The sequence below is a fragment of the Pinus tabuliformis genome, chromosome 5_1 (genome assembly GCF_031772625.1).
Source record: "Pinus tabuliformis cultivar Carrire ecotype Pingquan chromosome 5_1, CPIR1, whole genome shotgun sequence".
NCBI lineage: Eukaryota > Viridiplantae > Streptophyta > Pinopsida > Pinales > Pinaceae > Pinus > Pinus tabuliformis.
In genome coordinates this window covers 795,581,752-795,870,109 of record NC_142305.1, presented here as the reverse complement: position 1 = coordinate 795,870,109, position 288,358 = coordinate 795,581,752, and the positions used below count along the sequence as shown (strand labels likewise).

The following is a 288,358-nucleotide window of genomic DNA, read 5'->3' as shown; positions in this document are numbered from 1 at the left end:
GCATTGGTCGTGGCCAAAGGGCCTAAGACAGGAACATTATACACATTGAAGACACTGATAGAAATAAACGGTTTGGCTGCTGTCACAAAAGAAGGAAATTTAGCAGATCTGTGGCATAAGCGTTTGGGTCACATGAGCGAGAAGGGCTTAAAAATCCTTGTTGGTAAAAATTTATTGCCAGGTTGGAAATCCTACAATCTTGATCTTTGTGAGCATTTTATATATGGTAGACAAAGAAGGGTTTCATTCCTTAGAGGTGGTCTTGACAGAAAGAAAAATGTGTTAGAATTGGTACACTCAAATGTGTTTGGGCCTGTTAACATCAAATAATTAGGAGGAGCGTCATATTTTCTAACATTTATAGATGATGCATCCAGGAAGGTTTGGGCATATCCTATGAAAAGTAAAAGTGAAGTGTTTGGAATATTTCAAAAAATTCATGTTGTTGTTGAAAGAGAGACTAACAAATTTCTCAAGTGTTTAAGAACAGATAATGGTGGAGAATATTGCTCAAATGCATTTAAGGAATATTGTAACAGGCTTGGCATAAAGCATGAGAAGACTGTGCCTAGTACTCCTCAACAGAATAGTGTCGCATAAAGCATGAATCACACCATTATGGAAAAGGTGCGAAGTATGTTGTCCAATTCTGGTTTGTTTGGGCTGAAGCAGTCAGGACCGTTTGCTACCTCATAAATAGATCTCCAACTATACCCTTGGATGGCAGTATCCCTCAAGAAGTTTGGACTGGTAAGAATTTGAATTATTCTCACTTGAAAATTTTTGGATGTGAAGCATTTGTACATATTCCCAAAGAAAATAGAACTAAGCTAGATGATAAATCTATGAAATGCATTTTTTTGGGATATGTAGATGAATATTTTGGTTATCGTCTATGGGATCCAGTCAAACATAAAATTATTAGAAGCAGGGATGCTATATTTAATGTGTCAGAAATGTTCAAGAGGACTGTAGGTCAGTTGGAGGTCAAGAAGGTTATTGACAGGTTTGAAGAGCAGCAGGAAAACATACCACCAATACAAGAAAATGAACAGCAAATTCAAGAGCATGAAGAACAAGAAAAATGATGAACAACAAGAAGAAGGAATCTTGTAGGAACCTTTACAGGAGATTCAACCTGATAATGCACCACCACAGTTGGTTCGCAGATCTTCTAGGCCTCATAAGTCTTCACAAAGGTATCCTCCTTCAAACTATATTTTGTTGACTGATGAAGGTGAGCCTAATTGTTTTTAAGAAGCTTGTAAAGTTGAGCACAGTGAAGAATGGAAGAAAGCAATGGAAGAAGAAATGAACTCTTTGCTGGAAAATAAAACTTGGGAGTTGGTAAACCTCCCAAAATGTAGAAAGGTTCTACCAAACAAATGGGTTTACACGATTAAGCATGAAGGTAAAAAGAAGGAGAGGTATAAAGCAAGGCTGGTGGTGAAAGGTTTTGCCTAAAAATAAGGTATTGACTTCACTAAAATTTTCTCACCTGTTGTTAAAATGTCATCCATTAGAGTTATTCTTGGTCTAGTTTCTGCTTTAGACCTCGAATGTGAACGGTTAGATGTAAAAACTGCATTCCTTCATGGTGAATTAGAGGAATAAATTTATATGGAGCAGCCAGAAGGCTTCATAGAAAAAGGAAAAGAAGACCTTGTTTGCAAGTTGAAGAAGATTCTCTATGGGGTGAAACCGGCACCTCGACAATGGTACAAGAAATTTGATTCATTCATGTTGGAACATGGTTTTTAGACGTTGGAAGCTGACCATTGTGTCTATATCAAGAGGCATGATCAAGGAAAGTATATCATATTATTGTTATATGTGGATGACATGTTGATTGTTGGGCATGATAAGAATAAGATCAATAGGTTGAAGAAAGATTTGGGTAGCAAATTTGCAATGAAGGATTTGGGACTAGCACAATAGATATTGGGCATGCGGATTATGCATGACAGGAAAAACAAAAGGTTGTGGCTATCACAAGAAAAATATATCAAGAAGGTGCTTGACATGTTTAATATGAAGGATGCCAAGCCAGTTGGTACACCCCTTGCAGCCCACTTCAAGCTGAGTACTGAATTATGTCCTAGTGATGACAAGGAGAAAGAAGAGATGAGCAAGATTCCTTATGCTTCAGCAGTTGGCAACTTGATGTATGCCATGGTATGCACACGACCAGACATTGCATATTCAGTGGGAGTAGTGAGTAGGTTCCTTGCCAATCCAGGCAAACAACATTGGCAAGCAGTAAAATGGATTTTGAGGTATCTCAAGGGTACTAGTCATTATTGTTTATGTTTTGGTCATGATGAGACTGTGCTTGAAGGATTTACAGATGCAGATATAACTGGAGATATAGACACTAGAAAGTCCACTACAGGTTATTTGTATACATTTGTAGGTGCAGCAGTATCTTGGGTGTCAAGGCTACAAAGAATAGTAGCCCTCTCTACAACAGAAGCAGAGTACATAGCTGCAACAGAAGCTTGTAAATAGATGTTTTGGATGCAACAATTCCTAGGAGAGATAGGAATAAATCAGGACAAGTATGTGTTATATTGTGATAGTCAGAGTGCCATTCACTTGGCGAAAAACCCAACATTTCATTCAAAAACCAAGCACATTGACTTAAGGTACCATTGGATCCGGCATGTGTTGGAGGAAGAACAGTTATCCTTGGAAAAAATCCATACAGATAAGAACCCTACTAATATTCTCACTAAGATTCTACCACGAAATAAACATGAGTTATGTAGAGGCATGGTAGGACTCGGTGTGACTTGATTCATGACTCTTATTTGGCTTCAAGTGGGAGAATGTTAAGTGTGAAGCCAAATTCATGCAGGATTCTAGATCCTTCTACACCACCATTAGCTTCTAGATCTCCATCTAAATCACATGCATGATTCTAGATCCTTCTTCAGCCTCTATAAATTTGTAATTTCTCTGGCCAAGGAATGCAAGCCAAGGTCCGGCCTGTTTTGTAATGCTAAGTGATTTCTGTTCTCTAGTGATTGTTTTATCTATTCCACTGTTTCTGATTGAGTAATCTTGTTTTTTCTCCATTTGTCTGTCTTTGAAGTTATTCTTTGCTATTGTCGTCTAAGTCTCTGAGTATAAATTTGTTGTTTGTGATGTATGCTCTGAACTATCAAAACTATTAGTGCTCATACGCTCACTCATGTGTCCTACAACATAGTTTGTCTAGTCCTTGTGAGGATGCAGAGTTGGCCATGGATGCTCAGAAGAAACACGACGTCAAGGCTGAGGCGAAAACGAGTCACAATCACAGGTATGTATTTTTCTTTTATTGATTTGGCTAGTCACTATGAAGGATATCCAGAAACCACTACTATTAGCTCAGGTGTGTAGGATATTGTTTTTTCTTACATTTTGTATATATTTATAGTAGTGGCATCAATACTATGAATATGTAATTTGACGTGTGTGCATTCTTCTTCATGTATTCTAATTGTTGTGTTGGGATAAGTCATTATATTAGTTTATTGTATCAGCTGATTCCATGGTTACTAGTTAGTTATAATAATGTAAATCATTTTTTATATTTAATTTGTTATATAACATTTTAAAACATTAGAAAGTATATTATAACAAATTTATTTTATTAGTATTTATTTTATTTTATTACATATAAATAAGGGGTTCTTCCTAATACGAAATGAAACAATATAAATATTAACAATAACAAAAATTCCAATAGATAATAATTCAAATATTTGCAATACATTGTCATTCTAGAATTCCAAGTGTAAGATGGGTTGCTATAAACCCAAAAGAACAACTAAAATATCACTTACCTAGATTCTTCATATTTCTTCAACTAATAATGTAATTCTAACCTGTTTCTTAAAAAATTGATGATAATGAACAACTTCAATAAACCAACATTGATTGTAATCGAAGGTTTAGAAATGTCATTGACCAAATGATATATAATCCTTCTCCTAATGGATTCTAAGTGTAAAAGGGATCGCCATAAATCTAAAAGAACAAGTAAAGTATCACTTAAAACAAGAACTAAAGTATCACTTACCTAGAATCTTCCTATACCTTCAACTAATAATGTAATTCTAACCTACTTCTCAAAAATGGATGATAATGAACAACTTCGATATATCAAAATTGATTGTGATTGAAGATTTAGAAATATCATTGACCAAATGATATATAATCATACTCCTAATAATCATACACCTAGTGAGTACTCCTTATCTCTTAGTACTTAATCACATGGAAAAGTAAGGGAAAATAATATTTTATTAAGTTTTATCATCTATGAAGGGAACATAATAGCTTAGTTGATGAACATGTCCATAGAAAAGAGATTTTTTTGTTAATAAAAAATATTTTAACCATTTGACCCATAATCATGCCAATCCTTACATGCCTCGCTCATTTATAGAGTCAAATGACTAATAATAAGACACCTTTAGAGAATAGCAACTTGATTAATGAGATTCGACTTCCGCGAGCTCCTCCCATGGATTTGTATATGGGTTCTCACAATTTTGAACCAAAGGATAATGGTGCATCCATCCAATTTTTTGTGAAGGAGATGGTAGGTTTTAGGCTTTCCTATGTTTGGGTTCTATTCTACTCTTGCGTTATTCCTAGCGCAATTTGCTTTAATGCCTCACTCATTTATAGAGTCACATGACTTATTATAAGGCACCTTTAGAGAATAACATCTTGATTAATGAGATTCGACTTCCGCGAGCTACTTCCATGGATTTGTAGATGGGTTCACACATTTTTGAACCAAAGGAACATTATTTACCTTGACCTAGTTGGATAATGGTGCACCCATCCAAATTTTTGTGAAGGAGATGGTAGGTTTTAGGCTTTCGTATGTTTGGGTTTTATTCTACTCTTGCATTATTCCTAGCGCAATTTACTTTAGCCTTTCCATGGTAATGTGGTAATCCTTAGTCTCGGCTCCCTTTCATTTCAATAATCAAATTGACAAATTTGCAGTGCTATTTAAATTCATTTTATGAATCTATTTTTGAGGGGTTTATATTTTATGTGTTGAAAGATGATATATCTAGTAATATGTTTGTCTCTAAAGGCATTGAAATTAAATTTTGGTTTTTTTTATAGGTTAATTCTAATTTGAAATATTTTAATTGAATTTAGGCTTTTATGGTTTATATTATGAAAATTAAAAAAAAATTGGGTAAAAATTACATTATCAGAGTTTTGTCAACGAGTTTCGAATTATTTAGTGTGGTTCATCATGACGATAAGATGAAAATCTAGACCTTGGCATCAAGTTAAATATATGAACACAATTTTTTTTAGTCGTTAGGTTAGATTTGACTAAATAAATATAATTTTAATATAAGGAAATAATTGTTAGAATACAGTTGTTAATATTGAATTAAGGAAAATAATTAATCAAAATGTAAATTTTAGTGAAATGAATATCTAAAAATAAAAATAAAAATAATATTTAGGCCAAACCTGAATAATAAAAAAATATAATAATTAATAAAAAAATAATAATATAATAAAATAAAAATAATATTTGGGTTAAACATAAATACAAATATTTGGATAAAACCTAAATAATCAAAACACTAAAATAAAAATAATATTTGAATCAAACTTAAATAATCAAAACAATTAATCCTAAAAACTTAAAAATAATCAATGGTCAAACTTAAATAAAAATAAATATGTAAATAAATAACAATAATAATAATAAATTAATTATATATATATATGAGAAATAAATTAAAAATTTAGAAGAAATGGTAGGGATCCAACAACTATTAATTTTCCATCCATCGTCTCTATTTAGATTGCTTGGCCTCCATTTAATCTCTATACCTTCCCTAAACTTACGGTGATGGAAATGATATATCTTCGAAATGACTCAAGCGTCTTCCATTTGATGTGTACTCCTTCTAGAATTGAAAGTTTTATCCTCTGTATATTTTTTTTTTTTGTGTTTCTAATAGATTTTTTTTTATAGTTTAATTGAATTTTTGAAAACAATAGTAAATGTAAAATTGTGACTAGGGATGGCACAATGTAAACTCTTAATTTGATCATTGATAGAATTGATAGAACTCTTAACTAACTCCTATATATATATATATATATATATATATATATATATATATATATATACACATTAGCACAACTAGATTAATAAATGTGGTTGATATATGTAGATAGACATATATCAATCACATGCACAACCACACTATTAAATGTGGTTGCTATATGCAAATAGGCATCAATGGATATGGATTGAATATTAATATTAATATTAATAAATATATAAATATAATAATTATTATATTATAAACTATTATTATCATTATATTATAAATACAATAATAATTACAATAATTATCATGACCATTTACAATAATTATTATCCTATTATTAAATTTATTAATATAATTTAAATATTATTAACAATTATTTAATTTTAAAATTAATTATTAACCAAAGGGATTATTAACATTATAAACCCCATGAAATAATATTAAACATAAATGATTAATATTATAAACGGAAGGGATTATTATTAATGAGATTGATAAACCCAAGGGATTTATTTTAACCCTAGGATTAATATTATAAACCCTATCAATAATATTATACCCTAGGAATATGCACCGTTAGATTAATAAACCAAAGGGATTTATATTACAAACCCAAAACATTAATAAACCTAAGGGATTAATACTAAAACCCCGAGGGAATAATATTAAACCCAAGAGATTAATATTGTAAACTCAAGGGATTAATATTATAAACCTAAGGTACATAAACCCTAAGATAAATATTATAAACCCTAAAATAAACAAAGTTGACCATGATTGATTTTCATATTGACACAATCTTTGTCACAATGCAACGTTGGACCATGGTTGACCATGATTGATTTTCATATTGAGATAGTCTTTGTCACAATGTGACATTGGACCATGCTTGACCATGGTTGAGCATGATTGATTTTCATATTGAGACAATCTTTGTCACAATGTGACCTTGGACTATTGTTGACCATGATTGACCATGGTTGATTTTCATATTGGGAAAATCCTATTATAAACCTTGAGATAAATATTATAAACTAAGGTATATAACCCTATAATGAATATTTTAAATGGAAAAAAAAACATGGTTAACCATGGTTGATTTTCATATTGAGACAATCTTTGTCACAATGCGACATTGGACCATAATTTTCCATGGTTGACCATTATTAATTTTCATATTGAGACAATATTTGTCACAATGCAATGTTGGACCATGGTTGACCATGTTTGGTCATGGTTGATTTTCATATTGAGACAATCTCTGCCACAATATGACATTATACCATGGTTGACCATGATTGACCAGTGTTGATGATGGTTGACAATGGTTCAACATGGTTTACTTTCATATTGAGAAAGTCTTTGTTACAATGGATGTTGGACCATGGTTGACCATGATTATAAATTGAAGGTATTTATATTAAACCCTAGGATTAATATTATAAACCATATGAATAATATTACACCCTAGGAATATGAACCCTTAGATTATTAAACTCAAGGGATTGATATTATAAACCCAAGGGTTTAATACTAAAAACCCAAGGAAAAAATATTAAAACCAAGGCATTAATATTATAAATCAAAGGTATATAAAACCTAAGATAAATATTATAAACCCTAAAGTAAACATGGTTGATTGTAATTGGTTTTTATATTGACACAATCCTTGTCACAATGCAATGTTGGACCATGGCTAAACATGATTGGCCATGATTGATTTTCATATTGAGAGAATCTTTGTCACAAAGCAACGTTGGACCATGGTTGACCATGGTTGATTTTCATATTGAGACAATCTTTGTCATAATGCGACATACGAGCATGGTTGATAATGATTGGCCATGATGGATTTTATAGAACATAGTTGACCATGATTGATATTATAAACCCAAGGGATTAATACTAAAAACTCAAGGGAATAATATTAAACCCAAGGTATAAAAACCTTAAGATAAATATTATAAACCCTAAAATAGACATGGTTTACCATGATTGGTTTTCATATTGAGACAATCTTTGTCACAATGTGACGTTGGACTATGGTTGACTATGATTGACCATGAATGATATTATAAAGCCAAGGGATTACAAACCCAAGGGAACAATATCAAACCAAAGGGAATAATATAAACTCAAGGTATATAAACCCTAAGATAAATATTACAAATGCTAAAATAAATATGGTTGACCATGGTTTATTTTCATATTGAGACAATATTTGTCACAACGTGATGTTGGACATGCTCGACCATGGTTGACCATGATTGATTTTCATATCAAGACAATTGTTGTCACAATCAGACGTTGGAAAATGCTTAACCATGGTTGATACAATCTTTTTCACAATGCAATGTTGGACCGTGGTTGACCATGGTTGTCACAATGTGACGTTAGACCGTAGTTATTGACCTTGGTTGACCATGATTCATTTTCATATTGAGACAATCTTTCTCACAATGCAACGTTGAACCATGGTTGACCATGGTTGATTTCCATATTGAGACAATATTTGTCATAATGTGACATTGGACCATGGTTGACCATAATTGGTCATGGTTGACCATGTTTGACCAATTTTGACCATGTTTGACCAATATTGACCATGGTTGATGATGATTAACAATGGCTTATCGTGGTTGATTTTCATATCAAGACAATCTTTTTCACAATGTGACATTCGACCCCAGGATTAACATTATAAGCAATATGAATAACATTATGGCCTAAGAATGTGAACCCTTAGATTAATAAACCCATGGGATTGATATTATAAACCCAAGGGATTGATACTAAAATGCCAAAGGATTATAAACCCAAGGGATTGTAAATCCAAGGGAATAATATTAAACCCAAAGAAATAATATAAACCCAAGGTATATAAACCCTAAGATAAATATTATAAACCCTAAAATAAACATGGTTGACCATGGTTGATTTTCACATTGATACAATCTTTGTCATAGTAAACCCAACGAGTTGATATTATAAACCCAAGGGAATAATATTAACCCAGGGTATATAAACCCTAAGATAAATATTATAAACCCTAAAATAAACATGGTTGACCATGGTTCACCATGGTTGATTTTCATATTAAGACAATCTTTGTCAGAATTGTTGGACCAGGCTTGACCATGGTTGACCATGATTGATTTTCATATCAAGAAAATCGTTGTCACAATCAAACATTTGACCATGGTTAACCATGGTTGTCACAATGTGACATTTCACCATGGTTGACCATGATTGGTCGTGGTTGACCATGATTGATTTTCATATTGAGACAATCTTTCTCATAATGTGACGTTGGACCATGGTTGACCATGGTAGACAATGGTTGATTTTCATACTGAGACAGTCTTTGTCATAATGTAGCATTAGACCACGGTTGACCATAATTCACAAAGAATGACCATGTTTGACCAATGTTAATCATGAATGACCATGGTTGACCATGATTATAAACCCAATGGATTTATATTAAACCCTACGATTAATATTACAAACAATATGAATAATATTTTACCATAGGAATATCGACCCTTAGATTAATAAACCCAAGGGATTGATATTATAAACCCACAAGAATAATAAATCCAAGTGATTAATACTAAAACACCAAGGGATTATAAACCCAAGGGAATAATATTAAACCCAAAGGATTAAACTTACAAACCCAAGGGATTAATCTTATAAACCCAAGGTATACAAACCCAAAGATAAATATTATAAACCATAAAATAAACATGGTAGACCATGATTTATTTTCATATTGAGACAATTGTTGTCACAATATGATGTTGCACCATGTTTGATCATCTTTGACCATTATTGATATTCATATCGAGACAATTTGAGTCACAGTGTGACATTGGATCGTGGTTGACCATGATTGACCATCGTTGACCATGATTGACCATCATTGACCATGATTGATTTTATAAAACATGGTTGACCATGAATGATATTATAAACCCAATGTAATAATAAACCCAAGGGAATAATAAACCCAAGGAATTAATACTAAAAACCTAAGGGAATAATATTAAACCCAAGGGAATAATATAAACCCAAGATATCTAAACCCTAAGATAAATATTATAAACCCTAAAATAAAGGTGGTTGACCATGGTTGATTTTTATATTGACATAATATTTTTCACAATGTGATGTTGGACCATGATTGACGACAGTTAACCATGATTGATTTTCATATCAAAACAATCATTGTCACAACAAGACGTTGGACTGTGGTTGACCATGTTTGATTTTCATATTGAGACAATGTTTATCACAATATGACGTTGGACCAGGGTTGACCATGGTTTTCACATGTGACATTGGACCATGGTTATTGATCATGGTGGACCATGCTTGATAGTGGTTGACCATGATTGAATTTCATATTGAGATAATCTTTCTCACAATCTGATGTTGGACTATGGTTGACCATGTTTGATTTTCATATTGACATAATATTTGTCACAATGTGGCGTTGCACCATGGTTTGACCTTAATTGACCATGGTAGACCATGTTTGAGAAATTTTAACCATGATTGGCCATAGTTGATGATGGTTGAAAATGGTTGAGCATGGTTGATTTTCATATTGAGACAATCTTTGTGACAATGTGATGTCGGACCATGGTTGATTTTCATGTTGAGACCATCTTTGTCACGGTGGGATGCTAGACAATGGTTGATCTTAGTTGATTTTCATATTGAGATAATATTTGTTACAATGTGACGTTTGACCATGGTTTACCATCATTGGCCATTGTTGACCATGATTAATATTATAAACCTAAGGCAATCATAAATACAAGGGAATAATATAAATCCAAGGTATATAAACCCAAAGATAAATATTATAAACCCTAAAATAAACATGGTTGACCATGGTTGATTTTCATATTGACACAATCTTTGTCACATTGCGATGTTGGACCATGGTTGACCATGATTGATTTTCGTATTAAGACAATCATTCTCACAATCAGATGTTGGATCATGGTTGATTATAATATTGAGACAATCTTTATCACAATGTGATGTTGGACCATGGTTTTCACATGTGACGTTGGATCATGGTTATTAATCATGGTTGACCATGATTGACCATGATTAAATTTCATATTGAGACAATCTTTCTAATAATGCGACGTTTAACCATGGTTGATTTTCATATTGAGGCAATCTTTGTCATAATGTGGCATTGGACTGTGGTTGAACTTAATTGACCATGGTTGACCATGTTTGACCATAATTGACCATGGTTGACGATGGTTGGTAATGGTTGAGCATAGTTGATTTTCATGTTGAGACAATCTTTGTGACAATGTGACATTGAACTATGGTTGATTTTCATATTGAGACAATCTTTTTCACAGTGCAATGTTGGACCATGGTTGATTTTCTATTGAGAGAATCTTTGTCACAATGTGACGTTGGACCATGGTTGACCATGATTGATATTATAAACCCAAGGGAATAATAAAGACAAGGGATTAACACTAGAAACCAAAGGGACTATAAACCCAAGAGAATAATATTAACCCAAGGGAATAATATAAACCCTAAGATAAATATTATAAACCCTAAAATAAACATGGTTGATTTTCATATCAACACAATCTTTCTCACAATGCAACGTTGGACCATGCTTGACCATGATTGGTTTTCATATCGAGGCAATCATTGTCATAATCAAACGTTGGACCATGGTTGACAATGATTGATTTTCATATTGAGACAAACTTTGTCACAATGTGACGTTGGGCTATGGTTGACCATGGTTTTCACATTTGACGTTGGACCATGGTTATTGACCATAGTTAACCATGATTGGTTGTGGTTGACTATGGTTGATTTTCATATTGAGAAAATCTTTCTCACAATACAACATTGGACCATGGTCTAACGTCACATTAAAATAACTTTTTAAATTTATTAATTTAATTTAAATGTCATTACAACTTATTTAATTTGAAAAGAATTATTTAACTAAAAATTGAGAAACGATAATCCTTTTCAATGTTTATGATAAATTTAATATAGTATAAACCATTTTTGTTTTAATGTTAAAATATATATAGAAGTATAATATATGTATAATTATATGGTAAATATTTCGTTGATTAAAAAACCATCGTTAATTATTTTTTTATATTTTTTATAAAAATATTTCAAAAATATATTAATATAACTTATTATATTTATTTCTTTTATTTAAATATTATTAACAATTATTTAATTTAAAAAAATAATTATCTAACTAAAAATTAGAGAAAAGATAATTTTTTTCAATATTTTTGATAAATTTAATATAATATGAACCATTTCGTTTTATCGTTAAAATATATATAGAATTATATGGTAAATATTTAATTGATTTAAAAAATAAATTTTTTATAATATTTTTTTAATAAATATTACAAAAATATATTTAAATAACTTATTATATTTATTATTTTAATTAATTTTTATTTTTTTTACATAATCGGTTGTTGTTTGTATTCCAAAAAAGATTGGGGAGGCTAAGCTCCAGTGTTACAAGGCATTATGCTCGAGAAGCAAAGTAAGGAAATATTACAAGGAAGACAAAATTCCTCTTTGCTTCTGTCATTCTTGACTTTTGGAAAACCTGAACAAGTATAGATTCTAATAAACTGAAACATAAGGAGAGAATCTGATCAGTTCGAGGTTTGCTACTGATAGGCTACTGTCCCATTATTCTGTCTGCTCCGATTTTGATGTTGGTGCCACCCTTGGGGACTTTGGAAATGTTTTGGGCAAGAAAGGGGATTGATTTCTTGCACAACTTCCAGATTTTAGAGCAAACTCTATTAGGGATATCGTAATCCAAGAGGTGCTGTCTTGGAGAGTTTAGATATTTGGCTTCCAACACACTTTTCCACCAAGCAGATTGGCTGCTAATGAATCTCCAAACAATCTTGCCACCAAATGCCAGATTTAGGAGCTTGGGAGATCTGATTCCTAAACCTCCACGTTCCTGGGTTTGAATGACCTGCTTCCAGTTTATAAGATTGTACTTCTTTTTTTCATTTTCCCCCCCTTGCCAAAGAAAATGATGGAGGATGGCTTCCATTTTGTGATGAAAATTAGCAGGAGCTTGCAGAAGCGTGAATTGGTATAAGGGCAAAGAAGAAAGACCTGTTTTTAGGAGAACTAGGTGGCCTGCTGGATTGAGCCAAGAGGAGCCCCATTGCTGCACTTTCCTTTTCATTTTATCTATGATAGTGTCCCATACTTCAGCTTTCAGAGTACCAACACTCACTGGCATGCCCAGATAAGTGAAATGCCCCCAGTCTAATTTGCAAGGGACCCCAAAAGTGCTGGCGATGTTATGAAGGACTTGAGCAGAAGTGTTCCAACCATAGATGCAACTTTTGAGATGGTTGACCATACCTCCTGAGTAGCTCATGTATTTGTCTAAGAGGGCTTTGAAACGACGAGCTATTATATTGGAGGCTCCTCCCATTAACAGTGTATCGTCAGCAAATTGAGAGTGGTTTATGTTTTTAACTCCATTCCCAAACTTAATACCTGTGATAAGACCGACACGCCGATTGTAGTCCAAGGCCTTACTAAAGGACTCAGCCATCAAGATGAATAGGTAAGGAGAAAGGGGACAACCTTGTCTTAGCCCTCGAGAGGATTGAAAGGATGGCCCTGGTCTGCCATTAATGAGAGGAGAGATCCAAGGACCTGAAATGCAAGCTTTGACGAGGTCAAGGAAGGGCGCAACAAACCCCATTTTCTGTAGAACAACAAGGAGGAATGAGTGTCTAACTCTGTCGAAGGCATTGGCTAAGTCCAATTTAAGAATGAAACCTTTTTCCTTTCTAGATTGGCTGGAGTGTATAGCTTCTTGGACGAGGAGAATTGAGTCGGAAATTTGCCTATTGGCCAAGAAGCCTCCTTGATTTTCAGAGATGAGCGAGGGGAGGAGAGGTTTAAGACGAGAGGCGAGGATTTTGGTCAGAATTTTGTAAGATGAATTGCAAAGAGAAATGGGTCGAAATCGGGAGAAGGATGAAGGTCGATTCTCTTTAGGAAGGAGGGCAAGATGGGTGGCATTGGTGAAACCTCCAATTTTACCCTTGCGTTGAGTCCAATAAGCTCGGAAGAAGCAAATGGGGAAACCATCTAGGCCAGGAGCTTTGTCTGGTTGGAGCGTCCAGATAGCTCTTCTTATTTCTTCTTCTTCGATCTCCTTGATCAGGTTTTCATTGATTTCCTTACTGATCTCAGTGGGGAGGTGTTGCAGTAGATCTGAGTAATCTTCCACCTCTTTCGTTTCTGTTAAAAGAGCACTGTAATGATCTGAGGCTGCCTTTCTGATAGCTCCTTGAGTGGTTTGGAGATTGCCTTCAGCATCGATGATGGAGGTAACATTGTTCCTAATTTTCCTGATAGTGGCCTGCTTATGAAAGAAAGAAGAATTTTTGTCTCCTCCTTGCAACCATAGCTGCCTTGATTTTATTCTCCACTTTTGCTCCTCCGCTCTATTGGCACGATATAGCTGGAAGTAGAGATCGCCTTCGAGTGCTTTGTATTCCTGGGAGAGCCCTCGTTCCTCTGTTATGCTGTGAATTTTTTCCAATTTGTTTTTTATCTCAATTTTGTCCTTCTCAGGTTCCATGTAGTAGTTTTTTGCCCATTCCTTCAAGGCATATTTGGTCCTTTTTAACTTGTTTTCCCATATGTATCTTGGTGATCCTTCTATGTGCTGACACCATGTGTTTTTGACAATCTCTTTGACAGTAGGAATGCTGCTCCACAGTGGGCTGTATTTAAAAGGTATGGGCCCTAAAGGGCAGTGTGCTTCGAGAACAAGAGTTGTGGGGTAATGATCAGACGCTGAGTAGGGGAGAACGACGACATAAGCAGTGGAGTAAGATGAGAGGAGCGTGACATTCACCAAAATCCTGTCAAGCCTTTCCATGATATTACCTTTGCCCAATCTGCGATTATTCCAAGTGAATCTGCGATTTTTTGGAACAACGTCAACTAGATCATGATCCTGCATGATGGTCTCCAACTGTGATCTGTAGGGGTCATGAGAAAAACAACCTCCTCTTTTCTCATTGGAGTGGAGTATGAGATTGAGGTCTCCACCGAGAATAATATTGCTGCTTCCTTCTTCATCTATGTTTGTTTTGAGGGAAGTCCAACACTGCTCTTTGTCTCTATAGTGTATTGGTGCATAGATGTTATAGATGACAATCCTTTGGTTATCTGTTAATCTCTCTAGAGCGATTTTAATCCAGTACTGGCTGACTGTATCTGTTATGTGTTTCCAAATGCTGTGATTCCAGAGGGTTGCAATTCCCCCGGAGGCACCCCTTGATTCGCTTATGCATCCATTATACTGCTTTAGCTGACCAATGATTCCTTTCATTTCTTGGTGTCCTTGTTTTGTTTCTTGTAGCAATAGGATTTCTGGTTTTTCATGTATTATTAGATCTTTTAGGGCAACAATTTTGGAGGGGTGCCCTAGTCCCCTGCTATTCCAAGATAGAACTTTCATCATTGAGTGTGAGGGGTACGGAGAGTTGCTCGCCCTCCTTGTTCCTTGTGCACTGCTTCTTTATTATTTTGCCCCAAAATGTAGGTTTCTATGGGGTTCTGCATACCCATGGCAATATCCTTTTGAGCGTTTTCATCTCTCTGTTGCTTTGAAGACTTCCTTCCTGGCCCTTGTTTTTTTTGTGTGTCCATAGTTACACCATGCTCTTTAGAAGAACTCTTGGTAGATCTAGAAGAGGGAGGATCGTGGGAAAAGGAGGAGGAGATAAGCAGAGGGGGGGTGGGTTCAATGGCATCAGCTTGGGACATGGAAGGGGGGTTGTCTTCAGGGGGAAATGGCAGAAAAAGGATTGGATGAAGTAGGGGGAGGGAGTGGATGGGCAAGGGAGGGGGTGGAAGAGTTTAGGAGAGATGAGGTGGAGGGGATGGCTGTATTAGTCTTGGGAGGGGCAACTTCAGGGTTTGCCTTGGGGTTGGGGGCAGTCTTCTTTTTCTTGACCGTTTCCCATTGCTCATCTTGTGAAACATTTTCAACATCAACTAATTTAGAGCAGCGATTGGCAAAATGGCCATATTCGTGACATACCTTGCATTTGAACGGGATCTGCTCGTAGTCCAATTGTTGGATGTGCGTCCAGTCATCCACTTTGAGTTTGATGGCCTCAGGGAGGCCTTTGCCGAGATCAACTTCAACACATATGCGGGCGCAGGCTTGCATGTTATCTTTTGGCTCACTACGATCAATAAATCTTCCAACAACATTCCCAATGGCTCGAACCGATTCGTCTCCCCAACAGTGGAGAGGAAGGTGAGGGAGCCGAACCTAGACCGGGACTGCACTAGGGACATCCAATTCGGGGTCGAAATCCAGAGTCCATTTGTTGAGGTATAAGCCTCTGGAGTCCATGAAATATGGTCTGTTTCTAAAGATTAGATCCTTGTCTTCTCTTGATTCAAAATGGAAGGTGAAGTACCCTTTCCCACAAAAGCGGATGGAGATTTTGCCTTGTATTTTATCAGACCAGTTTCGTTCGACCCACCTTTGCACTGTCTTCGGAGAGGGCCAGAGACCAGTGAATTGTCCGATGAGACCTCGTTCTGCTAATGAAAGAGCTGCCATGCAAGGAAGAGCTGGAGGAAGGATCACCTCTTGCAGAACATCTAGCTTCTTCACAAACTTAGAGATTGTTGGGCGAGGGCGTTGAGGGGGTAAGGATTTGACAAGGGCAGAGAAGGCCTATTAGGCAACAGCCGCCTCCGGGGTTGAATCCAGAGAGGCCATGGCTAAGGGCTGAGGTCGAAAGAGCAGGTTCAACAGCGACGTGACCTAGCAGAGCGTTTACAGAACGCAATTTTCCTAAAAAATAACATCTCATTATTATAATACTTACTTTGTTATAATAATATTAATTTTAATTAATTATTATTAACAATGATATAATTTAAAAACAATTATTTAACTAAAAAATTTTATACATATATTTTTTCCATAATTATCACAATACAATAAACAAGTTTTATTTTTCAGTAAATAAATGTGGTTGTTCCTAATTTTTAACTTTCATCTAAAAGGCTTATTTCCTTCCTTCTAACTTGCGATGTACATACTTCTCTATCCTTATATTTGTGATTAACAATGTATTTAGCGCTTAATGGTGTACACTTCCCTTGTCATACATTTATACTATGTGTTAAGTGTTTATTAGGTTCAAATGTTGACACATATTTATATATATTATTAATATATTATGTGGAGTAACTAATTAAAACATCAAATTTAAAGAGGTGAGGTTAATACCAATTTACAATTAACAATAATTTAAAAGCTAAAATTATTTTTTATTTAAAAAAATTATTAAAAATAATATACATAAAATAAGTTTTTATTCTAAACTAATATAGAATTTTTATAATGATATATAGTTTTTTTCTAATTTTAAAATTTGAAAATAAATAAATAAACAATCTCATTAATTTTTTTTATAAACATAATAAAATATAAAAATATGCATTTTTTTATTATAGATAAATAATTTTAAATTTATATATAATATTAATATATTTTTTTCACAACTCTAAAAATTAAATAAAAATATAATTAAATTTTATTTTTATTTTTACAAAAATATTCAAATAATAAAAATACAAGTTTCTGTATAATTATAATTATAATGTAACTCTTAAAATTTAATTTATATAAACCATGTAGCGGTTTGTATAAAGTCCAAAAATTATATTATAAAAATAAAAATCAAAGTCACAAGGTTAGTTTTTAATTTTTTATCAACTAGAACAAACACATTAAAAAGTATAATTTCAAGTAATAATATTATTCATTAATTTTGATATCAATTATTTTATCAATTATTTTAAAAAAGAATTAATGTAAACAAAATATTATAAATGTAATTTAAGTTTGAATTTGTTAAATGTTTGGAGAGATTAAATCACTTTCATTACGAAACACTTCTATAAATAAATATGATAACCTTAATAAAGGTTACCCTTGTACTCCTTTGGCACTGAATAAATTAAATATTTACGGCTTGGACCCTATTAAATGTGAAATTAACATTATATAAATTAAATAATTTTCATCAAACTGCGCATGAAAACGCTATCGCTGGATTTGTAGAGGAAGGTGTCATACAAAGGCTTTATACTATTGGACTTGAGCATAAAATTACACATTAGTGAGATGCATAGAATGAAAGAATTTTTACATCTACATTGTAGATTGGATAATGTAATGGAAATATTGAGCTGTTTCAGACTTCAGAATCAATAAACAAATTAGGTATTTTAATATTATGATATTCTCGTTAAACAAAATTAATAATTGATTATGTTTCCTTTAAAGACAAGAATGATAGGTTCAAGTCAATTCAATTATTATAAATGATATACGCATTAACTTTTCTCATATAGGGTGAAAATGGCACATGATGATAGACCATATGAAACAATATCAAATTTAGCTAAGAAAATCATATATGACTTTGACATGCATAATAAGCTGCATAATAAGCTGCACATGCAAAAATTGATTGTGGACTTTGAATTTCAAGTTAACCCTTTTTAAAAAGACTTGCATACAAATGGGTAGTTAGACGTGATTGTCACAGGCTGAGGAACTATTTGAAACTTCGCCAATCAACGTTCTGTTAAATTACTTAGTACTTCGATACTGAATAGAGTAAAAACTAGCCTTTTAATATCATTGTAGCGTTTTTATGTAACATTGTTTAAATCAAATTTGAAGCGATGGAATTAGGAAATTGATCTATGTTTTAGAATGTAGAAAATGATCACTTCACAATTAAAATCTATGTGAAAAAGGTTTTCCGATTTCTGCATAAGTAAATAGGTTGAAATTAATTATATTTATATTAATTTAGATTTATTTTATTTTTATATTTATTAAAAGAGATCAATTTTTTTGCACTTTAAAAGAAGTTTATACCTCAAGAGATTTGATCCCTCTTGGTTCTTGGTAGATTTGGAGTTAAGATGGATCTAGGGCATAAACACATTAAGAAAAAGATAACCAATTTAAATGTTGTTTATTCCAAATTTGAAGTCGCTTATAATTTACCACTAAATTATTCATCATATACACTATTGTATGCCAACGGCATAATTACCTAGCACCATAAACTTTTTTTTTCACGTATATATCCTCTATACATGTATATCATCTTCTATACATGAATACAACCTTGCTAGTGGTAATCTTGTCCCTTCACTTAGGGTTGGATTTCTTAAGGATCAAATAAATTATATACTTTACATCTAAAAGTAACCTTTATTTTCTTTTAGATTTAATTAGAAAAATGTTATAAAATTAAATTATTTTGATTGTGAAATGAGTTATGGTTTTTGGACTTCTTATTATATTGTAAGTTTATTATAAGTATTAGGTTTTTATGTGCTTATTAATTAAATTTAAATTTGGTTTTTGCGCATATGGTATTAATAAGCCATGTTATTGGCCCATGGTATTGTAACTTACAAGTTAATATCCATGGTAAAGTGGGTGCAAATATGCATGGTTAAAAGTATTGTTATATTTTAAGTTTATTGTAAGTATTTTTTTGCTAAAGCAAGAGTCGGACCTTCTAGTTCATTAATCAGTAAATAAAATACATAAAATACAACAATCCACGAGGAGCTGTGGACCAAGGAAAAAACCAATCTCAATTTTTTATCAGGCCAAAGGCAAAAGCCCCAACCCTTACAAACAAAACCTCCAAACTCTCAAAAGAAAAACAATGCTGAAGCAGGACAACGAGAATAAATACTCGGACTCGAAGAGGAACAAATATACCAATATATAAGGATTTCATGTCCGAATAACTCACAAACCCGCGAACCTATAGAACGAACAAAAAACAATTCCTGCCAAGAATATTTTGCATCCCACCAAGAATAAAATGCATTAACACCTCCCGCCGTTTCCTGACTTGCATCTTTAATCTCAACCGTCGACCCACCTCGCCCGATCCGACGGCTATGGCCGATTTCGCAGTACTTAGAAGCACGATGCTTACCCACATGGATCCACCAATATGCATAATCGATCCTAACCGTAGATCCGCCTTGCTTAATCTGATGGCTGAGGATCATATCGCACAGGTCAGCATCACTGAACAATAGCGCGCGATGAGGGCAGTATTCTATCTAACCCCTAGGCCACGTGTAGCTCGCTGAATGGAATCGCTCCCATTTCGGAAAAACCACATCCCACTTGCAAGGCCTTTGATCACGAAAAAACCGCCCCAGACATGGTATTGTGATCAAAGAAGGAAAACCCAGGGTTTTGAGGCCATTGAGAGTTCCCAGTTTCCGGCCTCTTGCTGCATCTACTCTACCTGAACCCATGAAAGATGTGACTCCCGCCATCCTGTCGATCATAAAAAAAACAGAGTCTCCCGGGCTGCTACCACCTGGAGCCTCTATGAATGTACTTGCCCGGGTTGCAAAGGCCGATAATGGCCTCAACCCACTAAAGACTCGACTGTGAAAAAACCACTAATCATAAAGCAACTGAGTCATCTGGACCTCGCATCCATGGTTCTGTTCCAAAACACCATCCTGTCTTCATCTGCCTGGTCGTAACAATTCGCCTTTAATCTGTTCTAAGGCAACTCTTGCAAACTCATTGCAACAGTATTTTCTGTGCAGATCACTCCTTGATTGACCAGAAGATCCGCCAATTTATTGGCTGTTCTTCGCACATGTTTAAAACTTACTGTTTGAAGGCACTGGAGGTGACTCTGAATCCATTGAAAGACCTGGATTAACCTCCAGTTTCTTGAGGCTTTTTCCGGCTTCGTACCCCAGCTGATTCTCTTGACCGAGTTAATGATTAACTCTGAATCAACTTCAACAATCACATTTTGGCGGTTATCCTGTTCCAGGAAATCTAAACATTTCTCCATAGCCATTAATTCCACCATATTGTTGGTGGCTCTTCCTAAATGGCAATAGAAGATGAAAAGAATACTTCTGTTCTCATCCCTTAACACCCCTCCATAACCAGCAGTGCTCGGGTTTCCTTTTGAAGCCCCATCAATGTTGTATTTCAAAAAACCTTTACGGTGAGGATGCCATAAATCTTGCTTAGATTCCATTGTTATTACCTTCCTATCCAAGCCCTAAGGAATAAGTCCCTGCAAACCTAGCTAGTTGAGAATCCTCAATTCTTCTGCTGAAGGAGGGTGCTTACGGATATTTCACACTACAGTGCCAACCGTCTCCTTAAGTTGTTTTAAGATCTACTCATAAAGGCGTTGGGAAGGCTTTTTTTCATTCTTGAAGATTCTATTGTTCCTCTCTTTCCAGACATTCCATATAATGAAGCTTGGCGTAAGAGCCCATACTGAGCCAAGAACTTCATAATCTGAAAAATTTCTTCTTCAGTTATTTAGGGTGTTGATAATACTCCCTTTGTCCCTATCAGTCTGTTGGAAAATGGTGGCAAAAGAATCCCACAACCTGGAGATAAAGGTGCAATTGTTGAGAAGGTGCTCCATTGTTTCCTCTTGGGATTCATAGAGCTGGCATCTGGAAGGCCCCAGGACACCCCTCTTCCGAATGTTATCCCAGGTCAAAATTTTTCTATGCTAAACCAGCCACATGAAGAGTTTAATTTTCATCCAGCCTTGATACCTCCATAGGTCTTGCCAAATCCTATCCGGAACATGGGAATCCAAATCAAGGAGTATGAGTTTTTCCTCCTTAAGATTAAAGGTACCCTCATTATTGTTGCCCCATCTCAGTTGGTCATGCCCCTCTGACACTAAAATCTTCCTTTGTTCTAACATTTTCATTAGTGTCTCTGCTTTAGCTTTCAGGGGTCTGTCATCCCCAAAATCAAAGCTCCTCCACGTTCTCCATTTTCCTATACTATTGGTTTGGTCCCAAAAATCTTTTACCTTAGGTAACCCTTTAGTATTTGTCTCTTCCTTGAGGTCCCCCAAATCCTCTTTTAACAGAATAGGTTCTTGTTTCCATTTATCCTCCCAGAATAAAGCTAAGTCTCCCTCTCTGATTTCCCAGAAGCTATTTTCTTGTACTAAGCCCCTATTCTCCCAGGCCTTATTCCAAATGTGTCAGCCCTTTATATTTCCAGACATCCTTATGTGATCATTATTTTGCCAAGTGTTGGCATATTTTTCTTTCCAAATAATATCCCACTGAGCCTCTGGGTCTTTTACCCAGCACCACCATAATTTTTCCCTTAAAACCTTGCTTAGAATCTCAGGATCATCCAATCCAAGACCCCCATGGTTTTTAGGTTTGCAGATTTTTTCCCAGGCTACCAAGGCCCATTTCTTTCTTTCTTCCCCCTTGCCCCAAAGAAAGTCTCTTTGAATGGTTCTGAATTGTTGCAGGACTCCTTTTGGTGCTGGGAGAGCTGATAGCATGAAGACTGGGATAGATTGAAGGATAACCTTTGTAAGCACCAACCTACTAGCCAAGTTTAAAGATCTAATAGTCCATTTCCTAATTTTATCTTGCAACTTATTAATCACTGGCTCCCAAATGCTCTTGTGTAAAGGTTTAGCAGTTAGAGGAACTCCCACATATTTTGATGGGAGGATCTCCCTTTGAAAGCCCAAAATTCTAGTGATATTCCTCTGAATAGCAATATTAGTATTAAAGAAAAAAAATCTTAGATTTGGAGAGATTAACTTCCATACTTGAAGCCATGGCAAAGTCACTCAGGATTTGCTTATACGCAAGAGCTTCTTTGACCGTAGGGATTCCCTTTAGCATGGTATCATCAACAAATTGTTGATGAGTCAAGGCCTGTCCATTATCAGAAAGTTGGTGACCTTTGATCTTACCAACTTCGTTCGCATGCTTGATAGACCAACCCAGTCCTTCCATCATGAGGATGAAGAGAAAGGGAGAGAGTGGGTCTCCCTACCTGAGACCTCTTGAAGGAATAAAAGTTTCTGAGGGAGAACCATTAACCAAAATTGAAAAGCTGGAAGAAGTAACCAAGTCCATGACCCATCTGACCTAGTTGTGATCAAACCCAAAAGCAATAAGAACTTTCCTAATATAGGTCCAATTCAGCTTATCATAAGCTTTGGCTATGTACAATTGCATGATCATTCTAGCCTTCCTATTGCTAGTCAAAGAGTGCACCACCTCATGTGCTTGAATGATGTTATTAAGAATTTGTCTACCTTTCACATATCCAGATTGTTCCACATAAACTAGGGTAGGAAGAAGAGGTTTAAGTCTATTGGACAGAACCTTGGATATTATCTTGTAAACCACATTGCACAAAGCAATGGGTCTAAACCTATCAGGAGCTTGAGCCAAATCCTGTTTAGGGATCAGGGAGATGAAGGAGGTATTTAGCGCCTTCAAAATAGTTCTATTCATCCTAGAATCTTCTACTACATTCAAAATATCCTGTTTGACTATATTCCAGCAAGCTTTAAAGAAATCTACATTGAAACCATCCGGGCCTGGTGCTTTACCATTCTGCATTTCTTTGAGGACCTCACTAACCTCCTCTTCAGTCACTGGCCTATTAAGGTTGAAATTGTCCTCTCTAGACACCAGCCTAGGTATATGTCTTGTTAAGTCCCTGATGGAGTGTTCTCTATTTGAACAGGTTTCCTTTGCTATACCTCGAAAGTGCTGAACTAGCACAACTTCTATTTCTTCATGAGAATTGAGAAGATTACCTCCCTCGTCCTTGATTGAAGAAATCTTGTTATGAGCTCTATTCTCCATAGTGGATCTTTGAAAAAATCTAGTGTTACGTTCTCCTTCTTTTAGCCATTGCACTCTAGATTTTTGTCTCCAAAATATTTCCTCTTGTTTACATAAATTCTCCTAGTCGTGATGATATTTGGTGACCTGATCACTTCTGACTGTATCAAATCCATCCGTGATAAGGATTTGGTTGAGTTCCTGCATTTTACCTTCAACATATTTTTTTGCTTCAAAAATATTGTCATATTCATTCTTGTTCCAATCTTTGAGCCTGAGCTTGATATGTTTTAGTCTTTTTTGAAGAAGGAACATTCTTGTGCCCTGAATATTCAAATCTTCTGACCACCAATTGGCAATGTTGCTGATGAAATCTGGGTGGGAGAGCCAGATATTCTCAAATCTAAAAGGTCTATTCCTGGGGGTACCAATGCCCTGAACCTCTAGTTGAACTGGCTAGTGATCTGAGCCTCCAAAGGGGAGAACTCTTGCTACCATTTCCTTGTCATTGAGCATAAGGTCCTCTGAGATTATGAATCTGTCTAATTTTGAGGCCACCTAAGACTCTCCTCCTCTTTTATTGTTCCAAGTAAAGATACCATTACTCGTGACAATGTCCACTAGCTTCATATTATCTATAAAAGTTTGAAAAGCCAAAGAGTCTTTACTTAGAATTCTGGTTCCCCCTTTTTTCTCCGAAAGTGATTTGATCATGTTGAAATCACCCCCCAAGATCCATGGTATCCTTGCATGTCTATCTCTGAGATCCTCCAGAGAATCTAGAAACTTGAGTTTACCATCCATTCTTTGGGGGCCATACACATTCGTGACCAGGTAGGTTTCCTTATCTCCCACAGGCTGAATGACCACTGATAAATAATCCCTAGATGCCTCAAAATCAATAATGCCAATTTTCTGGGGGTTCTAAAGAGTGAGTATGACTCTTGCTGTATTCTCTTCTTTGACTTCCAGAAACTCAAAACGGTTGAGCCATTTGCTATGAATTTCTTTTCTTTTTGGAATGGAACATTTAGTTTCCTGAATGAAGATCACATCTGGTGTTGCTTGTTTCATTCTATTACTAAGTAATCTTTGTTTCCTTTTACTGCCTAGACCCCTAATATTCCAAGAAGTGAACTTCATTATTAAATATTTGTAAAGGAGTAGCTGGTTAGGTCTTTCATCTTACCTGAATCTATCATTAGCTTTCCACATTCCATCAATAGCTCGTTCTTCTTTTTCCTGCCTCTTTTCTTTCCTGGGTTTCTGGGTGCTAATCCTGGTGTGGTTTTCATAGTTTTCACACCTTCGCTGCCCTGCCTTTCATTGTTTCTTTGCCTCTCCAACCCTTTGGTCTAAGTTTTCCATATAAACAGCTACTGAACTCTATTGAACTCCTCTGGAGGTAACGATTCTACCCCTTCCCTGGTTCCTTGTTTAAATAATCCTTCCAGATATAGGTTCTCTTTATCAAGAATCTCCTGTAGTTCATGGTCCTCCATCTCCATCTCACTCTGGGTCATTTCCTAATCCATCTCCAGTTTTGTATCATTCATCATAGTTTGTTTATGTTTTATTAATATCTTATGTTTGTTCACCATCTTCTTCACTCTCCTCCTCCACTGGACTTCCTCTCTTTGCCTGATCTGCTTTTGTTATCTCTTCTTCTTCTTCTAGTACTTGGAACCTATTCTAACTGGCCTGTTGCCCTTCTGTTTGGTGTAGCTTCAGTCCCCTTTTGCCTCCTTTTCCTTTATGTACCACTTTGTGAAAGCTTTCAGTATCTTTCATGGTGTTAGCTTTACTCTTGTTTTCTATTTTACTAAGAGGCCAGTTTTTAAATAGGTGCCCATGCTCATGGCATTTGCGACATCTGAATGGAATATGTTCATAATCCACTGTTTGCACCCATTCTTCATCAAACACTTCCAAGATTACCTCATCTGGTAGAGCTCCAGAGAGATCCATCTCCACACATATTCTTGCAAAGGAAGTATATTTTCCCCTTCTAGTGGCCTCAAAAGCTTTGAAAAAATGCCCTAACTTATTTCCTATGGCAGATAAGGATTCCGTTTGCTAGTAATCAAGAGGTAGAGATTAAAGTCTAACCCAAACTGGGACTGAGGTAAAAGTCTCACGCTCCAGGACAAAATTCATAATCCATGGTCGTATGTAAAGGCCTGCTGCTGCATAGAAGTAGGGCCCTCCTTCAAACACTCTGTCCTTATCTTCAATATTTGTAAAGACCATAGTAAAGAATCCCTTTGACCCAAGATGTAGGTCTATACTTCCTTTTGGCTTCCAGTGGTATTTAATCCACGTTTGTAAAGCTTTTTTAGTGGACCATAAGCCCATGTATTTACAAATGATTGCATATGTCTACATGTGGTCCCTGTGCGCCTGCAGATTAGGATCATTTAAAAATACTCTGGGTGTGATTGTGGCTTTGGGTTTACATGGTCCCTTTTGTGCTTTGTCTTTTGTTCCCTGTTCCTTGTCTTCTTCCTCATTGTCTTTAGTGCTATTATTCTCCCTTGATTTAGTACCATCTTGTTCCTCTTCACTGTTCCTTTTCCTTCCTTCTGAAGGACATCTATCATATTTTGTTGGTTTTTTACCTCTGCTATCCATAGCCTGCTTGTAGGAGGGAGTGGAGCTCCCTCATTTGCGTCCTTCCATGGAGAACAACCTCTGCAAAAGCTTGTAACCCTAGCTAATCGCTCGTGCCCTCCAAACAAGTACTTTCCGTCTCTGAATCCAAAGTTGTATTCCAAGTTTATTGTAAGTATTAAGTTTTATGTGCTTATTAATTAAATTTAAATATGGTTACAAAATAATTAAATTAATTTATATGGATTTTATGTTTTACATTTTGCATTATATTTTACATTATACATTTTCCATTTAGCTTTTAGGTTACATATTACATTTATAAAATCTTTAATTTGAATATGAAAAAGACACTTAATTTTGTTTTTTTTTTTCCTATATATATTTTTCCTGAAATTTAATAAATGTTGAAAAATTTACTTACATTGCACACATCTCCCCTATACTAGGTTGTAGAGTGCCTCTCGATGCAAAAATTACATATTAATTTGAAGATTATTTTAAGCAAACTTGTGATGTTGGGGTGTAAATATGCTTTACCTTGTCTATTAGCCAAATATTTTCATGTATATTTTAATTAGTAGATGAAAAATTATAAATTAACATTTCATTTGTTAACCAATTCAAGAAAAACTTATACTAGTTCATCAAACCAAAGAAATAACTTAGAAATCAGCCAAGTTGAGGATAAGCTTCCATGAACAGTACTCGCCTCTCATATATGAATGTCCTTGTAGAGTGGGAAGATTGGATCCCAAACATATGGCACATGAGGGGTCAGTTCAACCAGTATATGAAAACTATTGACCTTTATTAGTAGAAGAAATTCTTACTGGGTTGTACGCTTTTGGACTGAAAGGTGCACCATGAGGATGTTCTTTATTCCTTGGAGCACTTACATCTGTGCCTAAGGGACTTGGATCACATAATGGAAAGAATAGAAACACATCTTGTAATACCTCCTACAATGGAGAGAACTTCCAAGGACCCAAAAGAACTCCTGCAAGTTGCAATCTCAGATTCGGATTCGTCAACTTAGGTGTGTCATGTTCCTCTTTTGTGTATCCTTTGCTACAAAAACTGCTATGCAAAAAATCTTAGGCCGATGCTCTAGATATATTTCGAGTAATGTTGTCTCTTTTAGTTTTCAGCTAGCATTGTCTTCTCTATGGAGAGTTCTTTTTTGGTTCTGGTCTAGTCTCCCTAGTGAGAGGCTGGAAAGATTGTTCATACTCATGATGTAAACTTTATTTTTCTTTTGAAGACAATATAATATGTCTTACAAAATAAAATAGAACTTGATCGAGGGATTGGTACTAGATTGGTCCATGATCTCTGTTTAGAGAGCATGGAGGATCATTTTCGATGATTGATTGTGAGAAATTATCTTGCATAAAAAAAAAAAATCTTTTATGTTGATAAATTTCCTCAAGTGGCCATATTGGGTAGGGCCATGGACTATTTCCCTCTTAGACGATTTTAACCACATAAAATCACTATTCTATGATCTTTGATTTCGTTATATGAGTGGTTATTTAAGGTGTTTATCTTATTTCGAATAATTTATTTCGTTGAATGTAATGACCATGTTCAACATTTAATTGGCACATGACATTTAAAAGATTAATAATACCAAAATAAAATAAATAATTAAATGTAGACCCTAAGTAAACAACTTACACATGCACAAATAGATTTAGCTATATGGGCATGTTGATGGTCCAAAATGATCTTATCAACATGTAAGTGAGACCACCTGGCTGGGAACTTAAAGCAACTCCTTTTCTGTTTGGAAAGGTGGTTCTAATTGGTTCAATTAGGTCTATTTACCCTCTATCTTTCTCTGTTGTCTTATAATATGTCTATTACTTGCTAATAGAAAAGATACATCAGATATTCCCTCTTACAAAGCTCATGAAAGAAAGTGATCCTTAAGTTGAATTAATGGCTTAGATATGCCACTCTAAAGTCTACCCCTATTTAAGAGGACTTCTAGAATGTAACATTTAAAGATAAATGCAAATCTACTTTAATTAACATAAAATAAATCCTAAATATATCTCAATTTAAAGAAGGATTAGTCTCTCTCTCAACCAATAACAACGTAAAAATGGATTTGAACCGACTTTGAATTTGGAATAAAAAATGAAGTCAATAAGCTAAGGAAATAGTTTGAAGACTTATTACTAGTTCAAGCAAGTATATGTAAGAAGCTATGTGATGAATAGTCATCAGATATCTAGTGTACATACATCCAAATTCAAATATAATGAATTCAAACTAAATTATATATGACTGCATTAAAACCAAGATAAAATTGACATGAATTTACTAAATAATTAACAAGTATATCCTATTTATCTCTTCGAATTAATAATTTAAATTGATGGAAATTATATCCATCATTAAAATTTAGCTTTCAAATGATTAAAACAAGCATGTATTATTACAATAGCGAAAAACTTAAAAAACATATACTTACCTGGATCAAGAATTGTCTTAAATTTTATTAAATGTAGACCACCAATCAGCCTCTATCTCCGACAATAGTGTACAAGAATTAAAGACCTGATCATAGACTTTGAGTAGATGAAATAATCAGAAAATTTCATGAAATCATCAAATTTTCAGAGCTGAAATACATCTCTTTTAATATCCACAAGTCTGGTCCAAACAAAATCTTGCTCCCTACAGTAGTGCAAAAATCCCTCTTTGCAGAGAATTTCCTCCCCATTATTTGAAATAAATAAGTTGAAAATGGGGGTGTTATGATTTCACCACAACAATGGTGACACATGGGGAAGTACCAGTTACCTTTGGCTAAAACTGTAATGAACTTTACTTTACCCAAAATGTTAAAACCGAGGAATTCTGTTGAAAATAGCAACAAGAAATGCTAAAAATAGAAATGCTCTAAATAAAATTTCTATAAATAGAATTTCAGGTACCAGTGTTGGATATAGCAACAAGGAATGATAAAATAGAAATGCTAAAAATAGCATTTCGGGATAAATTCCAATTTTAGTTAGTCCCTGAACTAAAATTGAGAATTAAAATTCGAATTTGATCTTAGCAGCTATTTGAAAAATAATTAATTAATTCATCTTGAGTTAATTAGTTGGAGAAAATCAAACATGAAGTCTATTTGAAGACATGCAACAATTTTCCCTTTGATTGAGGAAGTTATCCCTTAATTAATGGGATCAAGATGAGTTGTACTTTGAGTTGTAATTAGTTAGATCAATTAACTGAGTTAAGTCCAGTTAGATTAGGTCAAACAGTTTGTGGAACTGATTGTGAGTTCAGTTAGATAATGCATGCATGCATGTAACTACTGTACTTCAGATAACTGAATATTCTCTCATAAATAACTCATGCATGTCAGTTCAGTCAGAGACCCAATTGAGATCAGAGGAAGGGACAATGTGCTATCAGTTGGAGGAATTTTCCTATAAAGGAAACTCATCCATGCAGAAGGAATTATCTCCTTCAGGATTGTGCAGTTATTTCAGAGGTCAGTGTTGTGTGTGAGAGGATTATTCACACAGGTCACAGCCAGAGGACCTAGGAGAAACTATACAAGGAAACAGGAGGCTTGGAGGACTGAAGGAAGACATATGTGTTGTCTATTCTCTCTATGAGCAGCAGTGAGGGATTGTACTGAGAGATGGATAGCTTGTGAATTGAAGCTTTGTGTAATCCAGACATATTTCCACTTGTATGAAAATACAGAGATCGGGGTTTTTAGCTGAGGCTTTCCCCAGAGTATTCTTCTATGTTCATGTGTGACTGATTTCTCATTCTTTGTTATATGTGTTCTATTTGATCTTGCTCAAAATTGATTAAGCTTCCGCAAGTTTGTTTGTAGAAGTAGATCAAGTATTTTGCTTTAGCAGATTGCATTATCAGGTGATCTACAGTGATAAATTCTACATGGTTTCAAAGCAAAGGTGATCAAAGCGGAGAACAGTATACAAAGAAGGTCGAAGTTCGAAGTTTGAAGTTCTTGAATGTAGAAATCGAATTCTTATCACATCTCAAAGCTCACCAATGGCGTTCAATGGTTTGAGACTCGAGTATGCCCTAGATGGAAGCTTGAATTATATATCCTGGAAGGATCGCATGGAAGCGATATTAGAGGAAAATGGTTTGAAGGACTTCATTGATGAAGAAGTCCCTAAGATAACAGCAGCTAATGCCCAAGAATTGGCGGATTGGAAGAGATGTGTGGCTAGAGCGAGGAGGATTCTTCTGGAGGGAGTTCGAGACCATATTGTCTCAAGTCTCCATGGGAAGGAGACACCGTTTTCATTGTGTAAGCCATTGAAGGATATATATCAAAACAACAACGATCAGAGGAAGTTGGCGCTAAAAGACAAGCTTCAGAAAATCAAGTGTGAAAAGGGCGACACGATCTCTACATATCTAAACAAGCTCACCACCTACAAGGATGAGCTTGGAAGTGTAGGGATCATGATAGCTGATGATGACATGGTGATTCTTGCTCTCCTCGGTCTTCTTAAGAGCTGGCATAGCAACCAAGACTCGGTAAATGGAAGAGAGAAACTGCCAGATTGAGAATGATTGTGGTCAGATCTGATGCAAGAGGAGATTAGGAGAAGCACTAGAGATGGTTCTTCATCCAAGAAGGATGAATAAAATTGCGCCTTACCGAGTAAGGAAAATAAAGGGAAGGAGAAGGATTCTCATCCCAAATTGAGTTCTTCCCATGGTGGGAAGAAGATTGACAAATCGAAAGTGCGATGCTTTCATTATCATGAGGTGGGCCATTATGCAACAAATTGTCCATTGAAGAAATCCAAGATGGGATCCAAGGAAGGATCTGAAGGTGAGGCACTGGCCTCTCAGTTAGAATTGAATTTTACCCTCATCTCATGCATGGTTTCATCGATGATGGGTTGTGGTTGGTTTCTTAACAGTGGAGCCTCATTCCACATGACTAGTGAAAAGAGTTTGTTCAGTACCTTGGAGGAGAAAGACCTTAAGATACTCATAGCAATGGGTAATGATGAAAAGTATAGTGTTTCAGGTGTGGGCACAATTTCTTTTCAGAGGGAGCATGGAGCTCACATTACCTTGACAGATGTGAAGTATGTGCCAGGACTGAAGAAGAACTTGGTATCAAACGCGATGCTGGAAGACAAAGGCTATGATGTAGTATTCAGTAAGGGAAAGGTTTTCTTTAGACACATCACCACGAGACATGTGAAGCAGATTGGTTCACGAGTCAAGAACCTATATGCTCTTGAGGTTAAAGATGCATGCAAAGCCTTAAGGAGCAAGGTAACTGTTGGAGACTTGGTGGTTGAGAGGGAGAGTACATTACCACTCAACATGCAACACCAAAAGAAGTCTCAGGAAATTATGGAGGAGCCACAATTGGTGAAGCAACTTTAGGAGGTTGTGGAGTAGCCACACCTGGAGAAGCTGAGAGGAGATCGAGTGGAGGCATCTGCTCATTTAGAGACCTCCAGTAGGGGGAATTTCGAGCCAAGTGGGCAGAGGTATCACATGCATCCATACCTCCAGGTAGGAGGTGGGGGGATGTGGAGTGACAGTCCCAAGAAGGCTGAAATATGGGCAAGATCTTTGAGGTACCCAACCTCTTTGATTAGAACTTGCTACGGGAGCCCCGATGAGGAGTAGTAGGACTGGCTGAGTGGGTAGAGACAGATGCGAATGGAGCGACAGAGGGAGCTTCAGCATCAGAGGGTGTTTCTAGCCCAACAGGGAGGTCAGTTGGGAGATCAGTTACTTACTTCTCAGTAATTGAGTTGCAGTGCAGCAGTGGGTAGCATGATGCAACATGATGAGAGTAGGTGCAATGCGGATGTAGTGCTGGGAGATAGAACCAACAACAACACAAATGCAACAGAAAGAATCAGTGTGATTGATGCAATCCAGGGAAAATTTTAAGAACCCCCCCTAAATTTATAAATATAATAAATGGGCGAATCTCCATGGTATATAAGAAAAATTGAAGGCGATTTTATCAATAATATAATATGTATATATAATTTTTTGGCGAATCTCTCACCAGGCATGGCGAATATTTTACTCAATTATAAAATCTTGTAAGATATTGGTGAGTCTTTCACTAAATAATAAAACTTTGTAAAGTCCTAGTGAATCTTAGCATAGGCTACATGCTGGTTTAATTCCCACATTTAAATAGGCTACATTCCAGGTGAATACCATGGGTCAATACCATGTGCCATTTTGGTGAATACCATGGGTCAATACCATGTGCCATTTTTATTTTTATTAATTCTAATATTAGGGTTAATAATGGTTTTTTGCATGGTATTAATAACAATCTAGTCCATGGTATTTGTCCCATGGTATTTTGGCCATAGGTTTCACCTAAATATAACCCATTTTTTGAGTGTTCGTAAATATAAGGTGACTTATGGAGTAAATATAAAAAAATGTTTTATTTGTTTACCATACCTCTCGTTTATTTATATTTTTATTAATTTACCATACCTCTTTTACAAATATGGTATTTGGCCCATATGATTCACTTAAATAAAACCTCTTTCTTGAGCCTTCATAAATAGAACGAGGGTTATGGACTAAATATAAAAAGAGGTTTTATTTATTTACGATACGTCTAGTTTATTTATATTTTTATTTATTTACCATACCTTTTGAGTAAGTATAAATTTTATTTATTTACCATACCTTTTGAGTAAGTATAAAAAGACGTTTTATTTATTTACCATACCTCCACTTTACTTATATTTTTATTTGTTTACACCCTTACATGTATATGTATATAAGGTGACTTATGGAGTAAATATAAAAAATGTTTTATTTATTTACCATACCTCTTTTATAAATATGGTATTTGGCCCATAGGATTCACTTAAATAAAACCTATTCATGAAAATGGGCGAATGGATTCACTTAAATAAATCTATTCTTGAAAATGGGCAAATGGAAGGTTGTAAGTCCTAATTTCAAGGGCTAAATTTACCTTTTTTACCTTCTCCCTTAAAATAAGGTGGGCTATTTGAGGTGATTTGTAAAAATGTACTATGATACAAAATATTCGCCCACTAAAAATTTAAAACCCCTTAATTTCGCCAAAGGGCGAGCATTCGCCCCTAAAATTATCCTTGATGCAATCAGAGATCAAAGTGACAAAGGCTAGAGCAGCCAGATATTGAAGAGCACAAAGGTGCAGAGTTTTCAGTCGACAGAGGCAATATTAGTCAGAGACTTTGATGACAGAGGCATTATTCTAATTTAGGTTGTATATTTTTTTGTTTCTAGAGTTGTTGGAGGAACAACACTAGGGAGAAGTGTTGCATGCAGAACATTCCAAAGCTTCAGGATTGGGTTCGAGTTGAATGCCTTTCTTGTTGAGAGGGAGTGTTGAAAATGGCGACAAGAAATGCTATAAATAGCATTTCAGGTAGTAGTGTTGGATATAGCAACAAGGAATGATAAAATAGAAATGCTAAAAATAGCATTGATATAAATAGCATTTCGGGATACATTCCAATTTTAGTTAGTCCCTGAACTAAAATTGAGAATTAAAATTTGAATTTGATCTTAGCAGTTGTCTGAAAAATAATTAATTAATTCATCTTGAGTTAATTAGTTGGAGAAAATCAAACATGAAGTCTATGTGAAGACATGCAATAGCTTTCCCTTTGATTGAGGAAGTTATCCCTTAATTAAGGAGATTAGGATGAGTTGTACTTTGAGTTGTAATTAGTTAGCTCAGTTAACTGAGTTAAGTCCAGTTAGATTATTTCCAACAGTTTGTGGAACTGATTGTGAGTTCAGTTAGTTAATGCATGCATGCATGTAACTACTGTACTTCAGATAATTGGATATTATCTCATAAATAACTCATGCGTGTCAGTTCAATCAGAGACCCAGTTGATATCAGAGGAAGGGATAGTGTACTATCAGTTGGAGGAATTTTCCAATAAACGAAACTCATTCATGCAAAAGGAATTATCTCCTTCAGGATTGTGCAATTATTTCAAAGGTCAGTGTTGTGTGTGAGAGGATTATTCACATAGGTGGCAGCCAGAGGACCCAGGAGAAACTGCGCAAGGGAATAGGAGGCTTGGAGGACTATAGGAAGGCATATGTGTTATCTATTCTTTCTATGAGCATTAGTGAGGCATTGTACTGAGAGCTAGATAGCTTGTGAGCTAAAGCTTTGTGTAATCCAGACATATTTCCACTCGTATGAAAATATAGAGATCAGGGTTTTTAGCTGAGGCTTTCCCCAGAGTATTCTTCTGTGTTCATGGGTGATTGATTTCTCATTCTCTGTCATATGTGTTCTATTTGATCTTGCTCAAAATCGATTAAGCTTCCGCAAGTTTGTTTGTAGAAGTAGATCAAGTATTTTGCTTTAGTATATTGCATTATCAGGTGATCTACAGTGAGAAATTCTACAAATTCTATTAAGCCATCAAACATTAAAGCATTTCCCATGGGTCCCACTTTAATAAATCAATCAATATAGGTTCAAAAAGATAAGTACTCAACACAGACTGTGCCTAAAACCATGAATTCAAATTTTGGGAAATATTTTATTTTAGGATTACCTCATATGAAAAATAGGAGGTATAGATAGAAGTTTTTTGATAAAGCATATATCCATTGATATGAATGGTGTCTAACATCGCCTCCCTGCCAGCGAGCCTAAATAGTGCCCTAACAAATTTGTCTTTTACGCCATACACGAATATCCCCACTTCCAACAAGCCTCCATAGCCCTGACAGGTTTACTTGTATTTCCTATGCTTCCCCTTTTGATCACCCTTTTGATAATCACTTTTGCGAGTTTTAGTTTATGATGTACCTAAGTGAAAGAGGTGGGATGGTAAAAGAGACTTATGCTAATGGATATAATACTTCCATAATGTTGACCCAAAAATCTTTCCCTGCGACTATCAATTAGAGGCTTTTTTATGAAGTGGAGGGATGAGAGGGATTCATTTAGTTAAACTCAGATCAATTCTTTCCTTTGAAAATGTGAACTATATCACTTAGAAAGGATGCATGTTCTTCCATGGAAAAGACTTAAAGAAAGAGGGCTTTCAGATTCCATAAAAATATACCTTTAAGGTAAATGAAACTCGTTAAATAGACAGAGTAAAGATTTCCCATGTATGCCAACCAATGTTGGGTGAGAAGAATTCCTTCCAAATAAATTTTGGTGGCATGACCAAAACCAAACCATAACTAATGACAAAAAGGAAAAATAAATCTGAAATGAGGAGAAAGAGGGAAGCAACAAACTCCAAAAATGTCAAATAAGGAGAAAAAGTGAAAGAAAATCACGAATTAAAAAGATAACTCCAACAAGACAATTATAAAATATCTCAACCAAAAGAGTAAAATATGGTAAGCACGCATGTGTTCATTCTATGTTGAGATTTTATTAAATTTATCTTGTATAGTTATAAGTAATTAAGCTCTCAAATCGTAAGGTGAATAACAATCATAAGAGATAATGAGAAGTTTATCCTTTTGAAAATTTTCTTGTTTCAACGAAAATCCTGCATAAACGCATCTCAAAAATGTTCTGAAAAAAAGAAATTCTTATGAAAGAAATTGAAGGTTCGAGGATTCCCAAGTTTAGATGATTTGATGAAAATCGTAATTGTTCATCCAAAAATGTGAGGAAAACAAAAAATAGAATGAGCTCCAAATCTTAGCTAACAGAAGTGCAAGATAATTATGGGAGAACTACAAAACAAAGATATATATAAGAAAAACTTAAAGCTAAATTGAAACAAAAATGTAAGGAAAAGGAGAAGAATGAAAGTGACTGTATGAAACTTACCATTGGAGAATTTTGTTAGAAATTTACCTAAGATATGTGGATCTTCTCCATCAAAGGATAACCTCTTCATTTAATTGGAATTAAAAGCATGAAGAAGTTGCTTTCAATGTAGTTTTCATTGGCCCAAAATCATAACTTGTTAAAGCCAAACTAAAGCAAGCAATAAAGCTTAGAAAATTGATATCTCATGTTCAAAATATTGGAAGTGAACACATTCTATCAGAAATGAAAATGAAGATGTGTTTTTCTATGAATTGTAGAAGAAATTTTTCTCTTTATATATCCACTCCATTGTTTTCATAAATTGTCGAAAATCAAGACTGAGTCCCAATCTATGTGATGCATATGTGTAGAGGGAGAGGAATTGAATTTTGTATGCTAAATATGAAGTGATATATAAAAATTTCAAACAAAAGAGAATTAAAATATGAATTTACCATGATCCATTACCTTTTCATATTCCAAAATTGCTTACCAACTAGTCGTTCAAGAGTGCCTTTTTCTTTGCCTTGTCACCCTCCTTCATTTCTTTGATATGTCGGGGACCCAAACCTCTCTTATATTACTTTAAGTGAAAAGATGTTAGACCATGAGAGTCTTGCCACATTGGATTTTGCAGTGGAAATATCAGGAATAGGTTTGAACTAAAGTTGCGATATTCCAAAGTCCTGAAATAGGGAGGCCCGATATAGATACTACGAGTTACAAAAGCTTTGATATAAATTTGTTTTGATAGCAATATTTAAATATAAAATAAATTTTGGCAAGCTAACATATTGTAACAAATTTCAAAAGAGGTCCCGATATAGAAGGCACCAATAAATAATGTGCCAAAGGTAAGTGCTATGTTAAACAAGATTTCCAAAAATTCCTTGATGAACAAAGCTCCGATAAACAAAGTCTTTGCTTCCTAAATGTTTTTTGTAAAATTACTTTTCAGAAGCTTAAATTAATTATACTTTTGATATAAGAAGTCCTGATATATAGAATATTAAAGGGAAGCAAGATCTTGGAAAAAAAAATCGTAATGTTTTATAAATAAAACTTATGATATCAGATATACCCAATAGTGAGTTCCTTTTAATGTATTGCATGGGAATATTATACATTGGACATTGAAATATCCAAGGTAATCAATCTCATAAGAGTTTTATAAAATGGCTCCGTTAGCTTTTGTTCCGATAAGAAAATAACTTAAGGTTTTGTGAAAATCAATTTCAAGAGCACTTACATGTGTCTCTAAAAATAAGTTTTTGAGAAAAGGAGTGTGAGATGGAAAGAGGTGAAAAAGGAAATATCAGGAAGAAATTTAAATGATAACAACCTGATATCCTAAGTAAAATGATGGGAAGCCACATGAATATCGCCACATCGTATTTCGGGACAGAAATATCAGAGAGTAATTTAAAATGAGCTTACGATTTTTCCATCCTATGATATGAAAAGATCTGAAATATGATGTTCTGAAAGAAATAACTCTGATAAGCAAGGCTTTTGAAATAAAAAAAAAATTCCATGATAGACAAAACTCTGATAAATAAAGCCTTTTCTATTAAAATGTTTCTTGCGGAATTATTTTTCGGTGGTTTAATTGAATCTCACTTACAATATCAAAAGTCCTGATATAAATATTTCTCGTAAAGCATTGAAATAAAAGTTACAATAAAGGAAACTTGCGATCACTATTGAATAGAACCATAATATCAAAAACTCAAATTCAATAACAATTTAACATAATTTTACGAGATTTCGAGACCAAGGAATTCAAGCAGAGAAATAAAATAGAATAGGTGGATCTCAGGGACGAAAATTTCATAACGTATTTAAGAATACTTCTGGTGTAATATAAACCCAAGAGTCTGATAAGCCAGAATGTCCGAATTTTCGAGGGAAATAATCTTGGAAGACTGAAAAGTAGAGTATCAAGATTCCAATATTTACTAATTACAAGCTCTGATTTATCTCGAAAGAAGGAATGTGATGAGTGTGATGCAATGATTCAACTCAACTTGGGAAATACAAGATTCAAAATAGGGAAAGATGGATAGGAGAAATTTTACAACTCGGTGCAAGATTTTTTGTTCAATTTTCCTTTGCTTATGGGACATATTTAACTTAAAAAGTGAGAAACTTATATAGACCCATTACAAATTTGAACAAGAGGAAGCCAAGAATTTTACTTTAGTTGCATCAACGAGACACAGAATATGATTATTGACTCATCTTGCAATTTTGCAAAGAAAGGAAATATGAAAAGAAGCACTGATACAAAGTACAAAAATTCTGATGAGAAAGAAAATACTTCCCTAAACATGTTTATGACTCAGAAAAAGTTGGTTTCTTGCTTTATTCTTTTTCCTGTATTATTAGAGGATAAATAAATAAATAAAATAACAAACTAACTAAACTTATACTACTCCTAACTAAATAGAAGGAAACATCATTAAGTATAGTCATACTTCCATTGTAACCATTAAAGTATTTTAACTCGTGCATGTATATACAGGTCACACATCAGTAACAAAAATACAATTACAATAAAACCTACAGAATTAAATCTGAATACGCTGTGTACACTAATTTCTAGCATACATACAAAAAGAAACTTATTTACAATCATTCTCTATTGGAAAGTTTCCTCTAACCAATTCTCTATGGGATCATAAAAATAAGGATGAGTATTTGATAGAGAAAAAAAGAGTTTAAATGAGAGAGAAGTTGAACAACCATTAGTTTACATAAAACAAGTCATTAATGATCTTCGATGAAAATGAAGCTTACAAACAACTTTGAAATGGATCAATGAAATTTGTATAGGAGTTCAATGAATCTATCAGAATATCATTGGTTAAACAAAGAGGCTGGACATATTGAATCAATGTACTCAAAAGTGATAAATCATGTTGACAAGGCACTCTAGAAAGGAAATTAAGCTGATAAGACATAACCATCAAATGGAATTGGAAAACCAATGGCCCTTGATGGTCATTATCTGAATTTTGAGATTCATTTTCACATTCTAACAATGCATATTGCAAATTTTTAACACTTAATTGTTCCATATGCTAGCAAATGACATCTAAAAATTGAAAAATGCATATATATATATATATATATATATATGAAATCAAACAAAATAGATGAAGGAAAAGAAATGAAATCAACTCATAATTCACACTACTGTTACAATTAATGTTACAACACAATTGGGATTGATTTGAATAAACTTCCTTTTCACAACAAATACAACTAAAATGGTCTTGACACCGACTTGTGGAAGAGGGAAATATTCAGGACTATGAATGGGTGTGAGAACTTGATCACTATAGGAATCATAAATTGGGATGAATTCTTGAATGCTGAAATCACGAAAATGATTAATTGTTTGAAATTGAGAATTTATTGGAACAATTTATGAATTTGAGTTTTCTTCATTCTCAAAGATGTTTTGATTTTGATCATTAGTTTTTAATGAAGAATAATATAAATCAACATCCTCAATTTCAAAGTAATCATCATAAATGACTTCACGACACTCACTAGGATTCTCGTCATTCTGAGACGATGCATCAAAACGAGAAATTTGAACACGTGTTAATTAATTTCAGAATAATGATCAATAATTGTCTCTTTATCTTGATAAAAACTAATAGTAAATTTATTTAAATCAACCTCTATGTTTTCTGGAATAATATTAATGCAAAGAGGAGATGATTTACTATCAGCAAAAATATCAGGATAAAGGGGGAAATGAGAGTTAGAAATTATGAACTTGAAAATATGTTTGTTTGCAGAGTCTTGTGTATTTTATAAATTACAAATTTCATATTCTTGATCATTCATTTGGTTACTTAAAATTTGTTAAAGATTGTTGCTTGGCTACCTTGAATTTTGTATTTGATCAACGTGATAGAATTCAGAAATTTCTGCAGTAGATTTCATATAAGGGTAATCTTCAGTTTCTACTTGTGCTTGTCGATTTCTTAGTTGATTTTATGATCTCAATTCATAGTGATTTTCATATTTCATGGTAGCTCATTGTTCAAGTTCGTTGCTGGTATCTTCTTGTAGTTGATTACCAAAATTTTCCAAGCTTTCTGATAGTGATTCAGTAACATGTGGGAGTGCATCAAAGTGATTATCAATGTTGTAGTAAATGTGCACCAAATGAAGAAATGTATCATATATGGTAGAGGAAACCTCATCACGATTAGTATGCACCTCCGTATTATAATTCTCAATCATTTTAATAGAGGCTGAAGAAGATTCATAAAAAATTGAAATTATTTCATATGAATTAGGAATGCAAGGAAGGGAACAAACATATTCAAACCATTCCATCAATTCAATATCTGAAGGTTTATCCTCAATTTTGAATCTTAAGCAATTTAATCGAAATCTAACGGTAAAATCTATGAAAGATTCATTTTCAAACCTTTGTAAATCTTCAAATTCATCACATACCTATTCATAATCATAACCATCAAATTCATAAAGGAACTTTGTGATAAATTGATCCCAACTGTGAATAGAGGCAACTGGAAGATATTAACACCATCTTTTGGATTTTCCTGAGAATGTAAGCGTAAAAATTTTACATAAAATACCTTCATCAATATCATGAAAAGTAGAATTTGCAAAATTTTGAATAAATTGTAAGGCATGATCAAATGCAAAAACGTTCCTCTAACAATTAAATTTTACCTTTGACAGTTATCTTACTATTTCTTGTAGAGTATTGGTGGATTCACATCTAAATATACAACTCCAAATGGGAATTTGATGAGGAGCGACTGTGACTAAATAAAAGCATTAAAATTCAAAAAATCTAAAATACAATAAGTCATGAGGCCCTCCTTCTAGTGCCAAAAATGTTGATGGTCCAAAATGAGCTTATCGACATGTAAGGGAGACCACCTGATCGGGAACTTAAAGTAGCTCATTTTATATTCGGAATTGTGGTTCTGACTGGTTCAATTGGGTCCAGTTACCCTCTCTCTTTTTCTCATGGATTATAGTAACTCTATTACTTTCCAATAGAAAAGAGACATGAGATCGACCCTCTTGTACAGCTCATGCAGGAAAGTGATCCTTAAGCTAAATTAATGGCTCAACCAAGACACTCTAAAGTATGCCCCTGTGAAATAGAACTTCTAAAATGCAATATTTAAATCTAAATGAAAATCTACTCTAATTAACAGAAAATAAAACCTCAATCTATCTTGATTGAAGGAAGGATTAGTCCCCTCTCAACAAAGAAAAAAAGGTATAAGGGTATTTGGACCACCTTTGAATTTGGAATAAAAAATGAAGTCAATAAACCAAGGAAATAGTTCCAAGGCTTATTACTAGTTCAAGTAAGTATATGTAATCAACTATCTGATGAATAGTCATCACATCTCTCGTGCACATATATCCAAATTCAAATATAATGAATTCAAACTAAGGCATATATGTTCACATTAAAGAGATAGTTCATATAAAACAATCATTATGAAAACCAAGATAAACTTGACATGAATTTGCTCAATCGTTAACAAGTATGTCATGTTTATCTATTCAAATTCATAATTTAACTTGATGGCAATTAGATCCATCATTAAAATATAGTTTTCAAATGATTTAAAAAAACATATATAAAATGAATTTACATTAGAGCAAAAATTCAAAAACACATACTTATCTGGATCAAGAATTGTCACAAATTCTAGAATTGTCTCAAATTCTATTAAATGCGGGCCACCAATCGACCTCTATCTCTAAAAATAGTGTACAAGAATTAAATATTTGATCATAGCCATTGATTGCATGAAATAATCAGAAAAATTCATGACAACATGAAATTTTCAAATATGAAATATATCTCTTTTAATCTCAACAAGTCTGGTCCAAACTAGCTAATTATCTTCAAAAATATTGCTCCCTACAGTAGTGCGAAAAGTCCTCTCTTTGTAGATAATTCCTCCCTAAGTTTCAGATCTGGAATCCCCCACCCCTCATTCTACAAAAGCCATATTTATAATTACAACAAAAAATTGAAATAAGAGCGCTGTTGGAGAATAAATTTTCTCCAAGGAATTTTAACTGGCCAAAATTTCTCTCTCTCTTGTTGGTGCAATTCCATTATTCCGAGTCTTCTCTTTTTCATCTCCCCAACTACTTTCTTGCCAAAAACCAGTTAAAACTCATAAATCAAAACAAATTTGGTGCACAAAATAGAAATCAAACCACTTCTCAACAAATTATTAAATTAAAAATAAATTAATCTCTAAAGAAATTCTCATACTATGATTGTTTGAAATGGATCAAATGAGCCTTTGGGTATTGCTAGGAATGACTTATTGACAACAATTTTCGAAAGCCAAATATTTTTCCCAAATTAAAATATAAAAACTATTTTATGTTGAAAATTCATCACTTTGTTTTCTGCTGGATTTCAGGGTCATTAAATGAATTAATCTACTTTGTCTTAGCTTTCCAACGAGCTATTGTAAGCTTCATTTGGTTGAGTAAATCTTAAGATATGCCTCTCTGAAATTGAAGTGCCAAAAATATCAGAATTCTGGAAAAATAAATGCGTGAACTAAAATTCATAAATTTTAATTAAAAATCTAAATTTATTATTAATTAATTGTAATTACTATATATATATAATTTAAACCATAATCACAAATAATTAAACTACACTTAATTATAAGTTAACTTAGTTACAAATTAATTAAATAAATCTGAAAAAGCTAATTAAAATTAATATTAAACAAATCATATTAAAAATAAAATAATTTATATTAAAAAATATTAAAATTATAGCAAGTTACGTTACTACGTTTAAACCTCAAGTCTTATGTACAAAGTGGAATGTCAAAACAAAGTGAAATAATAAAAGGCCATTGGAGGAATACAATATGAGGCATAGAGGTTTTGTTACATCAGGATTTTTTTAATTGGTGATCCGAGGTTTAAAAGCTCCGAGGTTTGATGGATGAGGAGTATCGGAGGTAAGAGCATCGGGGTTTTGTTTAAATGGATTCTGATGCAATAATATGTACTGAGGTTCGATTATACACTGAGGGAATATAAGGCATCAAAGATTTTGATATATCAGAAGTTTTTTTAAAAGAGCTCTGATATTATAAAAGTCTCAAGTTCTTACATATGAACTATTCTCATGCAACAAAACTAATAATGAACGTTTAATACAAGCTCATCGAATGTATGAGGCACATCGGGCACCGGAAGTTTAATATTTCAGAGGTCATATTTAAAAGGCCCCAATATAATTGTTCCAATGAAACCATCAAAGGATCCGGAGGCATAAGGGATTGGAGGCTTGTTAAAAAAATAGTTACGCTATATAAATTTTCTGAGGTCCGATGGAATAAGGTAGAGGTTTCAGAAGATTTGTTTCAGAGTGTAATTTAGAATGAATTTACGAGAATGAAAAGCTCCGAAAAGAGATATGGGGTGGCGATTTTCGTGACGATGAAAAGAGGAGAGGAAGGCCACATGGAGTGGGACCCTCCTTCCTTTGTATCAACTACAACTAATTAGTAATAAAAGTTTTGATAATAAGAACTACAAACTTCATAATTTCAGGATTTAGGATTTTGTAGTTTATTTTAAATTGTATTCTGATATAGATTTTAAGACTGAAAAACACGTAATTTTAAATTTTCTACAAATTGGTTGTTGTGATTTTGTAGGATCATTAGTAAAAAATGGTTTAATTAAACAAAACTAACTAAAATTTAATATTTATAATTAATTTACAAACGTGAACATAATATATATTTTGTACATTTTTTTTATCTTTGGCCGTAAAAATAACTTAACTTTGGACAAACACCATTGGTAAACCGTGCAACTAAATGAGATGAAATGAGAACCGATGGAAAGCTTGTGAAAATTCAAACACAATGAAGAAATCATAATTGAAATTTGACAAAAATGAAAATTTCGCAAAATTGTCGGACACTTAACTAAAAGAAAATACTAAATGTGATTTAGCCAAAAATTTACGGAAAAAGTTCACATTATTTGAAATAAATAAGTTGAAAATGGGATTGTCGCGATTTCACCACAACAGGGCCATAGAAAGGAATCATATTGTTTTGGATTATCAATTTTTAGATGACTGGTGCATATGGAAATTCACATTCTTATAGATTTGATTTTGGTAACTTGGCTATATGTTTTACTCATGTTGGGCAGTGCTTGTTTGGATTTTTGGTTATCGCACTAGAGTTTTTCAACATAATTTTAAATGAGTCAAATGTGATGGTTAGTGTTAGTTATATATATATATATATAGAGAGAGAGAGAGAGAGAGAGAGAGAGAGAGAGAGAGAGAGAGGGGTAACTAATGTCAAGGTGTATTCTATATATTATTATAAATAAAATTTGAAGTGTGTCTTCTAACATGATTAGCATAAGTTTTTTGTTTTTGTAAGTCAGAGTAGAAACATTATATTACAATATAATAGAAAATTACATCATAGTTTGTTGACGTATTAGAATGGAAATCATACCAAATGTAGTAAAATATAGTCTTGTTCTAGAACTTAGCCAGACATGCAAAAAGGTTTTTTTGTCTATGGAATCTCCTAGGCATATCTACAAAATTACCTTTTCTACTACTACTTCTCCATTTGCTACTTATTAGAGGTCGGTTTGAATATCTAACATTCTGATTTCCACCTACACACCTACCTATTATCCTGTTGCTATGATTTGGCCTAACCAGCCAATCAACAAAAAAAAACAAAAACAAAATTAGGCACAACTTCATGGTCATTTATTCAGGGACAGAGATAGATCCTCCGCCACACCTGATCTAGACGCAAGTGTAGTCTTCTCCACTAGAGTTTTTAAGGTAGCCACCCCCACTCTCAGCATCACTGGTTGCTTGTCATTGTCGCCAGTTACCTCTCTGACCCTATATTTCTTTAATTTGGTCAGATCTCCTTATCCCTGCCCCAACGTAATATCCAGGTTATGGATATATTTCATATAAATTGAAAAAATTGTATTCATATCTTTAATGCAATGATGTTGCATGAGTTCTATGTTCACCACCCTTTGGAGTGTATCCTCTACTTCCTATAATCGTTGCTTGATTTCCTTCAGTTGTAGCTAATGCTCCATTTTATGTCGGATTCCCTCTTGTGCTGCTTTGATTTGCAACTTTCCAACTAAAGTTTTAATGTGCCATGATGTCTCTAAATTTATTTGATAGACTGTCTATCTTGTTCGAAATTTCCCTGAATCCATGATCCAAACCACCTCTTCTTCGAATTTCTCATCCCAAATGTTCCTTCGTAGACGCCTCACTTTATTTTACTAGATTTCGACGACTTATTTGCCTCTCTTTAGTACAGTCACATGATAGTTTAGTTATGCTTCCTTCACCTCCTCCTCCATTATGGTTCTCTTACTGTCCATGGAGCTTTGAGCCTTCGCTCTTGGCCTCTCCATCGACCTGTCACCCCTATTTCTCGCCATAACTTTTCTGGGGTCATAATTCTCTGATGAACAATGTTTCTCTCGCTATTGTTCCCGGGATTTTTATAGCTTTAACTTATCACTATGCACACCATGCATCTACCCTCAAAATATAAAGGAAAATTTTAGAGCCACACATTCCACCTCATCCTTTGTGCAACTTCCCTATCAATTTTTGGAAACTTTCGCTTACCAATGTCGTTCCAGTACATTCGTTTGAGGAAAGGACCATATTCCTTCTCATTTCACTCTAGATACAGCTTATATATACCCATTATAGCTGTAGATTTGTTCCAATACTGGTCCACACTATGTATTATCATTCTCCACTCCTTAAACTGTCCTTTCCCATTAATGCAACCTCCTAGAAGACGATTAAGAGAACATGGGTTCCACTCCTTCCTATCATCTATCATCATGTCCTTCATGTCTTGACAACACATACCTCCACGATCTTCTCTGTTACCCTCTACTTTTCCCCTCATGATAACTATTAAACATTACATTCACCAAGTGAGTTACTTCCCTCCTCCTGGCCCACCCCGTGTCTATCACTTTTCCCCTCTAACGTGGATTGATCTCACTTCACTAGTTCTTGGGAATATTCCTTTAGTTGTTCATCCACCATGTCCTCCTAGACGATTTCATTGATCACCCTTGTACTCTCAACCCCTTCGTTTGACACTTCATCCACCATCGCATTAGATGAGTGCCGAACTAAGGCAAACTCCATCGTTTTCAACTCCTCTGGGTGGTCCTTAATCCTTTGGATTATCTAGGAAAGTTACCAATTCTTTGTGATCTTATTCATCTAAATGCCACATTGCAGTCTATGTGCCACTTGGATTTCTAATGCAAAGTTTCCCTCCACTATTACATTCACCCTTCTTGGCTTCCGCGACGTTTCCAGTCCCTAGTTCAGTGCTTGGAAATCTGCTACATTATTTGTGGCTTGTCCAGTATTGATGAAGTATAGCCTTTGAATTTCACCTGTCGAGTCTCAAATGATTCCTTCGGATCCAGCCTTTCCTGGATTTCCCTTGGATTCTCCATTGAAATTCAATTTCCAGAAACCCTCTGGAGGAGTTTGCCACATTGTAGAGCCCATCCTTATGTGACCTTCTCTAGGTCTGAGGATCCTATCCCATAGGTATTCAAAGTCAAAATACTTTAAAATTCTTATTTCTTGAGTGGATGGTTATTCCTCTTAGGTTTGAATTATTTTGCTACTGATGGTTTCCTTAAGTGGACGATGAATTTCTTCCATCAGGCTTTCAACAGGAAGCATTTTATCACAAAAAATATGATGGCTACATTCCATTCAGATTGACTAGAGGAGAAATCCCAGAATCAAGTTCCACATCATGTTCACCACTTAATTCTTGGTGTATTGTAACCTCCATTTTTTAATTGTTTCTTGTATACTTTCCTTATTTCTGTCAGTTTTTCTGAAGATGATAGTCAACCAGTCCCATAGAAATTCTATGTATCTACAAATATTTAGTAGGTGATTAAGACTTTCTTCTTCCTTCTCACACAGATAGCACCATGAAGGACCGATCATCCCTCTCTTAACAAGATTCTCCCAAGTTAGCACCTTTCTGTGTAAAATTAACCACATAAACATTTTTATTTTTGGCCAGTGAGAGGTCGCCCATATTTTACTCCAAGTTGGGTCATGGACTTCGAGATGTTCATTTCGAAGGTAAACCTTGGCTTCCTTGAGGTTGAAATCTCACCCCTCTCGTTTCCCCCATCAGAGTTGGTCTCGGTCCTCATTTTCTAGGATTTGTCTTTTATTCAGTTCCTCCATAATATCTTGAATGTCTGAATCTCTCATATTTTCCTGGTGGAGGATGTTTAAGTTCCAAGTTCTCCACTTGTTGTTTGCTAGTCCTTGAGCCCAAAATTGGTGGACTTCCTTGTACCCCTGTCTCTCCGTGGTTTCCTGAAGACTCATCCATTCCACAATTATTTAATTTTGGTTTTTGTTGCGAGGAATCCTCTCAGAATATGACATCCTTTCCATTTATTACTTCCTAAAAGCTATCTTTTCATATATTTACTCTGTTATTCCATGCCAAGTTTGATATATCTGACCCATGGATTGAACACGTGAGCCTTACTAGGTCTTTTAGTTGAAAATTGGGGGCGTATTTCACAATCCATAATTTCTCCCATGGAGTCTCACCTCTTGCTAACCATTTCAACCATAATTTGGCTCAATTTGCTTTGTTAATTATCTCAGGATATTGCAGCCCAAGGCAACCTACATGCTTGGATTTACAGATCGTGTTCCATGCCACCAGTGCTCATTTTCGTTTTTCCTCTGCCCCTCGCCATAGGAAGTTTCTTTAGAGCTGCTTTATTTTTTGGAGAACTCCTTTAGGTGCAGGAAGAACATACACCATATACACTAGGATAGCCTGAAGCACCGCCTTAACTAGCACCAATCTCCCTGAAAAATTCAACGCTCTCACCGTCCTTATTTTTACCCTTTCTTCTAGGTTGAATATTACCCTTTCCTAGTTGTATTTCTTCCTAGATACCTCGAAGGGAGGGATTTCCTTTGGAACCCTAGGATAGCTAAAATATTTCTATGGATGGAAATGTGAGTGTTAAGAAAAAAATCATTGAATTTGACTGTTTTAATTCCATACTTAATGCCTTTATGAAGGTATCAATAATGGTTTTGAAATTGTGGGCCTCCTTTACCATAGGGATGCCATGAAGCATGGTGTCATCCACAAATTTTTGATGAGTGGTCACTTTAGAATTCTCATACAACTTCAGTCATATAATATCCCCTTCTTTTTTAGCCACGCCGATCACCCTCCCAAGTTCTTCCATCATTATGATAAACAGGAAGGGAGATAATGGGTCCCCCTAGCGAATTCCTCTAGATGAGAAGAAAGGTTTAGATGGGGCTCCATTAAGAAGAATTGAATAACTAGGTGATGAGACCATTACCATGATCAAATTGGTCTAGTGATCATCGAAGCCAAAATCTTGTAACACCGCTACCATGTATTCCCAACTGATCTTATCATAGGCTTTAGATAAATCTAATTGCACTATTAGACTATCCTTTTTCTGGGTATTCAGAGAGTGAGAAACTTTGTGCGCCATGATTACCTTATACAAAACCTATCTCCACTTCACAAAACCTGATTGTTCCTCTGAGATCAAATAAGGAAGAATTGTTTTCAACCTATTAGCTACTACTTTGGATATGATTTTATATCAAATGTTGCACAATGATATAGGCCTGAAATTTTCAGGGTACTAGCCAATTCTTCCTTGGGGATAAGAGCTATAAACATCGAATTCAGAGCTTTAAGAATTGTTGTTGATTCTTGGGAGTCAACCACCACCTCATATATATCATTTTTGACAATTTCCCAGCAGGATTTGAAGAAATCTATGGTAAATCCATCTGGTCCAGGGGCTTTCCCATTAGCCATTTCATTCACTGCCATAGCCACTTCCTCCATGGAGACTGACTACTTTAAATTTTTGTTGTGCTCATCAGTAAGAACCTTAGAGATATGCCTCACAATCCTTTGAATATATTCTCCTCTCTCCATCTGAGGATCTTCAACTATATTTTTGAAGTGTTGGACTAGGACCTCCTTAATTTCTTGGTTTGTCTCAAAGGTTTCCCCCTCTCATCCTTTATTCTAAGGATTTTGTTGGAGTTCCTATGCTCGATTGTTGACTGGTGAAATAATTTTGTGTTTTTCTCCCCCTCCCTAAGACATATCACTCATGATGTCTGTCTCCATAGGATTTCCTCTTGGTTGCATCTCTCCTCCCACTTTGTTAGTAATTCCATTTCCTTTTCTTTGCTTCCTTTTGAGTAACCTTCAGATATAAATGGTTGTTGCAGTGCATCCATTTTCTATTCCAATCCCTTTTTTGATTGAAAGAATGTCCCAAATTCCATATTATTGCACTGTTTTAGTTTCATATTAATGTGTTTTAATCTAGCTCATAGGGTGTACATATTTTATTCTCTAACTAGTATCCTTTCCACCCACCATGCTTTTATATTCTCCATGAAGGCAGGTTTCTTTAACCAAAATGCTTCAAATCTAAAGGGCCTATTTTTGGGGTACCTACTAACTGTAGCATTAGCAACGCTGGCCAATGGTTAGATCCCCCACAGGGAAGGATATTTGCTTCCACATCTACCCCTCTCATGAGTAAATCTTTCATTATTAAAAACCTGTCAAGCCTGGACGCCACTTGATGTTTCCCTCCCCACTTATTACTCTAGGTGAAGAATCCATTCATAGTTTCCATATCAATGAGGTTGGTCTCCTCAATGAATTCCTTAAATGCTGCATAATCCATGTCTACTCTTCTTTGACCAATTATTTATTTATTTATTTTATCTTATTTTATTTATTTATTATTTATTATTTATTATTTTATTCTTTTTTTTTTTTTGATAGAGAGGTTATCATATTGAAGTCTCCCCCCCACTACCCAAGGAAGGTTCCCTTTCCTACTCTTTATCCTCCTCAAATCTTGCAAAAGCTTGATCTTCTCCTCGATTCTTTGAGGCCCATAAACATTTGTAAACACCATTGTGCATGGGGTTCCTATAACCTACATTTCTACAAATAAGTACAATCTATTGGCTTCAGAATCCAATAAGATCAAGGATTGGGAGTTCCAACATATGGTCGTTCCCTCTTCCAATATTTGTGCTTCCACCTCCATTATGTCATACCTTCTCACTAGTCTCCTAGTTAACTCCTTTAATTTTTCTATAGAGCACTTTGACTCTTATAGAAAAAAGATATCAGGTTGTTCCATTTGAATATTTTTCTCTAAGAGTCTTTGTTTTCTAAGGCTATTGATGCCTCTTATATTCCATGATCAAACTTTCATGATTTAACTATGGTTTAGGGAGGGTGAGCCCAGAGCTCTAATCTTACCTAAGTTTATTAACATAGCTCCCAACTCCTTGAGGGACACATTGTTTGACTTTCTCCCTCTTTTCCATTGGCTCTATCATGGTTCTAGAACCATATGAGATCGTGTTTCTTTCACTCCTAGCCGAGATGCTTTCTAAGATCCCACTGCTTTCTCTGGATGTGATCTTTTCTGCCCTTGTAGTCTCATCTCTTATCTCATCAGGAATATATATTGAATTATTTCCATTTGATTCACATTGATTGCTTCTATTCCTTGTTTCTCCGCTTGTTCCACTATATCCTAGAGGTCAATTCCTTCCCGCTCGATTATCTCCTACAATTCTGAATGCTTTGTTCCTAATTCACTTGGGATCATTTCCGTGTATCCCTCAAAATATTTTGATAGATCTGGGATATTTCCTTGTTGTTCATAGTCCCTATTCAGTTGTCCCATGTCTTCCTCTCTACCTTCTCCTTTCTCCTCATTGTCCTCTTCTTCCCCCCCTTGTCCTTTTAGGGTTTTCTCGACTAGAACTTCAAAGCTATTTTTCTGAGCTTTCTTTCCCTGATTTCGTTGTTGTTGTCTTCTATTAGATCTTCCCCTCAGGGTGGTTCTGACAAAACCCTCTACATCCTTTCCGTTTATCTCTTTTTTATTCTCTTCCAATTTTCTTAAGGGGCATTCCCTTATGAGGTGGCCATCTTCATGGAACCTTCTACATTTAAAAGGGTTTTGTTCATATTCCACTAGTTGTAACAATATTTCGTCATGGAACTCTAGCTTGACAGCTTTCAGAAGGACCCGTGAGACATCCATTTCAACACATGTTTTTGCATATGTTTTATATCTACATTGTAAAGTTGCTTTTGATATTTTGTGAATTTATCCATAGAATCTCCTATCAACTTTAAGGTTGTAGCTGGAAGCTAATAGTTCAGGGGAAGGGAATACAACCTGACCCAAATTGGGACACATGTAAATGTTTCCTTCTCCGGGGTGAGGTTCTCCATCCATGGCCTCATGTACAAACTAGCTGAAGCAAAGAAATAAGGACCACCGTAAAAAATTCGATCTTCGTCTTCCATATTGGCAAATACCACCGTGAAGAAGCCTTTTGACCCTAGGTGTAGTTCAATTTCTCCCCTTGGTTTCCAATGACATTTGCTCCAATCGCACAAAGCTTTTTTGTGGGCTAAAGACCCATGAATTTTCATATGACCTCTTTCGTTCCCTCAAGGCTTGGGTCTTGGGATCGATGATCAATGTTGTTGGCATTACCATTTCTTTGGCTTACACAACCCTGTGGGCTGTTTTGAATTCTGTTGTTATTGTTTGTCCATCTTCTTCCCTGTTGGGCCCCTGCCTAGATTTGTTCTATTTCCTTTACCAACTACTTCTGGTGACCTATGAACATTCTCCGACATACTAGTTGCATGCACCCTGAATACCATCCTGATCCCCTTCCCTTTGTCCATGACCACATTCCGATAGGAGGAAGCCTCACTCCCTCCCCCTCTAGAAGCCATCTGTATCAAACACTAGCTCCCGTTGCGCTGAGTACCGTGCTACTAGAAAAGAATCTCTCCCAATTTGTTTCCTTCAACATGATTAGCATAAGTTGATCCAATATAAAAAATAAAATTAATTTTAAAATAAAATAAAAGTATAGATGAAATGAGTGGGCATAATGGTTAAGAACATGTGTTTCATTTTAAGATGTCACAAATTCAAATCCAAATCCAAAATGAGGTAAAGTATGTACATCTATATAGACTTTATTAATAAAATCTACAAGTAAAAGCAAGTCACTTGTCCCACAAACAAAAGAATCTTATAAACCAATTTGATATCTAACTTAACTAACATAAAAATAAAAATTATACACCAATAATAACCTCCTTCTTATTATTATTATTCAAAATATAAAAATAAAATTTATTAGATATGAAAAAATTTTATTTCAATTTTTGTAAGGGTAGTGTAAACCTTCAAAATAAAAATTACAAACCAATAATATATACACACATACGTTTACATTTACTTAAAAAAATATTAGATATGAACAACTTTTATTTCAATTTTTGTAAGGATAGCCTAAACATTCGATATTTTATATTTTTTGGATTATTCGATATTTTATAATTTTTGGATTATTTTTTTACCTAGTTTTATTTAAAATTTAACTTGAAATTCAAAAAAAATTCATTAAAATACATATATTACTTATTGAAATTGAATATCAAATAACAGGAGTGGTTTTTCAAAGGGTTGAATATATGTATACATTCAATAATGTTATTTTGAGTGATGAAAAATGGTTTTTTTCACTAGACTACTTTTAGTGATAATTGCCGAAATAAAATAAATCTAACGTTTACACTGCTCCATTTTTATTTATCTTTTGATTTTGGATATTTAATATGATAAATTAAAGTAAACAATATCAACATTTAATGACAAAAATATTAAAAAACAGTATATACATATACATCAACTTACAATTATTTTAAGAATTTTTTAAATATGGAAAAATTTATTTTAATCTTTTGAATTTAGAATTTTTTTAAGATTTGAATAAAGAGCTTTCTTTTCTACTTTAAACATAATAATTTATTTCTATGAAGTGACCTAATAGTGTTAGTACGAGTAATTTGCAATACATTAATAATTTAAAAATTTTGGAAGCATAGATTTTACGAAAGATCTCATGTAAAGAGAAAATCTATAATATATTTAAAAGTCAAAAAAGACAAAGTTCATTAATTATGAGGTTTGATGAGTCTTGATATTACAACAAGAATGTTGCAATTCCCAGGGCTATTAACTTTAATTTATCAATATGAAGTTCATACAAACTTAAGAGGTGTTAGTGCTATATATGCATAACAAGAAAGCTTCCATTTAATTTGTTCCCAAGCAATGAATTGAATTGAGATGTATAGAAACCACTTTGCAAAATATAAAAAGGAAAACTATTTAGCTTAACTTTACAAGAAAAGAGAATATTGAAGCATAACTTGGTCTATTGCATGGAAAAAGCACTAATCTATTAGCATGAAAGGAAATGCTACAAAAGATATCATAATCTATCTTGAGGAAGGTAAATAGTAGAAAAGTAACACTAAGCTAGTTGCATGAAATTAAATGCCATGAAAGTAACTTTGATCTATCTTGCAAGAAACAAATCTATGTTATTAAAACAATGTAAATTCTATTCTACTTGTAAAAGCAACTAAATCCTAAAAAATTCTCAAGGTAAACTACTTTCATTCTATTTAACACATAAAAAAAACAATAAACCCTAGTTGTTGGATTGAAGCTACAATGGTGAAATAAAGGTATTTAGAGGGTCTCTGGTCTTCTCAAGTTTATCTTCAAGGCTCAGAGGATGTTGTAGAGTGATGGGAAGTAGAAAGTAAGTTTTAGAGACAATTTTGGACGCATTATGAAGAATTTTGTGTACTCCTACAGGATTGCTACATGAAAGCATCCGAGGGAAATCCTATGGTTCTACGAGCGGTTTGAAGGTGGAAGCGGTGAGAAGATATGAAAGGGTGCAAGAGACTTTACCAAGCCGAAATCTACTCAGTAAACAAACTTGTGTAAGGGAGTAGTGAAACTAGAAGTCTCATCTACCTCGATGCAGTAATTTCCAAAACACATGCAATTTGCAAAAATGAATAGAAATGGAAGGAGGGGTGTTGAAGGAGTTGATTCTCATGCATAGAAAATGATGTTATTTTACTCTATGAATTAATAGATTCCATATACATACAGAATACATGTTCATCTAATGAACAAGTTGATTAAATGACTACCAAAACATTAATTGCAATGAAAGGATGAGCTGAATTTGGAAGAGAATCTACTTATTTCACAAAGTAAAATCTATTTTTTGTGCTTTTCCACACAGGGTACAAAATCAAGCTTCCAAATATAGCTCACTTATCAACCTGCAAAGACAATGCTTTTCTTATAAACTAGATTTGCAGAACATCATAGCTAGACTAAGTGCATGCAAAAGAAATGCATAAATAAATATACAAAGGAAGGGGCTTGAGCACTTGGGTTGGGCCCTAACCTAAGGAGACTCAACTCCCTTGAAGCAAACTTAGACTGGAAACAAAATGATGCTTTTCATTAATCTCAAAATTGTTCAAACATGTAACATGACAATGGAAATAACAAGCAAAAGTCTCCTTCTGTAATAGTCACTATCTTGCCTCTAGAATTCAAATCCCTACTGAGTTGCTAAGCTCTCTTATTTATAAAAAAGTGAGTGAGGGGAAACCTACTTCAAGGGAGGGTTGATTTCCTCCAAAGCTCCTACAAAAATGGATCTAGTCTCCTGGTGTACTCGTATCCACTAAGGAGTAGTAACTTCTCATGAGCCAACCGTGTTATTGATGGGCTGATGCAGGGAACAACCCTCTTGGATCTTCTCATGTTGGTCTCCAACATGTTCTGCACAATAAATCCTCTTTGTCCCATACCTTCAATGCATTAGGCTACAAGATATAACAAATACCTCGTAAACTTCCTAAGAACATATAATAACTTGGAAAATATATTATCAAATACAAAAGGACAAGTTAAAATGTGCCACGGGATGGTCAGATGGGCCTTGAATTGTACCTATTTGAGAGGCCCATTATACCCCCTACTGAAAATGTTGCTCATCCTTTGAGCAACTTAGTCACCTAGTTGCATTTTTTTCATGGCCTTGATGGCCTCTCTGACATCCCAATCTAGATCTCAGAAGGGATGCCTTCCTCTAGATGAAATCCTATGTTATTTTCAATATCAACCCATTATTTATGTTCTATTTCCTAGTCCCTTATCTCTTGCAATCCCAATATCAAATGGGGACTGAACTTGAGTCCAATCCAATTGATTCCCAGTATCTAGACTATCCATTCATATAGAGGTGTTTTGCCCAAAGAATTCCTCAGTCTCTCTTGTGGATGATATTCATTCATCCTCAAGCTATGTGGAAAGGTATGCCACCTTCTTTGACAGGATTCTAGGCTCTCATTTCCTATATTTTTGAAGGTATCTTCAAAATGTAATATTTCTTGTTCTTGTTTCTCTGTATAGGTTGATGCCAGCCCGAGATGTTTAGCTATGATCCTGTGGTTACTGGAAATGAGATGAGGGCCTCTTAAATTTTCACTGATTCATAGGGGTTCATCTACCTCTCTAGACATGACTCTTTTGATTTCTTCAACTTTTTCCTCTTCATGGGTCAAGGAAGAGGCAAAGGCCATGAATTCCACATCTCCTACCCTTGATTTAGGGTCCCATATATTCATGTCAGTCAATATTATATTGTGCATGTAAAACACAACCATTTTATCCCTATCTTCAATGCTGCTCCTATGATGGGACTCGATGAATTTTCTATAGTCTTGGAAGGGAAGAGAGTCATATTGGGCCAATGTGCCAATCTTGAATTGGCACCATTAGTCCTTGAGGAACAGTGAGTACGTTTTTGATGAATTCTTATAGTGTATGGCTTCCATGGACAAACTAGACACGGTGGCAAGTTGTTCCTCATTCTATTATATTTGGGCCTTCATCCTTCTATTTTCATTCTGTAGGTGGGATATTATATTGGATTCTCTGAGTCTAAGATTAGCCATTTGTTCTCCTATCTTTTTTCGTTTTCTCCTCCATAATTACCACAACTTCAACTCCTTTTGATTTTTCAATTTGCATCCACTTGTGGGTCCTACCCCTCTCCTTTTATAGTTCAAATAAAAGTTGGACTGCAAAATGGGTAGGGAATATCTTCCCTGCCATGATCGAGGCATAGTAAGATTTAAGGTTTGGATGGGGATCTAGCTCCCACAAGTCGAGATTTTGTTCCTGTAGCCCCAAGTTCCCTTAATGTAGCTCTACATACCCTTCTTGTAGCTTTTTTATGCCTTCTTGTAGCTCTTCATATCCTTCCTTTAGCTTTAGAGGCCCTTCTTATAGCTTTGTATATATTTCTTATAGCTTGATGTTTTGTATAGGAATCTTAGTCCCCTTGGTACTTATCCTCTTTTGTGGGGTTTGTGGTTGTTTTCCTTTGATCTTTATGGAGGTTATTTCCTCCAATTTCTTCTTGTCTATTTCCAATTCTTCCCCTTGATGGTAGCCTGGCTCTTCAATTATGTGGGGGTTGGAGAAGGTGGCTTAGTATTCCCTTTGCTTATCTTGTTTCTTTTTGTTTTGCTAAAGTACAGGGGGGCTTGCCTCTACCTCCTTGGTTTTGGTTTAGCTTGGGTATTTAATGTTTCCAATGTGGAAACAACCTCCCTCACAATGTTTCCCTCTTAATTGATTTCCTTCTGCTCCCTTTTCCTTCTCTTTTCCGGCCTAGATGATGTTACAATGGCCTCTTCGCTCTTTTGTTTTTTTATTTATTTTACAGTAGGCTTGGCTAGGTAATTTTAGGTAATTTTGTTCTTGTTTCTATCTAAATTTATTCCTCTTCCTTTTTTAATTATTCCTCTACTTCATTTTCTTCTTTTCCTTTGGATTCTTCTTCTTCTCCTTCAGCTTCTTCTCCATTTTTTGTTGCTCCTTCAAGTTCCAGTTGAGCATATTCTGGGGTTTCTAGGAATACCTCCCTATCCATTTCTACAAAGTAAGTGCAATTCACAGTGTTTTGAATACCTTCCAATGCATCCATGACTATTACTTTTATCAGCTCATTGTGTTCTATGTAGTGATGCTTCCCTCTTTTCACCTTATGCCTCATCCCCTTGATTGGCTGGAAGAGAAAGTGAAGGATGCTCAATATTTCTTGGATATGTAAATTCATTTGAAATATGAGCTGATAGAGGATCCTAAATTAGTATTCATAAAAAATACTAAGTCTTCCCTCACATGATATATACTATAAGACATGGTATGATACCTTGCCCTAGGATAGGTTAAACATTTCCTTCTGACTCCATTCTTTTCTTCAATAGGTTGTTCATATGGAAGGAAGAAGTTCTTCTTTCTTATGATGATCTCAATTCTTTCTTCCTTGCTCTACCTCACCCCTAGGGGAAGTTTGGTGAATCTATTGATGTATTTATCATTCAAGTGAATAATCAGACCCCTTACTATGATAATGACATCGAGTCCTCCTTGTGGCTGGAGGTCCAATAAAATTCTTGTGTGATCTCTTCATCGAAGCCCCTAATTCTTTCAAAGAATCGTAGCCACTGATGTCTGGAAAAAATGTCCCTTACATCAGGGTGTTGATGAATTCTAGAAGGATATGTGGACTCCCTATAGTTGAATCCACCCCCCATAGTCTCAACATAGATTTTTCCAAAGTAGGACAAATAATTTCCCTTTCTCTACTACAAAGTTCTGGAAATTTTTGTGCAACTGTGTTTATCGAGGAAAAAATAAAGTGAACAATTTGTTTATAATTCCTAGGAAAAGGAAGAGGTCATAATGCAACTAAAAATAGTTTCATTCCCTCTTATCATGCTCATTTCAAAAACACCCACATTTCATTTTCCTTCTTTCCTGAAATTATAGCAGAAACAACTATAGGATATGCCTTTGAAAATTTGAAGAGTTTTGTAGGCTTATTTACATCAAAAGGAGACAAAGAAATTTTGTACTTACCCTTTCTCTTATGCTTCTCATTGAATCCTAGGGTTTGGATGGAAATAATGCTAAGAATTAGGCTTCCTGTAGCTCCCTGGAACTTTCTTCTAGCACCCTGGAACATTCTTATAGAACGTTGTAATTCTCTTGGAGCAACATTCTACATGTCTTGTAGCTTTCCTATAGAAATATGTGAAAGTGATGGTTTGGGTATATAGTCTTTTAAGGATAGTGGTGGGCCTCCCTTGGCTTTAAAATACAATTTTTATGAAATGTGAGGCTCATGGGTTTAACTTATGTGGTTGGTGGTTGAGTCCATGGACTTAATGCGCTGTGTCAGTTGGACACCACCTACCACCTCTAAACACCAAACTTTGTGTTTAGTAGGAAAGTTGGGCCACTTCTTGGAGTCATCATGTTTCCTCATTCCTTTTCCTCTGCATGTGTGGTCGATGTAGGAGAAGACTAAAGTTCACTACCAAAGGTGGCCGAGACTACTAAATTTGGCCCATAAAACCTCTTATTTTATGCATTGATAATACTTTTTAATCTAATTTTCATTTGTGAGAAAGGTTTAGGGCTTTGCATACCTGATCCTTACCTGGTTGTGCTCTTGTAGGTGGTGTTGTAACTAATAATTCGATTGGTTGTGGCTAGCATGAGCCTGTTGGAGCATTTATGTGCTTATTGAAATTCCCTTTGAAGTGAAATTTGTAAACTTCAGTAATCCTTTCACTGGATTTGAATTTATTTTATAGCGTTGATTGTTGATGGAACTCTCTTGATTCAGGTTATCGGGGTAGAGGTGCCACAATTGATAAAATGATTTTGTTTTTGATTATCAAGGGTCATATAGAAATCTACAAGGAATCATATATCTACTCAGGTCTGTTGTTGTAGTTTCCTGAAGCTTTGTGCTATTCAAAATTCTCGGTATGATGCTTCAAGTTTGATCCTCTAGGGTTTATGCACGCTGCTACTAGGGTTGTGTGTCTTCATGTAGAAACCATATAGACCCATCAGGATCACAATTTTCTTTGAGTGTGGTCTCCAAAAATCTTAAAATTCATAGTCAAACTACTGGTAGTGGATATAGAGTCTCCCTATGATGTAACTGCATGGATAAGAGGTGAAGGAGCAGGTTTTTGATGGATGGTGAGTGGAATAGAGGCGGAAAAAGTAAAAGTTGATGGAATGGATGGGCGTTAGGACCCTCAGTGGCTCCCTCCGTTATCCTTAAGTGGAAAACTACTAATCTTCTCCATTTTTATGTCCTTATCATCTTCTTGTAGCAATACAAGGAATTTCCTCCAACATTTCAGGATACTGACAGAAACGAGTGAGACGGACTAGGTAATGATATAGAAGGATTGGACAGGTTAATAAATGGGTGGAATGGAAATAGAGGGTTGTCTGATAGGTCTTGAAGGTGAATACATACACGTGTGATTCTAACCTCCTTTGACTATGCTATCATTCTTTACCTATTGTTGGCATCTTGTTACGCCTACAATAGAGTTAGAATAGATAAAGCAAAGGTCCCTTTTACTCTTCTCCTCCTCCTTGCTTTTATTTATTTATTTATTTTTTTCTCATGAGACCTACAAGCTACCTAAAATGATGTTTTCAACCTAATAATCCTTCTCGAGGTGCCTCAAAGAAGGCTTTCACATGGGGATCTTTTTTGTTTTATTTTCTCCTTTTTTTGTTTTTTCGAGGTCTTTGGCTGCCTCATGGAGTTTTTCAGTTTAAGTGCTTGCCTCAGGTGCCTCATAGAGATTTTCACCGAGGGGTTTTTCCTCTTTTTTCTGCTTTCATTTTTTATTTTTTATTTTTTCTTTCTTCTCTTTTCATCAAGGGCCTTATGGATTGGGAACTATGAGGCTCTTGATCACATTCAATTCTCTACTTATTGAACTAGTAAATTCAGCCTTTGGCTGGGACTTCTAGTAAAACTTCAACCTATAACCATTGACTAGAAGTGGTATATTTTTGTCATCAATTTTTTAGATCTGAACAGAGCCATTGTCATGGAATTTCTCAACCAAGTAAGGACCTAGCCATCTGGTCATAAGTTTCCCTTTGAAGTCCTTGAATCTGGAGTGATATAAGAGGACCCAATCACCCTCTTGGAAGGTTCTTTTCATAATGTCCTTTTCATGTAAAACCTTTCTCTATAATTGAACCACTTCAGTATGAATAAGATCCTGCTACCATAGTTCGTCAAGAGCATTCAACTACTACAACCTCTCTTCCTAAGCCTAGCTTTCCAATCCTTCTTGTTGTTGTCAACAACCTTAGTCAAGATGCCTTCTAACGCTCTATTGGTCACTTGCACTTGCCCATTTTCTTGAGGGTGATATGGGGTAGAATTCCTATGCTTGATGTGATGCTACTTCATTATCTCCTCTACCATTTTAGAAGTGAACTGAGATCCTTTTCTCAAATGGCTCAAGAGTCACTTGAGGTTGTCGTGGCATCTCATCCCTTTGTGTGGGCTTCCCCATCATATGGCACTCATCACATAGAGTAGTGTACATCTTGTCATCTTGATCTAAGGTAGGCTAATAGTAACCTTCTTGAAGAATCTTGAAGGGTGTCCTCTTGGCAGCAAAATGCCCCCACAGGTTCCATCATGGCATGCTGAGAGGATATCAAAGACTTCATATTCCCTTACACATCTCATAAAAATATAATATCGCCCCATTCTAAAAAGGTTTCCCTCAATCTAAGTGTAAGGGGCACCCTTCCTGGAAAAGTTTCTCTTTGCCTTGGAGACATGTTAGGAGGGAATTGTCTAGCAACCAATAATTTTTCTATGTCAACAAAGAAAGGTGATAAAAATGAGATGGAAAATAGGTGCACATATGGGAGTTGACCATCTATCATCTCTTCATTTTCTACAGACAGGGTTAGTCTATACAAAAAATTTGTAACAACATTTTCTTTCCCTAGTTGTCAACAATGGTTAGATAAAACTATTGCAATAGAAATAACCATCTAATAATCCTAGCATTGACATCAGGTTTGTTCATCAAATACTTAATGGTTGCATGATCAATGTGAAAAAAAACTTGGTACCCTGTAATGTAATGTCTAAATTTATTTAAGGAATGTACAACAAACTATAACTCTTTTTCAGTGATTGTATAGTTGAGTTCAAACTTGGACATATTCTTACTAATGAAATAGATAGCATGATGAAACTTACCTTCCAACTATCCCAAGGTTTCCCCTGCTACTTTGTCTAATGGACCTATGTGAATATGGAAAGGAAATGCCCAATTTGGGCCCCTAAGAACTGGTGTAGTTGTCAAATTCTCCTTGAGCTCTTCAAATGCTTCTTGACACTGGTCTGTCCAACAAAAATTTGAATCTTTTGTTAGCAAACCAAATAAAGGTGAGGCAATTTTACTAAAATATTTAATAAATCTCTTATAGTAACCATCTAGTCTTAGAAAGCTCCGAACATCCTTTTGTTTATGTGGAATAGGAACCCTTCTCGGCCTGGAAATCGTGTTAGGGTCAACTTGAATCCCTTCCTTAGAGACGAAGTGACTTAGAACAATTCTCGCATTCATAAAAATATGGCATTTTTATGGACTTAAATAAATATTCATTTCAAATCATATTTCAAAACTTTACATAAGTTAGAGGGGGCTTCCTAGAAAGCATCTCCATAAGGTTTGAAGTCATCTATATAAATTTCAACTGAGTCATGTACAAGATCAACAAAAATACTCAATATTTCCCTCTCGAAGGTGGAAAGGGCATTAGATAAGCTGAATCGAAGGACCCTATAGGAAAAGGTCCTCCATGGGCATGCGAAGGTAGTCTTATCCTAGTCTTTAGGACTGATTTAGATCTAATTGTACCTGCTGAAACCATCCAGAAATGAGAAAAACTTTTTCCTACAACAACATCCAAAATTTGGTCAATAAAAGGTAAAAGGAAATGATCTTTATTGGTAGCCTTATTAAGATGCATGTAATCAATGAAAAATATCCATTTCCCATTCTTTTTGTGTATAATAACTAGAGGTGATACCCATTCACTGTTTGAAATAGGGTAAATGAATCCTACATGTAACAATATCTACAGATTCTTCTTTTACTATGTCCTTGATTACAGGGATCATCCTTATTTGCGGTTGGAAATCAAGTTTGTGGCCTTCTTTGATGTATATGTGAGGTCTACAGATTGATGGGTGGAACCTTTTCATTTCTTTATAATCCCAAGTGAAGGAATCAAGGTGCTACCTTAAGACAATGATCAATTGTTCCTCTTGCTCTGTTGAAAGGAATGGACTAGTTTTTAGAGTTCTAGAGGGGATGATATCCATAATTTTGACATGGTATTGATCAGAACCAACATCGATTAATCCTTCTCATGTACTGTCTTCAATTTTTCCTAAAGTTTCCTATTTTAGTCCATCGATTTTCATGGAAGCAGGATATTCGTTATGTAGAAAATGATCAATTAGATTACCTTCATCCAACTTCATGCTTTCAATAGTGGTTTCTAGTGTACACATGGGGTAGGGTGATGATTGATAAAATTATTCATCTTTTACTTTTTACCCACATAGGAAAATCATGCTCAATAAGGGGTTGGTAAAGGCGGTATAGTACAAGTTGTTTTGTATGTTTCCCATGATTTTCATGTTCCAAGATCTACAACTGATATAGGCATCAACAATAGCTAAAATGGGTATCCTTATGATGAGAGGATACCCATTAAACTTGGTATTAGACTGGTGTTCAAGGAAATAATTGTGGTACTCTCAGGAGTTGATGGAAACCATAACATCCTGAATGACACCCTCAAGTGCTACTATGGATATGTTTGTAAGTTGCAACACTGTTGTGGTTTTCCTTAGGGCTCCCTGGAGGTTAATATTAAGCATGGTTTCCTTGGTCATAACATTAATTAAAAACCATATATCCATGAGTGTGTTGGGGAATACAATATTGTTTATGTGTAAATCCACTACTAAGCTACCAAGATCCAAATACTTTTTGGAAATAACCTTTTCAAGTATTAAATAGGCCAATTTCCCAATGACACTAATAATGGGGGAATCCTTCCTCTTCCTTCCTGACCTCTTGAAACAATATTCCTTGATGAATTTATTATATATGGGAACATCTTTTATGGCCTGCAGGAGAGGTATTTTGACACACAGGTTTTTCATTTTTCCCATAAGTTCAACCTCTTTTGGGGTATGTGGTTTGGGATGGACGAACCTTTCAAGATGGGGAGCTGTGTTAGATTGATGAGTAATTTCATCCTTCTCTTGTTTAAAATCTTTTGCTAGAGAAGGTGGGTGAGCATTAGGAAGTACCTTCTCGGACCTGAGGTTGATTTATTGGATTTCTATAACATAGGTAGGATAGGAAGTCTCTCCACTGTAGGCCTGCTAGGCCTACTTATTGTTTGGGTTTGGATTAGGTTGAGCAAGAATTTGGGGTTGCTTAGGTGTATTGTTTTGGGGTAGTTGTGGTTGGGGAGGAAGAGTCATTAGGGTGGGTGGTTGGGATGTTTGAGGTCTCAATCCTTGTGAAGGATTACCCCATTGAGGAGGTTGGTGCTGATATGGTTGGAAAGGGGGAATGGCAAGTTGACGAAGATAGCACCAAGGAGAATGTATGGACTATGGTGAGTTGTTTGGAGGATACCAAGATTGGAAAGGTGCATTATGACTTGAATTAAAATAAGGAGAATAGTGTATACCTTGTGTACCTTGTTGATATGACCTATGCCCTTATGGCCTCCTTTGGTTGATAGAGCAAAGTTGTTCCAGACATCCTTTTACTCCTTGATACACTACTTTTAGACATGGAAGAGATGAACACATGTCAACTGCATGATTTTCCTCTCACAAAAAGCATATTTCTATTACGTTCAATGGACACTCATTTCTGGGGTGCCTCTTAGTGCATCTAGGGAAAAATATGGTTAATTACCTTTCTGCATCATCTTGTTTTTTCTTAATTTGCATTGTTTCCATATGCAAGGAAAAAGTATGTAAAACTTCAATTTTAAAATTCTCTATCATACCTCCTATTAAATTCTCTATGGTTGAGGTAGAAGGTGAAGGACTTAGAAATCCTTTGTTGGATCTACCTGTTTTTCTTACATCCCTAGAGTGGTTTTTTAACATTGTCTTGATGTCCTCATAATTGAGCTGGTAATATCTCCATTAGACAACATGTTTAGGGTCTCCATTAAATCTTCCCTCACCCCATAGAGTAATACTAGCTTCATTAATTCTAGATCAAGGGTGCAATTATATCTCCTATAGCTCAGCTAAAATATTTCTTCTAAGTCCTCTAGGGACTCATCTAGTCCTTGAGTCATCTTGAAGATTTGTTCCTTCATTTCCCTCACTCTGAAATAATATCTGTACTTTTTGTTGAATTCTTGTTTTATCTGAGCCCAAATTGCGATGTTGGCTCCTTCCAAATGCATGAACCAGCACAAGGCTACATCCATAAGTATGGAATGATACACTTTAAGTTTCTTCTCACAAGAGGTGTAATCATATTTCCTGTAGACTACAAAAAATTCAAACATGAATGTGTTAGGGTCCTCAGAAGTCAATCCATGAAAGTGTGAAAGAGCAGTGGGGCTAAGGTTCTTCATTCTAGCTTCCCCATTTGTCTCATTGATAGGAAAGATTTAAATTTTCATGTTTCCAACCATCTTCCCAGTGGGTGATGGAGGTTCATATCCCCTTACAGGCTCCTCAAAAATATCTAGTTTCGCACCTAAAAGATCCTCAAAATCCTCTGTGGCCAGAGTAGGAGTTCAAAGTTACCAAAAAGTGAAGTTTGACTGCTTGCAAAAGTGGTGTTTTAGGAAAAAGAATCCCTGAGTTATCCCTAGCCCTACAAGGCATGAAATGAATATTTCTTTTCTTTTTGTGTATTTTTATAAGCAAAAATATTGATGCAAAAAACGTTTTTGTTGTTTTCAGGAAATGGAATGGAAAAAGAGAAACTTAGAGCACTAAAGAATACCTATTTCATCACCTCCTAAAAAATGGTGCCAAAAAGTGATGAGTCTCGTTATTACAACAAGAACATTGAAAATCGCAAGGCTACCAATTTTAATTTATCAATCTAGAGTTCATATAAAGTTAATTAGTGTTAGCGTTATATGCACAACAAGAAAGATTCTACTTAAGTTGTTCTGAATTGATGAATTGAATTGAGATATACAAAGACCACTTTGAAAAATCCAAAAAGGAAAACTACTTAGCTTAAATTTGCAAGAAAAGAGAAAACTGAAGCATAACTTGTTCTACTGCATGAAAAAAACACTAATATATTTGCATGAAAGGAAATGCTATAAAAGAGATCCTAATCTATCTTGAAGAAAGGTAAATAGAAAGAAAGTAACACTAAGTTAGTTGCATGAAATTAAATTCCATGAACGTAACTCTGATCTATATTTCAGGAAACAAATCTATGTTATTGCAAACAAGGGAAATTATATTCTACTTGAAAAACAATTAAATTCTCAAAAGTTCTCAAGTTAAACTACTTTCATTCTATTTAACACATAACCCAAACAATATACCCTAGTTGCAGGATTGAAGCTACAACGATGAAAGTAAGGTATCTGGAGGGTCTATCGTCTTCTCAACTTCATATTCAAGGATTAGAGGATGTTTTCGAGTAATGAGAAGAAAAAAGTAAGATTTCGAGGCAATTTTATACACGTTTTGAAGAATTTTGTGTACTGCTACAAGATGTGTAGTATACCTAGGGGGTCAATATGGGTACAAAGGGAGGTACCCAAGGTAATAATGTAATGTAAGGATTATAAATAAATTGGTCATAATTAATAAATAAAGTGATTAACCCACACTATGCACGGGACCAAAGTAGTTAGGGAATAAAGTGATGAGCACATAATATTGGATGTATGGTAATTAGAGACCCATGGTAATTAGCCATGACATTGTATGTATGAAGCCTATATAGATGCTAGAGACTATCCACTGAGAGATGTCAAGTATTATTTTGTGTTGACAAACATATGCCTTGTGGACTGTTCTCCTTTCTTAAGGAGTGATTGCATGGTGTTTCCCTACCTCAAGGGTTTCAATATTAATAAAGAAACATTTCTATTTTATATTCTTGGATCGCTCTTGGAATTTATTTGGCAGTAATTTTAATATTTTTACAAATCTCCTACAAGTGGGAATAATGTAATTTAAGGATGATAAATAAATGTGCTTATCACTTTATTCCCTAACTTCTTGTGGTCCCATATATAATGTGGGTTAACCACTTTATTTATTAATTATAGACCATTTGTTTATCATCCTTACATTACATTATTCCCTTGGGCACCTCCCTCTATACCCCATATTATCCCCCCTAGGTATACTACAATCGGTTCTACTTCAAGGTAGACATCCTCCACTATGTCTACACAACACCTCACAATTAGCAAACCTCAATTCAATTTTATTTGAAAACAAAGATTTACCTCAATCTGTTGTAAACTTTTCTTCCTCCAAGAACTTCCAGTATTTTTCTCTAACAGTTGTAAAGCTAAATTCTTTCCATGATCTGATACCACTTGATGCAGACTGAGTTACTGGGACAACCAATAACCCTAGGCTAACTCCACACACATCTCTATTTTCCTATCCAGTTCAACAATATTTATAAACCCTTAACATATGCAGTCCATACAAGAATATGAATTTTTTTTATAAGTTCCATGAGAGATATTTCTCTCACCTTCCACTTTTTTTCTCACCTCATTCGATGAATCCAATTGGATACATTTCAATTTAACAAATGGTGCAATGGGAAGGCCAAACGACCATTCAGAAACTAAACACGTAGTCCCAAAATTTTATGTGCAGGCACTATGAAATTATTTTGTAGCACTCATTAAAATCTCGTAGACCATGTGAAATGATTTCATAGTGCCCCTTAAAAAACTATATTGTTGTTCTAGGGAAGATGAAACATCTTGGCCTTGTTCCCAATCGAATCTCCACACACCAAACTTGCTACTCAAAACTACAAATGAATTATTTTACCTTTCTTCACCGGATTTGCAAATCATTACAAATTTTCCAATAAAAAATCAACCTAAGAGGGTTTTCAAAATATTCCAAAATAGGTTACTATATTTTTATTTTATTTTAATAGCATTCAAATAGTTGTAAATACCACCCATTTTCTTACCATAATACAAAAAACACTCCTTCACGAGGTTTTGGAAACATTTCAACAAGAATTCCAAAGATGCATGACTAAAGCAAACAAAAATTGAAGCTACAACATTCAAATATTTAATGTAAATTGATTCATCAAGTTATAGGCTTCAGTAATGACCAATATTCAAATGAAAAACCACACAAGAATACAAATTGCAGTAACAACAACTCATAAGCAGAAGAAAAAATTGATTTAAACACAAGGATTCGATTCAATCACAACCAATTAGCAAGCACACAACTTACCGTCCAAAATCTCCATTCATTTACACCACTCAAATATAGAAATACCTTCTGTTCACACAGATTGAAGGTGCAACTATCTATAAAATGCAAGACTACAGTTGGGTAGAGAAATAATGAATTCCTCCGTTCTCTCCCTCTCTCTTCTCTTCTCTCGGGATCTTATCCTCTTCTTCTCTTCTTCTCAAACACTCTTTTATTGTTTCCCAAAAGGAACAAACTATGAAAACCAACATTTTACAAAGGGTGAATCATTTCCCCTTCTCCACAAAAAAGGGGAAACCGATATATATTTTTACATTAAAAAATAACTTCTCCAACATATTTCTAAAAAATAAAAACTCACTTCCTAATGAAAATATTGAAAATTTATTACAAAAAATTTAAAATTTCCTCCCATATTTACCATGTGTCCATCCCATCACATTGGTAAGCCCCTTTCCATACTTTTTCAAAAAAAATATTCTTGACCTATGCACCTGTATCACTAGTAGTGACCCTAAACTTAGCCCTAAGGGATAGCCTAGTTGGTAGAGTCCCTATTGCTAAGTACCTCGCCTATCAGGATGTCACAAGGTCAAATCTCCTCGATGCCCTTACGGTTAGGCCTTGCTAGTTTGGTCAGTGGGTAGATCCCTACAGGTTGATCTACCTAGATTTTCCTGTGGATGTAGAGGCCACTCAATGTTTGTGAACCACCCTTAAAAAAAAGTAGTGAACCTAAAATTTAAACATGTCTAAATTCAAGCCTTAAAAATATGTTTGAAATGTCAGGCTTAGGATATTTTCATTATACCCTAGGCCTGCAAATATTTCAAAGCGAAGAAGGAATTTCGCTTTCCAAATCCAAGTATGCATGTGATCTTCTTCATTATTTTTACATGAAATATTGTAAACCAAGCCCTTTTCCCTTTTAGTTTGCAGTCAAAATTAATACCACCTACACTATGGCTGACGTTGATGCCACTTTGTATTATCAGTAAGCTAGTATCCTCTTATGTTTGACTCATAATCATCTTGATATTTCCTTTATTGTTGTTCTTTTTTCATGATATATGAAAAAAACACATGGATGACATTTGAAAACACAAAAAATGATGCTCTAATGTATTTGGGGTGTAATTTAGTTTCAAACACATTACGGTTCAAGGGGGAATCCTTCATTGGTTGGTTTCATTGATTCATATTTTGTTGGTGACCCTGATGATTATAAGTCTACTGTAGGTTATTCTTTTAGTATTGGTTCTGGATTTGTCACTTTGGCTTATAAAAAGCATCAGACTATTGCTCCTTCTTCAACAGAAGAAAAGTACCAAGCAACAATTAATGCAAGCCAAGAAGTATTGTGGCTTCAATAAATACTTTTAGGGTTTGGATCCTAATATCAACATCTGACCAGCCTTAGTGTGATAATCAGAGTGCCATCATTCTCTCCAAATATTTAATTTAGCATTAGTGTAGCAAACACGTTGAACTACAAATGCACTTCATCAGAAAGCTCATTCATAATTAAGTTACCAAAGTGTTATTTTTCCCTGTGAATGACTAAACTACAATCATTTTCACAAAGTCTCTTACTTAATCAAATGTTTCTAAATTTTGATCCATGTTAGTATTTCAAGAAGTTATCTCAAGGGGGGATAGGTTCTAATGCCTCCTTCCTTCTCCTATTGTGTCATATTTGTAAATCCTTCAATCAATCCCAAGTTGTTCTTAAGGACGGATGTTAAAATATTTAAAAACTTAGGGGTCAGTTAACTTCATCTTGGTCTAATGTGCGTATTAGGTAAAAGAGTATTTGTTAGTACCTTTCTCTAGTATGCATTATTTTTGTTGTCATTCAATGATCACAATATGTTCTAAACATAGAGTGTGCCAACGACTCATATTTTCCTCAATACTAATGGCTATTGATATATGGCTTAACACCTAATTGGTACAAGATATTTATTCAAATGCCATGGAGGGTCATGGCTAACACTAGATTATGAGAACACTCTTATGTAAAAAAAGATCATCTGCGTTAATAGAATTGCCTGAAGTGGCCACCTTTCTTGGGGTCGTGGACTATCTCCATCTTAAAGGACTTTAGTGATGTAAAAATACTAGAATCATGATCATTGATCTAGTTATATAAGTAGTTATTGAAGGTGTTTGTCCTATATGGAATTCCCTATTTTCCCAAACAACAATGGGTAAATATGTAATTAACATTGTAATTGTTTAAATGTTAAATTAAATGAATGCAATGGTTATTTCCATAAACAAAAATTAAAATGGAAAACAACGAGTAAATATGTAATTAGGAATGTATTTGTTTAAATGTTACATTAAATGAATGCAATGGTTATTTCCATAAACGACAATTAAAATAGATGACGCAGACCACATACATGTCAAAGAAAATATTCATATAATTGATGCCACCACTATAGATATATTTAAAATCCAAGTAAAAACAATATCCTATGCCCAAAATTAACAGCATTAGTTTAGAATTGTAATTTCACAACATCCTTCATAATTCTACCCCTAATGCTGAAAGAAAGATTGAGCCCAATCACACTTTACAACTCCAAAGAGTTTTATAACAGAATACAACTATTCTATCCATTACAACTTTATAATTGAAGTTCATTCTTATGCCCATTTTTAGGTGAACACGTGAATACTTAAAAACCATTATTCATTCTTTTAGTTACTCTTCTTCAAATTGAACATATGCATACTTAAAAGCCATGATTCATTCTTTTATGTACTCTTCCTTTTTATTAGGGAGGATGACTATGGAGAGAAACATTGTTATTTAGTTACGAAATTGCAATTGAATTAGTCAATTTTCACACTAACCTCTTTCTCTTAGGTGGCAAATTCTAAGTATAGCTTTACACACATCACAATGGTAAAATTGTAATGTTGCTTGCTATCACTTCTTTTTTATATTTTTGCTAGAAAATAACCTAAATTACCTTTGAAAGTTCACATATTGAAAAAGAAAATCATTATCAAATTGGAAATATATAAAAAATATGAAAATTATAATAAATATAATGGCAAAATTTGCTATATCTATTTTATATATAATGGTAAAATTTATTGTAACTCTTTTTTATATATAATATGAAAATATAAATTTATTTATATATAAAATAAATGACAACAAAATTTAAAGATTAAAATAATTTTTAATATACATATGTTTTTAATATATTCCACTCTTATTTGTTATTGAAATAACATACTTTTATTATAAAAACTTATAAATATATAAATATATATAATTTAAGTGTTTATAATATAAGTAAAATAAATAAATAAATATTAAGAAATAATAAATGATAACAAATTTTAAAATAAATTTCTAATATACACATGCTTCTTTTATATATTTCACTATTATATTTTATTGAAATATTACAATTTTACTATAATGGTTTATAAATATATAAAACTATATAATTTAAGTGTATGTGATATAAACAACAAAATTTAAAGATTAAAATATTTTCATTCATATATATATTTGTTTTATATATTATGGACATGTTATACTTTTACTATAATTGTTTATAGTAATCTTCGATTTATTTTAAATCTAGATCTACCAATTATAGAGACATGTCAAGTCCCTAGTTAAGATGAATCTAACATGGTACTATTACATTCTATAATAGATTTCCTCAAGTCTTCAAGCCTTTAAATAATAAATACCATGGACAAATATCACAAACCCTTGATACAAATATATAAATTTATATAATTTAAGTGTGTAGAATATAAATAAAAAATTAACACACACATACATATATTCATTGAAAAATAACAAATGCCAACAAAATTTAAAATATTTTTTTAATATAGATATGCTTCTTTTATATATTTAACTTTTATATTTTAATGAAATATTAAACTTTTAATCTAAGGGTTTATAAATATATAAATTTATTTAATTTAAATAGGTGTAGTCAAAATTATATAGGAAATAACTTTTATCATCGAATCCGATGATACAATTTGTGATGTCCCCTGGTAACTTTGTAAATATTCATTTACTATTGACTCCAGTTAAGAATTTTATTAATGGTGGGCTGAGAAGGTTGAAACTAAGTAAACATATTTGAACATATGTTTTAATATTTATTTTATTTTATTTTATGTTCTTTACATAATGATTATGTGTGAACCAAGGTTGGGAAGCAATGCAAGAGGAAGCTCATACCTAGGTAGTTAGAAAGTTATGGGGAGGTAGTTACCCACCCAAATTCCTCTATCAGAAGGAGAAATGTTTTTTTCAAGAGGAAGCCAAGAGGGTATTTAGAACCTAAGGCAAGAGGAAAAACAAAGAGATTGAAAAAGAAAAACTTGAATAGTGGATTGGAGAGTTGGTTGGCTAGTGAGATACCAGACTGATAATCAAGGCTAAGTCTGGTTGTGATCAGATAGCCTCAGAAGAAAATTCCGGTACTATCTCTTGTTCGAAAATTGTCTTGGGTATGTAGCGAGCTTGGGGGGAGATGCAGTAACAAAGACTGATCTCACAGTTGGGTGGAGCATTGTTGTTCCCAGTGGTTCGCAATTTAATACATTTTGTATGAGACTCAGATAAGTATTAATATCATATTTAGTGATTTTTGAATGATGACTTTTTTGTTAACTTGAAATCATTACAGAAAAGAAAAGTTATTAGTTTCATAACAGTGGCTAGAAGTAAGACTGTATGAGTTGAGCATGTTATTGTGAAACTGTAATTAACAGACTGTTAGGAGGAATGCGTTCTCCAAGGAATGAAGTAAGAATGCTCTGAGGGTAAGGTGAAATAATCCCTTGAGGTCAAGAGCTTGGACACAAATCCATGGTCAGATTTATCTCTAGTCGAACCAGGATAGATTTTAAGAGTCACAGGAAGAAGTTGTGGTTGTCAATCCATAACTAAATTTGTTACTAAACAAGAAATGGTAAATTAGTATTATAGAAAAGTGAGGCTACAACACTACGACTCTAGGTTTAACCTATTGTAGGTGTTTGCACATGATAGGGTTGATTAGATAAAAGGTGAAAGATAAAACCCTACAATTGACTTTCTGTAAGAAACAAACACATAAGGAAAAAAAGAAAAAAATAGAAAAAGGGTTGTGGGGGCCTGGGTTAGTTACTGAGAATGGCTAATCGAATAGCCACCTGGAACAACAGTCCTTGGTCCTCCTACAGGTTGATTCAAACCAGCCTCTGTAATTGACCACAAAATTTATTTATTCATGTAAACAAAATACATGATAGTCGAAGTATAGAACCTATACTTAATACAATTTAACAGATGTGAGCCAATATACATTGCAATATTTAATAAAGATTGTCAAATAACACAATACTCTCATGAGGGAATAATGGTGTTATTATCATTGCATCACTTCACAAGTTATTTACATAAACACTAAATTCTCGAACCAACCCGAAACTAAGAAATTTATTTAGCAAGCGAGAATAAACAAAATTATCCATAGGGTTTACACTTATTGTACCCAAAATTCTGAATAACGTATTTCTCAACTTTAAAGAAATAGAATAATGACCTTGCCGTTGCACAAACACTACTTGCCAAACCCTAACTATTACTAAATGGAGTATTTAACTTCAAAAATTCAAAACCTATAATATCATGTCCCATTCAGCATGGAAATCAAATATATTCGAGCGGAACCTGAGAAACAAAGTTGGAATGGCAATATAAATTAAAGAATCTATTGGGACTAAGTGCAAAAACCACAACTTAAAGTCCAGGAAGCCACCATACCTGCTTCACATTCGGAATGAGATTGCACAATTTAGAACATTTACACACTAGAAAGAAAGAAGTAAAGTAAATAGGACCAGGAAGCCACCATACCTGCTTCACATTCGGAATGATATTGCACAATTTAGAACATTTAACACACCAGAAAGAAAGAAGTAAATAGGACCACCGCCGCAACAAGTTATACCTCTTCTTGGAGCTTTGGTTGAGACCTTTCCATGAGGCTGAACCTACTAATTAGAAATTCATAATTTTAGTTAGAGATGGGAAAACCCTATAATAGAGCCATGTCGTAGGTATAAAGGAATATAAGGAATAAACAAAATGAAATTTTCTTGTAGGATTTTTAATTTTCACAAGGAATACTAGCAAGGTTTGGTGTCCTGAAAGGAATTGAACCTTGAGATATGTAATTGCAGTGGCATTATGAATTGAAGAGTTCTAGATTAGCATGAAAGGAAGAAAATGTGATGCTCAAGGGAAGGAGATAGTAGTGAGTCACATGTAGAAAGAGAGTCAATCGGGAAGGAGGTCAATACAACAACCCAAAGCCTTAAGGTTTTTCCATAGAAGAAAAAACCATATACTAAAAGGAGCGATGAAAAAATAACAAAAGTAGTCCAAGCGTCGAAGGGTTTTTCCTCTTTATTTGATCCAAGTTAACAACGGTCGTCCAATTGGAACCTTGGGGATCGATGGTCATGAGTGTGTCATTTGTCACCCTAGTGATAAGGTAGGTGGCTGGCGACCGTATAACTTGTTCAAGAAGGTTCCTCTGGTTAATTCGAGTCACAACAAACCTTGTGAATTAATAAGCTAAGGTTACATTAATTAAAATTTATCAATATCCAAGGTAAGGATGGAAACCTAGAGACTCAATGCCAGGGATTAGGTGGTGTCCCAACACTCTCACACCTTGTAAGAAGATTGACATAGAATTAGGGTGTTATCATAATCTTGTAACACAATGCAAAGATGCATATAGTCATTTAAAGTCAACAATTATTATTAAAGTACATAAGAACATATTTCTTTGATGATGAGTCATTATGATTCTATATATACAAAAAAAAAATATGTGCATTTTGTACATGTTCAACTTATGGGGATAAAACAAATGGTATCAGAGCCAGGTTCCAACATTGTGGCCTCTTTGGGTATTAAGGAATTATCAAAACAAAATATGTGCTAACAAAGAGTCGACAATAAACATCATGAGGAGAGTTGGACATACACAACCAGTAAGGCCAACAGTTTAAGCTGGCCCGGTACCCATAATGGAAGCTAACCCAGAAATGTAGGTCCAGTTAGGTGAAGAATCAAGAAACATTAATGCTGCAATATTTGAAACAGTTCAACAACTAAAAGAGGAAATGGAAAGACTGCGAGTGGATAATGCGATATTGATGCAAGAACAAGAGTGAAGCATGAAAAGTCTTTCAGATAGGAAAAATCATAGACAACCTAATCTTATCCCTGACCACGAAAATAGAGCAGAGGCACATGTAAAACAAGAAGATAACCAAGAAACTGAAAGAGGTCAAGAAAATAATGAAGAGGAGTCTGGTAATATTTCTGGGCATAAGGAAGCTAAAAGACAGAAAGTGGAATTGCAAGGGGAGTTTAAGAAGATTAAACCATCGACATTTTATGGTGAGAAGGAAGAGGTTATTAAAGCCTTGCTTATCAATATGAATAAATACTTCCAAATCTATGAATATGATCATAACTTAAAAGATCGTTTGGAAATTCATCAACTACAAGGAAGAGCCACCTTATGGTGGGAGGAGGTGAAGACAATACAAAAAATTGATGAGCAGGAGGTAACTTGGGAAGACTTTCAAAGACATATTCTAGGTAAATATTTAACCGAACAATTTTATGATGAGAAGGAAAGAGAGTTTCATGATATTAGGTTCGAACAACTTACTATGAATGAGTTTATAATGAAATTAACCTTGTTACTATCATATTTTCTATACATATATGAAGAAAAATCAGAAGTTCAGTGGTTTATCAGTAGCTTACCTACATTCATGAAGGAACAATTGGAATTTGACAACCCCAAAACCATGGATGAAGTTATCAAAAAAGTGTGAATATGTTATCAATAGATGAAATCAAAAGGAGATAATAGTAAGAAGTGGGTCAAAAATAAAGGGAAAAAATAATTATATAACACTAAAGGATTTAAATCCACAAATTTCAAGGGGTCTTATAAAAATATGCAAGGCAAGAACTCGAGAAAGATTCAGCAAAAATCTAAGCCCCATAATGAATTAAAGGTGACCAAAAAATCAAACAAATAGGGAGTTGAACTAGTAGCAAGACCCCCTTTGCAGTGTTGGGGGTGTGGGGAAACACATTATGTTAAAAATTGTCCCTACCGAAAAGGAGTAGAACCAATAGCCCAAATTCAAGAAGCATCAATTGTGGGAGATGTGGCAAGAGGTATGCCTAGAATTAACGCTGCATTGGAAGATCACTATGTAAAATATCAAGCAACCATGATAGAATTTGAAGGTAAAATTTTTAACCATGTTGTGTTCATTTTAATTGATCCAGGGGCTAGCTTGAGTTATATTAGCCCTAGGGTAGTGGATAAATGTCATTTGCAATCAGTCAAATTAAAAACCGCTAGATGGTACAACTGGCCATGGGAGCTAAGCACAGGGTGACGAATAAAATAAATAATTGTTCTCTAGTATTGGAATAGTAGTTAATAACTAAAAATCTAAATATACTACCTCTTGGATAATATGATGTTCTAAAAGGTAGGACTGGTCGGAAAAACATTGGTCCCTCATTAATTGTATAGACAAAACAATCAACTATTCAAATGAGGAAGAGTAAGGAAATAAGTACACGGGGTGAAAATTCCTGGGAGGTTAAGAGCCATTACGACATCACACCTAGCAAAATGTATCAGGAAGGGGTGCGAAGTCTATGCAATGCAAGTGGGGTATACCGACTCTAAAGAAAAAATTGCCACCCTAGAGAATCTACCCATTGTGTAAGAATTTGATGATGGTTTTCCTGAGGACATACTTGGACTACCTCCCAAGAGGGATATATATTTTACCATTTAACTTGTTCCTAGAGTTTGTCCCCTATCCCAACCACCATATCAGATGAGTTTTCTATAATTGACTGAACTAAAAATATAATTGTTGGAATTATTAGATAAGGAATACATTCACCCAAGTGTGTCACCTTGGGGAGCTCCAGTACTTCGTCAAAAAGAAAGACAAAACTTTGAGGTTGTGTTTTAATTATAGACAATTAAATAAGTTAACAGTAAAAAAAAAATACCACTTACCCTGCATTGATGATTTGTTCGATCAAGTAAATGGGGAAACCGTATTATCAAAGATTGACTTGCAATCTGGTTATAACCAGATAATAATTAAGGAAAATGATATATGTAAAACAACTTTCAAAACTCGCTATGGACATTACGAATTCATGGTATTACGCTTTGGATTAACGGATGCTCCAATAAAATTCACGTGTCTAATGAATAGTGTATCCCACCAGTACTTAGAAAAGTTTGTGCTAATTTTTATAGATGATATTCTTATCTATTCCAGGAATATGGAAGAACATAAAAGGCATCTCCGCATTGTTTTACAAACTTTGAGGGAGCATCGACTATGCAAAATATAGTAAATGTGAATTTTTAAAGGAACAAATTCAACATTTAGGACATGTTATCACCAAGGATGGGATAGTCGTGGACCTAGAAAAGATAAATACTATAATGGAGTGGCCTGTACCAAAAAATGTGGTTGATATAAGGTCATTTATGGGTTTTCCCAGTTATTATATGTGATATATCAAAGGATTTAAGAAAGTATCCCATCCCATAACCTCACTGCAAAAGAAGGGAAAGACATTTAAGTGTACTTTGGAGTGCCAGAATAATTTGATCACTTAAAACACTTGCTAACCATTGCTCCTATCTTAAGAATTACTAATCCAAAAAAAAAAAAAAAAAATTACTATTTGTATGGATGCATATAAGGAGGGCGTGGGTGGAGTATTAATGCAGGAGGGAAAGGCTATATCTGATGAATCTCAAAAATTGAAAGAACATGATAAAAATAATCAACGTATGATTTAGAATTGACAGTTGTAATTCATGCCTTAAAAATATGGCAACATTATTTTCTTGGGAAAATATTTTTATTACTAACAGATCACAGTAGTCTGAACAATTATTTCAAGAAAACTACCTTAAATTCTCGGCAGGCTCACCGGGTTGCATTTCTAAGTGATTTTTGATTTGAAATAAAACATCTAAAGGATAGAGAGAATCGAGTATTTGATACCTTCAACAGGAAAGTGAATTGTGTTTATGAAATTGCATTCACGAAAGTGGAGACTGGTTTTAAAAATAATATTAGAGAGGCAGCCTAAAGAGACTATGAGTACCAATTCCTGTGGCAACAAGCAAAAGATGAGAACTCTAATGAACTATAATTATGATATGTAATAAATTCAGAAATTGTGTTACTCTATCGCAGTAGGGTGTATGTACCAAATCAAATAAGCCTCAAATAATTGATCTTAGATGAATATCATAATAGCCCTTATGCTTCTCATCCAAGATATCATAAGATAATCATTTCCTTAAGGAAGGATTATTTCTAGCCTGGAATGGATAAAGAGGTGGCCGATTATTTATTTAAGTGTTTGGAATGCCAAGAAGTGAATATTGAAGATCAGGATCACATCGGGTTGCCTCATCCCTTACCTATCCATAGGTGGAAATGGGAGACTATCACACTTGATTTCAATACTGACCTACCTTAGACCAGGAAAAAAAAGTGACTTAATAATGGTGGTAGTAGACAAATTGATCAAGTCTGTACATTTTATTCCAGTACAATCAACTTATAAAATAATTCAAATTTCCATTATATTTATGAAAGAAAATTTTAGGTTGCACGGAATACCAAAAGTGGTAATCTCTGATAGAGATGTTAAGTTTACATATGCATTTTGGAAAGCTTTATTTGGCGGATTGGGTACTCAAATACTATTTAGTACTGCATATCACCCTTAGACAGACATGTTAAGAATGTATGTGATGCGAAAAATGGCTAAGTGGGAGGATTACATCCACTTGGTAGAGTTCAATTACAATAATAGTTATCGCACATCCCTAAAGATGAGTCCATTTGAAGTATTGTATAGGCATAAGTGTAGAGCACCTATTAACTAGAGTGGTCTAGAAGACAAATTGATATTAGGACCTAAAATGCTAAGAGAGATGGAGGAAATGATAAATACAATAAGGATGAATTTGAAAGCTACCCAAGATAGAGAGAAAATGTATGGTGACAAAAAGTGGAGCTATCAAGAGTTTCAATTAGGTGACCACATGTATGTGAGGGAAAAAGCTAAGAATATTACCTTGCAGTGGGGAGGTTGTGCCAAGTTGGCTCCCCGATTTTGTGGTCCCTTTAATATTTTGGCCCGATTTGGGACAATGGCTTATTAACTACATTTACATACCCACATCCAGATTCATAATGTTTTTCATGTCTCCTTATTAAAAAAATACATTTATGATCCTAGACACACTATTAATTGTCAGAGTATCGAGGTAATTAATTTATGAAATGTGTATCTGTGTATAGAACCTCTACTTAATAAGAGTTAACACACAAAAGCCGAAATCCATTGCAATATTTAACAAAGATTGTCAAATAACACAGTAATCTCATGAGGGAATAATGTTGTTATAATCATTACATCACTCCATAAATTATTAACATAACCACTGAATTATCGGAGTAGACAAAAATTGTATATAGATAGAAATTTTTATAGCAAGTGAGAATAAACCAAATTACCCATAGGGTTTACACCTATTCTACTAGGAATTCTGAATAACATATTACTCAACATTAAAGAAATAGACTAACCACCTTTCCTTTGCACAAAAATGACTTTCCAAACCCTAACTACTACTAAATGGAGTATTTAAATTCAAATACAAAACCTATATCATGTGCCATTCAGCATGGAAATCAAATATAGTTCAAGGAGAACTTGAGCAGCAGAGTTGGCATGCCAATATAAATTAAATAATCTGTTGGGACTGAGCGTAGAAACCACCATTGAAAGTACAGGAAACCACCATACCTTCTTCAAATTCGAAATGAGATTGCACAATTTAGAAAATTTAACACACCCGAAGGAATGCAATCATGTAAATAGGACCATCGCCGCAACAAGTTATACCTCTTCTAGGAACTTTGGTTGAGAACTTTCCAAGAGGCAAAACCTATTAATCTGAGATGCAGAATGTTAGATAGAGAAGGGAAAACCCTGTAATAGAGACATGTCGTAGGGAGAAAGGAGAATATGGAATGAACCAAATGACATTACCTTGTAGGTTGTTTAATTTGCACAAGGAATACCGACAACATTTCGCAGCCTGATAGGAAGTGAACTTGGAGAAATTTCATTGCAGTAGTGTTATGAACCGAAGAGCTTCAGGGTAGCATGAAAGGAGTAAAATATGATGCTTAGGTGAAGGAGGTAGTAGTGAGTCACCTATAAAAATATATCTAGTCGAGAACAAGGTCAATACAGTAACCCTAAATCTTAGGGTTTTTCCACAAAAGTAGAAACCAGATACTAGGAAGGAGTGATGAAAAAATGACGATAGGAATCCAAGCACTGAAGGATTTTTTCTCTTCATTTGGTCCAAGTTATCACAGACTATTCGATTGGAATCCTGGGGATCAACGGTCATGAGTGTGTCATTTGTCACCCCAGTGATAAGGCAGGTGGCTCACGACTGTATAACTTGTTCGAGAAGGTTCCTCTAGTTAACTCCAATCACAACAAACCTTGTAGGTTAATGAGACAAGGTTACATTAATTAAAATTTATCAATATCCAAGATAAGGATGGTAACCCGAGGACTCAATGCAAGGGGTTAGGTGGTGTCCCAACACTTTGACATCTTGTAAGAATATTGGCATAGAATTAGGGTGTTATCATAATCTTGTAACACAATGCAAAGATGCATATATTCATTTAAAGTCAACAATTATTAAAGTAAAAAAGAAGATATTTCTTTTATGATGAGTCATTATGATTATGTATATACAATTTTTTTTATGTGCATTTTATGTGTTCAACTTAAGGGGAGATTACACAATTTTAAGAAAGAATGCGAGTTTTTGTTGCTTAAAATATATATTTGAATGCATAATTGAATTCAACACCAAAACCCCTAGGGAACTAGAATTTTATAGATTAAAGAACTTAAACTCAAGTTTTTAAAAAGCTCTAGTGGATTTTTGTTAAAATTAACCAGAAAAATGTCAAGAAAAAATATTTTAGTCTATAAGTTAGAATACACCATTATGTATGATATAAATAATAAATTAGCATATATATTCAAAAATAATAAATCACAACAAATTTAATATATATAAATTTATATAATTTAAGTGTGTATGTATAAATTAAAAGACATAGAAAGAATAAAATTTAAAGATTAAAATATATATTTTTTAATTTACATATATTTTCTATATATATTTAATTTTCATATTTGATTGAAATATTACACTTTTATTATAATGGCTTATAATTATGTAAATTTAAATAATTTAAGTGTTTATGGTATAAAAAAAGTATACACACATTTAAAGATAATATATAAAAACAATATTAAAATATTAAAATATTTTTTAATTTACATATATTTATTTTATATATAACTTTTATATTTTATTGAAATATTACACTTCTATTATAACGCTTTATAAATAGTTTAATTATAAATACATAAATTTATATAATTTAAGTGTGTATGGTATAAATAAAATATTAACATATGGAAATTTTGAAGATAAAGATAAACAAACAGAAATAAAAAATATTACTAAAAAAAAGTAACGTCTTATGTAAATTAACAATATGATTCCGAGAAACTTCCCAAAGATAACTTAACCCGTATTGATCTCTACCTCATTCTTAAAATTGACATTCAGAAACAACATATTGTTAGTGCAGGAAACCTAAATATTTTTTTAAAGCGAGTAAGTTTTAGCATTCATGATTATATTTTTAATTTTTTTATTACTCACCTCTTTGAATTTACTTTGATTTCATAATGAATTTGAAATGAATTTCATTAGAATCTTTAAGGAATTTCTTGAAATTATTAGTGTTAATGTCACTTACAATTTGCGAACCTCATCGAATAAATTTTTCCAGGAATAAATTTCACAAACTTCAAATTTAATCAATTTTGTTCACCAAACCCAGTGACTTAGCCAATAACAACCTTGAATCTATAATAATTTCTTAACAAGACGCCTAAATTGAACATCATTTTTTTTCACGTGTTCAAATATTTTATTAAAAATATCATAAGTTTCTTTATAACTTTAAATTATAATATTTTAGTAATGAATAATACCATGTGTTTCCTCCTAAGAGTTCACACGTTCAAATCAAGAGGGGTGTAGAGTATGTATGCATTCATAGACTTTAGTAGTCAAATCTTTGCCTGGAGGTGGGTCCATTGTCCCACAAACAAGGAGATAACATAACCAATTTGGTGTCTATCTTGAAAGTGACAATAAGATGGATTATTATTACTAAAAATAAGATACATTTTTTTATATAGTTTTTTAATTTAAATAAATAAATAATTATTTTTATTTGTTTGTTAGGTAACATGAGTCTTGAAATGATTGGAATGTCTTTGTGACTTGAGTGGCTGTGACAATAGTTGTGACAAAGGGGCATATAAGTTGTCAAAATCACCAAGGGATCACATCCTACTTGGGCCACACCAACCCTAAACATGGCTGGATATTTTCCCATGGAATTTCGAGCCATCTCCTTTTCACCATAAAATGCTTCAATAAAACACCTTGTCACCATCTATTCTTCCCCTCATGAGAAAAATAAATCACAAAATCACAAAATTTATCAGACATTCACAGATGACAAATGAAAAATCACCCGCTTATGTTTTAAACTGAAGGGGCCAAATAGTTTTCTACGTTACAATTATTTAACATGATTTATTCAAACAAACCACCCACTTATGTGGCAAATGAAATCCATCAAAGAGTCTACTACGTTGCTATATTTATATGATTTATTCAATTTGGGAGAATGAAGGAGATTCACCCTTGGTGTGGTTCTTGGAGAATGTTGGTGAGATATTAATAAGTTAATAATTTTATTTTTTATTCATGTAAATAATACAAAAATTAAAAATGAAAATTGCTTAATATGATCATGATGATAATGATTATGAATGTCCATTAAGATCAATATGGTTTGTTGGGTCTTAAGAAAATAAGAGTTTAATTGAGATTCTTTAATATTTTGTTTCTAAGATCACAAGGAAGGAGATGGGTGTTCATATACCAACACAATTTTGTAGACTTGACAAACCGAAATGTTGTTAGTGTGGCAAAGATTTTAAATATTAGAACATATGTGAGTAAGAGTTAGGCAATACATGAGAAAAACAAAATCATCCTCAACCCTCTTAGTATCATAAAGATGACACGTTGCTTCATCCCAAAGTGTTTGGGGATAGACCAATAGCCGGTTTCATTTTGAAACTCATGAGAATTAGTTATTATCTTGGCAATGTTCATTTTCATCTTAGCACTGGGAAATATAGAAAGATAATTTTGGTTTTCGAGATTGGGGTTGATCATCTCTTCGTAATACGTTTGCTTCCTTTTTCTCTATAACTACTTATCATCCCACAACATATCCTTAAATTTGGAAGTAATAATATTTTTAATATTATCCTTATTCTTCAATATGATCTCCTCCTTTACCTCCTAATGGTCTAGCCACGATTGGGCATCCATACTCCAGCCTCACTTGAGTTAAAGATGGGGGTTTTGACTTGAGTTAGAAGAAAATTTAGGATACCTCTTGGCTTACATGTTTAATAACTTCTTCGTGTACATTAGATACCTAACCGTATCCATTCTTTCAATGGGATAAAGGCTAGATTCAATCAAGAATATAGGGTAGGGAGTATTACCTTTAATCCTGAATTGTAGGTTATAAATTTCTTTTGGATCAATGCAATCTTCCTCTACAATTCTCTAGATATATTGCAACCTCAAACCTAACATCCATATAAAATAACAAGGGTGATGAGAGTCTCAAAGAGGATTTGGTTTTTTTACTCCATGCCCAAAGATTTGTCGACTTACAATTGTTTTCAAGCCATTAATAAGTTGTATAGCCTCCAACGATCCTTTTCTCAATGTTATAATTCCAATTGCGTTGATGATGAATTTTGATTCCAAAATATTTGTTTGAAGAAAATTTCTCCAAGTAGTATTATCATAAATGAAATTTTCTTAGTTGATATTTTTGGATTTAATTATCATGACTCTAGTCTTGTTAGTATTAACAATCATACCCTTCTTGGAGCACTAATCTTGGAGGATTATAGGTTTTTTTTCGAGATCATCATGGCTCCTAGCTAAAAGAATAATATCATCAAAATATAGGAGAAGAGTAATCACCATACAGGTAAGCCCAAGGCCATAATATCCTATAGATTTCAAAAACTATTGTAGATTATAAATGTAAATTCCAAAAAGGGTAGGGGATAAGGGACATCCTTGCTTAACTTTGATATTGCATGAAATTTCTTCTGACCAACCCTCAGTTGCCTTAATCTTGACGATAACATTCTCATATAGCCTAGTCACAACAACCCTCATCTCGCGAGGAACCATTATCTCTTCTATCATGTTCCATAGATTATCCTTAAGAACGGTGTCAAAAGATTTTTTAAAGTTAACAAAAGAGTGAAAGAGATCAGTATTATTATTGTGGCATTCATTAACAATGATCCTAAGGGTAACATGATGGTTTATAGTTGAGCGGTGTCTCTTAAATCCAACTTTCCCTTTAGCTCTTTTACCATGTCTTTCAAGCCAAGGATTAATCTTCTTTTCCAAAATGAGTCCATACAACTTAGAAAAAGTGTGGCCAACCATAACGGTCCTATATTTAGAGGGAGTGTTTTTGTCCCCACTTTTAAAGATAGAAATAATAAAGCTTTGAGTCCATGGCTTAGGGAAGCCTTGTTTTATTGCTAGATTGAGAAGTTTGTGTATATGAGGGATGCGGATAGGAATTCTCATGCTAAGAATTTTATCTAGTTAACCTTCAATATCCTAAGATTTCCCTTTAGAGAGTTTCTTAATATTGAACTCAAGATGGTGCCCATGACATTAAGGGAATCATAAAGATTCTTAGGCTAGATATCCTAGTTCTTTAAGGAGATCAAATTATTTTCTTTCATTTTACAAACAATAATTTTCCTCCAAAACTATTTGGGTTTAACTTTAGAAAAATGAAAAATATTCTCTTTCCTTCGATTTATATAAAAAAAATCTTGCTTTTAAACAAATATTTGAACATACTTATTTTTTCAAGTTTTACTTATTATACATAATGATCAAATAATTTAATTTAATGTAGTTTAAATAAATATTGTTTAATTTAATTTAATATATATATATATATATATATATATATATATATATATATATATAATAACTTAATTGTTAATTATTTATTTATATATAATGCAAGATAAACATTGCTTTAAAAATGAAATATTTGAAATGATAAGAATATTTTATTTTTTCCAACAAAATATATTTATGAAGTTCATTCTAATCAAAAGCTTTCTCAGTGAAACTTATAAATATTTGCTTTGAAATTCATCAAGTGTAGACTTGTTGGCTTAAGCGGGGTTTATTCTCCAAAATAATCTTATGTTCGAACCTCATGGGGAGGGGTTGAGGATTAAAGCCACTTTTGGGGAATTAAACTATCCCAATGGGCATCCAAGATTGATTAAGTTTTACACAATCTTGATGATAGCATCTATCCTAAGCGGCATCCAAGATCAATTGAGCTTGCCCAACTTTGATGATAGCATCTATCTCAAGGGGCATCCAAGATCAATTAGTTTTACACAAAGGGCATCCAAGCTTGATTAAATTTATAGAATCCCAAAGGGCATCCAAGTTTGATTATGTTTTTCAAAAACTTGATGATAGCCTCTATCCCAAGGAGCATCCAAAATCAATTGAGCTTGCATAATCTTGATGATAGCATCTCGGTATGAATACATTGTTCTTTAATCCAATAGATGAGTTGTTCTTGCCTAAACTCAACCTAATTACAACACACACACACACTTATCCCATTACCAAAATAATTTAGTTGCATCAAATACTAATTTTCACAATCTTAATGATAACATCTATCCAAAAAGACATCCAAAATCAATTGAACTCCAAAAAAATCCTGATCATTGACTATCCCAAAAGACATCCAATCTTCATCAAATTCTACAAATTCTTATAATAACATCTCACTATGAAAAACTGATCCCAAAACTCAACCTAATTACAAAATATATATATTTCGCATTTACCATAATAATATAACGGCATGAAATGCAAATATTTTCGTTAGAAAAAGGTCCAATATCAAACGATGGCTAATGGAAGTTCGTAGATATAGCTGAACCTCGAAACATTGGGACCGAGCACGATGGGCTGCTAATGCAAATCAAAGGCCCTTCGAAGAAATGCTTTAAGTATAAAAATATTTAAGAAAAATAAAATATATTTTATTAAAAGTTATTTAAAAAAATATTCTAAATAAAATATATGAATATTAATTAATAATAATTATTTCCTCTGTATTAATTAGATTCATTTTTAGTCAAGATAAATTATACTCATCCCCATTACTAGCTTATATTCATCTTAAACTCCAAAATTAAATTATATTTATTAGTCCTTGTCCACGAAAAAAAGGGACTATAGCAATTGGTAGATAGTTGACCGTTAATTAATTTGTTCTTTGACCAATAATTTCAGCGCCTTACGAAATTTTAGTGCCAATTTGCCATTATTCATATTTTAACCAAAGTTTCCAATTCGACCTCTTATTGCAAACTCCACATGTCCCCAAACAACTTTACACATCCAAAAAAATTTATCCAAAGTGTGAAAAGTAGGTACTCCTCATTATCAAATGAGGATTTTTCTATGAAAAGTTTAGACCATATTTTCTAAATCTACTTTAAATCATTCATGCATATTCTCACTCTTATCCAAAGTTTAATAAATTTCATGGAACACGGACACTTGTTGCACTTCCCATTATTTATCATCCATGCATCTTAGTGATAGTGATGTTTCACGCTATTTTTTTTATATCACATTGCCCTCTTTATTAGAAATAATTCATTCCTCTCATTCTTCTTCCTCTGTGAATTCATTCACATAAACAAATTAATTCATTCACACAGAGAATACTGTTGCGATAGCTGACGAGGAGTTGCCACATAAAAGATGGCTAATGGCTAAAGGGTGAATGAAATAGCTAGCCAAAATCTGTAGCAGAAGCTGCTACAGAAAAGTTGGGCATAGGCTACAATCTTGCAGAAAGGTGAATGAAATAGCTAGCCGGAAGTTGTAGTAGAAGCTGCCACAAAAAAGCTGGGCATAGGCTACAATCTCTAACCAGAAGCGCAAGGCCGCAATCTTGCAAAACGAAATATCTATGATAGTTGCCACAAAAAAGCTGGATAAAGGTTGCAATCTTGCAGAAAGTAATAGCTACATGAAGTTGCCACAAAAAAGTTAGACAGAAGCTATAATCTTATAGGAAAAAGTGGCTAGAATTTCTGGGTAATTTGACAAACTTGAGAATTTTGTTTTAAATAAATTTTATACTTCTACATAAAATTATTTTTTTACAATAATATCGAATTTTCATGAAAATTTGATGTAGAGATTTCTAGATTTGAGATTAGTTATTTTGTTTATATTTTCAGTTTGATAAACTTTCTAGGAATCCAATAACACTGAAATCAGCCCTTGTTTTAGATGTGTTCAGTTGAAGCTTGCAGAAAACAATCACAGAATTAATGATGGGGAGAGGGATTTGGGATATTGCAGCTTTGATAAAACATATTTTTCAATAGTGCATGGAGATTCCAATAAGTTTAGGTTTGGATGGGCCTAGTTTGGCTTTCGTTAAAACATATTTTGCAATAGTGCGTGGAGATTCTGATAAGTTTGGTTTTGGATGGGCCTAGTTTTAGATGTCTAGGAACACTTGGCTTTCAATAAACAATGCTGAGAAAAAAAATAATGGCAGATGGAATTGCATTTAGAATTCTCTAGTTTCAAAATGTTTTCCTTACCTTGGAGGCATCTTTTCTAGTTGCTGCAACACTTGAAGAGATTGAAGCCTCTAGAATTTCCCAGGCCTCTCGAATTTTCGGGTTCCTTTATCTTGAATCTTCAGGTTCATAATGAACCATAGATAGATTAGAGCCAACAAAATCTCATCCAAACCAAACCAAGGCCTTGCATCCAGAGACTTATTTTTCACAAAGTCCTAATTATTCATTATGCATTTCACTGTTGTGTATATAAATGAGAGTCCATGTGATAGTTGTACCACCTTGATCACTATAAGGGGAATGAGCCTATACTCGCAGAGTCCCAGGCCCAACAGAATTGTTTTTTTTCTTTGCAAATCTTTGCCCCCATTATCTATGCAATGGTCATATGCTTTCCTTCACTTATTTCCATTGCAACAATGGCCTTCATGGGCATGGACCATCATGGGAACTTAATGTTCTATATCCCTAGGACTCTTACCTCCATGAATATGCTACAGGACGATGATATTCATAATCTATATCCTTGGGACTCTTACCTCCATGAATAAGTTACATAATGATGATACTCATAATTTGCTACATGAAAATGATACCCAGAAGGCTTGCTACTCCTGGTCCCAACAGAGTTGTTGTTGTGCAAATCCTATGCTTTCCTTTCATGCTTTCCACTACCACAATGATCATTCCCAAAATGGAATCTAAACATGCCAGTCTAAATTTCCAAGGTAAGGAATTAGGCAACATTAGCCTGCACCAAAATATTTAAAATATTGTTTATCTACAAGACATACCCAACTTTCTTTTTAATTCTCTTTTCCTTTTCCAGAAGATGAAGTGAACGGCAGGAAACTCTACAACGCAAAGATGACTGGGATTGTCAAGGCTTTATCCCAGGAAAGCCAGAGCAAGCAAAAAGCAGGAACTCCACTACACTCATAGACAAAGATGAGCATGGATAATCTATTCCAAATCAAGCAAAAATTATTTGAATCTGCAGGGCTTAATTTGGCTCAGAACCAGACAGAGTCTAATTTGGCTCAAAACCATGCAGAGTCTTTGATAATCTATTCCAAATCAAGCCAAAATTATTCGAATCCGTAGAGCTTAATTTGGCTTACCATAAATACAAGCTCAATAGCAAAAAAAATCCAGAAATTGATTATATCAAACATATCTTCAAAGTGTCAGGTAGAGCACGATAGCACACTGTGGCTAAAGTGGGCATATCCGAGTTATGGCCAATATATTCACACATGTCATGTCCAATATATTCACACATCGCATTGACAGGAGTGGTAGCTCAATAAATAGAGGCATGGTTTCATTTTCTATTTTTCACAGAACGCGTGGTTTATTTTTCTTTTTTCGCTAACTGTGTACTTATATTTTAGTTTTAGAAACACTAGTACATCTGCATAATCAAGGCGAGGCATGTCTTATTATTCTCTATTATTTTATTTGAGCAATGGAAGTATTCATTTAGTTTTGTATATCCAAGTATCTTTATATTTGAAATAGCTGGATTGCATTTAACACTAACACATTTTAATGATTGTTATGAATAATTCCCATTTGGATGGAGACTTCAGTATTTGAGCAATGGAAATATTTAATTAGTTTTATATATCCAAGTATCTTTATATTTGACATAGCTAGATTGCATTTAACACTAACACATTTTAATGACTTGTTATGAATAATTCTCGCTTGGATGAAGACTTCAGACTGACTAGTCTGGGGCTGGTGTATGCGCGTTAAAGAACCGGGTGGGTAGCTGGCTACAGAGGAGTTGGCGAGCGAATCACTCCTTCCAGTCACTTCATTAGGTTTATTCATTGCCTGTCCCTCGATTCTTAGTCAGTTTTCCCAATCCACTTTAAGACTTATTGATAGGTAATTTAGCACTATATTGAAGACTTACTCTTTGCCCTTATCGTAGAAGGATCCCCCAAGTTTGATTGATTGACTCTCAACATAGAGAGGCCACGGGCGGTCTAGAAGATGACAACCAACTGATTGAATGGACTTAAGGTACCACTCACTATACTGAGCGTCCATTTTGAGAAGGAATTAATCTTTCAACCTACTTGATGAATCATTGATAGACCCACTGCTATCACCTGAATTGTAAGGCCTCCGAGAGATGAACGACGGGCGCAAGGCGGGCGCGGAGTAAACGACGAAGGCATGTGTGACAATGCGCGCGGTTGTGGAGTGCGCTCGCCCACTTATAAGGCGGACAGGCAGCTCGCCTTATGAACGAGCCGACGAAGGTATGCATAGAGCGTTGGGGTAATCCGACGGAGTTTTGCATGATCGTTGGGCGTTACAACTATGGAAATGAAGGTCGGCTGCGTGGAGGGATGACACACCAAGTGAACGTATAAAAGCTTGAGGCGCAGGTTCATTTGGGACAACAACTAACATTCGCTCATACACTCTCGCATAAGGACAAGGGGAAAAGGTGCATAGTCTTGGAAGGATATGCGCATATCTCATGCGCATAAGAATTAAGGACTTCGCAAGTTTGTCTTATGTGAACGGTTGGCAAGTGTGCCACGGTTTGAGGAGGTTCTGGTGTGCAATTTTATGCAGGATTTGGTAGGAAGGTTGAGTGGCTCGGGTGAGCACTCCTTCTTATGCAAAGGTGCATAAAATGATGTAAAAGGTTGTTCTATGCCTTGTTGTAAAATTATTCTAAGTATTGGCTTGGAGTTTGCCAAGCATTACTTGTGTTGTAATATTGAAGAAGCTATTATAATATATTGTTGGGCAGACTTTCTGGGAGTTGCCCCTCCCTTTGTACTTGCTTATTGTTGGTGTTCTCGGTTTATTGTTCATGGTTAATAATTGAGAATGGTCTTCACTAAAGTATAAAGGATAATGCTTTATTCAGTTGCAAAAACACAAGCTAAGTATGTTCATGTTGAAGTAGGCATAGTCCACGGGTGTTAGTATTGTTAAAAAGAAAGCGCTCGGTGGTGCCGCACCTCGCTACAAGCAGTTGGAAGATCATCGCAGGTGTAGGGGCGTGACAGTTGGTATCAGAGCTCGGTCGGAGTTGGTGAGCAAAGGTTTCTCGTGACAAAGAACAGGTTTTGAAGCTGATGAGCTGGGTTGCTCATGACAGTGGACAACAAGGCATGGTGAGTTTGGGTGAAGGGAGAAAGAAGCTCTTGCTTACCTTGGACAGGTTGAAGAGGTTGAAGGAAGAGAGACCCCGGATCCGTGAAGAACTTAAAGCCTTGAGAAATAATGTCGAAGGACTTCTCCAACTTAGTTGGGCAATGAAGCAAGTTGCATTTGATGCCAACAAGGAAGAGGAAACTGTGGCCACAACAAAAGGTGAACTTGAGGTTGATCGAGTCGAACCAAGGTTGTGTAGTACTACTAATGGGAAGCTCAAGAAGCTTGATGAGGAAGTCCGACATGGTGATCTTAGTCTTCAAGAGCTCTTTGATGAAAGAGTCCGGTTGAGGAAGGAAAGTGACCAAGTGGAAGCCGAAATCAAGAGGAAACTTCTCAGTAAAGAGGTTGTTGTAATTGAACAAGAAGAGCTTGACTACATTGACAAGCTAGGAGCTCACTACCGAAATCATCCAGAGGACATTCGGAAGCTAAGTTCCATGAACTTGGTCAATGGACACTTGGTTGGTGCACTTAAGCAGACAAGGTGGAAGGAAAGCTTGAAGCAAGGAAAGCTAAGCCGAGATCGAGTTCCCTAGAAGGACCAAGCAAGGAGGTGAAGTACCTTAAGAGGAATGTCAAGAAGGAGCATGAGCCTATTGAAACTTCTGAGGCCGAATTCTTGAAAAAGGTTGCTGAGGTGAGACACAAGACAAAGCCAACAGAAGGAGGTGGTTCCTTGAAGCTGAGTTTTGTGCAAGTGACCGTGAAAGGAAGGAAGTTTGCAGCTTTGGTCGATACAGGAGCTACTCATAGCTTCTTGAGCAGGAAAGTAGCAAAGTCCCTTGGAAAGAAGACAAAGATGGAAAAAGAATGGAGTGCTTTCAAAGCTATCAACTCTACCATTAGAATAGTTGATGGTGTATTGAAGGACACACAGGTGAGAGTAGGACCATGGTTCGGGAAGTTGGACTTGAGAGTGGTGGACATGGATGATCATTCTATGGTGTTGGGACTAGACTTCATGGAGCTAGCACAAGCCATGCCAATGGTGGACCGGGACATTCTCTTGATCACAGCTGGAGGAGAAACCATGATGGTGCCTATGAATAGAAGAAGTTGCCTGGGTTATAGACCAAGGATGAATTCTATGATCTTGTATCCCAAAGATCCTATGTGAAGCATGAGGATGTGGAGCAAAGAGGACTTGGGAGTATTGTGCAAACAAAGGAAAAGAAGTTGGTGGACTTCATAGCAAAGGCTGAGAAGAAGAGTGGAGGAAGTGAGAAGAAGGTCTCACGAACTTGGAGACACTTGATGGGAGCATCTTCTACTAAGGATCTTCACAATGGAGTTGCAAATGAAGGAAGCCCGAGTGCTACTTCAAAGGCAGTGGTTGATGAAGGTTATAAGGGTAGAGATCCTGCCGGGATAGTGGACTTTTGCAGGTATGCCATGGGCATATATGACTTTCAGCTGACAAAGGACAAGCTAGGTGAGCTTGGATGTACATGTGAGGAGATTGAGGCTGTGCACAGATACTTGAGGACACAACATCAATCTGATACATGGGTGGATGAGAGTCAGGGAGGGAGCTTCCTGGCTTTCCTTTCTCGATGAACAACCTTGGAGGAAGGTTGGTGTGGAGGCCTTGGTAGGAAGGAACCACACCAACTTTACAAGGGGCCTTGGGAGAAGGCATCTTTATGGTCATGATGATGCTTTGGTGATACACTTGAGCATGGGTTGAGCCGAGACTCAACTGCTTTCTACACATGGGAGCTGATTTGGTCGAGGATCATGGGCAGCACATGGATAGATGAGACAAGTGCATACTTGTTTCTATGAAGACTTGAGGATGGCACATTGCAGATGATGAAGAGAGCCTCATGGACCTGAATGGGGCACATCAAGGGTCGGTTTGAGGAGATGTTCTCTTCACTTGGAGGAGACACACATATGGGCAACATGTTGCAGATGAGATGTATGGAGTTTCCATGGACCTGAGCATGGATTATGGAGATACATACTTTGGTATGGTGAGCTTGGTGGCAGTGGTCACTAGGCCGGGACATAGTGGAGAAAGAGTCTCTACAATGTTGCAAGGATGTTTGCCTTGTGTAGAAAGGTCAACATCGTGGATGAATGATGATCTTGGTGGAGAGCTACCAGGATGATATGTTGTCGAGGACGGCAACGATTTCAGGTGGAGGAGAATGTAAGGCCTCCGAGAGATGAACGACGGGCGCAAGGCGGGCGCGGAGTAAACGATGAAGGCATGTGTGAGAATGCGCGCGGTTGTGGAGTGCGCTCGCCCACTTATAAGGCGGACAGGCAGCTCGCCTTATGAACGAGCCGACGAAGGTATGCACAGAGTGTTGGGGTAAGCCGACGGAGTTTTGCATGATCGTTGGGCGTTATAACTATGGAAACGAAGGTCGGCCACGTGGAGGGACGACACACCAAGTGAACGTATAAAAGCTTGAGGCGCAAGTTCATTTGGGACAACAACGAACATTCGTTCATACACTCTCGCATAAGGACAAGGGGAAAAGGTGCGTAGTCTTGGAAGGATATGTGCATATCTCATGCGCATAAGAATTAAGGAATTCGCAAGTTTGTCTTATGTGAACGGTTGGCAAGTGTGCCACGGTTTGAGGAGGTTCTGGTGTGCAATTTTATGCAGGATTTGGTAGGAAGGTTGAGTGGCTCGGGTGAGCACTCCTTCTTATGCAAAGGTGCATAAAATGATGTAAAAGGTTGTTCTATGCCTTGTTGTAAAATTATTCCAAGTATTGGCTTGGAGTTTGCCAAGCATTACTTGTGTTGTAATATTGAAGAAGCTATTATAATATATTGTTGGGCAGACTTTCTGGGAGTTGCCCCTCCCTTTGTACTTGCTTATTGTTGATGTTCTCGGTTTATTGTTCATGAATAATAATTGAGAATGGTCTTAACTAAAGTATAAAGGATAATGCTTTATTCAGTTCCAAAAACACAAGCTAAGTATGTTCATGTTGAAGTAGGCGTAGTCCACGGGTGTTAGTATTGTTAAAAAGAAAGCGCTCGGTGGTGCCGCACCTCGCTACAAGTGGTTGGAAGATCACTGCAGGTGTAGGGCGTGACATGAATGGTGCTATAAAAGAATAGCTCACATGCCAAACTGTTCTCATGCACCGAAACGATGGAATTGTTCTCATACGCCGAAACAGAGCATTTTAAAAATAAAATTATTATAGTTTTTTAAAGATTTCATTGTATATTTATTATTATATGTTAATTAATATTATGAAATTATAATAAAAACGTATTCTAATTTTGCGTTGTCCATTATCTATATTCATATATTTCAATTGTGGTTTTAGAAATTCATGTTGTTACCAGCAGAATTGTTAATTGCTTTGTCCATTACCTACGTTAAATTGTGGATCTCTAGAAATTCACGATGTTACCAAAATTGTTAGTTGTTTTGTCCATGACCTACGTTCAACTTTCAATTAGATTGCTTTACCATCTTTCAATTAGATTGCTTTACGAGGTCTCTCGTACACCCTTCTCTCCCGAAGGTACTGGGCAATGGGTTCAGGACCACTTAGCATCCCTGCGATAAGCACTCATTTTGTTTTCGGCTTGGTATGATGCTACTTTTCATGCATTCCCGGCTTGAACTCAAAATTTTAGCTCTCTCCATCTATCTTTTCAATTTGTAGCTAGAACACGTTTGTAAATCTAGACTCTTACACTGTAGAACAAGAGATGAAATGGTTTTTTGAGTTATTTTTTCGGTTAATTTTGTGTGAGATTTTTAATAATCATAAGTTAATGTGTAAAGTTCAAGTGCTTGAAAGATTTTTAGGGCGTTGAATATTCAAATTTATGAATTGTTTTAGATTTAAACTTCTAAGACATGAGACATAAGTTACTTTGGAGTGCCCTAATTATGCTTTGTTGGAAGCCAATTTTAAGTAAACATGAATAATAGGCAATAATAATTATCTTCGTTATTTGTAATCAATATTTTAAATGAGGTATATATATATGTAAATGACAATATTTTAAAATGTAAACCAAAATAAAGACATTTTAACTTTGAATCTATCAACTAATGAGAAGGATCAAATTGCTTAGAATGTAATTTAGGTTAGTTTTTTTTTAAATGCTGTCATGTACATAGTGTACATGTGTATTTTTTTTGTGTATGTGTATTTTCATGCATATAATGTACATAGTTTTTGTTTTTTTTAATGTGTGTGTAGAGAGGGACCACTCTAAAATATTTTCTTTGTTCATTGTTGAGTAAAATATTGATCTACAACATAGTGATGTAAAAGATCGATGTACAACACAGTCATGTACATAGTGTATATAGGTATTTTTTTGTGTATTGTATTGTCATGTATATAATGTACATAGTTTTTATTTATTTAATTAATTTTTTATGTGTGTAGAGAGAGGTACCACTCTAAAATATTCTCTTTGTTCATTGTTAAGTAAAAGATGGATCTACAACATAGTAAAAAAATATTCTCTTTGTCATGTACATAGTGCACATAGGTATTTTTTTGTGTATGGGTATTGTCATGTATATAATGTACATAGTTTTTATTTACAAGAGAGTAAAAAAATATAGGGGGATTTGAACATCTCTTTGTAAGTTGGCTGGCAAACAAGGGAATTTGAACCTTGGATCATTCAATTTTCACATATTTCACATTGCTATCACCAATTGAGCTACCCCTTGGAACTAATTTAAATTATTTTATTTTTTAATGATGATGATGATGGTTAATGTCATTCAATTTTCACATATTTCACATTGCTATCACCAATTGAGCTACCCCTTGGAACTAATTTAAATTATTTTATTTTTTAATGATGATGATGATGGTTAATGTCCACTGAGAGCAAACTTTGGTCTATCAGACCTAAAGAAACGAATTATTTAATTTGATTTAAGATTTTATTCCTATGCCCAAAAATCTTGGAGAGAAGTCTCCCGAGCTCCTGTAATTTTGGCAACGTAAAACGCTAGGAAGGTCAGTATTGCAACAAAGATTTTGAAACTGAGATCTAATGTGGTTGTAAGCACGGCACTCTAAGAGGAAGTGATTTTCATCCTCGATGTTCGTATTCTCATAGAGATGGCAGAACCATTCCATCCATGGTGTTTTAGGAACTACCCAATCACCCGTTATTTATAAAATTATGTTATTTGTAAATGTTACTAAAATATTTTTTTGTAATTAATATATTTTTATTTTGAATGTTATATGTCAATTAAACATAGAATGATTTACAAATAATGTAGTATCATAATATTATTTTTTTATGCCAATTTTCAACTTTATGTCAAGTAATGAAGGAATTACATATCTCCCTTGTACTAATTTTTTTATTTTTATTTTTAAGTTTCAAATTCTTTACCTCTAATTAAGATAGAGATTGAAGTATTTTATTTAGACACATTGATATTTTTTTTTTATTAAGATATTTTTAATTGGTTAATATAAATATTATTTTGTATTTTTTAAATGTAACATTACAAACTAATTAAATAAATATTTTTCTTATTGTAATCAAAATAAATATATAATAATATTATTATTTTCATATTTACTTTTAACTTAACAAAATAAATCTAAATTTATTATATGCATGTAAATATATTAAATTTAATTTATATTTTTGACATTTTTAATAATTTTTTTAATCTCATTTAATATTAATATAATAATATTATAATAACATCTTTCTTAAAATTTCATATCTAATATACCTAAATAATCACGCAATTTTAAGGAAAATTAATGATAGGTTTCACAACATTTATTTTACTGAAAAAATGTTTACCCGCACTGGAAAGAATATCAAACACCTTGGGCAAAGGGCTTATAATTAATATATAATTGAGTCAAAAAACTTTTTCTATAAAATTATGGTTATGCTCTAACAAAATATTATAATAGTGTATAAATAAAATATTCAATAGAAATTATTGATAAAATATTTTAACACAAATTAATATTCATATATATTAAAAAATATTAATAAAAAAATTATGCATTTTAATTTGCATTAATAAAATGTGAATGTACATGTTATCTAAAATATTTTAATGTTAATTATATATTATATATTGTTTTAAAAAATTATGTATATATCATATAAAGCTATTGAAATACATAAATAATTAAAATATTTAAAATAATCTCAATATTTTATAATTTTATAATTTGGTTTTTTATTTAAATATATTTTTTTATTATCTAAAACTAATAAATATTTTTTGAACATACAGATTTACCTTATTTTATATAGCATTCAAAAAACAATTTAAACAATTAAAAATTACATATTATATTTTACACTCTAAAAAATCTGCACTTAAAAAATTGATCCTTTTAACACAAATCAGTACTTATAATGAATATATATTATTCTTTATAAAAGGTAATATTTATTTAATTTTATAAAAGATAGTATTAATTTAATTTGATAAGGTTAGTTTTACCTATATTGCCCTTTAAGGTGGGAATATTCTCAATTGATTTTTATTGGCTTTCTCCTTTTGTGATATCTATATTGCCATACGAGAAGGAAATACTCTCGAGTTTTTAACCATTTCTGGCATCTGCCTGTGGAGTGATGTCGCTTTGCTTTAAAAATGAATGACAATCACTGCAAACCTACCATACCAAACCGTGTGGACTTCCTAGCAAAAGTAATGGTCAAGAATTAAAAATCATTACATTTGTGAAGGCAATGTTACAGAATCTCATTGAGAGGTGGGACAGACCTAGATGCCCGCTGGCTTCAGAAGCGAAGAAAAAGTATAAAATGTTTAACGTGAGCTCTCCGGCAATTACCAGTCATTAGCGACAACCTAGCATTACAAAAGTACAACCAGAAATCAAGAAAAACAGTCGTCTTCCATAAATAATGACTGAACATCAATCGGGATGGGGCATAACATCCCTTTATGAATATTAGAGCTAAGGCTAAGACGCTAAGCGATATATTTGCGGTACCTAGGATGCGATGGGGTGTAGGACGGTTGCCTGTTAAGCTAAACTACTGGGAGATATATCTTAGGAGATCCTTGAAGACCACTCTCAGCTTGATAAAAAAATTCACACAGAACGAAAAGCCAGCACGACTCAATGGTGCTGGCGTGATCTGGTGTCCAGCGTGAGTATTTACTGATATGTTATGATATCATATTAGTTCCTATTAGTCATACTATTGATGTGATAGACACACAGGTAAGATGTCCAAGCAAACTCCATGACTGGTTTGTTGAGCGGGACCATCTTCCAACTTGAGTGGAAAAACTTCCCACCGGTAACTGCCATTGGAAAATCGCTTCAAATAAACTCCATGTCGTGCAAGTATGTGGGGGTTGTCCCACTCCGACAGAGACAAATTGTTTTAAACAGTTGTAAGGATTGTGTGTTTCATGTTCCATGTGGTTGGTGTAAAAAACGTTAGCCAGCGTAAATCCATATCCCTAACCCTTTACTTGCAACCGCTATCAAATCCCACAATCGATATTATAACTTTCGTTTGCACGTCAGACTACTTACCGCTTCACTCGAGCTTTCGATTGCACGCCAATGTACTTTGCACCTTACATTACCTCTCCGTTGGACCCAATGCTCATAGGGGTGGGTAAGAAAAAAGTATTATGAGGGTGGGAGTGGCTTGAGCTTTCGATTGCACGTCATAGTACTTTGCACCTTACAATAGCCCTTGCTTGGAGGGGAAAAGGCGTATTATGAGGGTGGGGATGAGGTGCGAGTGTAATAACCCGAAGTGTATGGTATTGGGATAAAGAGCAATGCACACTATTACATCTTAAAGTGGGTTTCATTTTGCATATAAATTTAGGGCTTTTGACTTTTTGTATATGAAGGTGGAAAAAATATGTGTTATGTGTGTATAATGGTTAATAGTGAGTTTAATGGTTTAGAGTATGTGTTTCTTTGTAAAAGGTCATAGGTTCAAAACAAGAGGAGGTAGAGTATGTATGCCTTTGTAGACTTATTAGTCAAATCGTTGCGCGGAGGTGGTTCCCTCGTCCCACAAACAAGGAGGTCTCATATACCAATTTGGATAATAATATAATAATGGGGTGTAGGTGGAGATGTGCATTCATGAGAGTGACGTGGATGGTAAGAGTGTGTTTTCATGTATATTCATGAGACTTGCAATGGTGTGCTTTATGTGGGCATCATGATAGTGGGGTTCAAGTGTGACTACCTACAACATGCACACTCTCAACCTTATAGTATAAGCATTCAATGTTTTATTCATTGAGGAGAGTGTTGAACATTGTAGAGGCGAAAGTGTGAATTATGAAATTCTTTCACCCCCCATCCCTTATTGCAGTATCTCACTCTTTATGTTTACCCTCATGAGAAGGTGGGGTTCTTGCACATTCTCCCCTCCCATTCTCACTTGATGATATATACTCTCACCTCCCAGTAGGGGCAAGATAGAACTATTAGGTGAGAATATCATGCATTATTGCATATGGTCACACTCTTAGTCAGGGTGAGTGTGTGCATCATTGGACACTCTCACCTTCCATAACCACTTTCATGAGAATGTGAGAGTGTGTAGGGATGGGGTGGACAGTAATCCACACTCTCTCTCATAGACTCAATGGGGCTGAGAGTGTGTAAATAATGTAGGATGTGAAAATGTGCATCATAAGGGTGAGGTTGTGCAATAATGCGTACTCTTACACCTTTAGTGGATGTGTGAGTGTGTACATACACACTGTCACTTGATTTTAAGGGTTGGATTGTGTAATGGGGATCTAATAATGTGTAATAGTGCAAAGTTTCATCTATTAGGGTAGTTTGAGTAAATTTGACTGAGTTATAGAGTCAATTTATCATTAGCGGTTTTCAAGCTCCAGGTTTTAATAACCCATAGTTTTTCCCATGGTATTCTTATGTAATATCTAGCCTATTTAAAGGCATGAAGACTCCATTGTAATTTTTCTTTGGGCCAAGAATGATCATTAAACTTGTTTTTCCTTTAGATTTTCAAGTTATTTTTTTTTTCATGTTTTATTATTTTTGCGTTTATGACGTATATGATTATTTCTCTCACGTTATTTTTTTATTACTAGCATCATCCTCCCCTAAATATGGATGCATGGGGTGATAATGTGCAATAATACACACACATTCCTGAGGTTGGAGACGGGGAGTGAGAGTGAGCACACTACTTTCTCAAGGGGGTAGGCGTGGGAGTAATAGTGTGTGGGAGTGGACTAGAAGAGTATGCATTAATGTGTACTCTATCACATACTGATGAGGGTTGGGTTGGGCGGTGATAGTGTGTAGTAAATACTTCCCCTTCACCATTACCCCGACACCATATTCTAGAATGTGCATTAAAATCTTTCATGGGGGTGGGGGGATGGTAGTCCAATGCACACTCTAACTCCAATCTCCACCTTTGTGAGAGAGTGCATATGGTTGGAGTGGTGGATGAAAGATTCCATAGGGTTGGAGTGGGGGGTCAGAGAGTGCATTAAAATCTCACCCATCAAACTCACCCTCATGAGAGATTGCACTATCTAGAGTGCGGGATGACCATTAGGGGAGAGAATTTAATGCACACTTTCACCCTCTAAACGCCCTTCATGAGGAAGTTTTTGAGAGAGTGTTTTAAACTCTCACCCTCATGAGATATTACACTCTCATGAGAGGAGGGTGACCATGGAAGGCGAGAGTTTAATGTGCACTCCCAATGCACAACTTCACCCTCATGATAGAGTTTAAGGGTGGGCATGGATGTTGATAATTCAATTCAAATTAGAACCCCCTACCCCAACCCTCATGAGATACTATGTAGTAATAAATAATCGCCCTTGATTCCCATCTTTACACTTAACCTCACCTTGGGTTAAAGAAAAGGATTTTGGGAGGTTTTTGTCAATATCTAGGGAGATTAGGGACATTCTTTAATATCCCACAAAGTACGTGCTATGAAACAGGTCGAATAAGTGAAGACATTATGGGACAGAGGTGAGAGTGTGCCATGATAGTGGTTATTTGTGAGGACGGTAGGGGGTTTGACAATGTGCGTTACTAAAGGTGGTGTCAATGGTGAGACTGTACAGTGAGAGTGAAGGTAGGGATGTGGGGCGAAAAAATGCACTAGTGGGTGGGGATGTGCAAAAATACCCAGCCCTCTATATAAGAGTTTTCATTATTGCACACTCTCACCGCATGCACACTTTTTTTTTGTTAAGGGTCAAGATGAAAGTGGCAGTGGGGAGTGAGGGTGTGCAATAACTCACACTTAATGCTCCCATTCCCACTCTCATAAGGGAGTGCATTGCAATCATTCCTTCGTTGTATATTTTTTTCTATTAATATTTAAACAAACTACTGTTAGTGCTCAAGTGTGTCTCCTCGCACACTCAATGTTCAATATTATCTTCTCTATCTGATATCAGAGCTTGGTCAATCAAAGATGTAGCCTCTAAGCTTTTTGGAATAGTATTTGTAGTCAATATAATTCTTGTTGTCACATCTCTCTTATTTATTATTTTTTCATCTTCCTTTTTGCATTTTAGTTAGAGTGCACTCTTTTATTTGCACTTCTTGATGATTTAAGCAAGTTAGAAGAAACTTTTTGTTGCATATCTTACTCGAGCTACCAACATCATGGCACAAGATATTTTCGATGTAGTGTCATCATATCTTGTAGTAAGTAATTTTTACCTAGAGCACTTATGGGTTACATTGACCCACATATATAATTTTGTTGTGCAAAGCATCACATCATCATAGAGATCCTTCCTCCTAAGAAAGACTTAATGTCTATAAAAGAAATTACTATCCTAAATATGTTGGTGGCGTCCCAAAAGAAATAAGTGGTATCAATATCATTGCATAAGTTTTATTTTTTTGAGATACTTGGTGCTACAAGGGAATTTTGTATTGCCTTACATATGGTTATGTCTACAATGTACACATGGTCGAAAGAGGTTAATTATTTTGATAATATTAAAATATCCATGGTTTGGAAGTTGTGATTATTTCTTATGGTCCTAATGTATTTACAAATATGGTACATCTCTATTGTCAGCGCACAACAAAAATATACCTCATCACTCTCAACAATGTAAATACCTTGCAATTGCATTTGTAAGCCGGTAAAGGTATCCTAATTACATTGAGTTATTAAGAGTTAATATATGTAGGGTTTCAAAATTGCATTGCTTATGCCATAAGCAGTATAAGCACATGGATAATATGGTGAATCCTTCTACTGATTTCAACACCACTAATACACATATAATACAACAAAATTTGGTAAGGGATTTAATGATATATATGTGATACATGGTATCTGTAACACACTCCTCCCACATCTACCCAAGTAACCAGCCAATTGGTGTAAACATGTGACGAGAGGCTACTATGATGGGATTCAACCTCCTATGTGACGTTAATGAAGTGGAATCGATGGAAACATGACACACATACCTTCCACATCAACAACAATACTCTCAAGAACCATCCCAACCTCTCAGGTAACCAGCCCCTCAATCCCATTGAGTTTTTAGACCAACTAACCCTTGGACGATCCAATGATATGGGTATGCATGCGTCGAAAAGGCTCTGGACATTCCCATAGCATGGTATGCCATCGTCAAGGGACTATTTTTGTTAGTGTTGTGCTAGCATCACTGGGATTTGAGCGACTTTTTCAAGCCTAGAGCCGAGGTCACTGATTAGAACTAAATGACACCTTCAGAATAGAAATATAACAAGGGAATGATGATACAAATGAAATTACTTGAAAAAGAGCTTCACTAGACCCCTACTATACATGCCAGGCATTTCATCGAACATATCACAAATATATAATCTACAGGTGTAAACAACATATTTAAGCATAGGGGTATCATACTCATCTGAGAATCGCTAAAAATAATTGTTCCATAATATCATTAGCTACATTATCATCTATTAGTTCATAGATACATTATTCATTCATTTACAAATAAATTTTTTGATGAGAGTCGTACGTCATCACTATCATAATACATGATTATAACCAACATAAAAAAGAACAGAAATATCAAGGATACATCAACCATATAATCCACATAGAAACCAATACATTTACACAAAACATACCAAGGAAAGAACCTCTTATTAATGAATGCAAAATCCAACACAGGATGGGACTACCACGTTCCACCTGACCATCGAATGGTTGAGAAAATTCTCTCTTCAACCATTCAACCCCATTCCATATTACAAGCATGAATGTGGGACTCAAAACAAAAGAACCAACCAGGGCATCTCGAAGCTAAACCACCTCACCCTTATCAATAGAAACTAGGCTTTACCATTATCCATGCCAGATCACTAGGCCAAACAATAAACATGTAATAACATGATTTATAATGATCTCCACCAAATAACTAGGCCAAAACAAGCATGGATGCCACTAGATTTCTCCACCTACATCGTGAGGAAATTTCCTGTTTCCTAGTCTCTCAGTCTTTACCGCAATTCATAGTCTGATATAGGGATCACTAGGCCCTAAACTGAGACACCACCCTCTAGGCTTTACCGTATATCCCTCCATTCACCAGAAAGGATTCATAGGCCTAATCAAGGGCAACCACCTCTAGACTTTACCGTACATCCCGTCATTCACTGGTAAGGATTCTTTGGCGCACCGATGCAATAAAAAATTGTCTTTAGAGAAACCCACAATCTGGTTCAGGGATTATTAGGCCATGTGTTCTATCATTCAGAGATCCATCAAACTCATCTTTTGAATCCATCTGGAAATCCAGCTCAACCAAAACATGAGAACCCCATCACACCATGGCTATCCGGAAATGGAAAGGCTAGGCTGAAAACACTGTCACGCCTAGAAAAACCCATGCCATAACATGAAAGAACCACATGCAATACCATGCATGCCAGATATAGCAAGCAAAACATACATGCAAATAGATACTTGTAAAGAATCTTGTTGTAGTTGATTGATCCTCCTCTTCCTTGCTTGCCCTTTCCTTCCTCTTGCCTTCTTTGCATTTCTTGATCCAATGCCAAAGTGCTTAGAGAAAACTCTAAGTGTCCAAGAGTGGGAGAGAGAGAGAGAGAGAGAGAGAATAATGAGATAGCTCCAAAACTGAACTGGAAAATGAAAAAACTTGCCCACTGATCCTCAAAAGCCTTTTTATTAATGAGGCCTCTATTTTCTTCATTTTCCTCCTCAAATGAAACCTGTGACCTTTCACCTTCCTTTTCTCCTAATTTACATTATTTTCATAAATATATGTGCCAATAAATGCCTTGTGCCTTTCCAAAGCCTTTTCCTTTGCCAATTTCCTTTAGCCATAATAATCGAAATAAACACCCCCTAGGATGTTTTGCCCACCATTCAGCTTGGAATACGTGTCCCATGACTATTGTCTTATATATTTTTACATGGATTTTCTAGCCAGAGTTGCTATAGAACCCTCCCCCTTAGGGGAACAACGTCCTTGGTGTTCAATGACACCTATAACCAACAAGAATGCTGAAAACAAAACATATTGCTCATGGAGCTTTATAACATAGTTCGTTCCAGTATTTATATTGACCATATGCTAAAACATGACAAACATACCGTTTATTGGAGCTTTATAACACAACTCATTACGATATTTATAATAATAACCACATATACACACATACACATTTGCTTCACCCAACAAATAATAATATTGCCTATGGAGCTTTGTAAATCCAGCTCGATACAATATTTACAATAATACACACATATACACATGTGCACATTTTCTCAACCAACAAATAAAAGGATACAATGCTTGCATCCAAAAAAATGGAATCCAGAGGCTCACACCTCCACCCTCAAAGCAATATGATGATTCACCTCCTTCCCAGGAATTTTGTAATCCATTGCAAGGTCAAATCTACATCCAATGTTGAGTGCTATAATCCTATGTCACTTGTCCTCTCACTGAATAGTTATCGGCTCATTGTTCCATGACACACTCCCAATGTGCATTTGATTCCATCTGGAAAAGCTAATGATTAAAATAAATATATCCCCATCCTTCACTTCTCTTCTACACAGCCCATCAGGAAATCCGGTCACCCCTTCCATGCAGTCACTCACCTTCCAAGTTCCCTGACATCCCCTATCCTGGACAATCCATCCCTTGGCAAGGCTTCCTCGTATCGGAAGGTCAAACCACCAAGGCATATACCTATGTCAAAACCATCATATTGGTCATAGTATGCTCATGGAAATCAATGTAAACTATTGAGTACCAGTGTCCCACAATGGCCCTGCTCCTAAATGCTTTACTAACATACTGCTACCTGTTCCAATTCCTTTCACTACTTCTACTAATTCTTTTAGGCAGTTTCAACCACCCAATTAGGCATTTACATGCTTCCTGTATCAAGCACATAACTTCCATTATATTTAAAATAATTTGAAATAACTTTAAATCATACCTCATTGGTGGCCTGTCAACAAGGTACACTTGCAACTATGTTTGCTTCATGTCACAACAAGTCAAACAAGCATCTTTGACTAGATCATCATGTATAAACATATCACATCAGGTTAGCTCAAAACACATCCATCATAGATGAAAATCATAAATCACATGTAACCATCATAAACCAGAATCATAGATCACATGTAATCATCATAGACCAAAATCATAAATCACATGCATAATAAAAATGAAATAAAATACCAATACTTATCCTTTAATAAATCCTTAACTTCTACCTCTTTCCTTATTTCGTACGCACACTGGATCGATGGCCACACCTGACAAACACCCAGTGCCTTCTCCTCAACCATGTACACATACATGTAGTGTGCATCACACACATACAATCACACATGGCATACAATACCATGAAATACATGCACCTACACCCAACATACAACACATACACCTACACCCAGTGCACAACACAACACAATACATATGCTTACTTCCAGTGTACACGACCTCACAATACATACACCTACAAGTGATGTACAAAACAATAAATATACTTATGCAGAATGCAACACAATGAATACACATGTCGTGATACCACAACTACATAATTCACATACATAGTACGATATGTACACAACACAACATGTACGACATGCACATAATACCACATATACACTAGTACCATATGTACAACATGTACACCACACCACCTATACAACGTGTACACATCATCACATGTACACAACACCACCTGCACAATGTGTAAATAGTGCCACATGTACACCGTACCACCTGTACAACTTGTTCAAAATGTCAGACATACACAACACCATATGCATGACATGTATATGACACCACACGTACATAGCACCATATGCATGACATGTACACAATACCACATGCCCACAACACTATATGTACAATATGTACATGACACCACATGCTCACAACACCACTTGTACAATCATGCACACAATACCATATGCACACAACACTGCATATCCATCATGCGCATAGTACAATATGTACACAACACTGCATATCCAACATGTACATAGCACCATCAATGCCCAGCATTGCATATGCAATATCCACAAAACACTATATGTACCACCCTGTACATATCATTGCATAAACAACATATACACAACACCACATGCGCACAATATCACAGATGAAACATTTACAACATATGCACAACAATAGTTCCGCACACCCAAAACTACACTGTCTCTACCATGAAACCTTGCTTCTAGTGTCTTTGACCTCCTCGGATCTCACTGCTTTCATCCAACTGATGTATCCCTTAAATCTACCTATCATAACATAAACATACACATAGTATAATCACATAATATAAATTCATATCCACATGATATTGACCTCGTATATTTGTCATGACTACTCTCCACACTTGATTCCCCATAAGACCAGGAACCTCGTCATGCCACTCACTTGTATAAACAATCATTCCTCCACAAGAATGTTTCCTGACAACCTTGTTGGTCAGTGACATAAATACATGGATACATACATACATATACGTAAACATTAGCATAAAACAATCAGGATCCTATCAGACAATGACGTACATACACACATATGTACATATAAACATTATCATTAAACAATCATGATCCATGTTGACTCTGTCAGACACGACATACATACATACATAAATGCATACATAAACATCAATATAATAATGATCATAAAATAATTACCAAATAGCATAAGGTCAAGGTTAAGAGAACTCCCTTTATCTGTGCAAACCATGCACAACATTGAGAAAAATTGTTCTCAACATAGCTAAGGCATCTGGCGCCTCAGATCCATTTACTTCACCTTCCTATTACCTTTCTCATGATTCTATTGCCACTATCCATTTAAACCATAAACCGAAGCAATCCAACCAATTGTCATACTCTTACCTTCAACTTCCCTTACTCATGCACCAGCTTCATCCGAGTCTTTCATTACTTGTTGGGTCCCACACAGCTCTCCTATAACTCCACTAACTTTCCTCTTTCCAAACCAATTCCCAAGACTCAAAACTTAAAATGCAAGAACAAGAAACAACAATAAGACCATGAAAACCAATAATAACGTGGCACCACAAACAATGTGGTATGGCCACACTAGACATAAAAAAAGCTACAAATGAAGCACAATAAAAGCATAGAGAATTGAAACCACAAGACTCTCAACAAAAACCATGATCCAATCCCCATGGTTCCTAATGCTTCCAAAGGAAACCTCAACCTGAGCCTTCTTTAGAACTTCATGGCAGTCACTTTTCCATGCAATCCCCTACATCATACAGCCATAAACACATAACTATGAGTGCATAAATAAATATACAATATACAATTCACCTTACCTTTTTGTGCCAAGCACTTTGCTTGCACCTTAACACATCCACACCATCTCTCAAGGGACTCCAATCCTTTGACATTTCTAGCCATAACTAGAACCAATTTTTATACCTGTCAAATACATATTTATGAATATAACACATATCCTCATAATGTCATACAAATTCAAGGTTAAGGATACTTCATGTATGCAAAGCACTCATTCGATTGGAATTGAGGTTTCCGAACAAAGCCAGAGGAATTTTCACCCAATTCCTTTCTTTTACCTTTTCCTTGCTGCAATTGAGTATTGCTACTCACTGTCACATCAACCAACTGTTAGTTATATAAACACATCAACTATTACCTTGTCAAGATAATACCAAGCATGTTTCCTTGCAACTGCTCACACATGTTCGTCTCACATTCCAAATATCAAGACATCATGTACATTAATTTGAATCAACCTTTACCAAGTCTAACAACCATGCCATACATCAACAATCAACTTGCATTCATTCATCATAATACATAATGCTACAACTATCACCTACTTACAATCAAGTACATATTAGTTGTCTCAATCACATATGTATTAGTAAAATCATCTTCAAACAAGATCATTTTGGCAAAAAATCTTATAGAAACATACTCATATCATTCAAGTAATCAAACATTTAGAAAATAGATAGACGACATAACACCAAACACTCAAACACCAAATAAACGACATAGTCAAGCATTCAAACACAAGATAAACGACATAATAAAACTCATACCTTAATGTATCTCAGGTGAGTCTATCTTGTATGAATAATCAATCTAGATTAGCACGATATAACTTCACAACATATCAACTCAACATAAATAAGGTCATGATATCCATAACAGTAACTAACTAACATGTTCACATCATAAACTCATAAAAAATTATCATTCATACATAATAATCACATGTACATGGTCAGTCGACATTAGTATGACATAATATCACAACATATTAACTCATACCTGAATTTCATAACCCTAACCATTTTTAAGTCCAATCCAACTTAGTGTGATACATATAACAGATCTTAAATGAAATCACCCTAATCATCAAGTTACTAGTATATAAAAACAACAAGTTAACCAATAACATACTCATCAACAACATATAACATAATCATCAAGTTATCTATCACAAAATGACAATAGAAATGCATAGAATGATAGGTTACTATCATTCATGACTATCTGACACATGTTCATATGACTACACTAATCAACTAGCATCTATCATGTATGTAACCATAACATCAATAGAATGAAAGGAATACACATAACCATAATGCATATAACAATCCTTAACCTACATACCTGCATGCACAATATACAAACCTGTATGACAAGATCCTCTTGACTCGCGGTCCAATGCCACTGCTTCACTTTGATGGTTTGAATCTCCTACTCTATCTCAGCCAATACATCAGCATCATAACAACCAACAGCATCATGATGACCTAAAATGCATACAATGACCTCACAATGCATGTGTAAGAACATATGCACACTAACATGCATAACAAATGCATATACAACTAACATGCATTCATGACTAAATAATCCCAACAATAACATCATCAACCTTCACATGGCAAAATCACTACAACCATGAGAAACACCATTCAAATGCAACAAGAACATGGACTGCAAGCATGAGGAACATATATGCAACTCACATGAATGCATGACCAACACACCGCCCATTAAGTCTGAGGGGTGAACCATGATTTGATACCACCCTATAACACCCTCCTCACGCATCTACCCAAGTGACTGGCAGATTGCGGTAAACATCTGACGAGAGGCTACTATGATGGGATTCAACCTCCTATGTGACCTTAAGGAAGTGGAATCTACAGAAACAAAACATACAAACCTTCCACATCAACAATGATACTCTCAAGAACCATCCCAACCTCTCAGGTAACCAGCCCCTAGGTCCCACTGAGTTTTTAGACCAATTAACCCCTGGACGATCCAATGATATGGGCATACATGCGTCCAAAAGGCTCTGGACATTCCCACAACATGGTATGCTAGCGTCAAGGGACCATTTTTCTTAGTGTTGTGTCAATATCACTGGGATTTGAGCCACTTTTTCAAGCCCAGAGCCCAGGTCACTACCCATAACTAAATGACAACTTCAAAACATAAATATAACAAAGGAATTATGATACAAATGAAATTACTTGAACAAGGGCTTGACTGGACCCCTACTAGCCATGACATGTGTTTCGTCAAACATATCACAAATATGTAATCTATAGGTTTAAACAACATATTTAAGCATAAGGGTCTCATACTTATCTGAGAATCACTAAGGATCATTGTTCCCTTATATCATTAGTCGTGTTATCATCTATTAGTTCATAGATACATAATTCATTCATTTACAAATAAAAACATGATGAGAGTCATACATCATCACTATCATAATACATGCTTATAACCAACATAATAACAACAAAATATCAAGGATACATTAGCCATAGAATCCACATATAAACTATTACATTTACACACAAGATACCAAGGAAATAAACCTCTTATTAATGAATGCAAAATCCAGCCCAAGATGGGACTACCACATTCCACCTGACCATAGAATGACTGAGAAAATTCTCTCTTCATCCATTCACCCCCATGCCATATTCCAAGCATGAATGTGGGACTCAAACCAAAAGAGCCAACTAGGGCATCCTGAGGCTAAACCACCTCACCCTCATCAATAGAAAGTAAGCTTTACCGTAATCCATCCTAGATAACTAGGCCAAACAATAAACATGTAATAACAGGCTTTACCACGATATCCACTAGATCATTAGCCCAAAACACTCATGGATGCCACAAGATTTATCCACCTACACCATGAGGAATTTTCCTGTCTCTTGGTCTCTCAGGCTTTACTGCAATCCACAGTCTGATCTAGGCATCATTAGGCCCTAAACTGAGACACCACCCACTAGGCTTTATCATATATTCCTCCATTCACCAGTAAGGATTCTTAGGCCTAGTCAAGGTAAACCACCTCTAGGCTTTACCATATATCCTGCCATTCACGAACAAGGATTCCTAGGCCTACCGAGGCAACACAAAATCTGACTTTGTCGCAACCCATACTCTGGTTCAGGGGTTACTAGGCCATGTTTTCTATCATTCAGAGATCCACTGCACTTAGCTTCAGTTTCATTCGAAAATCCAGCTCAACCAAAACATGAGAACCCCATCACACCATGGCTATCTAGAAATGGCAAGGCTAGGCTGAAAACACTATCACACTTGGAAAAACCCATGTCATAATAGCAAAGAACCACATGCAATACCATGCATCCCAAATATAGTAGGGAAAACATACATGCAAATTGATACCTGCAAAGAATCATGTTGTAGCTCTTGATCCATCTCTTCGTTGCTTGCCCCTTCCTTCCACTTGCCTTCTTTTCCTTTCTTGATCCAATGCCAAAGTTCTACAAGAAAACTCTGTGTCCAAGAGTGTGTGTGAGAGAGAGAGAGAATAATGAGAGAGCTCCAAAATTGAATTGACGAAAGTCTACGAAAAAGCTTGGCAACTGATCCTAAGAATCCTTTTTATCAATGAGGCATATATTTTCTTTATTTTCCATTATTTTTCTTCATTTTCCTCCTCTCATGCAACATGTGACCTTTCATCTTCATTTTCTCCTAATTTCTATTATTTTTATAAACAAATGTGCCAATAAATGCCAGATGCCTTTCCAAAGCCTTTGCATTTGCGTTTTCCAATTTTCTTTAGCCATAATAACTGAAATGAACACCCACTAGGATGTTTTCCCACCATTCAATTTGGAATACGTGTCCCATGATCGTGGTCTTATATATTTTTACATGGGTTTTTAAACCAGGGTTGTTACATTATCAATTCAAGAATACATTTTTTTATTATAATGTATGTTGATATATATGACATTGGCTCATATTCACTTTCACCATGTCCATGAATGATAAATTGTTAATACCAGTTTTAATAACAACTGGAATTTCCATGGCCTTGGGTCTTGAGACCTCTAACAACTCTCATCCATGATCCATGTTAATTGACACTAGACCACGTGAACGTTACGTGTGGCATAGTAATATGACCAAATCTCACTTATGTGGTCCTACTTCTCTACGTCTTGAATGATAAAGTAACAAAGTGTTAGTCCAACTATACCTCAATCTGGGTCTATTATGTCATCAATGAACTACAACCATGCCCATGGATCATATGGAGGGAGATTCAACCATTAATTTTGAGGGAAATGAGAGTTAACTCCATGAAAAACGAGAAATTATGATAGATGGTTTGGAAATAAAGATTGTTGACCCTTTATTCAAGTTATTCTTCCAAGAGAAAAACATGATGAGTTTTAAAAGGTGTCTCTCGCATCGCAACAACTAGGAAACCTATCTACAACATGTACAACCTATACAAGAGTATTTAAAATTTGAAGTTACAGGTATGACGAGAAATAAATTCTACTCTGATTTTCAATTCTAATTGCAATTTTTTTTACTCATTTAGTTTGTATGTTTAACATGGTGTGATGAGTTAATCCTTGTCATCATTTTACTTCCCATTGTTTCTTCATTGGTTCACCTACTTGCATGAATCATACTTTCTTTTTTTCTTCCTCTTCTCTCTTAGAAGATGCCTCATCCTCCCTCACATAAGAATTATGACTACCCCTCTTGTCCCTTGAGCCATGTTCAACCCCCTAAGCTCCATTGACTCATGTATATCCTATTCAAAACATATGGACCTGTACCCATAAGTTCCCCACAAGATAACTTCAAGAACATTGTGGCCAGGGTCACATTAAATGACTTGTTGATTAGTAATAGTTTTATTATTTATTTTTTCGCATGAGTTGGGTAGGGACAAGCCCAAATAAGGAATCATATTCACTCCAAAGAATATGTGACCGCATGCATCTCAACTGTAAGATCCCCAAACACTAAAATTTCAGGATATCTAGAACACTTTAGTGTTTTGATTAAAAATAAACTTTCAACAAGAACAAGAACACAAAAGGGATCTGAAACATAACCACTTTATTTAATTAATAACTGCAAATAATATATTCCAGAATGATTAACATAGAAACCCTTGCTAATGGCATGCAAGATTGCTCATTAACATGCTCAACCAACTGAACTTTGAAGCACACTTGTGGACCCTCAATGGATCCACCAGAAAAATTCACCCATAGGGTTTTTGAACCTGGGATCAGACTAGAATTGGCCTCACCGAGTTCTCAACAAAGAGAAAATAGATTGATAAATTAGGATGATTCAAAGGAATAGATTCTATCCCCTTTAATAGGATTGATGGACTCTCTATTATTTTATTATTTTCCCTTGAAAAAAGTGAAGGCAAATACCATGGGTAAATTTCGTCCATTTTGACCATATCAAGAAAAGAGAATATTACAAATCCTCCCACCCAAAGATTTCTTGCCCTCAAGCAATCCACTTTTATCCACGACAAAAGTATCTATATATTGATACTAGGATCCCATACAAACCAATGTGTTATTCCATGCCTCCATGCTAAATGATCCTAAATGGATCCTTTGATACCTACATCCTAAACAATCCTCCGGCCAATCCTACCCTCAATAAGTTCACCTGGATCCCAATTCCACCTAAGCCCTGGGACTTGTGGGTTATGACACCATCTCAACCCTACATCCTTGCTTGTGCCTAACGGCCCAAGCTGTAATATGCCCTTCGCTAAGAGTATCCTCCTACGAATGATCCCATAGATAGAATTCCAACTCATAATCTCTTGCCCGACCATCTTGTGGGAAGGATCTAATGCATGAATTCCTACATATGAGATACGTATACTGTGCTGATATTGCTTGATGATCAACTCATGCTGCTCCACGCCGGTCACCTAACGTGATCCATTTGGAGAACTTTTCCCTGCTCTCCCCAATGTATAAAGGAAGTTTGGTAGTGCTCCAAGCCTTATGTATGTACTCTTGTAGAGGGTTACTCTAGAACTCCCAACTGTACTCCTCTTACTACCTTATGAGGGACTTAAGTCGTTCCTCAACACTAGACAACTTGGACATTGATTCAGAATATACCTCTATGATCTCCTCAATTTTCCTATTCTCCTGTAATACAGTGTCTCAGACTATCCAAACTCTCTACTTCAACATCATAAGTTTTGTCTTCAAATGCATGATTTTTTCCTAAAAGTGCTCTACTAGCATTTCTGGTGCCCTGCTAAATTCCTCTGTATCTGTCTACACCGAATGCTCAACTATCATAGCTCCATCTTGAACCTTTGACTGACTCTCCAGAAATGAGTCATCCTGCATATTATATTTGGCATGTTTCCACTTACAATCATGATCATCATGCTAATTTATTAATACTGACTTCTCACTTGATTCTCCTTGAATGTTTTATTCCTGGCCTCTTCCACGTGCGGGGACAATTTGTTGTTCACCCTCTATAGTTGTCAAACATGGATATATTGGTGGAATGTCATGTACACCTGATTACTCATACTCTTCATGGATATCCTCCTAGATATCTATGGACTCAATTGTACAAGAGTCTACCACATCGTTAGGAGGAATTACCTCCTTCCTTTCCCCATGTACTTTGTCAAGTTGATTGATTATCATCGGCTTGTCCTGCAAGTCTCTTTGAAAACCATTGTGCTACTGCTCACCATGTGTAATTCACTGGTTGGATCCTTCATGGGTGCTCTTTTGAAAACCGATGAAGCCAACTATGGATGAATCCCCATGATTTGAAAGTATCTTTTGTCTTAATAAAAGGTTTGTACATACATATATATATATATATATATATATATATATATATATATATATATATATATATATATATATATATATATATATATATATATATATATATCTTTAAAGCATCTTTCTTCTAAATAAAAAGTTTGTAAAAAATAAAAGAAAATTAAAATCTTTAAAGTATTTTTTTTTTAAATAAATAGTTTGTAAAAAATTTGTAAATGTATAAAAAATAAAACTTTAAGTTTAAGAGTACAATATTAGCATACTTATATTAGTAAATTAATAAATGTGGTTGATATACACCAAAAATGTACATCAATCACATACACAATCACAATAGTAATTAATTAATTAAATTAATTAATATAAATAAATTAAATAACTAAGTAATTAATTAATTAATTAATATAAACATGGTTGATATTAATATAAATAGATAAATTTAATTTATATAAATATTATTAATATTAAAAAATTAATTAATTGAGATAAATTAAATAAATGACAAAATAAATATGGTTAAATCTTAAATATAAATATCGTAAATTAACTAAATAATTCTTTCATTCATTATTATTTATTACTTTATATTCATTCATTTATTATAAAAAATGAACTTAAAAATTCATTCATTATTAATTAAATTATTAAATAATTAATCGTTTTTTGAAATAATTAAATAATTAATTAAATTTTAATTCAAGAGAATAACATTTAATCCAAGGGATTAATATTATAAAATCGAGGTATATAAATCTTAAGATAAATATTATAAACACTAAAATAAACATGGTTGACGATAGTTGAGCATGCAATGTTGTCATATTGAGGCAATCATTGTCACAATGTGATGTTGCACCATGGTTGAGCATACTTAAACATGGTTGATTTTCATATCAATAGAATCTTTGTGACAATGCGATGTTCAACCATGGTTGACCATGATTGACCATGGATGACCATGTTTGATTTTATAAAACATGGTTGACTAAGGTTGACCATGATTGACCATGGTTGGGTCAACCATGGTTATCATATTGAGACAATATTTGTCATATCGCAATGTTGGACCATGGTTGACACAATGATTGATTTTCATATTGAGACAGTCTTTGTCACAATGCGAAGTTGGACTAATGTTGACCATGATTAACCATGGTTGACCACGATTGATTTTATAAAACATGGTTGACCATAGCTGACCATGGTTGAATAATATAAAACCCAAGGGACTAATATTATAAACCCAAGGTATATAAACCCTAAGATAAATATTATAAACACAAAAATAAACATGGTTGACCATGGTTGACAATGGTTGATTTTGGTATTGAGTCAATCTTTGTCACAATGTGATGTTGGACCATGGTTGAGCATGATTGACCATGATTGAATTTCAAATCGAGAGAATATTTGTCACAATGCAACATTGGACCATGGTTGGACATGGTTGATTCTCATATTGAGACAATATTCGTCATAATGTGACATTGGATCATGGTTGACCATGATTGAATTTATAAAACATTGTTGACCATGATTTATATTATAAACCCAAGGGAATAATAAACCCTACATATTAATACTAAAAACCCAAGGGATTATAAACCTAAGGGAATAATATTAAACCCTAGAAATATGAACCCTTAGATTAATAAACCCAAGGGATTGATATTATAAACTCAAGGGAATAATAAACCCAAGGGATAAAAATTATAAGGCCAAGGTATATAAAACCTAAGATAAATATTATAAACCCTAAAATAAATATGGTTGACCATGGTTGATTTCCATATTGAGACAATCCTTGTCACAATGCGACGTTGGACCATGGTTGACCATGATTGAGTTTCATATCAAGACAATATTTGTCACAATGCGACATTGGACCATGATTGACCATGGTTGATTTTCATATTGAGACAATCATTGTCACAATGCGACATTCGACCATGCTTGACCATGGTTGGCCATGGATGGCTATGATTGACCATGGTTGACCATGATTGATATTATAAACCCAAGGGAATAATAAACCAAAGGGATTGATATAATAAACCCAAGGGAAAAAATAAACCCAAGGGATTAATACCAAAACCCCAAGGGATTATGAACCCAAGGGAATAATATTAAACCCAAGGGATTAATATTATAAACCCAAGGTACATAAACCCTAAGATAAATATTATAAACACTAAAATAAACATCGATGACCATGGTTGATTTTCATATTGTGACAATCTTTGTCACAATGTGACGTTGGACCATGGTTGAGCATGTTTAACCATGGTTGATTTTCATATCAATGTAGTTTTTGTGACAATGCAACGTTCAACCATGGTTAACCATGGTTAACCATGTTTGATTTTATAAAACATGGTTGACCATGGTTGACTAAGTTTGACCATGATTGACCATGGTTGACCATCATTATCATATTGAGGCAATATTTGTCATAATGTGACGTTGAACCATGGTTGATACAATGATTGATTTTCATATCGAGACAATGTTTGTCATAATCTAACGTTGGACCATTGTTGACCATGGTGGATTTTCATATTTAGACAATCATTGTCGAAATACGACGTTCAACCATGGTTGACCAATATTGGTTATGATTGACCATGATTGATAATATAAACCAAAGGGAATAATAAATCCAATGAATTGATATTATAAACCCAAGGAATTGATATTATAAACCCAAGGGAATAATAAACCCAAGGGATTTATATTATAAACCCAAGAGATTATATACCTTGGGTTTATTATATACGTTGAACCATGGTTGAGCATGCTTAACCATGGTTGATTTTCATATCAATAGAATCTTTGTGTCAATGCAATGTTTGACCATAGTTGACCATGATTGACCATGTCTGATTTTATAGAACGTGGTCGAACATAGTTGACCAATTTTGACCATGATTGACCATGCTTGATTATGGTTCACCATGGTTATCATTTTGAGACAATCTTTTTCATAATGTGATGTTGGACCATGGTTGAGATAATGATTTATTTTCATATTGAGACATTTTTTGTCACAATGTGACGTTGGACTATGGTTGACCATGATTAATTTTATATAACATGATCGACCATGGTTGATCGTGGTTGAATAATATTAAACCCAATGGACCCAAGGTATATAAACCCTAAGATAAATATTATAAACACTAAGACAAACATGGCTGACCATGGTTGATTTTCATATTGAGACAATACTTGTCACAATGTGATGTTAGACCATGGTTGAGAATGCTTAACCATGATTGATTTTCAAATCGAGAGAAAATTTGTCACAATGTGACATTGGACCATGGTTGACCATGGTTGATTCTCATATTGAGACAATATTCGTCACAATGAGACGTTGGACCATGGTTGACCATAATTGAATTTATAAAACATGGTTGACCATGGTTGACCATAATTAAATTTATAAAACATGGTTGACCATGATTGATATTAACACTAAGAACCCAAGGGATTATAAACCTAAGGGAATAATATTGAACTCTATGAATATGAACCCTTAGATTAATAAACCCAAGGAATAAAAATTATAAACCAAAGGTATATAAACCCTAAGATAAATGTTATAAACCCTAAAATAAACATGGTTGACCATCGTTGATTTCCATGTTGAGACAATCCTTGCCACAATGTGATGTTGGACCATGACTGAGTTTGATATCGAGACAACCTTTGTCACAATGTGATTTTGGACCATGGTTGACCATTTTTTATTTTCATATTGAGACAATCATTTTCACAATGCAACATTCGACCATGGTTGACCATGATTGATATTATAAACCTAAGGGTATAATAAACCCTAGGGATTAATACTAAAAACTCAAGGGTTTATAAACCTAAATGAATAATATTAAACCCTAGAATATGAACCCTTAGATTAATAAACCCAAGGGATAAAAACTATAAACTCAAGGCATATAATCCCTAAAATAAATATTATAAAACCTAAAATAAACATGATTGACAATGGTTGATTTCTAATTTGAAATAATCATTGTAACAATGCAACGGTGGACCATGGTTGAGCATGCTTAACCATGATTGATTTTCATATTAACAAAATCTTTGTGACAAGTCCAAAATTATAAAATTTTCATAAAAATGATGATTATAATTAAACTTTAATTTTCTAAATAACAAAAATTTTAACTAAAAAATAAATCTATTTCGAATGTTATACAATTATATTTGATTTTTTTAATATTAAAAAAAATAATTAAATGTATTTAAAATTTTTAAAGATCATTTTCAAACCCTCTTCAAAATGTAATATAACATTTAAAATTATTATTATATACTGTGGATCTGACATTTTTGTGCTATGGTGCATTTCAAACACTTGTGCTCCGTGAATTCTACATATGGTCAAACACAAATTTGCAAAGATATACCCATGGTTCTTTAAACCAATAGTATTTATTTATCTATTTATATTTATTATTATTTTTCCTTGTAGTTTTAGTTTAATTGTTTTAATTTCTCGAAATTCTTTTAACTAAATATTTTTATAAATTTGTTTGAGTTTCAAGAAGAATTTGTAAAATTACAATTTGGATATGTAACTCTTGCTTTGTCATATTAAAATAACCAAACTACAGCAATATAGAAGACTTCAATTGAAAATTGGGTGGAATGTACACTTATGTATCTAATGAACAGCGTTCATGTGTAATCATCCCAAGTCAGTATTTCTTGGTCTATTCCTTTTCTGATTAATGAATCATACTCAGCCTGCATCAATTCATTTACACAAAAGTCATGTGATTTATCTTGCGGATTTGTTACTGGAATAGCCAAAATTCTGTCTGGAATATAAGTAAACTTTTATACTCACTCTCGACTCACTCTCGACTGCTCCACAGCTTTAGGACAGTCCGTAAGAAAATGTATAGCGAATAACATTGTCTTGGTTGTAGTTTCTTTGCCAGCGAAAAGTAGAGAAATGATGAAATCACCTAGATAATTGTTTCTGAAATATTTTCTTCTTCGCCTAATACTCTGGCTAGTAAACCATTTTTGGGTACTTCATTACAATTGTTTTTTCTCTCTATGGCTTTGTATACCTTCCAGATCAAATTCCGCCTTCCCTGAGAATGAAAACTCAATCGAACACACCATTGAATCAACAAATTGCAATAATTGAAACTACGATACGAATACCATTTAAAATTATCATTGACATCTATAATAAAATTAAGGATAGAATCCTAATTAAATTAACATATTTGCAAAAGTTTACAACCTTTATTTCTTTAGAATATGCAGACTCTCGTATGTTTATGGGAATCAACAAAATTCTATCCAGGAAATCAGAGAAATGAGTAGACATTTCTTTTATTTCACATTCAGTGGATATGCCCCAAACCTGGTTTGCCATTTAACGGACAGCGAACTGCAGTTCATATACGTGTAATGTCAACAGCTGAAGGAAGAACTATAGAAAATGAATATAAACTGCAGTTCATATACGTGTAATGTCAACCGCTCAAGGAAGAACTATAGAAAATGAATATAAGAATTAATCGATAATAAGCTATCATTTGTGCACTTTCCTTCCTAAATTAGTTAATGGGTTCTCCCTTACAATTTAGCAGATTTTTTTGTTTTGATTTCAAGCAGATTATAACATACCAGTGCAGATAGTCTACTCCAAGAGCTTCAGGATCCATCATAACTCGAAGCGAAATCCGAAATAAAAAAGAATTAATGAAAGGATGGACAGAAGAAGGGCTTCGCCTGAATGTTGTTACAACGCTCCCACTCCCCACCTTCAATCTGTCCATGCAAAGATTTCAAAATATTCTTGTTACCGCATCATATGAAGATTTGAAACGATTCCTTACCGCGTGTCATAGAAACTCCGCTATTCAGCCACCAGACACCAGAACAGTTTGGCTTTATAAAGGGGCGTCAGATTCAAGAAGCGGTGGCTACAGGGCAGGAAGTCTTACACTCTATTAAGTTCAAGAGACATAAAGCTTGCTTAGTGAATATTGATATTACCAAGGCTTTTGATAGTGCCGTGGGGATTTCTTAGACTGATTCTCTATAAAATTGGTCTTAATATCCACAACGCTAATTGGATTTTAGCATTTTAGCCGTGTATCTTCAGCGAATTTCGCTGTGATTATTAATGGCTTCCTTATTGATTTTTTCAAAGCACACTGAAGATTAAGGCAAGAATGTGCTTTATCTTCAATTCTGTTCATTCTTATTATAGAATCTTTCAGCTGGAAAATCTCAGATTCTAGGGAGAAAGGCTTGATCAAATGGCATCATTATTACTGGACAAATCCGTGTTACACATTTGATTTTTGCTCATGCTCGGTGGTGAGTCTTCTATTCCCAAATGGTTACAATTTCATCATATTTTAAACAATGTCGGATCTGCATCGGGACTTATCAAAAACTCACACAAATCTGATGTAATTTCTTCATGAGTGCTTCGGATGTGATCGATCAGATCCGTGGTTTATTTTGGATTTCCTCACGAGATGTGGACTCTGGATTTCAATATCTGGTTTTCCGAATTAAACCGAATCTATACAAAATCGCTCACTGGAGCTGGATTTTAAAAAAAATCGACCTCAAATTAAAAAACTGTACTTTTAGGTGGCTCTCCATTGGGGCTAGGCTCATTCTTATCAAAGTTGTACTTTAGTCTCTATGTGTTTACTGGATGCATATCTATATGCTACCATTGGCGACCATACATAAAATTGACACAATTCTTGCTAGATTTCTTTGGTTCAGTAAAGAGAAACCTTGTAAGATCCATTTGGCTAGGCTGTCTAACGTTGTTGAACATGGGGATGGGGGATCTTAGACACCTTATCTTTTAATAGGGCTCTCATATGAAAAAGTTTGTGGAGAGGATTGTTGGGTAGGGGTTTATGGTCTTAAATCATCAAAGGTAGATATTTGGGATATAAAGATTTTGAAGTCCAGATTAAATGTGGTGTTGGAATCCCTTTCTCAATTTCATTTATATGGCGCAGTATGATGAGACAAAGGCATTGGCTATTTGCAGGGGGAGGTTGGTGATTGTTAGACATACTACTAGTGTAACCCCTTATTGTTATTAGTACAACCCCCTTATTATATTGTTGTAACCATGTAGTCCCCATATTGTTATTATTGTGCCCCATAGAAGCCCACTATTGTTATTATTGTGCACTTACATTATTATTGTTATGTTCGCTCTGATTATATTATGACCCCTTAGATTCATATACATAGAAAGGAGGTCTTGTCATTTGTATCATCCAAGAATTGTTCATTTGTGTAATGTAAAGGAGGTTTCCCCCTCGAAGAGGCTGAATTCTAAGGCGTTGATCTATCTTTTCTATCTTTTTGTGAGCTAGTTTCATAACATTTGGTATCAGAGCTTTGGATTCTGGGGTTTCGCTGCTCCAAATAGGTCATCGTGGCATTTTCGCTATAACTTTTTTTTTTTTTCTGCGACGTTTCAAAAGTGAAAAAAAAATCCATTTGAGACGAAATCGCACTGAATCTCGGGTCTGAATTGCAGAGCTTTTCGCGCTATATTTGCGGAGATATGATCTGAGGAAGTTGGTTTTTTTGCAGAAACCCGAATTAAATTCCAAACAGGTGACCTGGGGAAAATATTCATAACTTTTGTTTTGAGCATCAGATTGAAATTTCGTACGAAGTTACAGAAAGAGAACGGACTATAGTTTCTTGTGTATATTTTTTAGATCCTAAGGTCGAAACAGTGACACATGGCACTTCCTACAAGTTCGCTCTGCTTAACTAGTCTATAATTAGGTCACTGTGGGAGATTTGGCATAACTCTTCCTTGGAGAATCCAATTTTGATCATACTGACGACATTGGAAAGAGGACACAGAGGGCTACTACAGGTTGCAATTTCAGAATTGGATGATCCGAAATTACAGAGATACGTCAAAGGCAATATCGAGCTCCTAAAATCAAGAAAAGGTGATATGAGGAAGTTTGGTGGCAAAGATCCGGTAAATTGGATACGACAGATGGAGAAATATTTTGATCTACATGGTGTACCACTGTTACAAAAGGTATGTATTGCATCTTCATATTTAGAACCGGGTCAATTTTTATGGTATAAAGGGCTTTGTTCTCGTAAAAAACTTGTTACGTGGTCAATTTTCACAGAGGAAATGATAGCACATTATGATGATACAAAGAGAAACACCTTCTTTAGCCAATTGATAAGTCTCGAACAAAACGGTTCAATAATGGAGCACATTGAGGAGTTCCAAAAATTGAACATAAGGGTAAAAAATATTCCAGAGGAGCATAGGATTGATGTCTTCATAGGTACTTTAAAGGATAACATTCAACATGAGGTTCGTCTTTGGGAACCTGATTCATTGGAGAAGGCATTCAGGTGGGCAAGAAAAATTGAAAGCGAAATTATGGAAACAAGGAATCCCACCACTCACGACTATAATTATGAAAGTGTTTCTTCTCCTAGCCTTCCACAACCTACAAGGATTACTCCACAACAATTGGAAGAAAAAAGAGAAAAGGGGCTTTGTTACAATTGTGATAGCAAATCCACTAAAGGTCATAAGTGTGCTGAGAAGAAATTATTTTACATAGAGTATGAAGGGGAGGAAGAAAAGGATCAAGAAACATCAAAAGAAGAGGAAATATGCCAAGAACATACCCCAGAGAAAGAAGAAATGAATCCGACCATATCTTGTAAAGAATTGACAAGAATTACCACTCCTCAAACTCTTAAGATAGAAGGACATATCAAGAAGAAAAAGGTTCAAGAAGTGAAAGATCATATTGAGAAAGAAGAAATGAATCCAACCATATCTTGTAATGCATTGGCTGGAATTACCACTCCTCAAACTATCAATATAGAAGGACATATCCAGAAGAAAAATGTTCAAGAAGTGAAAGATCACATCAAGCATATAGAAATGAATTTGACCATATCTTGTAGAGCATTGGAAGAAATTACTACTCCTGAAACTCCTAAGATATGACATATCAAGAAGAAAAAGGTTCAAGCAGTGAAAGATCACATCAAGCATCAACAACAAGTTCTCCAACTTTTAAAGGATAATGCCACTTTGGTGCAGAATTGAATGAAACAACAGGTAGATCAACATCACAGTGAAAAACGTTTTGATGTAGGTGATTGGGTATTTTTACGGCGACATCTCAAGCAAGCTATTTATGAGAAGGAAATGTTGGCAATACTACATGCACTTAAGAAATGGCGACCTTACCCAATGGGAAGACACTTCAAGATAAAAATGAATCATGATAGTCTTAAATACCTTTTAGAACAAATATTATCTTTAGAAGAAAAGAAAAAATGGGTCACAAATATGTTGGGTTATGAATTTGACGTTATCTACAGAAAAGGGAAGGAAACTTTTGTTGCAGATGCACTCTCAAGAAAGAATAAGGATGTGGAAGCATTGTTTTGTGCTATTTCTGTTATCCAAATAGATTGAATAAACTAAGTGAGGGATGAATGGAAGAAGGACAAAGAAGTGTGGCGACTCATTCAAAAGTTGCAGAATATTCCAATTCAAACAATATTGCCAGAACTTGAAGAGGGAGGAAAATCAAATTGGAACCTGGAGCAGTCACAGAAACAAGAACTCGACAACTATGAAATCGATCAATTTCAGAGTATCTCATCAAGTGGAAGAATTTACCTGCCGAATATTCCACATGGGAGGACAAGAATTTTATACAGAAGCATCAAGAACTACTCAAGTGTTGAGGACAACACTTTTGGAAGGAGAAGGGCATGTTAGGCCCCTATGCTACTAGTGTAACCCCTTATTGTTATTAGTACAACCCCCTTATTATATTGTTGTACCCATGTAGTCCCCATATTGTTATTATTGTGCCCCATAGAAGCCCACTATTGTTATTATTGTGCCCTTACATTATTATTGTTATGTCAGCTTTGATTATATTATGACCCCTTAGACTCCTATATATAGAAAGGAGGTCTTGTCATTTGTATCATCCAAGAATTGTTCATTTGTGTAATGTAAAGGAGGTTGTCCCCTTGAAGAGGCTAAATTCTAAGGCGTTGATCTATCTTTTCTATCTTTTTGTGAGCTAGTTTCATAACAATGATGGCAATAGGATCGAGGTTGGGTTGGACATTATTGGTGGTACCCAAGGGGTACATATGCTATATCTTCCTCTTTTACAACACTTGCACGATAGAGGTATTTATCTTCTATCTCATATTGTCTCTTTTCGAGCTCACTCTCCATATCTTTAGACTTGGCTCCGAGCATAGGACATTGATCTTTCGGGTCTTCTGGCTGCCGAATGGACTCTTTATATTAGATAAATTGAGGCTGCAGATATTTATATTTCAGATAATATTGATAAGATGAGATGGGCAGGACAAGTCCCTAAGAACCCGATTGCGACCAAAGACATTTATAGGTCCATTTCCATCCCAGCTAATCCTTTTGTGGAGCTATCATGGTTCCACAAATTCAGGAAATGGAACTTCCCATTGAAACTTAAATGTTTCTGTTGGTTGGAATTGAATGACAAAGTTCTAAGTTGGAGGAATTTAGTTCGCAGAGGTTTCATTGGTCCTAGTATCTACATGTTGTGCAAGAAAAATTCGGAAGATGTTGAACACCTCTTCATGAACTGTTCGGTTTCCATAGAAATTTGGTTTTCGGTCCTCAGTGTAGTCTAGATTATGGAGGATTGGAAGCATAATACATTGTTGACATGTTTTAATAACTGGTATCAAACACCACAAGTTTTTGGTACCCTGCCCTTTTTCATCATATGGGGCATATGGCGCCGCAGGAACCTTATCATTTTTTAAGATAAGCATTATGATATTAGATACACTGTTATGGGGATTTTTTTTCATTTTTCTAAGACAGGACCTATGAAACAAATTAAAAAATCTAGATAGGTCATATTGCAGGACATATGGAATGAATATCCAGTGGGATTCTTCGATGGGGCTTGTAAATCTGGACTGTGTGGATGTGGTGTTCTCATTGCTACTGAACCTAAGAAGTTTTATCACTTTTGGTGGGAGGGTGGTTCAGGTTTGAACAACAAAGCATAAATCATCGCACTATGGGGGCTGCTATTCACTGCTAGTTGGCTCAACATTTCCAATCTGCATATTTTCGGGGACTCTAAAGGTTGCATTGATTAGATAAATGGATTGTCATGTTTCCAGCCTCATCTTCTGATGTATTGGACGAAGTGCATTCGTATCTTGATCAATTCATTTCAATGCATTGATTTCAACCATATATATAGGGAGCAGAATCACATCACTGACATACTCTCCAAAAGAGGCATTTCAGCACCACTTGGAGTCATTCATTATGTTGTATACAACCGGGACTCCAGATTTGATTTTGGCTCTATTCCGATCTCTTAGATAGGACTAGCATATGTCTCTTGCTTTCTTATTTTTTGTTATTTGTATCAAAGCACGACTGAACAGTGGATGAACTTTCAGTGGTTGATAGAACAACAATAGGTCTATGTATGTACTTTCTGTTTGGGTTTCTTGTTGATTAAGTTTTAGTACTATATCCTAGGACATAAACATGTAAATGTAATTTGTTTACTAATATTAAAGAAGGCGATTTTTTCAACTAAAAAAAAACACCATTGTTGTGGCTGTGAATCTTTACAGTCCCGGGTAAACACCATTGTGGCTCTCCCCCTTTCACACACTGAATGATGCCACGTTACAAGCAACAAAAATGATCAACCCATGTTCAAAAGCATTTTTTTAATTGAACTTGTAGCTTTTTGATTCCATTGCTTCGCATTCCCTTCACAGCAACTGTCCATACATACTCAGATGAAGGACATTCCTTCAAACACAATTGTCATCGTCCATGTGAAAAAAAGAAAAAAAAGAAAGAAAAAAAAAAAAAAGAGAGAGGGTCAATGCCAATACATCCACCCGACACTGATATAGATTATGAAAAGATAAATTAATACTAAAATGATAAACTTGTTCGAGGTGAACAAGTTTATTGTTTTAGTATTAATTTATCTTTTCATAATCTATATGTTATTTTTTTTGTCTTTCTATATGTAAGACAAAAAAAGATATATAAGAATGTTGTCATTTAATGTTGTATATCATCATATGGTGGCTATAAAGAGATTCTTCATTGTTGTTTCTGTAGATAACCATTTAATAATCATGAGTGAGTTATCAAATATTTGAATTTGTGATGCACCAAACTCTTAGCTACCCTCAAAACTAATTTCAAAGCCACCACTTTTAAGTAGTTATTTGTTTCCTATCTTATTTTTATTTTGACACAAATGTAATGATCGATACATAAATAAAATCCCCTTGATCCTCCCTTAGTGACAACATCAAAATATGCCCATGGGATATCTTTTTTATTTCCTATTCTTTCAATACATGTCTATTTTTTTTAATCCTAGGTATATGGTTAGCATTTAATATCTTTAGTGCCTCAATAACATAATTAGTAGGTAGATTCACTTTTCCTTCAAACAGCTTTATGTTCCTTGCTAACCATAACTCCTAAGCTATGTTGAGAGGAAGGAATCTAATCTTCTTTGTATCTTCTTTTACATATTGTGCTATAAATTCTTATTTTATGTCTTCACCTTCTTAGGGATTTCCAAATCCAATCATATTTTCCACTTCTCTTCATACCTCATTTATCTAGCGAAAATCCTTAATTGAATGTAGAATAGTGTCTTCTACTTGTTAACATAAGTTGCAGTCAAATTAGTCCATGAAGACTTTTGCATCTCCTAGGTGGGAGCTCTAGTTTTTCAAATAAACCACATGAAAAATGTTATTTTTGAAATTCATCTTAATTTTTAGATAGTTCTCCACCACCATACATGCTATCTCTCTTCCCTTCCTTAGCAAGAGCTATATAACCTATTATGAGCACAAAGTTTCTAGTTGGATTAAGTGACCATAATAACCAATCATCTTTTTCTTTTATCTTGACATTATTCTTTTCTTTCATGTTTCAAAATTTTCATATCCATCCCGGTCTCTTCATCGGTCAACGAGCGTTGTTGTAAACATGTATATATTTTTTATTTAATAACCCATTGAATCACATTAATCCTCTATGGAAGTAGGAGCAATGTACTTGGATCATATTGCTTGAATCCACATAATTTTTCATTCAATCAATCTCTTTACACTTCTTGCTACAAATGCCTTGGAGAAGTAAAAGGAAATTTTGATCCCCCAGCCTCTATTTTATATCAGTACAGTTATTTTCTTCCAAAACAATCTAGAAAAATCCCCTTTTTGTTTTTAGTAGTAACCTAGATAAATTTGTAGCATAATGTTCTAATGAATTCTAATACATTGTTCTATCTAAGAAAGCCATATTTAGTATACTAAAATTCTTTCTAGTACAACTTAAGCCATGATCTAAGTTCATCTACTTGTAAGGAAATAACTAAGTAAAATAGTCCTTTTCCTACTCAATTATACCCTACAAGGATATAGTATATTTTTCAAGGTTTATAATCTTACATATTGCTTTAGAAAATAAATCTCAGATACCTTTGAACTTCTTAATTACCATTATTTTTCTCTCATAACAAAATCATGATATCATCCACAAACAATAAATATGGTATTTTATAGGCTACTCCAAAGTTTATCCCTTTAAAGTTAATATTTTCTAAAGTTTACTTTATTAACCTACTCAACCCCTCAACAATTAAAAGGAAAAGCGGGGTGGCTTCGGAGGAACCCTTGTCTAAGAACCCTTTTTAGCCTAATCAAATCTTATTTTAACCCATTGATTAAGATAGAAAAATATACTAAATAAATACAATTCATCACCAAAACAAAAAATTGGTGCTAGAAACTCAAGTGTATAAGTATAAGTCCAAGGTACAACCATTTTTCCTTATTATATGATTTGGATAGGTCCACTTTAATTACCACTAATCTTTGATTCCCAACTTTTATTAAATAAAGGTACAACTAACTCATTTATTTATCTTCCGTGTAAAATCCCAAAAGATTCTCTAATATTTTCTTTTCTATTAAAACACTTTTCAATCGTCTAGGAATAACTTTTCAATCAGTTTTACAGATGTATTTGCTTAAATATATTGGCCTAAATTTTTGAAAGCGTATCATATTATATTCCTCGAGGATCAAAGTTATAAAGGTTATATTATAATATTTAATTATTTTTCGTATCATTCTTGTAGCTTTCACCATCCTCTTTTAGTCTACTTCTATAAAATAATAATATAATAATAGCTTAAAAGCAATCCCATCATAACGCCATCTAACGTTGGAAACTTTTTCTTTAGAAAGCTTTAAAAATTTTGCTGTAAATTCTTCTTTTCCAACCTCTTTCATTCACTCCTAATTTTCCTCGTTATTGACAAAGCCAGGAAAGGAGTTTTATAGCCTTATTACCTTAACAATTATAACCTAAGAGTCTTCTATGAAATGAGTTGAGAAGTAATTGACTTCTTTCTTTGCAATATCCTCAAAATTTGTTTCCTACCTACCATCTACTTTGTTAATTTTCCAAACCAAATTTATGTTTTTCATATAGTTTTCATATATACAAAAAAAAAAAAAGCTAGTATTTTGGTCACTTTCATGCAACCATAAGGATTTCCCTTGATCCTCCATTTTTTCTCTTTTTCCAATGATATGCTCCTCTTTTTATCTTTTGAAGGCTTTCCTTCTAATTTCTCTGTAACACCCTCCTCCCACACTTACCCAAGTTCATTGGTCTACCGGGATAAATATGTGAAAAAGATTTACTATGATATGAATCAACCTCCTATGTATAGTTAAGGAAATGGAATCAATAGACTAAAACCTTACTGACCACCATCACGAACTACAGGACACCTAGGAGCTAACCAACCACTCTAGGTACCAAACCCATGATTAACTTGACCTTTTAATTGTCTGGATTCTGAGTCGCTCCCATGACAAGGAAATCCAGCAACTGTAATGCTTTAGTCTCTCCCATAAGCCTACTTCCCAGTGACTGTAGGATTATTTACTCAGTTCTGTGTTAGTGAGTCGGAAATTTTAGCCACCTTTTAAGGGCTAGGATCCAAACCTCTACCTAGAACTTGATGAAACTCTCAAAATTAATAAATGACACAAAGACAAAGCCTTTAATTCAAAAATTTATCAAGGAATTAACCTGAACCATCCTAACCATGCCAAACATTTCATCAAACACATCATGAAAATGTAATCTACAGGTCATAATTACATATCTGAACATAGGGGTCTCATACTTGTATGAGAATCAACAAGAAAGACTAATTCCCTCTCAGGATAGCTTCAAAATCATCTACTAGGTCATGCATTCAACAACCATTCATTTACTAATCAAAATACGTTTAGAGCTATAACTAAATTAATTCATAAAATGATGCTTAAAACCATCATATAATCAACATGACAACAACGATAGAACAGCCATCAAATCCACATAATAAAAACTATAAATAGTCATAAATTACAAAAGGAAAGGATCTCATATTGACATACACAAATCCAACCAAGTCAAGGACTTCCACGTACCACCCGCCCATATACTAGTTTGAACCAAACCGTTCTTTCATCCAATCACACTTGTGTCATTTTCCAAGCATGAATGTGGGATCTCATGGAATAACCAACTAAAACCAAACTAGGGCTTCCAGAGGCCAAACCACCTCAACCCTCAACCAATGATTCAACCTCATGGTCGAACATCACTAACCATCACCAGACTGGTCTCTACCTAAGTTGTCCAAGACATTAGAGCGTTTGTTCCAACTGGTCTCTAAGACTATTAAGTAAACCCACAACTGTCACAGGCCTCTAGAGTGTTTTTCGAACCAAGTCTCCAAGGCTAATAACTCAACCCACCAAGGACTCCAGAGCATTTGTCCAACCAAGGCTTCCAGGATTAGTAACTCAACCCATATTAGTAAGGAATATGAGCACCAATAAAAAAATAAAAAGGAAAACCCACAACACCATGGCTATCCCGGAAATGACAAGGTTATGAAAAAACCATTGTCAATCCAGGAAATCCTCCATGGAAATGATAAATCATAACCAAATAACCACATGCGTATACCATGCATGCCAAAACTAGTAAGGAAATCATACATGCAACTCAGTACCTGCTAAGAAAACTTGTTGTAGTTGTTGATCCCGTTGTCCTCTTATGCTTTCCTACTTTTCCTTTGCCTTCTTTCTCCAAATCCAAGGTATGCCAAAATCCTCCAAGAGTTCTCCAAGAAACTCTGAGAGTGCAAGAGTATGAAAGAGAGAGAATAGAATGAGAGTGAAAAAGACTAAAATGACAGAAGTTGTGACCTGATCCTTAGAAGCCCTTTTCTAATTGATGCCTCTATTTTCTTCATTTTCCTCTATTTTTCCTTCAATTTTCCTCACATGAAATTTTGTGACCTTTCACCTTCCTTTTCTTCTAGTTTCCATTATTTCATAAATAAAATCTCAATTAATGCCTCTTTTCCTTTTGCATTTCCTTTGCCAATTTCCATAACCATTTATTAATCAAAAGTGTTCCTCATCACTATGTTTTTACCCAACATTCAACTTGGAATACATGTCCCTTTGTAGGTTTTAACCCTGTACAGAAATTACCTGCATATGGATTCTAAAACACAAAAAATAAACAATGCGAGAGCATAACACATAAAACACATATACACGAAGATTTTCCCTTGGATCCCAAAATCGGGACTACTAGATTGATTCTTCATTATGTTCCTTTCAATGTTACAATATGCATTTATACATGCCGAAGCATCCAATACCATGGACCGAAAAACCATCGTGTCCAAAACCATGGACCGAAAACCATCGCATCCAAAACCATGTGCGGAATCCATGCACAAAACCATAGGTAGGTCCGCCCAACCTAATATAGGGTCCAAAAACAATTTTCCTGAAGCACTGCCCCGAACCTCATAGAGGGGGGCTACCCACCCCCCTCAATCCCCCAGACAGGGGGGGCTGCCACACCCCCTGTGACCCCTCCACTGCGCAAACAACGCAACGAAGGGGGGGCTAGTCATGAAAAGAATATAACACAACCCAACATTTTTTTCATTTGTTAACTTTATTACTTTGATTTTTAACCAGGGTTGTTATAGACCCCCCCCCCTTAGGGAACACCGTCCTCAGTGTTCAATGACACTTATAAAACAACAAACATATGCTGTCTATGGAGCCTTATAACATAGCTCGATATAACATTTACATCATATCCATCTTCTAAAACATAACTAACATGTCATGAATACCATATTGATTATTGGAGCTTTATAACACAAATTGATACGATATTTACACACATATGCATATATAGGCATAACCCAACACAACATCAAACATATACCAAAATACATCCGCTAAAAAAACAAAGAGAGAAGGATAAATATCCCACATCTGATCATCAATTTCCCATGTAGCTTCATTGGACCCAAAGTACTTCCACTGCACCTTAACTTGTTCGAGTGCTCAATTTTGGAGCATGAACATATTTCAATGGAAAATGCACTAAGGCTCTGGCTGGAATTCTCCTTCTAGCTCCACCTGCAATACAGACCAGTCAATCACATGATCGTAATATTTCACATACTTCTTAAGTAATGACACATGGAAAACATTATAGATTTTCATTGTCGTAGGCAATGCAAGGCGGTAGGCCACTGGTCCAATCCTCTCAATAATCTTGAAAGGTCCACAATATCGGGGTGCCAACTTGGCACATGATTCGCTACTGAAGGAGATTTTCTTGGGTTTGATGTGCAAGTACACCTATTCCCAACCTAAAACTCTTTAATCACCCTATCTTAGTCTGCATAACTCTTCTTCTTGTACTGTGCTACCTTCAGATTTTTCTTGATTACCTGTATTTCCTGTTCCATCTCTGCCAACATGTACAGCCCAGTCAATACATTTTTCACTAGATCGCTCCAAATGATAGGAGTATTACAACTCCCATAAAGTACTCATCTTCAAGGATTCCTTATACCCATTATTATATGAAAACTCCACTAGTCGAAGATACTCTTCCCACTTTCATTGTTAATGCATGACATACATCCTCAACATGTCCTCCAAAATCTCGTTGACCCTCTTTATCTGTCCATTTGTCTGTGGATGATAAGTTCTATTGAAGGCCAAAACTATCCCAAACCTACAAATAACTATTTCCAAAACCTATAAGTGAACTTGGGACCCTTGTCTGAATCAATATTCTTCGGAACACCATGCAACCTCACTATATCTCTGATCAAGATGTGTGCTACTTCACTAGCTAAATTCATAGACTTTACTGGAATGAAGTGTACTACCTTTGTCAATCAATTAACCACAACCATAATAGAATTACGTTGTCTAGATTTCCTCGAAAAACTTATAATAAATTCCATGAAAATGACCTTATATTTCCACTCTAGAATAGGAATCGACTGTAGTAATCAACCTAGATACTTACAATTTTCTTTTACCTATTTACAATCCAAACATATTTCGGTAAACTCTGCCACATCTTTCTTCATATTCATCCAGTAGTAGAACTTCTTCATAGTTGTCAATGTCTGCTAGTATCCCGGGTGACCTAAATATGGCTTAGCATGAAATTACAGCAAGGTAAGCTTCTTGAGTTCACTGTTGTCTAGCACATAGATCATGTCCCTAAATCTCACCAAACTATCTGCTGTGAGATGATAGTGCACATCATGTTCACCTATAACCTGTTGTTGTAACATGTTCCTAAGTTGTCAGTACCTGTCATCTTGATGTCTTGCCTACAATATTTGATGTTGTAAATCTGTCCCATATGAACTCATAGTTGTTATATGATTTACCTATACTCTCCTACTAAGAGCATCTGCAACCTTGTTCTCTTTAACCTTAATGTACCTTATTTTGAAGTCAAACTCACTGATCATAGAAACAATATATCTTTCCTCGCATTCAGATTTGGTTGATAAAAAAAGTACCTCATCCCATTGTGATCACTCATTAACACAAACCTCCTGCTAAGAAGATAGTGCCTCTACATCCTCAATGCATGAATGACCACTGCCAAATCAAGATCATGCATCACATAGTTATTCTCGTGATCATTCAATTTATTTGATTCATAGCATACCACTTGTCCCTCCTACATTAGGAATACACCAAGTTGTCTCTTGCAAGCATCTTTGCACACCACAAACTCTTTATCCAGATCTTGAATCTTGAGAACTAGATAATTTGTCAACAACCGCTTCAACTGCTCAAAACTTGTCGCACATTCCCTTGTCCATTCAGATTTCTTTCCTTTCCTCTGAAATGATGTAATAGGATAGGTAATATGTGAGAAGTTTGTGATGATCCTCCAACAATAACTAACTAATCCTATGAATGATCTGACCTCATCAAAGCTCCCAGGAGTTTCCCACTCCATGATAGCTCTTATAGTTTTTGGATCCACTGTTATGCCTTCCTTGGAGACAACATATCCCAAGTAATGTACTTATGTTTGAAATAAACTGCATTTGTTAAGCTTGGCATACAATTGATTCTCTCTTAACAGTCTTAACACTAATGTTAAGTGTTCGGCATGCTCTTCCTCATTCTTAGAATATATTAGTATATCATCAATGAATACAATCACAAACTTGTCTAGATAAGGATGCAACACACTATTCATCAAGCACATAAAAGTAACTGGAACACTATTTAGACGAAAAGGAACTACAACAAACTTATAATGCCCATACCTGGTGTGGAAAGAAGTCTTGTAGATGTCCTCTTGTTTGATGCGTACCTGATGGTATCTTGATCTAAAATCAATCTTTGAGAACACTTCTTCTCCCTTCAACCGACCAAATAAGTCACCGATCCTTGGAAATGGATACATGTTCTTGATGGTTACCTTGTTCAACTACATGTAATAGATACACAACCTGAGAGTACCATCCTTATTCTTCACAAATAACACTAGTTTAGCTCGAGGTGACACACTTGACCTCATGTATCCCTTATCCAATATTTCCTTCAACTGTACCGTCATTCCACTAACTTTGGAGTGCTCATCGTGTAATGTTCCTTTGATGATGGCATTGCTCCTGGTACAACCTCAATAGAAAATTCCACTTCCTTGTGAGGTGGTAACCCTAAAACCTTTACTGGAAACACATCATGAAACTATTGTAAAACCAGATACCTCTTGAAGATCTCCAAATCCTCAACATCCTTACCTTTTTCACTGGAAATACACACTACAAATAATACATGCCATTTCCTATGACTACACTTTTCCTGAATAGTTTTAGCCATCATAACGTATGTTTCCCTCTTCTTACCCTACAAGACTCTTTGTTATCCATTGTCATCCAAACATTTAATAGCCTTTTCATAAAAACCCACCTTAGTCTCACGAAGATACAACCAATCCATACACAACATCATACTATGTGATCCCAACGGAAGCACATTTAGATGTGTTGTTGTAGGCATACCATTCAACTCAAATTCAGAAGCTCTTACACAATGGTTAAGCATATTCTTAGTACTTGTAGCAAACTACACTAACCAAGACTCTGTATGCACTTATTTATTTAAGCCACACTTATCCACCAAGTCAGGATTAACATAAATAAAATTAGATCCAAGGTCAATCAAAATATAAACAAATTTATCACAAATCTTACCGTCAATCTCCATAATAGATTCTTGATGATCTTCCGGCATATTATCCAATGCTGCATAAATCCGAGAAATACAATGCCCAACATCCCCCACTATTTGTGCCTCTTGAGCACTCTAGATCTATGGCCTACCACCCTGATGTTGTGGACAATCTCTCCTGCAATGATCCTTGCCACAATTCCAACACTGTAAAGGCTTCCTATCATCACCCTTGTTCTTCTCCTCAGACTAAAATCCTTGTCCTTTGTCAGATGCATTGAACTTCTTACGCAAGACTGCATTCTCTTTATTACCTATGTCCTGTAGTCTCCCTCATTTGTTATCCCATTTTTACTTAGTCTTGTCATTACTTTTCCAATCCTGTTCATCTTTAGACTTATTCTTTGATTACTCTTAATAATGCTGCAACTTCTTGATGGATCCCTCCAACAATCTAGGCTCATCAAACTCAATCCTATCTTTGAACGCTATAGACAACCCACTGAGCTTTATCCTCCTTAAAATAAGGCACATAGCTAAACAAATCCAATAATATATTAGTATACTCCCCATCGGTCATAGATCCCATATTCAACTCAAAGAAATCCTTCGCCCTGTCATCGTAGTATCTCTTAGATATATATTTCTTCCTCAAAAGTCTCTCGAACTCACTCAAAATCAACTCCTCTTCCCGAATGCCTCTGACATTCTTCACGTTTACCCAAAAAATGTATTCTTTACCCTTAAGACTAAAGGTAGTTATTCTAACTTTCATGTTCTCTGAATAGTCGTGCAACCTAAAGAACTTATTCATCCCAAGAAACCAAGCTTCGGCATGTTGTAACTTCTTCATTTCTCCATCAAAGGTAGGTGGTTTTTCTTTCTTGAACTCTAGTAGAAAATACTGATTCTCACTCCTCCTATAAGGATGGTGACATTGATGACCATACTATCTCTTTGAACTAGAACTAGGATAGAGACCCATGATCACTGCCCCTCCATTCAAGTGAATCCAAAAATATGCCATCTATGAATGTATCTTCTCTATATAATATGTGTCCTGGTCGAGACCTGCTTCCGTATGCACCATTTGTCATTTCCTCCTATCCATGACTGATCTTAAGTTATCCCTGTCTCTGAAAATCAGATAGACTCTGAAGAATCACTGCATTAACCTCTGCTTGTTTCTCATGTGCCCTAGGAAGCCTTTCCTGTGACTGAATGATCCTATCATTATCTTCCTTACAACTCCTCATATCTACATTCAAATTTCTCAATGTATCTGGTATGTGAGTGGACTTCTCATCACCATGTTGCTCATCTAATCTTTAGGGAGAGTCACGTGAATTGTAGTCAACCATTTTTATATTCATCTTCATCTTCTTTCTTCCAATATACTATGTTAGATAAACCAAATATAAACATAATCAAATGTACCTCAATGAATTTTAGGGGAGGTTATCTTGTGTGTAAGGTCAATCCAAATTATCATGATATATATATATATATATATATATATATATATATATAGCATCACGCATGAAAACACCAACTACATACAATGAACTCATGCATGACAATCATAACCATAACCATACATGCATAACAAACATACAAACACATCCCAACAACACCATCATCAACTTTTACATGACAAAACAATTGTAACAAGGATATATATATATATATATATATATATATATATATATATATATATATATATATATATATATATATATATATATATATATATATATATATATATATATATATATATATATATATATGCTAGCATCATGCATGACAACACCAACTACATACAATGAACTCATGCACAACAATCATACAAACACTGACATGCATTCATGACAAACACATCCCAACAACACCATCATCAACTTTTACATGACAAAACAATTGTAACAAGGACCATCACCATGCATACATAAAAAGCACATATACAACCTACATGCATGCATGACAAACAAATTCTTCCCATCCAATCCAAATGTTGAACATGGGAGCTATGATACCACTCTGTAACACCTCCTCCCACACTTACCCAAGTTCATCGGTCCACTGGGATAAATATGTGATGAAGAGTTACTATGATATGACTCAACCTGCTTGGTACAGTTAAAGAAGTGGAATCAACATACTAAAACCTTATTGACCAACCGTAGGAACTGCACGACCCCCAAGAGATAACCAACCACTCCAGGTGCCCAACCCTGAGTTAACTTGACCTTTTAATGATCTAGACTCCCAGTCACTCCCATGAAAAGTCAATTCAGTGACTGTAACCCTCCATTTTGTCCCATAATCCTACTTCCCAGCAACTCTAGACTTAGTTACTTAGTTTTGTGCCAACGAACCTGAGATATGAGCCACTTTTTTAGGACTAGGATCAAGACCTCTTCCCATAACTTGATGAAACTCTTAGAACGATAAATGACACAAAGACAAAGCCTTTAATTCAAAACTTAATCACGGACATAACTTGACACATCCTAACCTTGACATGCATTTTGTCAAACACATCATCAACATGTAATCTACATGTCATAATTACATATTTAAACATAGGGGTCTCATGCTTATCTAAGAATCAATAAGAAGGACTAATGCCCTCTCAGAATAGCTACAAAAAAATATATTAGGTGATGCATTCTATAACCATTAATTTACTAAAAATTGTCATAAAAATAACATTTTTTCTCCATATTCTCGTGTAAAGCATAGGATTCTAAGTCAGTATAATGATAAGTAATTTTAAAAATTAAGTTTGGCACTTATCCGTGGAAAAATTAGAAAACCCCATGTTGTGTTAGAAATACTTGGTTGTTCGGCCCTTAATGCTCACTTAAAATTAGCCAGCATCATCAATAAGGATTTATGGAGAATAATTGATGCAAGCCCACACTTAAGGCTCAAAAGGAAGGTTATATTTCTCATGAAAGGAAGTCCAAGAAACTCTCTACATAGATTTTCCCTATAGATTCACAAGCTCATGTAATATACTAAGACAAGAGACAAGAATCTACTTCTACTTTCAACTAGCAGAAGCCAATATATCGATGAAAACAATATGAACAAGAAGAAGACAAATCAATGGCACATAACACAATAAGTTTTCCTGGGGAAAGCCATTGCTTGAAACCCCACCTATCTGTATTACATTAAATTAGAAATATGAGTGAAGATACAAAGCTTGTTCTCACAAGAACAATTCCGCACAAGTATGCTCATCTCTCTGCCTCACAAGCCTGTGCTTGGCCAACACTTAGCCAATTTCAACTGCCTTCCAAGTCCCTATTTCGTAGTGAAATTCCTACGATGAATAGCTCGTATATAAAGGGAATTCATGCTTCCAAAATTGCTCAATCCTAATTAGGTCCTCTTCCTGATTTCATGCATGATATTTACAACTCTGTAAATCATATAATTGATATTACACTATCCCTGCACTCTAGTCTCAACTGGGTATTTGTCAGAACTTACATGCATGAGTTTTCAATGAGTGCATCTATAGTTATCTGGAGTAGCACTTGTGGATGCACCAATACACCAACTGAGTGTTAATTGTCTACTAGTTCAACAAACTGTTGGAACTAGTTTAACTGACTATAACTCAGTAAACTAAGTTAACTAATTACAACTCAATGTAAACTCATACTAAACCCCTAAAATTTACGGAGAACACTTACATGACTTCCAAAAGACTTCCAACTTGATATTCCTAATCTAGTTAAGTTAATTAAACTTAATTAACTATTTACTAGTTTCTATGAGAATATAATTCGATTTTAATTCACAATTTAATTCAAGGGAAAATTAAACTGGGATTTCTTGTTACCATTCTCAACACTTCATCTTAATAGGAAAGGGATTATCTGCTAGCCCGATCCTATCTCTATGAAACTTGAATTTATATTTGGACAATTCCTTTGTCAAAATGTCAGGATCTTTCGCCTTTGTGGGAATGTACTCTAACAACATGATTCACCTCAATACATAATCTCTAAGATGATGATACCAGATATCAATGTGCTTGGACCAATCATGAAAAACTAGATTTTCAGAGAGTTTGATACAACTCTGATTATCGCAGTAAATCATTGTCAGATCCATCTGCTAACCAAAAATACCAACCATGATCTTCCTCATCCAGATGGCCTCACATGTTGCCTGACTTGCAACCATGTATTATGCTGCTACCGAATAGAGTGCAACCGATCTCTGTTTCCTGTTGTACCAAGAAACTGTCACTGACCCAATACTGAAAATCCCTCCTAATTTGTTTTTCTGGTTGGATGGAATCCCCACCCAATCTGCATCTCTGAAGCCTTGAAGACTGACTCCCTCTGTCAATTTGTACTGAGTATTTCCCCTGAGGTATCTCAATACATGCTTTTCTGCCTTCTAATACATCTTGGTAAGCTTAACCATTGCTTGACTCAGCTTATTAACTGCATAGCATAAATCTGGTCGTGTTTTCACCAAGTACATGAGTGAACCCATGAGTTGCCTGTAAATAGTAGATTCCACTACCTCTCCTAAAGTAACAACCTCCTTCCTCCATTTACTAGCTAGAGGAGTCTCCATAGGCTTGCATCTCTCCATGTGGAACCTCCTAAGTATCTTGTTGGCATAATTTCCTTGAGACACAAACATATCCTCATCACCCTACCATACTTCCATGCCAAGAAAGTAATGCATGAGCCCCAAGTCCTTCATCTCAAACTCTATTGCGAGGTCCTACTTGCAAGATTTGATCAACTGATCATCACCTCTTAGTATGAGATCATCAACATAAAGTATAACGATCAATAGTTTACCTTTCACCGCTATGTGGTAAAGGTTCACATCCGCTTCACTCTCCTTGAAGCCCAACCCAGTGAAGTATCTATCTATCCTAGTGTACCAAGCACGACGTGCTTCCTTTAGCCCATACAATGCTCAATTCAGCTGACACACATGAGACTCATGGTAGAAGGTTTTAAAATCTTCAGGATGATCTATGTAAACCTCTTCCTCAATTGTGCCATTAAGGAAGGTTGTCTTTACATCCATATGATGTATCTTCCAACCCATTTGTGTTGATAGTGCTAATATAGATCTGATTGATGAGTACCTTGAAACATGAGGAAAGGTCTCATCATACTAAATCACCTCTACCTGTGAAAAGCTAGGCGACACAAATCTAGCCTTATGCTTCTCCACACTACCATTTGCAGCTTGATTTACATTGTAAATCCAACAGGAGCTCACCATAGACTTATCCTCCGGTCTTAAGACCACATCCCAAATACAGTTACAAATTATGGAGTCATACTCCTCCACCATGGCATCAACCCAAACTGATTGTTGCATTACTTCCTCAAAAGAATATGGCTCTATCACAACACATCCACTCATAAGAGCCATGTATTTAATGTATCTGTCAGGTGACCTCCTCTATTTGTGTTGTGATGTGGGTGCTCCCACATTCTCTCTAGCATCTGCCAACAATCTATCTTCCTCTCTGGTATGCTTTCTCCCATCTCTGGAAGACTTTGCATGTGGCTTCTCCACATCATTCGAGGCTCCTCAACCTTAGGAGCTAAAATCTCTTCAACTACATGTAGTTGAAGCTCCCTCTCAAGGGAAACTCACATGGCCTTCCCCTCATCAAATTTGGCATCCCTGCGAACCACTGTCATCCTGTTGGTCAGCAAGTACACCTGATAGTTGCAAGATGTATCAGTGTACCCCAAAAACATCTCCAACAATGTTATCGGCTCAAGCTTCTTCCATGCATCTTTGGTCACATGGAAATATACCGATGACCCAAAAATCTTGAAGTAAACATTAGGGGATTTTGAGGTCTAAAATGGGCCTCCTAAAGAAATTATAAAATAATAGTGGAAATAATAAAATAAGACTAGATTACATCATGAAATTTTAGAAGGAGAAAAGACAACTACTTTTTCAACTTGTATTTTCAACTTATCTCCATATTGGTTTACTCAAATTTGAAGTGGAAACACTCGTTGGATGTAGAATTTGATTTCTCATCCAAGGAGTACCCATGTTGCATACTTTTGATGGACCCTGCTACACGAAAAATGAGAAATACATGAAAAACATGATTGCAATCACACTTTTTCATCTATTTCTCATTTTTCGTGTAGTAGGGTCCATCGAAAGTATGCAACATGGGTACTCCTTGGATGAGGAATTAAATTTTGCATCCAATGAGTACTCCCATAAGAAATTTGAGTAAATACTCAAGGAGATAAGTTGAAAATACTAGTTGAAAAAGTAGTTTTATTATTTTACTATTTCTTAATCTTTGTACTTTTTTACTACAAAAATGGTGAATCATCCACCATGGTTGACATCATCATATTGAATCATATTGGTTCTTATAAAGTTTATTTTGGTTGTACATTTTTCTTAGGAGGCCCATTTTAGACATCAAAAATCCCCTAATGCAATATCTGGCCTCTTATTGGAATAAGCCTCCTCTGGTGTCTTCATTGCTGGAAATAATACTGAGAGGGGGGGTGAATCAGTATTATCTAGTTCTTTTAATAAATCTTCTTTATTTGTTCTTTGAATTAGTTTTACATGTCAGTACCATAAAATAATGAGCATGAACAAAAGAAAACAGATAGTCACACCAAAGAACACAAGATGTAAGGTGGAAACCCAATGTGGGTGAAAACCACCTGCTGCAATATGTCTCTATCTTCTTTCAAATTAGAAACTCCTTTTACAATGGTTTTGTACTGGTGCAGTCCTTTACCAGTACGCAGTTTGCAACCTGCAGAGAGCTACAACTCTCTCTCTCGTTTTCCAGTCTCTCCTGGAAGGGAGCTACAACCCCCTACTTCTTTTCTTACAAGGACCACTTTTCATAAATTTTCAAACTGGATCCATAAGCATCAAATAATCATCAAGTATAAGAGAATCACCCAGTCAACTATAGTAACCAGATCAACAATAATAGGACCAAACCCAGAACACAACAATGATAAACAAAGGTTTTAAGAGAAGTAAGCACCCTGCTCAACTGCTCGCCTGCTTACGTAAGCACCCTGCTCAACTGCTGGCCTGCTTACAGTACTCACCCTGCTCAACTGCTTGCCTGATTACAGTACGCACCCTGCTCAACTGCTCGCCTGCTTACGTACGCACCCTGCTCAACTGCTAGCCTGCGTACCTCGCTCTGAGTCCATTGAACTGCCTGCGGACCTCCACACCTGCAACCCTTCTGTGCCTGCGTACCGGCGCACCTGAAACCCTTCTATGCCTGCGTACCGGCGCACCTGAAACCCTTCTGTGCCTGCGTACCGGTGCACCTGAAACCCTTCTGTGCCTGCATACCGGCGCACCTGAAACGCTTCGTTCCTGCGTATGTACGCACTTTTCTCTCACTGTACCTACGTACCTTCGGGCATAGATGATTTCAAGATTTCAGAAATAACCCAGACAGTCAGATCTACAGATCTGAACATGCGCCGAAGAGATCTCGGTCCATCAGTAGATTCGCCTTATTTAGATCTAGACCAGATCTAGCCCTCATAAGATATTCAACCAAAAACATGCTTAAGCCAAATGATCTCCTTTGCTTTATATAGGAAAGCTCTTCCTTAAATCATGGATCAATACCACGAGCCGACACCATAATAACATAATACTGTCGGCTAAATACCAAGAGTAAAACATAAGAAAACCCCACATGTGAATTTCTTTGCCTTGAAATGTGTGCACTGGGGGTACGCACCTCCTGAACGGGATAACTGCGGGTATGTACGCACTTTATGTAACACTGACCTGCGTGTACGCACCTTATGTAAGGTGTACCTGCGTACCCCTTATTTTCTTCAATATTTGATAGTTGATCATCAATCTCTGCTGCTGACGTGAAGTACTGTGATCTATCACCTGAATGGGTTGCCATCAAGGACAACACTTTAGCCATAATGCCAACAATCTCCCCCTTTGGACTTGATGGCAACCTCAAAACTTCAGCTTCATTCTCCCCCTTTGACATCAAGGGCAAAGGGTTATGATCCCCCTAAGAACATGCTCCCCCTGAATATGAACCAGATCTGCAACGAAGAACCGTAATCCACCATGAAAGAGATAGAGACATATTGCAGCTACTTCCAAGATCTCCTTCTGCACATCCTCCATAATGCCAACAATGCATTATATGCTCCCCCTGAACCTGTACCATCAATGAGAAGAGGTTCAGCAATAAGATGATGCATCAACAACCCCCAGCTTTTGCCTGAGGTATTCAAAAGTGTCCCTAGGCAATGGTTTGGTGAGAATATCAGCAACTTGTTCCTTAGAAGGAACATACTCCAACTTGACCTTCTGTTCAAGCACTTGTTCCCGGAGAAAATGATACTTGATTGGTATGTGCTTGGTTTTTGAATGCATAACAGGATTCTTTGAGATGCTGATTGCACTTGTGTTATCACATAAGATGGGGATTGGTGGTGTACAAGTGATTTGAGAATCCTGCAAAGTCTGCATCATCCAAAGGAGTTGGGTGCAACAAGATGCAGCAGCAACATATTCCGCTTCAGCTGTAGACAAGGCAATCGAACTCTGTTTCTTGCTGAACCAAGATACCAGTCTGGAACCCATAAAGAACACACCACCACTTGTGCTTTTCCTGTCATCCACGCTTCCGGCCCAATCTGCATCTGTATAAGCATGAAGTGTAAGATCTGTATCTCTAGGATACCATAAGCCATAATTTTCAGTCCCTTGAAGATATTTGAAAATTCTCTTCACTGCCTGAAGATGAGTCTCCTTCGGATTTGCCTGAAATCTTCCAACTATTCCAACTGCATGCATGATGTCTGGGCGGGTACCTGTCAAATAAAGTAAACTTCCAATCATAGATCTGTAGGTTGGTTGATGTACTGCTGCAGATTCATCATTTGCACTGAGGCTACATCCTGTGACCATGGGTGTACATACTGGTTTTGCATCTTCCATACCATATTTCTTCAAAATCTGTTTGAGATACTTGGTTTGAGATAAAAAGATTCCTCCTTCTTTTTGTTGGATTTGCAAACCAAGGAAATATGTCAGTTCTCCTAGCAAGGACATTTCAAATTCTTTCTGCATGACCAAGGCAAAGTTTTGACTCATAGCTTCTTCATTGCTCCCAAAAATAATGTCATCTACATACACAACAAGTATTAGCAATTTGTCATTTTCAACCTTTATATAAAGATTGCTATCTACCGATCCTTTTGAAAAGCCTTGTTGATGAAGATATTTGTCCAAATGGTAGTACCAAGCCCTTGGAGCTTGTTTGAGACCATAGAAAGCCTTTTTCAATCTGCATACAAGATTTGGATCATTTCCAAGAATGAACCCATCTGGTTGTTCAATGTACACTTCTTCTTCCAAGTCTCCATTCAGAAAGGCTGATTTCACGTCCATTTGAAATACTTTGAAGTTTTGAAAACTTGAGAGAGCAAGGAACATTCGGATGGCCTCAAGTCTTGCAACAGGAGCAAAGGTTTCTTCAAAGTCTATTCCTTCTTGCTGCGCATACCCTTTACAAACAAGTTTGGCTTTGTTTCTAATTACTTCTCCATTTTCATTCAATTTGTTTTTGAAGACCCATTTTGTCCCGATAACATTCTTATCTTTTGGTCTAGGAACCAGCTCCCAAGTGTTGTTCTTTTCGATCTGCTCAAGTTCTTCATCCATTGCTTTCACCCAACATTCATCTTTGCATGCCTCTTTCACATTTTGTGGTTCAGTAGAGGAGAGTAATGCCAAATATCTTGAAGCTTCTGCAACTGTTCTTCTTGTTTGTACACCTGCTTCTTTCTGCCCCATAATCTGAGATTCTGGATGGTTCTTCTGAACATATCTGGATGGAGTCTTTTCTTCTATTCTTGTTTGCTCCTATGGTTCTTCTTGAGGTTCTTCTTGAGGTTCTTCTTCTTCATCATTCTGTCATTGGGGGTAGCCTTCATCTTCTTCGATGTCTTCATGATGTACTTGCCTAGGAATGTATCCCTTCTCATCAACCACTACATCAATGCTGTCAACAATTCTGCCAAGTCTTTTATTGTAGCATTTGTATGCTTTGCTATGTGGAGAGTAACCAAGAAGAATGCCTTCATCTGCTCTAGGTTCAAGTTTGCCAAGCTGCTCATCAGTATTCTTGATATAGCATTTTCTCCCAAAGATTTTGAAGTGCTTTACTGAAGGAGTCCTACCACTCCAGAGCTCATGAGGAGTTTGAGTGCTGTTCACCCGGACATTTGTTTTGTTGAGAATAACAACTGCAGCATGTGCAGCTTCCCCCCAGAAAGTTGCGGGAGTTCCTGACTCATCAAGCATAGCACGAGCCATTTGTTGGACTGTTCTGTTCATTCTTTCCACAACTCCATTTTGCTGAGGAGTTCTTGCTGTAGAGAATTCTCTTCTTATCCCATGTTCTTCACAGAAATCGAAAAATTCATTTGAAGTAAATTCCCCACCTCTGTCGGATCTGAGGCACTTAATTTTGTGACCTGATTCATTTTCAACCAAGGCTTTGAAGGATTTGAATTTTTCGAATGCTTCATCTTTGTGCTTCATAAGTCCTAACCAGACAAACCTGGAGAAATCGTCAATGAATAATATCAAGTATTCTTCTCCTCGAGGTGTTCTTTTCCTGAAAGGACCGCATGTATCTGTATGTACTAGCTCAAGAGGCATGCTAGCTGATCCTTCTTTCTCTGGAAAGTTAGTTCTGGTTTGTTTTCCAAACTGACATGATTTGCATATGGTGTTGTCAAGAATTTTGATATCTGGAAGATCGCGAACTGCCTGATATTTGTATGCTTTCCTTATTTGTGAAAAGCTTAGATGTCCCAACCTTCGATGCCATAACCAGTGCTCATCATCCTTGCTCAGATAGCATTGTTGTTGTCCTTCTTCAAATATGTACAGATTATTTGGAGTTCTTTTGCCTTTGATCACTGTTTTACCTGTATCAAGATCACGAACAAGACATCCATTTGATCTAAATATAACCTCGGTTCTTTGATCACACATCTGGCTGACACTTAGAAGATTATGCTTCAATCCATTAACATACAAAACATTTCCAGCCTTGACCTTTTCTTTTAACTGAGCAATGCCTTTTCCTTTTATAGTTGCAGGAGTATCATTTCCAAAAGAGACTTTCTTTCCCTTTTCTAGAGTAGAATAAGACTCAAGTTTTTCTTTATCACCTGTCATATGCTTCGAACATCCATTGTCAATGTACCATAGATTTTCCTGTCCCTCTGCATAAAATGCTATCCCACATCTTTCTGTTTGAGGTTCCTTTATTCTCCATGTTTTGGTGCTTGAGGCTTGTTCCTTTTTCTGCTGAAACCTGCTCCTGCATTCAGAGTCTTTATGACCAAATTTATTGCAAATAGAACATTCAACTTCATTTTCAAGAACTGAAAAGTTGTTATAGGTCCTTTTTGTCATCCCCGGCATACTTCTTTGTTTTTGAGCTTCCCTAGTCAGGATCGTTTTATATGCAACACATTTAGCTGCTTTGTGACCAAAGTTATGGCAAGAAAAGCATTGTCCATTGAATGAACTTCTGCGGTTATCGAATCTACCAGCCAATTGATTGTAATTTCTATTGTCATCTATTCTTGAACCAAATTGGGAAGATTTTACCTGTGGCTGGTTGTAGCTTTTGTTCACCTTTAAGATGGATTGCCCCTGATAGTTTCTGTTTGTAATTCATCCCTGCTTTACCTGATGATCTTCATTGTACTTTTGCTCATTTCTTCTTGCTGCATCAAGATAACTTTTTGAGGTGGATGCTTGAGAAGTTTCTCCATTATAGGCCAGACCTGTCTTGTTTAGTGGAGACCGCTGCACATTGATAATCTCATCCAAAGTTTCAGATCCTTTGACAAACTTGAGATTAATAGATTTTGTTTTCTCAATCTCTTTTCTAAGACCAACAATTTCACCTTCTAATTTTTCAAGATGTTTTTAGTTTTCATCAATTTGTAGAGTATCAATGATCATGTTATTTTCTTCTATACATCTCTTGATTCTAGTAATTTCATCATAAAGGTTATCCACATCTATAGCATCCATATAATCATCATCTTCAAATGCCATTAACAACTTATATTCATTACCTTGTTCATCTTCATCATTGTTTGATAGACCATCACTATCTTCATGAGTGTAGTAGCTTTTCTTATTTGCATTCTGTTTCTTGTTCCATCTAGCAGGTTCCTTTCCTTTATCCTTATAAGGACATTTTGCAGCATAATGACCTACTCTTCCACAAGCAAAGCATTTAAAAGGTAACTTACCTCTGAACCTTCCAGAACCCCTTTGAAGATTTCTGACAAAATTTGATTCTTCTTCCTCTTCTTCTGGGACGTGGCTCGCTTCATAATAATCTCCTTTGCCTGATGCCTTGAAAGCAGCTTCTCTTCTGTCTGATGGACCTCCCTTTCTCATTTCATAAGCAGTTAGAATTCCATGTAGCTGAGACATAGTAAGAATTCGTAGATTTTCCTTTTCTTCTATTGCAGATACTTTAAATTCAAACTTGGGGGACAATGATCTTAGAACTTTTTCAACCATAATAGCCTCTTTTATTTCTTCACCCAAATTTTTCATACAGTTAACAACCTCTTCTACCCGAAGGAAATAGTTAGCCACACTTTCATCATTATACATTTTGAGAGTCTCATACTGAATTCTGAGAGTTTGAAGTTTAGCACGCTTTACCTGTTCATCTCCTTCATAGCTCGTGACAATTTTGTCCCATATCTCTTTTGCGGATTTATAGTGCATTACCTTCACGAATTCTGATTGAGATATACATCCTAATAGAGTACTGACTGCTTTCGCATTTGTTTCATACTTCTTTTTCTCGGCTGCATTTGTAGGAGTAGCTGAAGGAAAAGCGTAGCCTGTCTCTATGATGTCCCAAACTTCTGTACCAAGAGATTGAAGATAGGCAGTAACTCTTACCTTCCAATAATTGAAGTTTGTCCCATCAAAAACTGGTGGCCTGATTGATGCTTCTCTCTCGTAGTTGCTCATGATGAACGATCTACCTTCAAGCGATCAAGCTTCTCTGAAGGACCTGCTTTGATACCAATTGTTGGAAATAATACTGAGAGGGGGGGTGAAACAGTATTATCTAATTCTTTTAATAAATCTTCTTTATTTGTTCTTTGAATTATTTTTGCATGTCAGTACCATAAAATAATGAGCATGAACAAAAGAAAACAGATAGTCACACCAAAGAACACAAGATGTAAGGTGGAAACCCAATGTGGGTGAAAACCACCTGCTGCAATATGTCTCTATCTTCTTTCAAATTAGAAACTCCTTTTACAGTGGTTTTGTACTAGTGCAGTCCTTTACCAGTACGCAGGCTGCAACCTGCAGAGAGCTACAACTCTCTCTCTCATTTTCCAGTCTCTCCTGGAAGGGAGCTACAACCCCCTACTTCTTTTCTTACAAGGACCACTTTTCATAAATTTTCAAACTGGATCCATAAGCATCAAATAATCATCAAGTATAAGAGAATCACCCAGTCAACTATAGTAACCAGATCAACAATAATAGGACCAAACCCAGAACACAACAATGATAAACAAAGGTTTTAAGAGAAGTAAGCACCCTGCTCAACTGCTCGCCTGCTTACGTAAGCACCCTGCTCAACTGCTGGCCTGCTTACAGTACTCACCCTGCTCAACTGCTTGCCTTCTTACAGTACGCACCCTGCTCAACTGCTCGCATGCTTACGTACGCACCTTGCTCAACTGCTAGCCTGCGTACCTCGCTCTGAGTCCATTGAATTGCCTGCGGACCTCCGCACCTGCAACCCTTCTGTGCCTGCGTACCGGCGCACCTGAAACCCTTCTGTGCCTGCGTACCGACGCACCTGAAACCCTTCTGTGCCTGCGTACCGGCGCACCTGAAACGCTTCGTTCCTGCGTATGTACGCACTTTTCTCTCACTGTACCTACGTACCTTCGGGCATAGATGATTTCAAGATTTCAGAAATAACCCAGACAGTCAGATCTACAGATCTGAACATGCGCCGAAGAGATCTCGGTCCATCAGTAGATTCGCCTTATTTAGATCTAGACCAGATCTAGCCCTCATAAGATATTCAACCAAAAACATGCTTAAGCCAAATGATCTCCTTTGCTTTATATAGGAAAGCTCTTCCTTAAATCATGGATCAATACCACGAGCCGACACCATAATAACACAATACCGTCGGCTAAATACCAAGAGTAAAACATAAGAAAACCCCACATGTGAATTTCTTTTCCTTGAAATGTGTGCACTGGGGGTACGCACCTCCTGAACGGGATAACTGCGGGTATGTACGCACTTTATGTAACACTGACCTGCGTGTACGCACCTTATGTAAGGTGTACCTGCGTACCCCTTATTTTCTTCAATATTTGATAGCTGATCATCAATCTCTGCTACTGACTTGAAGTACTGTGATCTATCACCTGAATGGGTTGCCATCAAGGACAACACTTTAGCCATAATGCCAACATTCATCCCAAGTATCCGATGTGATCTGCAAATAAACCATTGTGTTGCATGCCTCAGCCCACAACTGTAGTGGTAGGCCCTGATCATGCAACATCACCCTCACTGCCCCTACTATGCTTTTGTTCTTTCTCTCAGACAACCCATTCTGCTGAGGTTTATGGGGTGTCGTCAACTCCGATTTAATCCCTTCCGCTGCACAAAAGTTCTTAAGCGTGTTTGAGACATACTCACCACCATTATCACTCCATAGAGATTTAACCTTCTTGCTCGACTCTTTCTCCACCAATTCTTTAAACTCACAAAACTTTGTGAAGGTTTGATTCTTTTTTTGCATGAAAGATATCCAACATTTTCGAGAAAAGTCATAAAAAAATATAACATAATACATGTGTTTGGTTGTGGATGTCGTCTAGAATGGTCCACACACATCTGAATGGACTTGCTCTAGAATAGCCTCTGCTCGACTATCTCTTTCGTGAAAAGAAGACTTGATGTATTTACCCAAAGTACACCCCTTGCATGTATCAACTTGCTCTAGTGCACCTTTTGGAAAACCGGTGGAGATCTGTTGCATGATATTCAAAGCCTCGTGATGCAAGTGACCCAATCGCCCATGCCACAACTCACCAATGTCTCAGAACTACACCATCTCTACTTTCATGCTTAAAGTATAACAAACATCTACCTCCAGCTTATAGAGATTCTTCACCCGAATCCCTATCTTCTTTACTTGACCTGTGGCTATGTGTCAAAGGAATGCCTTTCCTTTTGAGAATATCACATCATAGCCTCTATCCTCAAGCATGGAAATAGATACCAAGTTCTTCTTCAGCCCAGGCACATACATAAAATTCTTCAAGGTGAGTGGAGCCCCATGATCCCTTTGAAAAGTAATCGTGCCCAATCCAGTAGCACTATACCTCCCGTCATCACCCATCTCGATATGCATTTGGAGATATTTCTCCTCTGAGTCACTGAATAACTCCTTGTCACCAATCATGTGGAATGAATCTCTATTGTCTAAGTACCACACATTTCCCATCATTGATGACACCATTCATGCAATGAGTGAAAATTCGAATTCGAATTGAGAGGCCAAAGCCTCACCCGTATCTCCTCTTGAGGACTTCTTCTTGGACTTATTGAGTGGAAAATTTGTAACAGAATGGCCTAGCCTATCATAATGAAAGCACTTAACTTTCATCATGTATTTCTTCTTACCTCCATGGAAAGGATCTGATTTGGAATGGGAATCTTTCCCTTCCCCTTCTTCGACTTAATCCCTACCGCACAATTCTCTTCATCATCAGTCTTTGATGAAGATCCATCCCTCGTGTTCCTCCTGATCTCCTCCTGCATCAAATCCGACCACAATCGTTCCCAATCTAGCAGCTTCTCCTGACCATTGACAGAGTCTTGATAACTATGCCAACTCTTTGGGAGTCCCAGAAGAGTAATACTCACCATATCATCCTCGACCACTGTGATTCCAACACTTCCAAGTTCATCATGACATTGAGTGATCTTGCTGAGGTATTTTGGAATAGTCTCGCCTTTCTACATTTTGATTTTTCAGAGTTTGTCCTTCAGTGCCAATTTCCTTTGGTCACTATTGTTTTGATACAAGTTTGTCAATGCTTTCCATCTAGCATATGGATTTTCCTTTCCATGGAGACTCGAGACAATGTAGTCGTGAACTACCTCAAGGATTATCCGCCTCTCCTTCGCTACACACTTCTTCCATTCGGCCAGATTTTGTGCATCTGATGTTTCTGGTTTAGGAATGTCTTCATCAACAAATAAATTCAATCCATTATCCTCCAGCACAACCTCCATTGTGTCCCACTAGGGTATATAATTTGAGCTGCCTGCCAATGCATACTCGAACCGCAAACTGTAGAATGCTATCTGCCGATCTTGAAGTATGTATTGCAAATTCGAATTTCACCTATAATGAAAAACTCAAAACTTGGAAATCTCCTCTAGTATATTGTTTTCAGCTCCGATACCATGTATATTTTTCCTGTACATTCACAAGCTCATGTAATCTACTAAAACAAGATACAGGAATCTACTTCTACTTTCAACCAGCGGAAGCCAATAGATCGATGAAAACAATATGAACAAGAAGAAGACAAATCAATGGCACATAAAAATATAAGTTTTCCTAGGTAAAGCCACTGCTTAAAACCCCACCTATCCGTAATACATTGAGTCAGAAATATGAGTGAAGATACAAAGCTTGTTCTCATAAGAACAATTCTGCAGAAGTATGCTCAACTCTCAACCTCACAAGCTTGCTCTTAGCCAACACTTAACCAATTTCCACTTCCTTCCAAGCCTTTATTTCCTTGCACAATTCCTAGGATGAATAGCCTATATATAAAGGGAATTCATGCTTCCAAAACTAAAGAATCCTATTTATGTCCTCTTCTTGATTGCATGCATGATATTTACAACTCAATAAATCATACAACTGATAGTACATTGTCCCTGCACTCTAGTCTCAACTGGGTCTTTCTCGAAACTGACATGCATGATTTTCCATTGAGTGAATATTCAGTTATCTGGAGTAGAACTTGTGGATGCACCAGTGCACCAACTGACTGATAATCCTCTACTAGTTCAACAAAAAGTTAGAACTAGTTTAACTTACTATAACTTAGTAAACTAAGTTATCTAATTGCAACTCAATCTAAACTCATACTAGACCCCTAAAATTTAGGGAGAACACTTACTTGACTTCAAAAAGACGTCCAAATCGAAATTCCTAAGCTAATTAAGTTAATTAAACTTAATTAACTATTTACATGTTGCTATGAGAATAGAAATCGATTTTAATTAAGGACAAATTAAACTAGAATTTCTTGTTGCCATTTCTCAACACTCCCTCTCAAAAAGAAAGGGATTATCAGCTACCCTGATCGTGTCTCTGTGAAACTCAAATTTACATCTTAACGACGACTTTGTCAAAATTCCATCATCTTTATCCTCCGTGGGAATGTACTCTAACAACATGATTCACATCAATACACAATCTCTGAGATGATGATATCAGATATCAATGTGTTTGGACCTATCATGAAAAAGTGGATTTTCAAAGAGTTTTATACAACTCTAATTATTGCATAAAACCATTGTTGGATCCATCTGTTGACCAAATAGACCAACGAGGATCTTCCTCATCCAGACGGCCTCACATGTTGCCTGACTTGCAACCATGTACTTTGTCGAATTGAGTGCAATCGATCTCTGTTTCCTGCTATACCAGGAAATTGTCGTTGAACCAATACTGAAAAACCCTCCTGATGTGTTTTTTCATTCATATGGACTCCCTGCCCAATTTACATCCATGAAGCCTTGAAGCTTCACTCCCTCTATCCGTCTGTACCATACTCGTGCCCCTGAGGTATCTCAATACATGCTTTTCCACCTTCCAATATAGCTTGGTAGGCCTATCCATTGCTTCAATCAGCTGGTTAACTACATAGCATAAATTCAGTCATCTGTTCACCAAGTACATGAGTGAATCCATAAGATGTATGTAAACAATAGCTTCCACTACCTCTCCCGAAGTAGCATCCTACTTCCTCAAGTTACCAACTAGAGGAGTCTCCATAGGCTTGCAAGTCTCCATGCAGAACCTCCTAAGTATCTCATTGGCATACTTTCCTTGAGACAAAAACAACTCCCCATCACCCTGCCATACTTCCATGGCCATAAAGTAATGCATGAGCCCCAAGTCCTTTGCCTCAAAGTCTCTTGTAAGGTCCTCCTTACAATATTTGATCAGTTGATCATCACCTATCAACATGATATCACCAACATAAAGTACAATGATCAACAATTTACCTTCCACCACTATGTGGTATAGGTTCACATCTGCATCACTCTTCGTGAAGACCAACCCGGTGAAGTAGCCATCTATCCTAGTGTATCAAATACAAGGTGCCTGCTTCAGCCCATACAACGCTCTCTTGAGTCAGCAAACATGTGACTCATGGTCAAAGGTTTCAAAACCTCTAGGATGCTTTATCTACACCTCTTCCTCAATTGTTCCATTAAGGAAGGTTGTCTTTACATCTACCTAATGTATCTTCCAACCCATCTGTGCTAATAGTGCCAATATAGATCTGATCGATGAGTACCTTGCAACATGAGCGAAGTTTTCATCACAGTCGATCCCCTTTACCTGTGAAAATCCACAGGACACAAATATAGCCTTATGCTTCTCCACACTACCATCTGAAACTTGCTTTAACTTGTAAAGCCAACGGGATCTCACCACGGACTTATCCACTAGTCTCGAGTCCACATCCCAAACACTGTTATGAATTATGGAGTCATGCTCCACCATGGCTTGAACCCAAATAGGCTACTGCACTGCTTCCTCAAACGAAGATGGCTCTTTCACAACACATCCACTCATAAGAGCCATGTATCCAGTGTACCTATCAGGTGACAGCCTCTGTCTGCGTTGTGATGTCGGTGCTCCCACATTCTCTCTAGCATCTAGAAAAAATCTATCTGACCCTCTAGGGTGCGTTTTCTCCCATCTCTGGAAGACTCTACCTGAGTGGATGTCTCCACTCCCGGATCCTATGCATGTGGCTGCTCCACATCAGTCTAAGGCATCTCAACCTTAGGAGCTAAAATCTCCTCAACTGCATGTAGCTGAAGCTCCCTCTCAAGGGAAACTCGCATGACCTTCTCCTCATCAAATCTGACATTCCTGCGAACCACTGTCATCCTGTTGGTTAGAAAGTACACCCGATAGTTTTGAGGTGTATCAGTGTACCCCACAAATATCCCCAACTATGTTATTAGCTCAAGCTTCCTCCGTGCATCTTTGGTGACAAGGTAATATACCGATCACCCAAAAATCCTGAAGTGACCAACATCTTGCCTCTTACCAGAATAAGCCTCCTCTGTTGTCTTCATCCCAAGTATCTGATGCGAGCTACGATTATGCAAATAAAGTGATGTGTTTCATGCCTCAGCCCACAAGTGTAGTGGTAGGCCCTGATCATGCAACATCACCATCAGATCCCCTACTATGATTCTATTCTTCCTCTTTTCCACCCCATTCTGCTAATGGTGATGGGGTGTCGTCAACTCTCATTTAATCACTTCTGCTGCACAGAAGTTATTAAACTCGTTTGAGACATACTCACCATAGTTATCACTCCCATAGAGCTTTAACCTACTTTCCCAAATCTTTATCCACCAATGATCTAAACTCACAAAACTTTGTGAATGCTTGATCTACTTTCTGCATGAAAAATATCCATCATTTTTGAGAAAAGTGATCAAAAAATATAACATAATACCTATTTTTGGCCATGGATGCTATTGAGAATGGCCCACCCACATCTGAATGGACTCCTTATAGAATAGCCTCTACTTGAATGTCTTTGTCATGAAAGGAAGACTTGATTTATTTACCTAAAATACACCCCTTGCATGTATCAACTTGCTCTAGTGTAGCTTTGGGCAAACCGGTGGAGATCTGTTGCATGATCTTCAAAGCCCCATGATGCAAGTGACCCAATCGCCTGTGCCACAAATTGTCAACGTCTCAGCTCTGCAACATCTATTCTTTCGTTCTTAAAGAAGCACAATCCTCTACCTCCTAATTATAGAAATTCTTCACCCGAATCCCTATCTTCTTTATTTGACCCGTGGCTATGTGTCGAAGGAACACCTTTCCTTTCAAGAAGATCACATCATATCCTCTATCATCAAGCATGGAAATGGATACCAAGTTCCTCTTTAGCTCAGGCACATACATAACATTCTTCAAGGTGAGTGGAGCCCCATGCTCCCTCTGAAATTTAACCGTGCCCAATCCAGTAGCACTATACCTGTCATCGTCACCCATATCAATATGCATCTCGAGATCCTTCTCCTCTAGGTCACTGAATATCTCCTTGTCGCCAGTCATGTGGAATGAAGCTCCAGTGTCTAAGTGCCATACACTTCCCATCATTGATGACACCATGTATGAAATGAGGGAAAAGTCTAATTCAAATTGAGAGGCCAAAGCCTCAGCCATCGCTCTTCTTGAGGACTTCGTTTTGGACTTCTTGAGTGTACAATTTGTAGTAAAATGGCCTAGCTCATGACAATTAAAGGAATTAACTTTCGTCATGACGTTTTCTTACCTTCATGGCAAGAATCAGATTTGGAATGGGAATATTTTCCTTTACCCTTCTTCACATTAATGGCTAAGACAAAATTCTATTCATCATCAGTCTTTGATGAAGAGCCATTCCTGGTGTTCCTCCTGATCTCCTCCTACATCGAACCTGACCACAGTCGTTCCCAATATAGAAGCTTCTCTCGACCATTGATAGAGTCCTGATAACTATGCCAACTCTTTGGGAGTCCCAGAAAAGCAAGACTCACCATATCATCCTCGGCCACCATGATTCCAACACTTCCAAGTTCATCACGATATTGAGTGAACTTGGTCAAGTATTTTGGAATAGTCTGGCCTTTCTCCATTTAGATTTTTCGCAGTTTATCCTTCAGTGCCAATTTCCTTTGGTCATTATTGTTTTTATACAAGTCTGTCAATTCTTTCCACATAGCATATGGATTTTCCTTGCTATGGAGACTCAAGAGTCAACACAATGAGGTTTGGAACTCCCTTAAGGATTATCTGCCTCGCCTTCAGTACACACTTCTTCCATTCAACTAGATTTTGTGCATCCAATGCTGCTGGCTTAGGAATGTCTTAATCAATGAATTCATTAAAGCCATTATCCTCCAGCACAGCCTCCATTTTGTCCCTCTAGGCTATATAATTCGAGCTACCTTCCAAGTCATACTCGAGCTACAAATCGTAGAATGCCTGTTGAGTCCCGATTTTCTCCATTTTTGCTAATGTTCTAAGGCCTTGCTCCACCCTATTTTGAACTCTTTTTGACCCTTCATGACTCTCTTTTTTCCATATCCTATGTGTTTTGACCAAAACGGTGTTGTGGGCGTCAAGGTATGCAAATTAGTATAAAATGTATCATTTCACTTTATTCTTGAGTATTTCTGAAGTTAAATGATACCTAATGAAATTATCTAGAACTTCAAGAGTGCTGACAGAATCCTATGCAGATCAAATATCTTCTGAAGTAGTTCCGTGCTTTCCCATAGACAGGCCGTGATTTCCTGCAGAGTCATCAATTTCCTATAGATATGTCGATTTTTTGTAACCACTATGATTTCCTACAATAATCTTGATGGTTGAGTATGTTCCAGCCCACCTCGAAGAGAACAAAAACATGGGTTTTATCAAGAAATTCGTCTACATGGATGATGTCCTATTGGCTGCCTCAAAATGGCTGTCGAAACTATCCATATCTTCAAACCTCTCATGGAAAACCATAGTGGGAAACAGCCTCGGCAATGCAATGAGATCATTTTGATCCATGCTTGCAGTCATGGAAAAAAACTCAACATGCTTACTTTTATTATCTTTTCTAGTTATTATTAGAAAACAATTGCAGTATTTCATTTTTCCTAATTCTGGGAAGTTATGCCTCTGTATTTGTATAAATACTTTTATGTTTCATTTGTAAAAGTGAGGAGATACTAGACTTTGATGTTATTGTAATACTTGTTCATATTAATACAAAGTTCATGTTCTGTTGATCTTGTTGTGTAAACTCCTTTAGCAGTTGAAGGAGTTGTGAGTAAGGGAGGGCCCCCTTTACTCACAACTCCCATAGTTGCAGATTATGTTGTTTTAATTATTTTTATGATTTGATAGACTTATTACACAACTTTTGATCCCTCTTTTGTAAATTGTAGCAGCACATGTGTGATGATTAAATGGTGAAGCTTATGTGAAGAATGTGTTGGAGTATTTGAGTAGGCTTTAACTTTACATTGCAGATTGTTGAATTGATTCAATTGCTATTTGATTGATCTATTATCTTTTCTGATCAGCATCAACAATTTTCAGAGCTTTAGAGGGATGGTTAAATCCACTCCATAGCCTTTTCTGCTAAGTGTTGATGAGAAAAAAAGATATTGAAGTTGTGTGTGTATGTGATTTCATTTAGGAAACACTTAAATTATTAGCCTGCATATATTTTGCGCAACATCTCACAAGGTTACCTACCCTTGGTTGATAATTTATGTTTATCAAATAATAAGTCTATAATTTTCCCTAACATTTTGGCGCCATTCCGGGGAAGTGCTAAGGGATGATACTGAAAGTGTTTTAGTATGATTTCTCTTCTTTAAGTTTTTCAGGACTGGGGGGGTCAAAGTGGTAAGATGTGGGGTAAGGCCTATGCACTAGCAGAGATCAAAATTTTCCAGATCCATGTCTTGATTTTTTGGTAAGTATAAGTTTTGAATTTTTTAAAATAGCGTCCCATATAAATTTTCAAGCATTTTTAGTGGTGGTGTGAGAACCACTTCGTTCACTAATAAATTGGCAGGGAAAAATAAGTTTGTAAAGAACAAGGGGGAATCTAAACCAATAAATGATAGTTCTAAATCGGGATTGACTTCTGATACTAAGAAGATCAATACCCCCACAGCAGAGAAGAATCCTTCTGATAGAGAATCCTCTATTTATACTCATCAGTAATCTCCTCTTATTAGGAGGACATCGTCTTTGCTTAGTGGTCAGATTGAAGAGGAATTCCTCTTCAACCCTATTTGAGAACCATAGTTCAAGACAATTTTCTCTGAAGGATCTGTAGTTTACTAGGGTCCCACTCCCTTTTGGTTCAATATGTCTCATTTAGAGGGTACCGGTACTACAAATAGGGACCATCAAGAGAAGGAATAGGAACCATTTACATTCGAATTTCCTATCAAAAATTATGTCGGGGCCATTCAAATGAGAAACATTCCTCCCTTTGATTTGCCTAATTTTCATGGTACCAATAGTGAAGATCTTGTTTATTTCTTATTCGAGTTCGAGTTTCAAATCCTCAAAAGTTGAAGTTGTTTCCTGCCATATTAAAAGATGCAGATCTCAGATGGTTCATGGGACTAACTGCAAATTCCATTTTGACATGGGATGACATGAAGAAGGTGTTCCTAAAAAAGTACGAGGATTATTGTAAAACCAGGAACATCAGGGAAGAAATCTTTCGTATGACCCAGAAGGAGGAACAAAACCTAGAAGACTTCCTGGAAATATTCCAATATAATTTGCAAAGACCCAAGATGAACCAGCTGAACAAGGAAACCCTGAGAACAATCTTACTGAGAGACATAGGACCAGAATCTCTTGAGGTTTTAAACTTGATGGGAGTAGGTGATGTATCAAAATTGAGTTATGATTATGTGTGTGAGTTGTGTCGACTAAATTAGTTTCAGGGGCTAGGGTAACCAGAGTTAGATTGGGAAACTTATTTGAAAATTTTAAAACTGACATTATTAGCACTTTGTCTTCACAGTTATATGTTTTTCAGGCTAAGAAGAAGCAGGAGGAAGTGGGGAAATCCTTGGTTGTGTTCTGCTTCAAGTGTAGAAAAAAACTTCCCTTGAGGGAGTGTCCTATAGACAATATAGAGTATGCTGAATTTCTAAGGTTGATCACTCTACTGATCAATGTCCTTCTCTTCTAAATATTAAAGCATCATATTTAGCATATCAGGAATATGTTAATGAACTCTATGCTATGGCACCTTAAAAACCATGGAAACCACATCCTACAAGTATGTCACAACAACATTCTCAATTTCCTTATGCCCAAAATCAGATGTGGAACATTCCAATGCCATGGTAGCCCCAACCTCCACAACAACCTTGGCAGGGGAATTTCCCTTACCCTCCTGCACTAAATTATCCCCCTCAAAACTTTTATTCACCACAACCCATGCCACAACAAATGGTTTAGCCACATCAACAACAACTTCTATTGTCTACCCCAGCAAATCAACCACGACCCACACAACTTCTTGCCCAGCTAGTATCCAATCCCAAAAATAAATCCATCCAATCTACTCACAATCTTGGAGTGGCCATCTATCCGACTTTTACTACCTATTGTATTGCACCACAACCTCTGCAAGAAATTCCTGTTCCTGTGCTGCAAGAATTTTCAATGTCGCTACAGGAAATCAATTTCAGATCAAGAAAAGTAGTGACCCAGCCTAGGAAACTTGAAGAAATTATAGACGAAGGAACTCTGGATACACCTGAAGTAGAAAACAAACCAGAACCAACAGACAAACCATTCCAAAGTCACAAGAACCTTCCTCATCCCATATTGTCTGGCCTCCTTTTCCAGAGAGGTTGGAGATGAAAATAAAGCAGCCTGAGTTCGACCTTTTGTCTTAATTGAGAAATATATGCATTAAGATCCCGTTACTATAAGAAATTTAGGATATCCCTGTTTATGCCAAAATAGTGAGGGAGCTATGTACCAAGAAACCAGGGAGGCAAAAGAAGGACCCTTCTACAATTCAAGTAGGTGGAAAACTTGCAAGTCTTATGTCCACCAGATTTGTTTCTGACAAATATGCAGACCCTGGGATCCCTGTGGTTACCACCTTTATCAATGAGTATCTGATAAGAAACACTCTAATTGATTTAGGTGCAATCATCAATGTGATGAAAATGGAGACATTATCTCATATAGGATCCTTTGACTTACTTCCTACTCCTACCATGTTAGAATTAGCAAGCAAGTCTAAGGTAAAGCTAGAGGGTGTATTAGAAGACATATCATTTCATTGGATTGCTAGGAGTACCCTGCAGATTTCTATGTTCTTCAGCCTAAGACCAACTTGAGAGGGCATCCTTTGATCTTTGGGAGACCTTGGTTGGCTATGACTGATGCCTACATAGGGTGTAGATCTCGACATGACCATTGCTCTTGGGGTTGAAACTAAACACATCAAACTATAACCCTCTATTGTCTAGTCCTAATCTAGAAATCATTACTATCATGTAGAAATCTTATGAATATAATAAAAGAGTTGAATTACATTCAACCCTCTTATCTAAATTTCCTGCGTATTTAATGACTGCATGTGGAGGTAAGTTAATTGAAATTTTTTCTAGAAAAACTGTAAATATCAATTATGCCTTGACTCTTGAACAGGAGGAACAATTAATTCAAACATTGAAATATTTTTCAAATACATTTTCTTGGGAATACACATACATGAGGGGTATTCACCCAAATATATGAATTCATCATATATACATAGAAGGAAATGCCAAGCCTGTGAGACAACCACAAATGAGAATCAATCCCGCTTTGAGAGAAATTGTAAAAAATGAGTTGCAAAAATTGTTAAATGTAGGGTTCATTTATCCTATTTCAGACAGCTAGTGGGTATCCCCACTGGTTATCATCCCTAAAAAGAATGGTAAATGGAGAGTGTGTGTGGATTCTAGGGAACTAAACAAAGCCACAATAAAATAACACTTTTCCTTACCTTTTATAGACCAAGTGTTGGACACTATAGTAGGGAAGAAGTATTTTTTCATCCTAGATGGGTTGAATGGATACAACCAAATTAGGATAGCTCCAGAGGACTAGGAGAAGATGACATTCACATGCACCTGGGGAACTTATGCATATAAGGTCCTACCATTTGGTTTATGTAACACGCCAAGCACATTTCAGAGGGCGATACTTGGTATTTTCTCAGATCTCTTACATGATTGCATAGAGGTTTACATGGACAATTTTACAGTAATGGGTGATACTTTTGAAGAAGCTCTACACAATCTTAGGAGAGTTTTGTAGAGATGTAGAGAAACTGATCTTTCATTGAGTAATGAAAAATGTTTTATGATTATAACTAAGGGTATTGTTTTGGGTCATCATGTTTCTGGTGCAAGAATTAAAGTTAATCTAGCTAAGATCAAAGTAATTGAAAATTACCCCCCACCAACTAGTCAAAAGGGATTTCAGAGTTTCCTTGGACATGAAGGCTACTACAAAAGGTTTGTTGAGAATTTTACAATGGTAGCCTCACCATTTTTTAAATTATTGACCAAATAAAATGAATTTCATTGGAGTATTGAGTGTCAAGCTACATTTGATACACTCAAGGAAAAACTTTCTTCATCACTTGTCTTGAGAGGTCTAGATTGGAAATTACCCTTTCACATTTCCACTGATGCCTTTGATTCAGCTATAGGAGAGGTATTGAGCCAAAAGGAATATCTCATAACCCATGCTATCTATTTTGTTAGTAAAAATTAAACTCTTGCAGAACTGAATTACACCGTAACTAAAAAAGAGTTCCTTGTTGTAATTTAAGCTATTAATAATTTTAGACATTACATCACTGGTTATGAAGTTTTTGTACATACTGACATTATGCTCTTCGATATCTCATGAACAAACCAGTCACTAATGGCAGGATTACTTGGTAGCTTTTGCTACTACAGGAATTTGATATCACGGTATTGGAAAGGCCAAGAAAAGAAAATTAGGTATTTGATTTCCTATCTAGGCTCAACCATGCAGGTGAGGACATTCCTGTTAATGATAACTTTCCCAATGATAATTTGTTTTCCATTTCTGTCAAAACACCTTGGTTTGCAGACATGGCCAATTATCTTGCTACAGGAAAGTTACCACCCTACTTCTCATTTAGTCAAAAAAAGAGAATTATTAGAAAAATTGTTGATTACTCTTGGATAAAAGGAGACCTCTTTTTCACCAAACCTAACTTTATTATTCGCAGGTGTGTTAGAGAGGATGAGATATATGATATCTTAAGATCTTGTCAGGATGAGCCATGTGGAGGAAATTTTGCAGATAAGCATACAACTTATAAGATCCTCCGCTTAGGTTACTACTGGCCAAGTATTTTCAAAGATGCAAAGGAGTGTGTTCATAAATGTGATAGCTTCCAGAGAATAGGGTGACTTGTCCAAGCATATGAAATGCCTTTGCAGCCACAAGTTCTCATAGAACCATTCGCGAGGTGGGCTTTTGATTTTGTAGGTCCCATCAATCCTATGTCCAAAGGTAAGAAGTATATTTTAGTTTAACTGATTATGTTACGAAGTGGGTGGAAGCAAGGGAACTACCTAGAGAAACGAAGAAGGGAGTGGTAGATTTTTATTTTTTTTTTGTATTTTTGTATTTTTGTAAGATTTGGGGTACCAAAGGAAATTGTTACTGATCAGGGTACTCATTTTGTGTCAAATCTTGTCTAGGGAGTTGTACAGAAATATCAAATTACTCATCAGAAGTCCACCCCTTACCATCCACAGGCCAATGGGTAGGTGGAATCAACAAATAAGGTGTTGGAAACAATCCTGACTAAGACAATGCAATTACATAAGAAGGATTGGTCTGATTGACTTTTCGAGGCATTATGGGCCTACATGATCACATGGAGAAACACCACTGGCTTCTCTCTGTATGAATTGGTGTATGGAAAACAAGTTTTACTGCTAATTGAATTTCAGATCAAAACTTTTAAGATGGTAGCAGATTTGGGCATAAACCTTGATGAAGCACAACAACAGAGAATCCTGCAGCTTAATGAGTTGGATGAGATTAGGCGAGATGATTTTCAGCATACTGATCTAATCCAACAAAAATGGGCTAGATGGCATGACATATACATTAAGAAAAAATAGTTCAAAGAGGGAGACTGGGCATTGTTGTTTGATTCGAAATTTAATAATTTTAAAGGGAAATTTAACACACATTGGCTTGGCCCCTATGAAATTGAGAAAGTTTTTGATAATGGATCTGTTCAAGTTAAAACAATTGATGATGGAAATGTTACCTTCTTGGTGAATGGGCACAAACTCAAACTATATCAGAAGCCCCAATCTAAGGAGGAATTTGTGGAAGAGATTGTGAAGAAGAAAGAGTTGGAAATGGTGGAGAAGGGAGTCATTGCTTTCACTACCTCTTCTTGATTTTCCGCCATAATAAACTGAACTTACTTTTTTCCTTCTCATGATAATTAAACCATGAGAGGGATGTTTATTGGGTATAGGTTTATTCCTTTTTCCAGCCCTAATAGACTAATTACGGAAAAGGAGCCCCCTTGGAGTCTTCTTTTTTAGTATTTCAGACTCTCTAAAATTGAAATCTAGCAAGCATGTACTGCCTTGGGCTCGTTAAGGTAACATGAAATTAGATCCTTTGATCCTCAAAATAATTTTTTTCGTTCACTTAATTTTTGGTTTGCTCATGTTGGACTAATCTGGGATCTCTTAAGGCCCTCCTTCCAACAATATTTTCCCATCGACATCAACAAATTATCTAGGTTCAAGATTAGAGACATTTTGATGCCTTGAAGCTTGTAGACCTCAATGACAGGCTATCTCATCGGCAATAATGGAGATTCATCATGGCTCCTTGACTGCTAGATCCTACAGGGGGATCGACAACAACTCATACATTCACACCTGATAGGATGCATTAGAGATACCTTGGTCCACACTTTCATTAATGGTTATGGACCTCGTGTTGGTTAACAATTGACCTTAATGGTTGGTAATCCAACGAGATTCATGCACATTCGACCTCAGAACATATATTCATGTGCACTAAACTATACAAGAAGAGGGGAGAACATGGTTTCCCGTAGAAGGATTTCCTATAGAAAAGTTCAACAATTGCATTTATCACAACAAAGCACTTATTTCCTGAAGAACAAATTTCTAGCAGAACATTTTCTTAAAGAACCTGGCAAGTACTGATCATCTTCTTTATTAGTTGAGGCTACGTAATTACATGATCTTGTACATGATATGGTTTCGAGGTGGTTTATGATTCCAAATCAAGTGCAACTGTCATATAAGGTAGTCGACCATTGTAAGGTAAGATTAAAAAGGTATGATTGGCATCAGAATACTTAAGGAAAAAAGGTAATGGTATGAAATTTTTGAATTTGCATGAATACAAGTCACGACCACCCTTGCAGAATAAGGCGGTGATGATCCATTGTGTCATAACACGAGTTCCCATTCTCAATTATTATTTTAATTATGTTCTCAGCATTTATCCCACAGAATGGATCATGACGGAAATCACGATCACATTCCATGTTGTTTGATGTTTCCTTATTATCCTACACCTTTCCTAGAATAAAAAATTCTTGTTCTTATCGGGTTTGAATTATCTCGCTTGGTCTCAAGAGCATATCAATGAACTGATCAAAGTCTACTCTCTCCCACTCATAGTCACTATTGAAAATGTGGTATGTTGTTAGATTCGAACCTCAGGGTCCAGGATTACTTGACGCTTACCCAGAAAGTAAGAAGAGGTTGGAGAAGGCAAGATGATTTCCTCTGTTCTTAAAGTTTAGCGAGCATAATTCAGAAGTGACGAAGTATTTTTCTCTAAAGCTAAATGGCAACAAGGCGCAGGTGGGTAACATCAAGTTCAGATTGACGGAAGAGCTAGTAGCTCAAGCTTGTGGAGTTCCATAGGAAGGAGAGCGTTGGTTTAAAAACCAATGATTCAACAAGGATAAGTGCGCACCCTTCCTAAGAATGGAGCATGCAGACCCAGACTAGAGTAAGGGGATTCCACAGGATTATATTAGAAGTAAGTACCGACGTCTCTTGTTTCTCTTACAGAAGTATATCACCTATGAAGGTAATTTTGGGCTAGCTTTCCTATTTCATATTTGTCTCCTTGACCATTTCTGAGACAAACCCTTGAATTTACCATATTATCTTAGAATGTCATTGTTGAAGATGGCTACCTTTGCCAAGGAAAGGTTATCACATATAGAGGAGAACCTCTATCATCACGGTCTTGTTAAAATTATCGTGACAAAGGTTTTGAAGAAACGGGATAAAACATGGGAAGAGTTTTTAGTAGAAAATTATTTTGTGGATGACGAGAAAGAGCCCGATTTACCAGAAACTAAAGAGGTAGAACCAGTAGAGAAACCGAGAAACAAACTCCCATCCCATGGTTAGCCGACAAAGGAGGTTAAGAAAGAAGAGGAGGTGGTGGTGATCGGGGAAACTAAAGGGAAGAAGCCTAAGCTGTCAAAAGGTGCCCCTGATCCTGCTAGGCATTTTACGAGAAGCCAGGAAATGAAGCTAGAGATAAAGGAAACTCCGGAGGAGGAGGTACAACAAATTGAAATTAAGAAAAAGGATAAGAAGCCCCGAGACTTTTGTAAGGGGAAGCAAGTAAATATCGAGTCAATTGTGTTTGTTGACAAAGAGAAGTTGGAGGATGTGTCTTTCCAAGATCCATAAGAAAGTGGGGAGAAAATAGTTGAAGGTTGAAGAGAGTGGGAAGAACTAAGTCTGCCTCAGTCCTCTCCAGGGAAGCATGGGGATGAGGAAACCTCTACAAAGAAGTAGTTTGTGAAGGATATATCAGCGATATCACTGTGTTTGAACGGTTTATTCGGAACGAAAATGAAACTCTAAAGGAGAACATCCTACATCTACAGAAAGAACTGGAGGAGTGGAAAGCTACGCATCAGAAGGCATGCCGAGTCATGAAGAAAAACCATGCTCAGATCGTGCACCTACAGAAAAAGAATGATGAATATCAAGGTATGGTTTAGAAAGCTAAGTCCAACAAGGTGCAACTGGATCATCTGGCTATAGTAGCTATAGCACAGGGAACAAAAAGAATTTCTTTTTTCGATGTGAAACATTTTTGCTTGCATAAGGGACATGCAAGGAGCTAGGTGTGGGGGAGATGCTGAGTCCTGTTGTCCATTTTTTATAATGTTCTAAGGCCTTTCTCCCCCCTATTTTGAACTCTTTTTTATCCTTCATGACTCTCTTTTTTCCATATCCTATGTGTTTTGACCAAAGGGGTGTTGTGTGATTCAAGGTATGAAAATTAGTCTCAAAAGTATCATTTCACTTTATTCTTGAGTATTTTTTAAGTTAAATGATACCTAATTGAATTAAATACAACTTCAAGAGTGTTGACTGAATCCTATGCATATCAACTATCTTCTAATGAAGTTTCGTGATTTCCTGCAGACACGTCGTGATTTCCTATAGAGTCATTGATTTCCTATAGATATGCAGATTTAATATAACCACTCTGATTTCCTGCAGCGACCTCGATGGTTGAGTATGTTCCGGTCCACCTCGAAGAGAATGAAAACATGGGTTTTGTCAAGAAATCTGTCTACATGGATGATGTCCTATTGGCCACCTCAAAATGACCATCAAAACCGCCTAGATCTTCAAACCTCTTATGGATGGTCGTAGTGGGAAACAACCTCAGTAATCCAAACAAGATCAATTTGATCCATGCTTGCAGTCATGGATCAAACTCAGCATGCTTACCTTTATTATATTTTCCAATTCTTATTAGCAAACAATTGTAGTATTTCATTTTTCTTAATTCGGGCAATTTTATGCCTCTATATTTGTATAAATACTTTTATGTCTCATTTGTAAGAGGGAGGAGATACTAGACTTTGATGTTATTGTAATACTTGTTCAATTTAATACAAAGTTCATGTTCTATTGATCTTGTTGTGTAAACTGCTTTAGCAGTTGAAGGAGTTGTGAGTAAGGGAGGGCCCCCTTTACTCACAACTCCCATAGTCATAGATTGTGTTCTTTTAATTATTTTCATTAGCTGATAGAGTTATTACACAACTTTTGATTCTTCTTTTCTAAATTGTAGCAGCACATGTGTGATGATTAAATGGTGAAGCTTACGTGAAGAATGTGTTGGAGTATTTGAGTAGGCTTTAACTTTACATTGCAGATTGTTGAATTCATTCAATTGTTGTTTGATTAATCTATTACCTTTTCTGATCAACATCAACAATTTTCAGAGCTTTACAGGGATGATTAAATCCACTCCATAGCCTTTGCTACTAAGTGTTTATGAGAGAAAGGGATATTGAATTTGTGTGTGTATGTGATTTCGTTTAGGAAAACAATTAAAGTATTAGCCTGCATATATTTTGTGTAGCATCTCACAAGCTTACCTACCCTTGGTTGATAATTTATGTTTGTCAAATTATAAGTCTACAATTTTCCCTAACAACGCCATTTTCTGATCCTGAAGTATGTATTGCAAATTCCAATTTCACTTGTAACCCAAAACTCAACACTTCGAAATATCCTCTAGTATATTGTCTTCAACTCTGATACCATGTATATGTTTCCTATATATTCACAAGCTCATGTAATCTACTAAAACAAGAGGCAATAATCTACTTCTACTTTCAACTAGCATAAGCCAATAGATCGATGAAAACAATATGAATAAGAAGAAGACAAATCAATGGCACATAACACAATAAGTTTTCCTGGGGAAAGACACTACTCAAAACCCCGCCTACCAGTATTGCATTAAATTAGAAATATGAGTGAAGATACAAATGTTGTTCTCACAAGAGCAATTCCTCACAAGTATGCTCAACTCTCTGCCTCACAAGCTAGCTCTTAGCCAACACTTAGCCAATTTCCATTTCCTTCCAAGCCCCTATTTCCTTGCTCAATTCCTAGGATGAATAACCCATATATATAAGGGAATGCATGCTTCCAAAACTGCGCAATCCTAATTAGGTCCTCTTTCTGATTGCATGCATGATATTTACAACTCAGTAAATCATACAACTGATAGTACATTGTCCCTGCACTCTAGTATCAACTGGGTCTTTCTCAGAATTGACATGCATGAGTTTCTAATGAGTAAATCTTCAGTTATCTGGAGTAGCACTTGTGGATGCAACAGTGCACCAACTGATTGTTAATCCTCTACTAGTTCAACAAACAATTAGAACTTGTTTAACTAACTATAACTCAGTAAACTGAGTGATCTAATTAAAACTAAATCTAAACTCATACTAGACCCCTAAAATTTAAGGAGAACACTTACATGACTTCCAAAAGACTTCCAACTTGAAATTCCTAAGATAATTAATTTAATTAAACTTAATTAACTATTTACAAGTGGCTATGAGAATAGAATTTGATTTTAATTCACAGTTTAATTCGAGGACAAATTAAATTGGAATTTCTTATTGCCATTTCTCGACACTCTAGGTTAAGAAACAATCTTGCCAGAATTGTTCCAGTCAACTGGTCTTCCAACATTGTTATTAAGGTTGAAAATTAGCTATGAGGATTTTGTTTTGATAATAGAGAACCCATGCATTCAATAATAAGGGTAGAATCCTCGAAGAGAAATGGTGAAAAAGTTTGCTACGACTATCATAATGAGGATAACAAGAGCATTGAGAGCTTCAATAATTCAGATAGCAGGACTACAAATAACGAGGGAAACATTGTTTCTATGGCATCAAATCTAGAGGCATCAATTTTGGAAGCAGTAGTGTAGTCCTTGTTAATAAGTTTGACAACATCGACTTTGACATCACAGAGAGAATCTTTGGAATAAATAGTTTAGATAGTGGATTATGGACTTATGATAGCAATGAATTTGTTAGTAAGAGCATCACAGAGAGATTTTCTGAAATCAAGAGTTTAAATGGCGACTTAAGGGCTCCAAAAATTGAGGGAAACGTTTTTTCTTTGGTTTTGGATGTAGCAACGGTTGGCTTGATAATGATTCAGATAATGCCAATTTCCACGTCAAGATTCTTCATAGCATAGGTTACCACATTAAGGATTTGAAAATTGAATGCAACAACTCTATGGTCAAAATCGATGGCAACGACTCCATGAAGGTCAACATCATTGGAAAGCATAAGAGCATGGATAATAAGGATAATAAGGGCATAAGTAAAGAAGGAAATGGGCATGATTACAGAGTGGTAATGGAATTAATAGGGATAGTTCTAAAGCTTCTCATTTTATGGTCAACCCAAAAGATTGCAACCTTGATAAGAGTAGAATTAGCGAAAATAATAGCTTAGTTTTTAAAAGTAAGGATTGTAACATTGTCAACAACCTTGTTTCAAAATTTGAACCCAGAAAGAAGGTGGTTAATCTTTCTTCCTAGGAATTGAGTTCGGAAGTAGTTAATATTCTCAACAAAGGCTTGGGATTTTCGGTTGCACCAAAGAACATTCCATTTGAAAACATCATTTGTAACATTGAGGATGGGATTCAAGGCCTCTCCTTAGAGGAAAAGGAAGTATTAAGGCATGAATGTTCCCTCATAATGAGGAAATCCAAACCCCCAAAGAGTAATTTAAATAAGGATGAACAAGTTGCTCTTAAGTCCCTTCGTAATAATGACAAGATTGTGGTTCTTAAGGGAGATAAAGGAGGAGCGGTTGTTGTTTTGGATAAATATGATTACATTCATAAAATGAATGAGCATCTTAATTACGGTAGTTATAAGAGACTTAACACCAACCCCATACCCAAGGTTATAAAAGAGGCCAAAATGGAAATTTTGGAATCCAATATTGACAATAAAAAAAAGAAGAGGTTAACTCCTTCCTGTGAGGTTATCCCTAGAATTTATGGGTTGCCAAAAATCCACAAGGAAGGGGCCCCTCTTAGACCAACAGTCAATACCATTGGATACCCCACTGATGAATTGCCTAAATATGTTGCTAAGATCCTTAAACCTCTTGTTGGAAACACAAATTATTTTATTAAAGACTCTAATGATTTTGTAAAACTTATAAAAAAAGAGAGAGTTGATAAAGATGACATTCTTATGAGTTTTGACGTACTGTGCTTATTTACCAAAATTTTCCTGGATGAGGTTATTCATGTTATAAAAGAAATCACTGATCTAGAAACATCTAAACTTGCGAAGATTTATTTGCATTCCACTTTTTTCAGTTTCCAAGGAAATTATTATGAGCAAATATCTGGAGTCACAATGAGATTACCTCTCTCACCAATTGTCGATAATTTATACATGGAGTACTTTGAGAACAAAACCCTTGATTCCTACCCTTTAAAACCAGCATGGTGGAAGAGATTTGTTGATGACACCAACATAAAATGGACTCATGGTATAGCAGAGCTTGAGAAGCTTTTCAATCACCTTAACTCCATCTCGTGTGAAATTAAGTTTACTATGGAGCTAGAAGAAAACAATAGCATTCCATTTTTATGGGTCCTTGTTATCAGAAAGGAGGATGGTACTTTGGGACATCAAGTCTTTAGGAAGAAAACTCAGAATGAAGGTTATCTTCATGTTGAATCTTACCATCATCCATCCCAAAAATTTGGTGTCATTAACACTCTTACTGTTAGGGCCCTTAGAATATCTGACTCTGATCACCTTAATGAATAAATTAAACACTTAACCTTTGTATTTAAGAGTATAGGATATAAAGATAAAGATATTAAGAAATCTATAAAGAGATTTGACGGAAAGGTCCTCTCCAAAGTCCCTCAAGCTCATTGTGGTAAATTATTCCTTTTATTCATTCAAGGAGTTAGAGATAAGACTGCAAAGCTTTTAGGGAAGAAGGACATATTCACTCAGTTTACAACATCATGAATGATTAAGTAAAGAATGAGGTCTGTCAAGGATAACATCAATCAACATCAACTTAAGGGAGTTTATAAAATTGATTGTTCTTGTGGCAAAATATATATTGGAGAGGCAAGACGCTCATTGCAAACAATACTAAAAGAGCATAGAGCCGATATTAAGAATGAGAGATCGCTCACTTTAGCCCTTGCAGAACACTCCTTGAAGACCAAGCATCAGGTTTGTCTATTAAGTGCCAAAATTATCGCAAGGGAAGAACACTATAAAAAAAGAGGAAAATCAGAGAAGCGCCTGAGATTATGAAATATCCACATAATCTCAACAGGGATGGGGGGAGTGAGATTAATGGAAATTGGCTTCCTCTAATCATACATATCATCTCTTCCAGTTGTGCTTCCCAGGTATAGTATCCCGGGTATAATTTCTGAAATAAATTTTTTTGAGCTCCATCATTAATGTTATATATATTTTTTATCTTTAGATTTAGACTCTATAAATTTATTAGTTAATTATTTATTTATTTATTTATTTTATTAATGAATACATTTATTAATTAATTATTATTATTAATTATTTATTCAGAATAATAATAATTTATTTATTTATTACAATAAGTAAATAAATAATTATTATTGTTAATTAGTTATTTGTTACTAATATTTGATTATTAACTATTATCCATTATTAATCATGAATCATTTCTTTATTTCAAATGAATGTATTGTTAGTTGTTATTAACAAAATAAATAAATCAAGTAATTAATTATGATGAATGATTATTTATATGTAATAATAATTATTTATTTATTGCAATGAGTAAAATTTTAATTATTCATCAATAAATAAAATTAATTTATTATCAATAATTAATTATTATTTATTTATTTTTGAGTCATTTATTTCTATGATATTTTTTCATTTCTAATGAATTAATTTAGGTTTAGGTTTTATAGTTTTATAATTTTAGGCTTTTGGTTGGTTCTTTTTAATAATTTTGTTTATTCATTATTTATTCATCATCTCTTTGGCCATTTAACTCTTCTTTCATTCACTCACTTTCTATTCTGAGGAGGATCCCCTTTGGGATTCGAAACATTGACAAGATTCATATAATACTGTGGATAATCTGAGCAATCCTTTTCCAAAATAAGGCCACAAAAGCTTAAAGTCTAACATGTTGAGACCCACAACTAAAATATGTCATAAAACTATGTTTACAACTAGCATATAACCAACATGATAACAATTATAGAACAACCATAAAAGCCACATAATAAAAAGTATAAATACTTGTGAACTACAAGAGGAAATGAGTTCATATTGACATATTCAAATCCAACCAAGTCAGGGACTTCCACGTACCTCTCGACAATACATTGGGCTTAACCAAATATTTCTTTCAACCAATCAACCCCATGCCATATTCCAAGAATGAATGTGGGATCTCATGGAATAACCAACCAAAACTAAGCTAGGGCTTCTAGAGGCCAAACCACCTCAAACCTCAACCAGTGGTTCCACCTCATGGTCAGACATCACTAACCATCACCAAAATGGTCTCTACCCAAGTTGTCCAGCGCTCCAGAGCATTTGTTCCAACTTGGCTCTGGGACTAGTAACTCAACCCATAATTGTTGCAGGGCTCTAGAGAATTTGTCCAACTAAGGCTCCAGGACTAGTAACTCAACCCAGCAAGGGATCCAAACCGTTTCTCCAACCAAGGCTTCCAGGACTAGTAACAGAACCAGAGATGTTCCAGGGATTCTAGAGAATTTGTGCAACCAAGGCTCCAGGAACTAATAACACAACCCACAGTGATAAGGAATGTGAGAACCAATGAGAAAACAAAATGGAAAACCCACAACACCATGGCTATCCCAAAAATGGAAAGGCTAGGCAAAACAATTGTCAATATAGGAAATCATCCATGCGAATGACATATCATAACCAAATAACCACATTCATATACCATGAATGCCATAACTAACTAGGAAATGATACATACAATTTGGTACCTACCAATCAAACCCACTGTAGTTGCTGATCCCGCTGTTGTGTTGCACTTTCCTTCTTTCTCCACATCAATGGTATACCAAAATCCTCCAAGAGTGCTGCAAGAAACTCTAAGTGTTCAAGAGTATGAGAGGGAGAGAATAGAATAATAGTTCCAAAGAATAAACTGACTAAAGATGGGAACTGATACTCAGAATCTTTTTTTATCATTGAGGCCTCTATTTTCTTCATTTTCCTATATATTTTCATTCAGTTTTCCTCACATGAAATTTTGTGACCTTTCACCTTCATTTTCTCCTATTTTCCATTATTTCATAAATTAAATGCCAATTAATGCCTCTTTGTCTTTGCCATTGCCTTTGCCAATTTCCATAGCCATTTATTAATTACATGTGATCCCCATCACTATGTTTTTTCCCAACATTTAGCTTGGAATATGTGTCCCATGACCTTCGTCCTATTTTTCCTTTATTAACTTTATTACATGGATTTTTAACTAGGGTTGTTACATTCTCAAACTCATTCAAATATTCAAATCCATCACTGTTATAAAGCATGTGTAGGACTTCTTCCACTTCTCCACTTCTTTAAGGATCTTTTCTTATTTTTTTAGATTTTGGTTAAATTATATATATTCATATTCTCTTAAGTGTTCATCAAAAAGTTTTCATTCATGTTTTATCTTGTTTACAAACTCTTCCATGTTTACCCAGTCTAGATTTAAATTAAAGGGGTTCGCTAATTTTACTTATGTAGGTGCTACATCTAAAACTACCAGATTCTGATTAGAATCCCCTCCAAGGATGAACCATCATAACGTTCTAGTCAACACTAGCATGTATCCTATTTCTTAATCACAGACATGCAAAAGATGTTTTTTTTGTCAAAATATGTTTTTCCTTTTCAAAATATGATTTATTTGATTCACTAGGATTTCTGATAGCGATTTAAAAGTATTATTTTTTAATGTTAACAATGTGCATCAGTGAACTCACTGAACATGGTTTAGCCAGAAAAATACAAATAGATAGAATTTATGGGAAAATATTGCAGACAAATTGTCGTGTTTCCCCAACAATAGGTTGAACATGAGTTATTAAAATTAAATTCTTAACCCATGTTGTGTTAATCCAGGAGAAAGTTTAAATTGTAATAAATATTCATTGACGGGCACACTCTTCTAAGAGAAAAACTGAAAATAAAAAATATATTTAATTGATATAGTAGCTAAGAGTAGGGTGACATAGTTATTTACCAGTACTTGGTCATGAAAGCAAGAAATTTGATTCATCAAGTATTCAGTCATTGTCTATCATATGGAAGGTAACCTCAAAAATCTGATGGATGGATGGATTTAAGCTCGTAATGTAATTAAAATTTTGAAAACATTCCTCCCCTTTTTTTAAGCTCACAAGCCAAATCATCTCAACAAACCATTGAAGCTATGACCAGATAGATTGTAGTTACGGGTTCGAAAGAAAATATGAACTGTGATTGGGATAAAAATTTGGAATTTTTTTTTTCAAGAAGTGATATAAACATTGAATTTAAAAGACTAGTAATTTGTACTCGTATACATATAATTTATGTTGAGTTTAACAAATTTTCATTGGAAATTATTCATCTGATTTTTGTGGTGACTTTTAGTTGGTAACTTCCTGATTATCGATAGACATCCCTTTTCCTGTTATGCCTAACTATTCACTCCTTTTAAATTGATCATACTATATGCCTTATTCATCTAGTTATGCATAAACTATAAGCAACATTGTCATAATTGAATAGAATCACTAAAATCCTATATTTGTTATAACAAAACAGAGAGTAAAACTATAAAATTGTCTACTATGAGCTCTATAGAGGCACTTTTTAATACACAAGAGCATATACTTGGAGGTATATATATATATATATTTGACAAAAACCTCCTTCAGAATTTTGAAACTCATTCTGAGTTGTTAGCAACGATGTTCTCAAAATTGGTATATCTTAATTTTTAACTGAATTTGACTAGTTCAGTAAAATGCATGCCCAAAACTCATTCTTGAGCATTTTTTAGTGTTTTTGATAGGAAGTTAATTTTCTTTCAATTTGACACATTCGTTTACTTTTAGTTTTCTAATTTTGGATTTAAAAAAACTCAGTTTGTAAATACACTACAAGGTTACCTTCTAAATGTGAAATACTCGCTTAGTTGACCAAAATGCAAGCCTGAGTTCTATCCTTGGGTATTTTTAACTGTTTTTAGTTGTATAAAATATGTTTTTTCCTCCCATGGTCTTATGCAAGTCCAAATTTGTCTTATAACATTTGCATGAAGTCCATATATGTGTTTTAACAGTTACATGAGGATTTTGTAGTAGTCCCATTGCATCATGATGGATTCATACTTATGCATAAACTATAAGCATCATTGTCATAAATGAAAAGAATGGCTAAAATATTATGCTTATTATGAAAAAATAGAGAGTAAAACTATAAAAATGGGCTTAGAAAAATGTCTTCCATGAGCTTTATAGAGGCATTTAAAAAAGAAAAGAAAAGAATATACCTGGACGTGTATATATATTTGACAAAAACATCCTTTAGAACTTTGAAAATCACTCTAAGTTGTCTGCAAGAGTGTTCTCAAACTTGGTATTCCTAAGTTTTTAACTGAATTTGACTAGTTCAGTAAAATACATGCCCAACCCTCATTATTCAGTATTTTTTAATGATCCCAATGGGAAATTATTTTTCTTTTAATTTGACACAACTATTCACTTTTATTTTCCTAATTTTGGATTTAAAAAATACTTTTGTGTAAATACACTACAAGGTTACCTTCTAAAAGTGAAATGCCTTCTTAGTTGACCAAAATGCAAACTTGAGTTTTATCCTTGGGTATTTTTAAGTACTTTTAGTTGTATATAATATGTTTCTTCCTTCCATAGTCTCAAACAATTCCATATTTGTCTTTTAACATTTTCATGAAGTCCACAGTTTTATAGATTTGTCTTATAACTATCAAAATGGGTTTAGAAAAATGCTAGCCATGAGCTGTATATAGGCTTTTTTTAAAACATAAGAGCATATACCTGAAGATATATATATGACAAAAACCTCCAAAATTTTGAAACTCTTTCTAAGTTGTGTGCGACATTGTTTTCAAAAAATTTGTATTCCTTTGTTTTTAATTGAATTTTACTAGTTCATTAAATGCACACCCATCCCTCATTCTTGAGTATTTTTGGTGATTTCAATAGGAAAATATTTATATTTTTATTTGAAACATTCATTTACTTTTATTTATTTATTTATATTATTTTGGATTTAACAAATCTTAATGTGTAAATAGACTACATGGTTACCTTCTAAATGTAAGATGCCGGCTTAGTTTACCAAAATGCAAGGCTGAGTTCTATCCTTGAGTATTTTTAAGCGATTTTAGTTGTATATAATATGTTTCCTCTTCCCATGATCTTAAACAAGTCTATATTTGTCTTATAACATTTACATGAAGTCCATAACTTTATAGATTTGTCTGATAACTATAAAAATGGGCTTAGAAAAATGTCATCCATGAGCTTTATAGAGGAATTTTTTAAAACATAAGAGAATATACCTGGAGGTATATATGTATTTGACAAAAACCTCCTTTAGAATTTTGAAAATCATTCTAAGTTGTTTGCAGGATTGTTTTCAAAATTGGTATTCCTCAGTTTTTAACTGAATTTGACTAGTTCAGTAAAATGCATGCCCAACCCTCATTCTTGAGTATTTTTGAGTGATCCTGGTGGGAAATGGTTTTTATTTTAATTTGAAATATTCTTTTACTTTTATTTTCCTAATTTTTGGATTTAAAAAATCTTGTTGTGTAAATACACTACAAGGTTACCTTCTAAATGTGAAATGCTCGCTTAGTTGACCAAAATGCAAGACTACATTCTATCCTTGGATATTTTTAAGTGATTTCAATTGTAGAGAATATGTTTCTTCCTTCCATGGTCTTACACAAGTATAGATTCGTCTTATAGAATTTGCATGAAGTTCATACATGTGTGTTAACATTTGCATGAGGATTTTGTAGCATGCCCACAACATCATGATGGTATCATACTTATGCGTAAAATATAAGAAACATTATCATAATTGAAAAGAAGGGCTAAATCGTATGTTTCTCAAGAAAAAATAGAGAGTAAAACTAAAAAGACGGGCTTAGAAAAATACCTGCCATAAGGTTTATGGAGGCATTTTTTAAAACTTAAGACCTTATATTAGGAGTTATATATATACACATATATTCGAAAAAAATTCCTTCTGATTATTGAAATGATTTATTTCTATCTATGACTACTCTTTGTCTATGTGTACTTCATCCTTGCATTCTTAATAGAATAAGTATCCAACATGTTTCCCAATACCTTTTTTTGACATTTAATCTGCTACAGTGTTCAATAATGTTAATTTATCTTAATATATGATGAAAAGTAATCCACCTAAAGAATTCAATAAAAGTTCTAATTCTCTGCTTCCAATTGAACAAGGAAACAATATTATATTCTACTTCAAATTGTATTATTTCATAAAATAAAAATCTCGATAGTGGTATTTATAGATTACTTACTGATAACAATTCCATATTTTTATTTTTGTAAAGTACAAAGAGTATTTTAATTTTTTTTCATTTTTCAATAAGGAAAAAAAATAAGCACATTACATTAATAATGAGTTTCATAAGTCATTAAAAATATCATATCCACCATTAGATTCTAAGTTCATGTTGCATCATCTCCCATAATGGGACATATTAATATCAAAATTACAAAAAAAATGATAAGATTTGTATTATATTAATTCTTGAAATATACATATATTACAAAATTGCCTATGTTCCTACTGAAATAAGAGGTGAATGCCATTGTATGCCTCATAAAGGCTATGTCCAACTAGACATACATATAAAACAATTTAAAAAAAAAATTACATTTGATTCAACTGAAAATAAAAAAGACTCTAAATAAGAGCTTGAAAAGCTCAAAAGTACAACTGAACATTAACCAAATTCAATAGATATAATTAAAAAGAAACCAACAACAGGACTAAGACATGTAGACTAGCGCATCCCTCAACTTTATGCTACCTTCTCATTCCCTTGGATTATGAGAGTTCCTTTGAAATCCATCTCATATATGGAGTAAAATAGGCTAGTTTTAAATAAATTACAAAATATCTGGAACAATTAAGACCTCAAATCTGGGAATATTTGAACTAATGATTGATTTCTACCTTGGAAAATGGGATATGATTGTTAGTTGTACTTTGACTGTTTGAAAAACTGAAGCAATTATTGCTGACCCTTTGGAGTAGGAGGTTGACTTTGAATAAGTACTTTGTTTCCATTTTTTGCAATATTCTCTCATGCTGATCCTGTTGGAATGCCAATGCTTGACATTTATTTGGTCAACAAATCCAAATCTTTGTAATATCCATAGAAAATAGGGTTAAGAAATTTGATAATGTTTCTAATAATATAAAGGATGTTGAAATCATTTCCCACTAGATCATAAATAATATGATATTTTAATGGAGAAGTAAGATTTTGAAAGTTGGAATGATCTTAGCACCTCCTCATCAATTTCTTTTGATATTTAGATTCCTTAATAAAATTTCCTTTCTCATCCAAAAATTTAGGAAACCCTTGTTTGAAAATATCTTCAAATATATTTTCATGAAATCAACCTCTCTTTTAAATAAGTAATTATCTTTTTCTTCAAATTTCTTGTGCATTGCTTCTTTATCAGTCACCTTTCTAGCTTGCAAAATCAAATCCACTCTATATGTGACACCTATGAATTTGAGTTCATTCTTTGTTTTCTATTCCAAATATTGTATAGCATTGCGATCTATTGTTGGCTTATCTCCCAAATTTTGTTTAATGACCTGAAATTTCTCGAGACAATTTATAGCTAACTACTTCTCATATTCCACTAAGCCACATTATTCCTTCAATTCATTTATCTCAAACATGATAAGATCCCAAATAAGACACCTAGTTTCTTGCAGGGTATATAATGCAAACAATTTGATCCTCAAATCCATAATTTCATTCTGCAACTCACCCTTTGTTGAAACAATATTTTCTAGAGTTTTATTTTTCGACTCAATCACTTGTTCAGGACTTTTCTCATATGATTTTCTTTAGGTAGCTGCATTCTACTTCGCTCTTTCTCCATGAATCTTCGAATTGACCTTTAGGTTCATCTGAACCTTCACCTGTCTATATGTGTCCTCCCCGTTTAAGAAACATTATTTCAAGATTTAATTGTGCAATTTAATTATGTAATCATGTTATTGTTCCTCTAACATTTGTTAATCTATCTTCTAGTTCATCCTTTTCTTTTTGTATTGTTGTAAGTTCGAGAGTTCGAGAGTTCAAGGGTTCTCTGTAATAGGAATATTAAGCTTTCCATTTAAAATATTTATCTAATCTTCTTTTTCCTCCAACAAAGAATTCAAAGGAGTAGGTTTAGTGGGATATTAACCTAGTTCTTCTATGTTCTTATGTAGTTATTGATTCTACAACCGTAATGCTTTGTTCTCCACTTGAAATTTCTTCTTCTTGTTTTATGAATGTAAAATTATTTGTTGGAGCTTTTCCCTACTCATGGACACTTTAATCCAGTTTGAAAATACAATTTCATCAATTTACCTATGCATGTCCATCACACCTAGCATACTAAATCTATACATTTGAATCTTGATTTGAGTAGCATTATAATCTTCATAAGATCTAAAATCCTTCTTAATTAGATCCAAAACTGCTAAATTCAAAGGCATATCAATATGCTTAAAAGATGATGCCAACATAGGTGAACCTTCATTCCCTAGCTGTAGACTATCCTTACGTCTTTTAGTGTTGGATTGTGCTTTTATTTGACTAAAATGATTCACAATTCCAACACTACGAACACCTTACTGAGATTGAACGTTTGTCATTTTAGCTAAAGTTAAATATTCAATCCGTTTAACAGGTTCACTTGACACATATTTCTTAGAAACATGCTCGCTTGAGGAAGAAGCTACAAAATCTATTTCATTAATATGAATCGATTTAAACCATTTTCCTTTTTACTACTTCAATTCAATTTGTTGATCCGCCTCAAGGTCAATTATTATTTCAGAAGTAAGCCTTTTTATTCGAGTTTCTTTCTTTGTAGGTGTTGAAATCGCATTTGTATTTTTTTCCAAGTATGTTTCTTCCAATTCGTTGCCAGTGATAGTCTTCCATGATTCCTTGGTACCCATTTTCACTAGTTTTGGCCCACCTTGATGTTCTTACGCTAACAGAGAGTGTTTCCATGTTTTCTTTGAAATAACCTTATAAGGGTCATATTGGAAGGCCTCTACAAATTTAAATTTCAAAAAGGTTAACATATCTTCAATAATTTTGGTAGCATTCAACATAGTTACCAATCAAACATGAACTATTACCTCAAAACAGGTACTCGAGCCCAAAAATCCCAGAAAAAACATGAAAAAACACCTTGAAATCGAAAAGTGTTGATGCCGGAATAAAGTTTTTTTTTTTTTTTTTTTTTAAGAGTAAATTTTCAATATTTTTTAAAAATAACAGTAAAAAACAATAAAAGCCATTTTGTTTGGTGCAAAAAACACCTTGAAATCGAAAAGTGTTGATCTCGGAATAATTTTTTTATTTTTATTTTTATTTATTTATTTATTTGTATTTTTTTTTTTTTTTCAGGGTACATTTTCAACACTTTTTAGTAATGACGTTAAAAACAAAATATTGTGACTCTGAAAAACTTTAAATTTCCAATGATTTTCAAGCATGACATTAACGATAAAATATCACGTCTTTGAAAACTCTTAAAATTCCAATGATTTTTAAGCATGACATTAGATTTAAAATATCCCTTCTTTGAAACACCTTAAAATTCCAACAATTTTCAAGCATGGTGCTAAGAAAAAATATTTATAATTATTTTCAGCCATAACATTAAAGATAAAATATCACGACTTAGAAAAACATTAAAAATCTTGACAATTTTTCAACCATGGAATTAAAACCAAAGATTATGACTACAAAACAATCTTAAATTTTCAAAATATTTTAAGCATGACATTATGGAAAATATTTATGACTAAAAAAAACTTTAAAAATGAACCCTTGAATGAAAGAGTTATTATATCAAGAGTAATTTTTTTTAAAATGGTAAATGTATAGCGATTTTGAAATCTTAGCCTAACACAACTTGATACATTGCGAAAAAAAATTAAAAATCAACTATCAAATTGACACGTAGTGTAGGTGAGCTCAACCCATTGTAATGAAAACTTAAAGACCAACCATGAAATTAACACATTGTGGGGCAGACTCGATTCATTATAACGAAAAATTTAAAATCAACTATCAAATTGCACATAATGGGATCGGGTTGCTACACAAACATCGACACAGACCATCCATATATATATATATATATATATATATATATATATATATGAAAGATGCATAAGAAAAAAAATCAAATATAAAAAATACATAGAAATGCAAAAATTTAAATACTGAAAAAAAAAAAAAAAAAAAAAAAAAATAATAATAATAATAATAATAATAATAATAATAAACATGACAAAAAAAATCAAATATAAAAAATATGTTGAAATGCAAAAATTCAAATATTGAAAAAAAATAAAAAAAATAACGAGTAATAAAACATAAAAGACATTACAAAAAATATCAAATATAAAAAATATATAGAAATGAAAAAATTCAAATATATTGAAAAAAAAAATCAAATATAAAAAATATATAGTAATGACATAAAAAAAAAACTATAAAATCTAAAAAACATTAATCATACCATGTAAAAAAAGAAAAAAGTAAAATAAAATAAAAACCAAATAAAAAATAAAAATTAAGGAATAAAATTATAAAAATAAAATGCAAGATTAGAGAAAATAAAAAACTGAAAAAGGAAAAAAAAAATCCCAGGCCACCCCTAGGCACAATTGGCCAGGTGTGTCAACGGACGATTCATGACAAAAAATAAATTAAATATGATTAAAAAGAAAACACACACAATTAAAAAAAACAATTAAAAAAAAATCAGAATTAACTTGTAAAGATGAAAATTTTAAATAAATAACTACATAAACAAAACAAAAAATAAATATAAAGATAAAAAAAATAAAAACAAAAAATTATATATATATATATATATATATATATATATATATATATATAATTTAGGAAAAAGTAAATAAAAATAAAAATAAAAACCATTTTTTAAGTTAAAAATAAAAATTCAAATATTTTTTTTTTTCAAAACAAATAAAAAAAATTAAAATGAAAACTAAAAAAAATAAAAATTATCGAATTTAAAAAAATTATATTCTAAAATTTAAATTATAAAAAAAATAAAATTATAAAAAAAAATAAAAATTAAAATAACAAGTAAAATAAAAATTATTTTAATTTAAAAATTATAAACAAAAAAATTAAATTAAAAAAAAATTATTCAAAAAAAAAAAATTATTTATTTATTTAATGCCTTGTCCTCCCTCTCACTCAGCGCCACCGCCTCGCTCCCCCATATGACCCCGACTTCCTCACCTCTCGCCTCCCCCTCTTCCACTCCCCACCCCACACCCTACCACCCCCTCAGCCCTCCCAGCACCTCTCACCCGATCCCCGCACCCCACACCCTCCCTCACCCCCGGGTCCTCCCCTCTCCCCTCCCCCGCCCCCCGTTCCCTGCCCTCACTCACCCCCCATTCCCTCTCCAACAGACCGAACCCGCCCGCCGCAGCCCCCATCGAGCAGCCAAGACGCCGCAGGCCGATTCCTGGAATCGACCTCTTGGCCGCTGCCTAGGGGCCCGGTCGGGCGGGGTGGTTGTGCTCAGCCCCGTCCTCCCTCACCCCCTGTCCCCTTTCTAGCCAGCCCTCCTCGACCACCCCGATCCCCAGCCAGTGGCCAAGAGGGCGCAGGCCAATTCCGGGAATCGGCCTGCAGCCTCTTGGCCACTAGTTGAGGACCCGGGCGGGCGGGAAGGGTCGACTGGAGAGGGCACGACGGGTGAGGGAGGGCGGGGGATGGGAGGTAGGGGAAGGGAGAGGGGAGGGCGGGGGATGGGGGGTGGCAGGGATCGGGGGAGGGAAGAGGGGACAGCCCGTGGGGAGGGGGAGGGAAGAGGGGAGGGGGTTGGTCACGTGGGGGAGCGAGGGGGAACCAACCTGTGGCCTCTTGGTCACTGGCTGGGGGCCCTGGCGGGTGGGGAGGGCTGGTTGGGGAGGGAACGACGGGTAAGGGAGAGCGAGGGACGGGGGGGGTGGGAGTGGAAAGAGGGGAGGGCAGGGGATGGGGGTGGTGGAGTGGGGGCGGGGATCGAGGGAGGGGAGAGGGGATGGCTCGGGGGGACGGGGAGGGGAGAGGCGAGGAGGGGTGTCGGGTGGGGTAGCGAGGGGGTGGGGAGCGAGAGGGAGGTAGGCGGTCGAGCTGAACGAGAGGGGGGACGGGACATTAAATAAAAAAAAAAAAAATTAATGTTTTTCTTTTAATTTAATTTTTTGATTTTTTACTTTGAATATTTTTTTAGTTTGAATATATATATATATATATATATATATATATATATATATATATATATTTAATTTTTATTTTTATTTTTTTAGTTTGAATATATATATATATATATATATATATATATATATATATATATATATATATATAAAATTTTAATTGTTAATTTTATTTTTATTTTTATTTTAATTGCTTTGGATTTTTTATTTTTATTTTATTTTATTTTTTGAAATTTTGTTTTTTATTTTTATAATTTATTTTTGTTTTTTAATTGTTTTGATTTTTGATTTTTGTTTTTTATTTTAATTTTGGTTTTTTATTTTAATTTTTTAATTTTTATAATTTAATTTTGGTTTTTTAATTGTTTTGATTTTTATTTTTTTTTATTTTTTCCTTTTAAATTTTTGTTATTTTCTTTTATATATATTTTTTTTAATATAGGATTTTTTATTTATTTCTTAATTTTTAAATTTGTTATTTTTAGTTTTAATTTTATTTTTATTTTTTTGAAATTTCGTTTTTTAATTTTTGTAATTTTTTTTTATTTTTATAATTTTAATTTAAAAGAATAATTCTTAAATTTTTATTTTATTTCATTTTCTATTTTTAATTTTGTTTATTTAAATTAATCAATTTAATTAATTATTATTATTATTATTATTTTTAATTGATTTTTTTTTTTTAAATAATTCTTAAATTTTTATTTTATTTCATTTTCTATTTTTAATTTTGTTTATTTAAATTATTCAATTTAGTTAATTATTATTATTATTATTATTTTTAATTGATTTTTTTTGGTAATTTTTTATGTTTTTTTTTCAATGAGGTTTTTATTATTTATTTGTTTTTTTTAACTTAAAAAAAATCTTTTTATTTATTTAATTTTTTTTTCTTTAAATTATATATATATATATATATATATATATATATATATATATATATAATCATTTTTTTAAATTTATTTTTTGATATTTATTTTTTTGTTTTTTTCCATTAATTTTTTATTCAATTTTTTTATTTTTACGAGTTAATTTTGGTTTTTTTTTTTTTACATTTTTATAGGTTTTTTGTTTTTGTTTTTTCTTTTTTAATATACTTTTTGTATTTGATTTGTTTTTTTCATGTTTTTTAAATTTTATTTTTTTGTTTTATTACTAACATGAAAATCACCAACATTTAAAAAAAATTATCCACACTTAATTCATTAGAAAATTTAAAGTGTAAAAACTAAGCCCTCTAAACAAAAAGGGTTGATGCTCATCAGCACTTTTCAAAATCAAGATGGAAATCACTAACAAAAAAAATATCCACACTTGAAACATAAAAAAATTTAAAGTATCAAAAATAAGCCCTCTAAAAAAATGTGTTGATACTTCATCAACACTTTTCAAAATCAACATGGATATCACTAACATTTAAAAAATGTGTTGATGTTGCATCAACACTTTTCAAAATCAACATGAAAATCACTAACATCGAAAGAAAATGTTCATACTTGATACATAAGAAAATTTAAAGTGCCAAAAATATGCTAAAAAAAAAGGTGTATTCTGGCATCACCACTTTTCAAAATCGGGGGTTTTTTGGCTACCTCAAAAAAGCGGGTACCAGTTCATTTTCTCGTTTGATCGGTAACTATGTTATTCTTGTTCTTAACTATAAATGTACAAATATCCTTAGGAAGTTTGAAAGAGAAAGGAAGATTTTTATTTGTAAACGATATTTGGTATGAATTCAACCTTTGTCTTAAACATTTTATGGAAAAAATTATGGGTGTCAAGAACGTTGGAAATTTGTAGGGTTGAACCTCAACACCATATACCTTAATAATTGTATGATATTCATGTAGAAACCAATATCCCACCCTAGTCTAAGGACTGAGTTGTAAAATTTTCTTGATATTTGTGTCCATTCTTGGGGGGGACTCCTCAAAAATCAAATCATACACTTTTGACATGAATTTGTTGACAAACTGGAAAAAACCTAATGATTTGTTTCTTACAAATGATGCTCTATGAGTGATAGACTCTATCCCAAAATTAATGGATCGAGCTTTATCCAGTAGTTCCTAAAACTCATCAATCAAATTTTCTAGCAATAGATAGACAAGATATTACCGATATTTGAAGGTTTTTGCCTTTTTTGTAATCGACCAACTAATCATGGATAGTATCAATAAGAAAAACAAAGAAAGTAAATCTCAAACTTAGAAAGTAGCTTCAAAAACCATAAAAAAATTCATCTATTAGCTCATTATGCCTATATCCTAGAATATGAGTTGACATGGAAACAACCAATTGAACATACGCTTTGAAAATAATAGATTTGAGAGGGAAATCTAGTTGTTCAATATATGGTTTCGAGTTTAGATATTTTTTGACAAATTCAATCTATTGTAAAGATATACAAGATTTGGATTTGGAAACCAATTCTTCCTCAACTAGGTCAATTGGAAGACGTGCAAAATTCACTGTAGACCCAAATAGACCCAACATTTGAGAAATTGACTCCTCAATCATAGTAAATAAAACCCTAGAATCCTTTACAAACAATACAATAGTAGCATATGGTGAATAATTGTTGGAACGCATGAATGGATCATTCAAACCAAAAATCTCAATATAATGTTCATCGAAAAAGAGGTCGATGCAAAGAAAAAGAAATGACTAATATTCCAATTTTGGGACCACATAACATTGTCCTTCAATTCACTCCTACCAGAGGAAAAATATTTGCTAATCATGTTGCCCGTCAACAACGTCAAGCATTTGCAGATCAAATCTCCATATCACAAAATAATGTCATGAATTTACCTCAACCAACATGCAATAACACGTTTGTATATCAGAAATACATCCCACAATATTGCATTTGTAGATCAGATCTTTATCTTTATCTTTCTTTTTATAATTAGAAATATGATGCATGCATAAAAAATTATTTTGATTATAGTCAACATGAGTTTTTTCAATAGAGGCTTAAGGGGAAATATAAAGGAGAAAAACAAGAGAACTAATATGATGTGGACTGAAAGTAAAAATAAGAAGATTAGGTTTTCTATTCATTTCGATGTACATTTAGAGGAATTTAACTAGTTAACATAGACTAGTCATTTGTATCTTGGAGCACCCCTCCACCTACATCACATGCATCTTAAAACATGTCGTTTCCTCACCCAAGCACAGTACAATTTAGTTAACGCTAATCCTCAGTAGCATCTAATTTAGAACGACGGTCCATGGATGGGAAGCCAACCTTGTCAAGCCTTCCTCAGGATTTTCCCATTGGTGCACCTTCTCTCGCTACTCTATGCATCATGTTATCACTTCCCCTCAAATACCCTCTTCTTTATCTCATTCTATGCCACTTCAAGAAAAAAGACCTTCTAACTCTCTTGCACAATTGGTAGTAGGAAAACTTCATACACATGTTATGCTTGTACACTCCCCTTATGAGGCAAATTACTCTCATACTCATTCTGACACCCATAGAACTGAAGCATGGGAAAATAAGGAGATTTCTTTGACTAATATGAATCCAAAGACACAAGGAGAAAGAAAAAATGAAGAGAAAATACCCTCCTATCAGGCTCGTCCAAGAAGAGATCGAGAGTTATTTTGAGTTTTTCTATGGTGACATGGTTTTTACCTTATTTTACTTGTAGTGTTTTAGATTTTAACATTGCCATATTTTGGGACAACACTTTATCATGTTCATGGTACATGTTTTGATGATGATTCATATGGGATGCACAAGTTAGTTTTATTTCCTTTGATTATATGCATGTTTATGGTTGGTAGCTCACTTTATGCACATGATTATTATGATGGTGGTGTTAACAATAATTTCATATTTTGTATGTTTATTATGGAGTTACAAGGTTAATGTGGACACTTCATGAGAAAGGCTAGGGTCCCCTTCTACTTTATGAAATCAAATTAATTTATAAAATAATCCCTCCTAAATCCCTTCTACCGATAAAAGAAAAAACATTATCTCAACACAAAAATAGTTTTTCTCTCCAACCACCTGAGGTATAATTAAACTAGATTGAGGGAAATGAAGGGAAAAAATGAAAAATTTAGTGAGGAAAGGTACCATAAGTTTTGAAAGTTGTTAATTTTCATCTGATTTGTTATTTAAAAAGTGCTAGAGCATACCTGTTTTGGTGATAGTAGAAATCCTTTTAGGGGTGACAAGGAGTAAAGTCACAACTCATCTTATTGCTGGTCCTTTTTCTTTTAAAGGTTTCTATTATTTTTTACATTAATTACTATTATTATAAGGTATGATATTTCTTTATACCAATTTTAATTGGTATGATTTTTGCAGAAATATTGTTGACCAGTCTTATCAAAAAGTGCCCATGCTTCCCAACACTATATCTTGCTTTATTGTTTGACATTATGATGTCTATTTTATGAATTCTATTACATCATACAGATTTTAAAGAATTTTTTGGTCCCAATTTTCGTGGAAATTGTTGAAACATCAAGTTGTACTCTCATTTTGCTAATATAATTAGTATTCTTGATAACTGATGTTGGCATTATGATACAGGTGTTGTCCTTGATGGAAACTCACTCAGATGAAAGCTCACAGTGCAACAGGTCAAAGAATTACAAATCAGACTACAAAGAATGAATAAAGAGAGGTATACGCAGGTTCACCTTGTCCAAGTTGCGTATACACACAGGTTTACTGAACAAAAGGAGTGTATACATACACACGCACTTTCACAGAAGGAAAAGCGCGTATATCTTGGAAAAACAAAGTTTTTGGTCCAAGGTATTTGACCCAAGGTAATTGGTCCGAGGTATTTGGTCCAAGGTATTGGTCCTAAGTAGTTTTGGTCCATGGTATTGAGAAAGGCCTAAAACTATATAAGGAGGAGAAGATCATTAGGCCAAGTGTGCAAGTATTTTGAATATCTTATGAGGTGTTGGATCATATATGCAGGTTAATGAGATTTTGATGGTTTTCTTCATCTGATCTAAGGAGGCACCTATATGGTTGATGAAGGTTGATGGACCGGGATCATAAAGGCTTAAAAGTATTATCATTATGTGGTTTGATCTTGAACAGTCTAGATCTGAATACTGACACATGTTTTATTCTGTAAATATGATGATTTGGGTATGATTGAAGTCTGGAATAGTTGTGATGTTTTGAGTTAGCATTTACAGATCTGTATGCAGGTTTGCTTTAGTAAAAGAGCGTATACACACTGGTTCAGCATATCAAAGTAGCGTATACATCATAAATTTGAATTTGTAGATCTGTATGCTAGTTCCTTTTGGTAAAAGTGCGTATACATGCTGGTTCGACACATGGAAGTAGCGTATACCTTATGAAGTATGATGTTTAAAGTTTCAGTTGTTTATGTTTGCTGTTGCAGAGTTCTGGGTTCTGCTTTGGGTTCTGGTGACTATATTCTAGTGATAGTGTTCTAAATGATCAGATTGATTGATTGTGATTTGCTACAGTGATGATGGGTTGTCAAGTGATTGATTGATTCAATTGTGGTTGATTCAGAAAGTGATGATTGAGTTTCAGTGATTGGTTGATGCAGATGTATTTGATGGTTGTATTGCAGTTATGATTTTCTGAGTTTCAATGTTTTTGATGGGTCTAGTATGAAAATTGGATGAAACGTGTGGTGTTGTGTTCAAGGAGTATCCAGTCTGAAAATTCATGAAACGTGGTCCCTGGAGGAAGAGTAGAGTTTTTTGTAGGCTGGCACCTACGTACTAGTAAACATATTAGCCAATACAAGAGCTAGGGGGTTGTAGCTCCCTTCCAGTAGTAGCTAGAGAACGAGAGAAGGTTGTAGCCTTCTGCAGGTGGGTGCCTGCATACTGGTATGAGTCTGCACCAGTACAAGATTGTAAACAGATTTTCTTATTATTAAAGGAATACAGAGACGACAGCAGCAGGTGGTTTTTATCCACATTGGGTTTCCACCTTATATCTTTGTGTTCATTTGTGTTGCTTATGTGTGATTCCTTATTCTGCTTTTACTGCACTGTCTAATAAATCTCTGATATATTGGCTTAAGCTCAATACATGATAAATTGTCTAAATCAAAAGTTCTCTACATATAAGTTGGTTGCTTTAAGTACAGTTGTGTGTACACGCTAGTTCACTTCACTGAAGTAGCGTATATAAATCTATTTGGGAAATAAAATTTTAGATCTGATAATACTGATTCAACCCCCTCTCAGTATTATTTCCAAAAATTGATATCAGAGCATGTACTTCAGAGGAAGCTTTATCACTTGAAGGGAGATCCATCATCATGAGTAATCAAGAAAGCGTGGGATCCAGCAGACCGCCAACCTTTGATGGGAGAAACTTTGTTTATTGGAAAATAAGAACCACAACCTATCTATAATCACTTGGAATGGATGTCTGCGAAATTGTGGAAGGAGGATATACATTTCCAACACGAATTCCTACAGATACGGCAGGTAAAAAGCAATATGAAATCAATGCCAGAGCTGTCAATACTTTATTGGGAAGTCTGTCAAAATCAGAGTTTGTCAAAGTCATGCAGCTCAAATCAGCCAAAGAAATATGGGACAAAATCGTTCTGAGCTACGAAGCATACTCTTAGGTAAAACATGCTAAATTTCAAACTCTCAGAATTCAGTATGAAATTCTTAAGATGCATAGTGATAAAAGCATAGCTAGTTACTTCCTACGTATAGATGAGGTTGTCAATTGTATGAAGAATCTGGGTGAAGAAATTAAGGAATTTACCTTAGTTGAGAAAGTTTTGAGATCCTTGTCTGCTAAATTTGAATCCAAAGTGTCTTCCATAGAAGAAAAACAGGATCTGCAGAATATCACTATGACGCAGCTTCACGGAATCTTAACTGCCTTTGAGATGAGAAAAGGAGGACCATCAGATATGAGAGAAGCCGCATTCAAAGCTTCAACAAAAGGAAAGGAAGAACACAATGAATCAGGACATATTTAAGAAGAAGAAGATGAGGTAAACTTTGTCAAAAAGCTTCAATGGGGTTCTGGAAGGTTTAGAGGTAAGTTACCCTTCAAATGCTTTTCTTGTGGCAGAGTCAATCATTATGCTGTCAGATGTCCTCATAAAGATAAAATTGAAAAAGGAGAGGAATATGAAAAAGCGAATAGAAAACAAGTTGTGAATAAAAGGAGTTACTATTCTCATGAAGATAGTGATGGTTTATCTAATAGTGATGAAGATGAAACTAGACAATATTACAGACTTCTCATGGCTTATGACGATGATAATTTTTGGGATGCTTTAGAAGAGGAAGACCTTCATGAAGAAATATCTAAACTCAAAATCTGTTTAGAAGAAAAGAATATGATTATAGATACCTTAACATACCAACTTGCTGAAAAAGAAAAACACAATGAAAAACTAGAATGTGAAATTGTGAGTCTAAGAAAGGATCTTGAGAAAACGAAATCTCTCAATCTTAGATTTGCTAAAGGATCAAAAACTTTAAATGAAATTATCAAAGTTCAGTGTTCTCCTCTAATAAAGACAGGTCTTGGATATACTGAAGAAGCATCTCAATCATAGAAGCTGTCAACCTCCACCAAAAGCTATCTTGATGCAGCAAAGACCAATGAATAGTATGAAAATCGTCAACAAAGGCATAACACAGATCACTAGGTAAATCAGACTCAATTTATTCCAAGGATGAATAGAAGCCACAACCAAACTCAGGTAAATCACACTCAATTTGCTCCAAAGATGAATATCAATAGAAGCTACAATCACCATGTCAATAGATTCGATAGTCGCGGGAACTTCTTTAATGGGCAATGTTTTACATGTCATAAGTTTGGATACAAAGCTACTCAATGTGTTTCTTACAAAACCATCATGACTAAAGAAGCACGAAATCAAAGGAATGTAACAGGGATCAAGAAAAGTTCCTATAATAACTTTTCTCTTCTTGAAAATGAAATAGAATGCTCAATCTGTAACAACTTTGGTCATGAAGAATCTGAATGCAGGAGCAAATTTTGGCAAACATCTCAAAAGGAGAAAACTCCATTAAATACCAAGATATGGAGAAGGAAAGAATCTCAAACAGAAAGATGTGGTATAACCTTGTATGTAGAAGGACAAGAAAATCAGTGGTACATCGACAGTGGATGCTCAAAACACATGACAGGTGACAAAGAAAAACTTCACTCATATAATGCCTTAGAAAAGGAAAAGAATGTCTCATTTGGGAATGACACTCTTACTGTCATAAAAGGTAAAGGCTCTGTTTTCTTGAAATAAAAGGTTAAAGCTGGAAATGTCATGCATGTAGACGGTTTAAAGCATAACCTGTTGAGTGTCAGTCAAATGTGTGATCAAGGAAATGAAGTGGTGTTTCGATCAAATGGATGTGTTGTTAGTGAGCTTGATATAGGAGAGATTGTGATCAAAGGTACAAGAACTCCAAACAACTTATATATACTCAAGGGAGGACAACAACAGTTCTATCTAAGCAAACATGATGAAAACTAGTTGTGGCATAGAAGATTGGGACATCTAAGCTTTTCTCAAATAATAAAAGCATGCAGATTCAAGGTTGTTCATGATCTTCCAGATATCAGCATCCTTGAAAATACAATATGCAAACCATGTCAAATAGGTAAGAAAACTAGAGCTCACTTCATGAAAAAAGAAGGGTCAGCTAGTAAGCCTCTTGAACTTGTCCATACTGATTTATGTGGACCATCAAGGAAAAAGTCACCTCGTGGAGAAGAATACATTATTTTGTTCATTGATGATTTTTCGAAAATGTGTTGGATAGGTCTTCTAAAGCATAAAGATGAAGCATTTGAAAAGTTCCAAGCCTTCAAAGCTTTGGTTGAAAATGGATCAGATCAAAAAATCAAATGCCTCGGATTTGATCGAGGAGGGGAATTTACCTTGGATGAATTCTTTGACTTTTGTGAACAACATGGAATAAAAAGGCAATTATCCACAGCAAGGACTCCTCAGCAAAATGGAGTGGTAGAAAGAATGAACAGAACTATTCAACAAATGGCTTGAGCTATGCTAGATGAATCTAGAACTCTTGCAACCTTCTAGGGTGAAGCCACATTCGTTGCTGTAACTATTCTCAACCAAGCAAATGTTTAGGTAAATAGCACTCAAACTCCACATGAACTTTGGTATGGTAAGACTCCTACTGTAAAATACTTCAAAGTTTTTGGAAGCAAATGTTATATAAAAAGGACTGATGAAAAACTTGTTAAGTTTGAGCCTAGAGCAGATGAAGGTATTCTTCTTGGTTACTCTTTCCGAAGTAAAGGATATAAATGTTATAATAAAAGACTTGGGAAAATTGTTGAAAGTATTGATGTTGTTGTTGATGAAGCATGCAAAAATCCAAATCAGATAAAAATAGAAGATTATAACAATGAAGAAGATGGGGATTATTTTCCCACATCAAATCACAATGATATTGAAGAAGAAACCAGTGAAGCACCAGAAGAAGAGATAACGACAGAAGAAAATACTCCATCTAGGTATGTTCAGAAAAATCATCTAGAAACTCAAATTTTAAGGGAAAAAGAGGCAGGTGTATAGACAAGAAGAACTATTACAGAGACCTCAAGCTATCTAGCATTACTATCCTCCACCGAACCTGAAAATGTAAATGAAGCATGCAAAGATGAATGTTGGGTCTAGACCATGAATGAAGAACTTGAGCAAATTGAAAAGAATAATACTTGGGAATTAGTTCCTAGACCTCATTATAAAAATATTATAGGAACTAAATGGATATTCAAAAACAAGTTGAATGAAAATGGAGAAGTCATTAGAAACAAGGGCAAACTTGTTTGTAAAGGGTATGCTCAACAAGAAGGTATAGATTTTGAAGAAACTTTTGCACCTGTTGCTAGACTTGAAGCCATAAGGATGTTTCTTTCTCTTTCTAGCTTTCAGAAATTCAAAGTATACCAAATGGATGTAAGATCTGCTTTCCTTAATGGAGATTTAGAAGAAGAAATTTATATTGAACAACTGGAAGGATTCATTCTTGGAAATGATGCAAAACTTGTATGCAAACTCAAAAAGGCTCTCTATGTTCTAAAACAGGCTCCAAGGGCTTGGTATTACCGCCTTGACAAATATCTACACCAACAAGGTTTCTCAAAAGATTCAACAGATAGCAATCTATATACAAAGATTGAAACTGATAAATTTCTAATTATTGTTGTTTATGTTAATGATATCATTTTTGGTAGCAATGAAGAATCCATCAGTCAGAATTTTGCTTCAGTAATGCAGCAAGAATTTGAAATGTCCTTTCTTGGTGAACTTACCTATTTTCTTGGTCTACAAGTTCAACAAAATAAAGATGGTATTTTTATTTCACAAACCAAATATCTCAAACAGATCTTGAAAAGGTACGGCATGGAAGATTCTAAACCTGTATGTACCCCAATGGTAACAGGATGTAGTCTTAGCTCAAATGATGAATCAGCAGCAGTACATCAACCAACTTATAGATCCATGATTGGCAGTCTGCTTTATCTAACAGGTACCTGACCTGACATCATGCATGCAGTAGGAATAGTTGGAATATTCCAAGAAAATCCAAAGGAATCACACCTTCAGGCAGTCAAAAGAATTTTCAAATATCTTCAAGGAACTCGGAACTTTGGTTTATTGTATCCTAGAGATACGGATCTTACTCCTCATGCATATACAACTGCAGATTGGGCAGGAAGTGTTGATGCCAGAAAAATCACTAGTGGTGGTGCATTCTATATGGGTTCCAGGTTAGTGTCTTGGTTCAACAAGAAATAAAGTTCAATTGCGTTATCTACAGCCGAAGCAGAATATGTGGTTGCTGCATCTTGCTGCACACAACTACTTTGGATGATGCAAACCTTGCAAGACATTCAGATCACATGTACTCCACCCATCTCCATTCTATGTGATAATACAAATGCCATCAGTGTTTCAAAGAATCCAGTCATGCACTCGAAGACCAAGAACATACCCTTCAAATACCATTTCCTACGTGAACAAGTGCTTGAACAAAAGGTCAAATTGGAGTATGTTCCCTCCAAAGAACAGATTGTTGATATATTCACTAAACCACTGCCCAGAGAGACATTTGAATATCTCAAACAAAAGTTGGGAGTAGTTGCTGCATCATCCTGCTGTTAAATCGAATTTTTCAGAGAAAGGTCATTATACGCGTGTTTCATGAAGTATAGTCGCGTACACATGCAGGTTTTTGTGGGTCAAGGAGCGTATATGTTTTTCAAACAAGAAAAGCAGTGGGGCAGGCTTTGATATGGGTGCTCTGATTGATATTGATTATTAACGTCTATCGATATGCTTTGTTCATTAATTTTTATCTGACTGACAAAGATGCCTTGATCATTGACCTGTTAACAATGCACAGGTAGCATAGGTTCAGAGGGAGCATTACCCTTCACATACATTCAGCATTGTTGGCACTATGGTTGCTGAGTCCAGCTATGGTTTCAGATATTTATACCATTTGTTACTTAAGTCATGTAATTGTTTAGGGTGTGAAATGTCTTCTCATACATTTAAATGAGTCCTCTTGGACAAATGATGTAATTTGTATCCACACTTTACATGGGATGGATGATGTAATATTTATTGTTTCTGTCATGTATAAACAATTGGTATATCCCCACTTGGTTGGGCAGATGAGTCAAATTTGGTATATCTGCACTTGGTTGGGAGACAGATGTATGTAAGAGTCATTGGTGATAGGAAGGTCATCCTCACATAGTTGAGTTATAGAGTCATGTTATTCTTTTAGAAATTATTTTTGCAGACTCTGCTTGTGCTCAGGGGGGCCATGGACGGTTTCAGTGCATCTTAGCATGTACAAAAGGGGATCTCAATTAGAGAATTCAACATGTACTGAGGGGGAGCCTGAACAACATAATTTATGTCAAAGGGAGAAAATATCTTGGTCCACCCTTTACCCTTGATGTCAAAGGGGGAAAGTGACATGGTGTTGTTGTTGCCATCAAGTCCAAAGGGGGAGATTGTTGGCATTATGATACAGGTGTTGTCCTTGATGGCAACTCATTTAGATGAAATCTCACAGTGCAACAGGTCAAAGAATTACAGACCAGACTAGAAACAGTGAACAAAGAGAGGTATACGCAGGTATACACGCAGGTTTACTGAACAAAAGGAGCGTATACGTACACACGCACTTTCACAGAAGGAAAAGCGCGTATATCTTGGAAAAACAAAGTTTTTGGTCCAAGGTATTTGACCCAAGGTAATTGGTCCGAGGTATTTGGTCCAAGGTATTGGTCCTAAGTAGTTTTGGTCCATGGTATTGAGAAAGGCCTAAAACTATATAAGGAGGAGAAGATCATTAGGCCAAGTGTGCAAGTATTTTGAATATCTTATGAGGTGTTGGATCATATATGCAGGTTAATGAGCTTCTGATGGTTTTCTTGATCTGATCTAAGGAGGCACCTATATGGTTGATAAAGTTTGATCGACCAGGATCATAAAGGCTTAAAAGTATTATCATTATGTGGTTTGATCTTGAAAAGTTTAGATTTGAATACTGATGCGTGTTTTATTCTGTAAATATGATGATCTAGGTATGACTGAAGTTTGGAATAGTTGTGATGTTTTGAGTTAGCATTTACATATTTGTATGCAGGTTTGCTTTAGTAAAAGAGTGTATACACGCTAATTCAGCATATCAAAGTAGTGTATACATCATAAATTTGAATTTGTAGATCTATAAGCTGGTTCCTTTTGGCAAAAGTGCGTATACACGCTAGTTCGACACATGGAAGTAGCGTATACCTTATGAAGTATGATTTCTAAAGTTTTAGTTGTTTCTGTTTGCTGTTGCAAAGTCCTGGGTTCTGCTTTGGGTTCTGGTGACTGTATTTTGGTGATAGTGTTGTAAATGATCAGATTGATTGATTGTGATTTGCTACAATGATGATGGGTTGTCAAGTGATTGATTGATTCAGAAAGTGATGATTGAGTTTCAGTGATTGGTTGATGTAGATGTATTTGATGGTTGTATTACATTTATGATTTTCTGAGTTTCAATGTTGTTGATGGGTCCAGTATGAAAATTGGATGAAACGTGTGGTGTTGTGTTCAAGGAGTATCCAGTCTGAAAATTCATGAAACATGGTCCCTTGTGGAAAAGTGGAGTTTTCTGTAGGCTGGCACCTACGTACTAGTAAACATATTGGCTAGTAAAAGAGCTAGGGGGTTGTAGCTCCCTTCTAGTAGTAGCTAGAGAATGGGAGAAGGTTGTAGCCTTCTGCAGGTGGGTGCCTGCGTACTGGTATGAGTATGCACCACTACAATATTGTAAACAGATTTTCTTATTATTAAAAGAAGACAGAGACGACAACAGTAGGTGGTTTTTACCCACATTGGGTTTCCACCTTATATCTTGGTGTTCATGTGTGTTTCTTATGTGTGATGCCTTATTCTGCTTTTGTTGCACTGTCTAATAAATCTTTGATATACTTGCTTAAGCTCAATACATGATAAATTTTCTAAATCAAAAGTTCTCTGCATATACGTTGGTTTCTTTAAGTACAGACGTCTGTACACACTAGTTCACTTCACTAAAGTAGCATATATAAATTTGTTTGGGAAATAAAATTTTAGATCTGATAATACTGATTCACCTCCCTCTCAGTATTATTTCCAACAGTTGAAATATTTAACATGCTTTCCCTAATGAATTATTATATATATTTTTACTTTGTGAGGTAAATTTCTTTGATATGTATTGTAAAAAATATTATTAAATTTTATATTAGATTTAAACACATACTTGTACAGTCTTATGGATGATAGGATATTATTTTTAAGGAATATGCATGTAAAGTGACTCATTTATTTACTAATATTTCGCTTTAATTTCAGTTTATTAATGTACAACATTAAATGTAATTGGTTACCTAGCTTATTTTCTTGTTATTATACCTATATAGTCAAATCCCTTAGATTCTGTTGTGCAAATCTATCATATATAGTTTTATTTTACTTCATTGTAAAGAGTTGTTGTGAATAACTATATTTTAACTTTGGGAATCAAATCCCGAGCCTAATTCCATTATCTCATTAGCTTAGTGAGATTCGAGGGTATAATAAGAGAAGCATATGTTAGGTCCCTATACTACTAGTGTAACCCCTTATTGTTATTAGTGCAACCCCCTTATTATATTGTTGTGCCCATGTAGTCCCCATATTGTTATTATTGTGCCCCATAGAAGCCCACTATTGTTATTGTTGTGCACTTACATTATTATTTTTATTTCGGCTCTGATTACATTCTGACCACTTAGACTCCTTTATATAAAAAGGAGGTCTTGTCATTTGTATCATCTAAGAATTGTTCATTTTTGTAATGTAAAGGAGGTTTCCCCCTTGAAGAGGCTGATTTCTAAGTCATTGATCTATCTTTTCTATCCTTTTTTGAGCTGGTTTCATAACATTTGGTATGAGAGCTTTGGATTCTAGGGTTTCACTACTCCAAATAGGCCACTGTGGAATTTTCGTTATAACTATTTTTTCCGTTCCTTTTTAGAAGCTTAAAAAAAACCCATTTGATCTGAAATCTCACTAAACCTCAGGTCTGATTTTCAGACCTTGTCTTACTATATTTTTGGACATATGATCTAAGGAAGTTAGGGTTTTTGCAAGCTCCAGAATTCCATCTGAAACAGGTCATCATGGAAGTCTCGCTATAATTTCTTTTCTATGAAGGTTCAGACTCTAAAATTAAAACCCATTTGAGACGTAATCATGGTGAAGCTCAGGCACCACTTTCAGATCTTTTTTTGCTATATTTTTGAGATACAGTCCAAGACATTTGGGGTGTTTGTAGGCTCCCGAATTACATCCCAAACATTTGACCTACGGAAAATCATCATAACTTTCTCTCAAGGCATCAGATTGAAATTTCATAAGAAGCTATAGAAAGACGAAAAACTTTGTTTTTCTATATATTGGTTTTAGGCCCGAAGGTTGAAACATTAACACATGGCATTTCGTACAATTTCGGTCTATGGAAAAATTATATAAGCAGGTCATCTTGGGAGATTGGGCATAACTCTTTCTTGGAGAATCCCATTTTGATCAGACTGGTGGCATTGGAAAGAGGACACAAAGGCCTATTGCAGGTCATAATGTTAGACCTTGGAGATCTAAAATTACAGAGGTACAGCTGTTTCAAGATCGAGCTCTTAAAATCAAGAAAAGGAGATATGAGGAAGTTTGATGGCAAGGATATGGTAAATTGGATACTACATATGTAACAATATTTTTATCTACATGATTTACAACTATTACAAAAGGTGTGTATTGCATATTTATATTTAGAATCGAATCAATTTTTATGGTATAAAGGGCATTGTTCTCGTAAACCACTTGTCACTTGGTCAATTTTCACGGAGGAAATGATAGCACATTATGAGGATACAAAGAGCAACAACTTCTTTAGCCAATTGATAAATCTCAAACAAAAGGGTTCAATGGGAGAGAACATTGAGGAATTCCAAAAATTGAATATAAGGGTAAATGATATTCCAAAGAAGCAAAGGATTAATGTCTTCATAGGGACTTTAAAGGATAACATTCAACATGAGGTTCGTCTGTGAGAACCTGATTCATTGGACAAGGCATTCAGGTTGGTAATAAAAATTGAAAGAAGAATTATGGAAACAAGGAACCATACCAATCACAACTATAAATATGGAAGTGTTTTTTCTCCTAGTCTTCCATAACCTACAAGGCTTACACCACAACACTTGGAAGAAAAAAGAGAAAAAGGGCTTTGTTACATTTGTGATAGAAAATACACTAAAAGTCATAAGTGTGCTGAGAAGAAATTATTTTACATAGATTGTGAAGAGGAGGAAGGAAATGATCCAGAAACATGAAAAGAAGAGGTTATACACTAGGAACCAACCCCAGAGAAAGAATAAATGAATCTGATCATATCTTGTAAAGCATTGGCAATAATTACCACTCCTCAAACTCTCAAGATAGAAGGACATATCAAGAAGAAAAAGGTTCAAGAAGTGAAAGATCACATTGAGCATCAAGAAATGAATCTGACCATATATTGTAATGCATTGGCAGGAATTACCACTCCTAAAACTAGTAATATAGAAGGACATATCAAGAAGAAAAAGGTAATAGTGTTGATTGATTCAGGCAGTACCCATAATTTTATTCATTGTAAGATAGCGAAGGAATTGAATTGCTTCCTATATCCAGCACCAGAGTGTCAAGTGATGGTTGCAAATGGAAGAACCATAAATTGCTCTGGAAAGTTCCATAATATCAAGCTATCCATGGGAGAATATGTTTTGAATAGTCCAATGATTTCCATTCCAATGGGTGTTACCGATGTTGTACTAGGAGTCTAATGGCTACAATCTTTGGGTACAATAAATTTTAATTTTCAAGAACTCTTCTTGAAAAAAAACTAGAAGGAAAGGAAGTTCAATTAAGGGGTGTCACAAGGAAAACATGAAAGATAATCTGATCTAACTGCATGACAAAGCTTCTAAAGGAAGAACAACGTGGTGTAATTGCACAATTATGTTTGCTAGAGGTTCCCACGTCGAAATAATCTATTTCTTCATATGTCCAAAAGGTCCTGGACAATCATTCCAAGGTATTTGAGACTCCCAAAGGCCTCCCACCTATTTGTGATCATGATCACGCTATTCATTTTCCAGGAAGCGTTCCTCCAAACATCACGCCTTACAGTTATCCCTTTGCAGAAAAGAGTGAAATTGAACGTATGGTTGCAGAAATGCTAGAGGCTGGTATAATTCAACCTAGTCAAAGTTCTTTCCCTGCTCTAGTAGTATTGGTGCACAAGAAGGATGGATCATGGCGCATGTGTCTAGATTATAGAGAGCTCAACAAGCTCACTATTAAAGATAAATTTCCCATTCCTCTCATTGATGAATCATTGGATTAATTTCATGGAGAAATTTACTTCAACAATTTCGACCTTCATGCAGGATATCATCAAATTGGAATGAAGATTGAAGACATTCTAAAAACAAAATGTAGAACTCATGGGGGTCATTATGAATCTTTTGTCATTCCTTTTGGCCTTACCAATGCACCTTCTACATTCCAAGGTTTGATGAATTCCATTTTCAAACACTTCCTCAGAAAATTTGAGTTAGTATTTTTTGATGGTATACTAATCTACAACAAGTCTTGGAAGGATCATGTTCAACATGTTGATAGAGTGCTCAGACTATTGGATGAGAAACAATTATATGAAAAAACCTCCAAATGTTTCTTTGGAGTACAAGAGGTGGAATACTTAGGTGATATTGTATCTAATGAAGGTGTTAAGGTAGACCCTCAACAACAACAAGTTCTGCAACTCTTAAAGGATAACCTCACTTTGGCACATAATTCAATGAAACAACAGGCAGATCAACGTCGCAGCGAAAGAAGTTTTGATATAGGTGACTAGGTATTTTTACGAATAAAACCATACAAACAAATGTGCCTCAAACATGCTAAGAAGGATAATAAATTATCACCAAATTACTATGGCGCTTACAAGGCACTGCAAAAGATTGGTACTATGGCATACAAATTGGAGCTTCCTGCATCTTCTCGAGTGCCCCAGTTTTCCATGTTTCATGCTTAAAGAAGTTTATAAGTGACAAGCTCCCAGTTCAAGCAATATTATTAGAACTTGACGAGGAAGGAAAAATCATATTGGAACCTGAAGCAGTAACGGAAACAAGAACCCGACAACAAAAAAATAGATCAATTTCATAGTATCTCATCAAGTGGAAGAACTTACCCACTGAATATTCCACATGGGAGGATGATAATTTTATACACAAGCATCCAGAACTACTCAAGCATTGAGGACAACACTTTTTGAAGGAGAGGGGAATTTTAGGTCCCTTTACTACTACTGTAGCCCCTTATTGTTATTAGTGCAACCCCCTTAGTATATTGTTGTGCCCATGTAGTCCCCATATTGTTATTATTGTGCCCCATAGAAGCCCACTATTGGTATTGTTGCACCCTTACATTATTATTGTTATGTCGGCTCTGGTTATATTATGACCCCTTAGACTTGTATATATAGAAAGGAGGTCTTATCATTTGTATCATCCAAGAATTGTTCATTTGTGTAATGTAAAGGAGGTTGGCCCCTTGAAGAGGATGATTTCTAAGTCGTTGATCTATATTTTCTATCTTTTTGTGAGTTGGTTTCATAACAAAATCTATGTTCGTGAACATATTTAGCTTAGAGATTCATTATAACTTGAGATATATCAATTGTAGAGAGATAAGGAAACTTCTTGGCTTGAGATATGAAGGTTGAATTGAAGTGAAGCTTTGAAATGGTCAAATGTCTTGAAATTTTGTTGTAATACTATGAGTCCTTTTGAAGGGGTTTAGCTTTTTCCCATTCGCCTCTAGTCACATCACAAATGATGTAGTAGACGAATTGTGTTAACAAAGGTAAAGAATGAAAAAAATAGGATTGGAGTGTAGTAGTTTGCATGTATACAAATTATTTGTGTATTAGGTTTGGTATTTTTCTCTCTCAATTTGTAGATTTTTTTTAGTTATGGTCAATGAATCTAATATGTCAATACTGGACACTATTAACAAGTTGATTAAATGAAAGGTAAGACCAATCCTCCTTTGGTGATTGAATCATGATTTATGAAATTTCTTCCATATCTACAACGTTAGTGTGGTGAGTGTAATACACGATGTCTCTCTAATGACATATAAATCTATCTTAACTAGATCCCAATCTCACCTAGTACTTATTATTTGGAGCAATAATCTCATCAATATGTATAAAGAAAAAAAAAATTGTTAATGTTAATGGTAAAAAATACCACACATTCCTCAAATATTGATCAAATACCTATATAATGAAATAAAATTCAAATATTTATTCACAAGTTCTATAAATAAATTAGAAGTTGGTATCACAATGATAGGATTAGTTGTCAAAAATAGGCATCCAATGGCCATAAATGCATATACCTAACAAAATTATATGTTTAATTTAATCTATAATTTACCAATTAAGTAAATACTAAACAACTGCATTATTAACATAGAAAATGTCACATGGAAAGAGGCATGTCACTACAAATCCAGGCATAGAATAGATAAAAAATCTCACCGATAAGCCTAAATTCCCTATAATATGGCTTTGTATAAACAATAAATCCGTATAGGTTAGTGATTAGTGTAGAATTGGAAGAGATAAAAATAAATTTTGAAGTATCATATCTTGATGTCAAAGATTAAGCCATATTTAAGTTGCATGATACATCCTAAACCAATGCTAATTTATTCCAATAAATTAAATTCCTTGTAATTAGACCAAATTCGATAGTCTATGTAATATTCTTTGATACATTAGACTAGCCAAGAAACGTACAGTCAGAGGCATCAGGAATACAAAAATAGGAAAAAACAAGGAAGTTTGCACAAATAATCAGAGTGTGAGGAAGTCGAAGTTCAGGTAGAGGCAGCAGAGGCAGGAGAAGTAGGAGAATAGAAGTGAAGTAGAAGCTCAACAGGCTTGGAGCAGAGAACTACAACAACACAGTTTCTACCAGGTTAGGGTTGGAGCCCACGGGGTTGGAGCCTTAGGACTGAAAGGATTGGAATTCTTGGGAGTTGGTGCTCCTAAGTGTAGAACTATTGCCTTGGAAAAACAGAGTTGGTGCTCTAGAGGTTGGAGCCTCACAAAAGTCCAAGTTGGTGCTTGTCAACTGATTGCAACCATTTATATATTGTATTTGTTTCATTGTACTATTTGTGTTAATAAAAACATTTATTCTAGCTATCTATTTCTGTGTTCCATCTATATATATATATATATATATATATATATATATATATATATATATATATATATATATATATGTTTTGGTGATAAAAAGAACAATTAAAAAGAAATACTGATTCACCCCCCTTCTCAGTATTTCCAACAATTGGTTTTGTTAGGATTCCAAGAAACTCTCCTAGGTTGTAGCTCAGAGATGCCTGGTAACATATAAATTCAACTATTGTTGCAGGTTTTAATGGAAGGAATGATGGTTTGTTCAAGATAGATAACCACTTCTACCTTGTTTCACTCCAGACATGCATGAACACCCCCAGACTACAAGGCTTTAGACCACCAATGCTCATGGTTTTAGAGATAAGGTGAATATGGAGAATACTAACCACACCAGCAGATGCACAAGACCATGTGACGGCCGGCTGCAACTAGTAAAGAAACCTGTGAATCTGATCTACTAATGCCAAGACAGGATGATAGCTGTCCAGCATTAGATAGAAAGAAACCTAGGCAACCTGTTCAATGATGCATACAAGATTCTAACACAGAGATAAGATGACAGTTATCTAGTGCTAAACATCAAGAGATTAAGAACACAGAATATTAGGCACAAGCTCGGAATAGAGGGAAATGGAAAGTGAGCAGTTAACAACAAAAGAAGCTTGTATTAGCTTAAAATGAAGACGAGATGCTGCAAGTGACAAAATATCTACAGTTTCCAGAAGTTGAACCTTACATCAAATGCCAACCTTGATTACATCTTCTTTCTGGGTATTTATAGATTTACATTACAAGGGCACTCAGCCGTGTTAGGTATGGAGGGGTCATAATTGAACACCAACCGCATTTAACTGCCTGATGGAGCCTCCAGACTATGTTTGCTTGCTTCAGTGGAAGAATCTGATCTGCTCAGGTGTTGTGCTGTCCTTTTTGGCTGTTGGAGTGCTTGTACCTGTGGAGTTCCATAACCAATAAATTTAGTTACAGGGTCATGCTTGTCCTTTTCCCCCTACGGCCATGCTTGCTGTTAAATATGGTGGTTGGGAGTCTGACTGTGACTGGTACTGGCAAGCTGGTCATCTTCCTCTTCGGGCAAACGCGATGATTGAGGACATGGAATGCATGGATGAGTGGATGATTTGGATGAGCGAGAAGACCGGTCGTCGGGTCAAGGAAACAGACGGTGGAGATGGCTTGGCAGAGGGTGTCGGCTGAGGTGAGAGTGGGGTGAGTCATGGCTGTTGGATCTTCAGCGGACGGATCGGATGCTGATCGGGCTATGGAGCTGCATGGTCGTTATCGGGTGGGTGGATTTGTCGGGTGGTAAATGGTATTCATCGCACCGCTTTTGGGCCCTAAGCGGTAAAAGCCGGGAGTCGTGCAATTCCATTCAGCGATCAACACGTAGCGGCGGATGAGAGAGAAAAACCGCTCTCATCGTGTGCTAATGTTCGATTGATTTGCGGGCGTGATAAGAGCGAAGGCCGTCAGATCTTGGCAGGGATGATTTAATGGTGGGGAAAGGTGGACGGGTCGCCTTTATTGGGTGTGACAAGAGCCATCAGATCGGTGGGCTAATCAACGGAGCGGATGGAGCGTGATGAGTTGTGAAAGCGTGGAGTCATATGGGTGAGGTTTTATGGTGGGTTTGGACTTTGCGCTTGGGGGTTAAAGTCAAAAGGGACTATTTTTCAAGGTTTAGGAGGCATTATTTAGGGAATGAGGACGGTTTAGAAGAAAAATAGAGGAATGGAAGTGGCGTAGAGAAAGAGGGATAGAAGGAAAAGGGAAAATGACCCATGAGGGGCCCCTTTGAAGACACCATCACACAAACCAGAACTCCTCCATGACCTTAGAAAGTCAGCAGTTTATAGCAGAGCTAACAGGTATCAGAGTATGCTTCTTCGTATTAGCCTAACAGCTTGAAGAAGGATTCATAGCCATGATAAGAAATAATGAAGCAACAAGAAGACCTCCTCTGTTCGATGGCACTAACTTTGGTTTCTGGAAAAAGAGAATGGCCTACTACTTAATGTCCCTTGGACCTGAAGTCTAGCATTCGGTTCTAAATGAGTACCCAATTCCTTCCACTCTTCCAATAGATCCAGACGAGAGGAAAGCCTACATTTCAAATGCAAAAGATTTGAACTCCATCACTAGTGGAATCATTGATTCCGAGTTTACAAAAGTCATGAATTGCAACTCTGTCAAAGAAATGTGGGATAAGATAATTGGCTTATACGATGGGGACTCAAAAGTCAAGAAAGCTAAGCTTCAAACTCATAGAAGGCAGTTTGAAAGTCTGAAAATGGAAGATGAAGAAGATATTGCAGCATACTTTCTCCGAGTAGCTGAAGTGGTCAACTCTCTTAAAGGATTGGGTGAAAACATTGAAGAAAGTACCATTGTTCAAAAGGTATTAAGATCTCTTCCAGACAGGTTTGACTCCAAAATAAGCGCCATAGAAGAAATAAAGGATCTGGATACTCTCAAGATGGATGAACTCCATGGAATCCTCATGGCCTATGAGATGAGAAAAGGTGGCCTAAGCTCCAAAGATGTAGCATTCAAGGCTACAAAACCAAAGAAGGGGAAAGAAAGAAATGACTGTAGTGATGAATCCGATGTGGAATCTGAATTAGCTCAATTTGTATGAAAGTTGAAGAAAGGATCTAAGCTAAAAGGTAAGTACCCTCTTATCTATTTCAAATGTGGAAAAATAGGTCATTATGCTGCAAAATGTCCTCATAAACATGATAGTGATGATGAAGGAAATTCTAAAAGAATGGTATACAAGAAGAAAGGTTTCAATAAGAAGAACTTCTTCTCTAAGCAAGATGAGTCTGATGAGGATGAATTTGTAGTCATCAAAAAGAAATCAGATAAGGAAAGTGACCATGATGAAAGCCAAGAAACATTATTCATGGCATTAAGAAATGATGATGACTCAGGGCTAGAAGGAAATGTAGATGAACTGTTAATAAGTTCCATTGAAGAAAATGAAAAATTGCAGAATAAAATCATTTCTCTCAAGGTAGAAAACGAGGAAACAAGAAGAAGAGAAGATCTCTTGGAAACAAAGCTAAAAGAAAAAGAAGAGACTTGTGAAGAACGTGAAGCTGAAATAGTATCTCTAAGGAAGGAATTGGAGCAAGTCAAAAAGGGTTGGAAAAGCTCTTAAATACTTGAGACTATCCTAAAAAGTCAAAAACCTAAACATGAAAAGTTTGGAATAGGTTTTAAAGGATAATCATCAAACACTAAGAACAGTGTGAAAAGCTATGTCGATGCACTTTCCAGCAACCCAAAAGAAGAAAAAGTATGTCATCAAAGGCACATCCCAGATCCAAAGAATGAAGAGAGAATAACTCCAAAGAAGAATGTGGATTTGAATCATGGCTACTACAGCAAATACAAACCAGTATTCCATCAAAGGCCCATCTCAAATCCAAAGAATGAAGCGGGAGTAATTCCAAGGAAGGAAATTGACCCAAACCGTAGCCACTACAACAGGTACAAAATTATCTTTCTTGGACATTGTTTTCATTGTAAAATCAAGCCAGACATTGCATGGCTCGTAAGAGTGAAACACCAAAGCTAAATGATCAAATAATCAAACCATATGGCCCCAAAAGGCAAGGACAAATCAAAACCTTCAATCCGTTTGATCCATTGACCAAATTTGATTTTATTTGCTCATTATGCTACAATAATGGACACTATGAACAAAACTACCCACTCAAAAGGAGAAAAGCAAGTAGTGAGAATCCCAACATGGATAAATGTGGTCTGGCTTTATATGCTCAAAATAATGAAAATCATTGGTTCGTGGATAGTGGGTGCTCTAGACACATGACAAGGGACAAAAGGAAGTTTGTCTCATTAAGCAAAAAGGAAGGAAATGTGTCCTTTGAAAGTGGATATGGCAGAATTGCGGGAAAAGGAACTGTTACCCTCATCAATGGGAAGGGAAAAGCTCAAGATGCTCTGCTAGTAGACGGGCTCAAACACAACCTTCTGAGTGTCATCCAAATCTGTGATCAAGGACATAAGGTTGTCTTTAGCACCAAAGATTGTGAAATAAGGAACTCTTCCTTAGGGGAACTTGTGGCGAAAGGGGTTAGAACACCAGAAAACATTTACATTCTAAACAAGATTCAAGAAAATAAATGCTACCTGAGTCAGACAGATGAAAGTTGGTTGTGGCACAAGCGACTTGGACATACAAGCTTTGAAAATCTGATCAATATCAGGAAGATTAAGGTTGTACGAGACACCCCAAGGCTATTCAAACCAAATCAAGGAGTATGTGGTCCCTGTCAACATGGAAACCGAACCAGAACCAGCCACAAGATCAAGGAGCTCTCTACATCAAAGCCCTTGGAGATCATCCATGCTGATTTATGTGGACCAACTAGAAATCAGGGACTCCAAGGAGAAAGGTACTTAGTTTTATTTGTTGATGACTATACTAGAATGATGTGGATATATTTTATAAAATATAAATGTGAAACATTTGAGTGTTTTAAGACTCTAAAATCACTTGTAGAAAATGAAAATGACTCAAAAATGAAGTGCCTCAGAACAGATAGAGGGGGAGAATTCACATCAAAATAATTTAATGAGTTCCGTAACATACATGGAATTAAAAGAGAATTCTCTAATGCTAGAACACCCTAGAAAAATGGGGTAGTTGAAAGAAGAAACCGGATAGTTCAAGAGATGGCAAGAACAATGTATTAGCAGCAGACTTGCAGCCAAAATTCTGGAGAGAAGTAGTGGGGAGAACTGTCTATACCTTGAATCGAACTCAATTAAGACCAAATTGTGAAAAAAACTCCTTATGAATTATGGAAAGGAAGACCTGCTTCAGTAAAGTACTTCAAGTTCTTTGGAAGCAAGTGCTTCATAAAAATAAATGATGGCTTACCAGGAAAGTTTGATTCTCAGGTTGATGAAGGGATATTCCTTGGATACTCTACATGGAGCAAAGCTTACAAGTGCTACAATTTTCAACTAAATAAAATAGTAGAAAGAACTGATGTAAAGATTGATGAAGACCTTCTAGAAAAAGAAATTGAAGAACCTGAATATGATCCTCTCATTGAAGAAGAAGAACCTAAAGAAGAAGAAATAGATCAGGAAGAAGAAGAAGAGGAAAAAGAACCACCTCATACCCCTTCAAAGATGAAGTTTCTCCAGAAATATCATCCAGAAGAGTAGATTATTGGTGATAGAGATGAAGGGATGCAAACCCGAAGAAGGATGATAATTACACCAAAGAGAAACGTTATTGCTCTTCTATCCATGATAGAACCAGAAACATTTGCACAAGCAAGTAAGGATCCTCATTGGATAAAAGCCATGGAAGAAGAAATGTCCCAAATTGAGAAGAACAAGACATGGGAGCTAGTACCTCGTCCAAAGGACAAAAACATAATAGGAACCAAGTGGGTATTCAAAAATAAAATGAATGAAGAAGGACAAGTTATCAGAAACAAGGCAAGGCTTGTCTGCAAAGGCTATTCACAAATTGAAGGAATTGACTTTGAAGAAACATTTGCACCAGTAGCTCGTATGGAAGCTATCAGGATGTTCTTGGCATTTTCTTGCTCAAAAGGATTCAAAATCTATCAAATAGACGTAAAATCAGCGTTTTTGAATGGGGAACTCAAGGAAGAAGTCTACATGGAGCAACTAGAAGGGTTTGATCTAACGGAAGGAAAAGACTTAGCCTGTAAGTTGAAAAAGGCATTATATGGGTTGAAACAAGCTCCCAGATCTTGGTATAGAAGATTGGATCACTATCTACAACAACAAGGCTTTAAGAAGGGAGTGGCAGGGAGTAATCTCTACATAAAGACGGATGAAGGTAAGCTATTAGTCACACTTGTTTATGTTGATGCTCTAATTTTTGCTAGCAATATGATGAAATGAGCCATGAATTTTCTCAAAACATGTCAAGAGAATTCAAGATGTCAATGATAGGAGAGTTATCTCACTTCCTTGGACTACAAGTATCTCAAATTAGAGTAGGATTGTTTATATCTAAAGCCAAATATCTTAAAGACATGCTTAAAAGATATGGAATGGAAGACTGTGCACCCATGAGCACACCTATGACCACAAATTGAAAATTAGGCAAAGATGATGACTCCCCTCCAGCAGAGGCAACTCATTATAGGTCAATAATTGGAGCCCTTCTGTACTTAACTGCTACAAGACCCAACATAATGTAGGTAGTAGGAACGGTGGGAAGATTTCAATATACTTCTAAACAATCCCATTTGTTAGCTGTAAAAAGAATTCTCAGATATCTGAAAGGAACTCCTGATTTCAATCTTTGGTACCCTAAGAGCTCAACACTGACTGTAACTACATACACTGATGCTGATTGGGCCAGAAGTGTAGATGATCAGAAAAGTACTAGTGGAAATGCATTCTTCCTATGAGACTATTTAGTATCTTGTCTCAGCAAAAAACAGACATCCATATCATTATCCACAGCCGAAGCCGAATATATCGCTGCAACAGACTGTTGTAATCAAATACTATGGAGGAAGGAAGCTCTAAAAGATGTCAACATAGGTACAGATCAACCAATTACCATCTATTGTGATAACACAAGTGCTATTAGTCTCAGAAAAAATCCAGTGATGCACTCAAAGACCAAACATATAACAATCAAGTATCATTTCCTTCGTGAGCAAGTAGTTGGAAAAAACATCATCTTGGAATATATCAACAATAAGGAGTAGATAGCTGATATTTTCACAAAACCTCTTCCTCAAGAAGCATTTTAACATCTTTATCAAAAGATGGGGGTTATTTCTTTAGCATCACTCAAGTTCATTCATAAAGATGTTATAGGACAGGGGGAGTAGTTCAACAGGGGGAGCCCGTATGCATTCCTTTGCCATTGATGTCAAAGGGGGAGAGAAGAAGAATATTGACCTCAATAACGAAGGGGGAGATTGTTGACATAGATTTTCATTGATGTCAATATGGAAATATTCAAGGAGCTAAGAGGAGCAATCGGAGCCATCAGAGGAAGTAGACAGAGCTATCGGAGCAAGAATGCCAAAGAAGACTCTATCAGAGGTGGATGACTTGGGTGTATTGCAAATACACTATTAGAGGTGGAAGTTTTAACGCTATCGTGTCCATAGAACCCATATAGCATCACTCCTGTGTATTTACTTGTTTATCCCCGAATGCCTTTTACACAGAGAAATCACACTAAATTCTTAGCGGATTCGGGAAAGCGGACTTGAAATTTTATGCACGGGAGTGTTAAGCCTTATCAGGTCTGGCACATATTATCGCATCTCTATAAGTGAGTGTTCTACGTAATTTATAGACCTGAACCTTTGCGATTTGCGATTGCCAATGTATATCGCATTGGCACTTCGGGAGCTGGAGTTATAAAGTGTTAAGCGTCCCATTGCAATCGAGGATCTTGAGAGTATCCAGATCCTTTATTTCTTCTATGGCGCTTATTTTGGAGTCAAACCTATCTTGAAGAGATCTTAATACCTTTTGAACAATGGTACTTTCTTCAATGTTTTCGCCCAATCCTTTAAGAGAGTTGACCACTTCAGCTACTCAGAGAAAGCATGCTGCAATATCTTCTTCATATTCCATTTTCAGACTTTCAAACTACCTTCTATGAATTTGAAGCTTAGCTTTCTTGACTTTTGATTCCCCGTCGTATAAGCCAATTATCTTATCCCACATTTCTTTGGCAGAGTTGCAGTTCATGACTTTTGTAAACTCGGAATCAGTGATTCCACTAGTGATGGAGTTCAAAACTTTTGCATTTGCAATGTAGGCTTTCCTCTCGTCTGGATCTGTTGGAAGAGTGGAAGGAATTGGGTACTCATTTAGAACCGAATGCCAAACTTCAAGTCCAAGGGACATTAAGTAGTACGTCATTCTCTTTTTCCAGAAACCAAAGTTAGTGCCATCGAACAGAGGAGGTCTTCCTAATGCTTCATGATTTCTCATCATGGCTATGAATCCTTCTTCAAGATATTAGGCTAATATGAAGAAGCCTGCTCTGATACCAATTGTTGGAAATACTGAGAGGGGGGGTGAATCATCATTTCTTTTTAATTCTTCTTTTTATCACCAAAACAGATATATATATATATATATATATATATATATATATGGAACACAGAAACAGATAGCTGGAATAAATGTTTTTATTAACACAAATAGTGCAATGAAACAAATACAATATATAAATGGTTGCAATCAGTTGCCAAGCACCAACTTGGACTTTTGTGAGGCTCCAACCTCCAGAGCACCAACTATGTTTTGCCAAGGAAATAGTTCTGCACTTAGGAGCACCAACCCCCAAGAATTCCAATCCTTTCAGTTCTGAGGCTCCAACCCTAACCTAGTAGAAACTGTTTTGCTGTAGTTCTTTGCTCCAAGCCTACTGAGCTTCTGCTTCACTCTTGTTCTCCTACCTCTCCTGCCTCTGCTGCCTTTGCCTGAACTTCAGCTTCCTCTCACTCTGATTATTCGCTTACACTTCCTTATTTTTTCCTATTTTTGTATTCTTGATGCCTTTAACTATTCATTTCCGCTTCCCACTGACTCTTCACCTTCTTCAACGCTCACTTCAGCTTCCTCTCCATTGTCTTGTCCTTTGTCTTCCCTCTTCTTCATGAATTTGGCTTTTCGATTTCCTTTGCGCTGGCTTTCCATTTGGCTTCCTGGCTTTTCGATCGCTGTATGTTAAAAAATTGTAACAGAGCCTCATTTTTCAATGATAATAGGCATACACAGAGACTGTATTGTTTAACGGACATGCCACGTCCCAATCGCAATCGCAATCGGCTTTAGTTCAGCCTCTTGAACTATCAGGAGAATTTCTTAATGCATTTTTTCCTCCAAAACCTCGCGCAAGGTAAATATTCAAGTACACAGGAAATATGAAAAAACCAGCGAAAACGTTAAAGGGCAGACTTCAAATTTATTGCACCCTCATTTATACCTGCATTGGGTCCGCAGTGAAATCGCAATCGGCAGTAGCAGCATATCGCGCCATCCCTTTATAACTTGCAATGGTCACTTCTGACATGGTGGACACGATATAGCATTAAGTCAAGTGTAATGTTGCATTGGATCCGCACCATTCATCGCAATCGGTGCTTTCCCTTGGCAGAGGTTCGATGCGATATCACTAATCGCTATCGACGATTGCAATGGGCCACTTAACACTTTATAACTCCCGCTCCCGAAGTGCTGATGCGATATACGTCAGCAATCACAAATCGCAAAGGTTCAGGTCTAGACCTTAACATAGACCACTCACTTATAGCGATGTGATAATATGTGCCAGACCCGATAAGACTCAACACTCCCGTGCATAAAATTTCAAGTCCACTTTCCCGAATCCGCTAAGTGTTTAGCGTGATTTCTCTGTGTAAAAGGCATTCGGCGATAAACAAGTAAATACATAGGAGTGATGCTATATGGGTTCTATGGACCTAATAGCGTTAGAACTTCCGCCTCCGATAGTGTATTTGCAATACACCCAAGTCTTCTGCCTCTAGTAGAGTACTCTTTGGCATTCTTGCTCCGATAGCTTTGTCTGCTTCCTCCGATGGCTCCGATAGCTCTGATTGCCCCTCTTGGCTCCTCAAATATTTACATATTGACATCAATGAAAATCTATATCAACAATACGTCGAAGGCCTCATTTTCCATCATTTATATGCCAATATTTTATGAATGAATCCAATCAACCATAATTTTAGAATCCATTGTAAAATTATGTTACTAAATAAACATGTTATGATCAATATCCAAAACCATTAAGAGTAGTGAATATGTTTAGGATGTGAAATTGTGGATAAATATCATGGCTATTACAATCACTAGAATATTGATAAAGAACATATTATGCTAAAAGCTAAGTTTGCAAAAATACCAACAATATAGTTTTTTATCCAATTGGTTTGACTCAAAGAATATAGATTTCTTGTTCACATCAAAGAATATAGATTTCTTGTTCACATGAATATAAATATTTTTATGCATATGCATCAATTCTTGATGCCACTTTCACTTCTTCTTAATGCAATCAAACGAGAACCTACAATTGAAATATGCCATGAATTAATCGAGGACATTGCTATTTTAAGATAAAACCTAATATTTAATATAAAACCTAATATTGTTAACAAAAAATAGTGTTATAAAACACTAATATTGAATTCATAAGAGATTTTATAATATTAGCATCATATCAAAGCATGGAGCCATCACTATTCTAGGAGCCATCCCATTGTATTGTAAGTTAAAAACTAATATTATAAACGAAGACTATATTATAAAATGCTAATATTGAAGCCATAACTACCAAATTTTATAATATTACCATTAGAACAAAGCTTGGAGCCATTGCTTGGAGCCATAGTTGTTGTGAGAACCATCCCGTGGAGTCATCATTGTTGGAACCATCATTTTTCAAATCATAGCAAGTTTGGAGCCATCATTGGGAGCCATCCTTGTTTTGCACGAGAAAACACATTCAAAGGGAGAGTGTCATGCAAATTATTTTTTTGGGCATATTAATTCCTCTGGTGTTAATATTAGTTAGAGATGCAAAAGTACATAAATCAAAATGTGACTAATAAGATACTTATATGGATCACATTTTAAACCTGCAATGTTGTCTATTCCAGTTGTTTAAGCTGGTAATCCATTCAAAAGGAGTTCAAAGAAATAGATGAGGCATTCATTTATTATTTAAATAAGAGTGTAAACACAACCAAGCATTCATTTTGTGTCCATCGATATTCTTTCTAAATCGATTGTTACAGCTACAAAAGTAAATAAATCAAAATGTGACTAATAATATACTTATATGGATCACATTTTCAATTTTGCGATGTTGTCTATTCCATATGTTTAAGTCAGTATCCCATACAAAATAAGTTCAAGGAAATAGACCTGACATTCGTTTATTATTTAAATAGAATTGTAAACACAACCAACCATTCATTATGTGTCCATTTGTTCTTCTTGCATCGATTGATTGGATCGCTTGTTTGAACCATGCGAATTGATTAGACATGGAGAAAAATAAAGAAACTAAAAATCATTCACATGCCTTTTATACTATTTACTATTTATATTATTCATTAGATCGTGTACTAGACGAAGAATATTCCCATATTATCAAATCTGGACCATTCATAATTTTAAAATTTTAAAAATTCCGAACTCAATTTCAATATGGACCACGCATTCAACATAAATATACTTTTAACATCTCTTTAATAAAATAAAATATAAACACGAAAGATTGTTTCTCTCTACAAAATAAAAACACTTTAGAGTTCAAACTATCACTAAAACCAAGGCATACTAATCCATAGTACTAAAATTTACTGTTTACATTAATTAGATCTAACCTTCTTTCCAAGCTCCTCCAAATCATGTAAATGGAGGATACTCATTTGTCCACTCTAGCCCATCGATTCAAGTTTTAGCGTGGGAGAACTATGTTGTTCAGGTTGTTCACTAGAGAGTAGAAAGGTCTACTTGTTCTTGGCCAACCTCGTAACAATATGAAAAAAGACAACTAAGAATTATAAAAGAATTCCAACCCATCTTATTATAGAGAGGGAACCATAAAAGCCAAAAGCAAACCCATTGGCATAGGATGTGCGTATTTGCTACCCAAATTGTGGTACCATTTTAGCACTATTTTAAAGCATATATCATACGAATGTGATTTATTTATATCATTTGTGATGTTTTACTATTATTCTAGTTTAAGTTGTGTATGTTGTATAATTTGATAAATAATTCACTTATTATAAGGAGAGAATTGTAATAATAAAACACATTGGAAGTATTTTCTAAAAAATATTTGAAAATAATAAATAGCATTGGTTGAATTGCTAAGTAATAATGTTTAAATAACAAATATTATTATAATAATATTTGGATTAACAACAATATTAATTGAAATTAGTTAGTGATTAATTTGATTCGTAATTATAAATGTATTTATAAAATTATTTTAGTTTTATAATGTAATCCTATTAATTATCATATTTTTAACTAGTATATTTTATTATCTATTTTGAAAAAGTGAAGGCCTAGATGTTGTAATTTGGAAAACAAATGAGAGACATGAAGCAAGGAGTTTCATGATAAGAATAGATAAAAAAATAATCGCATTAGTAAGTACACAATCATGTTTTCAAGGTTATTCATATTCAAGATTACATTTTTAGAAATTCTGACATACATGGGAATTTTATCCATGATAAATACAAATATAAATACATGGAAGACGCGGACATTAAAGAGGCATTATATTAGTTATGGGACCAAATTTTTGTAAAAGAATGTGATGTTAATTTTGATTAATACAATATCTAGAATAGGTTGCTCTACAAGCAAGGCATTAAGGGAATTTTGAGGTCTAAAATGGGTCTTCTAAGGAAAATAATAAAATGATGGTTGAAATAATAAAATAAGAAATGAATTAAAAAAAAAAAAAAAAACGAATTAATTTTTTTATATTGTATTTTTGGTAGCTTATCTCCTTATAGGTTTACTCAAATGTCAAGTGTAGACACTCATTGGATGCAAAATTAATTTCCACATCCAAAGAGCACCCACTTTGCATACTTCTGAGTAGACCCATTTCAAAAAAATTGAAATACATGCAAAAGTGTTTTTACACGTTTTTTCATACATTTTCAACTTTTTTCTATGTGGGTCTACTTAGAAGTATGCAGAGTGTTTTCTCGTTGGATGTGGAATCTAATTTTTCATTCAATAGGTGTCTATACTTCACATTTGAATAAAATTAGAAGGATATAAGACAAAAATACACTTAAAAAAATAGTCTTCTTCTTTTCCCTCCAAACTATTTACCCCTAGGGATAACATCATCATATTCAATCCCATTGATTCTTAGAAAGTTAGTTTTTTCAATATATTTTTTGTTTGAGGCCCATTTTTTATCTCCAAAATTCCCCAAATGCATGCTCTATGTTTATAAAGGTGGAATACTACAACGTATCAAAGAGGCTTGCACCTCTGAGCTTCTAGGACATTTTGGTCTTGGGAAGACAAATACAATCTTATAGAGTTATGTGTATTAGCCTACGATTGGAGGATGTACACTTGAGATGTAACAACAAGCATAATGATAGAAAGCAAGGTTTATATTATCCCTTTCCTATACCCACTAGACTTTGGGATGACCTATCCATGAATTTCACGGGTGGTTTTCCAACAACCAACTAATGACATGACTATCTATTTGTGATAGTTGACAAGTTCAATATGATGTGCATTCATTTTCCTTGTAAAAATACTAGCAAAGGGGAAAATGTAAAAAACATGTTTTTTGAATATGTCTAGGTGCACTTTGGGATCCATGGAACATAATCTCAAATATGGATACCAAATTTCTCAATGGATTTTGGGATACATTTTGGGAGAAGATGGAAACTAACTTAAAGAGAGCTATAAATTTCCATCAATAGATAGATGGGTAAATAGAAATGTCAACATGACATTAACTCATCATTTGGGAAGTTACAATCATTAAATCATCATTTGGGAGCATTAAAGTTTGAATTATATTCAACACTCTTATAATATAACAATCCACACTTTTACTAGTAAGTCCTATTTTGAAACCTGCTTTGGGTATTTGTTGAGATAATACATCATAAGGGATGCATTGAAAGTATATTTCCTTTTCTTTGGAAAATATTCTAGGCATATTTAAGTATAGGAGAAGAAGTTATATGAAAAGCACAAAACCCAACATGATTAGAATAGAATTGAGAAAACTTTCAAGGAGAGGGACAACGTTTATTTACATCTAAAAATGGAAAGGCTATAGGGCCCTAATAAGAATATTAAGGCTTAACGATTTTTTTAGTCATTTTAAAGTATTGGAGAAGGTGCGTGATAATTCTTATAGACTAAGTCTACCACCGTACATGCACATTTACTCGGTAGTGAATGTGGAGAGTTTGAAACTCTGTGAGTCTTCCATGTTCGATAAGGAAATTATGGAGCAATACCTACTTACTAATACCAAGTAAAGTCGATAGTACAGTTTTATAGAAAAACTCAAAGCTACCAAATAGGGGTAAAATGAACTCTAGTAGAGGCAAATTTTACTCACCTCTTTTAGTAAAATATTTTCTTGGTGAAAAACCTTCTTAAATGGAGAAGTATGATCTAAAATGAATTAGTATATAAATTATTCATTTACCTTTGTAATCTCTGAGTGGAAAAATTGGCGGAATTGGCTTCCAAATAGGGCAAATTTTACAATTGAAAGTTTATCTTAAAGAGTAAAATTCAAATTTCTTAGGTTTTACACAGTTTCTATAAAATTTTAGTACTTTTTAGGTTTAATCATTTATACTATAGAGTTTGGGAAAATCAATTTTAGAAAAAAAGACAATTACAATTGGAAAAAGCATGAAAAATTAATTGATGACATAAATTTATAACCTACAATTTTATGTGCTTGCATGGCCCATTTTAAGATCATGTATAAGTTTGGTGATTTTAGGTCTCAAACATTTCAAATGGGGTTTGAGGTAACAAATGTAATTTTTGGGGTAAAAATTGCAAGCATAATTCCAACCACCTCAATATCATTCTACCCATTGTAAGCTTCCGAATGGCCTATATATCATCTCAATCAAAATTTGCATGCAAAATTTATCTCTCCTTCTAGTTAGCCTACATTATTGAACACCATCATACTAAGTGGATGCCACTTTAGACCTATTACTCAAGGCATGCTTGGCTAGTAATATATGGATTTTCCAGAAGATTTGAGATGGTCCAATTACATAACTCTAATTGAGGGTTGATGCTTGCAAGATCCCTAACTCCAACCCTAGATGATTGTCATGCCATATTAAATTTTAGGCCACTAGGAAGAGGATGGGTTCTCTTATTTTTATATTGTTATTATTTTATCATAGTTGAGTCGATCATATAGGATTGAGATATTGAAATATCCATGGTAACTTTATAGTGAATGTTATTTTCTTTGTACTTGGATTTCACAACTAAGAAATATAGAGAGGGCATAGTCTTGACCATCTATTTGAGTTCTCTCTTTTATTGGGTTTCCAAGGTTTTTCATGGATGATGTGTTTATTTTCTTGATCTTTCCTTTCAATTTCAATTATTTCCATAAATTTGAACATTAGGCTTATAATAATGAATCTAAGATCCAAGGTAATAAACTACATAATAAAATATTTCATAATATTATAAGATCTATTATAATAATGATAATTTGTAAATTAATATAAGTCAACTCAAAAAATGAAGAAATGAAGAAATGAAAATATAAGTACAAGACTTTTCTACATGTCAAATTTAATGGAGTTGTGGTTAGGGATTCACACTATAAAGATTTCCCATTAATTGGGATTGAAACCTCAACAATGTAAACAAATTCTCACTTTTTTATGGTTGAACAAATTCTCGCTACTATAAAAATTCTACCTATTATAAACAAATGTTGCATGGTAACATAGTCCTTACCAGTCACTATATGTAAAACAAATTGGGAAGAGTTTAGTGCAATGGATATGAACATGCATAACAAAGTGTAAGGAGTTAATAATGGTAGCTTTAAATAGCATAAATTCTAGTATCTTCGTTATTCCTACAAACCATAGCAATTATTATGTTAAGATAGATTTATATGCACACTTTTACTAGAAAATTATTGGATAATTATGTGAATAAATCAGAATTACAAAGTGGAACGGCAATCATTTTCCATATACTTTGTTACACTCATTTTCAATCAACTTTGGTACACTTAATTAAAAACCAAAATTGGAGAAATGTTCATAAATAAACTTTGGTACGCTATTTAAAAACCAAAATTGCAGAAATGTTCATAGATACGATTACAAAGTAGTTAGGGTTTATTAAATTGTGGCTAATTATTGAGAGTTTCGCAAAACAGGAGCAAGGCGATGGTGTTTTTACTCCTATTTTCAGAAATTTTAATTTTAATTTTATGTGGGTTTTGATAGCTTCATGAACCTTCTTGAATGAACGATAATCCTTTTGGGCAACACTTTCTTCCACGCCCATCACCATGACATGATGCTAACCTTACGGAGTCTAATTCACACACCACAAATGGCGAACTTACCGACGTTCAAAGAATTGTTCGAGTTACACTGACGGGAGAATCGTGAATTACTTCATGGACAAGACCGAATTCCTTAGGAGGAAATATCGTTGTTGGAGACGCAACTTGACAAATAACTATAAATTGATTGCACTGTTACGCTTGCAGTTGGGATTTTATATATGACTTAGAATAACTTACAGTCAAAAGCCTTTGACACCTTTGAGTTAAAATTCAATGGAGGCAGAATAATATATCGAGTAGTTCACAGGCAGTTTAAACTTTGATTCTGTAAGTTTTTAGTGTGTGAGAAAAACAGCTAGATTCTTAAAGTTGGTTTTTAATTGTATAACAAAATTCAACATAGCTAACTCACCCCAAAACATAAGTAGCGTCACATATACTGCAAATCGATTGAAATATCAGTCTTCCATGAAAAGTATACAATTTTGTCCTGAATAATGAAGTGAACAAATAAATATGATTACAAGAACATCAAGCGGGATCAACCTGGTACTCTTTTATGAATATTATTGTGAGTGATCATGCCATAAAACATTCCATCAGTCCATCGCAGAGGATTCCTCACACAGGAAAGCAGCATCTGCATTTTTGTCACTACAGTACAGACATGGATGCTGTGAGTACTCTCCTTCATCCAGCAATTTTCTTGCACCCAAAACCAATTCCCTGTTGCTAATTGGCTTCTCATGCTTTTCAAGAATTGATTGAAGAGCATTACTGAATGCTCCAAATGCTTTACTCAGATCCTCTGTAAGGGACGCGTCGGCAGATGTCTCATCAGTTTGGCATCCACTCAATAGAATACCCATGTCCTCATGTATACGCTGCTTCCCCTACTGCAATTCAAGCTGTTGTAGTCCCATTTCCTCCGGAAAGAGTCGTTATCTGTAGCAAGCCTTTGAACTTTGGAGCTAGCTTTCTTGCCGAAAAGCTTAAATAGAGCGCTCTTGATTTTATGAGCTTCCATCTCAGCTTCTCCAGTTTCTTCTCTCAAGAAACGCAGTATTGAGTCCAAGGGTAAGAACTTCTTCTTTCTCTTTGTTTCTGGAACTCTTAACGATCTGTTGGCTGTGGCATGAGGTCCAATTTGTTCTTTCTCTTTGTCAATTAAGCCTCCGCTGTGGCACGAGTCTGAAACCATGGTGAAAGATGTACCCAGAGGCACTATGTTCACCATTAATCGGAAGTCCTCATCTGCATGCCATATATTACATGAATGTTACATAATAATCACAACCATAAATATGAATGTAAATTTCAGGATTGAATTGATCAAACTGAGAAACGATATAGGAGTAGGAGTTACCTGTAAGCAGGTTAAAATCGCATGGGACGATACACTCGTCATAGCCGGTGGAGTTCTGCAGTGGAACCAGAGTTCCATGGCCGCTGTAGTGAAAGAAGAGCACGTCTCCGGGCTTGGCCTGCCGAATCATTTTGATGAGAGCCAAGCAAATGTTTTCTCCAGTGGGCTTTGTATAAGATTCGTCTGTGTCGATAAGGAGATTGATATTCTCTTTAGCAAAGCTGAAGCGATGAATGAGGATGTTTTGCATCCTCATAACGTCGTTCACGCATCCGTGAAGTTCATATTCCGTGTTGGGATAATTGCATCCCACCAACACAGCGTATTTCATGTTGTCGTCCTTGGTCATGCTTTAAGCCCGATCGCACAGATTTGTTTGAAGATTATGCCCACTTCTTGCAGGGAATTACAGTACTGCGAATTGAAAGAAGTTGAAGAAGTTGGAATATGAAAGGTTGGGACGGGGGCTTAATGAATAATTGGAATGCGAAATGGTGAAACTGTGGCTCTATTTATATTTTGAGAAGCTGCAATATGGAGTAGATTCTAGAATCGTTACAAGGCAGCCCTTAACTTTCACGGCTTGGAGACCCGATTCTTGCTTTTCCTACCCACCGCCATGATGACAAGAACATTTTTCTAAGATTTCAGACAGTTAATGACGTGATGGATACACAGAGCCGAGGACCACACAATCACTCAATGGCTTGTGTGTGGGATTCGTCTTCTGCACATCTCAGCCGACTCATTGGTCGCTTGAAATGGATATATACCTGCAACAGGGCTACCATTTTTGCTTGACGAAAACCTTTAATCTTCGAGATGCGAAAAGGCAAGTCAGCTGGATTAGAATAAAGTAAGTTTTGCAAACTGCATGTCGTGTGATGCGCGAGGTTGATTGCGTGAGTCATTATGCGTAACAACAAAGCATATACCCAAATAAAATTGGACAAGAAATCTTTAAACCACATGGACACTCCATGATGTCTTGGCTTCTCCGTGGTCCTTTTTAATTCATGTATTATTAAAACATCTCGATGATGTAAGCTAATTTAATTAAGCTTAGCAAGGAAACGAGAGGAAGCAATACATATTATTAATATAATAATGATAATAAACAATAATATATTAATAACAATAACAAACAATCAAGTTACATTTATAATTTTTAAAATTATTATTAAAAATAATATATTTTAACATCAATTTTAAATAAAATATTTTAATTCATATTTTTATATATAAAGATTAAAAACCTCTCATGAGCATATATAAGGGAGTCATAGAAAAGCAATATTGAAATTTCCTGGTTGGAAATTACTAGAGTATGTTAACAACAATAGGAAACAAGCTGGGTATAATTTTAAAAATTATTAATAATAAAAAATATATTTTAATATTATTTTAATAAATAAGATCTATATGATAGGTTGGAATTTATAAATTTATTAAATAAAAGTAAATTTATAATAACAGTAGGAAACAAGTTAGTATAATTTAAAAAACTTCTAATAAATTTATTAGGGAAGTCATATAAAAATAATACAAAAATTTTGAAAATTACCAAAATATATAATAATAGTAAGAAACAAGCGCGCTCTATATATATATATATATCAATTTTAAAAAAATATATATATATATAGATATATATATTAATATCAATTTTATAGTTAATATATGATAGGATTAAATTTTATAAGTTGATTGAATATAAGCAAATTTATAATAATCATAAGAATAAGTTAATATAACTTTAAAAAACTTGTAATGATCTTAGCAGGAAAGTAATAGAAAAGTAATATAGAAGTTTTTGGAAATTAGGACAGTATTTTAATAATAATAAAAAAAATAAGTTAAATATACTTTTAAAAATAATAATAAAAATATATTATAATAATAATTTTATAAATTTATTAAATATAAGCAATTTTATAATATTAATGTATAATTTTTAAAAATATTAATAATAAAAAATATATTTTAATATGATATATAATAAAATTTTATAGAGTTTTTAAATATAAACAAATTTATAATAATCATAGAGTTTTTAAATATAAATAAATTTATAATAATCATAACAAAACAGTTAATATAATTATAAAAATTATTAATAATAAAAAATATATTTTCATATTAATTTAAAATAAAATATTTTAATTATATATTTATCTATATAAAAGTTTGCTTATAAAATTATATGTTAAATGTATTTTATAATTCATTTCAGGTATTTATATTTTTTTGTCTTAGGTATAAAATTGTATCATTAATTGTTACCTTTTGCAAAACATAAAAATTAAGTCATTCAAATTAAAATTTTGAAAGCATCCTCTTAGTAAAATGTTTGTAAATGTATATTAAAATAAAATAATTGCAAATTAAAATCTTCAAAACATCATTTGTCTTAATAAAAAGTTTGCAAACATATAAAAAAATAAAAGTAAAGTTTATGAGTATAATCCAAGTTTATGTTTTTAGTCTTAATTTATTTTCATAATCCATTTGCTATTTTTCTCTTGTCATTTTATTTTCATAATCATGAATGAGTTATCAAATATTTCAATTTGTGATGCACCATACTCTTAGCTAGCCTCAAAACTAATTTCAAAGTTATCAATTTTAAGTAATTATTAGTTTCCTATCTCATCCTTGTTTTCACACAAATGTAATGATTTATACATAAATGTAAAATACCCTTTATCCTTTGTTAGAGACAATATCAAATTTTGCCCATGCAATATCTTGTTGATTGCCTCATGTTTAAACACATGTCTATTTGTTTATCCTAGGTCTATGGGTAGTATTTAATATGTTTAGTATCTCAATAACACAGTTAAGAGGTAGATTCACCTTTCCTTCAAATAGCCTTAGGTTCCTTGCTAACCATAACCCCTAAGCTATGTTGAGAGGAAGGGATCTGATCTCCTTTGTATTTTCTTTTACATATTTTTCTCTAAATTCTTCTTTCATGCCTTCACCTTCTTGCAATCCACTTAGTCCATGAAAAGTTTTGCACCTCCTAGGTGGGAGCCCTAGCTTTTAAAATCAACCACATGAAAAATGTTATTTTTGAAATCCATCTTAATTTCTAGATAGTTCTCCACCACCATACTTGTTATCTCTCTCCCCTTCCTTAGCAAGAACTATATAACATATTATGAGTACATAGTTTCTAGTTGGATTAAGTAACCATACAAACCAATCATCATTTTCTTTTACCTTAACATTATCCTTTTCTTCCATGTCTCAACATTTTCTTCTACATCCCAATCTCTTCATCGGTCAACGGGTGTTGTTGTAAATATTTTCTAGTTAATAACCCATCTAAGCACACTAATCCTCTATAGAAGTAGGAGCAATGTGCTTGGATCATATTGTTTGAATCCACAAAATTTTTCATTCAATCAATCTATTTACACATTTTGCTACAAATGCCTTAGAGAAGAAAAGGGAAATTTTGATCCCCCAACCTCCATTTTATATTGGTAAAGTTATTTTCTTCCAAAACTATCTAGAAAATCCACTTTTACTTTTGAGTTGTAGAACAAATTTGTAGCATAATGTTCTAATGAATTATAGCACACCTTTATATATAGGAAAGTGATATCTAGTATACTAAAATTCTTTCAAGTACAGATTTTACTAATATTAGGTTTCCCCCTTAAAATATCCACTAATTACACCATGTGTTTAACTTCTTTTCCATTTTGGTAATCAACTATTTCTAGTTACACTTTTTTTATACGGTTTTCTTGAAATAGATTCTCAATTATTTCAAACCATGATTAAGTTCATCGACTTGTAACTAAATAACCAAGTAAAATAGTTATTTTACTACTCAATTATACCCTACAAGGATAGAGTAGATTTTTCAAGGTTTATAATCATACCTATTGCTTTACAAAATAATCTAAGATACCTTTGAACTTCTTTATTACCATTCTTGTTCCCTCATAAAAAATCATGATATCATCCACAAACAATAAATGTATTATTTTATGGGCTACTCCAAGGTTTACCCCTTTGAAGTTAATATTTTGTAAAGTTTATTTTATTAACCTTCTCAACCCCTCTACAATTAAAAGGAAAACGAGTATGGGTTAGGAGGAACCCTTGTCTAAGAATCCTTCTTGGTCTAATGAAAGGTTATGCTAACCCATTGATTAAGATAAAAAAATTATACTAAAGCAATAAAATGCATCACCAAAACAAAAAAAAATGGTGTTAAACTCAAGTGTATGCGAACAAGTCTAAGGTAGAACCACTTTACCTTATTATATGATTTGGATAGGTCCAATTTAATTACCACCAATAGTTGATTCCTAAATTTGATTGAATGAGGTTTTTTCTATGTGATATCAACTAACTCATTGATTTATCTTCCCTGTCAAACCCCAAACTATTCTCCAATATTTTCTTTTTTGTTAAAACTCTTTTCAATCTTCTAGGAATAACTTTTGCGGTGATTTTATAAATGTATTTGCTTAAGTATATTGGCCTGAATTTTTGAAAGGCTATCATATTATATTCCTTAAGGATAAAAGATATAAAATTTATATTATAAGCTTCAAGCATTTCCCTGTCATACTTGTAGCTTCCACCATCCTCTTTTAGTCTACATTTATAAATAATAATATCTTAAAAACAATCCCATTGGAAGGCCATCTAACATTGGACTTTTTTCCATGAGAAATATCAATTTTGTTTTCATAAATTCTTCTTTTCTAACCTATTTCATTCACTCCTAATTTTCTTCGTGATTGACAAAGCCAGGAAAGGAATTTTCTAGCATTATTACCTCAACAATTATAACCTAAGTCTTCTGTGAAATGGGTCAAGAAGTAATTGAATTCTTTCTTTGTAATATCCTGAAAATTTGTTTCCTACCCACCATCTCCTTTGTTAACTTTCCAAACCAAATTTATGTTTTTCGTATAGTTTTCATATCTACAAGAAAAGTTGGTATTCTTGTAGAAATTCCTTGTAGATTCAAACTGAATATTGTAATATGCTAAAACAATTGAATTGAATCTACTCTACTTATCAGCAGAAATAATAAATGATCGATGAAATCATGAAGCATATAAGAGAAGGAATTAAATCACACATAACACAATGATTTTCTGGCTAAATCCATTGCTAAAAACCCTTGTTATTTGTACATTACCTTAATTATAAAATATGAGAATATTACAATTCTTTTCTCAAGCCTAAGCAACCTTTGTACTATCTCTATCTATCTCACTTCTTCTTAGACAAGCTCAGGCCAATACTTCGCCAATTTTGCTACTTTCCAAGCTCATATTTCCTTACGTTGATCCCTTGGGAATTAGCCATATTTAATTGGGAAATCCCACAATTATGAATTGCACAATCCTCATAGGCCTTCCTCTTATTGCATGAACCACATGTAAAATTTGGATGATTGTACAATTGATAGTACACTATCCATGAACTCCAATCTCAACTAGGTCTTTCTCTGATCTAACATTCATGAGTTAATTATGAGTGAATCTTCAGTTTACTGATCAATGCTAGTTACACCCCACTACTGCATGTTACACTCCACTACCATATGTTACACCCCACTATAGTAAGTTACATCCCACTACAGTAAGTCACACCACACTACAGTAAGTCACACCCCACTACAGTAAGTCACACCCCACTGATGTTGGTTACACCACATTGTTTCTAATCTCCCACCAAGGAAAATTTTAAGAACCCCCCCTAAATTTATAAATATAATAAATGGGCGAATCTCCATGGTATATAGGAAAAATGGAAGGCGATTTTATCAATAATATAATATGTATAAATAATTTTTTGGCGAATCTCTCACCAGGCATGGCGAATATTTTACTCAATTATAAAATCTTGTAAGATCTTGGCGAGTCTTTCACTAAATAATAAAACTTTGTAAAGTCCTAGTGAATCTTAGCATAGGCTACATGCTGGTTTAATTCCCCCATTTAAATAGGCTACATTCCAGGTGAATACCATGGGTCAATACCATGGGTCAATACCATGTGCCATTTTGGTGAATACCATGGGTCAATACCATGTGCCTTTTTTGTTTTTATTAATTCTAATATTAGGGTTAATAATGGTTTTTTTGCATGGTATTAATAAAAATCTAGTCCATGGTATTTGTCCCATAGTATTTTGGCCATAGGTTTCACCTAAATATAACCCATTTTTTGAGTGTTCGTAAATATAAGGTGACTTATGGAGTAAATATAAAAAAATGTTTTATTTGTTTACCATACCTCTCATTTATTTATATTTTTATTAATTTACCATACCTCTTTTACAAATATGGTATTTGGCCCATAGGATTCACTTAAATAAAACCTCTTTCTTGAGCCTTCATAAATAGAACGAGGGTTATGGACTAAATATAAAAAGAGGTTTTATTTATTTACAATACGTCTAGTTTATTTATATTTTTATTTATTTACCATACCTTTTGAATAAGTATAAAAAGACATTTTATTTATTTACCATACCTCCACTTTACTTATATTTTTATTTGTTTACACCCTTACATGTATATAAGGTGACCTATGGAGTAAATATAAAAAACGTTTTATTTATTTACCATACCTCCACTTTACTTATATTTTTATTTGTTTACACCCTTACATGTATATAAGGTGACTTATGGAGTAAATATAAAAAATGTTTTATTTATTTACCATACCTCTCATTTATTTATATTTTTATTAATTTACCATACCTCTTTTATAAATATGGTATTTGGCCCATAGGATTCACTTAAATAAACCCTGTTCTTGAAAATGGGCGAATGGATTCACTTAAATAAAACCTATTCTTGAAAATGGGCGAATGGAAGGTTGTAAGTCCTAATTTCAACGGCTAAATTTACCTTTTTTACCCTCTTCCTTAAACTAAGGTGGGCTATTCAAGGTGATTTGTAAAAATGTACTATGATACAAAATATTCGCCCACTAAAAATTTAAAACCCCTTAATTTCGCCAAAGGGCGAACATTCGCCCCTAAAATTATCCTTTTCTCCCACTAATTCCTCCATCAGTTGGAACTAGCATAACTGAATTGAAATTAGTTAGACTGAATTAAATAATTACAACTCAAAGTAAACTCAACTAGTGCTCCTAATTGTAGGAGACACTCTACATGACTCTAGTTAGACCCTCAACCTGAATTAACTTAGCTAACTAAGTCAAGTGAAATTCGTTAAATATTACAAGTTGTCATGAGATGTGGAATTACAATTTAATTCCTAATTTAATTCAAGGAAAAAATAAATTATAATTTTCTTCTTGTATTTTCAACACTCCCTCTCAACAAGAAAGAAATTATCTACAACCCCGATCTTGCCTTTGTGAAACTCGAATTTTCATATTGACAATGTCTTTGTAAAAATATTTGCATCCTGCTCCTCTGTAGGAATGTAATCTAGCAACATGATTCTCCTTTGCACACAATCTCGTAGATGGTGATATCAGATGTTGATATGCTTGGACCGATCATGAAAAATTAGATTCTCAGACAGTTTGATGCAACTTTGATTATCACAGTAAATCACTATAGGATCCACCTGCTGAACAAATAACCTAACAAGGATCTTCCTCATCTAGATAGCCTCACAAGTTGCTCGACTAGAAGCCATGTACTCTACTCTGCTAAACTGAATGCAACTGATCTCTATATCCAGATGTACCAAGAAATTATTGCTAACCTAATATTGAATATTCCCCCTAATGTGCTCTTCCTTTCGAATGGACTCCTTGCCCAATCTGCATCTGTGAAGCATTGTAGCTTCATTCACAATGCTCGTTTGTATCAAAGAAAAAACCGAATGGTTCCTCTAAGGTATCTCAACACATGTTTAGCTTCCTTCCAATAAAGTTTGGTTTGCTTAACCATGGCTTGACTAAGCAAGTTAACTGAAAAACATATGTTCGGCCGTGTGTTCACCAAATACATAAGTGAACCCACAAGTTGTCTATAAATAGTAGCCTCCACTACTTCACTTAAAGTAGCATCTTCCTTCCTCCAATTACCTGCAAGAGGAGTCTCCATGGGTTTGCTTCTCTCCATGTGGAACTTCTTCAGTATATCATTGGCATACTTTCCCTAAGAGACAAACAATTCCCTGTCTCCTTGCCATACTTCCATACCAAGAAATCATTGCATGAGCCCCAGGTCCTTCATCTCAGATTCTCTTGCAAGATCCTCTTTGAAAGATTTTATTAGCTTCTCATCACTTTTTAGAATAAAATCATCAATAATTTACCTTCAACCCTAATATGGTAAAGATTCACATATACCTCACTTTTGGTGAAGCCCAACCTGGTGAAATAGTTGTCAATCCTTGTGTACTAAGCATGGGCTGCGTGTTTTAGTCCATACATTTCTCGCTTAACTCTGTACACATGCGACTCTTTTCTTAAGGTCTCAAATCCTTTCGGATGCTCAATATACACCTCTTCCTTAGTCATACCATTGAAGAATGTTGTCTTCACATCCATCTAATGTATATTCCATCCCATCTGTGTTGATAGTGCTAGAATATATTTGTTTGAACAATACCTTGCTACTGGACCAAAGGTCTCATTGTAATCATTTCCCTCCACCTAAGAGAATTCTCTGGCTACAAATCCAACATGTTGTTTCTCCATGCTCCCATCTGTTGCTTTCTTTACCTTGTAAATCCATCTAGAACTCACAGATGACTTGTTTGTCGGTCTTGGGACCACTTCCCAAACACTATTTTTGATCTTACTCCTCAACCATGGCATCAGCCCATATTGGTTGTTGCACTGCTTCCTGAAATGAGGATGGCTCAACCTATACACTCTCACTCATAAGAGCCACGTAGCTAGTGTACCGATCTGGTGACCTTCTCTACCTACATTGTGACGTGGTGCTCTCACATTCTCTCTATCATCATGCATCAATCTGTCAGCCTCTATGGTGTGCTTCCTTCCATCTATGGAAGTCTCTGCATAAATGGGTTCTTCCACTCTCTACTCCTCTGCATGTGCTTGCTCCATATCATCCTAAAGTTCCTGCTTTGGAGTTAAGGGCTCCTCACCTACATGTAATTGAACATCCTTCTCAAGGCAACATCTCATGGCCCTCCCTTCATCAAACTTCACATCTCTACGAACCATTGTCATCCTATTCGATGATAGATACACCCGATAGTTGTGAGGTGTATCAGTGTACCCAACAAATATGACCAACTTAGTTGTTGGCTCTCACTTCTTTCGTGCATCCTTGGTAACATGAAAATAGACTAATGAACCAAAGATCTTGAAGTGTGCCACATGTGGTTTCTTACCTGAAAAATCTTCTTCTAGTGTACTCATCTTGAGAATTTGATGAGGGATTCCATTCTGGAAATAAACAGTTATGTTGAATTCTTCAACCCAGAAGTGCAACGGTAGGCCTTGATCATGTAACATCACCTCTGAAACTCCCACAATATTTTTGTTCTTCCTTTCAGCCACCCCATTTTGTTGTGGGTTATGAGGTGATATTAACTCTCATTGAATGCCTTTGATGCACAAAAGTTCTTGAATTAATTCGACACATATTCTTGACTGTTATCACTTCCGAGAGCTTTAAATTTACTGCTAGTATATTTATTGAGAAGTGTTCTAAATTCACAAAATTTAGTGAACATTTGAACTTTCTTCTGCATAAGTAAAATCATCACTTACGGGAAAAATCATCAAAAAATATTACATAATACATGTGCTTGGCCATGGAGGCTATCGAGAACAGTCCACACACATCTGAGTGAACTTGATCAAGGAACACTTGCACTTGAATATCTTTATCATTAAAGGAAGATTTGGTGTACTTCCCCAATGTAAACCCCTTGCATGTGTCTCTCTGCTCTAGTGTACCCTTAGGAAGTCTTGTAGAATTTTTTTGCATGATCTTCAAATCTCTGTCATGGTGCAAGTGATCCAATATTTTATGCCATAACTCACCGGTGTCTCAACGTTTCACCTTCTCTTCTTTAGTGCTCAAAGTAGTGCAGTCTTCTACATCCAATTTGTAGAGGTTCTTCACCCAAACCTTGATCCACTTCACCTTTCCTGATGCTACGTGATGAAGGAAATCCTTTCCCTTGCTAAATATCACATCGTAGCCATGGTCCTCCAAATGGAAAATGAAACCAAATTCTTCTTCAAACTTGGAACATACACGGCATATTTTAATGTGAGAGGATTACCAGACTCCCTCTGAAAGGTAACAATATTATTGACGGTCATGCTATACCTCCCCTCATCTCCCATCTCGATGTGCATCTAGAGGTCCTTCTCCTCTAAGACACTGAAGAAATATCTGTTGATGGCCATATGGAATGAGGCTCCACTATCTAGGTACCACACACTACCTATCACTGATGTCACCAAGCAAGTGATGAGGGTGAAATCCAGTTCAAATTGTGAAGCAATAACTTCACCTTCCGGTCCTCTTAAGGGCTTCTTACCGGCCTTTTTATGCAGACACTTTCTAGCATAGTGTCCCAACTGATGACAGTGAAAACATTTAATCTTCAAGATGTCCTTCTTCTTGCTTCCCTGACAGGAATCTGATTTGGAATGGGATGACTTCCCCTTCCCTTTCTTCACCTTTCTCGTTAAGGCATAGTTTTCCTCATCATCATGCTTGGATGAGGATCCACCTCTGGTGTTTGCTGAATCTCTTCTTGTACCAAGTCAGAACATAATCACTCCCACTTTGGTAGCTTCTCCCACCCATTAATTGATTCCTCATAGTTGTGCCAACTCTTGGGAAGGATTAGTAGTTCTAGGTTCACCATATTGTCTTCAGTAACTGTAACACCGACACTTCCAAGCTCATCCAGACATTGGGTGAACTTGGTCAAGTACTTCAGTATTGATTCACCCTTCTCCATCTTGATCTTTCTGATCTTGTCTGTCAGTGCCAGCTTGCTGTGGTCACTGTTGTTTTGAAACAGGTTTGTTAAGGCCTTCCACATTGCAAATGGAGTTTCCTTACCATGGAGGTTCGAGAGAATATTATCTCAAACTCCTTCTAGGATAATCCTTCTTGCCTTTTCCACACTTTTTCTCCACTCTGCTAGATCCTAAGCATCAACTGCCTTAGGAATATATTTTTCTATGAATTCATTAAGCATGTTGTCTTCCAACATTGCCTCCACCTTTTCCTTCCAAGCATTATATTTCGAACTACCCTTAAGGGCATATCCGAGTCTCAATCCGTAGAATGACATCTTGCTGGCTTTGAAGTATGATACTACAAAAGACAAACTCGTATTCTCCTCTTTTATAGTGATTTCAACTCTAAAGCATATAAGAGAAAGAATTCAATCACACATAACACAATGATTTTCTGGGGAAAGCCACAAATAAAAGCCCTTGCTATCTGTATATTGCATTAATAAAAAAATATGAAAAGTTTGCAATGTTTTTCTCAAGCTCGAGCAACCTTTGCATTGTCTCTATCTATTTCACTCCTTCTCAGACAAGATCAAGCCAATACTTAGCCAATTATGCTACCTACCAAGCTCCTATTCCCTTGGGAATTAGCCCATATTTAATTAGGAAATCCCACAATTATGAATTGTGCAACCCTCATAATCCTTCATTTGATTGCATGCACCACCTATACAATTTGGATGATTATAAAACTCTAGTACATTGTCCCTGAACTCCAATCTCAATCGGGTCTTTCTCTGATCTGACATGCATGAGTTAATTATGAGTGAATCTTTAGTTTATTGATTAGTACTAGTTACACCCCACTACTATAGGTTACACCTCACTAGCATAGGTTACACCCCACTACAGTAAGTTACACCCCAATACAGTAGGTCACACCCCACTGTAGTAAGTCGCACCACACTAATGTTCATTACACCCCACTGTTTCTAATCTCCCACTAATTCCTCCATCAGTTGGAACTAGTTTAGCTGAGTTTAACTTAGTTAGACAGAATTAAATAGTTACAACTCAAAATAAACTCAAATAGTGCTCCTAATTGTAGGATGCACTCTACATGACTCTAGTTGGACCCTCAACTTGAATTAACTGAGCTAACTAAGTCAAATTAACTTAGTTAACTATTACAAGTTGCCATGAGATATGGAATTACAATTTAATTCCTAATTTAATTCAAGGAAAAATTAAATTATGATTTTCTTATTTCATTTTCAACAATTCTTGTCACCTTCATGCAGCCATAAGGATTTCTCTTGAGCCTCCAATCTTTCTCTTTTTCAAATGACATGCCCCTCTATTTATCTTTTGATGGCTTTCCTTCCAATTTCTCAAACTCGTTGAAGTATCCAAATCCATAATTGTTATAAAACATGTGTGGGACTTATTTCACTTCTCCACTCCTTTAAGGATCTTTTCTTATTTTTTTTAGATTTGGGTTAAATTGAACATATGCATATTCTCTTAAGTGTTCCTCATAAGGTTTCCATTCATCTTTTTTCCTATTTAGAAACTCCTCCATATTTAGCCATATAGATTTAGATTAAAGGCGTTGGCTAATTTCACTTGTGTAGGTGCTACATCAAAAGCTACTGGATTATGATTTGACTCCCCTCCGAAGATGACCCATCATAAAATTCTAGCTAACACTAACATGCATCCTATTTCTTAATCACAAATATGCAAAAGATGCTCTTTTTGTCAAAAGATGTTTTTTCCTTATCAAATGATGCTTTATTTGATTTGCTCGGATTTCTGGCAAAGCTTTTAAAGTATTATTTTTTTATAGTGAAGACTATGCTTCAGTCGACTCGCTGAATATGGTTTAGCCAAAAAATGCAAACAGATAGAATTGACAGGCAAATCTTGCAAACACACCTTCATGTTTTCCCCAACAAATAAGTTGAATATGAGTTATCCAAACAAAATTATTAACCCATGTTGTGGTAAGCCAGCGGAATTTAGAAATTTCGATAAAGAATCAATGCCATACACACTCTTCCAAGAGAAAAAAATTCAATAAAAATATATTTAATTGATATAGTAGCTAAGAGTAGGGTGACATAGTTATTAACCAATGCCTAGTCATGAAATCAAGAAATTTTACTGATCATGCATTCATTCATGATCTATCATATGGAAGGTAACTTCAAAAAATTCATTGACGAATGGATTTAAGAAGGTAACATAATTAAAAAGCTAAAAGCATTCCTTCCTTTTTTTTGAGCTCACAAGCCAAATTATCTCAACAAATCACTGAAGCTACCTCAATAGATTGTAGTTATCAGTTAAATAGAAAATATGAACTGTAATTAGGCTCAAAAATGGAAAAGTGATATCAACTTCGATTTTAAAAGATTGGTAATTTGTTGGTGTATTCATCTAATATTCATTGGGTTTAACAAATTTTCACAGGGAATTCTTCCTTTGATTTTTGTAGTGACTTTTAGCTAGTAATTTCCTTATTATTGATAAACATGTCTTTTCCTTTGATGCCTAGTTATTTACTCCCTTTAAACTTTTCATACTATATGTTTTATTCATATATTTATGAATAAACTATAACCAACATTGTCATAATTGAAAAGAATGGCTAAAATCCTATGTTTGTTATGAAAAAACAGAGTAAAACTATAAAAATGGGCTTGGAAAATTGTCTACCATGAACTTTATAGAGGAATTTTGTAATATGTAAGAGCATATAATTGATATATATATATATATATATATATATATATATATATATAACCTCCTTCATAATTTTGAAACACATTGTAAGTTGTCTGTAACAATGTTCTCAAATTTGTATTTCTTAGTTTTTAACTAGATTTGACTAGTTTAGTAAAATGCACACCCAACCCTCATTCTTGAGTATTTTTTTGTGATTTCGAGAGGAAAATATTTTTCTTTTAATTTGACACATTCGCTTACTTTTATTTTTCTAATTTTGGATTTAAAAAATACTGTTGTGTAAACACACTACAAGATTACCTTCTAAATGTGAAATACTCGCTTAGCTGACCAAAATGCAAGCGTGACTTATATCATTGGGTATTTTTAATTGCTTTCAGATGTAGAAAACATGTTTTTTCCTCCCATGCTCTTATACAAGTACATATTTGTCTTATAAAATTTGCATGAAATCCATATATGTGTCTTAACAGTTGCATGAGGACTTTGTAGCAATCCCACTATATCATTATGGATTCATACTTGCATAAACTATAAGCAAAATTGTTATAATTGAAAAGAATGGCTAAAATCCTATGTTTATTATTAAAAATAGAGAGTAAAACTATAAAATGGGCTTAGAAAAATGTTCGTTGGGAACTTTCTATAAGCATTTTTTAAAACATAAGAGCATATACCTAGAGGTGTATATATATTTGACAGGGACATACTTCAGAATTTTGAAAATCATTCTAAGTTGTCTACAGGAGTGTTCTCAAAATTGGTATTCCTCAATTTTTAATTGAATTTGACTAGTTTAGTAAAATGAACACCCAACCCACATTCTTGAGTATTTTTTAGTGATCCTAGTGGGACATTATTTTTCTTTTAATTTGACACATTTATTTACTTCTAGTTTCCTAATTTTGGATTTAAAAAATCATGTTGTTTAAATACACTACAAGGTTACCTTCTAAATGTAAAATGCTCATTTAGTTGACTAAAATGCAAGCCTCAATTCTATCCTTAGATATTTTTATGTGCTTTCAGTTGTAGAGAATATGTTTCTTCCTTCCATGGTCCTAAATAAGTCTAGATTTGTCTTATAACATTTGCATGAAGTCCATAACTTTATAGATTTGTCTTATAATTGTCAAAATGGGCTTAGAAAATGTCATCCATGAGCTTTATAGAGGTATTTTTTAAAACATAGACCATATACCTGAAGGTCTATATATATTTGATAAAAATCTCCTTCAGAATTTTGAAACTCTTTCTAAGTTGTTTGAGCATTGTTTTTAAATTCGGTACTCCTCAATTTTTAACTGAATTTTACTAGTTCATTAAATGCACACCCAGCACTCATTCTTGAATAATTTTAAGTAATTTTGATAGGAAAATAGTTTTATTTTAATTTTACACATTCTTTTACTTTTAGTTTTCTAATTTTGGATTTAAAAAATCCGTTTGTGTAAACACACTACAAGGTTACCTTCTAGATGTGAAATTCTCACTTCGTTGACCAAAATGCAAGCTTGAGTTGTATCATTAGGTATTTTTAAGTCCTTTCAGTTGTAGAGAGTATTTTTTCTCCTCCCATGGTCTTAGACAAATCCAAATTTGTCTTATAACATTTGCTTGAATTCCATAACTTTATAGATTTTGTCTGATAACTATAAAATTAGGCTTAGAAAAATGTCATCCACAAACTTAATAGAGGATTTTTTTCAAACATAAGAACATAAAGCTAGAGGTATATATATATATATATATATATATATATATATATATATATATATATATATATATTTGATAAAAACATCCTTTAGAATTTTGAAACTCATTCAAAGTTGTCTATGGGAGTGTTTTCAAAATTGGTACTCCTCAGTTTTTAACTGAGTTTGACTACTTCAGCAAAATGCATACCCAACCCTCATTCTTGAGTATTTTTTAGTGATCCCAATGAGAAATTTTCCTTTAATTTGGCACATGATTTTATTTTTAGTTTACTAATTTTGTATTTAAAAAATCATGTTGTGAAAATACACTACAAGGTTAGCTTCTAAATGTGAAATGCCTACTTAGTTGACCAAAATGCAAGACTAAGTTCTATCCTTGGGAACTTTTAAGTGTTTTAGTTGTAGAGAATATGTTTCTTTGCCCCATGGTCTTACACAAGTCCATATTTGTCTTATATAATTTGCATGAACTCCATATATGTGTGTTAACATTTGTGTGAGGATTTTGTAACATGCTCACAACATCATTATGGTATCACACATGCATAAACTATAATAAACATTGTCATAATTGAAAGGAATGGCTAAAATCATATGTTCCTTAAGAAAAAATAGAGAGTAAAACTAAAAACATGGGCTTAAAGAAATGTCATCCATCAGGTTTATGGAGGCATTTTTTAAAACTTAAGACCTTATACTTAGAGTCATATATATATATATATATATATATATATATATATATATATATAACAAAAAAATCTTTATGGTTATTGAACTTATTTGTTTATATCTATGTCATACTTTTTGTTACTGTAATTCCTCCTTGTATTATTCATAGAATAGGTATCCATTCTGTTTCCCAATACCTTTTTTTAACATTTGATTTGCTACAGTGTTCAATTCTCTAAAAATATGATGAAAAGTAATCATCCTAAAGGATTCAATCAAATTTCTAATTACCTACATCCAATTGAACAACGAAACAATATTCTATTCTACTTATAACTATATTATTTCATAAAAAGAAATTCCCAATAATGGTATTTATAAATTCTTACTTATAAAAATTCCATATTTTTATTTGTGTGAAGTATCAAGAATATTTTTTCTGTGAGAAAAAAAATTAACCACATTATATTAATAACGAATTTCACAAACCATTACAAAAATCATATCCACCATTAAATTCTATGTTCATGTTCCATCATCTAATAGGACATATTAACATCAAAATTACAAACAAAAAAAATAATGAGATTTGTATTATATTAATTCTTGAAATATACATATATTACAAAATTACCTTTGTTCCTACTGGAAGCAAAGGTGAATGTTATTGTGTGCCTTGTAAAGGCTACATTCGACTAGACATACATATAAAACAGTTAAAAAAAAATTACATTCAGTTCAACTGGAAATAAAAAGATTTTGAACAAGAGCTTGAAAATCTCAAAAGTATAAATAAAAATTAACCAACCTCAATAGACATGATTAAAAATAAACCAACAACAGGACTAAGACGTGCATCCCTTAGGTTTACGCTACTTTCTCATCCCCTTCGATGATGGGAGTTCCTTCGAAATCCACCTCATATCTGGAAAAAATGATGCTAGTTTTAAATAAGTTACAAAATATTTGGAACAAATAAGACCTTGAATCTGGAAATGGTTGAACTAATGATTGGATTTTGCCTTGGAAAATGAGATATGACTATCAGATCTACTTTGACTGCTTGAAAAACTAGGAGGTTGACTTTCAATAGGAACTTTGTTTCCATATTTGGAAATATTCTCTCACGTTGATCCTGTTCGAATGCCAATGCTTGACATTTCTCTCGTCAACAAATCCAAATTTGTGTGATATCCATAAAAAATTAGGGGGAACGAATTTGATAATGTTTCTTATAATATGAAAGATGTCGAAATTATTTCCCACTAGATCATAAATAATTTGAACCTTTAATGGAGAACTAAGATTCTGAAACATGGAATGATCTTGGCGCCTCTCCATCAATTTATTTTGATATTTACATTATGTAATAAAATTTCCTTTCTCATCTCAAAATGAAGACAACTCTTGTTTGAAAATAACTTTGAAATATTTTCCTGAAATCAACCTCTCTTTTAAACAAGTAATTATCTTTTTTTCAACTTTCTTCATCATCGCTTCTTTGCTAGTCAACTTTCTTGCTTGTAAAATCAAATCCACTCTATTTGTAATTCTTATGAATTTGAGTTCATTCTTTCTTTTATGTTATAAATATTGCATAGCATTGTGAGTTGTTATTGTCTTATCTCCCAAATTTAGTTTAGTGAGTTTGACCATTCTCGAGAAAATTTACAACTAACTTCTTCTCATCTTCCACTAAGCCACAATATTACTTCGACTTATCGAAAACATGAAAAGATCCCAAAGAAGACACCTAGTTGTTTCCATGGTAGATACTCTAGTCAATTTGGTCTTCAAATCCATAATTTCATTATGCAAACCACTCTTTGTTGAAACAATATCTTCTAGAGTTTTATTTTTGGACTCAATCACATGTTCCTTTTCTCATATGATTTTCTTTAGTTGGTTGCATTCTACTTGGCTCTTTCTCCATGCATCTTCAAATTGACCTTTAGGTTCATATGAAACTTCCCCTGTCTGTGGATTTCCTCCCTATTTAAGCAACATTATTTCAAGCTTTAACTATGCAATTTCATTATGTAATCTTGTTATTGTTCCTCCAAAAAATTTTAAGCTATCTTTTAGTTCATTATTTTCTTTTTGTATTGTTGTAAGTTCAGGAGTTTGAGGAAGATCTGTAATGGGAATATTAAGTTTTCCTTTTAAAATCGTTATCGAGTCTTCTTTGTTCTACAACAAAGAATATAAAGGAGAAGGATTAGTGGGATCTTCGCCTAGTTCTTTTATATTCTTTTGTAGTTCTTGATTCTCCAATTATAATTATTTGTTCACCACCTGCAATTTCTTCTTCTGGTTTTCTAAATTTAACAGTCCTTGTTGAAGATTTTCCTTGCTCATGGACACTTTAATCGAGTCTGAAAATACAATTTTACCATTTTACCTATGCATGTCCATCACAACTGCCATACTAAATTTATCCATACGAATCTTGATTTGAGTAGCTCTATAGTCTTCATAAGATCTAGAATCCTTCTTAATTGGCTCCAAAAATGATAAATTAAAAGGTATAACATTATGCTTAAAATAGGTGAACCTTTATTCCCTAGTTGTAGACTCTCCTTATGTCTTTCAATGTTGGATTGTGCATTTATTTGACTAAACTACTTGACAATTCCAGCACTATGAAGACCTTCATGAGACTAAACATTTTTTCATTTTAGCTGAAGGTAAAGATTCAATTTGTATAATAGGTTCACTTGACATTGATTTCTTAGAAACAGACTCACTTGAGGAAGAAGCTACATAATCTATTAGACTATTATGCACTGATTTAGACCTTTTTCCTTCTGACTCCAATTCGATTTGTTGATTGTCTCAAGGTCAATTATTATTTCATAATTAAGTCTTTTGCTACCAGTTTCTTTCTTTGCAGGTGTTGAAATCACATTTGTATTTGTTTCCAAGGATGTTTCTACCAATTCTTTTCCAGTGATAATCTTCCATGATTCATTGTTAGCCATTTTCACTAGTTTTGTCCCACATTGATGATCATACTCTGCCAAATAATGTTTCCTTATTTCTTTGTAATGACCTTATAAGGGTCATGCTGAAAGGCCTCTACAAATTGAAATTTCAAACAGGTTAAGGTATCTTCAATAATTTTGGTATCATTCTTATCCTTAACTATAAATGGATGAATATTCTTAGGAAGTTTGAAAGACAAAGGAATATTTTTATTTGCAAAGTATATTTGGTCTGAATTTAACCATTGTCTCAGAAATTTTAAGGAAAAAATTCTCAGTGTCAGGAATGCTAGCAATTTGTAGGTTTGAACCTTGGCACCATATACCTTAAGAATTGTATGATCTTCATGTAGAAGCCAATCCCCCACCCTAATATGAGAATTGAGCTATAAAATTTTCTTGGGATTTATGTCCATTCTTTGGGAGACTACTTAGAAATCAAATCATACACTTTTGACATGAATTTGTTGATAAACTGGATAAACCCCAATGATTTTTTTCTTCCAAATGATGTTATATGAATGATAGGCTCTATCCCATAATTAATGGATTGAGCTTCCTCCAACAGTTCCTTAAACTCATCAGTTAAATTGTCTAGCAATGAATAGACAAGGTATTACTGATATCTCAAGGTTTTGACCTTTTTGTAATCAACCAACTGATCATGGATAGACTCAACAAGAAACAGATGGGAGTATTGCAACTCTTCCCATACAATGCCTCAAAAGGACTCATCCTCAATGACTCTTGATAATCATTGTTGTATGTGAACTATACCAAGGGGAGATACTCTTCCCACTTCTACTACTGATGCATCACATACATCCTCAACATGTCCTCTAATATCCTGTTGACACTCTCTATCTATCCATCTATCTGCAGATAAGTTCTAATAAAGGCAAACTCTATGCCCAAACCTGCAAACAAATCCTTCCAAGACTTGGAAGTGAACTTCATATCCCTGTCTGATACAATCTTCTTATGAAAAAATTGCAATCTGATCACATCTTGGATGAATACCTGTGCTACATCGCTAGCTAAGAATGTAGACTTCATAGGAATGAAGTGTGCAACCTTTGTTAACCTGCTCACAACAACTATGATGGAATCATGTTGTCTCACTGTCTTCCAGAAACCTATTGATGAAGTCCATGGAAATGACCTCTCATTTCGACTTTGGAATCCCAATCAGCTATAGCAGTCCACCTAGATGCTTGTACTCTTCCTTCACTCGTTGATAGTCGAAACACCTAGCCACATTCTCTACTACATCCTTCTTCAAATTCGGCCAATAATATAATTTCTTCACTATATTCAATGTCTTCTGATAACCTTGGTGACCTGAATAAGGTTACGCATGAAATTCTATTAAGATCACCTTCTTGAGCTCACTTCTATCTAACACATATATCATGTCTCTGAATCTGACCAATCCATCCGCTATAACACAATAATCCATACCCTGTGCACCTGCGTCTGTATCTTTACTTTTACCTATGCATGTACCTGTACTACCACCTATACTTGTACCACTACATGTACCTAAACATGCACATGTGCCTATACCTATATTACCATCTGTATGTGTACCACTACCTATACCTAAACCTCCACCTATACCTACACCTGTACTACCACCTGTACCTATACCAGTACCCTGTTGCAACCTGTGCACAATCTCCATATACCTGACATCCTGATGACCTGCCTACAATATCCTATCATGTAAGTTTGTCCCATATCAGCTCATGGTTGCCAAGTGATTTACCTATACCCGCATGTTGAGAGCATCTATCACCATGTTCTCTTTACCTTTGATGTACCTGATCTCAAAATCAAACTCACTTATCGTGGCCAACCATCTAGCCTGCCTGACATTCAGATTCGGCTGGTCAAACAAATACCTTAACCCAATATGATCACTCATCAGTACAACCCTCCTGCCAAAAATATATTGCCTCTACATCTTCAATGCATGTACAATCACTGGTAACTCAAGATCATGTGTCAGGTAGATTTTCTCATGCTCGTTTAGTTTCCGTGACTCATAGCATACCACCTGTCCATCCTGCATAAGGACTTCGCCAAGTCCTCTCTTGCAAGCATTTGTACATAATACAAACTCCTTGCCTAGATCTGCAATCTGTAGCACTGGTGCATGTATCAACAACTTCTTAAGTTACACAAAACTAGCCTCACACTCCTCTGTCCATTCGAACTTCTTACCTTTCCTCTACAATGATGTGATAGGATAAGCAATTTGCAATAATTTCCTGATGAACCTGCTATAATCGCCTGTCAAACCCATGAAAGAGCTCACCTAATCCACATTCTTAGGAGCTACCCATTCCATGATGGACCTTATCTTCTTTGGATCTACTGCAATGCCCTCCTTGGATACCACATACCCCAAGTAGTGTACTTCATTCTAAAAGAAGCTACATTTGTTGAGCTTAGCATACAACTAATGCTCCCTCAACAACCTCAACACTGCTAGTAAATTTTCAGCACGATCTTCCTCATTTTTAGAATATACCAATATATAATCAATGAACACAATAACAAACTCATCCAAATATGGATGCAACACACTATTGATCAAGCACATAAATGTAATTGGAGCATTAGTTAAGTCAAATGGAACAACAAAAACTCATAATGCCCATACCTAGTCTAGAAAGTTGTCTTGTAAATGTCCTCCTCTTCGATGCGTACCTCATGGTAACTAGATCTCAAATCAATCTTTGAGAACATTGGTGCTCCCTTTAGCTAATCGATCAAGTCATCAATCCTCGGCAAAGAGTATCTGTTCTTGATGGTCATTTTGTTCAATTTCCTGTAGTTAATGCATAATCTAAGACTTCCATCTTTCTTCTTCATAAATAATGCCGGTGTGCCCCAAGGTGATACAATTGTCCTAGTGTATTCCTTCTCCAACATTTCCTTCAACTGCAATTTTAACTTAACCAACTCAGGTGTGCTCATCGTGTAAAGTGATTTTGATGAAACACAAACTCAATAGAAAAGTCTACCTCCCTGTGAGGTGGAAACTCTTAAATGTCCCCAGGAAATACATCCATGAATTGTTGTAGAAGTAGGTATCTACTCAACACATCTTCATCCTCAACCTCCTTACCCTTATCACTAGAAATGTCCACTTCGAATAACATGCACCATTTCCTACGACTACACTTTGCTCGCATAATTGTCACCATCCTAACTGATGTGGCTTTCTTCTTACCCTGCAAGACTCGTGGTTCCCCATTGTCATCAACACACTCAATAGCTTTGTTATAATAGTCTACCTTGGTTCTATGAAGATATAACCAATCCATACCCAACAACATATTGTATGATCCCAATGGTAATACATTCAAATGTGTTGTTGTAGGCATACCATTAAAATCAAACGCACAAGCTCTTATGCAATGATGAAATCGCTTCTTCGTATCTGTAGCCAACTCTACTAACCAAGACTCTGCATGCAATTCCTTACTCAAGCCACACTTATCCACCAAGTTAGAACTAACATAGCTATAATTAGATTGACAGTCAATTAGAATATAAATAACTTGATCGCAAAGCTTACCGTCCATCTCAATGATAGATGTATGGTGTTCTGCATGTCTGTTGTCCATTACTGCATAGATACGAGGAATGCTCTAACCAACATCCCCAACAGCGTGCGCCTCCTGTGCACTATATATGTAAGGCCTATCACCTAGATTATGTGGACAATCTCTCGTAAGGCGTTCCTTGCCACATGTCCAACATTCCAACTGACCAGTACCAACACCTGTATATTGTCGTTTTGACTCATGTCCATGTCTAGCTGCATTAAATCTCTTTTGCGGTGCCACATTCTCTTTTTCATCTCCATGTTGAGCCCTTGTCCTCTTAGGTTGTCATTTACCTTTACCTTTGTCTTTTCCCTTCCATTCTTGCTTAGATTTGTTCTTACACTTTGATTGTTCATAGAAATGCTTCAGTTTCCCAATGACTTCCTCAAGTAACTGAGGCTCATCATTCTCAATCCGATATCTAAATGTTAATGGAAAACTACTGACAAATTGTTGAACTTTAGCCTTCTCACAAGTAAGATATGGTACATACCTCAATAGCTCAAGAAACTTGGTATTGTACTCTTCATCTATCACTGATCCCATCAAAGCTTATAGGATTGTTTAGCCTTAGTGTCGTAGAACCTTTATGACAAGTACCTTTTCCTGAAAATCCTCTTGAACTCCCGCCAATTCATGTCCTCTGACCTGATATCTCTGACCCGTTTAACATCTTCCCACCAAATGTTTGTTTTACCTTTCAAGCTAAAGATCGCTACTCTGGCCTTCATGTTATTTGTGTAATTATGCAACTCAAATAATTTGTTCATCCAAGTATCGACTTAGAATAACTTACAATCAAAACCCTTTGACACCTTTGAGGTAAAATTCAATGGAGGACTTAACTCGGCACAAGGAATACACAATATATCGATTAGTTCACGGGTAGTCGTGTAAACAGTTTGAGTTTAAACTTTGATTGTGTAAGTGTTTTGTGTTTGAGAAAAATAATTTGATTCTTAAAGTTGGTTTGTAATTGTTTAACAAAATTCAACATAGCTAACTCACCCCAAAAAATAACTAACATCAAATATACTGCAAATCGATTGAAATATCATAGTCTTCCATGAAAACTATACAATTTTTTCCTGAATAATGAAGTGAACAAATACATATGATTACAAGAACATCAAGAGGGATCAGCCTGGTACTCTTTTATGAATACCATTGTGAGTGATCATGCCATAAAACAGTCCATCAGTCCATCGCGGAGGATTCCTCGCACAGGAAAGCAGCATCTGCATTTTTGTCACTACAGTACAGACATGGATGCTGTGAGTACTCTCCGTCATCCAGCAATTTTCTTGCACCCAAAACCAATTCCCTGTTGCTAATTGGCTTCTCATGCTTTTCAAGAATTGATTGAAGAGCGTTACTAAATGCTTTACTGAGATCCTCTGTAAGGCACGCGTCGGCAGATGTCTCATCAGTTTGGCATCCACTCAGTAGAATACCCATGTCCTCATGTATACGCTGCTTTCCCTGCTGCAATTCAAGCTGTTGTAGTCCCATTTCCTCCAGGAAAGTGCCGTTATCGGTAACAAGCCTTTGAAATTTGGAGCTAGCTTTCTTGCCGAAAAGCTTAAATAGAGCGCTCTTGACTTTATGAGCTTCCATCTCAGCTTCTCCAGTTTCTTCTCTTTCTTCTCTCAAGAAACGCATTACTGACTCCAACGGTAAAAACTTTCTCTTTGATAATGTTTTCGGGCCTTTTAACGATCTGTTGGCTGTGGCATGAGGTCCAATTGTTCTTTCTCTTTGTCAATTAGGCCTCCACTATGGCACGAGTCTGAAACCATAGTGAAAGATGTCCCCAGAGGCACTATGTTCACCATTAATCGGAAGTCCTCATCTGCATGCCATATATTACTTGAATGTTCCATAATAATCACAACCATAAATATGAATGTAAAGTTCAGGATTGAATTGATCAGACTGAGAAACGATATAGGAGTTACCTGTAAGCAGGTTGAAATCGCATGGGACGATACATTCGTCATAGTCAGTGGAGTTCTGCAGTGGAACCAGAGTCCCATGGCCGCTGTAGTGAAAGAAGAGCACGTCTCCGGGCTTGGCCTGCCGAATCGTTTTGATGAGAGCCAAGCAAATGTTTTCTCCAGTGGGCTTTGTATAAGAGTCGTCTGTGTCGATAAGGAGATTGATATTCTCTTTAGCAAAGCCGAAGCGATGAATGAGGATGTTTTGCATCCTCATAACGTCGTTCACGCATCCGTGAAGTTCATATTCTGTGTTGGGATAATTGCATCCCACCAACACAGCGTATTTCATGTTGTCTTTCTTGGCCATGCTTTTAAGCCCGATCGCACAGATTTGTTTGAAGATTATGCCCACTTCTTGCAGGGAATTACAGTACTGCGAATTGAAAGAAGTTGGAATATGAAAGGTTGGGACGGGGGTTTAATGAATAATTGGAATACGAAATGGTGAAACTGTGGCTCTATTTATATTTTGAGAAGCTGCAATATGGAGTAGATTCTAGAATCGTTACAAGGCCACCCTTAACTTTCATGGCTTAGAGACCTAATCCTTGCTCTTTCTACCCACCGCCATGATGAGAAGAACATTTTTCTAAGATTTCAGACTGTTAATGACGTGATGGATATACAGAGCCGAGGACCACGCAAGCACACAATGGCTTGTGTGTGGGATTCGTCTTCTGCACATGTCAGCCGAGTCATTGGTCGCTTGAAATGGATATATACCAGCAACAGGGCTACCATTATTGCTTGAGGAAAACCTTTAATCTTCGAGATGCGAAAAGGCAAGTCAGCTGGACTAGAATAAGATGCGTTTTGCAAACTGCATGTCGTGTGATGCGCGAGGTTGATTGCGTGAGTCATTATGCGTAACAACAAAGCATATACCCAAATAAAATCTTTAAACCACATGGACACACTCCATGATGCCTTGGCTTCTCCGTGGTCTTTTTTAATTCATGTATTATTAAAACATCTCGATGATGTAAGCTAATTTAATTAAGCTTAGCAAGGAAACCAGAGGAAGCAATACATATTATTAATATAATGATGATAATAAACAATAACAATAACAAACAAACAAGTTACATTTATAATTTTTAAAATTATTATTAAAAATAATATATTTTAACAACAATTTTAAATAAAATATTTTACTTCATATTTTTATATATAAAGATCAAAAACCTCTAATGAGCTTATAAGGGAGTCACAGAAAAGCAATATTGAAATTCCCTGGTTGGAAATTACTAGAGTATGTTAACAACCATAGGAAACAAGCGAGGTATAATTTAAAAAATTATTAATAATAAAAAGATATTTTAATATTAATTTAATCAAGATATATATGATAGGTTGGAATTTATAAATTTATTAAATATAAGTAAATTTATAATAACAATGGGAAAGAAGTTAGTATAATTTTAAAAAGCTTCTAATAAATTTATTGGGGAAGTCATATAAAAATAATACAAAAAATTTGAAAATTACCAAAATATGTAATAATATATAATAATAGTAAGAAACAAGCTCTATATAATTTAAAGATATATATTTTAATATCAATTTTATAGTTAATATATGATAGGATTAAATTTTATAAGTTTATTGAATATAAGCAAATTTATAATAATCATAAGAATAAGTTAATATAACTTTAAAAAACTTTTAATGAGCTTATTAGGAAAGTCACAGAAAAGTAATATAGAAGATTTTGGAAATTACGAGAGTATTTTAATAACAATGAAAAATAAGTTAAATACATTTTTAAAAAATAATAATAAAATATTATAATAATAATTTATTAAATTTATTAAATTTAAGCAAGTTAAGCAAGTTTATAATATTAATGTATAATTTTTGAAATTATTAATAATAAAAAAAAAAATTTAATATGATATATAATAAAATTTTATAGAGTTTTTAAATATAAATAAATTTATAATAATCATAACAAACTAATTAATATAATTATAAAAATTATTAATAATGAAAAATATATTTTCATGTTAATTTTAGGTAAAATATCTTAATTATATATTTATCTATATAAAAATTTGCTTATATAATTATATGTTAAATGTATTCTATAATTCATTTTAGGTATTTATATTTTTTTTTTGTATTAGGCATAAAATTGTATCATTAATTGTTACCCTTCGCAAAACATAAAAATTAAGTCATTCAAATTAAAATTTTGAAAGCATCTTCTTAGTAAAAAGATTGTAAATAATTGCAAATTAAAATCTTCAAAGCATCATTTGTCTTAATAAAAAGTTTGCAAACATATAAAAAAAAATAAAAGTAAGGTTTATGAGTATAATCCAAGTTTATGTTTTTAGTTTTAATTTATCTTTTCATAATCCATTTGCTATTTTTCTCTTGTCATTTTATTTTCATAATCATGAACGAGTCATCAAATATTTCAATTTGTGATGCACCATACTCTTAACTGGCCTCAAAACTAATTTCAAAGTCGTCAATTTTAAGTAATTATTAGTTTCCTATCTCATCCTTGCTTTCACACAAATGTAATGATTTATAAATAAATATAAAATACCCTTTATCCTTTGTTAGAGACAACATCAAAGTATGCCCATGCGATATCTTGTTGATTGCCTCCTGTTTCAACACATGTCTATTTGTTTAGCCTAGGTCTATGGGTAGCATTTAATATGTTTAGTACCTCAATAACACAGTTAAGAGGTATATTCACCTTTCCTTCAAATAGCCTTAAGTTCTTGGCTAACCATAACCCCTAAGCTATGTTGCGAGGAAGGGATCTGATCTTCTTTGTATTTTCTTTTACATATTTTTCTTTATATTCTTCTTTTATGCCTTCACCTTCCTAGGGATATCTAAATCCAGTCATATTTTCCACTTCTCTTTATACCTCATTTATATAGGGCAATCAATAAATTAAATGTAGAATAGTGTCTTCTACTTGTTAACATAAGTTGCAATCAACTTAGACCTTGAAAAGTTTTGCACCTCCTATTTGGAGGCCCTAGCTTTTAAAATCAACTACGTGAAAAATGTTATTTTTGAAATCCATCTTAATTTCTAGATAGTTCTCCACCACCATACTTGTTATCTCTCTCCCCTTCTTAGCAAGAACTATATAACATATTATGAGTACATAGTTTCTAGTTGGATTAAGTAACCATACCAACCAATCATCATTTTCTTTTACCTTAACATTATCCTTTTCTTCCATGTCTCAACATTTTCTTCTACATCCCAATCTCTTCATCGGTCAACGGGTGTTGTTGTAAATTTGTACATATTTACTAGTTAATAACCCATCTAAGCACACTAATCCTCTATAGAAGTAGGAGCAATGTACTTGGATCATATTGCTTGAATCCACAAAAATTTTCATTCAATCAATCTATTTACACATTCTGCTACAAATGCCTCAGAGAAGTAAAGGGAAATTTTGATCCCCCAACCTCCATTTTATATTGGTAAAGTTATTTTCTTCCAAAACTATCTAGAAAAATCCGCTTTTACTTTTGAGTTGTAGACCAAATTTGTAGCATAATGTTCTAATGAATTATAGCACACCTTCATATATAGGAAAGTGATATCTAGTATACTAAAATTCTTTCAACTACAGATTTTACTAATATTAGATTTCCCCCTTAAAATATCCACTAATTACACCATGTGTTTAACTTCTTTTCCATTTTGGTAATCAACTATTTCTATTTACACTTTTTTTATGGGTTTTTCTTGAAATAGAATATCAATTATTTCAAACCATGATTAAGTTCATCGACTTGTAACTAAATAACCAAGTAAAATAGTTCTTTTACTAAATTTTACCCTACAAGGATAGAGTAGATTTTTCAAGGTTTATAATCATACCTATTGCTTTACAAAATAATCTAAGATACCTTTGAACTTCTTTATTACCATTCTTGTTCCCTCATAAAAAATCATGATATCATCCACAAACAATAAATGTATTATTTTATGGGCTACTCCAAGGTTTACCCCTTTGAAGTTAATATTTTGTAAATTTTATTTTATTAACCTACTCAACCCTTTAACAATTAAAAGGAAAACGAGTATGGGTTAGGAGGAACCCTTGTCTAAGAATCCTTCTTGGTCTAATGAAAGCTTATGCTAACCCATTGATTAAGATAAAAAAAAATATACTAAAGCAATAAAATGCGTCACCAAAACAAAACAAAAAAATGGTGTTAGAAACTCAAGTGTATACGAACAAGTCTAAGGTAGAACCACTTTACCTTATTATATGATTTGGATTGATCCACTTTAATTACCACCAATATTTGATTCCTAAATTTGATTGAATGAAGCTTTTTCTATTTGATATCAACTAACTCATTAATTGATCTTCCGTGTAAAACCCCAAACTATTCTCCAATATTTTCTTTTTTGTTAAAACACTTTTCAATCTTCTAGGAATAACTTTGATGTGATTTTATAAATGTATTTGCTTAAGTATATTGGCCTGAATTTTTGAAAGGCTATCATATTATATTCCTTAAGGATAAAATATATAAAAGTTATATTATGAGCTTCAAGCATTTCCCTGTCATTCTTGTAGCTTCCACCATCCTCTTTTAGTCTACATTTATAAAATAACAATATCTTAAAAACAATCCCATTGGAAGGCCATCTAACATTGGACTTCTTTCTATGAGAAATCTCAATTTTGTTTTCATAAATTCCTGTTTTCCAACCTATTTCATTCACTTCTAATTTTCTTCATGATTGACAAAGCCAGGAAAGGAGTTTTCTAGCATTATTACCTCAACAATTATAACCTAAGTCTTCTGTGAAATGGGTCGAGAAGTAATTGAATTATTTCTCTGTAATATCCTCAAAATTTGTTTCCTACCTACGATCTCCTTTGTTAACTTTCCAAACTAAATTTATGTTTTTTTGTATAGTTTTCATATCTACAAGAAAAGTTGGTATTCTTGTATAAATTCCTTGTAGATTCAAACTGAATATTGTAATATGCTAAAACAATTGATTTGAATCTACTCTACTTATTAGCAGAAACAATAAATGATCGATGAAATCATGAAGCATATAAGATAAGTAATTCAATCACACACATAACACAATGACTTTCTAGCTAAATCCATCGCTAAAAGCCATTGTTATCTATATATTACCTTAATTGTAAAATATGAGAATATTATAATGCTTTTCTCAAGCATGAGCAACCTCTGTACTATCTCTATCTATCTCACTTCTTTTGAGACAAGCTCAAGCCAATACTTCGCCAATTTTGCTACCTTCCAAGCTCATATTTCCTTGCATTGATCCCTTGGGAATTAGCCCATATTTAATTGGGAAATCCCAAAATTATGAATTGCACAATTCTCATAGGCCTTCCTCTTATTGCATGAACCACTTGTAAAATTTGGATGATTATACAATTGATAGTACACTGTCCCTGAACTCCAATCTCAACTAGGTCTTTCTCTTATCTGACATTCACAAGTTAATTATGAGTGAATCTTCAGTTTACTGATTAGTGCTGGTTACACCCCACTACTGCATGTTACACCCCACTACCATAAGTTACACCCCACTATAGTAAGCTACATCCCACTATAGTAAGTCACACCACGCTACAGTAAGACACACCCCACTATAGTAAGTCACACCCCACTAATGTTGGTTACACCACATTGCTTCTAATCTCCCACTATTTCCTCCATCTACTGGAACTAGTTTAACTGAATTTAAATTAGTTAGACTGAATTAAATAATTACAACTCAAAATAAACTCAACTAGTGCTCCTAATTGTAGGAGACACTTTACATGACTCTAGTTAGACCCTCAAATTGAATTAACTCAGCTAACGAAGTCAAATAAACTTCGTTAAATATTACAAGTTGTCATGAGATGTGGAATTACAATTTAATTCCTAATTTAATTCAAGAAAAAATTAAATTATGATTTTCTTGTTGCATTTTCAACACCCCCTCTCAACCAAAAAGGGATTATCTACTACCCTAATATTGCCTCTGTGAAACTCGAATTTGCATCTTGACAATGTCTTTGTAAAAATATCGGCATCCTGCTCCTCTATAGGAATGTAATCTAACAACATGATTCTCCTTTGCACACAATCTCATAGATGGTGATATCGGATGTTGATATGCTTGGACCGATGATGAAAAATTAGATTCTCAGATAGTTTGATGCAACTTGGATTATCACAGTAAATCAGTCTAGGATCCACCTGCTGAACAAATAACCTAACAAGGATCTTCATCATCCAGATAGCCTCACACGTTGCTTGAATAGAAGCCATGTACTCTGCTTTGCTGAACTGAGTGCAACTGATCTCTGCATCCAGATGTTCTAAGAAATTGTTGCTAACCCAATATTGAAGATTCCCCCTGATGTGATCTTCCTTTCAAATGGACTCCTTGTCCAATCTGCATCTGTGAAGCATTGAAGCTTCACTCATAATGTTCGTTTGTATCAAAGAACAAACTGAATGGTTCCTCTAAGGTATCTTAACACATGTTTAGCTTCCTTCCAATAATGTTTGGTTGGCTTAACCATGGCTTGACTAAGCTAGTTAACTGAAAAACACATGTTCGGTCGTGTGTTCACTAAATACATAAGTGAACCCACAAGTTGTCTATAAATAGTAGCCTCCACTACTTCACTTAAAGTGGCATCTTCCTTTCTCCAATTACCTACAAGAGGAGTCTCCATGGGTTTACTTCTCTCCATGTGGAACTTCTTCAGTATATCATTGGCATACTTTCCATGAGAGACAAACAATTCCCCATCTCCTTGCAATACTTCCATACCAAGAAATTAATGCATGAGACCGAGGTCCTTCATCTCAGATTCTCTTGCAAGATCCTCTTTGAAATATTTTATTACCTTCTCATCACTTTTTACAATAAAATCATCAATAATTTACCTTCAACCGTAATATGGTAAAGAATCGCATCTACCTCACTTTTGGTGAAGCCCAACCTGGTGAAATAGTTATCAATCCTTGTGTACTAAGCATGGGCTACTTGTTTGAGTCCATACATTTCTCGCTTAAGTCCGTACACATGCGACTCTCTGTTGAAGGTCTCAAATCCTTTCGGATGCTCAATATACACCTCTTCCTCAATCATACCATTCAAGAATGTTATCTTCACATCCATTTGATGTATATTCCATCCCATCTATGTTGATAGTGCTAAGATATATTTGTTTCAAGAGTACCTTGCTACTGGACCAATGGTCTCATTGTAATCAATTCCCTCCACCTGAGAGAATTCTCTGGCTACAAATCTGGCATTTTGTTTCTCCATACTCCCTTCTGTTGCTTTCTTTACCTTGTAAATCCATCTAGAACTCACCGTTGACTTGTCTGTCGGTCTTTCGACCACTTCCCAAACATTGTGTCTGATCATACTCCTCAACCATGGCATCAAGCCATATTGGTTGTTGCACTTCTTCCTCAAATGAGGATGGCTCAACCTATACACTCTTGCTCATAAGAGCCATGTAGCTAGTGTATCGATCTGGTGACCTCCTCTACCTGCGTTGTGACGTGGGTGCTCTCACATTCTCTCTATCATCATGCATCAATCTTTCAACCTCTTTGGTGTGCTTCCTTCCATCTCTAGAAGTCTCTGCATGAATAGGTGCTTCCACTTTCTACTCCTCTGCATGTGGCTTCTCCACATCATCCTGAAGTTCCTCCTTTGGAGCTAAAGGATCCTCATCTACATGTAACTGAACCTCCCTCTCAAGGGAACATCTCATGGCCTTCTCTTCATCAAACTTCACATCTCTACAAACCACTGTCGTCCAGTCTGATGACAGATACACCCGATAGTTGTGAGGTGTATCAGTGTACCCAACAAATATGCCCAACTTAGTTGTTGGCTCTCACTTATTTTGTGCATCCTTGATAACATGACAATAGAGTGATGAACCAAAGATCTTGAAGTGTGCCACATCTGGTTTCTTACCTGAAAAATATTCTTCTAGTGTACTCATCCTGAGAAATTGATGAGGGATTCTATTCTGGAAATAAAGAGTTATGTTGCATTCTTCAACCCAGAAGTGCAACGATAGGCCCTGAACATGTAACATCACCTATGAAACTCCCACAATACTTTTGTTCTTCCTTTCATCCACCACATTTTTCTCTGGGTTATGAGGTGATATTAACTCTCATTAAATGCCTTCTGATGCACAAAAGTTCTTGAATTAATTTGACACATATTCTCCATCGTTATTGCTTCTAAGAGATTTAAATTTCCTGCTAGTATCTTTCTTGACAAGTGCTTTAAATTCACAAAATTTAATGAACATTTGATCTTTCTTCTGCATAAATAAAATCCATCACTTATGAGAAAAATGATCAACAAATATTACATAATACATGTGCTTGGCCATTGAGGCTGTCAAGAACGGTCCACAGACATTTGAGTGAACTTGATCAAGGAACGCTTGCACTCGACTATCTTTATCATTAAAGGAAGCTTTGGTGTACTTCCCCAATGTAAACCCCTTGCATGTGTCTCTCTACTCTAGATTACCCTTAGGAAGTCTTGTAGAATTCTTTTGCATGATCTTCAAATCTATGTCACGGTGCAAGTGATCCAATACTTTATGCCATAACTCACCGATGTCTCAGCTTTTCACCTTCTCTGCTTTAGTGCTCAAAGTAGTGAAGTCTTCTACATCGAATTTGTAGAGGTTCTTCACCCAAACATTGATTCGCTTTACCTTTCCTGAGGCTATGTGATGAAGGAAATCCTTTCCCTTGCTAAATATCACATCGCAGCCATGGTCCTCTAAATGGAAAATGAAACCAAATTCTTCTTCAAACTTGGAACATACATGACATATTTTAATGTGAGAGGATTACCAGACTCCCTCTAAAAGGTAACAGTGTTGTTGACGGTCATGCTATACCTCCCCTCATCTCCCATCTCGATGTGCATCTAGAGGTCCTTCTCCTCTAAGACACTGAAGAAATATTTGTTCCTGGTCATATGGAATGAGGCTCCACTATCCAGATACCACACACTACCCATCACCGATGTCACCAAGCAAGCGATGAGGGTGAAATCCAGTTCAAATTGTGAAGCAATAACTTCACCTTCTGCTCCTCTTGAGGGATTCTTACTGGTCTTCTTATGCAGACACTTTGTAGCATAATGTCCCAGCTGATGACAGTGAAAATATTTAATCTTCAAGATGTCCTTCTTGCTTCCGTGACTAGAATCTAATTTGGAATGGGATGACTTCCCCTTCCCTTTCTTCACCTTTCTCGTTAAGGCACAGTTTTCCTCATCATCATACTTGGATGAGGATCCACCTCTGGTGTTTGTTAAATTTCTTCTTGTACCAAGTCGAACCATAATCGCTCCCACTTTGGTAGCTTCTCCCTCCCATTAACTGATTCCTGGTAGTTGTGCCAACTCTTGGGAAGGATTAGTAGTGCTAGGCTCAACATATTATCTTCAACAACTGTAACACCGACACTTCCAAGCTCATCTGGACATTGAGTGAACTTGGTCAACTACTTCGGTATTGATTCACCCTTCTCCATCTTGATCTTTCTGATCTTGTCCGTTAGTGCTAGCTTCCTATGGTCACTGTTGTTTTGAAATAGGTTTGTTAAGGCCTTCCACATTGCAAATGGAGTTTCCTTACCATGGATGTTTGACAGAATATTATCTCGAACTCCTTCTAGGATAATCCTTCTTTCCTTTTCCACACTCTTTCTCCACTCTGCTAGATCCTAAGCATCAACTGCCTTAGGAATATATTTTTCTATGAATTCGTTAAGCATGTTGTCTTCCAACATTGCCTCCATATTTTCCTTCCAAGAATTATATTTTGAACTACCTTCAAGGGCATATTCGAGTCTCAATCCGTAGAATGACATCCTGCTAGCTTTGAAGTATGATATTGCAAAACACAAACTCTTATTCTCCTATTTTATAGTGATTTCAACTCTGAAGAATATAAGAGAAAGAATTCAATCACACATAAAAAAATGATTTTATGGTGAAAGCCACAACTAAAAACCCCTTCTATCTGTATATTGCGTTAATCAGAAAATATGAAAAGATTGCAATGTTTTTCTCAAGCCCGAGCAACCTCTGCACTGTCTCTATCTATTTCACTCCTTCCCAGACAAGCTCAAGCCAATACTTAGCCAATTATGCTACCTACCAAGCTCCTATTCCCTTGTGTTTTTCCCTTGGTAATTAGCCCATATTTAATTAGGAAATCCCACAATGATGAATTGTGCAATCCTCATAATCCTTCATTTGATTCCATGCACCACCTATACAATTTGGATGATTATAAAACTCATAGTACATTGTCATTGAACTTCAATCTCAACAGGGACTTTCTCTGATCTGACATGCATGAGTTAATTATGAATGAATATTTAGTTTACTGATCAGTACTAGTTACACCCCACTACTGTAGGTTACACCTCACTACCGTAGGTTACACCCCACTATAGTAATTTACACCCCAATACAGTAGGTCACACCCCACTGTAGTAAGTCACAACACACTAATGTTCATGACACCCTAATGTTTCTAGTCTCACACTAATTCCTCCATCAGTTGGAACTAGTTTAATTGAAGTTAATGTAGTTAGATAGAATTAAATAATTACAACTCAAAATAAACTCAACTAGTGCTCCTAATTGTAGGATACACTCTACATGACTCTAGTTAGACCCTCAACTTGAATTAACTGAGCTAACTAAGTCAAATTAACTTAGTTAACTATTACAAGTTGTCATGAGATATGGAATTACAATTAAATTCCTAATTTAATTCAAGGACAAATTAAATTAGGATTTCTTATTGCATTTTCAACAATTCTTGTCACCTTCATGCAGCCATAAGGATTTCTCTTAAGCCTCCAATCTTTCTCTTTTTCCAAAGACATGCCCCTCTATTTATCTTTTGATGGATTTCCTTCCAATTTCTCAAAATCGTTCAGGTATCCAAATCCATAATTGTTATCAAACATGTCTGGGACTTATTTCACTTCTCCACTCCTTTAAGGATATTTTCTTATTTTTTTTAGATTTTGGTTAAATTGAACATATGCATATTCTCTTAAGTGTTCATCATAAGGTTTCCATTCATATTTTTTCCTATTTAGAAACTCCTCCATCTTTATTCATATAGATTTAGCTTAAAGGCGTTGGCTAATTTCACTTGTGTAGTTGCTACATCAAAAGCTACTAGATTACGATTTGACTCCCCTCCAAAGATGAACCATCATAAAATTCTAGCCAACACTAACATGCATCCTATTTCTTAATCACAAATATGCAAAAGATGCTCTTTTTGTCAAAAAGATGCTTTTTCTTTGTCAAATGATCCTTTATTTGATTTTCTAGGATTTCTAGGAGGGATTTTAAAGTATTATTTTTTATCATTAAGACTATGCCTGAATCTACTCATTGAATATGATCTAGCCAGAAAAATGCAAACAGATTGAATTTACGGGCAAATCTTACAAACACATTGTCATGTTTTCCCCAACAAATAAGTTGAACATAGTTATCCAAACAAAATTATTAACCCATGTTGTGGTAAGCCAACGAAATTTAGAAATTTCCATAAAGAATCGATGCCATACACACTCTTCCAAGAGAAAAAAATTCAATAAAAATATATTTAATTGATATAGTAGCTAAGAGTAGGGTGGCATAGTTATTAACCAGTGCCTAGTCATGAAATCAAGAAATTTGACTAATCATGCATTCATTCATGATCTATCATATGGAAGGTAACTTCAAAAAATTCATTGACGAATGGATTTAAGATGGTAACATCATTAAAAAGCATAAAACATTCCTTCCTTTTTTTGAGTTCACAAGCCAAATTATTTCAACAAATCGCTGAAGCTACCTTGAAAGATTGTAGTTACCAGTTGAATAGAAAATATGAACTGTAATTAGGCTCAAAAATTGGAAAAGTGATATCAACTTCGATTTTAAAATATTGGTAATTTGTTCGTGTATTCATCTAATATTCATTGTGTTTAACAAATTTTTACAGGGAATTCTTCCTTTGAATTTTGCAGTGACCTTTAGCTAGTAATTTCCTCATTATTGATAAACATGTCTTTTCCTTTGATGCCTAGTTATTCACTCCCTTAAAACTTTTCATACTATCTATTTTATTCATATAGTTATGCATAAACTATAAGCAACATTGTCATAATTGAAAAGAATGGCTAAAATCCTATGTTTGTTATGAAAAAACAAAGAGTAAAACTATAAAAATGGCTTGGAAAATTGTCTACCTTGAACTTTATAGAGGAATTTTGTAATACGTAAGAGCATATATATATATATATATATAACCTCCTTCATAATTTTGAAACACATTGTAAGTTGTTTGTAACGATGTTCTCAAATTTGTATTTCTTAGTTTTTAACTAGATTTGACTAGTTCAGTAAAATGCACACCCAACCCTCATTCTTGAGTATTTTTTAGTGATTTCAATAGGAAATTATTTTTCTTTTAATTTGACACATTCATTTACTTTTAGTTTTCTAATTTTGGATTTAAAAAATCCTGTTGTGTAAATACACTACAAGATTACCTTCTAAATGTGAAATACTCGCTTAGTTGACCAAAATGCAAGCGTGACTTATATCATTGGGTATTTTTGTCTGCTTTCAGATGTAGAAAACATGTTTTTTCCTCCCATGCTCTTATACAAGTCCATATTTGTCTTATAACATTTGCATTAAATCCATATATGTGTTTTAACAGTTGTGTGAGGATTTTGTAGCAATCCCACTATATCATTCTGGATTCATACTTATGCATTAACTATAAGTAACATTGTTATAATTGAAAAGAATGGCTAAAATCCTATGTTTATTATTAAAAAATAGAGAGTAAAACTATAAAATGGGCTTAGAAAAATGTTCGTTGGGAACTTTCTATAAGCATTTTTTAAAACATAAGAGCATATACCTAGAGGTGTATATATATTTGACAGAGACATACTGCAGAATTTTGAAAATCATTCTAAGTTGTCTACAGGAGTGTTCTCAAAATTGGTATTCCTCAATTTTTAATTGAATTTGAATAGTTTAGTAAAATGAACACCCAACCCTCATTCTTGAGTATTTTTTAGTGATCCTTGTGGGAAATTATTTTCCTTTTAATTTGACACATTTATTTACTTCTAGTTTCCTAATTTTGGATTTAAAAAATCATGTTGTTTAAATACACTACAAGGTTACCTTCTAAATTTAAAATGCTTGCTTAGTTGACTATAATGCAAGCCTTAATTCTATCCTTGGGTATTTTTATGTGCTTTCAGTTGTAGAGAATATGTTTCTTCCTTCCATGGTCCTAAATAAGTCTAGATTTGTCTTAAAACATTTGCATGAAGTCCATAACTTTATAGATTTGTCTTATAATTGTCAAAATGGGCTTACAAAATGCCATCCATGAGCTTTATAGAGGTATTTTTTAAAACATAAGAGCATATACTTGGAGGTGTATATATATTTGATAAAAATCTCCTTCAAGATTTTGTAACTCTTTCTAAGTTTTCTGAGCATTGTTTTCAAATTCGGTATTCCTTGATTTTTAACTGAATTTTACTAGTTCATTAAATGCATGCCCAACACTCATTCTTGAATATTTTTAAGTGATTTCGATAGGAAATTAGCTTTCTTTTAATTTTACACATTCTCTTACTTTTAGTTTTCTAATTTTGAATTTAAAAAATCTGTTTTTGTAAACACACTACAAGGTTACCTTCTAGATGTGAAATTCTTAGTTCATTGACCAAAATGCAAGCCTGAGTTGTATCCTTAGATATTTTTAAGTCCTTTCAGTTGTAGAGAATATGTTTTCTCCTACCATGGTCTTAAATAAGTCCAAATTTGTCTTATAACATTTGCTTGAATTCCATAACTTTATATATTTTGTCTGATAAATATAAAATTAGGCTTAGAAAAATGTCATCCACGAACTTTATAGAGGATTTTTTTCAAACATAAGAACATAAAGCTAGAGGTATATATATATATATATATTTATATATATATATATATATATATATATTTGATAAAAATCTCCTTTAGAATTTTGAAACTCATTCGAAGTTGTCTATGGGAGTGTTTTCAAAATTGGTATTCCTCATTTTTTAACTAAGATTGACTAGTTCAGTAAAATGCACATTGAGCCCTCATTCTTGAGTATTTTTTAGTGATCCCAGTGAGAAATGATTTTTCTTTTAATTTGGCACATTATTTTATTTTTAGTTTACTAATTTTTGTATTTAAAAAATCATGTTGTGAAAATACACTACAAGGTTAGCTTCTAAATGTGAAATGCCTACTTAGTTGACCAAAATGCAAGACTGAGTTCTATCCTTGGGAACTTTTAAGTGATTTTATTTGTAGAGAATATGTTTCTCTACCCTATGGTCTTACACAAGTCCCGATTTGTCTTATAAAATTTGCATGAACTCCATATATGTGTGTTAACATTTGTGTGAGGACTTTTTAACATGCTCACAACATCATTATGGTATCATACATATGCATAGACTATAATAAACATTGTCATAATTGAAAGGAATGGCTAAAATCATATGTTTCTTAAGAAAAAATAGAGAGTAAAACTAAAAACATGGGCTTAGAGAAATGCCATCCATTTTAAAACTTAAGACCTTATACTCAGAGTTATATATATATATATATATATATATATATATATATATATATGACAAAAAAGTCCTTATGGTTATTGAAATTATTTATTTCTATCTATGTCATACTTTTTGTCAGTGTAATTCCTCCTTGTATTGTTCATAGAATAGGTATCCATTCTGTTTCCCAATACCTTTTTAACCTTTGATTTGCTACAGTGTTCAATTCTATAAAAATATGATGAAAATTAATCCTCCTAAAAGATTCAATCAAGTTTCTAATTACCTACATCCAATTGAACAACGAAACAATATTCTATTCTACTTCAAATTATATTATGTCATAAAAAGAAATTCCCGATATAAATTCTTACACATAAAAATTCCATATTTTTATTTTTGTAAAGAATTAAGAATATTTTTTGTGTGAGAAAAAGAATTAACCACATTATATTAATAACAAATTTCATAAGCCATTACAAAAATCATATCCACCATTAAATTCTATGTTCATGTTCCATCATCTGCCATAATAAGACATATTAACATCAATATTACCAAAAAAAATAAAAAAATAATGAGATTTGTATTACATTAATTCTTGAAATATACATATATTACAAAATTACCTTTGTTCTTGCTAGAAGAAAAGGTGAATGTTATTGTGCGCCTTGTAAAGGCTACATTCAACTAGACATACATATAAAACAGTTAAAAAAAACTACATTCAGTTCAACTCGAAATAAAAAGATTTTGAACAAGAGCTTGAAAATCTCAAAAGTATAACTAAAAATTAACCAACTTCAATAGACATGATTAAAAATAAACCAAAAACATGACTAATACGTGCTAACTAGTGCATCCCTTAGGTTTACGCTACTTTCTCATTCCCTTCGATGATGTTAGTTCCTTCGAAATCCACCTCATATCTGGAAAAAATTATGCTAGTTTTAAATAAGGCAGTTGTCTATAACGTGACTTTTTGAAAGCCTTTCCGGCGGGTTTTTCCGGTCGAAATCCGGTAGGAATTTATTGGAATCGCAAGTTTGATAGCTAGTTTCTGCACAATGAAAGCGTCCCAGGGGTTTTTCAGGGTGCTGAATCCAAATATGCAGTTAAAAAACCATTTTAACCGCAACAAATCAAGATTTAACCTCAATTTCTTCCGCCGGATTCCGTCACCGGAATCTCCAAAAAGTCGCATTATAGACAACTCCTTAAATAAGTTACAAAATATTTGGAACAAATAAGACCTTGAATCTGGAAATAGTAATGATTGGATTTTGCCTTGGAAAATGAGATATGACTGTCGGATCTACTTTGACTGCTTGAAAAACTAAAACAATTATTGCTGACCCTTTGGAGTAGGAGGTTGACTTTGAATAGGAAATATTCTCTCACGTTGATCCTGTTGGAATGCCAATGCTTCACATTTCTCTCGTCAACAAATCCAAATTTGTGCGATATCCATAGAAAATAGGGGGAAGGAATTTGATAATGTTTCTTAGAATATAAAGGATGTTGAAATTATTTCCCACTAGATCATAGAAACATGGAATGATCTTGGCGCCTCTCTATCAATTTATTTTGATATCTACATTATATAAGAAAATTTCCTCAAAATGAAGACAACCCTTGTTTGAAAATAACTTGAAATATTTTCTTGAAATCAACCTCTCTTTTAAATAAGTAATTGTCTTTTTCTTCAACTTTCTTCATCATTATTTTTTGTTAGTCACCTTTCTAGCTTGAAAAATCAAATCCACTCTATTTGTGATTCTTATGAATTTGAGCTCATACTTTCTTTTATGTTATAAATATTGCATAGCATTGTGAGTTGTTATTGTCTCATCTCCCAAATTTTGTTTTGCGAGCTGACAATTCTCGAGACAATTTACAACTAACTTCTTCTCATCTTCCACTAAGCCACAATATTACTTCAACTTCTTTATCAAAAACATGAAAAGATCCCAAAGAAAACACCTAGTTTTTCCCATGGTAGATACTCTAGTCAGTTTGATCCTCAAATCCATAATTTCATCATGCAGACCACTCTTTGTTGAAACAATATTTTCTGGAGTTTTATTTTTGGACTCAATCACATGTTCCTTTTCTCATATGATTTTCTTTAGTTGGTTGCATTCTACTTGGCTCTTTCTCCATGCATCTTCAAATTGACCTTTAGGTTCATATGAAACCTCCCATGTTTGTGGATTTCCTCCCTATTTAAGCAACATTATTTCAAGCTTTAACTATGCAATTTCATTATGTAATCTTGTTATTGTTCCTCTAAAATTTGTTAAGCTATCTTCGAGTTCATTATTTCCTTCTTGTATTGTTGTAAGTTCAGGAGTTGGAGGATGATCTGTAATGGGAATATTAAGTTTTCCTTTTAAAATCTTTATCGGATCTTCTTTGTCTTGCAACAAAGAATATAAAGGAGAAGGATTAGTGGGATCTTCGCCTAGTTATTTTATCTCCTTCTATAGTTCTTGATTCTCTAACTATAATTAGTTGTTCACCACTTGCAATTTCTTCTTCTGGTTTTCTGAATTTAACAGTCTTTGTTGAAGCTTTTCCTTGCTCATGGACACTTTAATCGAGTCTAAAAATACAATTTTACCATTTTACCTATGCATGTCCATCACAACTACCATATTAAATTTATCCACATGAATCTTGATTTGAGTAGCTCTATAGTCTTCATAAGATCTAGAATCCTTCTTAATTGGCTCCAAAAATGCTAAATTCAAAGGCATATAATTATGCTTAAAATCTTATTCCAACGTAGGTGAACCTTTATTCCTTAGTTGTAGACTCTCCTTATGTCTTTCAACATTGGTTTGTGCATTTATTTGACTAAACTACTTGACAATTCCAACACTATGAAGACCTTCGTGAGACTAAACATTTTTCATTTTAGCCGAATGTAAATATTCAATCTGTATAATAGGTTCACTTGACATTGATTTCTTAGAAACAGACTCAATTGAGGAAGAAGCTACATAATCTATTAGACTATTATGCACTGATTTAAACCTTTTTCCTTCTTACTCCAATTTGATTTGTTGATCTTCTCAAGGTTAATTATTATTTCATAATTAAGTCTTTTGCTACTAGTTTCTTTCTTTGCAGGTGTTGAAATCACATTTGTATTTGTTTCTGAGGATGTTTCTACCAATTCTTTTCCAGTGATAATCTTCCATGATTCATTGTTAGCCATTTTCACTAGTTTTGTCCCACCTTGATGTTCATACTCTGACAAATAATGTTTCCTTATTTCTTTGTAATGACCTTATAAGGGTCATGCTGAAAGGCCTCTACAACTTCAAATTTCAAACAGGTTAACATATCTTCAATAATTTTGGTAGCATTCTTATCCTTAACTATAAATGGACCAATATACTTAGGAAGTTTGAAAGACAAAGGAATATTTTTATTTGCAAAGTATATTTGGTCTAAATATAACCTTTGTCTCAGAAATTTTAAGGAAAAAATTCTCGGTGTCACGAATGCTAGCAATTTGTAGGTTTGAACCTTGGCACCGTATACCTTAAGAATTGTATGATCTTCACGTAGAAACCAGTCCCCCACCCTACTAAGACGATTGAGCTATAAAATTTTCTTGAGATTTATGTCCATTCTTTGGGGAGACTCCTTAAAAATCAAATCATACACTTTTGACATGAATTTGTTGACAAACTGGATAAACCCTAATGACTTTTTCTTACAAATGATGTTATAGGAATGATAGGCTCTATCCCATAATTAATGGATTGAGCTTCATCCAATAGTTCCTGAAACTCATCAGTTAAATTGTCTAGCAATGAATAGACAAGGTATTACTGATATCTAAAGGTTTTGACCTTTTTGTAATCGACCAGTTGATCATGGATAGACTCAACAAGAAACATATAGGAGTATTGAAACTTCACCCATACAATGTCTCAAAAGGACTCATCCTTAATTACTATTGATAATCGTTGTTGTATGTGAACTATACCAAGGGGAGATGCTCTTCCCACTTCCACTATTGATTCATCACATACATCCTCAACATGTTCTCTAATATCCTGTTGACACTCTATGTCTGTCCATCTATCCACAGAAGATAAGTTGTACTGAAGGCCAACTCTATGCCCAAACCTGCAAACAAATCCTTCCAAAACTTGGAAGTGAACTTTGTATCCCTGTCTGACACAATCTTCTTATGAACAAATTGCAATCTGATCACATCTTGGATGAATAGCTATGCTACATCGCTAGCTAAGAATGTAGACTTCATAGGAATGAATTGTACAACCTTTGTTAACCTGTTGACAACAACCATGATGGAATCATGTTGTCTCACTGTCTTCTGCAAACCTATTTATGAAGTCCATGGAAATGACCTCCCATTTCCACTTTGGAATCCCAATTGGCTATAGCAGTCCACCTGGATGCTTGTACTCTTCTTTCACTCGCTGATAGTCGAAACACCTAGCCACATTCTCTACTACATCCTTCTTCAAATTCGGCGAGTAATATAATTTCTTCACTACATTCAATGTCTTCTGATAACCTCGATAACCTGAATAAGGTAGTATGAAACTTTGTCAAGATCACCTTCTTGAGCTCACTTCTATCTGGCACATATATCATGTCTCTGAATCTAGCCAATCCATTTGCTGTAAGAAAATAATCCATACCCTGTGCACCTGCGCCTGTATCTTTACTTGTACCTACGCATGTATCTGTACTACCACTTGTACCTGTACTACCACCTATACTTGTACCTCTACATGCACCTAAACATGCACATGTACCTATACCTGTATTACCATCTATATGTGTACCACTACCTATACCTAAACCTACACCTGTACCTAAACCTGCACCTGTACCTACACCTGTACTACTACCTGTACCTATACCAGTACCCTGTTGCAACCTATGCAAAATCTCCATATACCTGACATCTTGATGACCTGCCTACAATATCCTATCATGTAATATTGTCCCATAGGAGCTCATGGTTGCCAAGTGATTTACCTATACTCACATGTTGAGAGCATCTATCACCTTGTTCTCTTTACCTTTGATGTACCCGATCTCAAAATCAAACTCACTGATCGTGGCCAACCATCTAGCCTGCCTGACATTCAGATTCGGTTGGTCAAACAAATACCTCAACCCAATATGATCACTCATAAGTACAACCCTCCTGCCAAAAATATATTGCCTCCACATCTTAAATGCATGTATAATCACTGGTAACTCAAGATCATGTGTCAAGTAGTTTTGCTCGTGCTCATTTAGTTTCCGTGACTCATAGCATACCACTTGTCCATCCTGCATAAGGACTCCACCAAGTCCTCTCTTGCAAGCATTTGTATATAATACAAACTCTTTGCCTGGATCTGCAATCTGTAGCACTGGTGCATGTATCAACAACTTCTTAAGTTACAAAAAACTAGCCTCACACTCCTCTGTCCATTCGAACTTCTTACCTTCCCTCTACAATGATGTGATAGGATAAGCAATCTGCAATAATTTCCTGATGAACCTCCTATAATCATCTGTCAAACCCATGAAAGAGCTCACCTCATCCACATTCTTAGGAGCTACCCACTCCATGATGGGCCTTATCTTCTCTAGATCTACTGCAATGCCCTCCTTGGATACCACATGTTGGCTAGTTGAATTGTTTATTGGTTAAACAATCAAGTACCACATTAATTTGTCAACCCGGGAAAGTCCTTTTATTTCAAAGGTGACTGTGTACCATATGTACTTAATTCTAAAAGCATCAAAAGCTGTAGTATACACGATTCTGTTAAAACTCCTTACTCTATGTTATAACAGTGTATTGCAAAGATAAAATGAAAGCAGTTAACTAAGAATACAAATCTGAAAAGAGAAGTAATGGATGCTCTGTTAGCAGAGGATCAGGACCCTATCCTCCAGGTAAGGATGTTCAGCACCTGCCCCTGTAACCAGATTGCTAATACACACTGCAATTCTAATTCACCGGTGAAGTATTCTTTTACAGCTTCAAACGATTAACAAAACAGAGTACCAGCAAAAAGGAAATTATCAGAGGTAATGCTACAGAATCCAAACAGAGTACCAGCAAAAAGGAAATTACCAGACACACTTACACACTAACAGGAAATAAATGGGTGAATCTTGTGAAGAAGGTGGGCCCTGTCCCTCTCACAAGATTCCCCAGAACACAAATGCTGGATTAGGTGCTCAGAACAATCTTCTATTCATCTGCCGAAAGGTCTAGTTACAATAAAAATTCAAACTTGTTGTTTGTCTTTCAAAACTTCCCTTACAACTTGTTTTTCTCCCCTTTCTAATGTAGATGTCTCTTCTTTATAGAGGAGACATCTATTACAATAGACTATCATCGTTCATTCAGTTAAACCTTTTTTTTGTCAAAAATAAGAAATCCATCCTTGTTACAGGATGCTGTTACAACAGTGTGACAGTGTATTCTTTCTTGGGTCTCTTATTGTTACATAGATGGTAACCAAACTTCAACCGTCTTCTTGGAATCCTCGCACTATCCTTTGCCGCTTCCCCATTGTTGTTGATTTAGTAAACTCATGTTGTTCCTGGTGTTTTAGCAACTGTAATCGTGTTTTACCCTTTTTGGACAGTTGCTGATCATGCTGCGTCAGCATGGAACTCTGGCGATCTTCTGATAGTTGTCGTTTGTTATTTCCGGTATTCCAGTTGTTTGCAAAATAACATTTCCCCGCTTTAGATAGTTGTTGTTGCTGGTGTTGTAGCAACTGCATAGTTGTTGTTTCTGGTGTTGCAGCAACTGCGTAGTTGTTGTTTCTGGTGTTATAGCAACTATGAATTATAATTTCTGCAGACTTTAGACAGTTCAACGGTTACTTAGCAACTTGGTTAACTTTTCCAAAGATAAATATAAAGATAACATGAATATGTAATGAATAATTAAACATATAGTCATGCGGAGAGTTACTTCATACCTTGGGATGATTAGGTCCTTATATAATCAAAGCTTTCAACTTATGGACTAAAAAAGGGTAATATTATAGCAAAAATACAAGGTCGAAAATGGTCAATTTGGAGTCCTAACATCCCCCCCAACTGAAGGGATTGCATGTCCTCATGCAATGCTTACTCTGAATCTGAGTCGGAGTACTGGGATGAACAGTGTAAATTACTGAGACAGTAGCTATAGAAAGTGGTATCAAACTTGTCTCTAAACCCACAGACAATCTGTATTTGCCTCCATGCTGCCGCCTCTTCCTTTTTGGATAAGCCAAACTGACCCTTATATTGCTGACCAGATAACCATAGAAGTGGAAATTTAAATATGTAGCCAATCCAATTTTCAGCACATTGTTCCATACATCTAACATAGTAAGGTACCCTTGAAATTGCTTCTTGTAAATTGGGTGGATTATAGGGATGATACTCATGCCTTTCCTTGGGACAGTTTTCCCAAAATAGGTTGTTGGCCTTAATAGCCAAGGGTGCCTTGGTCCTCACATAGTGTTGGCAATCTCGCAGGACCACTGCTTGTAGTTGCCTGATGTGATCCCTCATTGCAGGCTCACTTAACATTCTTTGGTGTTGTGCAATGAAAGTGGCTGCATTTTGAGGTTCAACCCTGATCCAAAGTAGGCAGTTCTGTTCATTATGTTGTGCTGAGATAAAGGCATTTTTCCAAGTGAGTTGGTTGGCTAAAAAGGAAATGAAAGCTCTGAGCTGTATGTCGCCAACAAGAGGGAGTATATTCATGTTTCTCTCTTCAGACATGGCTTCATTGTGGAGATAAAGCTCGCATAACAAATTTTGATCATTTTTGGGTGCCTCTGCAAAGATTTGAATAAATTGTTCTGATGTAACCACCTGATGAGGTCTACCTTCTCTAACTGCCTTTATCTGTAAGAATGTCAGTCGTTCCCTCAAAAATGTTGCATAGTTGAAAGAGGGTTTCCTTGTGGCAAGTATTCTTTGAAACAACTCAAACATCTGGAACAGTCTAGCTTTTAGTTCCTTAATTTCTTTGTACTGAGCTCTAGACTGCTCAAGTGCTTCCCAGTTCTTATATGCATAATTGAACTAGATCCCCTTTTGCTGTTGGAATGCTTTGCCTTGTGACAGCTCATATTCTCTCCACCATTTTCCTTTTAATTCTTGAAAACTAGCAGTCTCTGTGCATGCATCACTAACAGAGGGAGGTTCTGTTTGTGTAAAGGCATCAACAAGGATTTTCTTCTATGTGATAATTGGAGTAGGCCGGGATGATTCGATGTCTTCCTTTCCATTTCCAGCTACCGTTTCTTCTTCTTGTTCTATAATAGTTTGGGTAGGCCGGGGTGATTTTATGTTTTCTTCATTCTGTACTGATTCCTGTGTAACTGCTTCTTCTTCATTTCCCGCTGATTCATGTGTTACAACAAATCCTTCTAGTTCTTTCTTCACACTTTTTAGAGATCATGCTGGTTCTTGTGTTACAGCAGGTTGTTCTATTTCCACCTGTATAGTTTTTGGAGAACTTGTTGGTTCTTGTGTTTCAGCGAGTTCTTCTGTTTGCTCCTGTGCAGTTTCTGGAGAACCTACTGGTTCTTGTGTTACAGTAGGTTCTTCTGTCTCAGCAGAGGGTTGTGGTGGTTCTGTTTTTGCTTCTGCAGTTTGTGTAACAACAGGTTCTTTCGTTTCAACCACAACAGCAGAGGATTCTGGAATGACTTCAGTCATTGGTTCTGCAACTATCTTGTATCCTGCTTGAGTGTATATCTCACCACAGTTGGCGCACATGTATTCGCTCTCTTTACTCTTCTCTGCTGCAGATGCTACTCGTGCTAAAATGTGCAGGCTAAATTCATTTTGATAGGCTTCCTTGACCCTTATTATTTCCTCCTGGTAATCCTGAATTTGGGATTTCAGAAATTCAATTTCTTCCTGCAGGGCAGATATGGTAGGCTGATCTTGTGGAGCGGCAGGTTCCAGTGGAGGCAGAGGTTGTGTTTCGTCATTTTGATCACTTATACCCCCAACAGGTGGTTCTTGTGTGTCACCTGGGGTAGTGGTTGTTTCTTGTGTTGCAGCTACTTGGCCAATATTACCTTGGGTGTTGGCAGCTGGTTCTTGTGTGACAGCTGCCTTAGAAGATAATGTCACGACACTGTGAACACTCTGCATCTCAGCCTCCGAGGGTGAGGGAGAGGAGTTTCCAGGGCTGGTGGGAGTACGGGTTTTTAACATGATGGGTGGTGAGCTGGGGAGGGTGTGGCTAGGAGATTCAGCTATTACAGACGACCGAGTCCTTTGCTTGGGTAGAGAAGCAGGGAATTCAGATATTTTTCTTTTCAGGCTGGCTTTCTTTAAAATGGGGGCAGTGGCGGAAATAGCAGCTGCTTTAGCCGAAGCCCTAGTTCTTCTTCTTTTTGGTGGGGTTTCATTTTTCTGCTGCATTTTTCGTTTGAGGAGGGTAATAGGGATGTTATCATCAGAGTCATCGGTAGAAATACCAAGTATGGGAATGGATGGGTTGGTTCTATTGGGGGATGGGGTTGTTTCCATGGGTATTTCTACTGCTGATTGTACATTTTCAGCAACTTGTGGGGGCGTTTGCTGTAAGATCTCCTCGGGCATTTGTTCTGGAATATCATCTGTTTGCTGAGGGATTTCTTCGGGTATTTGCTCTGGGATATCCTCTGTTTGCTGAGGGATTTCTTCATTCTGCTGAGGTATGTCCTCAGCTTGGTGAAGAATTTCCTCTTCCTGATGAGGAATTTCCTGCTCTGGCTGAGGGATTTCTGCCTCTTGATGGGGATTAATGGGGGGAGGGGGGTTATTTAAGGCAAGGCCTCTATTTATCAGCAATTGAGCTAGACGGTGGTGTTTTAAGGAAAGGAGCGGACGCTTTGCGTTGACAGTGTAACGTGACATATTTTTAAGACATCCCAATAGATAATATGGCATATTTATCAACTGACCATGCCTCAAGTGATTTAACAAGACGAAATCGTGCTGGTAAATTACTTGGTACCGGCCGCCACACGTCAGGTATTGCTTCACAAATTCAGCAACTTTCGACCATGGTTGAGGTAATGACTGAAGTGCTACGCCTCTGCCCTTGGGTTCCACCTGCTCGCCTGGTTGAAGAAAATCCTACTGCGCATTAAGGATCAAGTGCTTCCTACTGAACCACCGTGTGCCATTAACTGGTAGCCCGGTAACTTGAGCTATGACTTCCTCCGTGACTGGAATTTGAACTCCCTGAACGACAGAAAACCCCTCTGTTAAATTGCATGCAAACTCGAGGACTTGCTGTGCGTCAAAGTCTGGAAGTCTCCTAAAATAATCTAGCCATCCCGCTTGCAGAAAGATTTGATAAACTTCGGGATAGAGCTCAAGAAGTGCTGTTGTGCCAGGTTCGTATGTGATGAGATTTCCTCCCATAGCTGCTGTTTCAGTGAAAATTCTCAGTCCAGAGCCGAGCCTCCGAGTTCAGTCCAGAGTAAATCGTTGCAAATGGTAACATGCCGTGATGAGATGACTTTTTACATGATACCGGGAGAGTTAAGGGCGGCGGCAGTTGGCGTACTATACAATTATGAGAGTGCTTTGGTAATCCCCCACCAAAAAGCTACGCGTAAGTGATATGATTAGAAGTACAATTATTCGGTAGTCCTATCAATGTCTCCACATTAACTATTATTTAATGTCCATACATAATCATGCGTACCTTTATGTTTTACCTTTTTGGTTGCTGCGTCGAAAAGTCTTGGCTTATCTTTTGTTGGATCCATAATGATTAAAGCGGGTCTAAAAGTATGGGAATACCGACGATTTTTTTAATAATGACGGGAAGTAATAGTGGAGAATTGTAATCATCATAGTGTATGGCTGGTTCTTTTGTTAGGAAATGGTATATTTTATAAAAATTCGTTCCTTTTGGGAGCTGAAGTGGGGAGACTGGTGCTTTTATAAATGAGAGAAATAGTGAAAAAGGTATTACGGGATCGGGAAGTGGTGTTACAGCAACGGGGATTGGTGTTGCAGCCACTGGAAATGATGCTACATCAACGGGAAAAGGTGTTGTAGCAACGGGAAATGGTGTTGCAGCAACGGGAAAGGTGTTGTTGCAGCAACAGGAAATGGTGTTGCAGCAACGGGAAAGTGGTGTTGCAGCAACGGGAAATGGTGTTGCAGCAACGGGAAAGTGGTGTTGTAGCAACGGGAAATGATGTTGCAGCAACAGGGTTCCCAAGTCCGCAAAGTGATTCCTTTGAAGCTTTTGTTAAAATCTGCAAGATACTGAAATGTAATATGGCAACCCTTGGCAGGGATTATTAGTTAAAAAGAATATCTAATCTAAAAAAAATGCATAAATAAACAGAAATTTAAGTGCCTTGAGGGACAACAAGTTCCCCTAGGGAAGCATAGTGTTTATTTGCCATGCAAGTGGCTTTAAAATCTTCTTTAGAAACAGGCCGCTGATATAAACAGAGTCGATACCCATTCACTAGTAGTGGTGTTCTGCTTCCATCAATTGTTAAAAGTCTGATTGTCCCATTTGGAAAAACAGCATCCACTTCATAAGGCCCTAACCAACTTGTTCTTAACTTACCTTGGAAATTCTCGAAACGGGAGTCATAGAGTAGAGCCCAGTTACCTTTCTGGAACTGCTTTTGCTTGATGGTTTTGTCATACCACCTGCTTCTTTGTTGTTGTATCATGGTTGTTTGATGGATGGCATCGAGTCTCTTCTCGTCCAATTCTTGAAGCTGCTGCAACCTGCCTGTCTGTGCATCAGTCAAGTCAAGATTAGCAGCTAAAGCAGTTCTGAAAGTTTTAATTTCAAACTCTACAGGGAAAACAACTTTTTTTCCAAAAACTAATTCATACGGTGAAAAACCTGTAGTATTCCTCCAAGTAGTTCTATAGGCCCATAATGCCTCAGGCAACCTTTGAAACCAGTCCCTCCTATTTTCCTTTATCGTTTTTGTCAAAATGGCTTCTATGACTTTATTGGTGCTTTCTACCTGCCCATTTGCTTGGGGGTGATAAGGTGTAGTCATTTTGTGCTTAATATGATATTTCTGAAGTGTATCCTTGAAGCCATGAGAGTTGAAAGGAGGTCCTCCATCCGTGACTAATTCTCTAGGCAATCCAAATCTAACAAAGATCTCTTCAAATAAAAATGTTAGTACTGCTTCTTCATTAGCTTTAAGGAGTGCCTTAGCCTCTACCCATTTAGTCATATAATCTGTGCATACTAATATGTACACTCTTTGATTGGATGGAGGATTAATGGGACCTATAAAATCTAATGCCCATCTCTCAAAAGGTTCAAGAATTACCTGGGGATTGAGTGGCATTTCATCCCTGTGATTAGGCTGGCCCATTCTTTGACAGCTATCACAGGCCTTCACATATTTCCTTGCATCTTTAAAGAGTGAGGGCCAATAATAACCCATTCTGAGTATCTTGTGTGTTGTTCTTTTCTCTGCAAAATGCCCTCCACAAGGTCCATCGTGACAAGCTTTTAATACATTATAAATTTCATCTTCACCAATGCATCTCCGGATTTCCTGATCAATTCCTGTGTGGAAAAGACACCCGCTTATCCAGCTGTACCTAGCACTTTGCTGGATGATCTTTATTTTTTCCTTGTGTGATAGGTGCGACGACAATTTTCCTGCAACTAAATAGTTGGCAATGTCTGCATACCAAGGTGAGTGAGCAGATACTGCAAATAAATATTCATCAGGAAAAGAATCATCTACTGGAATATTTTCATCAATTTTTAATCGAGAAAGGAAATCAGCAACTACATTTTCTTTTCCTGGCCTATCTACAATTGTGATGTCAAATTCTTGTAATAATAATAACCATCTGGTGACTCGGGCATTTGCAACTGATTTATTCATTAAATATTTAATGGTCGAGTGATCAGTATGCACAAAAGTAGTGTAGCCAGTAATATAACGTCGAAATTTATTGATAGCATAAATGACTGCTAGGAATTCCTTCTCAGTGACTGTATAATTCAGTTCAGCTGGTGTCATATTCTTACTAATAAAATAAATGGCATAGGGAAGACTATTTTCTTCCTGGCCCAAGACAGCTCCAATTGCAGTATCTGAGGCATCAGAGGATATATGAAAGGGTAGTGCCCAATCAGGTCCTCTCAAAATAGGAGCTGTAGACAACTGATGTTTAAGTTCATTAAATGCTTTTTCACAATCATCAGTCCACTTAAATTCAGCATTTTTTGTTAATAACACAAATAGAGGAGAAGCTATTTTGGAAAAATTCTTAATAAATCTTCTATAGTATCCAGCATGTCCTAAAAAGCTTCTTACATCGGTTTGTGTTTTGGGGATAGGGAGGGTCTGAATTACCTGTATTTTGGCTGGATCGACTTGTATTCCTAGGAATGAGATGAAGTGACCCAATACAATACCTTGATTCATCATCATATGACATTTTTCAGTGCTTAAGGCAAGGTGTGCTTCTACACATCGCTTAAGTACTTTTTCAAGATTCTGCAGTGCATCTTCAAAAGTCACTCCATAAGGAGTAAAGTCATCCATAAATATTTCTAATGAAACATTTAGCATATCAGAAAAAATCCCTATCACTGCTCTTTGAAATGTTGTTGGAGCATTACATAGCCCAAATGGAAGAACCCTGTAAGCAAAGGTCCCCTATGGGCTAGTAAACGTGGTATTGTCCTGGTCTTGAGGTGCAATATTAATCTGATTGTATCCACTAAATCCGTCCAAAAATGAAAATAATTTCTTACCTGCCAAATTATCTAATACCTGAACAATGAATGGTAAAGGGAAATGGTCTTTCTGGGTGGCTTTATTCAGAGCTCTGTAATCCACACATACTCTCCATTTTCCATTTTTCTTGGGTACAATTACAAGTGGGGAAACCCACTCACTATCAGATATAGGGTATATAAATCCTGCATTCAAGAATTTTTGAAGTTCCTCCTTCACAATTTCCCTTAGATTGGGATTCATCCAACGCTGGGGTTGACAGACTGGGCGGGATCCTTCTTTAATATAAATGTGGTGAGTGCATAACTCAGGAGAGATCCCCTTCATGTCCGTATAATCCCACGCAAATGCTTCTTTATTTTCCCGAAGTAACTTTATTAACTGCTGTTTTTCATTATCAGTTAAGTTAGGATTTATATTTAATGTTTTGCCAGGCTCAATTTATATTGTTGTACTTTTGGAGGGGCTGCCTACTGTTGTCTGATATAAATTTTTATCTTTCAGGTTCTGTTGAGATTCAGATTCCAAGATTGCAGTGAAGTGATTATACATTTCTGGGTTGACCGAAGAAGGTTCAGAAATGAAACTGCTGATTAATTCATCTTCGGTAGAGTCTTTGAAAGTTAAATCTTGTCCGATAGTCAAGATAGGTTGGGTTTCTTCATCCTCATAATCTACCCATACAGAATTGTCATTATTAATCATGGGTGTAGGATGAGGATAAAGGGTAAGCTGTTTGGTTTCCTGCCCATTAGAGATGGTCATTGATCCTGATCTACAACTGATGAAAGCATCTGTTGTAGCCAGCCAAGGTCTTCCTAGAATCAGCGGATGACCCCCAACTTTGTTTTAGTTTTTAACACCACAAAGTCAGCTGGGTAATTCCAGGATTCTACAGAAATTATTAGATCTTCAATGACCCCTTCAGGTTTAATTGTAGAGCGATCAGCCAACTCTAGGATGGTTGGAGTTTCCCTAATAAAGTTTTTTAACTGAAGCAATTGTGTTGTTTCAAGTGTCATAATATTTATTGCAGCACCTAAATCTACTAGAACTTTAGAGACGAAGGTTTTTCCAACCTGAACTGTTACTGTAGGGTGACCAAGGTCACCATATTTCACAGGAGGATTTTTTTCTGTCATTAAAGCAGTCAGCTCTCCCATTACATGAATTGTGAGGGGGTCCTTAGTTTTTCTTCCAGGTTTTTTTATGCAGATATCTCTAACAGTCCTAGCATAAATGGGAACATCTCTTAGCGCTTGCAACAATGAGATTTTAACATATAAATTCTGTAGTTCGCCTAAAAGGTTAAAAGCAGGTTGCTCATGTGTTTTAGTGAGAGCCAGACGTTCGGGGAATGGCGGATCTGTTTTTTGATCATTGTTGTTAGATGCTGATTCAACTGTTTCAACATTATTGTTAGTTGGTTTTTATTTTCTAACTTCCTCTTTATCAGAGTCAGTAATGTCGTTAATGATGGGTTCAACAATTCTCCCTGAGCGAATATGGATATCGTTACATTGCATGGGGGAGACAGGCTGATTTTGAATATCAATTACTTGCAGGGCTTTATTGTTATTTGGGTTGGGGTTGGGTTGCACAGGCAGCTGTGGTCTAATTGCTTGGTTATTCGGAGGATTATTGGATGGTAAGGAAAGAGATTGTTGATGTTGAGGGAATGGGATCTGTTGGCCTGCCCAGTTCAGATTCCATTGATTAAAATACGGTTGCTGGGGAGCCCAAGGATTCCATATGGTAGGATCAGGAAAAGGAAGATTTGGTTGCTGTATAGGTAGAAAATTCATTGTGTTAAAGGGTGGGTACTGCATTTGGTTCATGGGTGGGTAATTTGTTTGAAAAGGAGAATGATTATTCCAATGACTAAATGCTGTGTTAGAATTCATACCTTGTCTTTGTGGCCATTGCCTCCTCTGTGTCATCAGGTACACTGCTTCAGCCTCTTCTTCAGTTGACTGCATTGCTGCTTTAATTCCAGGCAGAGAGAGGCATTGTTGGGTCTCATGGTCCACTTCGCAGATCGTGCAAATTGGTACCTTATCTAGTGGGCATTCCCTGAGTGGGTGTTTTTCTCTGCATTTGGAACAAAAAATAGCTAGGGCACCTTCTGCTTCTGCCTGTTTCTTCTTTACCTGTAGAGCATCAATTTGTGAAGCAAAAGAGCTTAACATTTCAATTTTAAATTCTTCCAATAAATTACCTATTTCAGCCCTTGTTGCTCCTCCACTTGCTGACTTCTGGACTCTTGAATATACATTGTCCCTGCTTTTTGATCTGCTTACTGCTCCTCTTGAACATCTCATGCAGAGGTTGATAATTTCATCAAATGGTTCCTTGGAAATGTCCCCTTTTCCCAGCATATTCAACATTTCCAAGCAGTCATCTCGTACCCCTTTTAGCAATATTGTTTTCAGAATATCTTTACTCATGTTGGGGTGGTCAGACCACTGCAAATTATACTGCAGTCTTTCCACAAAGTCTTCGAGATTCTCGTCCTCCTTCTGAACCATTTTAAACAACTCTTCCTTCCTTTCTCTTGTTCGGCAGTAATCCTGATATTTGGCCAGAAAGCTTTCTTTCATCTGATCCCAAGTAGTGATTGCCTGAGCTCCTAAGCTCATAAACCACCTTAACGCATTCCCTTTCAGTTTTGCTGGAAACAGTTTTAGTTTCTGATTAGGGCTCACATAATCATAACTCCTACATAGTATATCGAATTCAAAGAGGAATTCATCCGGGTCTTCAGAGGATAACCCACGAATGATGGGTAATGCTGAAAGTGGAATGTTCTTCATAGGGGTCGCTCCTCTCGGGAGCTCCCCAATAGGGAACTCCAAGGTAGAGAGTGAGTTTTCCCCCCTTCCTTCTGTTCTGTTATCCTCCATTGGTCTTTTTCCTGAATCACTTTCTTTATCTTCTGTATCTTCTGTCTCTTCAGGTTCTTCTACCAGTTCCTCAGTGTATTCTGGTACTTCCAGCTTCCTTTCAGGTCCCAGTACTTCCTCTGTCTGTCGATATGTTTGTGAGGAATACTGAATCTGAGGTCTCTGGGAACTTGTCCTCTGTGATGTCTCGGCCTTTGAGATAATTTCGTCAATAAAGGTTTTTCTTCCTCCTCCACCTTTGCCGCCTGTGAAATTAGGTTTCCTGCGTCCTCTCATGCACCTGTTATTCTTAAAAAGAAATCATTAATGCTTTTAAAAATCTCTAGTCGCCTTCCCCGGCAACGGCGCCAAAATGTTGGCTAGTTGAATTGTTTATTGATTAAACAATCAAGTACCACATTAATTTGTCAACCCGGGAAAGTCCTTTTATTTCAAAGGTGACTGCGTACCGTATGTACTTAATTCTAAAAGCATCAAAAGCTGTAGTATACACGATTCTGTTAAAACTCCTTACTCTATGTTATAACAGTGTATTGCAAAGATAAAATGAAAGCAGTTAACTAAGAATACAAATCTGAAAAGAGAAGTAATGGATGCTCTGTTAGCAGAGGATCAGGACCCTATCCTCCAGGTAAGGATGTTCAGTACCTGCCCTTGTAACCAGATTGCTAATACAAACTGCAATTCTAATTCACCGGTGAAGTATTCTTTTACAGCTTCAGACGATTAACAAAACAGAGTACCAGCAAAAAGGAAATTATCAGAGGTAATGTTACAGAATCCAAACAGAGTACCAGCAAAAAGGAAATTACCAGACACACTTACACACTAATAGGAAATAAATGGGTGAATCTTGTGAAGAAGGTGGGCCCTGTCCCTCTCAAGAAATTCCCCAGAACACAAATGCTGGATTAGGTGCTCAGAACAATCTTCTATTCATCTGCCAAAAGGTCTAGTTACAATAAAAATTCAGACTTGTTGTTTGTCTTTCAAAACTTCCCTTACAACTTGTTTTTCTCCCCTTTCTAATGTAGATGTCTCCTCTTTATAGAGGAGACATTTATTACAATAGACTATCATCGTTCATTCAGTTAAACCTTTTTTTTGTCAAAAATAAGAAATCCATCCTTGTTACAGGATGTTGTTACAACAGTGTGACAGTGTATTCTTTCTTGGGTCCCTTATTGTTACACAGCTGGTAACCAAACTTCAACCGTCTTTTTGGAATCCTCGCACTATCCTTTGCCGCTTCCCCATTGTTGCTGATTTAGTAAACTCATGTTGTTCCTGGTGTTTTAGCAACTGTAATCGTGTTTTGCCCTTTTTGGACAGTTGTTGATCATGCTGCGTCAGCATGGAACTCTGGCGATCTTCTGATAGTTGTCGTTTGTTATTTCCGGTATTCCAGTTGTTTGCAAAATAACATTTCCCCGCTTTAGATAGTTGTTGTTGTTGGTGCTGTAGCAACTGCGTAGTTGTTGTTTCTGGTGTTGCAGCAACTCCGTAGTTGCTGTTTCTGGTGTTACAACAACTATGAATTATAATTTCTGTAGACTTTAGACAGTTCAACGGTTACTTAGCAACTTGGTTAACTTTTCCAAAGATAAATATAAAGATAACATGAATATGTAATGAATAATTAAACATATAGTCATGCGAAGAGTTACTTCATACCTTGGGAAGATTAGGTCATTATATATTCAAAGCTTTCAACTTATGGACTGAAAAATGGTAATATTATAGCAAAAATACAAGGTCGAAAATGGTCAATTTGGAGTCCTAACACCACATACCCCTTCATTCTAAAAGAAAATACATTTGTTGAGCTTAGCATACAATTGATGCTCCCTCAACAACCTCAACACTACTAGTAAATTTTCAGCATGATCTTCCTCATTTTTAGAATATACCAATATATAATCAATGAACACAATAAATAACTCATCCAAATATGGACGCAACACATTATTCATCGAGCACATAAGTGTAGTTGGAGCATTAGTTAAGTCAAATGGAACAACAAAAACTCATAATGCCCATACCTAGTTCGGAAAGTTGTCTTGTAAATGTCCTCCTCTACGATGCATACCTGATGGTAGCTGGATCTCAAATCAATCTTTGAGAAAATTGGTGCTCCCTTTAGCTAATCGAACAAGTCATCAATCCTCAGGAAAGGGTACCTATTCTTGATGGTCACTTTGTTCAATTTCTTGTAGTCAATGCATAATCTAAGAGTTCCATCTTTCTTCTTCACAAACAATGTCGGATACAATTGTCCTAGTGTATTCCTTGTCCAACATTTCCTTCAACTACAATTTTAATTCAACCAACTCAGGTGTGTTCATCATGTAAGGTGATTTTGATGTTGGAGATGCCCCTAACACGAACTCAATAGAAAAGTCTACCTCCGTGTGAGGTGGAAACTCTTAAATGTCCCCAGGAAATACATCCATGAACTATTGTAAAACTGGGTACCTACTCAACACATCTTCATCCTCAACCTCCTTACCCTTATCACTAGAAATTTCCACTTTGAATAGCATGCACCATTTCCTGTGGCTACGCTTTGCTCGCATAATTGTCACCATCCTAACTGATGTGGCTTTCTTCTTACCTTGCAAGACTCGTGGTTCCCCATTGTCATCAACACACTCAATAACTTTGTTATAATAGTCTACCTTGGTTCTATGAAGATATAACCAATCCATGCCCAACAACATATTGTATGATCCCAATGGTAATACATTCAAATGTGTTGTTGTAGGCATACCATTAAAATCAAACGCATAAGATCCTATGCAATGTTGAAATCGCTTCTTCGTATCTATAGCCAACCCTACTAACCAATACTCTGCATGAAATTCCTTACTCAAACCACACTTATCCACCAAGTTAGAACTAACATAGCTATAATTAGATCGACGGTCAATCAAAATATAAATAACTTGATCACAAAGCTTACCATCCATCTCAATGATAGATGTATGGTGTTCTGCATGTCTGTTGTCCATTATTGCATAGATACGAGAAATGCTCTAACCAACATCCCCAACAGTGTGTGCCTCCTGTGCACTATATATATAAGGCCTACCACCCTGATTTTGTGGACAATCTCTCTTAAGGTGTTCCTTGCCACATGTCCAACATTCCTACCGACCAGTACCAACACCTCTATATTGTTGTTTTGACTCATGTCCACGTCTAGCTGCATTAAATCTCTTTTGCGGTGCCACATTCTCTTTCTCATCTCCATGTTGAGGCCTTGTCCTCTTAGGCTGTCATTTACCTTTACCTTTGTCTTTTCCCTTCCATTCTTGCTAAGATTTGTTCTTACGCTTTGATTGTTCATAGAAATGCTTCAGTTTCCCAATGACTTCTTCAAGTAATTGAGGCTCATCATACTCAATCCGATATCTAAATGTTAATGGAAAACTACTGACAAATCGTTGAACTTTAGCCTTTTCACAAGTAAGATATGATACATACCTCAATAGCTCAAGAAACTTGGTCGTGTACTCTTCATTTATCATTGATCCCATCTTTAGTTCATAGAATTGTTTAGCCCTACTGTCGTAGAACCTTTTTGACAAGTACCTTTTCCTGAAAATCCTCTTGAACTCCCGCCAACTCATGGCATTTGTCCGGATGCCTCACCCGCTTAATATCTTCCCACCAAATGTTTGCTTTACCTTTAAAACTGAAAATTGCTACTCTAGCCTTCATGTTGTTGAAAATGTAATTTCAACTGCATTTATTCCTTGCCAAAACCGCTGCAGCGAAACCATCGTAAACTTATCGGACCGCCTTTGGTCAATAATCTGTTTCCGTAAAATCGGCTCCGATGCAATGAAATGCCTCCACGCATCCTCTGTACCTTCTACAAAACCACTGCTCCATCAGAACGTAATGTTCGGCAAACAAAGGTCTTCCGAAATCTACCTCAACCGTTCGATTCCATGAGTGCAAATCAACAGTTGTCGGACTTCACAAACCTGTAGCATTTTCACATTGCGTAAAATTTTGGTTGACCGCCAGTAAAGTAATTTAATAAAATTAAATGTGTTCATAGGATGGTTGGTAAATATTTTATTTTTAATGTTTTTTTTGCACAAACGTATGGTGAATATTAAAGACAGGTATGGTCATTTTGTTATATGATATACGCAATGTAATATCCAAAAAAATAGGAGCTCGTGTGTTATTGCTTTGTAGTTGTTTTTTTTTGGTAGTGAGTTTACTTGGTATATGTAATGAAAAGGGAATGAAACACACAGCTCATGCAAACAAAAAACAATTACAAGAGTCTCTTGTTATTGAGATGCACAATAGTGCATAAGAAGAGTGTTGCTCATTGTAATGTAAGGTGTGTTGACCATTCTGAAATGAAGCTGTAGAACGCACAGCAGTGCGCAGGTGTAATGTGTTAAGTGCTGAAAGTTTTTGTAATATGCAAAGTGCATAATGTGATTTTTATTTTTACAGCAGTATATGTAAAAGGTTTTCACAGCAGTAAATGTAAATGAGGTTTTTACACACAGCAGTGTAAAATCTCAAGAGGAGACAGAGTAACTTTTGTTGAATTTCTTTTGGTAAATCCCTCTGAGTGAAAGAGGATGAATGTTGTATCAGGCATTATATTTTAATGAATACAAATCTTTTTATGGGTGTGTAATACTCTATTCTCAGAAATCTATTTTTGCTTCCCTGTGCTAAGATCCTGGAGAAAAACAGAGCATTGTCTCTGTGTGCAGTTTGTTTGTGTGTTTTTGGGATTTTACCAGAAAAATCCCCAACAGTGGTATCAGAGCAGGCTTAGGCTCTTTGAAGGTGTTCAAGAAGTTGATGAAAGGAGTTCTTTTGCTGCAACAGCTTCTCCAACAGAGTGAAAACTCAGTTAAGAAAATATTCAGGTATTCCTCAAAGTTTTTCTATGTTACTGTTGAAGAAACAGTCGGTATTTTAAGCACACAGTCAAGAATTTAAACCATAGCTAAGAATGTAAGGAATGGCCAGCACAAGCACCAACATGGGTATGTTTAATACCCAGCTCCCACAGTTTAATGGGAAAAATTATGACTATTAGGCAATAACCATGAAAGCCCTGTTTGTCTCTCAAGATTTATGGGAATTAGTTGAAGATGGCTTTGAAGAACCAGCAGATGAAAATGAGTTTAATAGGTTAACCCAGGCAGAGAAGGATCTGCTGAAGAGCAATAGGAAGAAGGATTCAAAAGCCTGTGTATTTTTGTATCAAGCAGTGGACCAGAGTGTGTTTCCAAGGATAGCAGCAGCCAAGACATCCAAAGAAGCATGGCAAACTCTCAAGATAGCCTATCAAGGCATGGAGAAAGTGAAGACAACAAAACTACAATTGTTGAGGAAAGATTTTGAAAATCTGTGCATGAAGGAGTCAGACAATATTGACTCATTCTTCACACATGTAATTGGTCTGGTCACACAGATAAGGACTCATGGAAAAGCTCTTGAAGAAAGGAGGATTGTGGAGAAAATATTGAGGGTCCTACCCTCAAAGTTTGATGTGATTGTCACCACCATAGAAGAGACAAAGGATCTCTCAAACTTTTCAGTTGATGAGCTACATGCATCACTGATAACACATGAGCAGAGGTTGAGTAGAAATGAAAACTCATCTCTAGAGCAAGCCTTTAAGACCTAGATGTCTTTTGGAAGAGGAAGAGGTCAAGGCAGAGGAAACAAGAGAGGAAGAGGCAGAAGTCAAAACAGAGGTGGAAGGAACAGCCCAGCAAATGCTCAAGGAAGAGGTAGCAATCCAAATCAGAACCAAAGCCAAGGCAGCAGCCAACAAAGAGGACAACATCATGCTCAAGGACAAAGGTATGAAAAATCCAATGTCCAATGTTATTATTGTAAAAAATATGGGCATTATGCCAGTGAATGTAAAAAGAAGCAGCATGACATGACTAATAGATCTAGTGCAAACATTACTAGAGAAAATATCAGCCAAGATAATGTATTGTTAGCTTGTAACATGGCTGAAACAAACAGTGAAGATATATGGTTTTTAGACTCAGGTTGCAGCAACCATATGACAGGAAACATAGCCCTCTTTTCTGCTCTAGATCAGAATGTAAAATCACAAGTCACATTAGGAACTGACAGCAAAATTTCTGTTATGGGAAAAGGAGAGGTAAAAATATTTACAAAGAAGGGTGAAAGGAAAACCATAGCAGATGTTTACTATGTCCCCAGAATGAGATGTAACCTCTTGAGTATTGGACAACTTGTTCAAAAGGGTTACAATGTTTTCTTTGAGATTGATGTGTGCACCATCATGGATAGAGCACCCAGCAAACGATGCATTGCTAAAGTGAAGATGACAAGGAACAGGATGTTCCCTCTTAGAATAAGAGCAGATTTGAAAAACAAAGAAGTAATTGCAGCAGTTACCGAAGAGGCTTTCCCAAGTGTGCCAAAGGATGAAAATTGGTTGTGGCACTTGAGATTTGGACATCTCAACTTTGGAGGTCTTAACTTGTTGAACAGAAAATGGATGGTAAGAGGATTACCACTGATAGAGAAACCAGATAGCCTTTGTGAAGGTTGCATATTGGGTAAACAACACAGAAAAAGTTTTCCATCAGGGAAAAGCATAAGGGCAAAGGCACCCTTAAAGATTGTCCACTCAGATTTATGTGGACCAATGCAAACTCCATCATTAGCAGGCAGCCAATATTTCCTAACATTCATTGATGACTTTACTAGAAAAACTTGGGTATATTTCCTTAAAACAAAAGTGAAGTGTTTGAAAAATTCCGAAATTTCAAAGCACTTGTAGAAAACCAAAGCGGGCTGCATATCAAAGTTTTGAGAACTGATAGAGGTGGTGAGTATATCTCCAAGGAGTTTCTACAGTTTTGTAGAGAAAATGGGATTCATAAGCAATTTATAGCTAGGTACACCCCACAACAAAATGGAGTTGCTGAAAGGAAGAACAGGACCATCATGGATATGGCGAGGAGCATGCTAAAGGCAAAGCATTTGCCAAATTATTATTGGGCTGAAGCTGTAAATTGTGCAGTTTACATTTTGAACAGGTGTCCTACAAAAGCAGTGATGAACAAAGTGTCGGAAGAAGCATGGAGTGGGAGAAAGCAAGGTGTCACCCACTTGAAAGTTTTTGGATGTGTGGCTTATGCACACATTCCAGATCAGCTAAGGAAGAAATTAGACAACAAAGGGGAGAAATGTATTTTCATTGGATACAGTGAAGAATCCAAAGCTTACAGGTTGTATATCCCATCTACCAAGAAGTTTTTTGTGAGCAGAGATGTTCAGTTCATTGAAGAGGAAGCTTGGGATGGAAGCATAGAGAAAACAGTGAATGTTAAAAATTGTTTGTCTCATGATGAAGATGATGAGGAGATGGCTGAAATACATCTCCAAACAGCAGCGCCAACACAAGGACAGCAAGGAACACCCTTGAGGATAAATGAAAGTGCTTCTCCAAGCACACCACAAGGAGGAAATTCAAGTGCATCTTCAAGCACTTGCACACCAAATGAAAGAGTTAAGAAGTTTAGAAATCTAAGTGACATTTATGATGAAGGAATGAATTCCTTGTTTGCTTTATATTGTCATGTCGATGATCCTATTCATTTCGAAGAAGCAATTAAGGACAGGAAATGGATAGAAGCTATGGATGAGGAGATTAATGCCATAGAGAGAAACAAGACATGGGATTCAGTTGAGCTACCAAAAGGTAAAGAAGTCATTGGAGTTAAATGGGTCTACAAGACCAAGAGCAATGTTGAAGGCAAAATAGAAAGACACAAGGCAAGGCTGGTTGTCAAAGGATACAAGCAGCAGTATGGGAGAGATTATGAGGAAACTTTCGCACCGGTTGCAAGAATGGAAACCGTGAGAGCAGTGCTGTCCATAGCAGCTCAAAACAAGTGAAAATTTTATCAAATGGACGTGAAGTCAGCATTCCTAAATGGAGTGTTAATGGAAGAGGTTTACATTGAACAACCTCTAGGCTATGAGAAGAAAGGCCAAGAACACAAAGTGTGCAAATTGAAGAAATCTCTTTATGGGCTGAAGCAAGCGCTAAGAGCATGGTACAGTAGGATAGATTCATATCTACTGAAAAAATAATTTGAGAAGTGTGAGGGAAAACCCACTCTCTACATCAAAGAAAAGGATGGAAAAATTCTGATTGTTGTGTTGTATGTTGATGATGTTATTTTCACAGGTAATGATGATCATCTCATTGAGAATTTCAAATCAGTCATGAAAGAGGAGTTTGAAATGACTGACATGGGTTTGCTGAGATACTTCTTAGGAATAGAAGTAGATCAAAATGAAAATGGAATTTTTATTTCACAAGCAAGATATGTAAATGAAGTGTTGGGCAGATTTAACATGCAAGAGTGCAAGGCAGCAATCACTCCCACAATGATGGGATTAAAACTCAGCAGAGAGGACAGCAGCAAGGATTTTGATCCTAGTTTGTACAAGAGCATTGTTGGCAGCCTTATGTATTTAACAGCAACTAGGCCTGACATATTGTTTGCTGTTAGTTTAATTTCTAGATTCATGGAGAGACCAAAAGAAGCACATTGGTAGGCAGCAAAAAGAATTCTGAGGTATGTTAAAGGTACAAAAATGTATGGCATCTTATATACTGTCTTAGAACATTTAGATTTAATTGGATATACTGATAGTGATTGAGCTGGAAGTGTAGATGATCGGAAAAGCACTTCCGGTTATGTCTTTCACATGGGTTCAGGAGCCATTTCATGGGCTTCTAAGAAGCAGTCCATTGTAGCATTGTCTACAGCAGAGGCAGAGTATGTGGCAGCTATAGTAGCAGCATGTCAAGCAGTTTAGATGAGAAGGATGTTGAGGAGCTTAGGCCAAGAGCAGGCAAAAGCAACAGTGATTTTTCGTGACAATAGCTCAGCTATTGCATTATCAAAGAATTCTATGTTTCATAAGAGAACGAAACACATTGACACAAAGTTTCACTACATCAGGGAATTGGTGAGCAATGGAGAAATCACTTTACAACATTACGGGACTCAGGAACAGGTTGCAGACATTTTGACAAAGCCATTGGATCAGAAAAGCTTTGAATTTTTGAGGAAGTGTTTGGGTATGATTAAATGCCCAAGAGTTGAAATTAAAGGGGAGTGTTGAAAATGTAATTTCAACTGCATTTATTCCTTGCAAAAACCGCTGCAGTGAAACCACCGTAAACTTATCGGACCGCCTTTGGTCAATAAGCTGTTTCCGTAAAATCGACTCCGATGAAATGAAATGCCTCCACGCGTCCTCTGTACCTTCTGCAAAACCACTGCTCCATCGGAACATAACGTTCGGCAAACAAAGGTCTTCTGAAATCTACCTCAACCGTTCGATTCCATGAGTGCAAATCAATGGTTGTCGGACTTCACAAACCTGCAACATTTTCACATTGCGTAAAATTTTGGTTGACCGCCGGTAAAGTAATTTAATGAAATTAAATGTGTTCGTAGGATGGTTGGTAAATATTTTATTTTTAATGTTTTTTTTATGCACGAACGTATGGTGAATTTAAAGACAGGTATGGTCATTTTGTTATATGATATATGCAATGTAATATCCAAAAAAATAGGAGCTCGTGTGTTATTGCTTTGTAGTTGTTTTTTTGGTAGTGAGTTGACTTGGTATATGTAATGAAAAGGGAATGAAACGCACAGCTCGTGTGAACAAAAAAAATTACTAGAGTCTCTTGTTATTGAGATTACTAGAGTCTCTTGTTATTGAGATGCACAGCAGTGCATAAGAAGAGTGTTGCTCATTGTAATGTAAGGTGTGTTGACCATTTTGAAATGAAGCTGTAGAATGCACAGCAGTGCGCGGGTGTAATGTGTTAAGCGCTGAAAGTTTTAGTAATATTCAAAGTGCATAATGTGATTTTTATTTTTACAGCAGTATATGTAAAAGGTTTTCATAACAGCAAATGTAAATGAGGTTTTTACACACAGCAGTGTAAAATCTCAAGAGGACACATAATAACTTTTGTTGAATTTCTTTTGGTAAATCCCTCTGAGTGAAAGAGGATGAATGTTGTATCATGCATTATATTTTAATGAAAACAAATCTTTTTATGGGTGTGTAGTACTCTGTTCTCAGAAATCTATTTTTGCTTCCCTGTGCTAAGATCTTGGAGAAAAACAGAGCATTGTCTCTGTGTGCAGTTTGTTTGTGTGTTTTTGGAATTTTACCAGAAAAATCCCAAACACATGTTATATGTGTAATCATGCAATTCAAATAATATGTTCATCCGAAGTATCCAAGACTTGGAATAAGTTACACTCAAATAATTTGTTCATCCCAAGTATCCAAGACTTAGAATAACTTTCAACCAAAACCCTTACCGTGAAAACCCTTTGACACCTTTGAGGTAAAATTCAATGGAGGACTTAACTCGGCACAAGGAATACACAATATATCGACTAGTTCACGGGTAGTCATGTAAACAGTTTGAGTTTAAACATTGATTGTGTAAGTTTTTTGTGTTTGAGAAAAATAGTTTTATTCTTAAAGTTGGTTTGTAATTGTTTAACAAAATTCAGCATAGCTAACTCACCCCAAAAAATAAGTAGCATCACATATACTGCAAATCGATTGAAATATCATAGTCTTCCATGAAAGCTATACAATTTTGCGCTGAATAATGAAGTGAACAAATACATATGATTACAAGAACATCAAACGGGATCAGTCTTGTACTCTTTTATGAATATTATTGTGAGTGATCATGCCATAAAACAGTCCATCAGTCCATCGCGGAGGATTCCTCGCACAGGAAAGCAGCATCTGCATTTTTGTCACTACAGTACAGACATGGATGCTGTGCGTACTCTCCTTCATCCAGCAATTTTCTTGCACCCAAAACCAATTCCCTGTTG

The 288,358-nt window shown here is 35.1% G+C and overlaps 1 protein-coding gene and 2 pseudogenes across 3 annotated transcripts in view; all 3 read right to left on the bottom strand.

Moving 5' to 3' along the window:
- Window positions 1-220,451: 220,451 nt before the first annotated feature.
- Window positions 220,452-221,899, bottom strand: LOC149167343 (metacaspase-9-like; annotated as a pseudogene). The gene is made up of 2 exons (XR_016260551.1): window positions 221,381-221,899; window positions 220,452-221,268 (listed from the first exon to the last, which is right to left on the bottom strand). The product of XR_016260551.1 is annotated as a metacaspase-9-like (transcript).
- Window positions 221,900-245,102: 23,203 nt separating this feature from the next.
- LOC149167342 (metacaspase-9-like) lies at window positions 245,103-246,749 on the bottom strand (annotated as a pseudogene). Its single transcript, XR_016260553.1, has 2 exons — window positions 246,015-246,749; window positions 245,103-245,908 (listed from the first exon to the last, which is right to left on the bottom strand). The product of XR_016260553.1 is annotated as a metacaspase-9-like (transcript).
- A 41,312-nt stretch (window positions 246,750-288,061) lies between these two features.
- The window catches only part of LOC149167341 (metacaspase-9-like), a 1,425-nt gene continuing 1,128 nt past the window's right edge, over window positions 288,062-288,358 (bottom strand). Inside the window, exon 2 of the mRNA XM_089431515.1 lies at window positions 288,062-288,358. This exon is cut by the window's right edge and continues 523 nt beyond it. Coding sequence (XP_089287641.1) covers window positions 288,226-288,358 — 133 coding nt within the window. The 3' untranslated portion in view covers window positions 288,062-288,225.